This window comes from Balaenoptera musculus, chromosome X, assembly GCF_009873245.2.
Source record: "Balaenoptera musculus isolate JJ_BM4_2016_0621 chromosome X, mBalMus1.pri.v3, whole genome shotgun sequence".
NCBI lineage: Eukaryota > Metazoa > Chordata > Mammalia > Artiodactyla > Balaenopteridae > Balaenoptera > Balaenoptera musculus.
In genome coordinates this window covers 15,763,330-16,007,122 of record NC_045806.1, presented here as the reverse complement: position 1 = coordinate 16,007,122, position 243,793 = coordinate 15,763,330, and the positions used below count along the sequence as shown (strand labels likewise).

The window sequence follows — 243,793 nt, the reverse complement described above, 5'->3', positions numbered from 1 at the left end:
ATAGTATACAAAAGTGACTAACCACCCATCTGCCACTAAAGTTGTAGTCGCCTAAACCTCCATGGGTATCAAGTCTGGGTCTCTTCCTTCTGGCTAATCACTGCTCAAATGTCACCTCATCACAGAGGCCATCCCTAACCCGCTAAATACAAGAGCAACTTTAGCCTCAATCTTCCCTCAGACTGTCCCATAGGAGAGTCTGTTTCATTCTGTTTCATTCACACACACACACACACACACACACACACACACACACACACACACACACACCCCACCTACTTACTTGTCTGTTTTCTGTCTCCTCTCCCTAGAATGAAGCCGCCATGAGATAGTGACTTTATTTTCTTCACTGCTATGTCCCCAGCACCTAAAACATTGCCAGGTGCATACTAAGCACTTGATACATGTTTGTTGACTGAATAGATGGATTGGTAATTGTGACTGATGCCAAGTGGAATTTATTCTATAAATTTGAGCAGTGTAGTTTTACCTTTACTAAAACTCTAAGCGCAAAACTGTAGCATTCAGGGGGATTCATGACATAAGAAAACAGTTATGAAGAAAGCCTTGAGGCGCTTTACTTGTACCTGAGTCTCAGCCAACACCTGGACCCAAAGGAGTGTGCTTACATCACCGTGGATCTTAGAACAAATTCACATGGTCTGTACACCACTAACTCTAAGCCTTTCATCGACTATTAGAAAACCGTGGCTACCTCTGTTTTAAGACATAAAGCATTATTTTTTACTTAGCTTCACTCTGGAGAAAGAATGAATTCAAGGGTGAGCGTATTCCTGATCCTTTACTCCTGACACTTCTCTGAAGTCAGCTGAGAACCTAATCGCTGCCCCTCAGAGCTGACCATTTGCCCTCAAAGTGATGAATAAGTAGGACATGTAGATGAGCCCTGAGCCTCTGAGACATGCCATAGGGTTCTTGGGGTGTGATCCCCAAAAGAGCATCACCAACCAGGAAGTGGTAGAAATGGAAATCCTTGGGCCCTGACCTAGACCTTCTGATTTAGAAACTCTGGAGAAGGACCCAGCAGTCTGTGTTTTAAGAAGTCCTCCTGATGATTCTTATGCATGCTCAAGTTTGAGGACCACTGTCATGGGGGGATCATCTCACTCTCAATGAATTGTGTGTAGAATAACCCATAGCACTCTTTTCCGGAAATCTCTAGTTAGACTTTGGCTGCAGCAAAACAAGGTGCACTATCCAGAAACTATGCCATGGTCTGTTAGGTTAAACCATATGGAATTGACATTTGTAGGTCAAATATGGTTAAATAGGGCTTCCAGTTTCAGCTCAGAGACACAGAAAGCTGCAGGATGTCCTTCCCGTGCTTACAACAAGAAAAAAGCTGGACAGACTGGAAAGTAAAAGAGAACTGAGTTTTCAGAGCAAACAGCCATTTCAAACTCTGGAGAGAGACAGGCACTTTTCTTGAGACACAGGACCTGAGCATTTGCTTACCAGGGACAGAAGCCATCAGGTACTATAGAAATGGAAAAGAATATAAACCTAGAGGAATTAGCAAATTGCTTGAGGCTTAGTGTGGACTAGCTTGAGAGTATGACGCTCCTGGGGAGAGGGGTTAAACCTCTTTGCAGACATTTCCTCTGAGAACCCCTCCTGGCTCTTACAGGGAGGATCAGGGAAAATCCAGAGAAAATTCATGGTGCAGGCTGGAAGTGCTGGCTCAGGAATCACTGAGAATTCCAGTCAGATCCTTATCCCTTAAGGAGAAAAAGGCTTTATTCTACAGGGGGCGGACATGGTCTACGGACACCGGTGAAATGCCGTTGCAGCTGGAGGAATCAATTCCACTCAGCCTCAATTCCCATCTCACCTAAAAAGATTTAATCTTCAGGGAAAAGGGCCTCAAGGCTGTTGGTTGAGAATGCCGTTGGATACCCACTGCATCTGGGGAAAGAGAAGGAAAGCTTTATCCCTGGAGGAGGGACAGAAGCACTTTTGATGAAACTGAGGCTTAGCATATTAGAGACACCTCTCCACCATGCCCCACTAGCACACTAACAAATCTCCAGGAATAACAACAGTGGATTACAGCAGGGAGAGCTGCAAGAGATAGACTCTCTTGGGAACAGCACAAAGGGAAGCCCCAAAACCAAGAGGGGGGACCAAAAAAGATCACTAGAGGAATTCTGTGTCTCTGATGTCCACAGAGACAACAAACCTCAACACTACCACAGTATCTACTGCCTTATACAAAATGTCTGGCTTTCAACAAAAAATTACAAGGCATGCCAAAAGGCAAGAAAATTCAGTCTGAAGAGACAAAGCAATCATCGGAACCAGACACAGATATGACACAGCTATTGGAAGTATCAGAGAATGAATTTAGAATAATTATGATCACGATGTTAAAGGCTCTAATGAAAAAAGTAGACAACATGCAAGATCAGATAGGTAACTTCAGCAGAGACAGAAACTATAAGAAAGATTCAAATGGCTGGAAGTCAGAAACACAATAACAGAAATGAAGAATGTCTTTGGTTAATCAGCAGACTTAAATATTTATATTTACTTAAATAAATAGCAGGGCTGACAGAGATAAAAAGAGAAGGCACAAATCACAAAATCAAGAATGCAACAGGGAACATCATTACAGATCCTGTAGCCATTCAAAGGATAATAAGGGAATACTATGAACAAGTTTATGATCATAAATTCAACATATTAGAAGAAATGGACCAATTTCTCAAAAACCACAAACTATCAAAACTCAACCAAAATAAAATAGACAATCGTAACAATCCTATAACCATTCGAAAAAATGAACTTGTAATTCTGAAGCTCTGAAAAAGAAATCTCCAGTTCAAAATGGTTTCACTGGAGAATTCTATCAAATATTTAAAGAAGTTTTATTTCTCTGTGGATCTTTTTTTTTAACATCTTTATTGGAGTATAATTGCTTTACAATGGTGTGTTAGTTTCTGCTTTATAACAAAGTGAATCAGCTATACATACACATATATCCCCATATCTCCTCCCTCTTGTGTCTCCCTCCCAGCCTCCCTATCCCACCCCTCTAGATGGTCACAAAGCACCGAGCTGATCTCCCTGTGCTATGCGGCTGCTTCCCACTAGCTATCTATTTTACATTTGGTAGTACATATAAGTCCATGCCACTCTATCACTTTGCCCCAGCTTACCCTTCCCCCTCCCCGTGTCCTCACATCCATTCTCTAGTAGGTCTGTGTCTTTATTCCCGTCCTGCCCCTAGGTTCCTCAGAACCATTTTTTTTTTTTAGATTCTATATATATGCGTTAGCATACGGTATTTGTTTTTCTCCTTCTGACTTGCTTCACTCTGTATGACAGACTCTAGGCCCAACCACCTCACTACAAATAACTCAATTTCGTTCCTTTTTATGAATGAGTAATATTCCATTGTATATATGTGCCACATCTTCTTTATCCCTTCATCTGTCGCTGGACACTTAGGTTGCTTCCATGTCCTGGCTATTGTAAATAGTGCTGCAGTGAACATTGTGGTACATGTAACTTTTTGAATTATGGTTTTCTCAGGGTATATGCCCAGTAGTGGGATTGCTGGGTCGTATGGTAGTTCTATTTTTAGTTTTTTAAGGAACCTCCATACTGGTCTCCATAGTGGCTGTATCAATTTACATTCCCACCAACAGTGCAAGAGGGTTCCCTTTTCTCCACACCCTCTCCAGCATTTATTGTTTGTAGATTTTCTGATGATGCCCATTCTGACTGGTGTGAGGTGATACCTCATTGTAGTTTTGATTTGCATTTCTCTAATAAATAGTGATGTTGAGCAGCTTTTCATGTGCTTCTTGTCCATCTGTATGTCTTTTTTGGAGAAATGTCTATTTAGGTCTTCTGCCCATTTTTGGATTGGGTTGTTTGTTCTTTTGATATTGAGCTGCATGAGCTGATTGTATATTTTGCAGGTTAATCCTTTGTCAGTTGATTCGTTTGCAACTATTTTCTCCCATTCTGAGGGTTGTCTTTTTGTCCTGTTTATGGTTTCCTTTGCTGTGCAAAAGCTTTTAATTCTCATTAGGTCCCATTTATTTATTTTTGTTTTAATTTCCATTTGTCTAGGAGGTGGGTCAAAAAGGATCTTGCTGTGATGTATGTCATAGGTGCTCTGCCTATGTTTTCCTCTAAGAGTTTTATAGTGTCTGGCCTTACACTTAGGTCTTTAATCCATTCTGAGTTTATTTTTGTGGATGGTGTTAGGAAGTGTTCTAATTTCATTCTTTTACATGTAGCTGTCCAGTTTTCCCAGCACCCCTTATTGAAGAGGCTGTCTTTTCTCCATTGTATATTCTTGCCTCCTTTATCAAAGATAAGGTGACCATATGTGCGTGCGTTTATCTCTGGGCTTTCTATCCTGTTCCGTTGATGTATATTTCTGTCTTTGTGCCAGTACCATACTGTCTTGATTACTGTAGTTTTGTAGTATAGCCTGAAGTCAGGGAGCCTGATTCCTCCAGCTCCGATATTCTTTCTCAAGATTGCTTTGGTTATTCGGGGTCTTTTGTGTTCCCATACAAATTGTGATATTTTTTGTTCTAGTTCTGTGAAAAATGCAATTGGTAGTTTGATAGGGATTGCATTGAATCTGTAGATTGCTTTGGGTAGTATAGTCATTTTCACAACGTTGATTCTTCCAATCCAAGAACATGGTATATCTCTCCATCTGTTTGTGTCACCTTTAATTTCCTTCATCAGTGTCTTATAGTTTTCTGCATACAGGTCTTTTGTCTCCTTAGGTAGGTTTATTCCTAGATATTTTATTCTTTTTGTTGCAGTGGTAAATGGGAGTGTTTCCTTAATTTCTCTTTCAGATTTTTCATCATTAGTGTATAGGAATGCAAGAGATTTCTGGGCATTAATCTTGTATCCTGCTACATTACCAAATTCATTGATTAGCTCTAGTAGTTTTCTGGTACCATCTTTAGGATTCTCTATGTATACTATCATATCATCGGCAAACAGTGACAGTTTTACTTCTTTTCTGATTTGGATTCCTTTTATTTCTTTTTCTTCTCTGATTGCTGTGGCTAAGACTTCCAAAACTATGTTGAATAATAGTGGTGAGAGTGGGCAACCTTGTCTTGTTCCTGATCTTAGTGGAAATGGTTTCAGTTTTTCACCATTGAGAACGATGTTGGCTGTGGATTTGTCATATATGGCCTTTATTATGTTGAGGTAAGTTCCCTCTATGCCTACTTTCTGGAGGGTGTGTTTCATAAATGGGTGTTGAATTTTGTCAAAAGCTTTTTCTGCATTTATTCAGATGATCATATGGTTTTTCTCCCTCAATTTGTTAATATGGTGTATCACATTGATTGATGTGCATATATTGAAGAATCCTTGCATTCCTGGGATAAACCCCACTTGAACATGGTGTATGATCCTTTTAATGTGCCATTGGATTCTGTTTGCTAATATTTTGTTGAGGATTTTTGCATCTATGTTCATCAGTGATATTGGCCTGTAGTTTTCTTTCTTTGTGACATCTTTGTCTGGTTTTGGTATCACGGTGATGGTGGCCTTGTAGAATGAGTTTGGGAGTGTTCCTCCCTCTGCTATATTTTGAAAGAGTTTGAGAAGGATAGGTGTTAGCGCTTCTCTAAATGGTTCATAGAATTCGCCTGTGAAGCCTTCGGGTCCTGGGCTCTTGTTTGTTGGAAAATTTTTAATCACAGTTTCAATTTCAGTGCTTGTGATTGGTCTGTTTATATTTTCTATTTCTTCCTGGTTCAGTCTCGGAAGGTTGTGCTTTTCTAAGAATTTGTCCATTTCTTCCAGGTTGTCCATTTTATTGGCATATAGTTGCTTGTAGTAATCTCTCATGATCCTTTGTATTTCTGGAGTGTCAGTTGTTACTTCTCCTTTTTCATTTCTAATTCTGTTGATTTGAGTCTTCACCCTTTTTTTCTTCATGAGTCTGGCTAATGGTTTATCAACTTTGTTTATCTTCTCAAAGAACCAGCTTTTAATTTTATTGATCTTTGCTATCGTTTCCTTCATTTCTTTTTCATTTATTTCTGATCTGATTTTTATGATTTCTTTCCTTCTGCTAACTTTGGGGTTTTTTTGTTCTTCTTTCTCTATTTGCTTTAGGTGTAAGGTTAGGTTGTTTATTTGAGATGTTTCTTGTATCTTGAGGTAGGATTGTATTGCTATAAACTTCCCTCTTAGAACTGCTTTTGCTGCCTCCCATAGGTTTTGGGTCGTCGTGTTTTCATTGTCATTTGTTTCTAGGCATTTTTTGATTTCCTCTTTGACTCCTTCAGTGACCTCTTGGTTATTTAGTAGCGTATTGTTTAGCCTCCATGTGTTTGTATCTTTTACAGTTTTTTTCCCCATAATTGATATCTAGTCTCATAGCACTGTGGTCGGAAAAGATACTCATACGATTTCAATTTTCTTAAATTTACCAAGGCTTGATTTGTGACCCAAGATATGGTCTATCCTGGAGAATGTTCCATGAGCACTTAAGAAGAAAGTGTATTCTGTTGTTTTTGGACGGAATGTCCTATAAATATCAGTTAAGTCCATCTTGTTTAATGTGTGATTTAAAGCTTGTGTTTCCTTATTTATTTTCATTTTGGGTGATCTGTCCATTGGTGAAAGTGGGGTATTAAAGTCCCCTACTATTATTGTGTTACTGTTGATTTCCCCTTTTATGGCTGTTAGCATTTGCCTTATGTATTGAGGTGCTCCTATGTTGGGTGCATCAATATTTACAGTTGTTATATCTTCTTCTTGGATTGATCCCTTGGTCATTATGTAGTGTCCTTCTTTGTCTCTTGTAATAGTTTTTATTTTAAAGTCTGTTTTGTCTGTTATGAGAATTGCTGCTCCAGCTTTCTTTTGATTTCCATTTGAATGGAATATCTTTTTCCATCCCCTCACTTTCAGCCTGTATGTGTCCCTAGGTCTGAAGTGAGTCTCTTGTAGACAGCATATATATGAGTCTTGTTTTTGTATCCATTCAGCCAGTCTATGTCTTTTGGTTAGAGCATTTAATCCATTTACATTTAAGGTAATTGTCGATATGTATGTTCCTATGACCATTTTCTTAATTATTTTGGGTTTGTTTTTGTGGGTCTTTTCCTTCTCTTGTGTTTCCTGCCTAGAGAAGTTCCTTTAGCATTTGTTGTAAAGCTGGTTTGGTGGTGCTGAATTCTCTTAACTTTCCTTGTCTGTAAAGGTTTTAATTTCTCCATCAAATCTGAATGACATCCTTGCTGGGTAGAGTAATCTTGGTTGTAGGTTTTTCCCTTTCATCACTTTAAATGTCCTGTCACTCCCTTCTGGCTTGCACAGTTTCCACTGAAAGATCAGCTTTTAACCTTATGGAGATTCCCTTGTATGTTATTTGTTGCTTTTCCCTTGCTGCTTTTAATATTTTTTCTTTGTATTTAATTATTGATAGTTTGATTAATATGTGTTTTGGCGTGTTTCTCCTTGGATTTATCCTGTATGGGACTCTCTGTTCTTCCTGGACTTGATTGACTATTTCCTTTCCTGTTAGGGAAATTTTCAAGTATAATCTCTTCAAATATTTTCTCAGTCCCTTTCTTTTTCTCTTCTTCTTCTGGGACCCCTATAATTCGAATGTTGGTGCGTTTAATGTTGTCCCAGAGGTCTCTGAGACTGTCCTCAATTCTTTTCATTCTTTTTTCTTTCTTCTGCTCTGCAGTAGTTATTTCCACTACTTTATCTTCCAGGTCACTTATCCGTTCTTCTGCCTCAGTTGTTCTGCTATTGATTCCTCCTAGAGAATTTTTAATTTCATTTATTGTGTTGTTCATCATTGTTTGCTTAGTCTTTAGCTCTTCTAGGTCCTTGTTAAACATTTCTTGTATTTTCTCCATTCTATTTCCAAGATTTTCGATCATCTTTACTATCATTGCTCTGAATTCTTTCTCAGGTAGACTGCCTGTTTCCTCTTCATTTGTTTGGCCTGGTGGGTTTTTACCTTGCTCCTTCATTTGCTGTGTATTTCTCTGTCTTCTCATTTTGTTTAACTTACTGTGTTTGAAGTCTCCTTTTCGCAGGCTGCAGGTTCATAGTTCCCGTTGTTTTTGGTGTCTGCCCCCAGTGGGTGAGGTTGGTTCAGTGGGTTGTGTATGCTTCCTGGTGGAGGGGACTGGTGACTGTGTTCTGATTGGGGGGGCTGGATCTTGTCTTTCTGGTGGGCAGGGCCATGTCTGGTGGTGTGTTTTGGGGTGTCTGTGAACTTTGTATGATTTTAGGCAGCCTCTCTGCTAATGGGTGGTGTTGTGTTCCTGTCTTGCTAGTTGTTTGGCATGGGGCGTCCAGCACTGGAGCTTTCTGGCCGTTGAGTGGAGCTGGGTCTTAGCATTGAGACGGAGATCTCTGGGAGAGCTCTTGCCGATTGATATTATGTGGGGCCAGGAGGTCTCTGGTGGTCCAATGTCCTGAACTCAGCTCTCCCACCTCAGAGGCTCAGGCCTCACAGCAGGGCGGAGCGCCAAGACCCTATCAGCCACACGGCTGATTATGGAAACTGAGAAGTCCAACAATCTGTGTTATGGGAGCTGGAGACTCGGGAAGCCAGTGGTGTAGTTCCAGTCTGAGTCCAAAGGCCTCAGGAGTGCCAATGGTATAAGTCCCAGTCTCTGATATTTTCTCCTGATTCAAGTGGGAATGCCAAGGTATTCTTGCTTCCAGTCTGATTCAACCTGCAGATACGGATCAAGTTTGGGGCAACCTACTTAACAGGGCTATGATGAATCATTCTTGATACACGCCGAGTTGGATATTGTACATAAGTAATTTGAAGCCAAGTCATATAGAGAGTGCTTGAGGGCTCTAGGGAGTCTGGTTTGGAGAGGCGTAAACACAGGAAGGACGAGCACCTTTTAGAAGAACGCAGGGTGAGGGAGTCAAAATGGATTTTAAATGTAAAATGTAAAACTATGTAACTTTTAGAAAAAAAGAGGAGAAAACCTTTGAGCCCTAGGTCTAGGGAAAGAGTTCTTTAACTTGAAATCAAAAGCACCATCCATAAATGGAAAAACTGATAAATTGGGCCTCATCAAGATTAAAAGCCTTTATCTACGAAACAGAAACAGACTCACAGACATAGAGAACAGGCTTGTGGTTGCCAAGGGGGAGGTGGGGAGAGAGAGGATTGGATTGGGAGTTTGGGACTAGCAGATACAAACTATTATATATAGTATGGATAAACAACAAGGTCCTATTGTATAGCACACGGAATTATACTCAATATCCTGTAATAAACCATAATGGAAAAGAATTTTTTTAGAAGATTAAAAGCTTTTGGTCTATCTGTTAAAGAGGATAAAAAGACAAGCTACAGACTGGGAGAGAAATATTTGCAACCCCCATATCTGACAAAGAATTGCTATCTAGAATATATAGAGAACACTCAAAACTCAACAGTAAAAAACCAAATATTCCAGTTAGAAAATGGGCATAAGATATGAACAAACATTCACCAAAGAAGATAAACAAATGGCAGAAAAGCACATGAAAAGATGTTAAACATCATTATCCATTGGAAAAATGCAAATTAAAACCACAGTGAGATATTACTACGCACTTATCAAAATGGCTAAAATTTTTTAAAGTGACAACACCAAATACTAGTAAGGAGGTGGAGAAACTGGATCACTTGTACATTGCTGGTGGGAATGTAAAATGGTGTAGCCACTCTGGAAAACAATTTGGCAGTTTCTTAAAAAATTAAACAGGCAACTACCATATGACCTAGAATTTGCACTCCTGGGCATTTATCCCAGAGAAATGAAAACTTACGTTCACACAGAAACCTGTACATGAATGTTCATCGCAGCTTTATTCATAATAACCCAGGACTGGAAACAACCCAGGTGTCCTTCAGTGGGTGCATGATTAAAGAAACTGTCGTGCATCTATACCATGGAATAGTGCTCAGCAATAATTGGAAAGGATTACTGATGCAACAGCTTGGATGAATCCCAGGGGAATTGTGCTGGGTGAAAAAAGACAATCCTTAAAGGTTACATATTCTATGGTTCCATTTATATAACATTCTTGAAATGACAAAATTATAGAAATGGAGATCAGATTAGTGGTTGCCAGCAGTTAGGGATGAGGGGTGAGAAGGGAGATGGGTGTGGCAGTCAGAGGGCAGCAGGAGGGATCCTTGTGGTGATGAAACTGTTCTGTATGTTGACTGTCTTAATGTCAATGTCCTGATATCTTGATATCAGTATCCTTGATAGCGTACTACAGTTTGGCAAGATGTTACCATTGGGGCAAACTGGTTAAAGGGTACACCAGATCTCTCTATGATTTCTACAATCATCTCAAAATAAAGTTTAATTTTAAAAAAGTCTTTTGTACACACAGAACAGCAATAGAGACAAATAGGGACTCTTCCTGAGGAGAATCATCAAGGTGGTGAGTAGCCTGGATATTATGTCATGCAGAAATGATCGAAGGGTGTGGGAGGTGGGAGAAACCTGAGGGCAGTACTTGGAAAGCTGCCATGTGGAAGAATTAAATTAGAGTAAATGGGTGGTAGTTATAAGAGAAGACTTCATTTAAATATATGGAAGAACTTTCTAGAAACTAGTTGTGTTTAAAAAATGAGATGATGAGATTCTAAATATCTAGAGATTCTGGCCTTGCTGTTGCTTGAGCATGCTAGGATGCCTTAGGGCCTTTGCACTGACCCTTGCCTCTGCCTGCAATGCTCTTCCTGTACATATCTGCATGGCTAACACCCTTATCTCTTTCAAGTTCTTCTTCAATGTCCATTTTAAGTCAAGTGGGGGCTTTGGTTCATGTTATCGTCATCTTCACTCCAGGCCCTAGGCTGATGAAGCAGGTATCATCTGGAATGTTACTGGCAGCAGAAAGTTGAAGGCAGAGAGAAAAGAGCACTCTGGAAGGTCTTGTACCAGAAACAAAATACTCATTTTCACAGTGAGGCTGGGCATTCCCAGAAAAGAGAGTTGGAAATTAGAAGAGTGTTTTGGAGAGAGATTGGTGTGCTGGTGAGTTCCTCTCTGCCAATGGGGGTGTTGGAGGGTTGCCTACTACTCACCATGAGCCTAGGGAAAGGACTCAAAGGTGGCTTGCTTTTCTCTTTCTGACTTACTTCACCCTGTATGACAGACTCTAACTCCATCCACCTCACTACAAATAACTCCATTTCGTTTCTTTTTATGGCTGAGTAATATAGGGTGGGAGGGAGGGAGATGCAAGAGGGAAGAGATATGGGAACATATGTATATGTATAACTGATTCACTTTGTTATAAAGCAGAAACTAACACACCATTGTAAAGCAATTATACTCCAATGAAGATGTTAAAAAAAAAAAAAAAAAAAAAGATGGCTTGCTACGTATGTTCCCAAGAAGTTTTCAGGACATGGAAGACAAGTGTGGGGTGAAGGGTATGCATTTCCCCTGGACCGGGTATGGTCCCAGCATGAGAAACCCATTAGTGGGGTTGCCTTAGCTCCTCTCCCTACACACCCCCATCTTGGAGAGGTGGCCAGCATGGTGGAAGAGGGGAGAAGCCAACACTGGTCCTCCTTTTCCTGCTGCAAGTGGGCAGCCTGGAGCAGGCCTAGAGTGGAGAAGGGAGAAATGCTTTTCTTTTTAATGTTGAAACTTTTAAGTCTTCTCATCTTAAAAGAATTTTAGACGTTTCCAGAAAAAGTTGCAAAAATCATACAAGGAGCACAACACAGGACAGAGATCTCAGAGAAAGGGGAAACAAATAGAGCCCTGCAATTTCCCAGCTTACGGGCCTGAGAGAGTTTCCAGGCCATAGAACAGAGAAAGGGAAGCCGAGGGGAGCCCGGTTATCATTCTAAGTTGAGCTTATGGAGCTGGAATGCCAACGAGGCCACGGTTTGAGTACTGGGGAGGAGAAGGCTGCACAGAGTTCCAGAGGTGTGTAGATCGGGAATCTTCAGTAGAGTACGGACCAGCACCTGTGTGTAAAGAAAATACTCAAGGCTGGGGAAAGAACTACCTGAATGGATTAGAGGGAACAATCTTTGGAGGTCCCACAGGGCCCAGATAGTTTCTGTTTCCACTGGCCAGAATGGAAAAACTTCATAAATCCCAAGACATTGGCTAGAATATTTAGAAACGCACTGCCTCAGTAGTAGGGATTAATTACCCCTAGCCTAAAGGCTGCTCTGATCCCATTTAAAACAAAGTTTAAAAGGAAGCCTCAGAAGGATCAAACTATTTCCAAGTAACTTAACTGTGTCCCAGAACAAAGCTCAAGAATATTTATAGGAATACAAAAATACACAGTACTCATTAAGGTAAAATTCACAATGTGTGGCATCTAATAAAAAATTACCAGGCATGCAAAGAAGCAGGGAAAAAATGACCCACAATGAGGAGAAAAATCAACCCACAGGAAAAGATCCAGTAATAAAACAGATAATAGTATTCATAAACAAGGATATTAAAACAGTTATTATAACTATATTCTATACCTTCAAGAAGGTAGAGGGCACATGTAGGACCAGAATGGGCAGTTGATTTAGGGGTGACATAACTGTGAGTTCAGAGATTGCATGCTCATACCTAATGACTTGGTCTTTCCATCCCTATCTATCTGTGAGTGATAGTCTTGTTTGTTCCATCATATATTCCATCTGCAACATGTCGTAGAGGGAAATAACTTATTATTTTTACTAAATCTTATGAAGTCCACCTTTTTCTCACAATCTACTTGCTCACTCATGGTGTATAATTAAAACATGCTATGGGGACTTACCTGGTGGCGCAGTGGTTAAGAATCCGCCTGCCAATGCAGGGGACACCGGTTCGAGCCCTGGTCAGGGAAGATCCACATGCTGCGGAGCAACTAAGCCCGTGCGCCACAACTACTGAGCCTGCGCTCTAGAGCCCGCGAGCCACAACTACTGAGCCTGCGATCTAGAGCCCACGAGCCACAACTACTGAGCCTACATGCCACAACTACTGAAGCCCACGCACCTAGAACCCGTGCTCTGCAACAAGAGAAGCCATCGCATTGAGAAGCCCACGCACCACAACAAAGAGTAGCCCACGCTCAACACAACTAGAGAAAGCCCGTGTGTGGCAACGAAGACCCAACACAGCCAAAAATAAATAAATTTTTTTAAAAAACATGCTATGAGTTTCACCTATATTTCATAAACTAGTATTTTATGTATAATCTATGCTTAATGCTTCTTATGAGTTTCATCCACCCTGTTTGTTTTTCTTGTACTTTATGGCAGATTACAATAATCTATGTCCATACAATATTTATAGCATCTATACACAGGTATATCTGTCTATAGACATATCTGTCTATCTACTTATAACATAATGGCAGGGACTTTGGCTGTCTAGTTCACTATGATAACCTCTGCACCAAGGACAGTGCCTGACACACAACAGATGCTCGAGAAATCCTTGTTGAATTACTACATATGTTAGAGTTTTTCCAAATACATATACTATCGTGCAACCTGGTTGTTTCCCTTTTGTCACTATTTGCTTGGCCCTTGGGTACACTGTATTTTCTTAGGAAAAAAGTAATGAAATTGCCACTCAAATGGTAACTAAAATATTTACAGTGTTTACAGTGTGAGTCAAAGAACTAACTAGTGGGACCACAACTGGTATGAATTACCAACCTAAAATAAAATGGAGGAAATGGGAAGAACACCTAGATTTAATCTTACTCTTTAGCTACAGTGCCTCCACTCTATTCTTCAATTCCCTGTGCCAGTCCAAATGACATCTCTGCACTGGGGCAAAGTGTTTTCCAGGATGTGCACTTAGTAAGGGGCAAGGCAGAGGTAAGAACAGACAATTGTTCAACTAAATGGAAAAGACTAATCCAGCATTCTGCAATTTTCTCATCAGTGGGGCTGGGGCAGGGGAGGTAGGAAGGACATTGGGAGAAGGGACTGGGGCATGTTTCAGGTGTGCGAATTACTAGAAACAATGAGAAGGTGGGCTGTGCATGCCAACTGCGAGGAAGGCGCCTGCTAGCCAGGTTCTTTACTCAGCAGGGGTTGTGTTTAAAGAAAGATATTATTCAAGCCAGAATTCACAACTCCTATGAGTCTCACTTAGTCAGCAGGGCCCAGTGAGAGCTGGAAGAAACAGGAAGATTGAAGTGTGGGCAACAGCAAGACATTGGCAAGCACTTGTGAACTGGGCATCTCTGCCCTTCTGAAGGCTGTGCCAGTCATTGAAATAATCTCAGATGAACAGGCACATTAGGAAAATTACTATTATTATGCATTACAAGGTTACAAAGAAAATGTGTCCTTTTATAGCATCGTACTTTTAAAAAATCTTAGAAGTATTGGAAGTTTTCTCTAGCTTTCCTCTTCCTAATTCTGGCCTGTGTGTTTTTACAGATTTCCTCAGAGCCCATTTTCCATTCATTGACTACAAAAGAGGTTGCACATTGATATCACTTGTGAAATTGCTAATTTCTACCAGGACAGGAATTAGGATTTCTCCAAAGATTTATGCTGGCGATTTCTGCTTTCTTTTGGGGGTGAGGTAGAGGGATGGACTATATTATTGCTGAAACATGAAGAGAAGGCAAAGTGTTGTTTTATAAGGTAAGTCCTATCCTGCTTGTGTCAAAATGGCTTGTGATATGCTGCAAAGGACACCATCAAGAAAGTAAAAAGACAGCCCACAGAAGAGAAAGTATTTGCAAATCACATATCTGATAAGGGCCTTGTATCTATAATATATAAAGAGCTTTTGCAATTCAATAATAAAGAGACAAATACCCTGTTTTTAAAAGGGTAAAGGGTCTGAATGGACTTTTCTCCAAAGAAATTATGCAAATAGAGGATAAGCGCACGACAAAATGCTCAACATCATTAGTCTTTAAGAGAAACGCAAATCAAAATCCCAGTGAGCTATCACTTCACTCCCACTAGGATGGCTATAATCAAAAAGACAATAACAAGTGTTGGTGAGAGTGTGGAGAAGTTGGCATGCTTGTACACTGCTGGTGGAAATATAAAACAGTGGAGCCACATTGGAAAGCAGTGGTAGCTTCTCCAAAGCTTAAACATAAAGTTGCCGTATGACCCAGAAATCCCATTCCTAGGTATATACCCAGAACAAATGAAAACCTCTATCCACACTTTGTATGATTCCATTTATAGGAAATGTCCAGAACAGCCAAATCTATAGAGGCAGAAATTAGATTGGTGGTTGCCTGGGGCTGAGGGGTGTTGGGGGAGGTGGAGAGAGATTGTTGATGAGTACTGGGGTTTTCTGGGGGTGATGAAAATGTTCTAAAACTGAGTATGATGATGGCTGCTCAACTCCGTGGGTAAACTAAAAACTATTTAAATGGGTTAATTGGATGGTTTGTGAATTATATCTCAATAAAACTATTATTAAAAATGAAGACCACCAAAACCCCAAAACCTTGTGACAACGTCCAGTGCATCCTATCTTTTAAATAAATACAAGTACTACCTGCAGTGGTAATACTACTTTTTAATACTTGGGCCTAAAATCGTGAGGTGGGTAAGATCCACAGTAAAGAGCCCTTTGGGTTCACAGCATTTCTTAGATCCGGCAGGCAGGCTACTTGGAGTCTGTTTTCCAGGCCAACAAAATTTGATGCTGGTGCATCACGGTGCTTTTGTCAAGGTCACAGTGAAAGTCAGGACAAGCGGGTCTCCAGGGCATGAGCTCAGGAGGGCCATGCTCTTGGCAACTGGGGACAAGGAGTACAAACTCAGAGGTATTTTAAATAAGCATCTTCTCATCTCGATTCTGCGCTAACACTACATCTGTATTTAGTTTGGAATTGAAGATTTACAACCAACCGGCGCTTTGAAAGAGCTTTTACTCTGCTTGAAAAGCCTCAAATTGTTTTGAGGAAAAAAATGGGACTCCTAAGGCTGGAGGGACGGCAACAGCAGCAAAACCCTGAAATTCGTGAATCCGCCCTTCTTAGGGCGCTGTCCGTGGGAGGCGGCAGGGGGCGCCCTGCGGGCTCCTGCCCCGCCGCCCTTCCCAGACCTCCCCCCGCCCTCCGCTCGCCCTGACGTCCCCAGCCCCCGCCCCTCCCTCCCGAGCCTTCAAAGGGCGCTCGGGGGCTGCGGGGTTGGAGCTTCTGCGTGCAGCCGAGGGGCGCCGCCGCCTGCCCGTCGCGGGGCCACCGGCGGGCGCTGGGTCCCCCAGCTCCCTTCCCGCGTCGCAGGAGCAGGTGCCACAGCCGCCGGCCGCTCGCGCGGAGGTGGGACAAGGAAGGGCGCGCAGGGCCGCCACATGGAGAGCGGCGGCGGGGCTCCCCCGGCTGGGGCGCTCGGGGCGGCGGCCGAGTCCGCACAGTGCCCGCTGCCGCCGGGGGACGAGGGCGCGGCGGGGCCGGCGTGGCCGCTGGAGCCCGAGGGGGCGGCCGAGGGCGAGGGTGCTGGAGGCGAGGGCGGGGGCGGGCCGCGGCGGGCTCTGCGGGCAGTGTACGTGCGCGGCGAGAGCCCCCAGGGCGGCGCGGCCGGCGGCCCTGAGGAGGGGGCGCGGCGGTGCTTGCTGCGGGCCTGCGAGGCCGAGGGCGCCCACCTCACCTCCGTGCCCTTCGGGAAGCTCGACTTTGGGGAGACAGCCGTGCTCGACGCCTTCTACGACGCAGGTGAGGCGGGTGACCCCTTTCGCCCCCGTCCCACTCCTCCCAGTTTTCCTTATCTTCGCCCACGCCGCCGAAGCACCAGCTCCTCCTCCCCATCCTAGCACCGGCTGACTCTTTCGACAGGACCGCCCCACCTTTTGGGGAGGGGAGAGTAGGTAGCCTTGTACCCTTTTACAGATAAGAAAACAGAGGCCCCTTCAGTTTTCTTAAACATCAGATGATCCAAGAAACAGCCTATAACCCAGTCGAGGCTGAGTTCCCCGACCCCCGCTAGTTATTCAACTGTTACTTTCTCACTCCTGTGGGTCCCAACCCTGGCTACACGTTAGAATCACCTGGGGGAGCTTTTCAAACTCCTAATGCCCAGACTGTATCCCAGACCAATGACATCAGAATCTGAGGCCTCAGGATTGTCGAATGCTTCCCACATGATTCCATTTTGCAGTCAAGAGTGGGTAATGGTCTATTACAGTGGGGGAGGGGGAGGGGGGAGGGGGCGTCTCTTAGAAATGCCCCGGTGTTCTTTTGCGCACTTAACACAGATTGACAGTGGGGCTGTGGTCTACTACCAGTTTGACAGATATATGTTATCCTGTAATGCACAAACATTCCCGGCTTCAGGATCTCTTCCGTTGCTGGAACGGGACCCTCAGCTCACTGTAATAAGTGTGCCAGAAGAACCCAGCCTTAAATCAGTACTTTTGGTTGGCACGAGTTCCTCCAGGTGTGGAACAGATTGTTGCTTGGCTGTTTTCCTTACCGAACCTTTGGAAGCTATGTGACAAGCCTCTGGTACTTGGGTGATATTCACAAGCATTGTGAGACAGTAGTTCACCTGGGACACCCTGTGCCTTGGTTTCTCCACTGGTCAAACAGGAGTAACATGCCTGCCCTAACCCCAAAAGCTCGTGAGACGGTAAATGGCGCCGGCCACACCGTGCTGATGAGATGGTAAGCTAGCTTTATTACCATCCATTCTTTGCCCGGATCTGTTTTCTGCAGAGCAAATCCTCCCCAGCTGGAAGGGGGGTGGGGTAGCGGGCTTGTTCAAACAAGTGGCTGCTGGGCCTTTGAAAACACTCCCCGGATGTTTCTGACCACTCAGAGCAGACTCTTCAGCGCAACATCTTTTTTAGAAAAGTTGTTCAGGAGCCCATTTCACCTGGAACCACTCGGTTTTCTCGACTTCTGTTCATTCTCTGCTGAAAATGGAGTTTGAACAGACTCTTCTCTGAATGGTTAAATGTCCATTTGGCCATTAGGCACAGCTGTAGCCTCCTGCCTGCTGGTGCCGACTCTGATAATTGGCGTGCAGTGGCTTTGCTTCTCTGGGGTGTGTGTGTGTGTGTAAAACAAGCCTTCATCTACTACCAGGACCCCTTCCTTCTGGTTGGGTGTGAAGGTTCATTCAGGCAGAAATCTTGGGCTTTCAATTCCAGAGCTACACGAAGAGCACATGGCCTTTTCTTGTTCTGGGTCCTGATTGCCTAGGATTTTCAGCTGCAGTATGTACCTCCTTTGGTTGACCTTGGCCTGGTCTTGAATAAATCATTTTTCAGTACATCATCATAACTAATAAGCTCTTTTCATAGGTTTGACAAACAAGATACGAAACTCCAAGAAGTCGGTTCATGGATTTAAACAGGCACTGCGCCCCCACCCCTGATCTCTGCCATTCACAGCTTTTTGGTGTCTCCGCCAAAAAGATACAAATCTGTCACTTTGGCTTTTTTGTAAAAGTTCTACAACCTTGCTCTCCAAGAAGTATTGAACTGTCCCAGGTGTGTTTCGGGGGGGGGGGAGGGGATCGTCGGTGTGAAATTTAAGCACTTCCTATCTCCTGTTGTCATAATAAGTCAAGGCTGGGTTGGATGGTGTTTTCCATCTCCTTGTGCAGTTTTATGTGGTCCTTTGTGGGTCTGAATAGGAGGTTATGTGTCACCAGTGCCTGGGTGATTTGATGGGCTGCAGGAGAGCCATCAACCCATGCAAGGGGGCACGCGGGCACTACTGTGAAAGAAAACCGCCGTAAGCCATGAGGGCTGAGGAGCAGCTCATTGGCTTTTTTTTAAAAAAAAATTATGGTAAAATGTACGTAACATAAAATTTGCTGTTGAAACCATTTTTAAGTGTGGATTTCAGAGGCATTAAGTACAGTCGCACTGCTGTGCAGTCATCACCACTATCCATTTCCAGAACTTTTTCATCATCCCAAACAGAATCTCTGTACCCCTTAATAACTTGCCACTCCTCACTCCCCCAGCCCCTGGTACCCACTGTCCTACCGTCTGTCTCTATGAATTTGACTACTGTAGATGCCTCATATAAGTGGAATCATACAGTATTTGTCTTTCTGTGACTGGCTTCTTTCACTTAGCGTGATGTCTTAGGCTATGGTGAATAATGCTGTAATGACCATGGGTGGATAAATTTCTGTTCAAGTCTCTGCTTTCACATTTTTGGGTGTATACCTGGACGTGGAATTACTGGGTCAAACGGTATTCTGTGTTTAATTTTTTGAGGGACGTTCTTTTTACTTTTAGCAGAGGTGGTGTGCCTTTGGCTCATAGAAGGTCCTGGTTTTTTGTTTGTTTCTTTTGGGTTTTTTTTGTTTTTTTTTTTTTTAACATCCAGCATCCATCCTCACAGATGAGAGTCTCGAATTCAGTAAAGCTATCAAATTCAGCAAGTGAGGGTCAATCACTCGGTTACTTCTAGGATTTGGAGAACAAAACATCTCTTTTTTTTTGTTTTTTTAGAGGAAACCGCCTCTTCTGGATATGCCTTGGCGCCTTTTGTTGAGGTGCCCATTTCTCTACTTGCACAGAATTCATAGTCACGACTTTAGCTGGTGCACTGTGTGTGTTGGGTGTGTTTGCACAGAGCAGCCTCTTCTGCTTCCTCAGGTGCATGCTGTGTCTCCCTCCTGGAGGTTCTCAGTGCTTGTGAATGTATGGAAAACTCGGACATCCTACAGGAAGGAAACCTGGGTAACTCTGTCTCATGCTTTCCCAAACATTTTGACCACAGAAACTATTCTCCCAGGATGCTGTAGTTGAATACACTTATTGTGGTTATTGAGTTAGCTATTAACTGCTCCAATGACAAGAACAGCCCCTTTGATCAGGCCCTGGGGCTCAGGTGAGCTTCCCATACCTGATGTGCCTCGCTCTGCCTGCCCTCCCTCCTCTCTGAACCGCACGTACATGCTACTTTCCTGACTCGGGGGCCCTGCTTCTGATTTTTTTCTTCAGCTATGTTCACAGTGATTTTAAACGTTGGGAGGTATTGCCACCTGCAACAGGAAATCCTTGCATTTCCTGAACATTGATTAAAAGACCAAGACATCAGTCTCCAGGTTAGTTATTTGACTTTGCTCTGTCCTGAAGATTCCCCTTTTCTGGCAAGAGTCATTTGGAGGATACGAAGTGTGGCAGAGGTGGCTAGGTGGTCAGGAGACCGATGCTCCTAGTTGTTGCTGGGAAGCAGGGACTACGTTTTCCAGCACCCTTTGAGTCTGTGTGGGCCATATAACTAGTTCTGGCCAGTGAAATGTGAGTATTAGTGATGTCTATCACTTTGGGCCAAGGCGTTGGCATATCTGTAGATCTTCTAATACTCTCTAATCCCTTTCTGTGGTCTCCGTGGGGCCCTTGGAGGCTGGCTGTAGAAGATGGCAGTGGCACATGATGGAAGGTACCTGGATCCCTGAACCACTCTTTTGAGGATAGCTGTTGGACCAGGATCATCCACTTTGGATTTTGCATAAGCAAGAGAGAAGCTTTTATTGAGTCAGGCTCCTAAGGCTTGGGGGTGGTTTTTATAGTGGTAAGAGAGTGCAACTTGGGTTATGAAAATATAGCCCAACTGCTAGCAAGTTGTCTCCTAGGGCATGCCTTTCCAAGAGAAAGTCAGGTCATGTATCATCTCGTGTAATGGACTGTCATTGGTAATAATATATGCCAATCGTGGGGCCCCTCACTATGCTGCTGTGGGCCAAGAAAATGGAATGGAAATGCTTGGGCCATCAGGTTCATACCAGCCATGGGAGGAGACATTCTAGCTTCTTCCCTGGTTTCACTGGTTTTGGAGGCTAGGTAATTTTTTCCTTTTGTATTAAATGATACTGGAGTGATTCTGTTAGTTTTTATCCAACAGTAATATTGGGATTTTTGCAACAAAAAAGGATATATAATGGTTTAAAATAAGGCCAGCTCTAGTTCCATTCTCTGCCCTTCATGTGGGTTGTGTCTCGCTTCACCTTCTAAGATGTTATTCATGGATTCTTCGTTCGCTTGATGCGTTGTGTGGCATAGAGCGTGCCCACCAGGCTTCCGTAGAGTCTGCTACGTTGCCTAATCTCCTTTGCAGTTAGCTGGGGTTCTTTGGACGAGTGCTGGCCAATGAAATGTGAGCAGCATCAACAAGTGTCACTTTGAAAGCGACTGAGAGTTAGATGATACGCCACCTCCATCTCTCTTTGCCTCTGTCATGGCAAACTTGAAGGTTGTGTGTTCAAGATGGCAGTTAAGCCCCTGAAATTTGGGGGATTTGTCTGATGTGGCAGCATAACCTAGCTCATTCTGACTAATATAGCTTGCTGTGCATTCTGCTAGAAATGCCTGAATGTATCTCTCAGCTGACTTTAATGGGCTTAATCCACAGGTGCATTGGCTCCTGCTTAAGAAAGAGACTTAGCCACTGTACCACCAGGGAAGACCCTAAGACTCCACACTCCCAATGCAGGGGGACCAGGTTCAATCCCTGGTCAGGGAACTAGATCCTGCAGGCTACAACTAAAAAGGTTCCGCATGCCGCAACTAAGACCCGGCACAGCCCAATAAATAAATAAATATTTTTTTAAAAAAGAGAGAGAGGGAGAGAGAGACTTAAAGATGCCTTAAGACTTCTAATAATTTGGTGCATACTCTTTCCTCACCATTCTGGAAAATGCATGAAGTTCCAAGGAAGACAGTCCTGTGGACACATGGCTGTGGTGGTTGTAGAATGCACGTTTTGTGTGCCATCTATATACATGGTCGGGAGACTGGCCAAATCTATCAATATTTCCAGCAGAATGTAAGGGCAATAGTTAGACATTGCCTTCCTTTATGTAAGTAAACTTTGGTGAGTGAAATCATCAATTTAGCAGCTCAAGTCAGAAACCCAGGAGTCATTCTTGACTCCACCCTCTCCCTCATTGCCAAATCCAGCCTGTTGCTTCCAGATGGTTCTCAAACCTGCTTCCCTTCTCTCTACCAGGGAAGTTTGCCTCTGTCATGGCAAACTTGAAGGTTGTGTGTTCAAGATGGCAGTTAAGCCCCTGAAATTTGGGGGGTTTGTCTGATGTGGCAGCACAGCCTAGCTCGTCCTGACTAATACAGCTTGCTGTGCATTCTGCTAGAAATGCCTGCCACCATCTTGGTCCAAGCATTGGCTTCTCTCCTCCAGCTCACTGTCAGCAGCTTGGTAACTGGTCTTTCAAGGTTGGGCCAATCTCGGTGCACTCCAGTCCATGTCATCTGCTTAGAAGCCACCGTATGCTGGCACCCTCTGCCACCTGGCAGTCCTCCTCTGCCCAAAGCTCCTTCAGCCTTCACATCTCAGGTCTTCAAGGAAGCCTTCACGAACTTCTCCCACCCCCTCGTCAGTTGTATGCACACTGTGGTTTTCTTTCCTAGCAAGTGACACAATTGTGATTGAATAATTATTGATTTAACGATTGATCTTCTGCCAGTGAACTCTTCGATGGCAGGGAACCAGATGCAGTTTTCTTTGCTACCCTTTGAGTGTTTCCTAGGAATATGTATCCAGCTCCTTTTTAGAATAACTCTCAGTGGACACAGATGACACTTGGTTTCTCCTGTCGAGATGAAGCAAAATTTGTTGGGGACCCTCAAAAGGAAATCAGAATGTGGTTTCCTCTAGAAACCAAGTTGAAAATGGTGGCCAGGCATAGTGCGATTGTGATTTTATTAAACAATAAGATACATCCTAACGACACATTTCTGGGTGGTACATATCTAATAGAAGAGACTAGAAGAACTCACACCGGACACACTGGAATGGAAACAGTGGTTTGGATTGTGTGCTGGGCAGACTGGTTCTTGTTGTTTGTCCACATGTTCTATAATGTTTATTTGCTATGATACAAATGTGATTTTATTTCAAGCAAGTGCGGTAGGAGATTAAAGACGGGGCTGTAAGTCAGAAGCCTTCTCCCACTCTTCCCGTCTCCCTGCCGGCCGGCTCAGGCCCAGGCAACAATGACTGTACAGCCAGGGGCCCGTGCACACGAGCCCCGGGCCGGACCTCAGCTGTCCTCTGCTGCACGTGGCTGCTGGCTTGCCCAGAGGGGCCCTTCCCTGAGCCTCCTTCCTTCTGAACCACTTTTACTGCTGCTGACTCAGCATTGAGCCTGGAACTTTCCTCAACTCTTAGTCACGTGAACTGGCTGATGAGAGAAGCATTGCACCTGTAGCATTGAATTGAGGCATTGCTGTTGGAGCCTTGAGTGCATAGAGTGGGTAGATAGATATTTGTGGACTGGCCCGCTGCATTACTGGCTGTATGTTATTTGTTATGCGGGAAAATGTATGTTCAGTTCCCAGCCATCAACTTACAGACGTATTTTGGGAATACAAGCCATAAACTATCTTTTAAAGCCTAAGTATCAGGCTTTGAGATAGGTGCCATTTAAATCCCGGTCAGACAGTGTAGGCGGGAGAGGACTGAACTCTTGAAAAGCAAGCTGGAAAACTTCCTGTTTCCCAGTCCCTTGAACAGGTTTTGAGCTATTGGGTGTGACAGGGCTTGGCAAAAATGCCTGGCGGTTATAGGGGCTTGGTTGGTGGTGGGGAGTTGTAGAGCAGAAAGGAGTCAAGCGGCAGACCTTGGCAGGAAGCAGAGTTCACTCAGGAGTTGGGGCTGCGGGAGGGCAGCCCAGGGGCCAGGCAGAACTGGACACGGAGGGGCATGGGGAGAGTGGGAGCATTCAACGTAGATGATTCTTTTTCTTCTCTTCAATTTTTTTATTATGGAAAATTTCAAGCATGTGCATTACGCAGCTTCAACAATTATTAACATTCTGCCATCTTTATTTCTTCTTGACCTCTACCCACTCCCCACCCCGTACTTGATTATACTTTTCAACATTGTTAGTGTAAAAATGTATATACATTGAAGTGCAACAAATCTTAGTTGTACAACTTTGAGAAACGACTAAACCTAGGTAAGCGAATCCTATCACAATATAGTTTCCATCTGCCCAGAAAGTTCCCTTATGACCCCTCCCACTCATTCCCCTTTCCACTCCCATTCCTGGCCCCCGGCGATGACTCTTAGGCTGTCACTTTAGATTAGATTTGCCTTTTCTAGAGTTTTGTGTAAATGGACTCAGACAGTGTGTACTCTTCAGGGTCTGGCTTCCTTCACTCAGCGTGACTTTTTTGAGATTCATCCGTACTGTTGCTGTTATCAGTAGCTTGTTCCTTTTTAATGCCAAGTACTATTCCATCGCATGAATATATCACAGGTGGTTTAGCCATTCTCCTGTTGAAGGACATTTGGGTTGTTCCCAGTTTGGGGCTATTATAAATAAAGCTACTGTGAACATTTGTATGTAGGTCTTTTTGATGGCAAATGTTTTTTATTCCTCTCGAGTAAATACCTAGGAGTGGAATGGCTGGATCAAAGGGTAGGTGTATGTTAAACTATTTAAGAAATTTCCAAATTTTTTTCAAAGTGGTACCATCTTATATTCCTAGCACTGATGCGCAAGAGTTCCCGTGGCTTCTTGCCCTCACCGCACTTTGTATTGCTGAGCTTTTCTATTTTGGCCCTGCTAGTTGGGGGGTGTGGTGGTTTCTCATTATGGTTTTAAGTCACCTTTCCCTGATGATCAGTGATGTCGAGCGCCTTTTCATGTGCTGTTCAGCCATGCAGGCATCTTCCTCTGTGAGATGTCTGTTCAAGCCATTTACCCGTTTAGTTGGGTTGTCAGCTTATTATTGAATTAGGAGAGTTCTTTATGTATTCCGGATTCAAGTGCTTTGTCGGAAGTATACTTTGTGAACATTTGATCCCAGACTGTGGCTTGCTTATTCATCTACTTGTGACATTTGGTGAGCAGAAAATTTTAACTTTGATTAAATCTAATTTAGGCTCTTTTCCTGTTAAGTTTGCCTTCTGTGTCCTGTCTAAGAAATCTGTGCCTACGTCCAGGTTGTGGTTTTGCAGCTCCTCTTCTACGTGTTCTTCTGAAAGATTTATAGTTTTAGCTTTTACATTGAGGGCTGTGATTCATCTCAAATTCAGTTTGACACAGGTGACTTTGGATAAACCAAGCCTGACACCTTGCTTCAAACATCTGGGAGATGGGTCTTGCCCCAGGATGAGTACTCCAGGGACTTGGAGTCTAGCTGGCAGGACCGTGGCTGCCTCTCTTTCATCTCACCATCCAGGAACGTATATGAAAGGCAGGTTGTCCTTTAGGCAAATTGCCTTTCTGCCTTCTGGAGTAAAAACTGACAAAACAGATCCGTGATGAAACTTTACCAACATGTGTTCCATCATTGTGTCCCACTGCGCCCAGCAATACGAGTGGCAGAGGGGAAAGGACACTGGCTCTATGGATCAGGTTTTAATTTCTGCCCTGTCATTTATAGGCTGTGTGACCCTGGATAACTTACTTAACATCTCTGACCCCCATTTTAAAAACCTCTAGGTAGAGATTCAAGCAAGTGCCCTGAACTTAGTAAGTGCGCAGTAAATGTCAGTCCCCCATGTCTTTGCCTTCCTCTTGCTCCCAGCAGTAAACACTCCAGAACCTCAGTATGGAAGGAAATGTGCTCTGTGAAATAGTAAAGACTGGGGGCTCAGATCCTTTGGACGATCATCATGTTGTAGGGTCGTGTTATAGTTCTGCAGTTGGTAAAAAAAAATTTTTTTCCCCTAAGTTTTGAGGTTGGAGATCCATGCTAACTCCATTCCTGGTCCTGTGCTGCAGAAAGGAGGTGAGGAGAAGGCACAAAACCCCGCTTTGTGATGAGCTCTTGATTTTTTCTTTTTATTGAGGTATAGCATATATACAGGAAAGGGTACAGTCTTGTGTACTGCTCTGTGACTTTTCACAAACTGTACACACCATGTAACCCAGCACCTGGATCAAAAAAGACAAGTGAATGCCGACAGCACCTCAGAGTATGATCGCTTCTGTTTGCCAGCCTGGCCAGGAGTAACAACTATCTTGTCTCTAGAGATTTGTTTATTCATATAAATGGAATCATGTAATGCTGGTTCATTGTGACTGTCTTCTTTCACTTAATGTGTTTTCAAGATTCATCCATGTTGTGGTATATATCAGTACTTCATTACGTTTTTTTTTTTTAATAGTAATCTTTTATTTATTTATTTATTTTTATATTTATTTTTGGCTGTGTTGGGTCTTCGTTTCTGTGCGAGGGCTTTCTCTAGTTGCGGCAAGCGGGGGCCACTCTTCATCGCAGTGCGCGGGCCTCTCACTATCGCGGCCTCTCTTGTTGCGGAGCACAGGCTCCAGACGCGCAGGCTCAGTAGTTGTGGCTCACGGGCCCAGTTGCTCCGCGGCATGTGGGATCTTCCCAGACCAGGGCTCGAACCCGTGTCCCCTGCATTGGCAGGCGGACTCTCAACCACTGCGCCACCAGGGAAGCCCCTTCATTACTTTTTTATTGCTGAATAGTATTTTGATGTATGGATACACCACATTGTATTTTTCCATCCTTCCGTTGATGGGGTTATTTCCAGTTTGGGCTGTTGTGAATAATGCTACAAGTTTTTGTGTGGACTTGTGTTTGCATTTCTCTTGGGTATACACCTAGCAGTGGGATTTCTGGGTCATATGGTAACTCTAATGTTCTTTTAAAAGTTTTTTATTGTGATAAAGAAACACATCATAAAATTTACCATCTTAACTGTTTCTAAGTGTGCCGTTCAGTAGTGTGGTACATTCATATCGTTATGTAACCAATCTCCAGAACTTTTTCGTCTTACAAAACGAGAACTCTGTACCCATTAAACCACGATTCCCCACTCTGCCCTTCCCCCAGCTACCAGTAACCACCATTCTACTTTCTGTCTCTGAGTTTGACTACTCTAGGTACGTTTTGTAAGTGGAATCGTACAGTGTTCTGGGTGTGTGTGTGGCTGGCTTTTTTCATTTAGCATAATGTCCTCAAAGTTCATCCATGTTGTAACATGTGTCAGAATTTCCTTCCTTTTTAAGGCTGAATAATATTCTGCTGTATGGATAGACCACATTTTGTTTATCCATTCATCCATTGATGGACACTTGGGTTGCATCCACCTTATATTTAACCTTTTGAGGAACTCCTTTCCAGAAAAATTTTCCAAAGCAGCTGCACCATTTTACATTCCCATCAGCAATGTGTGAGCATTCCAATTTCACCACATCCTCACCAACACTTGTTATTTTCTGTCTTTTTTTTTTAAATTATAGCCATCCTAGTAGGTTTGAAGTGTTACCTCATTTTGGTTTTGATTTGAATTTCCTTGATGACTAAGGATGTTGAATGTCTTTTCATGTGTTTATTGACCACTTGTATATCTTTGCAGAAATGTCTCTTCAAATCCTTTGTCCTTTTTTTCACTTGGGCTATTTGACATCTTGTTGAGCTGTAAGAATCCTTTATATAATCTGGAGACATAATCCCTTGTCAGATATACGATTTGCAAATATTTTCTCCTGTTCGGTGATTTATCTTTTAACTTTCTTGATGCTGTTCTTTAACGCATGAGTTTTTAATTTTGAAGTCCAATTTATCTGTTTTTATCCCATCTGTGCTGTTTCCTCTAAGTTTTTTTAGTTTCTTATTTATCCTTGCAGTGTTTCTTTATGTCCGTTGTCAGCAAGCTACAACCTGCAAGCTGGCTGCCTTTATTTTGTAACTAAAGTTTTATTGGAACGCATCCATTCTCCTGTGGCCACTTTGGGGCTACAATGGGTGGAGACTGTGTGGCCCACAGAGCCGAAAATATGTACTATCTGGCATTCTTATTCTCCCTTTCTTACTCAAAAGGTACCAGACTAAATACAGTTTAGCCTGGACACCTTTCCAAATCAGAATATGGGAATCTTCCTTATTCCTTTTTATAGCTGAATAGTACTTTATTGGGTGGATGTATCATTGTTTATTCTACCAATACCTTTTTTACGGGTTACTTGGATGTATAGTTTTTTGCTACTAAGCTGCAATGAATAACTTCATACATGGGCCATTTAATACATGTATGGGTGTATTTGTGATTAGGTAGCCAAAAGTGGTATTTGTGAATTAAAGAATAAATGCACCTGTAATTTTGGTAAATAGTGTCAGATTCCTATCTGTGGGTTATACCGTTATCTTTCTTTACAGCCTCACTAACAAAATAGGTTGCCAGTATTTTAGACTCTTGTTAACCTGATGGTTGAGGGATGATATCTAAATTAGTTTTAGTTTGTATTTCTCTTACTCTGAGCGAAGTTGAGCATATTTCCCTTTTTTTCTTAGTGCTATCTATCCATAACCCTCCCCCCTTTTTTCCTATTGGTTTATGGGTCTTTGAGAGAGGGTCTTGATTTCTAGGAGATCTTTCTTTTTTTAAAAAATAAATGTATTTATTTATTTATTAATTTTTGGCTGCATTGGGTCTTCACTGCTGCGTGCGGGCTTTCTCTAGTTGTGGCGAGCGGGGGCTACCCTTCGTTGCAGTGCACGGGCCTCTCATTGTGGTGGCTTCTCTCGTTGCAGAGCACGGGCTCTAGAGCACAGGCTCAGTAGTTGTGGCGCACGGGCTTAGTTGCTCCGCGGCATGTGGGATCTTCCCGGACCTGAGCTCAAACCTGTGTCCCCTGCATTGGCAGGCAGACTCCTAACCACTGTGCCACCAGGGAAGTCCCTAGGAGATCTTTCTGCATTTGGGCCTAAACCCTTTGTCTTTTTTCTGTTGTTCAGACTGGATCATTTCTATTGAACCATCTTTAAGTTCACTGACCCTCTGTCATCTCCATTCTTCTTGTGAGCCCCTCTAGTGAGTTTTTTCTTTTGCTTATTAAAATTTTCGTTCCTAAAATTTTCATTTGGCTCTTTAGTTGTTAAGACTTTCTATTTTTTCCATTCTTTTCAGGAGTGTTTACCCTCACTTCTTGGATAATTTTTATAATAACTGCTTTAAAGTCATTGTCAGATAATTCTCATGTCTGTGTCATCTTGTCATTGGAGTCTGTCGATTGTCTTTTCTCATGTGAGTTGAAATTTTCCTGCGTCTTTGAATGCCAAGTAATTTAGGAGCCTATCCTGAGCATTTTGAATATTATGTTATGAGATTCTGGCCCTTGTTTCTATCCTATGGAGTCTGTTGATATTTTTGCTTTAGCAGGCAGTCGGCCTAGTTGTTTCAAGCTGCCAGGGTCCGTTTCAGTTGTGGTGTCAGTTCTGATTTCAAAGCCCTTTTAGTGCTGTTCAGCTTTGTGCTTTCTGGTTTACTGGGGCTCCCTTTTCAGTCCTGTAGCCAGTTATTCCATTCGACCTCACACTTCCCACAACTGGGCCCATGTCTGAAGCCAGGCGTTCAGAAGGAGAAAAAAAAGCAATGGAGATTCACCGCCACCACCCTTGGGACAACAGCTCCTTCAATCAGAGCAAAAGATTCCCCTCTCGGAGTTCCAGGCACCTGTGGGCCCGCTCTGCCACTGACTGTCTCTGCTGTCACCACTGCGGGATTGCCGGGGGCCTGGGGGTACAAGAGGACAAGGAAGAGGAAGACAGCAGAGAATTTCCCTCACTCTCTCTGAGCATTAGGAGGCCCCTTTCCTGCCTTTTTTTTAGAGGGTTTCTCCTGCTGCTCTCTATGTCCGCACCTAACACCCAGTTCTGGGTTTCAGGCTGCCTTTAGGCCAGGCTGGGGGAGACTGGGGGAAAATGTGAAACTTGCTGTTGATCTGGTGGTTCTCTGAAATCTAGTCGTCTTCTCCAGGCTGCTTGCTACCACTTACTTTTCACACTCCTAAAATAGCTATTTCATCCACTCTCTAGTTTTTATAGCTACATTCATGGAGAGACAGGGTGGGATGTATTTATTCCATCTTACTTGGAACCAGAACTCAAACTTGTACCATTAAATTTTGAGGTGATTTTTTTCACGCAGCAGTAGTAACCAGAATATAATAAAATATCTCTGCATCTTATCAAGCTTACCAGTAAGCAAAAATAGCCTCAATGCCAGCTGCATTGTATCAGACCAGTTCTGTCCATACCTGATACTCTGTGTGACTGTTAAGGTTGGGGGGCAAAAGAAATAGAATAAATGGAACAAAAGGAGATGGTTGACATGATAAAGGTGCTTGATTGGCCTCCAGTGTATCCCTCTGAATATGTTGGCTGTGAGCTGGGAGCAAAGACCATTTTGATGTTTAGAATGACCATTGGATTGTCGTTGGATCTCACAAGGCTAAAGTTTCAAGACTTGTTGGGTGGGTTCATTAAAAAACGTGTTCTCTGTCCTGAGAATGAAAACCTTGCATCCAAAATACTTGTCCTTGCTAAGTAATTTTTGTAAAGCCTGTGGCTAGCGAGGCATGCTTGATGCAGATCATAAGGTCTGCATATTCATTTTCCAAAGAACCACCTAAGAAAAAGGAAATGGGTACATGGGGGGAAAAAAGGAAATTAGAAGGGTTAAAGAGAAAGAAAAATGGCCCCATATCTAGCGACGAGTCACCACCATCACCACCACCAAATGAACTCACTTGCCCTCCACAGGCTGTGGGGATGGACGCCACTTGGGAGGCTTAGAGCGCAGAATGGGTGAAAACTCAGCAAAAGGCCCGGCACCTAGTGATGACCTTGAAGGAGCAGTTGATTTTGTTAAAAAGAAAGAGGGCATTATTGTTGAAGTAGGTGTAAAAGCCAAGGGTCCTCTTGTGTTGACTGGTGGTCATTTTAATGAGACGATTAGAGAACGAATTAAGAAATTTCCTACAATTTTGCCTCTGTAAACAGAAAAGCTCAGCAGTACCCTCATCACAGCTCGCAGCGTGCAGTAGCAGTACAGCAAGTTCTCCTCCTCTCTAAAGCTGCCCACATCTTGAAGGTGATGTATGACACAGAGCTTTTAGAAGAGGAGGTCATTAGCTGCTGGTTAGAAAAGCCTTTAAGAAATATGTTGCAAAAAGTTTGCCCAAGAGAGTCATGTCAAAGCAGATCCCTTTATAAAAGAGTTGAAGGAAGCTGCCGAAGATGAGAGTATGAGGTAGTGTAGTCAAAGGCTCCCAGGGAACCCGGAGGCGAAACTGTGAAGTGTGACATCACGGATGATGATGACGATATTGTTACCATTTGAAGTGATGAATGCACCCTAGTTTGCAGTATAATGCTGCACATTTCTTTTTGTCTTGTTAGTTGGAAGAGCAACATATACGTGACTTAAATCATGCTATACTTTATATCACAAATATTTCACTGTGAGTGGTCTGAAATTAAGCCCAGTGAATCCATTCACCTCTGTAAGTAAACATAGTTTGCTTATATGTGGCATCTTTCTTTTGAAAAAAACTGGTAAATGGACATATCTCAATCATACTTATAAAGTATAAAAATGATTTATTTTTAGGTCATTCTTACCAGAAAAGATACTAGAAAGCAAAATATGGGGGACCGGATACAGTTTACTGATGTCCCCACTCTTCCCCAACCCCACTCCCAGTTGAAACTTAATACTCCAAGCAACTAGTACCCATCCCACGTGGCACTTGGTAAGGATCTGCTGACTTCCTGACACTGAATTCGTAGGCTGTCTCCTCCACTTCACAGCATTCTTTCCATTGACCTGCCCTCAAGTATGTTGGAATTGAGCAGCAGTGGATGAAGTAAGATCTAAATTCTGGTAGGAGTTAGTAGAGGTACCTCCTGTCCAGTAAATCTGGGCTCTGTTGTTTTTAGGTAGCTTTTAGATGGCCAGTGTTGCCATAAATCCAATCAGATTTTTTTTTTGTTTAACAATGTCTTTAGCAGGAAAATTGTTCTAAAATCTAGTTGTTTTCATTTAGGCACAGCCAACCTTACTTATATTCATTATTTCTTATTTTCCGCTGGGAGCAAGATAGGCTTACAGATAACCTGGAATATATTTAAGGACCGGCATGAGCCAGTACAATCTCAGGATTACTATATGGTAAATCATTTGCCATCATATCGTTTCACTGACTAATGCTTTGCTTTGGAAATCAGATACTTTTAAACCACAGTAGAAAGTTATAATTTTACTTACTCCTTTCAAGACATTTCAATAAAATAATGTTCAAAAGTTTTTAATGAACTAAAATCCTATACGTCATCCGTCTTTCTTGTTTTATATAAACATGTAGTGAGATCATTATAATTGATTCTTAAATTGTTTGTTTGAAGGGCACTTTGCTTTTAAATTCAGATACTTTCCTGCTAAGAATAGATTTTAACCTTGGCTTTTTGCAGTCCCTGATGGCGTATCACTTCTTAAGGTTTGTTCAGCCAAGATAGGTAGAGGGTGTATGTGGGGTCCACGGTCAAGGAGGATGGTTTATTCTATGCAGGCTTTTCCCCTGAGACTGGCCTGCGTCAGGGGGAACTAGAAGGTAATTAGAGCACAGGGTGCATTTGTCAATGAAAATCTGAATTTGACCTCTTCCTTTTTTTCTGTGATCTGTTTGCCTAAGATTGATAAATAAACTGTTTTGCCCCTCCCTCCCCCTGGTGGCTCAGTTTCAGAAAGTGAGTCCAATAAGTAGTAAGCCTCATCTGGGCCCTGGGGAGCACAGGACTCTGCCATGCCCTAGCTATGTGACCTTGGGCGAATCTGTTACTCTCTCTCTGCTTCGTTTCCCCACCTGCAAAGTAGAGCCAGTTACCAATGCTGCCTGCTTCACAGGGTGGTTCTGAAATTCAACCAAGATGTCTATGGAAGTGTTTTGTAAATGGCAAAGCAAGTGACTGCTGTGATGATTAAAGCTTTTAGGAAATTTATAGTCCCTTTAGGGAAAAAAGCTCAATTCTGCATATATAATAAAAATTCCAGTCTGGCGTTTTATCATATTTATCATTTATAATCTACTAACTTAGTGTCTTAAAAGTTCTAAAAGTAAGCTGGTCAAATATTGTGGTAGAAATTCTGCAAGCAAGCTCAATCAATTGGCCCGAGTGACAAATGTCAGGCAAAAATGTCAACTTTGGGTTTGAGGTGTTTTTACAATTGAACATGAGTTACTTGGAATTTTTTTTTGAGTGGCAATATCAATCTGTCCTGTTTTTTTTTTAATTTTATTGAAGTATAGTTGATTTACAATGTTGTGTTAATTTTAGGTGTACAGCAAAGTGATTCAGTTATACATATACATATATCAATTCTTTTTTAGATTCTTTTCTCACATCAGTTATCACAGAATATTGAGTAGAGTTTCCTGTGCTATACAGTAGGTCCTTGTTGGTTATCTATTTTATAGATATAGTAGTGTGTATATGTTAATCCCAATCTCTTAATTTATCATTTCCCCCATGTTTCCCCTTTTGTAACCGTAAGTTTGATTTCAAGATCTGTGAGTCTGTGTCTGTTTTATAAAAAAGTTCATGTGTATCATTTTTAAAAATTAGATTCCCCTTATGAGTGATACCATATGCTATTTGCCTTTCGCTTTCTTCACTTAGTATGATGATCTCTAGGTCCATCCATGTTGCTGCAAATGGCATTATTTCGTTATTTTTCATGGCTCGGTAATATTCCGTTGTATATATGTACCACATCTTTTTTTTTTTTAATTTTTGGCTGCATTGGGTCTTCGTTGCTGTGCAAGGGCTTTCTCTAGTTGTGACAAGCAGGGGCTACTCTTTGTTGAGGTGTGCGGGCTTCTCATTGTGGTGGCTTCTCTTGTTGTGGAGCACGAACTCTAGGCGCGAGGGCTTCAGTAGTTGTGGCACACAGGCTCTAGAGGGCAGGCTCAGTAGTTGTGGTGCACGGGCTTAGTTGCTCCGCGGCATGTGGGATCTTCCAGGACCAAGGCTCGAACCTGTGTCCCCTGCATTGGCAGATGGATTCTTAACCACTGTGCCACCAGGGGAGTCCACTACCACATCTTCTTTATCCATTCGTCTGTCAGTGGACATTTAGGTTGCTTCCATGTCTTGACTATTGTAAATAGTGCTGCAGTGAACAATGGGGTGCATGTATCTTTTCAAATTATGGTTTTCTCTGGATATATGCCCAGGAGTGGGATTGCTGGATCATATGGTAGTTCTATTTTTAGGTTTTTAAGGAATCTCCATACTCTTCTCCATAGTGGTTTTACCAGTTTACATTCCTACCAACAATGTAGGAGGGTTCCCTTTTCTCCACACCCTCTCCAGCATTTATTGTTTGTAGACTTTTTGATGATGGCCGCTGTGACCAGTGTGAGGTGATACCTCATTGTAGTTTTGATTTGCATTTCTCTGAAAGTTAGTGATGTTGAGCATCTTTTCATGTGGTTTGTGGCCATCTGTATATCTTCTTTGGAGAAATGTCTATTTAGATCTTCTGCCCATTTTTTGATTGGTTTTTTGTTTTTTGGGTTTTTTTTGACATAGAGCTGCATGAGCTATTTGTATGTTGTGGACATTAATCCCTTGTCGGTCACTTCGTTTGCAGATATTTTCTCCCATTCTGTGGGTTGTCTTTTCATTTTGAATATGGTTTCCTTTGCTGTACAGAAGCCTTTAAGTTTAATTCGGTCCCATTTGTTTATTTTTGTTTTTATTTTCAGTACTCTAGGAGGTGGATCAAAAAACATTGCTGAGATTTATGTCAAAGAGTGTTCTGCCTCTGTTTTCCTCTAAGAGTTTTATTGTGTCCAGCTTACATTTAGGTCTTCGATCCATTTTGTTTATTTTTGCGTATGGTGTTAGAGAATGTTCTAATTTCATTCTTTTACATGTAGCTGTCCAGTTTTCCCATCACCACTTAATGAAGAGACTCCCTTTTCTCCATTGTATGTTCCTGCCTCCTTTGTCATACATTAGTTGACCATATGTGCATGGGTTTATCTCTGGGCTTTCTATCCTGTTCCATTGATCTATATTTCTGTTTTTGTGCCAGTACCAAACTGTCTTGATTACTGTAGCTTTGTAATATAGTCTGAAGTCAGGGAGCCTGATTAATCCAGCTCCATTTTTCGTTCTCAAGATTGCTTTGGCTATTCGGGGTCTTTTGTGTCTCCATACAAATTGTGAAATTTTTTGTTCTAGTTCTGTGAAAAATGCCAGTGGTAGTTTGATAGGGATTGCATTGAATCTGTAGATTGCTTTGGGTAGTAGAGTCATTTTCACAATGTTGATTCTTCCAATCCAAGAACATGGTATATCTCTCCATCTATTTGTATCATCTTTAATTTCTTTCATCAGTGTCTTATAATTTTCTGCATACAGGTCTTTTGTCTCCTTAGGTAGGTTTATTCCTAGATATTTTATTCTTTTTGTTGCAATGGTAAACGGGAGTGTTTTCTTAATTTCACTTTCAGATTTTTCATCATTAGCATATAGGAATGCAAGAGATTTCTGTGCATTAATTTTGTATCCTGCTACTTTACCAAATTCATTGATTAGCTCTAGTAGTTTTCTGGTAGCATCTTTAGGATTCTCTATGTATAGTATCATGTCATCTGCAAACAGTGACAGCTTTACTTCTTCTTTTCTGATTTGGATTCCTTTTATTTCTTTTTCTTCTCTGATTGCTGTGGCTAACACTTCCAAAACTATGTTGAATAATAGTGGTGAGAGTGAGCAACCTTGTCTTGTTCCTGATCTTAGTGGAAATGGTTTCAGTTTTTCACCATTGAGGACGATGTTGGCTGTGGGTTTGTCATATATGGTCTTTATTATGTTGAGGAAAGTTCCCTCTATGCCTACTTTCTGCAGGGCTTTTATCATAAATGGGTGTTGAATTTTGTCGAAAGCTTTCTCTGCATCTATTGAGATGATCATATGGTTTTTCTCCTTCAGTTTGTTAATATGGTGTATCACATTGATTGATTTGCGTATATTGAAGAATCCTTGCATTCCTGGAATAAACCCCACTTGATCATGGTGTATAATCCTTTTAATGTGCTGTTGGATTCTGTTTGCTAGTATTTTGTTGAGGATTTTTGCATCTATGTTCATCAGTGATATTGGCCTGTAGTTTTCTTTCTTTGTGACATCTTTGTCTGGTTTTGGTATCAGGGTGATGGTGGGCTCGTAGAATGAGTTTGGGAGTGTTCCTCCCTCTGCAATATTTTGGAAGAGTTTGAGAAGGATAGGTGTTAGCTCTTCTCTAAATGTTTGATAGAATTCGCCTGTGAAGCCATCTGGTCCTGGGCTTTTGTGTGTTGGAAGATTTTTAATCACAGTTTCAATTTCAGTGCTTGTGATTTGTCTGTTCATATTTTCTATTTCTTCCTGGTTCAGTCTCGGCAGGTTGTGCATTTCTAAGAATCTGTCCATTTCTTCCAGGTTGTCCATTTTATTGGCATAGAGTTGCTTGTAGTAATCTCTCATGATCGTTTGTATTTCTGCAGTGTCAGTGGTTACTTCTCCTTTTTCATTTCTAATTCTATTGATTTGAGGCTTCTCCCTTTTTCTCTTGCTGAGTCTGGCTAATGGTTTATCAATTTTGTTTATCTTCTCGAAGAACCAGCTTTTAGTTTCATTGATTTTTGCTATTGTTTCCTTCATTTCTTTTTCATTTATTTCTGGTCTGATCTTTATGATTTCTTTCCTTCTGCTAACTTTTGGGTTTTTTTGCTCTTCTTTCTCTAATTGCTTTAGGTGCAAGGTTAGGTTGTTTATTTGATATGTTTCCGGTTTCTTAAGGTAGGATTGTATTGCTGTAAACTTCCCTCTTAGAACTGCTTTTGCTGCATCCCATAGGTTTTGGGTCGTCGTGTTTTCATTGTCATTTGTTTCTAGGTATTTTTTGATTTCCTCTTTTGATTTCTTCAGTGATCACTTGGTTATTAAGTAGTGTATAGTTTAGCCTCCATGTGTGTGTATTTTTTACAGATTTTTTCCTGTAATTGATATCTAGTCTCATAGCGTTGTGGTCGGAAAAGATACTTGATACAATTTCAATTTTCTTAAATTTACCAAGGCTTGATTTGTGACCCAAGATATGAACTCTCCTGGAGAATGTTCCATGAGCACTTGAGAAGAATGTGTATTCTGTTGTGTTTGGATGGAATGTCCTATAAATTTCAATTAAGTCCATCTTGTTTAATGTATCATTTAAAGCTTGTGTTTCCTTATTTATTTCCATTTTGGGTGATCTGTCCATTGGGGAAAGTGGGGTGTTAAAGTCCCCTACTATTACTGTGTTACTGTCGATTTCCCCTTTTATGGCTGTTAGCATTTTCCTTATGTATTGAGGTGCTCCTATGTTGGGTGCATCAATATTTACAATTGTTATATCTTCTTCTTGGATTGATCCCTTGATCATTATGTAGTGTCCTTCTTTGTCTCTTGTAATAGTCTTTGTTTTAAAGTCTATTTTGTCTGTTACGAGAATTGCTACTCCAGCTTTCTTTTGATTTCCATTTGCATGGAATATCTTTTTCCATCCCCTCACTTTCAGTCTGTATGTGTCCCTAGGTCTGAAGTGGGTCTCTTGTAGACAGCATATATATGGGTCTTCTTTTTGTATCCATTCAGCCAATCTATGTCTTTTGGTGGGAGCATTTAATCCATTTACATTTAAGGTAATTATTGATATGTATGTTCCTATTACCATTTTCTTAATTGTTTTGGGTTTGTTATTGTAGGTCTTTTCCTTCTCTTGTGTTTCCTGCCTAGAGAAGTTCCTTTAGCATTTGTTGTAAAGCTGGTTTGGTGGTGCTGAATTCTCTAAACTTTCGCTTGTCTGTAAAGGTTTTAATTTCTCCTTCATATCTGAATGAGATCCTTGCTAGGTAGAGTAATCTTAGTTTTAGGTTTTTCTCCTTCATCAGTTTAAATATGTCCTGCCACTCCTTTCTGGCTTGCAGAGTTTCTGCTCAAAGATCAGCTGTTAACCTGTGGGGATTCCCTTGTGTGTTATTTGTTGTTTTTCCCTTGCTGCTTTTAATATTTTTTCTTTGTATTTAATTTTTGATAGTTTGATTAATATGTGTCTTGGCGTGTTTCTCCTTGGATTTATCCTGTATGGGACTCTCTGTGCTTCCTGGACTTGATTAACTATTTCCTTTCCCGTATTAGGGAGATTTTCAAGTACAATCTCTTCAAATAGTTTCTCAGTCCCTTTCTTTTTCTCTTCTTCTTCTGGGACCCCTATAATTCGAATGTTGGTGCGTTTAATGTTGTCCCAGAGGTCTCTGAGACTGTCCTCAATTCTTTTCATTCTTTTTTCTTTCTTCTGCTCTGCAGTAGTTATTTCCACTATTTTATCTTCCAGGTCACTTATCCGTTCTTCTGCCTCAGTTATTCTGCTATTGATCCCTTCTAGAGAATCTTTAAATTCATTTATTGTGTTGTTCATCATTGTTTGTTTGCTCTTTAGTTCTTCTAGGTCCTTGTTAAACGTTTCTTGTATTTTCTCCATTCTATTTCCAAGATTTTGGATCATCTTTACTCTCATTTTTGGAATTCTTTTTCAGGTAGACTGCCTATTTCCTCTTCATTTGTTAGGTCTGGAGGGGTTTTGCCTTGCTCCTTCATCTGCTGTGTGTTTCTCTGTCTTCTCATTTTGCTTAACTCACTGTGTTTGGGGTCTCCTTTTCGCAGGCTGCAGGTTCGTAGTTCCTGTTGTTTTTGGTGTCTGCCCCCAGTGGCTAAGGTTGGTTCAGTGGGTTGTGTAGGCTTCCTGGTGGAGGGGACTGGTGCCTGTGTTCTGGTGGATGAGGTTGGATCTTGTCTTTCTGCTGGGCAGATCCATGTCTGGTGGTGTGTTTTGGGGTGTGTGTGGCCTTATTATGATTTTAGGCAGCCTCTCTGCTAATGGATGGGATTGTGTTCCTGTCTTGCTAGTTGCTTGGCATAGGGTGTCCAGCACTGTGGGTTCCTGGTCGTTGAGTGGAGCTGGGTCTTGGCATTGAGATGGAGATCTCTGGGAGGTTTTTGCCATTTGATATTACGTGGAGCTGGGAGGTCTCTTGTGGACCAGTGTCCTGAACTTGGCTCTGCCACCTCAGAGGCACAGCCCTTGACGCCTTGCTGGAGCACCAAGAGCCTGTCCTCCACACGGCTCAGAATAAAAGGGAGAAAAAAAAGAAAGGAGGAAGAAGAGAAAGTAAAATAAAATAAAATAAAGTTATTAAAATAAAAAATAATTAGTAAAACAAGATTTTTTAAGTAATAAAAGAAAGAACAGAGCAACCAAACCAAAAAACAAATCCACCAATGATAACAAGTGCTAAAAACTATACTAAAAAACAAACAAACAAAAAAAACCGGACAGACAGAACCCTAGGACAAATTGTAAAAGCAAAGCTATAGAGACAAAATCACACACAGAAGCATACATATACACACTCACAAAAAGAGAAAAAGGGAAATATATATATATATATTGTTGCTCCCAAAGTCCACCTCCTGAATTTGGGATGATTCGTTGTCTATTCAGGTATTCCACAGATGCAGGTACATCAAGTTGATTGTGGAGATTTAATCCACTGCTCCTGAGGCTGCTGGGAGAGATTTCCCTTTCTCTCCTTTGTTCGCACAGCTCCTGGGGTTCAGCTTTGGATTTGGACCCGCCTCTGCGTGTAGGTCCCCTGAGGGCGTCTGTTCTTTGCTCACACAGGACGGGGTTAAAGGAGCAGCTGCTTCGGGGGCTCTGGCTCACTCAGGCCGGGGGGTGGGAGCGGTACGGAGGAGGCGGGGCGAGCCTGCGGCGGCAGAGGCCGGCGTGACGTTGCACCAGCCTGAGGCGCACCGTGCGTTCTCCCGGGGAAGTTGTCCCTGGATCACGGGAGCCTGGCAGTGGCGGGCTGCACTGGCTCCCGGGAGGGGAGGTGTGGATAGTGTCCTGTGCTTGCACACAGGCTTCTTGGTGGCGGCAGCAGCAGCCTTAGCATCTCATGCCCGTCTCTGGGGTCCGCGCTGATCGCCACGGCTCGCGCCCGTCTCTGGAGCTCCTTTAAGCGGCGCTCTGAATCCCCTCTCCTCGTGCACCAGGAAACAAAGAGGCAAGAAAAAGTCTCTTGCCTCTTCGGCAGCTGCAGACTTTTTCCCGGACTCCCTCCCGGCTAGCTGTGGTGCACTAGCCCCCTTCAGGCTGTGTTCACACAGCCAACCCCAGTCCTCTCCCTGGGATCCGACCTCCAAAGCCCGAGCCTCAGCTCCCCGCCCCTGCCCGCCCCAGCGGGTGAGCAGACAAGCCTCTCGGGCTGGTGAGTGCTGGTCGGCACCGATCCTCTGTGCGGGAATCTCTCCGCTGTGCCCTCTGCACCCCTGTGGCTGCGCTCTCCTCCGTGGCTCTGCAGCTCCCCCCCTCCGCCACCCGCAGTCTCTGCCCACGAAGGGCCTTCCTAGTGTGTGGAAACCTTTCCTCCTTCACAGCTCCCTCCCACTGGTGCAGGTCCCGTCCCTATTCTTTAGTCTCTGTTTTTTTCCTTTTTCTTTTACCCTACCCAGGTACATGGGGGAGTTTCTTGCCTTTTGGGAGGTCTGAGGTCTTCTGCCAGTGTTCAGTATGTGTTCTGTAGGAGTTGTTCCACACGTAGATGTATTTCTGATGTATTTGTGGAGAGGAAGGTGATCTCCACGTCTTACTCTTCTGCCATCTTGAAGCCGTATATTCTTCAGTTTGTTAATGTGGTGTATCACACTGATTGATTTGAGGATATTGAGGAATCCTTGCATCCCTGGGATTAATCCGACTTGGTCATAGTATATGATCCTTTTAATGTATTGTTGGATTCGGTTTGGTAGTATTTTGTTGAGTATTTCTGCATCTCTGTTCATCAGTGATATTGGCCTGTAATTTTTTTTTCTTGTGGTATCTTTGTCTGGTTTTGGTATCCAGGTGATGGTTGCCTCATAGAATGAGCAGAGTTCTTTCTCTGCAATGTTTTGGAAGCATTTCAGAGGGATAGCTGTTAACTCTTCTCTAAATGTTTGATAGAATTCACCTGTGATGCCATCTGGTCTTGGACTTTTGTTTGTTGGAAGCTTTTATTTATTTATTTTTAATTTTCTTTATTATTATTATTATTTTTGGCTGTGTCGGGTCTTAGTTGAGGCATACGGGATCTTTCGTTGTGGCGTGTGCTCTTCATTGTGGCGTGCGGGCTTCTCTCTAGTTGTGGAGTGCAGGTTTTCTCTCTCTAGTTGCAGCATGTGGGCTGCAGGGCGCTTGGGCTCTTGTTGTTTGCAGCACGTGGGCTGTCTTGTTGAGGTGCGCGAGCTCAGTAGTTGTGGTGCCCAGGCTTAGTTGCCCTGTGGCATGTGGGATCTTAGTTCCCCGACCAGGAATCAAATCCCCATGCCCTGGATTGGAAGGAGGATTCTTTACCACTGGACCACCAGGGAAGTCCCTTTTGGAAGCTTTTAGATCACTGTTTAAATTTCAGTACTTGTGATTGGTCTGTTCATATTTTCTATTTCTTCCTGGTTCAGTCTTGGAAGGTTGTATCTTTCTAGGAATTTGTCAGTTTCTTCTAGGTTATCCATTTTATTGGCATATAGTTGTTTGTAGTAGTCTCTTATGATCCTTTGTATTTCTGTGGTGTCAGTTGTAACTTCTCCTTTTTCATTTCTAATTTTATTGATTTGAGTTCTCTTTTTTTCTTGAGGAGTCTGGCTAAAGGTTTGTCAATTTTGTTTATCTTCTCAAAGAACCAGATTTTAGTTTCATTGATCTTTTCTGTTGTTTTCTTCATCTCTATTTCATTTATTTTTGCTCTGATCTTTATGATTTCTTTCCTTCTACTAACTTTGGGTTTTGTTTGTTCTTCTTTCTTTAGTTGCTTTATGTGTAAGGTTAGGTCGTTTATTTGAGATTTTTCTTGTTTCCTAAGGTAGGCTTGTATTGCTGTAAACTTCTCTCTTAGAACTGCTTTTGCTGCATCCCATAGGTTTTGGACTGTTGTGTTCTCGTTGTCATTTGTCTCTAGGTATTTTTCGAATTCCTCTTTGATTTGTTCAGTGATCCATTGGTTGTTTAGTGGCATATTGTTTAGCCTCCATGTGTTGTATTTTTACACTTTTTGTCCTGTAATTGATTTCTAATTTCAAAGCATTGTGCTCGGAAAAGATGCTTGATATGATTTCTATTTCCTTAAATTTACTGAGGCTTGATTTGTGGCCCAGCATGTGATCTATCCTGGAGAATATTCCATGTGTACTTGAGAAGAAAGTGTATTCTGCTGCTTTTGGATGGAATGCTCTATAAATATCAATTAAATCCACCTGGTCTAACGTCTCATTTAAGGCCTGTGTTTCCTTATTGATTTTTTGTCTGGATGATCTGTCCATTGATGAAAGTGAGGTGTTAAAGTCCCCCACTATTGTGTTACTGTTGATTTCTCCTTTATGGCTGTTAGCATTTGCCTTACATATTGAGGTACTCCTGTGTTGGGTGCATATATATTTACAATTGTTATCTTCTTGGATTGATCCCTTGATCATTGTTTAGTGTCCTTCTTTGTCTCTTGTAGCATTCTTTATTTTAAAGTCTATTTTGTCTGATATGAGTATTGCTACTCCAGCTTTCTTTTGATTTCCATTTGCATGGAATACCTTTTTCTCTCCCCTCAGTTTCAGTCTGTATGTGTCCCTAGATCTGAAGTGGATCTCTTGTAGGCAGCATATATATGGGTCTTGTTTTTGTATCCATTCAGCCAGTCTATGTCTTTTGGTTGGAGCATTTAATCCATTTACGGTTAAGGTAATTATCAATAGGAATGTTCTTATTGCCATTTTGTTCATTGTTTTGGATTTGTTTTTCAAGGTCTTTTTTTCTTCCCTTCGTCTTTTGTTCTCTTGTGATTTGATGTCTGTCTTTAGTGTTGTGTTTAGATTGCTTTTTCTTTTTTGTATGTGTATCTTTTGTAGATTTTTGGTTTGTGGTTCCCACGAGGTTTATTTTTTTAATATTTATTTATTTATTATTTATTTATTTATTTAGGCTGCACCAGGTCTTATTTGCAGCACGCGGGATCTTCGTTGTGGCATGCAGGGTCTTTAGTTGCGGCATGCGGACTCTTCGTTGCGTCGTGCCTGCGGGATCTAGTTCCCTGACCAGGGATCGAGGCCTGGCCCCCTGCATTGGGAGTGCGGAGTCTTACCAACTGGACCACCAGGGAAGTCCCTCCCATGAGGTTTTGATATAGCAGTCTGTATATATACAAGATTGTTTTAAGTTGCTGGTCTCTTCATTTCAAGTGCATTTCCAATATCCTGCATTTGTAGTCTTCTCTTCTCATGATTGCTGGTTTTGATATCATATTTGTGTGTGGATGATTTCCTACCTTTACTTTATGTTTGCCTTTATTGGTGAGCTTTCCCATTTGTAATTTTCTTGATTCTCGTTTTGGCCTTTTCTTTTCCACCTAGAGAATTTCCTTTAGGATTTGTTGTAAAGCTGGTTTCGTGGTGCTGAATTCTCTTAGCTTTTGCTTGTCTGTAAAACTTTGGATTTCTCTGTTGAATCTGAATGAGAGCCTTGCTGGGTAGAATATTATTGGTTGTAGGTTTTTCCCTTTCATCACTTTAAATATATTGTGCCACTCCCTTCTGGCTTGCAGAGTTTCTGCTGAAAAATCAGCTGATACCCTTATGGGGATTCCCTTGTATGTTACTTGTCACTTTTCCCTTCTTGCTTTTAATATTTTTTCTTTGTCTTTAATTTTTGTCCATTTGATTAATATGTGTCTTGGTGTTTTCCTCCTTGGGTTTATCTTGTATGGGACTCTCTGCGCTTCCTGGACTTAAATTGAATGTTTTCTTTCTCATGTTAGGGAAGTTTTTGCTGTAATCTCTTCAAATATTTTCTCAGGCCCTTTCTCTCTCTCTAGTCCTTCTGGGACACCTATGTTGCAAATGTTGGTGTATTTAATGTTGTCCCAGAGGTCTCTGAGACCTCACTCAGAGGCTCAGGACTCTCTCTCTTATGGGAGGACCTCTGCGATATAATTATTTTCCAGTTTGTGGGTTGTCCATCTGGTGGGTATGGGATTTGATTATGTTCTGAAAGTGCCCTTCCTACCATCTCATTGTGGCTTCTTTTTTGTCTTTGAATGTAAAAAAATCTTTTTTGGTAGCTTCCAGTCTTTTTTGTCAATGGTTGTTCAGCAGTTAGTTGTGGTTGTGGTGTTTTTGTGAGAGAAGATGAGCTCAAGTCCGTCTATTCCACCCTCTTTTCCGGAATTGAGTGGCTGTTTTTAGTTTGGATGCCTGCCGCCTCTTTCCTCAGCGTGTGCTGGCCATTATCCCCCAGATATGGGTGTGCAGGCACAGCGGCCCTTGCGCGCTCCCGGGACTGGGGAGTACTCAGAGTGTTGTTGCAAAGATTAATTAAGATGACGTGAAACTATCTTGCCCATTTCCCAGCAAACATGTCTTTGTTTCTGCCCTTTTTTCCTTAGCAGTTCACTGTGTAAAAGCTTTGCTCAACCATGCCTTTTGAATAGGATGTCCTTTCTGAGGTAGCGTGATGAAGTCCCGTGCTGTCCTGCTCAGGGCTGGAATCCATCATGTGTCCAGCATTTCCCCCCTGAGTCACTCAGTAGCCATCTTGCTTCAATCTGTCCTGTTTTAATGAGGCACCAAGAAAAATCTCCATCCCAACCCTTGGTGAAGCCACAGAGGGGCTCCTTAGTGGATGTGGTGAGGCCAGTGTACAGGTCTCAGTACAGAACATTGAGAGGGCAGAGGAAAGCAGGAACTCATGTCAACAGATTAAAATTTAATCTACTTGGCTACAAGCTACTCCACCAAGTTGCAGGTTTCCTGTGAAAATGGTCTGCGTGACTGGGGGCTGCCATCCTTCATCCCTGCTCTGCCCCTTCCCACCACTCTCCTTTGTCTTCCTCCATTTGCTTCCTGTCCTTTGTTCACTAATTATAGACGTCCCCACGGCCTTGGAATTAGCATTTGTGTTGCCACTTCCTAATAACATTAGTAGGAAACACATTCTTTTTAATCTGAGAAGGTAATAGAGTCCAGGGAAAACTCATATGGGCAGAATGTCTAATTTATTCAGCTGCAGTGTGGTTTTTGACTCTGAGCAGATGTCTTTGGGGAACAGTTATCCATTTGAGATAAATTAACCAGGCTGGGTTGTAAAAAGTGTTTCCTCAGCATATACATTTGTCCTTTCTTGAGCAATAACCTTTGAAGGGTAAATTTGGATATGATAGTCTCCTGTTTAAGCCCTTCATGATTATTTTTTTAAAAATAATGATGAGACATTCATGCTATGGTTATTTGTTGTTTTTTTTTTCTTTGAGTTCTTTTAATGAAACATACTGAAGTATTTGGAGATGAAATTATATGACACCTGGGATTTGTTTCAAAATAATATGGAAGGGGTGGTATGGGCGGCAGTAGAGATGAAACAAGGCCGGCTGAGTTGATAATTGCTGAGGGAAGTGGGGGGCTACAGGGGTTCCATTATACTATTCTGTTTACTTTTACATATATATTTGTAATTTTCCATAATGAAAAGTAAAAAAAAACAAAAAAAAAACCCACACCCTACCATAGGTTTCCCATTGTCTCAAGCTAGTGTCCAGCCCTCTTAACATGGCCTTCAGACCCCTTCACCTGTCTGGCACCTACTAACCCTTCCAGGTTCATCTTCTTAGGTGTTCTGGTCCTGTGAAATGATTTGCAGTGGCCCCAACATGTACACCCCCCGACCTCTGGCTTGTACTTGCTGCCTTCTCTTCCTACAATGCTTTTTCCCTCCCTTTCCATCCACCCATCTTCTCCCCAGTTTTCCTGCCTCATATGGACCCTCAGGCTCCAGACAGCTCACATGCTTTCAGCCTTCCCTGACTGCCCTCCACCTGAGTGTGGGTTCGGTGCCCCCCAGGGGTGCCTCTGTCACTGTTCCTCTCATCTTAGCCTTCCTTACCCTGATTCTAACCACTGCTCCCTTCCCGTCGCCTCCGTTGTATTAAACATGGTTTTGAGGAAAGGGATTACGCCTTGTTCATACTTCTATCCCTGGCACCAAGCACAGTGCCTGGCATAGAGCAGGCAACCCATAAATTAGGGAATAAAAAGGCCCACCCAGGACTTACCAAGGCTCCGTCTCAGGTCTCCCAGTTGTGCCTGGTGCTGATGCAGCATCTCTCTCTGCCTTTTTGTTTCTTCACGTCCCTGTTCACCTTGCCTCTGTTCTGTTTCATTGGGATTTTCAGTGACTTCCTGTGAGTCACAGCAGCACAAGCATAAGTTTGGGCACTATTTCCCCAAATTTCTGCTGTACATCGTGGAGAAAGTCCAGTCAAACTTGGAGCTCTGATACTCTCTTGAAAATGACTAGATTTGAAATGGTGTCCAATGCTACTAGGCAAATTAAGTTTGTTCTTTATTGATGCTCTGTGTTGCCCCTCTGTTTTGGTTAAAGTCTCTCTAGGACACAACTCCAGGGGCATGTGATCTGTGCCGTCCAGTTGATGGTGACATATGAACCAGGAGCATGGTGCGGGAATGTTCATTACAACAGTTTGAAATAGGAAAAGAAGAAATCACGTGTGCTGAAGTGAAAATGCATGAACTTAGAGCTAGACATACAAGTTGGTTGTTTCACACCAAAAACCAGCAAGTCAAAGAATATATACAGTATGATACTATTTATATAAAGTTCAAAGACATACAAAACTAAACAATATACTGTTTAGGAATTCATAATTATAATAATATATAAGATGCATCTACAGATATATGCAGGGAACTGATAAATGCAGAGATCAGGATGGAGGCGTTCTCTGGGCCGGAGGGAGAGCTGTGATTAGGGGGAGGCATATGGAGCTCTGACAGTACAGATAACGCTTTGTGTCTTGGGCTGCATGGTGCGTGCATGGTTTTTCATTTCGTTATACTTAATACTTTATATGTAAGCTCAATATATTCTTTGGATATGATAAATTTCCTAATAAAAATAACATTTAAAATAAATCCACCAGCAATTTTTAAGTGAGACTATGTTCTCAGCACTTTGAAGAAGGAAGAGTTTTTTGGTTTTTAGTTTTTATTCCTGTTGCTTTTCTTCCACAGCTCATGGGGGTAATTTTAGTCAGATCATTCCTTACTTCTGCTTTACCTAAAAGGCTGATGGTAGAAATACAAATTGCAGCAGCTCCCCGTTGGCAATCATCAGAAAGCAGATTAAGTCGATCACCTCTCTCTCCCCCGACCTTGTCCCCTCCTTGTTCATCTCAGATGTTGCCGTGGTGGACATGAGCGATGTCTCCAGACAACCTTCCCTCTTCTACCATCTTGGAGTCCGTGAAAGCTTTGACATGGCCAATAATGTGATCCTGTACCACGACACCGATGCTGACACTGCTCTTTCATTGAAGGTAAAGAGTATTGTTCACCTTCTCCTGAATACTTTGTTTTGGGAAAGCAGTATTGTGTGTTCAGTTGAAATGTACACGTAGCAGAGGAGGTTGGAGAAAAACAATAAACATTTGCTTGTGCAGTTCCTTCCTTCCCACCCCAGGTTCTAGCTCACGCAGGTGACTTCCTGGCTTCTGTGTGAGCGTATGTGCTAGAGATGTGCGTTTGCAGGCAACTTGAATATTTCTAAGCTCACTGGGGAAGTGAAGGCAAAAACTCCTGTTAGTTTCTGTTGAAGCAAACACAGCACTTTGAATCCTCTATTGGGCAATTTGATCCAAACCTGCACATTAAAAAAAAAAAATCTCAACTTGGATAATAATAGGAAGATGTTTAACAGTTACCAAAATGGGTAGAAACGTTTAGCACAGATGTAATCAGTATTTAATCTGTCATTTTTTCTCCCCAGTTTAAAGCCAAGCAAAACTGAAAACTTGTGTGTTCATGCACAGCTCAGTAATTATTGAGAATTTTTAAATGTATTTTTGCAAATTTGATACAAGCTTTTTTGGATAACTGTACTTTTAAAAATGCTCCTGTTTGTAAAATGTGAAGGTCGGATGTGAGTTATTACAAAATTTAGCTAATATTAATGTTGCTTAATATCTTAACATTAGTCAGGAAATCCTGGTCTATCTTAAATCATTTCAGGAATAAAAGATTAGTTTGTTTACAGCAGTGTTACTCAACCTTGACTGCACTTTAGAATCATTTGGGGGGTTTGTAAATATCCCAGTACCCAGGCCACACCAAGATCAATTATGTCACAGTCTCTAGGGGATTTTTTTTAACCTCCCAAATGTGCAGCCAGAGGTGAGAACCAGTGGTTCAGAGTTAGCTTTCATGGACGTCATTTCTAAATGTTCAGCTACCTTAGCATTAAAAATCACTAATATATAAATGACACAGTTTTGTGATGGCAAATTGGACATTTTTGTTTGTGTTTCTTAAGGTCTAATATTAACCAGATGTTTCTGGGTTCTGTAACAATTTGGCATTATTTCCTGGTAGAAATACTACCTATCTCAGATGTGTAACCTGTATGTGTTAATATATCACATACACCTTACATAGGTGTGTCCTCTCTCGTCCTAGCACAGTACTGTATTTTAAGAGTCATTCATGTGACAGTGGAAGAAGAAACTGTTTTGCTATTATACTTTACATTGTAGAATAGTTTCCCAAAGGGCTATAAACCAATCTAAATTACTTTAGATATTTAGATTTTTTTTCTTTTACTGATATTCACTAAAGTGGTTATGCCTAGAAATATTTAGAATTAGAAAATGTGAAAGGGTAGATTATTCAGCTGTATTTTGATGAGAAACATGAAACTAGAATGTATTTTTTCCCAATTCAATAAATTTTTTTCCTCATTTGTGCGTTAGTGAACTCCTCTGGAAAGTCCCATGACCTAGATAAGTTTTAATTTTTAATGATACGGAAAAATACTTCCTAAAACAGAAATGGGTACTCAGTTATATCTGACGCCAGAAGAAGCGATCTGCACTTGTCAGAAAATAGAAATCTCAGAACACGTAAAACACATTTTACGGGAACAGCTGTTTAATTATGTTTTCTTTTTTCAGCAAATGGCTTGCAGCGCATAAATGATACAGTCAAGGGCTGCATAACCATTATGCTAAGTTAACCGACTAAAATTGCTGTCATTGAGTTTGAGTTTGAAAATTCCTATAGTGAATATATATAAATGTAATACCTATAGTGAGGTGTCAGGAATCCTATCAGCAACACCCCTTCTGTAGAAAGGCTGACTTGGGCGGGGGGTGGCCTGCAGCCTTCACACTGATGACTCAAGAAATGGTTCCAGGCCCGAGGTTACCATGGGCTGCCCATGCGCTTCATTGCTGTCACTGAGAAGGCGAGGTGCAGGGCATTCAGAGCCCTGAACTTGAATCTCAAAATATCTTTGGACAGAAGCATTGCCATTGCTATGGGAAAATCCTTATAACCATATATGTCCCCCAGGAATTCCAAAGCTAACCAATCATGATAAATTTTCCTTAGAACATGAATTTTACATTTCTTAGGGGCCCATTCTTTTTGAAGCTTTTTACAGGGGGAGGTTTCAGATGATTAACTCTTGCTCTAAAATGGGTGCCAGATGATGGCATGGGGACAAAGTGCTTACTAGTGCTTATGGAAATTAACTGTTTTGGAAAAAAGCTATATTGATCCTATCTTTTCTTTTCAGGATATAGTAACTCAAAAAAACACAGTAAGTATTGTATTTTCAGATTTTTAACTTTGTGAATGTAAACATATAAAATGCTTGCCTGAAAATCCCACAGATAGCCAAGTGATGTCTAATTGTACCTGTTGGTTGTGTTTCCAAGGGGGACACCTAGAACCCCCTACCCCTCAAGCTGCCAGCTGGATCAGCCCCACTCAGCTGCCCAGGGTGCAGGGCAGAGGGCAAGGTCAGGCAGGTGTACTTGTTCTTCGTTCCACACTAGGACTTTGAGCCTGGAACCACCCGGCTGTCTTCTGAGCTGGGTCGGTGTTCCTGTGGACCACCAGGATTCTTTCTGCTGGAGCCAGTACCTCCATACTTGCCACCAAAGTTTCCCTCACAACAGAGACATGAACTTATACTGGAGTTAAGGTGGGAGCCTAGCCCAAAGTTCCCTGCCACAAGCTGAAAAGAAGCGGGATGGAATTCCACTTCTTTCCATTTATGTGCTAGAGTCTCCTGATTTGACTTAAAAGTTCCTGCAGTGACATAGTGATAACACCGTGTTGGTTTGACTTGTATCATGAAACCCTCCCCCACCCTAAAGACATTCAAATAAGATCATGTCCTTGGAAATAGTGCCACGGTTATCCTGTACCTTTGAATGCCCCCCCCCAAAAAAACTGCCCATCCTCCGAGAAATTGTGACCTAGACTAAGGACAGTTCTTTCTTCCCTTTCCTTTGGCCCTCAGCCACTGACCCTTCTAGAAGGGCAGGGCCTCTTGCCTCTTTTCCTAGTCCAGTTGGAGTTCCCAGAGGGAGAGGGAGAAAAGGGCCCAGGAGGTAGAGGTCTCCCGAAGGCGCCCTCCGCAGGGGAGCGGGAGCTTGGCGTGACGTCTCCCCCTCCACAGAAGGTCCCACCCTGCAGCCGCGGGGCCCATGCTTCCCCAGGACCCAGGCAGAGCTCCCTGCCGGAGGTGGAAGCCTTGACTCTCCTCCTCCAAGCCCGGGAATGAAATTCTAGAAACAAAACAAGTACAGTTTATGTCATTACCACTGGAGTGTGGGTTTAATAAGCTGACCTGAAAATCAAGGTGGTTTTCTTGGGAAAAGAAATGGGAAGATTTGTCGCTTCGTTTTGTCCCATTTACATGCTAATACTGCCCACTTATGGCTCTTTCCTGTTCTTTCTAGATCTTGATTTCTTAAATTACCTCCTTCTTGGAGACAGGAATCCAGTCAAAGGGGATTGGGCCTGAGGCTGGGAGGCACAGGGTGTATTCCCAGCTCTGTCTCTTAGTAACTTTGGGCAGTCATTCCATCCGCCACCCCAATCCTCAGTGCCCTCGTCAGTAAAATGAAAAGGTTGAACTCTGTCGTTTCGTTCATAGATAACTTCCAGCACTCATTGTCCGCGTTCCATATTTGTTGTACAAGTGAAAAGACGTAACTTGGGTTTAATACAAGGAATGTCTAGGAAACAGTTATTCCTTAAAACAAGAATTACATTCAGGAAAGGTGCAAGGAAGAAAACTCTTTATTTTTACATCCTGACTGTTAGTTGTGTCGGAGTCTAGAAATCCTGTTCTCCGGGAGACTTAGTGTCATTCTGTTACCATTCTACTACATACCCTCCCTTCTGGTATGTTCTCCCTTGTCTAAACACCCAGGAATTCCTTCACATTCTTGGTAATTCTACCGCAGCATCATTCTCCCTAGGCTTTTGTTTGTTTTGTTTGTTTTTTAGGAACAAACTTATTCTAAACGATTTGGCAATGAATATCTCTGCTGTATTTGGCATTACTTTAGAATTCTGTGCCCAGGACTGGTTGTCATGCTTGATGGGGTGTGAAAATTTAGATCATTCAGGAGAACAAAATAAAGGACCAGAGGTGACTGGAAGGGTTGAAAATAGCACCTAAGAGGAAAAGTTGAAGGGAAGCAAACCTCAGGAGGTATTGTTCATGGTCATTTTCAAATGTTATCCCTTTTCAGGAAGCAGGGAAGCGGTTACTTCTACTCCAGATGTCATGGAAGTAGGGCAAACTGAAAAAAGGTTGGGGACAGCAGAATGGACGTCTCACAAGTAATGGTGATTAAACGTTGAAATAGAATGTCAAAGTAAATCAGCTGACTTTTAAGAAGAGTTTGTTCACTTGTCCCCTCCACATGGATGGAGGTAATGCTGCTTGGAAGCAGGGGTATGGATCGTGTAACACCAGAGGTTTTGAGAGAGAATCTGATGAAACTGTGGGTCTGTGATAATTGGATAGCTTTAAAAAAGAGAGATACAACATAGTTGTAGTTGGTGAATTATAAAGTCCTGTGAGTCAGGTACAGATTAAATGCCACACACTGAACATGCAGCTGGGTGCTTGAAGTGATTTATGAATATATGGAAACCAAGATGCTTTGAGATCTCTGTCTTCAGGGAGTATTTTATGTTTCTAGAATCGTGCCTGATGATGTATGGAACTCGGCTTCATTTGGTAGAGGGATAGTGTATTAGCCAGGGTTCTACAGAGCAGCGGTCCCCAACCTTTTTGGCACCAGGGACCGGTTTCGTGGAAGACGATCTTTCCACAGACGGGGGCGGGGGCAGGGGGGGAATGGTTCAGGCGGTAATGCGAGCGATGGGGAGCGACGGGGAGGGGCAGATGAAGCTTCACTTGCCTGCCTGCCGCTCACCTCCTGCCGTGCTGCCCGGTTCCTAACAGGCCATGGCCTGGTACCGGTCCGCAGCCCAGGGGTTGGGGACCCCTGCTCTAGAGAAACAGAACCAATTGGAGATACAGAAAGAGGGAGATAGAGATATTTATTATGAGGAATTACCTCACGTAATTATGGAGGCTGAGAAGCCCAACAGTCTACCATCCGCAGGCTGCAGACCCAGGAAAGCCAGTGGTGTAATTCGGTTTAAGTCCAAAGGCCTGAGAGCCAGGGGAGCCGATGGTGTAGATGAGAGAAGATGAGATGAGGTGTCCCAGCTCAAGCAGTTAGGCAGGAAAAAGAGGGCAAATTCCTGCTTCCTCTGCCTTTTGTCCTGGTCAGGCCTCGGTGGATTGGATGATGCCCACCGACAGTGGGGAGGGCGGTCTACTTGGCTGAGTCCGCTGACCCAGGTGCTAATCTCATTCAGAGACACCCTCACAGACACACCCAGAAATAACGTTTAATCTGGGCACCCTGTGGCCAGTCAAGTTGACACACAAAATTAGCCATCACAGATGGCTACATTTGCTTCCATTTCTAGGAGAAGTTGCTTTGCAGGGATGTAAAGGATGGGAAGCCAATCTCTAGGCTTCGGGCTGGACCAGACCTGCAGCCCTTCTGGGCTCTTCTGTTCTTCGGAAACACAGTATCACCTTTTGTGCTCACCTTTTTTTTCAGCTGATGCTCATAGTCTCGTGTTTTTTTTTTAAACTCTTTATTTAGGTATAATTGACATACCATAAAATGCACCTGTGTACACACAATTCAGTGATTTTTAAGAGTTGTGCAGCCATTACTACAACCCAGTTTTAGAGCATTTCCATCACCCCAAAATATACTTGTTTCCAGACAATGCCTGTTCCCATCCCAGCCCCAAGCAACCACTAATTTGCTTTATGTGTTATAGATTTACCTTTTCAGGACTTTTCATAGAAATGGAAGGATACAATAATGTGGTCTTTTGCATCTAGTTTCTTTCACTTAGCATGATGTTTGTGAGGTTCACCCATGATGTAGCAAGTATCAGTAGTTCTTTTTTATTGCTGAAAAGTATTCTAGTGTATGCATATTCCACGTTGTATTTATATATTCCCCAGTTGATGGACATTTGGATTGTCTCCACTTTTTGGTTATTATTCATAATGTTGCTATAAACATTCAAGTACAAGTCTTTGTGTTGGAAATATGTCTTCATTCCTCTTGGGTAGATACCTAGGAATGGAGTTGCTGGATCATATAGTAAATATATGTTTGACTTTGTAAGAAACTATCAAAATAATGTTCAAGGTGGCTGTACCATTTTACATTTCCATCAGCAATGAGAGGTCTGGCTTCACGTCCTCATCAATACTTGGTATTGTCTGTCTTTTTATTATATCCATTTTAGTGAGTATGGAGTGGTATCCTATTGTCGTTTTGTATTTCCCTAGTGGGTAATGATGTTGAGCATCTTCTCATGTGCTTATTAGCCATTCATAGTCTTTTTTTGGTGAAATGTCTATTCAAGTCTTTTGCTTATTTTTAGTTGGATTTTTTAGTCTTATTATGGAGCTGTAGAGTTCTTTGTATATTCTGGAAGCAAGGCTCTTATCAGAGACTTTATCAATTACTTCTTTTATGGCTCATGCTTTTGGTGTTGGTATCTAAGAACTCTTAGCCTAACCCAAGGTCACGAAGAATTTACTCCTATGTTTCCTTTTAAAGTTCTATAGTTTTGGCTCTTACATTTATTTCTCTGACCCATTTTGAGGTAATTTTTGTGTCTGGTGTGAGGTAGGGGTCCAGCTTCTTTCTTTTGCATGTGGCTATCCAGATGTCCCAGCACCATTTCTTAAAAAGACTATTCCTTCCCCATTGAATTTTCTTGGCACCTTTGTCAGAACCAACTGATCATAAATGTAAGGGTTTGTTTCTGGACTTGAAATTCTATTCCATTGACGTGTATGTTTACCTTTATGCCAGTACCATGCTGTTTTGACTACTGTACCTTTACAGTACATTTTGAAATCAGGAAATCTGATTCCCCCAACTTTGTTCTTCTTTTTCAACACAGTTTTGGCCATTTGGGGCCACTTGCAGTTCCATATGAATTTGAGAATCAACTTTTCCATTTCTACAAAAAAGGCCATTGGAATTTTGATAGGGATTGCGTTGTATCTGTTTATCACTTTAAGACTTAACAATATTAAGTCTTCCAATCCAAAAACACAGGGTGTCTTTCCATTTATTTAGGTCCCCTTTAATTTCTTTCAGCAATGTTTTATAGCTTTCTGTGTACAAGTCTTTTACCTTCTCTGTTAAATTTATTCCTGCATATTTTATTCTTTTGGATATTCTTGTAAATGAAATTGTTTTCTTAATTTCCTTTTCAAGATTTGTTTTTAAAAAATACCTTTCGGGACTTCCCTCGTGGTGCAGTGGTTAAGATTCCACGCTGCCCATTCAGGGGGCCCAGGTTCGATCCCTGGTCAGGGAACTAGATCCCACATGCATGCTGCAACTAAGAGTTCACATGCCGCAACTAAGGAGTCCATGTGTTGCAACTAAGGAGCCCACCTTCCACAACTAAGACCCAGCACAACCAAAATAAATAAATTAATAAGTATTTTTTAAAACTTTAAAAAGAAATACCTTTCACAGAAATCTTTAACACATCATATTTTGCTTCATAATTCAGTATTTGAGTTAAAATGTAATTCAGTTTTTGATCAGAGATCCATAAAAATGACTTCTTTTCATATATTATTTTCATACATTTTCATTCTTAGGCTATCTTCTACTGCTTTAGAGATAACAAAGATAGACCCTTTCAGCATTTTATCCCTTCAGAAGACATATTTATATGATGAACAATCAAAAACAAGAGTGAAAATATAGCCTTTATGAAAACAAGAGTGAAAATGTAGCCAGCCCCAAGAGACTACTTTATCTATTAAACCTTGGAACTTCCTGATAGTTTGTTATTATTGTACATAGTCCACAGGTATTCTTTGTTTGTTTTAATTTCCTTTGTAAATATAACCATACTTTCAAAGTTACCTTATATTTTGCAGGTTGATTCCCCCCAGGAAGTAGACTCTGAGACTGAGTTTAGTGAACAGATTTATTGAGGAGTGCCCTTGGGATCACCTCTGAGGGAGAGGAGGGCAGGAAGCAGGACTGGGAAGAGAGAGAAATCCAACTGGGATGGAGGCTCAGTGGCAGCCTTGGCCGATTCCCCCTGGGGAGCTCTGAGCTGGAATGACCTTTTGGAGTAGTTCTGAGTTGGGATGGGATGGCCAGGCCTTTATTCTCCTGTATCCATCCCTCACTGGAAGGAGAGTGACATTGAGTGAAGTGCTCTCTGCAGCTGAGGCAGTTCCAGAAGGGGCTGACAGCAGGGGTGAGAGCTACAATGCTCCTGGTAGCTGGCACAGCATGTCCTTCCTTGAAGGGGGGATGTGGGTGTACGCCTGAGTGTCCACCACCTTATAATCATTTTACTTGAGAAATATGTAAATCACATATACCCCAAGACTAAGCATGTACCTCAAAAGCTGAGATGCACAGAAATAATTTTTTCCGGTGGGAAATTATTTGGAAGCTATGCATAGCCTCACCAGAGAGGAAGCATGGGGATGTAAACCTTCCTTGTCCCCCAGGAAAATTACTAGCAGAAGATGAGGTTTTCCACCCAATACTTGTAGAAGAAATTGTTCAAAGCAAACTAGACCTTACTTTCATTTGTCATGTCCTAAAGCCAGAGATCAGAGATGTTTTTTTAAAAGCGGAGTTAAATTTCCAAGCTAGGATCATGTTACTAAAAAAACACCTTATTAAAAAACTAATCTGGTTCTTGACCTCTGGACTAGGTAATTATTTTTTTCCTCTGGAAAGCCAATGAGACTTAAAAGAAGCTCATTGTTCCCATCAAAATAGTTATCTCTATGATCCCAGTAAAGTGGAAATCCTTTGAGAAACAGACATTGGCAGTATTGGGGGTATTGTCTACAATACTGGAAGTCTTTTACCTGGCTTACAAGCACACTGAGGCCTCAAGTTTAGAATAACAGAATTTCTCCTGGTCCTTCCCTCTTGCCTTCCTCAGTTCTTCAGTTTGCTTTGGCTTGGGATCCAAAATTACTGAGGATGATGTAGATTGCTTAGGGACACTTTGGTAAAAAGGCAATTAAATTTCTTTTCTACTTTCCATATCCTTTGGGTTTTCTGAATTCAGAATCAGAATTTCTACCACTTTTATTAATTAAGACTCAATTTCAAACAAGAAAGCTAGCTCTCATAGTAGATGGAGAGGGAGAATTTTATTTTACACATTGAATGTGATTTATGTAAAAATGTCTGCCCTTTGAATATTTATTTCATTTGTATAGCTATTTTTTATTTCTACCTCATCTTAAATTCTCTTTTCAAGTCTTTTTTGTCTTTTTTTCCCCTTCATGCCTGTGGTCTGTGTTCTCTTTTAAATTGGAGTACTCTGAATAAATAAGTAAATAAATTGGAGTACTCTGGAGGTGTGAACCATAAAACTTTTCTCTGTACCTCTTGAATATCACAGGAGTAATGTCACATTTCACAGGGCCAATGTCAGAACTGAGATATAAATATTTAATTCTGCCTACCAACTGAATAAGTCTTTAGTGTCCCATGATACCCATTTATTTTCTTTAAGATGTAATTCACATACCATAAACTTCACCATTCACTCATCTGTTGGTGTTGGGCATTTTGTTTCGTATGTCATGTCCATGTCTATTTAAGGATATTTCAGAATTAAGCTGGATTGACGGTTAGTGACAAGAAGTCTAGGAAGGGAGGGGGAGGACATGAGATTTGCCTGGCTCTGTGGTCATCTGTGGGCCAGTTGGCTAACCTTGCTGGGAATCGGTTTCCTCCCTTATAAAATGAGATGATTATTAATAAGGTGATTACTGTGATTTGTGCCAGCTCTGAAATAATTCTCTGACTTTATGATAGCCATTCTGTTATTTGAACAAAGCAGATGGACTCTTGGAATAGCTCAGTTGGCGCTACATGGCATGTTTCCAGCAGGGATATCTTCATTCACCTTTCAGTGGCACAGTAGTCTGATTATCCAGTTGAAATTGTTACTCAGCTTCTGTATATGCATTTGTTCCTCTTATGACCAGGCCAATATAGAAAGATAGCAATGTAGAATGCTATTTGCATTGATCTTTAAAAAAATGCATTTCCCTGATGTGCATGCATGCTGATTTTTAAAAATTCTCCTTTAACTGACTAGACAAAGAATTGTACCTTGTAATCATTTTTTTTTAGAGTGGTACCTGACCTAGATTTTCTTCCTTAATAAATTGACTTTGTCAGACATGGTTATGTTAAATAATTTTTTAATTGTCTTAGGTTTGCGCATTTGCTCCCTAAATTTTCTTGGGAACAATTTTCTATGCTGTTTAAATTCTAGTTTTCACTAAGGATTTGCAGCCCATTTGTATTACAAGATTTAAGCTCCAAAGCTTGAATCTGCCAGCAATCAAGATATGCATTCTTCCATAAGTGCTCAGAAATCAGCTTCTCTCATGGGTAGTATTAAACCACCTTCCATCTGCCTTAGATTTTTCCCCCTTCTTTTGAGTAGGCCATTTGTTGACTGATTAAATGTTTGTATCATTACTTTTAAAATGTTCCATGGAAGGTCAAGCTGAAAGTCTCATCATGAGTTGGTTGGGATAAATTCTTACACATTTTATTTGCTCCAAAGAATTAATTTATAAAACTTGTGCTGTTTTTAACCAACTATGTGAGCTGCTGCTAGCCATAAACAAAACTAAGTGCTGGTGTAATGAGGCCCCTTCACTTGTGTTTCTGTGCTGGCCTTCCTGGGCCGCTGGCCTTCCTGCACAGGGCGCCTGCAGAGGAGCCTGCTGGGGGGTGCGTCCCAGGTGTTCTTGGTTAGTGGCCATGGTTGAACCTGACGGGCAATTAGGTTGAGACCCCAACATGCTCTGCTCTCCTGGGCTGTCCTGGAGAATCCAGACAGTTGTTTATGGATGAGACTCACACTATTATCATGGAAATGTTCATATATGAAGCCCACTGAAGAATCTCTGATGTTTTAGGGCTGCAGGTAGGCTGTTCTATATGAAACATCTGCTTGGAGTCCAGAGCAGGGTTTCTTACATTTTGGGGGCCTGGGACTCCTTTGTCAGTCTGGAGGAGCCTATGGACCCCTTCTCAGAATGTATCTTAAAGTGCTTAAATAAATACAAAGGATTACAAAGGAGACCAACTATATTTCAGTATGACTATATTTATACTGAAATATAGTTATCAAAAATATTTTTAAAGTTGTATATTGTAATCTATGTCCTCCTTTACTAATGTCTCAAATAATAAAATGAAGCAGCAAGTCTAAAAACTGTCATAATCTTGGAGTAGTGATAAGTATAAAAGTTATTTTGAGACCTCTGCAGGAACTGTAATATGACATGAAAAATTCTGTGATTTCTATTAGTGACAAAGTCCCATGTCCTGCTAAAACAAGAATGGGTTACCTACATTCCTGATCGAAGGCTCTGTTGCATTTCAATTAAAGGCAAATGATGACAGAGGTGGAATTTTGTTTTCTCATTCAAGCTCACAGACCCCCAAGAATTAATGGGCTCCGGGTTCAGAATTCCCGGTCTGGTCTGGTCTAGAACTATCTAACATAGCTAATACTTTTATTGGATGTCCACTATGTGCCATGACTGTCTTTAAGCCTCTATCACTTAAAGAAATTGACAGTATTATTGTCTTCATTTTAAACATGAGAAAACTGAGGTTTAAGTGGATAAGTACATTTTCCAAGGTCATCATCTAGTATGGAGCAGAGTTGGGATTCAATCTTTGGCTATACAAATTCTCCACTATCTTGCTATGCTTGAGCTGAGATGATACTGACTTCCTATTTCAATAATCATAAGTTATTTCTTTTTTACCTAACTTAGCAAATGTGAAAAAAAACCCCACTACCCAGCTCTCCTGAGACAGTGATGAAATTGAAGTGCCTTCGTACACTACCAGTGGGAGTATAAATTGCTCCATCCTTTTTGACAGCAACTTGGCCACACACATCAAGAACCTTAAACTTGCTCTAGTAATCTCACTTCTGGGAAGCTATTCTTAGGAAAAGACCACAGTGTAAAGATGCCATATGCAAAGGTGTTCATCTCAGTGTATAGTAAGAAATTTCAAAACAAAGTTAAATAATAAGAGAATGATGAAGTACATTATATATATTCACCAGTTGGTATATTAGGCAGGTGTTAAAAATTATGGCATTTTTATAACCACACTTTTGTAGTGAGAGCTTTTTTAAAGATACCTATTATTTAACCTAGTGATGCTATGGGATGAACTGTTCATTGTGGTGATATTTGTAGATGGTAGTAGTTTGGGAAATCTCAGTTGCTAAGTTTAGAGCTAAAAACTTCAGAGGACAGATTCCTCCACTCCCTACCCTCATAGTGTCAGAGACCAGTGGTTTTTACTCTGCTCTCTGACTTCACTTACTGTATCAGAATCATCCTTTTGGAAATACTTGAAGAGTGTTTAGAATAAGGGTTTACATAGTTATGTGCCTAGCATACTGGTTCTAATGCCCCTTTATGTAGGAAACTAAGCTGCCTTTGTTAAATTTGTTTTAAAGAGCTGGATTCTTGAGAAGTTTCCATTTATAAATGTAACAATTACAAATATCCAAGCCTGGTTTGCTATTGAACATGTGTTATGCTAATCAATGTTTTTCTTTTTAATTTTGGGTCTCCCCCACCAACAAAAGACTGAATGTGTTCCATCATTTGAAGATGTTTGGGCCTATTCTTTGTAAGAACAAAAGTACTGCACTCAAGAGCCTGTGCTTTCATTTGGAAGTTTATGAATTGCTTTTTTTTTTTTTTTTTTTTTTTTTTTAATTTTTATTTATTTATTTATTTATTTATGGCTGTGTTGGGTCTTCGTTTCTGTGCGAGGGCTTTCTCTAGTTGCAGCGAGCGGGGACCACTCTTCATTGCGGTGCGCGGGCCTCTCACTATCGCGGCCTCTCTTGTTGCGGAGCACAGGCTCCAGACGCGCAGGCTCAGTAATTGTGGCTCACGGGCCTAGTTGCTCCGCGGCATGTGGGATCTTCCCAGACCAGGGCTCGAACCCGTGTCCCCTGCATTGGCAGGCAGATTCTCAACCACTGCGCCACCAGGGAAGCCCCTATGAATTGCTTTTTAAAATGTAGTCATGAGCCCCAATTTCTTTCTGTAAAATTTCTTAAACTTCTATATACACTTTATGAAGGATTTTCTCAAAGGAAGTATTTTTACTTTCCCAAGGCTCCAGATGCCTGCTGTCTCCTCAGTCCTGTTCATTAAACTTGTTCAGTTGTCTTCAGAGTTCATGCGTTCCCTTTCTTTCTCCTTATTTTCTCAAACTGAGGCTAAATGTTTGCTCAGAGGATCAGATCCGCTCCAGCTGTGGGCAGGCTTTCACCAGCCTCCACCACTGCTGCTCTGCCCACTTGAGCCATAACCTGTGACAGCACAGAGCATATATTTGTCAAAATCTTATTTTTTCACACCTCATTATTGAGGATTAGAGCAGGACTGGGGCAAAGTTAACTTTTGTGCTATTTGGGTAGAATAGGTTTGCTAAAGGAAGACTGTCAAGATTTCAGTAGAAATATTTGTTTTGGAAATAGTTTTAAAACCTGTAACAATTCTATCCAAATAGGTTGGATTCCTGCACCTTCAGCTTACCTACCTCTTATGGATACTCAGGTTTATTTAGTTGTAATCTTTTTTTTAATTAATTAATTTATTTATTTATTTTTGGCTGTGTTGGGTCTTCGTTTCTGTGCAAGGGCTTTCTCCAGTGGCGGCGAGTGGGGGCCACTCTTCATCACGGTGCACGGGCCTCTCACTGTCGCAGCCTCTCCCATTGCGGAGCACAGGCTCCAGACGCGCAGGCTCAGTAGTTGTGGCTCACGGGCTTAGTTGCTCCGCGGCATGTGGGATCTTCCCAGACCAGGGCTCGAACCCGTGTCCCCTGCATTGGCAGGCAGATTCTTAACCACTGCGCCACCAGGGAAGCCCCTAGTTGTAATGTTTGTATGTATTTTTATTAGAATTATTACTCTGTATAATATTACCTTTTAACAAAGCTGAGAGAAGAAAGGAAAATAAGTACTTATAGAGTTACATTAACCTGTTTGTTTACCATTTCTGATTCTTTTCATTTGTTTCTGTGGATTCAAGTTACCAAATGGTGCTATTTCCTTATTCCAATACAGCTTTGTTTCCACCTGCATCTTTTGTACTTCTAGTGTCAAATATATTACATATCTATATGTTACAGGCCCCAACATATGATTATATACATCATCTTATGCAATTGTCTTTTAAACCAGTTAAGAAAGAAGAAATTAGCAACTATATTGTCTCTTACAATTACCTGTATAACTAACTATATTGCATACTTTATTTTTATCATGTGAATTAAAATTACTGTCTGGTGTCACTTGCTTTCAGCCTGAAGAACTTCCTTTAATATTTTTTGTAAGACAGGTCTGCTAGGAACAAATTATCTCAGTTTTTGTTTACCTGAAAATGTCTTTATTTCCCCCCAGATTTTCTTTCAGATCCTTTATTAGGGTGTTGAAATTTTCTCTAGAGACCTTGTATACTTTCAGTGACGTTAGATTCACCTTTATTTTTAGACTGATTTTTTTTTAAGGGTGCACCACACGGCGTGCAGGATGTTATTTCCCCAACCAGGGATCAAACCCGTGCCCCTTGCATTGGGAGTGCGGAGTCTTAACCACTGGACCGCCAGGGAAGTCCCTCATCTTCATTTTTAATTTTTATTTTTATTTATATATATATTTTTGGCTGTGTTGGGTCCTCGCCTCCGTGCAAGGGCTCTCCCTAGTTGCGGCAAGCGGGTGCCACTCTTCATCATGGTGCGCGGGCCTCTCACCGTCACGGCCTCTCTTTGTTGCGGAGCACAAGCTCCAGACGCGCAGGCTCAGCGGCTGTGGCTCACGGGCCCAGCTGCTCCGCGGCACGTGGGATCCTCCCAGACCAGGGCTCGAACCCGTGTCCCCTGCATTGGCAGGCAGATTCTTAACCACTGCGCCACCAGGGAAGCCCCTAGTTGTAATGTTTGTATGTATTTTTATTAGAATTATTACTCTGTATAATATTACCTTTTAACAAAGCTGAGAGAAGAAAGGAAAATAAGTACTTATAGAGTTACATTAACCTGTTTGTTTACCATTTCTGATTCTTTTCATTTGTTTCTGTGGATTCAAGTTACCAAATGGTGCTATTTCCTTATTCCAATACAGCTTTGTTTCCACCTGCATCTTTTGTACTTCTAGTGTCAAATATATTACATATCTATATGTTACAGGCCCCAACATATGATTATATACATCATCTTATGCAATTGTCTTTTAAACCAGTTAAGAAAGAAGAAATTAGCAACTATATTGTCTCTTACAATTACCTGTATAACTAACTATATTGCATACTTTATTTTTATCATGTGAATTAAAATTACTGTCTGGTGTCACTTGCTTTCAGCCTGAAGAACTTCCTTTAATATTTTTTGTAAGACAGGTCTGCTAGGAACAAATTATCTCAGTTTTTGTTTACCTGAAAATGTCTTTATTTCCCCCCAGATTTTCTTTCAGATCCTTTATTAGGGTGTTGAAATTTTCTCTAGAGACCTTGTATACTTTCAGTGACGTTAGATTCACCTTTATTTTTAGACTGATTTTTTTTTAAGGGTGCACCACACGGCGTGCAGGATGTTATTTCCCCAACCAGGGATCAAACCCGTGCCCCTTGCATTGGGAGTGCGGAGTCTTAACCACTGGACCGCCAGGGAAGTCCCTCATCTTCATTTTTAATTTTTATTTTTATTTATATATATATTTTTGGCTGTGTTGGGTCCTCGCCTCCGTGCAAGGGCTCTCCCTAGTTGCGGCAAGCGGGGGCCACTCTTCATCATGGTGCGCGGGCCTCTCACCGTCGCGGCCTCTCTTTGTTGCGGAGCACAAGCTCCAGACGCGCAGGCTCAGCGGCTGTGGCTCACGGGCCCAGCTGCTCCACGGCACGTGGGATCCTCCCAGACCAGGGCTCGAACCCGTGTCCCCTGCATTGGCAGGCAGACTCTCAACCGCTGCGCCACCAGGGAAGCCCCATTTTTAAAAGATAGTTTTGCTAGATATAAGATTTTTGGTTCACTTTTTTTTCTCTCATCACTTTGAATATGTCGTCCTACTGCCTTCTAGCATTCATTGTTTCTGATGAAAAGTCAGATGTTTATTTTATTGGGTTGCCCTTGTACACAATAAGACACTTGTTTCTCTTGCTGTTTTCAAGACTTTGTCTTTCACAATTTTGACTACAGTGTATCTGGGTGTGGATCTCTTTGAGTTTATCCTACTTGGAATTTATTTACTTCTTAGATATGTAGATTCATTTAATCAAATTTGTGAAGTTTTCAGCACTGATTTCTTTCAGTATTTTTCTGCTTCTTTCCTCTCCTTTCAGGACTCCCATTATGAGTTGTGTTTGTTGGTGCACTTGATGGTGTCCCACATTTCTTTGAGGCTCTGTTCATTTTTCTTCATTCTTTTTTCTCTCTGTTCTTCAGTTTGCATAATCCCTATTGATCTGTCTACAAGTTTACTGATTCTTTCTTCCACTTAAATTTCCTGTTGGGCCCCTTCAGTGAATTTTTAATTTTGGTTATTATGCTTTTTAAGTCCAGAATTTCCATTTGCTTCTTCTTTGGTAATTCCTGATTCTTCATCGATATTCTGTATTTGATGATTCATTGTAGTTATACCTTTAATTTGTTAAGTATGGTTTCCCTTAGTTCTTCAAACATATCTATAATAGCAGTTTTCAAGTCTTTGTCTCCAAAGTCCAATACCTGGGTCCTTTCAAAGGCAGTTACTTGGTGCCTGCTGTTTCTCCTGTATACAGATCACACTGTCCTGTTTCTTTGCATGTTTTGTATTTTTTGTTGCTGAAAACTAGACATTTTAGATAATGTAGCAACTCTGGATACTGACTTTCTCCCTCCTGCCTCTGGAACTTGTTCCTGTTTGCTGGTTTATTTGTTTAGTGACTTCGCTGGACTAGTTCAGTGAAGTCTATTTCCTCCAGTGTGCAGCCTCTGATGTCACACCTCAGAAGGTGCAGCCTTGAACATGCACACAGCTACCCTAACCCTCCCATCCCCATCTGGGGATGACAGTGGTTATAGCTGGGCTCTCTTTGACTATATCTTTTCCCAGTTTCCCTGTTAAGTTTCTGACTGATCTTCCTCTATTGATATTACATCCAGTTGTTAGTCTCCCCTAATTGTTAGCTGATTGCTTTATTGTTTTTGCCAATCACCAGAGACATAAATGTTCCACAGTCTAATATCATTAACATTGGGCTTCTTTGCAGGGGTAGTTTTTAAAGCTGGTCTTTAAGGTTCACTCTGACCGCAGGAAGCCTTTCATAACTCTCTCTTCCCCTGTTTCTCTTTGTTAAACTTCTAGCTTGTCTACCTTTTACCCATTGCTATCATGGAGCTACCAGCCTCCTCTTAATTTCTTGCCATAAAAATCTCCATTGTCTTTGACAGTGCCCATAGGTTTGAACTTCTCCATGCTATGTTTCACATAAAGTCAGTCCCCTTAGGGAGAGCTGCAAAGCTGTCTGTTCTTACAGCATGCCTCTACCCTAGGCAGAGCCTCTGCACCACTGCTCCAGAGCTGGGGAGGGGTGGCGGTAGCAGCCTGCCTCTCTCAGAGTGATACCCTGCTATGAGCGGGGTGCTGGGCAAGGGTAGCAGTCCCTGATCTTCTCAGCTTGCCTCTCTTGGCATGGAACCTTTGCCCTATGTGAGCTGGGACATAGATGATCAGGGCCCAGTATTCTTGGCCTATTTCACCTAAGATAGAGCTTCTGCCATACAAGTGGGAACGCGGTGGAGAAATGGAGCCCTGGTCCTCTTGACCATGCTTGCCTGGAATAGAGCTTCTACAGGACAGGGCTGTGGTGAATGAGGATGCTGGTGGCCTAGCCTTCCCAGGGAGAAACTGCCACCCTAGACTTTGAAGCTGAGGGTGGGAGGGGGTCCCATCTTCTTGGCTGTACCCATCCAGAATAGAATTGTCACTCTGGGCTCGAGGGTAGGGGAAGAGCAGGTTATAGCTCAAATACTAGAGTCTCAGTCTTCTTATCAAGACTTAATCAATTTTCTCGAGTAAAGGTTCCTCCATTTGCTGTATGTTCTTAAGAGAATTTATAGAGACTTTAAATGGTTTTTTAAAAATATTTGTTACGAGTTATGTTTGTTTTTCTGGGGAGGGGATCTGAGGAGCTCCACACACCTCCAGCCTAGCTCTAACTTTTTGAAAATAGCAAACTCTATTTTTTCAATAGAGAAATTTTGAAGAAAAAAAAAATTTTTTTTTTTTACCTTCTGGACTTCACTGATTCACACAGCTCTTTTCTCCCTCTTAGTCTGAACTAGGAAATCTTTTACCATAAACTCGACCAATTTCAGGTAGAAGAACAAGCAGTTTAACTTCTGAGTGTATAAATGGCATTTAATTTAATTAACTTTAGCAACATGGCTTTCTTGTTACAGATGATGGAGAAATTCGTCTCTAACCTACCAAAACCTTACTTTGCTGGGCAATTTGAACCTGTCTTTGAGAATTTGAAGATATTACCAGAGGGGGAAGGGTCTTTGTTCCTCCTATTCCCCAGTTATCACCAACACACCAAAAATTTTGCTCCTTCTCTTTGTAACAGACTGACATTTGTAGTTTGAGGTGTTTAACCCCAATATCTAGTGTCCACGGGGACAGTGTCCAGCTGCTATTTTGCAGCAGGGTAAGTACTCTCATAAAACCTATTATCAGGAATCATGAAACATCAGGAAGCTTAGTGTTAGACAAGGGTTGGCCCACCACCTGTTTTGGTATGACCTGTGAGCTCACATTGGTTTTTACAGTTTTAAATGCTTGGAAAAAAATCAGAAGATGAAGAATACTTCAGGACATGTGAAAATATGAAATTCAAATTTGTGCCCATAAATGAAGTTTTATTGGGATACAGCCATGCTCATGTGTTTACATGTTGTCTGCAGCTGCTTTCATGCTGTAACAGCAGAGTCGAGTAGTTGCAGTAGAAATTATGTGGCCCACAAAACCAGAAATATTTACCATCTGGCCTTTTACAGAAAAAGTTTGCTGACCGTCTCAAATATGGTTGAGTGGAGCAGCGCTAGTCATTTTTGCTTAACGAATTATTTTAGGGCCTAAAGACATGTCTTGACAGTGCTATAGATGCCCTAGAAGGTACAAAAGAGGGAGAGAATTGCAGGACAATTATTTGTATTTTGAATTTAGATAGAAATAAGAATGCCACCTGTCCTTGTGTAAGCAAATCTTATTCAAAAGGAAAACTTTAAAATGTCTGTCACATATTTGTTTCAAGCTAGTTCCCCAATGTGGAAAGTTTTCCCAAGACTTCTGTTTGATCTGAGATTGTAGCATTCTGACAGTTGTCTCTGTGATGAATGAATTTCTTTTTAATTTAGATGAAACTGTGTTGTTTCTTTGACTTCTCTTTCTTGGTGAAAGTGTACTTCCCAAGGTTATGTCTGCATTATGCCAAAATTCCTAGATAACTCCCTTAGTTTAAAAAATTAAAGGGAAGAAGTCAGATGAATTATTTCTGGCATCGTGTAAATTCTTTAAAACTTAGTGAAGATAAAGGAATTAGAAAGTCTGAAATTTTAATCTAGTTGCTTTTTATGACAGTATAGACAAAAGATTGACTATGATAGAAGAATGTCATATAAAAACATATTTTAGTCCTCCAAATATGCTAAAAACTGAGCATGGGCTTAATGCTATTTAAAGGTAGTGTTTATGCTTTACAAAGGATTACAATTTGACTGTGAATCATGATTATTCCATAGAAAAAAGATACTGTTTTACTTGAGTATTGTTTGACAATATAAAAATTTTTAAACAGATCCTTTTTTTTCAAAACATCTCTGAGACTAATCATATTTATTAATATCTGCTTCCTGCAAAACAGTTTTTACTCAACAAAGTTTATAAATAGTTCACCTGTGGTTAAATTATCAAATAACAAGGCTTTTCCACCTATGCTGAAAGAAAGAAAATAAGCCTTTACATCGTAATCCTTGGTTATCATTGGGCTGAAGTTCCCTCTGATTTGGGAGGATATGTAATGAAACGATGTAATTTCTGAGACTTAAAACCCTAAAATCTTTGCTGATGAAGTTCAGAAACATATATAGATCAGTTCAGTGTTTGAAACCAAATTTTTGTCGTATGTCCATGTGTTAGAGCTTGTGAAATTGAGTGGTTTCCTGTTTTGCGTATGATAGATTCATAGTCATATTGTGCAAGTTGTTCATCGTCAGTCATTTTCTCCTTTCCTGTCCCACCAAGGTTCCACCTGCCCAAGTCCACAGCTGTGCTTCTGCATCAATTATTTCGTGAAACATTTTTGTTTCTTCTTCCCAGGCATCTAGTGGAAATTATTATTTCATCCCGTACATCATGACACCATGCGCTGATTATTTTTGCTGCGAGAGTGACGCCCAGAGACGTGCCTCGGAGTACATGCAGCCCAACTGGGACACCATCCTGGGTCCGCTGTGTGTGCCCCTGGTGGACAGGTTTACTAGCCTCCTCAAGGACATCCATGTGACCTCATGGTAATTCCCATCAACCGTCAACAACACTGGGAGCTTTGCCAAAATTTTCCTTTCACGTCCATGGAGGTGACGTAACTTCAAGAGACCTTAGTGCCCAGAGAGTGGGGAACCCCGACCAATTATTTTGAAGTCATCCTGGAATCCAGTGTTCCTTACTGTCTCACTAAGTTGGGCCGTTGAGGTGTAACCAAAAGAAATAAAACTGGAGTTGAGGTCAGGGTTGAGCTTGTGTTTGGCTCCAACTTCCTGTGTGACCTTGACAAATAACTTTTCTGTAGCTGTTTTCTCATCTAGAAAATAAGGAACTTAAGTCACTGATTTTCTTTCATGCTCCTTCAACTCTGAGATTCTGTGTTTCAAGGTCATTTCTGAATGTGATTTCCTCCCTACTACCAATCAGCTGTTAAGGTTGTTAAAATGCGTCAGCAAAGTCATTCCAACCATAAGTCCTTGTGCTGTAAAAGTCGGGATGTACTGAGTCAAGCTGAAGCCGTCCTGACCTCAGCGTGTCCTGTGACGTGTTCTTGGTAGATTTATGTCAGAGAAGGTCTGGAGTAGTGATTCAGGAGTTGACAGGTTTGGGTTTGAATCCCGGCTCAGGCGCTTCTTCACAGTGTAGCCTTGGAACACTCAGCTCACCTCTTTGAGCCTCGGTGCTCAAGAAACCAGTCCTTAACACATCCCTGTTCTAAAACTTGAAGGCAGAAAAATTATTCTACTTAACCAAAGGATCCAGTTTTGGGGAGTTTTTTTTCTTGCCTGTGGCCAATTTAAAGGATTTACTCCTGAAAGTTATGTCTCAAGAAGGATTTGTCCTTCCAAAACAAGTGAAAGTCCGAAGCACTGGCAGAACTGACTTAAAATGAAATGTAAGGGACCACACGTCCCTGTGGCTCGCGTTGTGGCTCCCCGAACTGTGGAGCGTTACTACTGTAGGGTTGGTGTGAGGTGCACACTTGCTAACAGTCTGTTCTCTTTTTCTATCCTGTCACCTCTTCTCTGGACACAGAGTTTCTGCTACAGATTGTAGTGGGAAAAGAAGACTGGAAACCCAGACATATGTGACCACATGCCAACAGAGAAAGCAAATGGGGGACCTTTTGCAGCACATCCCTGGAAAGCCTCTTTCAGTCCCCCCTTGCTAACTATTGTCTTATTGCACAGTGACAATTTTAGTGAAGCTCAGGGAGAGAACTCTCTCAGTATCATCTTTTCAGGTCTGACAAGGAAGTAGGCTAGCTTGAGTCTGCTAGATGAGCAAGGTCTTTGCAAGAAGTAGATTCAAGTTTGTTTCTCATTCACTTCATGTATGTTTCAGTAGGAAAACAACTCTTTTGATTTGGTTTAATTTCAGAGAACTTGAAGTACCTGTTAGTTGATTCCACTCCTTGAACTACCTGATAGCTGGCAAGGGTTGGTGAGAGGGTAAATGGTGCTTATGGTTTAAAACATCTGTAACAGGGATGGCAGATAAATTTTCAGCTCAAGTGCCAACTTTGATAGATTGATAAAGGCTACCCGGAGCCCTGTGCGGAAAAGGGGTTTGAAGCTATTTCTTTTTGTAATCTTTTTTTTAAATTTATTTATTTATTTATTTATTTTTGGCTGTGTTGGGTCTTTGTTGCTGTGCACGGGCTTTGTCTTGTTGCAGCGAGTGGGGGCTACTCTTCATTGCAGTGTGCGGGCTTCTCATTGCAGTGGCTTCTCTTTTTGTGGAGCATGGGCTCTAGGCACGCGGGCTTCAGTAGTTGTGGCGTGAGGGCTCAGTAGTTGTGCACGGGCTCAGTAGTTGTGGCGGGTGGGCTTAGTTGCTCCGCGGCTTGTGGGATCTTCCAAGACCAGGGCTCGAACCCATGTCCCCTGCATTGGCAGGCGGATTATTAACCACTGCACCACCAGGGAAGTCCCTGAAGCCATTTATTTCTAAGTCCACATTGATTAGCAACATCTTCCCTGGTTACCAGAGGCAGAAATGGCTGCATGTTTATTACATATATGATGTCTCCAAGCCATATTTAATTCGGTGTTTTGTTCATTTACTTACAAGTTACCATTCTTATTAGGTTTCTTAGTTTATTAAAACTATTTTTCAGAATTACCCTTGAAAACAAGTCTAAACTATAGTATAAATTTTTACTTGTCAGGCTGAACTAATAACACTTTAATAGCTTTGATGCCTTTATAGTCCAGCAAATGGACAATGGTTGTCACCCAACTTAATGACTCATTTGATTAATCATAGAATTTTAAACATTAGTAGAATCTGCTAATTTGCTCATCATTGGGGTAATAAGCAATAGACAAATAAGGAAATAAAAATTAAAGCAATGCACTGATAATTTTATCAGAGCACTTTCTGAGGGCCATCACTTAATTCCTGAAATGTTCATTGAGATCTTATTATAAGCATTGGACCAGGCTGTGTACGGTAAACACTTTTTTTGACATAGTTTTATAACTATTAAAAGTGACATTTGTTATTCTTAGGTGTTGTTTTTCATTCTCTGAAGAATATTACTTACTGAACTTATTCTTTTTAACAAACAGCCTAATTTTACTGTCTACAGTTAAAACATTTCAACTGCTTAATGGGTTGACAGTATTACAGCTTGGCAATGCCCAGTCTCCACAAAAAAAAAATTACTTGGAGCGTAGACAACATATTTAAGTCAATCTATGGTCATTATAAGTTGGCCTCTGTATACCAAATTCGGTCATTTTTAAAGATTTTAAACCAAATACCAGATACTAGCATTGGTTCTTTGAGGGGCTATGGTGAGACATTCCAGTGTGGATTTAAACTGCTCGAAATGTTGTCATACATCCCTATTATTATCTAGACGCCCACATGAAGGAAGTTTTACGTCTTACATTAGAAAAGCACTCTGGCTGTCAAAAATGACAAGGGGAGTAGGGGGTAAAAGGCCGAGGTTGCCCATAAGCATCCAGGCACGGCTTCTTGGATTGCTCGTGGACACATCCAGGTTCTGGCTCTCAACCAGCTGCAAAAAGCTTTGTGATTACTAGCTGGGGACACCTGATAGATACATTTTAAAGAAGTTCTCATTTTACTCTGTTTCATGGCTTTGGAGTTTTGTTCAGCTTTGTGAAAATCTCTTCATCGTGGGGGAAATTACTATTCAAGTAAGGTACTTTCTTGTCTTCTTTGTGTTTGAAAATACCAGAGAGAGGGGGATGGGCTGGGGTGGGTAGCAAGTCTTGTGGGTCATCCAGATACATATGGGGTCAAGTTTGAAAATATTTTCAAGGTCATAATGAACTGATATTTCTTTGTTACTGTTTAGTGGTGAGTTTTTACAGAATGTCACTCACAAGTAGGACGTGTCTCCTGTTTGCTGATGCAGGGAGTCTGAGGTCTGGGCTAGGCCCCCATGTGTTAGCCTAAGTCCTGTCAACGAGAACCAAGTTTGTTTGAGCTGCTAAGGGCAACACAGTCCTGGATGCACATGGATGCGACTGGAGGTTTTCTTGTTTTCCTCTCCAGTGCTTATTACAAAGAAGCCTTGTTAAATGACATCCGGAGAGCCAGAGAGAAATACCAGGGTGATGAACTGGCGAAGGAGCTGGCTCGCATCAAACTCCGCATGGACAATACCGAGGTTCTGACCTCAGACATCGTCATTAATTTACTGCTGTCCTATCGTGATATCCAGGTATGAAATATGCTCGTCTGAGGCTATCACAGGTCTTCCTTGACATGAGGAATTTCTCATATGAAGTACTCTTACACTAGGTGTATGGTTAGGTAGCTGTTTTACAGACAAAATAGGGATGTGGCTAGGTCATAGGTCACCTCGCATATCTGTTGTGGTGGAAATATTGAAGAAGGTTTTGTCATATCAGAAGGCCACTCCAGCAAAATCTCAGAAACAGTACTGCTTAATAAAAGGAATTAGAATTAAACAGTTTATGTGCACTTTGTGTTAGGCGTTGTTCCAAGCCCTTTGCAAGTCCTAATTCACTTAATCCTCTTCATAAGCCTATGGGGTGTACGCTTGGATTATCCCCATTTTACAAATGAGGAACATGAGGTACAGAGAAGTTAAGTAACTTGCCTAAGGTCACACAGCAGTTGGCAAAGTCAAGATTCAAACTGAGGCAACCGGCTCTGTCCTCTTTGCTCTTAACTCCTCTGTTACTTCCTTTAGGCCTTTGTCACTTCCTTCTTTGTTTACCACTACCTGTTAGTGAAAGGGAGAGCAGGAGTAGCAGAGGCAAGTCCAGGACCCAGGGAATGCAGGGGTTTATTCTAAGACAAGTGACAGAGGCTTCTGGAGAGTTCTTGAGACAGGGTTTGTAGAATATGGTACCATGGAGGAAATCAGTCGTTTCCTCCCTCCAAGTTTAATGCTGTGGAGCCATTTCTAAGGATGTCTTGCCTTCCTTTCCATTGGAGGAACACAGGGCAACATACATAACCTGCAGAATTCTACAAAGCCATATTGGAGGTTGTTGGCCACGGGTCTTTAAATCTGAATGAGAGAGACTTCCATTTACGACCTGAACCGAGAACAGAGTCAGCCACTTAGGGAACGTGCCCCTGGTGATAAACAGCTGCATCTAATTGATTTTAATAGCAGATGCTATTAGGAATTATGATGATTAAATTATGCCCCATGGAACAAGAGAATGGGAATGACCTTTTTTGAAGTTTTTCTTCTGTTGAGCTGCTGGCTTCCTTCTGCCCTTGCTTTCACGCATCCCTCCTCTTTATAACCTTCCGTTGGTGGGACTCTCGGGCTCAAGGGTGAGCCAGAAGCTTCTTGGCAATACTCTGCCTTCCCTTTCCTTGGGTAGCAGCATCGAGGTGTAAAGCCACAAAACAGACAAGAGATTTCAGTGGGAAGTCCTCATCTGCTAACTGTGGCTGGCTGTCAGCGAGTTGGCCCGAAACGATTGTAAGCCCGGCTGAAAGGGTAGCAGATGGCACTGCTTGGAGGGGACACAGCTGAGACAAACACGGTAGCAATTTCTCCCTGGGTAATTATGCAGTTTAGAGCTGTGGTTCTCAAGCGGGGGACATGTGGCAGTATCTGGAGATATTTTTGGTTGTCACAACTCGAGGAGGGAGGGGGAGGTGCTCCTGGCATCTAGTGGGTCAAGGCCACGGATGCCGTTTAACATCCCACGATACACAGCACAGCCCCCACCATAAAGAATTATCCAGCCCCCAAATGTCAGTAGTGCCAAGGTTGAGAAATTCTAGTTTAGATGAATGTGATTGTTTCTGACAAAATAGGAAGGATTGGGATGTTTCCCCCCATTTACGTGGCAAATAACTGTAAGATTTCCTACATGTTTATGTCCCGTTCATTTTAACCCACAGCCCTGCTGGTGTTAACTCTCCCACACTCAAAATGTGGTAGCTTTTCCTGGCTGCTGGGCTCATTTGTTTTCTTTTATCGTCTTTGAATCTAACTTCCTTTCCTCGGTCCTTTTGTGACCTCTGATAGCAGTGATTCTTTCTCTGTCTTCTCTCTCATCCACCTTGTTGTTTTTAATCTCATTGCTATTCTTTTAAGGGCTTTAACGTCACTAAATGCTGCCTGTAGGGAAAGGCTTGTAGTTAAATGCTGAGGCAGTCTCATGTTCGTTCAAAAAAACCTGCGAAGAGCGGTGTTTCCTGTCTTTCTCACCTTGGGACCTCTTGCCAACAGGACTATGATGCAATGGTGAAGCTGGTAGAAACACTGGAAATGCTGCCGACGTCTGATTTGGCTGACCAGCATAACATTAAATTCCACTATGCATTTGCACTGAATAGGTAAGAGTGATAATGTGCGTATAGAGTTTTGAAACATGCCAGCTGTTAAATTGTTTCCTTCTTTCATTCAGCCCTCATTGAGTATGAGCCAGATCCTGAGCTGAATGCTAAAGTAAAGAAAATGGACAAGGCATGATCTTAACCTTCAGGGACTTTGTCTTTGGAACATATATTCTAGCTCTGAGGTCAGACATGTAACTAAATCCATAGAGCTCAGAATGATAAATATCTTAATGAATATTGAAGCATAGTAGAGGGAGGAAGGCATTTTGCTTTGGGGTTTTAAAGAAGCTTCTCTGGGGTCTTTGGGGCTGGGTTGTTTTTTTTTTTTTCCCCAACATCTTTATTGGAGCATAATTGCTCTACAGTGTTGCGTTAGCTTCTGCTGTATAACAAAGTGAATCAGCCATAGTTATACACATATCACCATATCCCCTCCCTCTTGCGTCTCCCTCCCACCCTCCCTCCCTATCCCATCCCTCTAGGTGGTCACAAAGCACCAAGCTGATCTCCCTGTGCCATGCAGCTGCTTCCCACCAGCCATCCATTCTACATTTGGTAGTGTATATATGGCAATGCCACTCTCTCACCTCGTCCCAGCCCATCCCTCCCTCTCCCCGTGTCCTCAAGTCCAGTCTCCACGTCTAAGTCTTTATTCGTGTCCTGCCCCTAGGTTCTTCAGAACCAATTTTTTTTAGATTCCACATATATGTGTTAGCATACCGTATTTGTTTTTCTCTTCCTGACTTAACTTCACTCTGTATGACAGACTCTAGGTCCATCCACCTCACTACAAATAACTCAATTTCGTTTCTTTTTATGGCTGAGTAATATTCCATTGTATATATGTGCCACATCTTCTTTATCCATTCATCTGTCGATGGACACTTAGGTTGCTTCCATGTCCTGGCTATTGTAAATAGAGCTGCAGTGAACATTGTGGTACATGACTCTTTTTGAATTATGGTTTTCTCAGGGTATATGCCCAGTAGTGGGATTTCTGGGTCGTATGATAGTTCTATTTTTAGTTTTTCAAGGAACCTCCATACTGTTCTCCATAGTGGATGTATCAATTTACATTCCCACCAACAGTGCAAGAGGGTTCCCTTTTCTCCACACCCTCTCCAGCATTTATTGTTTGTAGACTTTCTGATAATGGCCATTCTGACCCGTGTGAGGTGATACCTCATTGTAGTTTTGATTTGCATTTCTCTAATGATTAGTGATGTTGAACATCCTTTCATGTGTTTGTTGGCAATCTGTATATCTTCTCTGGAGAAATGTCTATTTAGGTCTTCTGCCCATTTTTGGATTGGGTGGGTTTTTTTTTTGATATTGAGCTGCATGAGCTGCTTGTATATTTTGGAGGTTAATCCTTTGTCCGTTGCATCATTTGCAAATATTTTCTCCCATTCTGAGGGTTGTCTTTTCGTCTTGTTTATGGTTTCCTTTGCTGTGCAAAAAGCTTTTAAGTTACATTAGATCCCATTTGTTTATTTTTGTTTTTATTTCCCTTTCTCTAGGAGGTGGGTCAAAAAGGATCTTGCTGTGATGTATGTCATAGAGTGTTCTGCCTATGTTTTCCTCTAAGAGTTTTATAGTGTGCAGTCTTACATTTAGGTCTTTAATCCGTTTTGAGTTTATTTTTGTGGATGGTGTTAGTGAGTGTTCTAATTTCATTCTTTTACATGTAGCTGTCCAGTTTTCCCAGCACCACTTATTGAAGAGGCTGTCTTTTCTCCATTGTATATTCTTGCCTCCTTTGTCAAAGATAAGGTGACCATATGTGCATGGGTTTATCTCTGGGCTTTCTGTCCTGTTCCATTGATCTGTATTTCTGTTTTTGTGCCGGTATCATACTGTCTTGATTACTGTAGCTTTGTAGTATAGTCTGAAGTCCAGGAGCCTGATTCCTCCAGCTCCATTTTTCTTTCTCAAGATTGCTTTGGCTATTCAGGGTCTTTTGTGTTTCCATACAAATTGTGAAATTTTTTGTTCTAGTTCTGTGAAAAATGCCAGTGGTAGTTTGATAGGGATTGCATTGAATCTGTAGATTGCTTTGGGTAGTAAAATCATTTTCACAGTGTTGGTAATTCCAATCCAAGAACATGATATATCTCTCCATCTGTTTGTATCATCTTTAATTTCTTTCATCAGTGTGTTATAGTTTTCTGCATACAGGTCTTTTGTCTCCTTAGGTAGGTTTATTCCTAGGTATTTTATTTTTTGCAATGGTAAATAGGAGTGTTTCCTTAATTTCTCTTTCAGATTTTTCATCATTAGTGTATAGGAATGCAAGAGATTTCTGTGCATTAATCTTGTATCCTGCTACATTACCAAATTCATTGATTAGCTCTAGTAGTTTTCTGGTAGCATCTTTAGGATTCTCTATAGTATCATGTCATCTGCAAACAGTGACAGTTTTACTTCTTGTTTTCCGATTTGGATTCCTTTTCTTTCTTTTTCTTCTCTGATTGCTGTGCCCAAAACTTCCAAAACTATGTTGAATAATAGTGGTGAGAGTTGGCAACCTTGTCTTGTTCTTGATCTCAGGGGAAATGGTTTCAGTTTTTCACCATTGAGAACGATGTTGGCTGTGGGTTTGTCATATATGGTCTTTATTATGTTGAGGTAAGTTCCCTCTATGCCTACTTTCTGGAGGGTTTTATCATACATGGGTGTTGAATTTTGTCAAAAGCTTTTTCTGCATCTATTGAGGTGATCATATGGTTTTTCTCCTCCAGTTTGTTAACATGATTTATCACATTGATGGATTTGCGTATATTGAAGAATCCTTGCATTCCTGGGATAAACCCCACTTGATCATGGTGTATGATCCTTTTAATGTGCTGTTGGATTCTGTTCGCTAGTATTTTGTTGAGGATTTTTGCATCTATGTTCATCAGTGATATTGGCCTGTAGTTTTCATTTTTTGTGACATCATTGTCTGGTTTTGGTATGAGGGTGATGGTGGCCTCATAGAATGACTGTGGCAGTGTTCCTCCCACTGCTATATTTTGGAAGAGTTTGAGAAGGATAGGCATTAGCTCTTCTCTAAATGTTTGATAGAATTCGCCTGTGAAGCCATCGGGTCCTGGGGTTTTGTTTGTTGGAAGATTTTTAATCACAGTTTCAATTTCAGTGCTTCTGATTGGCCTGTTTATATTTTCTATTTCTTCCTGGTTCAGTGTCGGAAGCTTGTGCTTTTCTAAGAATTTGTCCATTTCTTCCAGGTTGTCCATTTTATTGGCATGTAGTTGCTTGTAGTAATCTCTCATGATCGTTTGTATTTCTGCAGTGTCAGTTGTTACTTCTCCTTTTTCATTTCTAATTCTGTTGATTTGAGTCTTCACCCTTTTTTTCTTGATGAGTCTGGCTAATGGTTTATCAATTTTGTTTATCTTCTCAAAGAACCAGGTTTTAATTTTATTGATCTTTGCTATGGTTTCCTTCATTTCTTTTTCATTTATTTTGGATCTGATCTGTATGATTTCTTTCCTTCTGCTAACTTTGGGTTTCTTTTGTTCTTCTGTCTCTGGTTTCTTTAGGTGTAAGGTTAGTTGTTTATTTGAGATGTTTCTTGTTTCTTGAGGTAGGATTGTATTGCTATAAACGTCCCTCTTAGAACTGCTTTTGCTGCATCCCATAGGTTTTGGGTCGTCATGTTTTCATTGTCATTTGTTTCTAGGTATTTGTTGATTTCCTCTTTGACGTCTTCAGTGATCTCTTGTTCATTTAGTAGCATATTGTTTAGCCTCCATGTGTTTGTATTTTTTAGTTTTTTTCCTGTAATTGATATCTAGTCTTACAGCATTGTGGTCAGAAGATACTTGATACGATTTCAATTTTCTTAAATTTACCAAGGCTTGATTTGTGACCCAAAATATGGTCTATACTGGAGAATGTTCCATGAGCACTTGAGAAGAATGTGTATTCTGTTGTATTTGGATGGAATGTCTGATAAATATCAATTAAGTCCATCTTGTTTAATGTGTCATTTAAAGCTTGTGTTTCCTTATTTATTTTCATTTTGGATGATCTGTGCATTGGTGAAAGTGGGGTGTTAAAGTCCTCTACTATTACTGTGTTACTGTCGATTTCCACTTTTATAGCTGTTAGTATTTGCCTTATGTATTGAGGTGCTCCTATGTTGGGTGCATAAATATTTACAATTGTTATATCTTCTTCTTGGATTGATCCCTTGATCATTATGTAGTGTCCTTCTTTGTCTTTTGTAATAATCTTTATTTTAAAGTCTATTTTGTCAGATATAAGAATTGCTACTCCAGCTTTCTTTTGATTTCCATTTGCATGGAATATCTTTTTCCATCCCCTCACTTTCAGTCTGTATGTGTCCCTAGGTGTCAAGTGGGTGTCTTGTAGACAATGTATATACGGGTCTCGTTTTTGTATACGTTCAGCCAGTCTATGTCTTTTGGTTGGAACATTTAATTCATTTACATTTAAGGTAATTATTGATATGTATGTTTCTATTACCGTTTTCTTAATTGTTTTGGGTTTGTTATTGTAGGTCTTTTCCTTCTCTTGTGTTTCCTGCCTAGAGAAGTTCCTTTAGCATTTGTTGTGAAGCTGGTTTGGTGGTGCTGAACTCTGTCAGCTTTTGCTTGTCTGTAAAGGTTTTAATTTCTCCATCAAATCTGAATGAGATCCTTGCTGGGTAGAGTAATCTTGGTTGTAGGTTTTTCCCTTTCATCACTTTAAATATGTCCTGCCACTCCCTTCTGACAGGCAGAGTTTCTGCTGAACGATCAGCTGTTAACATTATGGGGATTCCCTTGTATGTTATTTGTTGCTTTTCTCTTGCTGCTTTTAATATTTTTCTTTGTATTTAATTATTATTATTATTATTATTATTATTTTAAATTTATTTTTGGCTGCATTGGGTCTTCATTCCTGCGTGCAGGCTTTCTCTAGTTGCGGCGAGCGGGGGCTACTCTTCGTTGCTCTGCGCGGGCTTCTCATTGTGGTGGCTTCTCTTGTTGTGGAGCATGGGCTCTAGGCACGCGGACTTCAGTAGTTGCAGCACACGGGCTCAGTAGTTGTGGCTTGCAGGCTCTAGAGCACAGGCTTAGTAGCTGTGGCACACGGGGGTTAGTTGCTCCATGCCATGTGGGATCTTCCCAGACCAGGGCTGGAACCCATGTCCCCTGCATTGGCAGGCAGATTCTTAACCACTGCACCACCAGGGAAGTGTATGTAATTTTTGATAGTTTGATTAATATGTGTCTTGGTGTGTTTCTCCTTGGATTTATCCTGTATGGGACTCTCTGTGCTTCCTAGACTTGATTGACTATTTCCTATTTCCTTTCCCATATTAGGGAAGTTTTCAAGTATAATCTCTTCAAATATTTTCTCAGATCCTTTCTTTTTCTCTTCTTCTTCTGGGACCCCTGTAATTCGAATGTTGGTGAGTTTCATGTTGTCCCAGAGGTCTCTGAGACTGTCCTCAGTTCTTTTCATTCTTTTTTCTTTCTTCTGCTCTGCAGTAGTTATTTCCACTATTTTATCTTCCAGGTCACTTATCTGTTCTTCTGCCTCAGTTATTCTGCTATTGATCCCTTCTAGAGAATTTTTAATTTCATTTATTGTGTTGTTCATCATTGTTTGTGTGCTCTTTAGTTCTTCTAGGTTCTTGTTAAACATTTCTTGGATTTTTTCCCATTCTATTTGCAAGATTTTTTATCATCTTTACTGTCATTACTCTGAATTCTTTTTCAGATAGACTACCTATTTCCTTTTCATTTGTTTGGTCTGGTGGGTTTTTACCTTGCTCCTTCATCTGCTGTGTATTTCTCAGTCTTGTCGTTTTGCTTAACTTACTGTGTTTGGGGTCTCCTTTCGCAGGCTGCAGGTTCGTAGTTCCTGTTGCTTTTGGTGTCTGCCCCCAGTGGTTAAGGTTGGTTCAGTGGTTTGTTTGGCATGGGGTGTCCAGCACTGTAGCTCCCTGGTCATTGAGTGGAGCTGAGTCTTAGGGTTGAGATGGACATCTTTGGGAGAGCTCTTGCCGATTGATATTACATGGGGCTGGGAGGTCTCTGGTGGACCAATGTCCTGAATTCGGCTCTCCCACCTCAGAAGCTCAGGCCTGACAGTCGGCCGGAACACCAGGACCCTGTCAGCCACACTGGTGGAGAACATGGGCTATGAGTTGGGTGTCAGCCACTGCCCTGTTGTAGCTCTGTCTCAGCTTTCTCCAAAGGTCACCCAGATACATTGGGTTATTCCAGCATTCCTCAGAACTTGCACATGCCAGTCTGGGATTTGTAGATGTCCTCCTGATACTCTTCATTGAAATACCTTGCATTCATGGCGGTGAGAGATATGCTAATAGTGTCGGTCCTCTTCAGTTCAGAGACTGGGACAGTCTGAGCCTTCATGTGGCCAAGTCAGGAGCAGCTGGCCAACAGTCCCAAAGTGATAACATGTCAGATTCCAAGAAGGCTTTCTGCAGCGCCCGAGCAGTAGTCCCAAGCAGCCGCTCTGCTCAGCTGCAGCACTCTGACCGGGGAACTCGGTGGGACCCTCAAACGAGGATTTCTGCTGGCCCTAGAGCCTGATTTGCCCACCCAGGCAAGGAGCTGAAGAGAGCATCTCCCAGCCCCATCTCATCAGAGGAGCGGACACCTGGGTGGGGCTGGTTTTTTTTTTTAAATTAATTTATTTATTTGGTTTTTTAAATTTTTGGCTGTGCTGGGTCTTCGTTGCTGTGCACGGGCCTTCTCTAGTTGCGGCGAATGGGGGCCACTCTTCATTGCGGTGCGTGGGCTTCTCATTGCGGTGGCTTCTCCTGTTGCAGAGCACGGGCTCTGGGCGCACGGGCTTCAGTAGTTGTGGCTCGCGGGCTCTAGGCGCGCAGGCTCAATAGTTGTGGTGCACGGGCTTAGTTGCTCTGCGGCATGTGGGATCTTCCCGGGCGAGGGATCAAACCTGTGTCCCCTGCATAGGCAGGCAGACTCTTAACCACTGTGCCACCAGGGAAGCCCTGGGGCTGGGTTTTTTAAGATTTAGTAAAAAATTGCCTCATGGGTGGGATAGAGTGTGGGATGGGAGTGGTGAAAAGGCCATTCCACTTGGCCAGAAGTGTGAGCAGATAGTTCTTCATGTGCATTTTGCCTTCTGGGAACATCCAGAACATGAGATGTAGGTGAAGTAAATGTCTGCAGTGAGCAGAGTGTGGAGGGTGGGACCGTGTCTTGAAAGGACCTTGTGTACACAAATAAGGAGCTGAGAGTGTCTTGTAGGCTGGGTGGGTGGGGGCAGGTTTAACAACAGGATTAACGTTGTATGGTGGGGAAAGACTAGTCTTTATGTACTAGTATAATCTGAACTTTGGAATACAAATTACTGGGCTAGGTAGAGTATGTGAGACTTGGAAATTCCTGCCTGGAGACCGTGAGCCTCAAAAGCTTATTGCTAGGGGTGTCAGCTAAGATGCTGTAGTAAAGAGCCCCCAAATGCAGTGATTTAAGTCAGATTGAAATTTCTCTTTTACAAAGCAGTCTAGAGGTGAGTGGGCCAGACTAGTTGCATAGTACTGCTCCAGAAGTTGTTCAGGGTCCTAGCTTCTGACCATTTTGTAGCTCTTTCATTCCCAGGAGTGTTGTCCTCTTCTAGTTGAAGCTAGGTCACTGCTACTCTGTGTTCCAGCCTAATGAAAGGAGTAAAGAGTGGAAGCCCAGGGCAAGCAGTTTCCTTTAAAGCAAGTAGAATTTGCATATGCCACCTCCACTGACATTCTATTGGTGAGAACATAGTCACATGACCCCTATCTAGCTGTAAGGGAAGCTGGGAAATGTAGTCGCTAGCTGGGTGGCCATGTGCCCATTCAAACTTGGCTACTATGGATTTGGAGGATAACTAGGAGTTTGACACATCCAATTTCACGAAATCCAAGCTGCCTAAATGTCTTAGTCCTACAGTCACTCTTCCTCCCCAGTAAGATACAGGAAGAGGGGTGGCATTAGGTGAACATGGTGAGAACCACACCCAAATACACTTCCCACTGGGCCTGTCCTCTGCTGGGGCCAGGAATTGGTCATGTTTGAATCACATGGCAAAAACCTCTGAGAAGATATTCAAACATGGCTTGAGAACCAAAGAGTTCTGGCACCTTCTTATCAACCTTCCATGGCCAACATCTTCCTCAGGAAATGAATAAAGTGAGGGTCGATGGTAACCCGAGTTAGAGGACTTTGGGGTCTGATTTCTCAGAGGCTTTTCTTTGCTTCAGTAGCTAGGTTAAGCTATAGATTGTGGACCTGCCACTGGCAGCACCTGCCTGACAGCAGCAACACAGAAGCCCATGGCTTCAGGATTCTTGTAATGCATATGAGACTACATCTCTCTTTTATACTGAAGTATGTAAAATGCACAGGCAGTGAAATGCATAGATCTTTATACAAATTGATGAGTTTTAATAGACATACACATGTAAACAACACCCCTATGAAAATATACAACATTTCCAATCCCCCCCCCCAGAAAGTACCTTTGTGCCCCTTTGCAGGTAGTCCCCACCCCTCCATAGGCAGCCATTATTCATATATTGTAACCTCTGTCTCCATAGATGAGTTTTTCCTGTCCTTCAACTTTGTATAAATGGAATCACACAGTACATACTCTTTTGTGTCTGGCTTCCTTCACGCAGCATTGTGTTTGTGAGATTCGCCCATGCTGTTGGGTGTGTGACTAGTTCATTCTTTCTCCTTGCTGTGGAGTATTTTGTTGTGTGGATATGCCGCAAGTGATTTATCCATTTTACTGCTGATAGACCTTTAGGTTGTTTCCAGTTTGGAGATACTAAGAACAGTCCTGCTGTGAGCATTCTTGTGCATGATTTTTGCACACATACGGACACATTTCTGTTGGGTACATAGCACGTGCTTGTGTACTGCTGTACTAGATACCGGCAAATAGTGGTAGTCAGGATTTGGATTCCTTTTGGCGGAGGGGCTTCATGGTCTCTATGAAAATGTGCCTTCTCTCTTCCCAGCAGTCTTTAAACTCAGCATCCCAAGGCGGGGAACATTGGGAAGGGCATCTTCCTTAAGCCTGAAAAAAAAAAGTTTTGTAACTCTCTTCCCCCAGAGTAGTGGGTTCTGCTTTTATTTATACTTAAATTATACTTGGTCGATCCTTGACTTAACAAGGATTAATGACTTATCACTGGTGAAGTTTCTGGAAAAATGCCTGGCACACTTTAAGTGCTATTCTAAAAAATGGTTCATTAAATTAAAACTAAGAGGGCCTTTTAAAGCGCTCACCACCAAGTCTTTTCCCGGACCTAGCAGAGGTAATGGTTGTCAAGCAGAATGAAATAATCTGATTACCATCCACTCAAAGTAATGAAAGAATAAAACATGTTTTGAAATGGAAAACCAGTATCTAAGAGAACCGGGTGTGGCAGGATGAAGTGACTCCTAGAGGATATATGTTTCCCGTTTGGAAGCAGAATGGCTGGGATTGCTTGCCAGACAGCCACCTTTCTGATGATGGGTCTTTTCCTTCTAGTCTGATGGCTCCCCATTAGACAGTGGTTCTCTTCACTGCCAGGCGAATAATCACCACAAGTATGTATATTGAAGCTGGCTAGCCTCCTCAGTGCCAAGAACCTCATTTTCTCCAACCAGCGAGGGATTTTCTGTAGAACTGCAACATTTGCTTCATTTATACATGCAGTCTGATCCTGAATTTCACATCTTTGCTTTAGGTATAATTTGGCCAGCCGTCAGCAGAGTCACAGTAGGATTTCGCATTATGTACAGTTTTGAGAAAGTTTATGGAGACACCGTGTTTCTGTAAAGGGGAATATAGTGATGGACAAATAATGAATTTTCCTGCATTACAGTTGACCACTAACTCTTAGGAAGTGGAACAAATGATGGCCATCAGTGTTACTAAAAGTTGACGGTAATGAATGATTTGACCCTCCCTGTATTAGGCAAGGGCTCCCTGTATTAGGAAAGCTGCCTTGAGTCGGCATCTTTTCCTGATAGCTTCCCTTTCACTGCCTTAGAAGCCCATTCAAAGCTACTTCAAGTTTCCACTGAGCCGTTAAATTGCTTGCCTCCCAATGGCATGGAACCTTTATGAACAGTTTTTATTTGCTGTTACTTTTACAGACAGGATTTTATTAGATATGCTAATGCAGCCAGAAGATCCTGACCAGGGATCCAGGCAGCAGGCAGAGGCATGGCCTGGAAGAAGAATAACAGAATCAAAGTCCTGGGTTTAAAAACAACAAAACTTGCCTGTCTCAAAGCAGGAGTGTACTCATATTCTACTCCCTGCATCTTTGGGTCCAGACTGCCAGCCCTGGCAAAACTGAACTCATTGAATTACTCAGCAAGTGGAAGGGAAACTGAATGTGTGACACGTTTATTGGAATATGATGTGTCTCTCTGTAAATGAGTTAAGGGGAGTGATGGAGAGAGGAAGATACTCTGTGGGCCCTAGAAACGTGTGTGGGGGGAATATTAGGTGAAAGTTACTGAATCCAGCCCACACCAAAGGGTCTGCAGGCTTGTTACAGAACCTACAGCAGTCAGCTCATCCTTGGCCTCTGGGCTGCCCAGCCAGGTCATTGCTCAGGTGGAGGGACGGTGAGAGCTTGTTGTCTCTGCAGTAACCACCAGCCTCCTTTTTTTGGTTTCTTTTGTTTATATTCACTGTGTGATCTCGCCATATGTTTATATAAATAGCCATTTTTTATTACATGTTTGTAAAGAGTAGGAAAATGATGATATCACCCTACTTTTTTTTAATTTTTTTTTAATTGAAGTATAGTTGGTTTACAATGTTGTGTCAGTTTCAGGTGTACAGCAAAGTGATTATATATATATATATATATATATATATACACACACACACACACACACATATATATATATACACATATACATGTATATATGTATATTTGTATACATATATATATTCTTTTTCAGATTCTTTTCCATTATGGGTTATTATGAAATATTGAGTATAGTTCCCTGTGCTATTCAGTAGGTCCTTGTTGTTTATCTATTTTATATATAGTACTGTGTATCTGTTAATCCCAAACTCCTAATTTATCCCTCCCCACCTTTTCCCTGTGGTAACCATAAATTTGTTTTCTGTGTCTGTGGGTCTATTTGTGTTTTGTAAATAAGTTCAATTGTATCATTTTTTTAGATTCCACATAGAAGCAATATAACGTGATACTTGTCTTTCTCTGTCTGGTTTACATAGCCCTACTTTTATAGTTCATTTGCCTTCAGCTACCTAAAACCATGTTGCAAAAGAAGGATACATATTTGTGGTGATTGAAGAGAAACACAAAATCTGTGAATTTACAAGGAATCATGTAGTCCAGCGGTCCCCACCCTTTTTGGCACCAAGGACCGGTTTCGTGGAAGACAGTTTTTCCATGGACCGGGGAGGCGGCGGGGAGGGGGGATGGTTCAGGCGGTAATGGGAGCGATGGGGAGCGGTGGGGAGCAGCAGATGAAGCTCCACTCACTCGCCCGCCGCTCACCTCCTGCTGTGCAGCCCGGTTCCTAACAGGCCACGGATCGGTATCGGTCCCCAGCCTGGGGGTTGGGGACCCCTGATGTAGTCTAAATCCTTTATTTGAGAGAAGGGGAAGAAAGAAAGGCAAAGGCCCAAAATAAAATAGCTGGTCAATAAGAGCTCTGGGACCAGAACTCCCCAATTTTAGCACAGTGCTCTACATACACTAATTTAATAATATCATGGCATAATCAATGAAACTCTTCCCAGAAAGCTTTAGCTTATATTTTGTTTGCCCGATGGGCAACTAAAATAAGCCATGGGCCTCTTGGAATTGTAGGGCCATACTGTTACATGTCCTACTTTTTCATGTATGTTGAGAGCATTAGACAGTAGCTGAGTATTGAAACCACTTTCCTAATAAACACTTTTTATACCAAAAGACCAGTTGCTTTTTTTTTTCTGAGAAGTGGACCATCTTATTATCTTCTGGGCAGTGGCCTGGCCAATAATACACATTTTCCTTTTGAAACATATTTATCCAAAGAACTTACCAATTCCATCTGTCCTCCTTCCTCCCCGCTGGCCTCTTTGAGCCTATGTTATCTTCCTTTTCTGTCAAATTACTGCTTTAGTTCCCTTTCTTTTGTCCTTCCTTCATTTACTGACTTATTTGTGTGTCAGTGGAAGGGCTTTGTGCTAAAGAAGGAGAGAGCTCGTTAGGGGTGACTCAAGTTAACGCGTGATTTCAAAATGTAATCACGTGTGTATGTATTACATACTTGAACTTATACAGACAGGTGAACTTGTTCTCTTCATATTAATCATGCTGCAGTGCTCTCCCTTGGACAATGCTGCCATTATTCAGAATATCATTGTATCATTGGGGGGGGATTTTTTTCCTTCAGAATTGCTTTAACAGTCAGCTAACATGGTATATAGGAAATCAATATCATTACTGTGGGCTTTGAAGGCAAACAGACTTGGGTTTGAATTCCAGCTCCTATACTTAAGTCTTATGGCAATGGTCAAGCCACTAAATCTCCTGAAGCCATAACCTTCCTCATATGTAAAATGGGATACTAACATCTACCTTGCAGTAAGCTTTCCAGGGAGTAATCCTGGCATGAAGCAGGTGTTTGGCTGTGGCTGAGGCTGTGACTATTACTGTGTAGCTTGGTTACCCGTATTTTTACCAAATTTAAGAGAAAACTTTTGACCATTTCCAAATATCAAAACTACTAGGAAAATACAGAGATTTGCCACCAAGGAAGATAGTTTAGAGGAAGAAATTTCATAAAGCAATGTTGATAAAAGTGCTGTTAGCATGAAAACATCGCTGGGATAAGTAATGGTCCTCTGAGGTGATGATTTTGAATGAGACAGGGTTTGTTTGAGTGTAGATATTTGTAGAAAAAAGAATAGTGTTTAGTAAAATTCAGAGTTGATTACTTTATAACAGGTTTTTCAACTTCGCACTAATGCCAACTAGAGCTGCGTACTTCTCTGTTTGGGAGGCCATCTTATGTATTGTAGGAAGTTTAGCAACCTCCCAGTCTTTCCGCACTAGGTGCCAGTAGCAACCCGATCCCCAAGTTGTGACAACCAGAAGTGTCTACAGACATTGCCAGGTGTCCCCTAGGGACAAAATCAGCCTTGCATGAGACCACTGCTTTATAGAGAGTCATTCTGGTTGTGAAAAGAGCATATATTTTGATGTTTGAATCACTTACCAGCAATATGATGTTGACAAGGTAATTAAATTCCTTAAGCCTGAGTTTGCTCATCTGTAAACCAGGTTGGAGATCCCTATGGTGTGGAATAAATGAGATACACCACATGCAGGTGGCCTGCACAGCCCCTGGCAGCTAGATGGCTGTTAATAAAAGTTCGGTTCCTTCTTCATTTATCCCCTCCTTTCACTTCTTAATTCAAATGGGGAGGTTACCTAGTGTGATATAAAAAGATTACAGAATCTCTATCAAAATTCTGTGCATTTTCCACAGAAATAGAAAAAAAACAATCCTAAAATTCGTGTAGAACCGCACAAGACCCCCAAATAGCCAAAGCAATCTTGAGAAAGAAGAACAAAGCTGTATCATACTTCCTGATTTCAAACTATATGTATTACAAAGCTATAGTATTCAAAACGATATGATACTGGCAAAATGATACAGACACATAGACCAGTTGAACAGAATAGAGAGCCCAGAGATAAGTCCACGCACATACAGTCAACTAATCTTTGACAGGGCACCAGGAATACATAATGGAGAAAAGATAGTCTTTTCAATAAGTGGTGTTGGCAAAACTGGATATTCACATGCAAAAGAATAAAATTGGACCCTATCTTACACCATATGCAAAAATTAACTTGAAATAGATTATAGACTTATATCTAAGACCTTAAACCATAAAACTTCTAGAAGAAAACATAGGGAAAAACTCATTGACATTGTCCTTGACACTGATTTTTTTTGGCTGTGATATCAGAAGCACAGGCAACAAAAGCAACATAAACAATAAAAGCAAAATAAACAGTTGGGACTACATCAGATTCAAATGCTTCTGTACAGCAAAAGAAGCATCAACAAAATGAAAAGGCAACCCACTGAGTGGGAGAAAATATTTGCAAATCAGATATCTGATAAGCAGTTCATATCCAAAATATATAAAGAACTCACAGAGGTAAGTGTTGGTGAGAGTGTGGAGAAAGGGGAACACTTGTACACTGTTTGTGGGAATGTAAATTGGTTCAGCCATTATGAAAAACAGTGTGGAGGTTTTTCAAAAAATTAAAAATAGAACTACCATATGGTCCAGCAACCCCACTTCTGGGTATATATCCAAAGGAAATGAAATCAGTATCTCAAAGAGATATCTGCACTCCCCTGTTCATTGCAGCATTATTCACAATAGCCAAGGTATGGAGACAACCAAAGTGTCGGTCAACAGATGGCTAAAGAAAATGTGTGTGTGTGTGTGTGTGTGTGTATGTATGCAATGAAATATTATTCAACTGTAAAAAAGAAGGAAATCCTGCCATTTGTAAAAACATGGATGTACCTGGAGGACATTATGCCAAGTAAAATAAGCCAGACACAGGAAGACAAATATTGTATGATCTTATTTATATGCAGAATCTAAAATTTTCAAGCTTATAGAACCAGATTGTAGAATGGGGATTGCCAGGGGCTGGTGGATAGGGAAAAATGGGGAGATGTTGGTCAAAGGGTACAAACTTTAGTTATAAGATGAATGAGTTCTGGGAATGTAATGTACAGCATGGTGACTATACAGTTGGTAATACTGTATTGTATTCTTGAAATTTGCTAAGAGAGTAGATCTTAAGTGTTCTCACCGCACAAAAAAGTAACCATGTGAGATGATGGATGTGTTAACTAACTTAATTGTGGTAATCATTTCACAGTGCATACATATGTTAGATCATCACATCGTAACCCCTGCAGCGGGGGAAGATTGCAGAGGAGTCAACATAGCAAATGTGAAGTGACTTACTGGCTTAGTCTGTAGAAATTATGGCTATTTAAAGTAAATAAGAAAAACTACTCATAATTTAGCCAAAAAGTTGCCCATAGCTCTTTTTTCAAAATGTTATTGGAGTATAGTTGATTTACAATGTCGTATTAGTTTCAGGTGTACAGCAAAGTGATTCAGTTATACATATACATATATTCATTCTTTTTCAGATTCTTATATAGGTTATCACAGAATATTGAGTAGAATTCCCTGTCCTATACAGTAGGTCCCTATTGGTTATCTATTTTATATATAGTAGTGTGTGTATGTTAATCACAAACTCCTAATTTATCCCTCCCCCTGCATTTTGTTTTCAAAATCTGAGTCTGTTTCTGTTTTCTTTTCTTTTTTTGGCTGAGTAATATTCCATTGTATATATGTTGCCCATAGCTCTTAGCTGACCAGGAGTTGGTTGTCTAGAGAGCATTTAACTTTGGAGTGGTTTGAGAAATATTTCAAAACGATTCTGCTGTTTACAGCCCACAAAACCATGGACTGAACCACTGTGGAAGAAATGAGGTTAATGGGAATTAATGAGATGGTTTTAAGAATTAAATAAGAATATCATAAGTAAAAAAAACTTATCACAGTTCCTGGGACATAGGAGATGCTGGATAAATGTTAATTGCCCTTCTATTTCCCAGCAGAGAATCCCAGCCACCAGTGTTATGTCATCTTCAGTGATGGTATTTGGGGAAGGCTTCTTGGGAAGAGCTAGGATCTGGAAAGCCATTTGGAGTAAAATGTGAAAGTTAGTGACTAACTTCTCAGTTCTTCTGGGTAGAAGTCCCTTGACGGAGAAACCTGGCCCTGCCTTGCCTCCCATCCTGCTCCTCCTAGTTCACTGCCCTAGAGCCATCCTCACCTGCCTTCAGCTCTGGAGAGCAGCAGACTGTTCTCCCCTGTGGGTGTTTGCACAAGCTGTTTCCTCGGTCTGAACGCTCATTGTTACCTAATTGAGTCTGTGTATCCTTCAGAGTTTTGTTTGTTTGCTTATTGACCTTTATCTTTTATTTATTTTTTACATTTATTGTCTTCTTTCTAATTTTACAGGCAATACATGTGCATTGCAGACAACTAGAAATACATAAAAGCATAAAGAATAGCAATCACCCATAGTCCCCACCCCCCAGAGATAACCTCCATTAGCATTTTGATGTGTTTCCACCCAGTGTCTACATGTTTTTTAAATTGAAGTATAACTGACCTACAACACTGTTAGTTTCGGGTGCACAACATAGTGATTCAATATTTCTATATGTTACAAAATGATCACCATGATAAATCTAATTACCATCTGTCACTGTACAAAGATATTACATAATTGTTGACTATTCCCTATGCAGTACATTTCATCCCCATGACTCGTTTATTTTGGAACTGGAAGTTTGTACCTCTTAATCTCCCTCACCTATTTCACTCATCCCCTCCCCGCTGGAAACCACCTGTTTGTTCTGTGTATCTGTGAGTCTATATCTATTTGGTTATGTTTGTTGATTTGTTTTCTTAGATTCCACATATAAGTGAAATCATACAGTATTTGTCTTTCTCTGACTTATTTTACTTATCATAATACCCTCTAGGTCTATCCATGTTGTCCCAAATGGCACTTCAAGGTCTAGTTTAAATGTCCTTTTCTGAGAGAGGTTGATATTGCAAAGAATACCAAATCTAAAAATGATGCTATTATTCATTCTCACAGCACTTGCTCTTTTCCTTCGTAGTACTCACTTGTCTGTGTTTACACGTTTAGTATTTACCATTCCCTCCTCCTAGATTGTAAGCCAGAGGGGAGCAGGGGCCATGGTATACTAGGCCATTGTCTACCCCATACCACATAGTAGGTGCTCAGTAAGTTTTATTGAGTGGATGAAAGAATAAATGACTAAATGATCACAGCTGTGGTATATAGTTGGAGGAGATCCATATAATGAGTACCTGGGTGCTACAGTTAAGGGTTTGGTAGTAGAAAGCAGATCTACTGTATTTTTTCTCTATATGTGTAAAACCAAAGACAACTAAGTCATACATATTCAGTGTATACAGATAAATATAAAAACAATTACTGGTAATACCACCATTCAAAGATAACCATTGAAGTAAGGCAGGGCCCAAAGCGGGAATTCAGAAAACTGTAGGGCCGCATACGCTAGGTCAGGGTCAGTGGTGATGGAAGTCTTCCTAGTGGGGGATCCCAGGTGTCTGTTAAGCAAGTTTCGATGCACACTCAGTGGGGAGTTGATCTTTCTCACTGAGGAAACCCGTGCCTTCTTAGTGTTGTTGACTTGGTATTAGTCAGGGTAGGGTAACTGCTATAACAAATGGCGTCACAATTTCAGCGAATTAACATAAATTAAAGTTTTTTTTCCCACTTATGCAGCGTTCCAAGGTGGGTGTATCCTCGTTGGGCAATCTCTTCTTTAGGTGATTGCTTGATAATCTAGTCTCTTTCCATCTTCACGTTCTTCCCTCTCTTAGTTCCTGAGATCTCCTTTCAGACAAACGACAAGAGAGACTGTGGTGAATTGCCAGGGATGTTTTGTGTGTTTTGTAACAGCTTTATTGAGATATAATTCACATACCATACAATTCACCCATTTAAAGTGTACAAGTCAGTGGTTTTCAATATATTCTCAGAGTTGTGTAACCATCACAATAATCAATTTTAGCGCATTTCCATCATCCCTGCCCCCAAAACCGTGAACCTATTACCAGCCACCCCTCCCCCCCATTTTCCACTAACCTCTCTCCCCAGCCCTAAAAAACCACTAATCTATTTTGGCAATCCATTAGCAGTTGCTCCCTATTCCCCCACCTCACTTCCTAGCCCTAGGAAACCACTCATCTATTTTCTGCCTCTGGATTTGCCTATTCTGGCCACTTCATATAAATGGAATCATATAATATGTGATCTTTTGTGACTGGTTCTTTCACTTAGCAAAATGTTTTCAAGGTTCATTCATGTTGTAGCATGTGTCAGTACTTCTTCCCTTTTTTTGGCTGACTAATATTCCATTGTTCTGATAGACCACATTTTATTTATTCATTCATCAGTTGATGGACATTTGGGTTGTTTCCACTTTTTGACTGTACCAGGGAGATTTGTATGAGTCTGGTCAGGAAGTGATGTTTGTTACTCCTTAGCACATTTCATTGACCAAAATCCAGTCTAATGGCCCAACCTACCTGCAAGGGAAGTTGGGAGATGTGAGATGATATCTCATTGTAGTTTTGATTTGCATTTCTCTAATGATTAATGATGTTGAGCATTCTTTCATGTGTCTGTAGGCAATCTGTATATCTTCTTTAGAGAAATGTCTATTTAGGTCTTCTGCCCATTTTTGGACTGGGTTGTTTGTTTTTTTGATATTGAGCTGCATGAGCTGCTTGTAAATTTTGGAGATTAATCCTTTGTCAGTTGCTTCATTTGCAAATATTTTCTCCCATTCTGAGGGTTGTCTTTTCATCTTGTTTATGGTTTCCTTTGCTGTGCAAAAGCTTTGAAGTTTCATTAGGTCCCATTTGTATATTTTTGTTTTTATTTCCATTTCTCTAGGAGGTGGGTCAAAAAGGATCTTGCTGTGATTTATGTCACAGAGTGTTCTGCCTATGTTTTCCTCTAAGAGTTTGATGGTGTCTGGCCTTACATTTAGGTCTTTAATCCATTTTGAGTTTATTTTTGTGTATGGTGTTAGGGAGTGTTCTAACTTCATTCTTTTACATGTAACTGTCCAGTTTTCCCAGCACCACTTATTGAAGAGGCTGCCTTTTCTCCACTGTATATTCTTGCCTCCTTTATCAAAGATAAGGTGACCATAGGTGCGTGGGTTTATTTCTGGGCTTTCTATCCTGTTCCATTGATCTATATTTCTGTTTCTGTGCCAGTACCATACTGTCTTGATTACTGTAGCTTTGTAGTATAGTCTGAAGTCCAGGAGCCTGATTCCTCCACCTCCGTTTTTCTTTCTCAAGATTGCTTTGGCTATTCGGGGTCTTTTGTGTTTCCATACAAATTGTGAAATTTTTTGTTCTAGTTCTGTGAAAAATGCCAGTGGTAGTTCGATAGGGATTGCATTGAATCTGTAGATTGCTTTGGGCAGTAGAGTCATTTTCACAGTGTTGATTCTTCCAATCCAAGAACATGGTATATCTCTCCATCTATTTGTATCATCTTTAATTTCTTTCATCAGTGTCTTATAATTTTCTGCATACAGGTCTTTTGTTTCCTTAGGTAGGTTTATTCTGAGATATTTTATTCTTTTTGTTGCAGTGGTAAATGGGAGTGTTTTCTTAATTTCACTTTCAGATTTTTCATCATTAGTGTATAGGAATGCAAGAGATTTCTGTGCATTAATTTTGTATCCTGCTACTTTACCAAATTCATTGATTAGCTCTAGTAGTTTTCTGGTAGCATCTTTAGGATTCTCTATGTATAGTATCATGTCATCTGCAAACAGTGACAGCTTTACTTCTTCTTTTCCGATTTGGATTCCTTTTATTTCTTTTTCTTCTCTGATTGCTGTGACTAAAACTTCCAAAACTATGTTGAATAGTAGAGGTGAGAGTGAGCAACCTTGTCTTGTTCCTGATCTTAGTGGAAATGGTTTCAGTTTTTCACCATTGAGGACGATGTTGGCTGTGGGTTTGTCATATATGGCCTTTATTATGTTAAGGAAAGTTCCCTCTATGCCTACTTTCTGGAGGGTTTTTATCATAAATGGGTGTTGAATTTTGTCAGAAGCTTTCTCTGCATCTATTGAGATGATCATATAGTTTTTCTCCTTCAATTTGTTAATGTGGTGTATCACGTTGATTGATTTGCATATATTGAAGAATCCTTGGATTCCTGGGATAAACCCCACTTGATCATAGTGTATGATCCTTTTAGCGTGCTGTTTGATTCTGTTTGCTAGTATTTTGTTGAGGATTTTTGCATCTATGTTCATCAGTGATATTGGCCTGTAGTTTTCTTTCTTTGTGACATCTTTGTCTGGTTTTGGTATCAGAGTGATGGTGGCCTGGTAGAATGAGTTTGGGAGTGTTCCTCCCTCTGCTATATTTTGAAAGAGTTTGAGAAGGATAGGTGTTAGCTCTTCTCTAAATGTTTGTTAGAATTCGCCTGTGAAGCCCTCTGGTCCTGGGCTTTTGTGTGTTGGAAGATTTTTAATCACAGTTTCAATTTCAGTGCTTGTGATTGGTCTGTTCATATTTTCTATTTCTTCACGGTTCAGTCTCGGAAGGTTGTGCATTTCTAAGAATTTGTCCATCTCTTCCAGGTTGTCCATTTATTGGCATATACTTGCTTGTAGTAATCTCTCATGATCCTTTTTATTTCTGCAGTGTCAGTTGTTACTTCTCCTTTTTCATTTCTAATTCTATTGATTTGAGTCTTCTCCCTTTTTTTTTTTTTTAGTCTGGCTAATGCTTTATCAATTTTGTTTATCTTCTCAAAGAACCAGCTTTTAGTTTTATTGATCTTTGCTATCATTTCCTTCATTTCTTTTTCATTTATTTCTGATCTGATCTTTATGATTTCTTTCCTTCTGCTAACTTTGGGGTTTTTTTGTTCTTCTTTCTCTAATTGCTTTAGGGTAAGGTTTGGTTGTTTATTTGAGGTATTTCTTGTTTCTTAAGGTAGGATTGTATTGCTATAAACTTCCCTCTTACAACTGCTTTTGCTGCATCCCATAGGTTTTGGGTCATCGTGTCTCCATTGTCATTTGTTTCTAGGTATTTTTTGATTTCCCCTTTGATTTCTTCAGTGATCACTTGGTTATTAAGTAGTGTATTGTTTAACCTCCATGTATTTGTATTTTTTACAGATCTTTTCCTGTAATTGATATCTAGTCTCATAGCATTGTGGTCGGAAAAGATACTTGATACGATTTCAATTTTCTTAAATTTACCAAGGCTTGATTTGTGACCCAAGATATGATCGATCCTGGAGAATGTTCCATGAGCACTTGAGAAAAATGTGTATTCTGTTGTTTTTGGGTGGAATGTCCTATAAATATCAATTAAGTCCATCTTGTTTAATGTATCATTTAAAGCTTGTGTTTCCTTATTTATTTTCATTTTGAATGATCTGTCCATTGGTGAAACTGGGGTGTTAAAGTCCCCTACTATGATTGTGTTACTGTCGATTTCCCCTTTTATAGCTGTTAGTATTTGCCTTATGTATTGAGGTGCTCCTATGTTGGGTGCATAAATGTTTACAATTGTTATACCTTCCTCTTGGATCGATCCCTTGATCATTATATAGTGTCCTTCTTTGTCTCTTGTAATAGGCTTTATTTTAAAATCTATTTTGTCTGATATGAGAATTGCTACTCCAGCTTTCTTTTGATTTCCATTTGCATGGAATATCTTTTTCCTTCCCCTCACTTTCAGTCTGTACGTGTCCCTAGGTCTGAAGTGGGTCTCTTGTAGACAGCGTATATATGGGTCTTGTTTTTGTATCCATTCAGCCAGTTTGTGTCTGGGAGCATTTAATCCATTTACATTTAAGGTAATTATTGATATGTATGTTCCTATTCCCATTTTCTTAAATGTTTTGGGTTTGTTATTGTCGGTGTTTTCCTCCTCTTGTGTTTCTTGCCTAGAGAAGTTCCTTTAGCATTTGTTGTAAAGCTAGTTTGGTGGTGCTGAACTCTGTCAGCTTTTGCTTGTCTGTAAAGGTTTTAATTTCTCCATCAAATCTGAATGAGATCCTTGCTGGGTAGAGTAATCTTGGTTGTAGGTTTTTGTCCTTCATCACTTTAAATATGTCCTGCCACTCCCTTCTGGCTTGCAGAGTTTCTGCTCAAAGATCAGCTGTTAACCTTATGGGAATTCCCTTATGTGTTACTTGTTGGTTTTCCCTTGCTGCTTTTAATATTTTTTCTTTGTATTTAATTTTTGATAGTTTGATTAATATGTGTCTTGGCGTGTTTCTCCTTGGATTTATCCTGTATGGGACTCTCTGTGCTTCCTGGACTTGATTAACTATTTCCTTTCCCATATTAGGGAAGTTTTCAACTATAATCTCTTCAAATATTTTCTCAGTCCCTTTCTTTTTCTCTTCTTCTTCTGGGACCCCTATAATTCGAATGTTGGTGCGTTTAATGTTGTCCCAGAGGTCTCTGAGACTGTCCTCAATTCTTTTCATTCTTTTTTCTTTCTTCTGCTCTGCAGTAGTTATTTCCACGATTTTATCTTCCAGGTCACTTATCCGTTCTTCTGCCTCAGTTTTTCTGCTATTGATCCCGTCTAGAGAATCTTTAATTTCATTTACTGTGTTGTTCATCACTGTTTGTTTGCTCTTTAGTTCTTCTAGGTCCTTGTTAAACGTGTCTTGTATTTTCTCCATTCTATTTCCAAGATTTTGGATCATCTTTACTCTCATTATTCGGAATTCTTTTTCAGGTAGACTGCCTATTTCCTCTTCATTTGTTACGTCTGGTGGGTTTTTGCCTTGCTCCTTCATCTGCTGTGTGTTTCTCTGTCTTCTCATTTTGCTTCACTTACTGTGTTTGAGGTCTCCTTTTTGCAGGCTGCAGGTTCGTAGTTGCCGTTGTTTTTGGTGTCTGTCCCCAGTGGCTAAGGTTGGTTCAGTGGGTTGTGTAGGCTTCCTGGTGGAGGGGACTAGTGCCTGTGTTCTGGTGGATGAGGCTGGATCTTGTCTTTCTGGTGGGCAGGTCTGCATCTGGTGGTGTGTTTTGGGGTGTCTGTGACCTTATTATGATTTTAGGCAGCGTCTCTGCTAATGGGTGGGGTTGTTTTCCTGTCTTGCTAGTTGTTTGGCATAGGGTGTCCTGCACTGTAGCTTGCTGGTCGTTGAGTGGAGCTGGGTCTTGGTGTTTAGATGGAGATCTCTGGGAGATTTTCGCCGTTTAATATTACGTGGAGCTGGGAGGTCTCTTGTGGACCAGTGTCCTGAACTTGGCTCTCCCACCTCAGTGGCACAGCCCTGATGCCTGGCTGGAGCACCGAGAGCCTGTCCTCCACATGGCTCAGAATAAAAGGGAGAAAAAAAAGAAAGAAAGAAGAAGATAAAATAAAATAAAATAAGTTTATTAAAATAAAAAACAATTATTAAGAAAAAATTTTTTAAGTAAAAAAACCAGACAGACAGAACCCTAGGACAAATGGTAAAAGCAAAGCTGTACAGACAAAATCACACACAGAAGCATATGCATACACACTGACAAAAAGAGAAAAAGGGAAAAAATATATATATCGTTGCTCCCAAAGTCCACCTCCTCAGTTTGGGATGATTCATTGTGTATTCAGGTATCCACAGATGCAGGTACATCAAGTTGATTGTGAAGATTTAATCCGCTGCTCCTGAGGCTGCTGGGAGAGATTTCCCTTTCTCTTCTTTGTTCGCACAGCTCCCAGGGTTCAGCTTCGGATCTGGCCCCGCCTCTGCATGTAGGTCGCCTGAGGGCGTCTGTTCTTCGTTCACACAGGACGGGGTTAAAGGAGCAGCTGCTTCGGGGGCTCTGGCTCACTCAGGCCGGGGGGAGGGAGGGGTACGGAGGAGGCGGGGCGAGCCTGCGGCGGCAGAGGCCGGCGTGACGTTGCACCAGCCTGAGGCACACCGTGCGTTTTCCCGGGGAAGTTGTCCCTGGATCACGGGACCCTGGCAGTGGCGGGCTGCACAGGCTCCCGGGAGGGGCGGTGTGGAGAGTGACCTGTGCTCGCACACAGGCTTCTTGGTGGCAGCAGCAGCAGCCTTAATGTCTCATGCCCGTCTCTGGGGTCCGCGCTGATAACCGCGGCTCGCGCCCGTCTCTGGAGCTCCTTTAAGCAGCGCTCTTAATCCCCTCTCCTCGCGCACCGGGAAACAAAGAGGCAAGAAAAAGTCTCTTGCCTCTTCGGCAGCTGCAGACTTTTTCCCGGACTCCCTCCCGGCTAGCTGTGGCGCACTAACCCCTTCAGGCTGTGTTCACGCAGCCAACTCCAGTCCTCTCCCTGGGATCCGACCGAAGCCCGAGCCTCAGCTCCCAGCCCCGCCCGCCCCGGCGGGTGAGCAGACAAGCCTCTCAGGCTGGTGAGTGCTGGTCGGCACCGATCCTCTGTGCGGGAATCTCTCCACTGTGCCCTCCGCACCCCTGTGGCTGCGCTCTCCTCCGTGACTCCGAAGCTTCCCCCTCTGCCAGCTGCAGTCTCCGCCCGCGAAGGGCCTTCCTAGTGTGTGGAAACCTTTCCTCCTTCACAGCTCCCTCCCACTGGCACAGGTCCCGTCCCTATTCTTTTGTCTCTGTTTTTTCTTTTTTCTTTTGCCCTGCCCAGGTAGTGGGGAGTTTCTTGCCTTTTGGGAGGTCTGAGGTCTTCTGCCAGTGTTCAGTAGGTGTTCTGTAGGGGTTGTTCCACATGTAGATGTATCTCTGATGTATTTGTGGGGAGGAAGGTGATCTCTGCATCTTACTCTTCCGCCATCTTGAAGCTCCTCCTGGGCCCTCCTTTTAGTTAGACTTAGTTTACTTGTGATTAGCCCAAACCCCAACCTCTTGCCCCTCTGCTGCCTTTTTGATCCTGTCAGTATTTGAGCAGAGAAGGTTTTTGCTGATATTTCTGAAATCTTTAGATTCAGTTTTTGCAGGGCCCCAAATCTGAGTGCTGTGACAATTTTTGTGGTATCCTTCTACTTTTGAGCCTTTTCTTCACTGTGGCTTCCTTGGCAAAATTCAGGGGGTAGGTGTGAGAATTATTACACTAAGTGATCTGTGTTTGCTTGGGGGCCCTTCCAGATCCCATTCTGTCCCATCAGCCCATAATATTGTTTAAAGCTTGGCTGATTTTCTCCTTGTCCTTGTGACGTTTCTCTATGAAAGGCTCTCTCTTCCATTCATCAGTACCTAGACACTGCACCCAAATATGGAAGCTATCGCGGCTCTCCGCTCACATCTGAAAGGTTCATTTTTCTCTAGAATTCATTTAATCAAGGATGTTCTTCCTTCCATTCAGTATAATTTTTGTTTTGTCTGGATTTTTATTGTTACCAAAGGAGTTGAAGGCCTTTCACCTTCTTCTACATCCTAATTGGAAGCGGAAGTCTCTTAAAAGGTTTTTGATGGGCAACCTAAGAAACAGTTTGTTCTAGAAAGGACACTGGTCTAATGAGACCTTTTACTTGTTAATTCTTAGGGCTGGCTTAGAAGAAAGGTTTTTTTGGAACTCTGTCTCCCACCCCATGAACTTTCTCTCATAGACACACAGTATAGAAAAGATGGATAGGCAGACAGGATGGTTAGTGACAACTCAATGCTCTGGCAGACCTGTAGCTCACAGTAACCTTGTGAGGTAAGCAAAGTCAAACATACTTTCCAAGTGAAGAACTGGGGCACAGAAAGGGCAATTAACTTGCTCCAAGTTCAGATGGGTAGTACATGTGTGAAAATAACCAGACTCTAGCTTTATATGATTCCCAGTCCAGTATTCTGTTTTTACTCTGTGCATTTTATTGTGTAAATAATATATGAATATGTTTATATATTCTTGTGAAAAATCAAAAAAAAAACCATTTAAGGTAGTTGTGCCTTGTAACTCTCATCTCTGATCCCACTCATATTCCAGAAGTAACCTCTTTTGTCAGTTCGGTGTATGTCCTTTCAGACAATTTTGTATGTGTTTACATACTATTAAACTATGTCATACTGCAGGGTTTTTCAAATACAAGACCATACAGGATATGTTCTGTTATTTTCTTTGTTCACTTAGCAATCAGTGCTTGGAGATCTTTCCATGTCAGTACATTTAGTCCTGCTCAGTTTGTCATTCATTTAATAGACTTTTTTTTTTTTTTTGAGCAGATCCAGTTCTAAGCACTGGGGCACAGCAGAAAACAGACCAGACAACAAAATCCTTCCATCTTGGAGCTTATATTCTCAAATGGGGAGAGATAATTTAAAAATAAGTAAAATTATTAAAACAGGTTAGGGTGATAAGGAAGGCTAGTGGGACAGGGAGATTGCGGTTATAAGTTGAATGCTCAGAGAAGACCTCACTTACTAGAGAGTAACTTGGAGAAAAGATCAAAAAGAGATGAGGGAACATACTGTGTAAACATGTGGGGGAAGAGCATTCCAGGTAGAGGCATCAGCACGTGAAACATCAGAGCGGCTTGTGCAGCTGGAGCAGAGTAGCTGATGGTGGGGGGAGAAGGGTGGATGTTAAGAGATGAGGTTGGAGAAATAACTGGAAACCAGATCTTATAGAACCTTGAACCTTGTAGGGCATTATAAGAGAATTGGCATTTGCTCTGAGATGGGAGCCACTGGAGGGATTTTTTTTTGAGATGTAATTGGCATATAATATTATATTAGTTTCAGGTGTACCGCATAATGATTCAATATATGTATATACTGTGAAATGATCACAGTAATTCTAGTTAACATACATCACCTCACATAGTTGAAAAAATTTTTCTTATGAGAACTTTTAAGATCTCTCTCAGCAATTTGCAAATATACAAATACAGTATTATTAATTATAGTCATCATGCTGTACATTACATCCCCAAGACTTATTTATTTTATAACTGGAAGTTTGTACTCTTGACCTACTTAACCCATTTTGCCCACCTCCCACCCCCTCCCTCTGGCACACCAGTCTTTTCTTTATACCTATGAATTCAGTTTTGTTTTTGTTTTTAGATTCCACATATAAGTGAGATTATACAGTATTTTCCTTTCTCTATCTGGCTTACTTCACTTAGCATGATGCCCTCAAGGTCCATCCATGTTGTTGCAAATGACAAGATTCCTTTCTTTTTTATAGCTGAATAATAGTTAATTGTGAACGTGTGTGTGTGTGTACACACACACACACACACACACACACTGCATTTTCTTTATCCAGTTTATCTATCTGTGGACACTTAGGTTTTTCCATGTCTTGGCTATTGTAAATAATGGTGCAATGAACATGGGGGTGTAGATATCTTTTTGAGTTAGTACCTTTGTTTCCTTTGGATAAATGCCCAGAAGTGGAATTGTTGGATCATAGGGTAGTTCTATTTTTAATTTTTTGGGAAACCTCCATACTGTTTTTCCATAATGGCTGTACCAATTTATAATCCTACCAGCAGTACACAAGAGTTCCCTTTTCTCCACATCCTCATTAACACTTGTTATCTCTTGTCTTTTTGATGATAGCCATTCTAACAGGTGTGAGGTAATATCTCATTGTTTTTGCATTTCCCTGATGACTAATGATGTTGAGCATCTTTTCATGTACCTGTTAGCTATCTGCATGCCTTCTTTCAAAAAATGTTTGTTAGATCCTCTGTGCATTTTTAAATCAGATTTTGAGGTTCTTTTTTTTTGCTATTGAGTTGTATGGGTTCTTTATATATTTGGGATGTTAACCTCTTATCAGATATATGATTTGTATGGAGAGTTTTGAGAGACATGATCTGACTTAGAGTTTAGCAGGATCACTTGGACTGCTGTGTTGAAAATAGATTACAGAAGGGCAAGGGTGGACACAGAAAATGATGGTTACTTGGACCAGGGTGGTCCTTGTGGATTTCATGAGGAATAGGCCAGTTTTGGATATGGTTTAAAATAAAAGCCAACAGGTTTTGTTGATTGAACAAAGGGTGTTAGAGGAATGAAGCATGACTCCAAAGTTTTGGCATGAATAATAGGAAGAATGGATTGGCCATTATTAATAAGATGGAAAAGACTGTGAGAAGAATAGGTTTGATGGGACAGTCAGGAGTTTCATTTTGGACATGTTAAGTTTGAGGTATTAGACATGCAAGCGAGATGCCAAGAAGGCAATGGATATGTAAGTCTGGAGTTTAGGGGAGCACTCTAGGCTGCAGAGAGAAATGTGGGTGTCATCAGAATATAGATGGTTTGGAAAATCATGATACTGGATGATATCACCAAGGGATCTGATGTAGTTTCTGATGAAGAGGAAAAGTCCAAGCGTTGTGCCTAGGGACACTCCAATGTTGAAAGATCAGAGAGGTGACTAGGAACCAGAAAATTAGACTGAAGTAGAAGGAAAATCAGGAAAGTATGGTATCCTGCAAGCCGAATAAAGAAGGTGGTCCAAGGAGGATGGAGTGCTCAACTGTCGAATGCTGTTGATAGGTCAGAGAAGAGAAGGGCTGAGAATTGATCAGTGGTTTTAGCAATGATGCAGACCTACTGAATCAGAATGTCCAGGATTAGACACTGATGCCTGAATCCCATCTCCAGAGATTAATTTAATTGGTCTGAGGTACAGCCTGGACACCAAGGTTTTCAAAGCTCCCCAGGTCATTCTAATACGCAGGCAAGGTTGAGACCCCACTGTCTTAGTTAACTTCCTCTCTTAAATTGTGAAATGGCCTTGTTATCAGAAATGGATGTGGCTGGAGTGATTACACACAGGAGTATTTATCTATAGGCTTGTTCTTGGATACTTTGGGATCTGAAAATTATAAGCAGACCTGAAAACTGATTATTAACCACTAAAGGGATTAGATATTTAGAACCTGTCTCAGAGTGGCTTTTAAGCTGAAAATCCCTTTGCTTTTCACTCTTTGCAAATGTTTGATTTTTTTGTTTTGTTTATCCTCAAAAGACCTTTTGTTTTGAGTAACAGGGGTACGTTTCAAGTTAATGAAAAAATTCAAGGGAAATCTTGATGTAATTGGTCTAAAGAAAACCAACCAAACAAACCTGAACTCAGATCAATAATTAAGCATTTAAAAGAGTTAAGTACATCTTTTCAGAATCCTGAATATTTCGCACCTCAAAAGTTGGCTCATAACAGGTATAGAAATTTTGTACCTCGTTAAAGTTTCAATCTTTTTCATTTTCTCGCCACAGACTCTAGAAATTATTTGAATGCTTTAGTAAATTAGAGTTGAGTTGGTAGCTGTTGGCTTTTAAAAATTAAAGAATATCATGGGTGAGTTGCTTATCAACAGGTCTTGTTCGTAGGTTGGTAAAGTTGGATTCTGTGGCCAAAGAGAGGAAGGATCCAACGTATTAGAACAAGACCAAGGTAGAAAATAGAAAAAGTCTGAGTTGAAATAGAGGCTTAATTATTGCAGGCGTCCAGAAGGATGCCAAGTGTCTGGATTAGCCCTTCTCAGCCCAGGTTGGGTTCTGCAAGAGAATTAAGCCCTAATGCCCTAAGGCCTTCATTGTATCAATTGAATGAGCTCTCTTATTCATCCTTAATGGGGCTAGCTGTGTACCATCCTTGGGAGAATGGAGAAAATAGTCACTCAAATAATCAAATAATTTTCTCTAGGGCTTAATTCTCTAGCAGGACCCCAGTTGAGAAAGGTGTTTTAGGTACTAATCTGTCTTCTTGGATGACGTAGTAGTCTTTTCAGGTACAGGTCCTCAGGAAAGAAAGCAAAAAAGAGCCTGTTGTAAAATTGCCAAGAAACTAAAAAGAATAATCTCTTTATTCCTTTATTAGAATAGTTATTAGTAAAATAAACACAAGAACACCTTGTACAAATCTCAACAATGATTTTTTGAACAATTTAATGTGTATCCTTCCAGACTTTTGTCTCTGCACATAAACTTATATGTAAATAGAGTTTACTGCAAAGAGTGGGATCATGCTATTCATTTAGTTCAGCAATTTTTTTTCCCATGAACTATTATGGACGTTCTTCTACATAATTACATACGGATTTGTCTCTTTCCAAGGGTTGCATGATATTCCGTAGTTTGGTTGTTACAAAATATATTTTACCACTCTTCTGTTAATGGACATTTGGATCGTCTCTAGTTTTTCACTGTTATGAACAATGCCATGATAAACATTTGTTCAAAAATTCTTGAGAGTGTGTGTGTGTGTATAATTATTTCTATATTATAGATTCCAGAAGTAGAATTGTTGAGTCAGGATGAGTACCTTTTCCTTTTTTATTATATAAATTTCAAATACATTCAAAAGTAAGGAATAATATAACAAACCCCCGTTTATCCCGTATCCACTTCAGTAATTATCATCACAAGCCAGTTTTGTTTCCCGCTCACTCGCACCCACTCCCTCTACTGCAACACTGGGTTAATTATGAAACAAAGACATGCCATTTCAACTCTAGATATTTCGGTGTGTGTCCCTAAAGGTTAATGACTTTTGTAAAACATAATCATGATTATGTTATCATACTAAAAATTGACAGTAATTCCTTAATATCAGTTTTCAAATTTTCCAGATTGTGTGTGTGTGTGTCTACCTGTCTGTGTCTTTTTTTTTTTTTTTTTTTTTTTTTTTTTTACAGTGGGTTGGTTTGACATGATCCAGGCAAAGTCTACACATTGCGTTTGGTTGATATGACTCTTAAGTCTTATCAACTTTTCTCCTTCTCTTATTTTTTCTTTTCCTTATTATTTATTTGTTAAAGAAGCCATTTGTCCTGTAGAATTTCCAAATTTCTGGATTTTGCTGATCATATCCCTGTGGTGTAATTTAGTAAATCCCTCCCTCCACCAATACCCGTAAGTTGGTAGTTAAATCTGGATGCTTATTTCAGGTTCTGGTTTGATTTTTTTAATTTAATTTTTATTTTATATTGGAGTATAGTTGATTTACAATATTGTGTTTCAGGTGTACAGCAAAGTGATTCAGTTATACATATATATATATATCCATTCTTTTTCAGATTCTTTTCCCATATAGGTTATTACAGAATATTGAGCAGAGTTCCCTGTGCTATACAGTAGGTCCTTGTTGGTTATCTATCTTATATATAGTAGTGTGTGTTTGTTAATCCCAAACGCTTATTTATCCCTCCCTGCCCCATGTTTCCCCTTTGGTAACCATAAGGTTGATTTCAAGATCTGTAAGTCTGTTTCTGTTTTGTAAATAAGTTCATTTGTATCATTTTTTAAAATTAGATTCCATATATGAGCGATCATATATTTGTCTTTCTCTGTCTGACTTATTTCACTTAGTATGATAATCTCTAGGTCCATCCATGTTGCTGCAAATGGCATTATTTCTTTCTTTTTTATGGCTGAGTAATATTCCATCATATATATGTACCACATCTTCTTTATCCGTTCCTCTGTCAATGGACATTTAGGTTGCTTCCACATCTTGGCTATTGTAAATAGTGCTGCAATGAACATAGGGGTGCATGTATCTTTTTGAATTACGGTTTTCTCCAGATATATGCCCAGGAGTGGGATTGCAGGATCATAGGATAACTCTGTTTTTAGCTTTTTAAGGAACCTCCATACTGTTCTCTATAGTGGCTGTACCAATTTACATTCCCACCAACAGTGCAAGAGGGTTCCCTTTTCTCCACACCCTCTCCAGCATTTATTGTTTGTAGACTTCTTGATGATGGCCATTCTGACTGGTGTGAGGTGATACCTCATTGTAGTTTTGATTTGCATTTCTCTAATAATTAGCGATGTTGAGCATCTTTTTATGTGCTTTTTGGCCATCCATATGTCTTTTTTGGAGAAATATCTATTTAGATTGGTTTGATTTTTTTTTAAAGAATACTTAATAGTTGATTGTGTACTTTATCTGTTTTTTCTCTTTTTGTGATGTTAGTGGCCCTTGCGATCATTGCCTAGATCCGTTATTTCATTAGGGGTTGTAAAATGGTGATATTTGAATTTTATAATTAATTCCTGAGTTATTAGCACAAATACTTTATAAAGAGAAATGTTCACTCATCAATGACTTGGTTACCCTGGTGTACAGTTTGTATGGGAAAAGGAAGCTATATGCTTAATTTTGCCTTGATCAGTTTTCAAGAACAATGAATTCGTTTGTTAGCATCCTCCAAGAGTGACCAGTGAGGTTTTATAAGATCATTATGAACTCATAATTTTAGTGATAGTTGATGTGTTTCAATACTTTATAGTTATTGTTCTTCTTAACGCTCAAGTTGCCCCCTCTTTGGCCAAAAACTGATTCCGGTTGGCTCCTGAGTCTTTGATATGAGTTTAGTAGCTTCTTTGCTTCTTTGTGTGTTAAGATGTTCCAGGATCATCTTAGACATATCTGGAATCAACGATTCTTTCAAGGAGTCCTGGTTTCTTTAGTGAGAGATAATGTTTACAGACCCCAGTCAGGGCTTGGGGGTTCTCATTGCTACTCAGTTGGTCATTACTTTGGGCCTTTTTGGTAGACAGCGCTGGGGAAACCACCTCATGAATTCATACTGATGTTTCAATTCAAATTGAGGACTATAGGATTTTTATTTCTGTGATTTTGTATTTGTATCTCTTATGCTGAAAAATCTGGTTCCTCATGATATTAAATTAACATCATTGTTTGTTGTATTCTATGCTGTAAATATATAACGTTTTCAAAATACCAGTATTAGTATTATCACTAACAGTATGATTACTGGAAACTATTTAAGATTTCTTTGCATTTATATTTTTTTCCTTAGGTTATATCCTCTTAGGAAAATACAGTCGAATTGCTGTGTTTTTAAGCCATGTGATAAATTAGTTTCTCTCTTTTGTGGGTAAAGCCATCAACCGGATGCACAGGTTCATCTGTTTTGTTTTGCCCCAGCCGCAAATTCAGACGGTATGTTCATTGGCAAAGTGTCTTTAGGCAACATTTACACAATTATTTCATTTTCTTTTATAATTATGTAAAAATCTTATGTATCAATAGTTTCAAAGTCAAATTCCAAGAAGTGTAACCTCTATCTGTCCCTGCCCCCTTCATTGTGTTTTTTCCCTCCACCTATCAGTAGCCATTTTTGTTACCTTTTATTTTATCTTCCATTTTGAAAAAATGAAAGCAGATGCATATATTTATTCACATCCCCCCCTTTTCTTAATAAAAAGGTAGCATTCTGTGCACAGTGTTCAACATCTTGCTTTCTTGTCTTAACAGGATATTCTGGAGATCTCTCCACAGCAGTATTACATAGACGTTGTTTCATTTCTTTTTATAATGTTTAATATTTTATATTACAATATGAATATCATTAGCCATAGTTGATTGAATCAGTCCTCACTTCTGATGGACCTGTGCTTCCAAACCTTCAACGGAACACTGTTAATATTTCACAGCCGCAAACTCAAGTTATTTTGTGGCAAAAAATTATTTTAACAACTGTCTAAGGAATCCATTTCCTGTGCATAAAATGAAAATTTTACCATATAATGGAATAATAAAGAAGACTGTGATTTATGAATATATAAATAATTTTTTATTCCGATGGGTATAACAGGAATTACTAGAGTCCTTCCCCGTTTGAAGATGGCAAGGCACTTCAGGTCAAGAAATGCCAGAGTACATTTCTAAATTCATCTTGTCTTTCTGAATTTGGGGACCTGCCACTTTTCCAAAAGAACCTTGTGTCAAACTGTCTCATCCTCATGCTTCAGGCTTAGCTTCTGAAATCCTTACTCTCCCATCCAACGACAGGAGGCTGCCATATTATTTTTTTCTGTCTTTCCAAATACATTGATCTGCATATGCTTTCATCTACAGTCTAGGTGTAATTTAAAGAGGAAGGATCAGGTAGGACAGAGTATGATTGAATGAGTCTTACTGGTGTGGATCTTAAGCAGTTCTTTCATTTGAATATGAAAAATGAAATATAATTTAGATTTTTTTCCTGCTAAAGCACAAGCCTTTCACAGAATGAATGCATCTATACTCCCGTGTCTTGATTCAGACATTTGTCATCTTATCACATGAATCTTTCAGAAGAAACAGCACAGGCGATCGTGAGAAGGCTCTGCAGGTCATGCTCCAGGTTCTGCAGAGCTGTGACCACCCGGCCCCCGACATGTTCTGCCTCTGCGGGAGGATATACAAGGACATCTTCTTGGATTCGGACTGCAAAGATGATGCCAGCCGAGACAATGCCATTGAGTGGTAAACCCTCAGCCCTAGTCAGTAGCACGTGCATCTTTGCAAAGGATAGAATTGCACAGGCTAAGGATCCAGGTCTTTTCCCTACATATGTGTGTCTGCCTGTTTGCTGGCAGTGAAAAAAATGCCATAAATGTGGTCTGGGAATTTCCAGATTCCTTTTTCCAAAAGGAAACCGTTAGAAATAGGCTTTTCTACTGGTGACATTCTTTCCACAAGTTCACTCATTTATAGGGGCGAGGAGGCTCAGCACACTCCTTCCCAGCTACTCCTTCCAGAACCTTGTTCCACCATCGTCATAGCATTATCTTCTCAATGAGCCGTTCATTACTTATTCATTCATTTATTCAACAAATGTTTATTGAGGGTTTACTGCATGCCAGTAACTTTCTAGATGGTGGGATAAAGACACAGCAGATACGAATCCATGCCCTCATGGACCTTGCATTGCTGGTAAGGAAAGTCAGACAAACAAATACAGTAAAATATATAGGATGTCAGCTGATGGTGAGGGGGAAAAGCTAATCAGGGACGAGGGAAAGGAGGACTGGAGTTGTCTACAGTTTTATATAGGATGGTCAGTGAAGGTGAATAAAGATGTAAAGGTGATGAGGGAATGAGCCTTGCAGATAACTCTGTTCCAGAAGGAGGGGATAACAAGGGCAAAGACCCTGAGGAGGAAGCATGCTGAGCATGCTCAAGGATGATGAGGCAGGAGCAAGGGGGAGAGTGGCAGGAAATGGGAGAGAAGACCCTTTTACTCTGAGTGAGATGATACAGTGCTGGAATATTCTGAGCAGAGGAGTGACAAGATCTGACATGCATTTTAACCAGAGTACTCTCACTGTTATGAATACATTTTAGGGGGTGTGTCAGCTATCATTTGCTGCATAACAAGCATCTCCAGGGAATTCCCTGGTGGTCCAGTGGTTAGGACTCTGCACTCTCACTACCGAAGCCCTGGGTTCAATCCCTGGTCGGGGAACTAAGATTCTGCAAGCCACACGGCTTGGCCAAAAAAACAAAAAAACAAACCAAAAAAAAACCCCCAAGCATCTCCAAAACTTAATGGCTTAAAACAGTGATTTATGACTTCTCATGATTCTATGGATTGCCCAGGCAGTTCCTCTGCTCATTTCACTCCTTAAGTGCTGAGCTCACTCCTAAAGTTGTAGTCATCTGGAGAATCAGCAGGGCTGGAAGGTCCAAAATGGCCTCATACACACTTGACAGCTGGTGCTGGCTGTTGGTGGTGAGCCTCCATTCTCTAACGGGTAGTTCTAATCCTGGTAGACCAGCTCTCTTACGTGGTGGGCAGCATTCTCAGAGAGTGGATGTGGAAGCCAGAAAGCCTCTTAAGGCTCAGGAACTCACATAAGGTCAGTTCTGCCACATGTTCTTGGTCAGAGCAAATCACATGGTCAGCCCAGATTCAAAGGGGTGGAGAAATAGACTCCAACCTGTGGGTGGGAGACATGGCAAAGGCGTGTGCATAGTGGGATGGGAGGGCTTTGTGGTTATTAAATAATCTATCACATGGGTGAGGGCAGAAGCAGGGAACAGTTAGGAGAATACTGCAGAAATTCAGAGAAGAGCTGATGGGGACTTGAACCAGGGTAGTAGTGATGAAAATGATGAGGTGTCAGAACCTGGATATATTTTAAAGGTAGAGCCAACAGCCTACACCATCCATTTCCATCACAAGAGTTCTTGGTATTGCTGCTGCAGTCTCATTTAATTCTAACTGCTTCCTCTCCCCCTCTCCTGCCTCCTCTTTGTTTTCCTTCCATACACGTTGGACTTTGTCCTCTTCCCTCTTCTCTCCATCTACACTTTTCCCTGGTGATCCCAGTCACTCCCACACCTTGGAACCTTTAGTTGATCTCCAGCCCACCCTCTATCCTAAGCTTTGGCCCCACATCACCCCTCTCTTTGCCCACCTGTTCTACCTCAAGATGGTGCTGGTATTTAAGACTCAACATGTCTAAGGCTGAAGTCGTTTCCTCCTCTCCACAAGGGATGGCTTCCATTGTCTTGCTTTCTTAAACCATTCTTTAGCCTTCTAGGCATACACTTTTGGTTAATGTTTGATAACTTTTACTCACTTATCTCCCCATACAGTCAGGTCCCAATTCCAGTCCTTCTGTGAGTCTTCCCTCACTCCCTACCCATCCTTTCCCATCACCACCACCCCTAATTGGCGCCACTTTTTTTTTGCTCTCTTGCCAGAACAGTATCCCAAGTAGGCTCTCTGCTTGGTGTCTCTAAAGTCTGTCCTTCATAGATTGACAGTTTACTCCTCCTAAAGCTCAAAGATCCAAAATGGCTCTCCACTCCCTATTAAATAAAACTTCAAACTCTTAGATCACCATTCTAGGCGCTTTGCAGACTTTCTCCAACCTGCCCCTAGCTCTGTTTCCCACTATCTGATATATGTCCAAGTAAATTGAAGTTCCTTAGGAGCTCCCCAAACTCCCATCTCTTCTCCTGCCATTTTCTATGCTGGGGGTTCCCTTTCTAAATCACTACTGTTACAATTCTATCCATCTTCATGCCGCATCTCAAGCCTCTCTGTTTTCTGTGAGTCCCTCTAGACTTGGATTTGTGTGGTTTTAGGTTACCACACTCATGAAAATTACACACAATTAGTGAAAATACTATCACTTCCATCACGGTATAGGTTCTTAGAGGGCGGGGACCTTGTTTTAGTCTTAGTTAATCCCCAGTAGCACCAGTGCACTGTATGCTCAAGAGAAATCACTCAAGGTGTTGAAGGGAAGGGAAAGGAAGGGAAATTAAAGTTTGGTACAGCCAAAATAGGAAGCTGTGTTCCCACCATCATGGCCAAGAATTCAACCTCCAGGTCAGGAAATTACTGCCAGTGGCTCCTTCAAGGAAGTCAGAGGAGCCTTCTGCATGCACTTGAGAAGGTCGTGGCAGTGGATACAGGAGCAAATAAAGCGTAGTCTTCTGGTCAGGGCATGATGGCTCCGGTGAGACCATGAGGGTCACCTTGCTCTCAGATAGGGATGTGGAACACGCAGCTCAGAGAGGCAGGGGCTGGTCCAAGGTCGCGGGGCCGGTCAGACACAAACCTGGGACTGCAGTCCTGACTCCGAGTTCAAGACTTGTCTGTCCCCAAGCCGGGCCTGTTTCATTTGTGAATAAGAAGCACAGAGAAGTCACCCTCTCTGCCCTCTTCCCAGATAACTTTTCATAGTAAAAGAAAATGAAAAATCAAATACAGTAGGATATGGAATTTAAAATCCCCAAGACATACCCGGGGGAGTGGGGGAGAGGTTTCAATTTTATTGGAATTCTGTTGACTAGGGTTGGAATGACTTTCTTGATATCCTCTAGTCCCTCTGAGGGTACTTGTATCATGCCCCAAAGCTCATAAAATCAGATTTTAACTGATTTTATGATTTATGGTCAGATTTAACTGATAAGTTCTCCCTTCCACAATTTAATGTTTTGTTGGTGTTTGATCTTCCTGTTGTCACACGACTGATAAAATCAGTCCTGGTTTACAAAAAGAAATTTTTACATCATTACTTTGTTGATCAAATTCTTTTTTTCCTGATCATGATGTTCATACTCGCTCATGGAAGAGAAAGAAAATTTTTATGCATAGAAAAAAGAATAAATAAGAGAATTAAAAAAGGTATGGTTAACCTTTTGGTATAAAAATGGTATTCACAGTTTTGGATCTTGTTCTTTATCCTAATGTAATAGATCCCTGCCCCTTCTCTCACTTTATTATGTTTTTAATAAATTTATTTATTTTATTTATTTTATTTTTAGCTGCGTTGGGTCTTCGTTGCACACGGGCTTTCTCTAGTTGTGGCGAGCGGGGGCTACTCTTCGTTGTGGTGTGCGGGCTTCTCATTGCGGTGGCTTCTCTTGTTGCGGAGCACGGGTTCTAGGCATGCGGGCTTCAGTAGTTGTGGCTTACGGCCTCTAGAGCGCAGGCTCAGTAGTTGTGGCGCACGGGCTTAATTGCTTTGTGGCATGTGGGATCTTCCCAGACCAGGGCTCGAACCTGTGTCCTCTGTATTGGCAGGTGGATTCTTAACCATTGTGCCACCAGGGAAGCCCCCTTCTCTCACTTTATATGCCACTGCTCTTTGTGATCCAGGGTTTTGGCAGTACTGCTTCATACATGAAAAAATAATTCCATTTCATGATATAAGCAAACAGACTGCCTGCAGAGAAAGAGCCTATTCCTGTTGTGATTTCCACGAAATAAAAAATGCTCAATGTGCAAATGGAGTATAACTTTAAAAATGATATGTGGACATCAAATTGCGTTCTACTTTTGGGAGTAGAATTATAATAGGTTTTAAATTTCTTTTGTACCCTTTAATATAGTTTCCTTACTTTATACGGTGATCATGGCTTTTATTTTAAAACTCTAAACCCTCTGAAGAAAGATTTTAAAACTCTCTAGTGTTAGTTACTGTGTTGCTATTATGACATTTTAAAAAACATTTATGTATGTATTTATTTATTTATTTTGGCTCTGCTGGATCTTCGTTGCGGCACGCGGGATCTTTAGTTGCGGGATGTGGGCTTCTTAGTTGCAGCATGCGGGCTTCTTAGTTGCAGCATGCGGGATCTAGTTCCCCAACCAGGGATCAAACCCGGGCCCCCTGCATTGGGAGCGTGGAGTCTTACCCACTGGACCACCAGGGAAGTCCCTATTATGACATTTTTAAGAAGCTATCTGACTGCTACATGTGGCTGTTAGTAAACATGGGCGGCTGGAGGATAGCTGTAAAACAATAAATTAGAGTAGTAAAAATGTTCATGAGAAGGTTGGTTTGTGCTAGTATTTGCCCCTTTTCCCTCTACCATAATAAAATGATATAATAGGAATTTGGTGGTTCTGTAATTACAGGTATTGCAAAGGGTTTGAGCTCCAGCCATCTCTTTATTCAGGAATCAACCTTGCAGTTTTGCTGATAGTTGCTGGACAGCAATTTGAAACTTCCATGGAGCTAAGGAAAATAGGTAAAGCTGTTTATGACTGCAGTTGTTGATATGCTTTGGTAACACAAGTTCAGCATTAAAAATTATGTCCAAATAACCAACATTATATTTTAAAAGGAACAGTTACTGTATGATAGCACACCTGAGGCAGTAGCCCGAATAAAATGCCCATTTTCTCCTCTAAAGGCTTACATAATATGGTGGAAACTAGGAAGACTTTTCATAACTTTATCTAAAATTCAAATTCTTAAGGTGTCCGGCTGAACAGTTTGTTGGGAAGAAAAGGGAGCTTGGAGAAAATGAACAATTACTGGGATGTGGGTCAGTTCTTCAACGTCAGCATGTTGGCCAATGATGTTGGGAAAGCTGTCCAGGCAGCAGAGAGGTTGTTCAAACTGAAACCTCCAGTCTGGTGAGTCAGGTCTATGTGTTTTCATCACCCATGTCAATATCTGATCTTGTTCTGAAAGGTTTCCCCCAGGAGGAAAAGGTGTGAATGCCAAAAATAATAGCAATTGCTATGTTTTTCCTTCTGACTTCTTCATTAAAGCAAAGTTAGGGCAGAAAGAGCAACTCTTGAGGCCTCGCTTGGTTTTATGTGACGGGAGGGAAAGACAGACAGACAGACACCCACACACAGAATGTATCCCTACATGCTATGTCTCCAAGACAAAACTCTCAGCCCTGTTAATCTTTTCAGGCCACGTAGGTCCTCAAGAGCAGAACGTTCTTGGGTATCAGTACATATTGTGCATTTGTGAGAAAGCAGATAGTAAAGCTAAAAGTACACCAAGAAAATGATTTTCATCACAAATGAAAACTGGAACTAAAACACCAATTATAGATATGATCAAGAAAATGGTGGCCCAGCAGTGGCCCTAGGTTAGCACATTATACAGCCATTAAAATGTGTAAGAAAGAATACTTGGAGACATGGAAATGTGTTCATGGTTTATCACTGAATAAGAAAAGCCAGATGCAGGGTATATTTTTCTATACCAGTGCTCAGATTTTGACATTATCAGAATCACCTGTGTTGATTAAAACACAGATTGCTGGGCCTAACCCTTCGGATTTCTGGTTCAAAGGGTGTAGGGTGGGGCCTGAGAATTTGCATTTAGAAATTACAAGCTGACGCTAGTCTGGGGACCACACTTTGAGAACTACTGTTTTATATGGACTCATTTTAATTAAAAACCTCTGTTTCATATGTGACTCAGAGGAGGGTCTGGGAGGGTTGGGCAATAGCTGACTTCCCAATAGACACTAAGCTCCATTAGAGTTGTGGTTATATTATTGATTGCTACAGTTTCATAATAGATTCTCAGTAGATATTTGTATAATGAGAAAATAATGAGTCATGGATTTGCTCCAACATATTGATAGTGGCTGTCTCAGGGAGGTAGCAGGTTAAGAAGTTTGTAATCTGCTTTTTTAACTCTATTTTCTGATTTGTCTAAAATGCATTTGGATTACTTACATAATTTAAAATTTTTTACTTTTAACGGTCCATGTTCGTCTGTCCCCTTCTATTTCTCAGCTCAGTGGGCCAATCTGGACTCTCAGGGGTAGGAATCTCAGCGTTCATATCTAGTTTGACTGTATTTCTTTCCCATCTGGAGGACTTAAATTTGACCCTGAAACCCTATTAACCTCTTGAAAGTTTTCTGAGGCTGAGAGAACACAGAGGCAGGCTGAGCTTCCAGCCCTCCTGGAGTGGCTGCTGTTTGCAGAATTCTAATTTTAAGGTGCATTGTTGCATCTGAGCCAGACAGAGCTGACTCTGGAGAGGAGACCTGAGGCGTGAATACATTCCTGTTACATCAGAACCTGGACTGACTTACAGTGTTGGTACCTATTGTTGTGGGTTCAAGACCACCCTGAGGTTCACGATTTGCTAGAAGAACTCACAGAACTCAGAAAAGCTATTCTACTCATGGTTATGGTTTATTGCAGTAAGAGTATATAGATTAAAAGCAGCAAAGGCAAAAGGCACATAGGGCAGAGCTCAGGAGAGACCAGGCATAAGCTTCCAGTTGTCCTCTCCCAGTGGAGCCATGGACAGTGCTTAATTCTCCCAGCAATGATATGTGACAACATGTACAAATTATTGTCAACCAGGGAAGCTCACCAAGCCTTGGTGTCCAGGGTTTTTATTGGGGGTCAATTATGTAGCCATGAAGCTCCCACGTAGCTGACCTTAGTCACTGAGTCCCCAGCCTCTCTGGAGATCACACTGATACAGCATGGCCCAAGGTCCCCACCATGAATCATACTGTTAACGTAAACTAGCTGGCCTGGTGCAAGGCCCAGGTAGACAGAGACTCTTAGCAGGCAGGATATCCCAAGGGCTTAGAAGTGATCTCTCAGAAGCCAGTCAAGGGCCACACCTTTCTTTGGAATGTATACTTGGGCAACCCAGTCCTGCTGTATTAATCCTTTACTACACACTACCCAAGCAAGTCAGTCAGAGCCTAGCTGATCTGCCTTCCCAGGATAGCTCCAGACTTTATCCTCAAAGGGCAAAATAATACTCTGATACTATCAGCAGAAACACCTCCCCACCAACCCCATTCACTACCAGAGAGGATGTGACTACCACTGCCTGGCAACTATGTTTCAAAGAGTTCAGTTTGCCTAAAGATAGTAAAGGTGTGGTGAGATTGAAGACCTTATAAATTCAACATCTACCAGGTCAGATCTAATTTTTTTTAAAAGAAAGTACATTGAGTTTAATATTAGTGATTGCCAGAGGTCAAAGAGGGGATGGGGATGGGAAGGAAGTTGGCGTGGCTATAGAAGGGAAACATGAGGGATCCTTGTGGATGGAAATATTTTCTATCTTGACTGTATCAATGTCAGTATCCTGATTGTGATATTATTCTAGAATTTTACATGATGTTACCATTGGGGTAAAGCAAGGGCACATGGGATCTCTCTGTATTGTTTCTTATAACTATGTAAATATATAATTACCTCAAAATAAAAAGGGTAGTTAGAAAAGAGGAAGATACTGAGTTTGAAATTTGTCATTTTGCAGTTGCTTTGAAGTTCAAACCACTTGCTCTTGTTAATTAAGGTAGCAAATGCTTGCCAGTCTCTATGCTTTGAACACAATGTACCAAAACTGAGGTTTAGCCCAATGTTGGTAAAAGCAATGTTGTATGTTTGTTGGACAAGCTTATTTTGCCCCGTTTGGGTTTCTTTTAATTAAGTATGTGGTTGCCAGATTATTAAGAAGTACTTGCTACACACTATGAATTTAAGAAGTAAGACTTTTGGGAAACTTCTTTTAAAGGGAGTAGAACTGAATTCCGTTTCTTTGGGAATCTAATTTATTGGTGCTCATGATTTTTCCAGGTACCTGCGATCATTAGTTCAGAACTTGTTATTAATTCAGCGCTTCAAGAAACCCATTATTGAACATTCACCCAGGCAAGAACGGCTGAACTTCTGGTTAGATATAATTTTTGAGGCAACAAATGAAGTTACTAATGGACTCAGATTTCCAGTAAGAGATGCTAAATCCATTTTTTTAAGATAAAAAAAAAAAAAGAAACTGGGGTTGGTACTATCTAATTATTGAATACTCTGAAAGGAAGAAACCCTTAGAGTAACTGAAAATGTTAAGAGAGCCATCAATCTTATGTAGAATCAGCCAGTGAGAGATCAACTCACTAGAAAAAGCTGGCTATATCCTCTAAAATAGTGGTTCTCAACTAGGAGTGATTTGTGTCCCCCAGAGGCCGTTTGGAAACGTCTGGAGACATTTTGGTTGTCATAACTGTGGGAAAGGTGTTGCTACTGGCATCTAGTGGGGTGGAGGCCAAGGATGCCACTAAACCTCCCACGATGCACAGGACAGTCTCCTGCCCCCAACACAGAATTATCCAGCCCAAAATGTCCATAGTGCTGAGGAGGAGAAACTTGGTTCCACAACAATGCAACACTAATAGTAAAATTTTCAAATTCACAGCTGTTTCCTGTTGAGCTTTGGTTTGCCTCCAATGCCACTAATTACTTTTTAAAACTTTATTGAAAAGCAAAACCGCTTTTAGCTTTTCGTTGAGTTTTTGTTTCAGTTTTATGATCATCTTATAAGGAGTCATAAGTAAGACATCTAAGCATCCCAGAAACTGAACTTCAGATAATTGTGTTTCGTGTTTATGTCATAAGATTTTGTGAACATTCAGTGTTCAGAATTTCATGAAACATCGAATAAAAGATTACGTTGTTTGAAATGATTATGATAATGATTTTGTGCCTGGGTAATAAGTTTTTAAATCTTCTTTGAATTATGAAATATTTCAAACCTACTGAAAGGTACAAAAAAATAATGGGACAGACACTCATGTAATCTCTACCCCAGTTTAGCAATAAACATTTGCTTTGGAAATTCATTCTCTCTCTATCTCTCTCCCCCTTTTTTACCCCGTTCCTCTTCATCTCTCCCTCCTCCTCTCCTTCCTTCCTTCCCTCCCTCCCTCTCCCCCAGCAAAATAAAATATGACTGATGGACTGTCACCTCACTCTTCATCCTCTTGCATTTTTTGCAGACTTGGGTACCTACCTGTGGATTCTCAAGGTTACTTCCTAATTTCTCTCAAAAACTGTAGCCTTCCTTTCTTCTCTGTGACTTCCTCGGGCAAGCCTTTCTTGGCCCCTCTGTCTCAAGAAGTGTCCCCCACCCCTTCCTCACCATTATTCTGCCTTATTTTCTTCAGAGGTCTGTGTGTTATGTTATTGCATATCCTTGTCTGTTGGTTACACTGTCTGCCCCATCAGAGCATAGACCTCCCATAGGGAAGGGATTGTGGGCCGCCGTATCCACTGGTCCTAGAGCAGGGTTGCTGCATAGTAGGTACACGTAGAGGATCTGTGGAGTCCAGAGCTTCCCACTTCCTCACTGGGCAAGATAACCTATGTGGCATGTTCCCACACATTACAGAAATCTGTTCTTTTAGGTTCTGGTGATAGAACCAACCAAAGTCTACCAGCCTTCGTATGTCTCTATAAACAGTGAAGCCGAGGAGAGGACAGTTTCTCTATGGCACGTCTCACCCACGGAAATGGTAAGAAAACAATCATAAACAGCTCTCTCTTTATTCTGTATTATTTAATGAAAAATTCAGTTTTCAAGTAGGAGAGTCAACTATATTGTACTTGAAAGAACAGGCACCCATGCCTAACTTCTGAGTTACAGGAGTATATGAGAGAGTGTAATCACAGATGGAGGAAAGGAAGCAGGATTTTCCAAATATATATATTTGTATTATATGTATAGCTATGTGTGTATATACATATGTGTATATATATGTGTGTGTGTATATATATGTATTTATATACGAATGAATATAAACTTGTGGAAAAAAATGAGTTAAACCATGAAGGAAGTGGATAAGGAATAAAGTGAAAGTCCCTCCAAATCCCCCAAACTTGGTATGTATTCCCGTCACCAATGATTTGATGGATGTCCATCTGTACCTTTCTCTAAGCTCAGTTATATATGTATAATGTGTGTATACATATATCCATTATATATATAATATACATATATATAGGGGGAAGAAGCATTTTCATTAATGTGAGATCATATGGTGAGATTTGTTATTTTGCAACTTACTCTTTTTAAATGATCCATACATCAGGGACAGTTTTTCATATAGCACACACTGATCCACCCGATTTTTAAAATGTGATATTCCCTATATTCCCATATCATGGTGGTGCATTTCCGGGTATGGATGAGCCATAATTTATTTTACCACTTTCCTGCTAATGCACATTTTGGTTTCAGTTTTGCATTCTAGCTGATGGTAAATACGCCAGTGCACATCCTGGCGGTTACACCCTACCGCGCACATGTAGATGTTTCAGGAGCAAAGAGTCCCAGAATTGGACCTGCTGGCTTCAAGACTACATATGTTTAAAATTCAATAGCTACTGTCAAATTCGTACCATCCTAATTTATACTTACACCAGCAATATAGGAGAGGAAACATGTTCATTGCCCATTAAAGATATTACACAAATGCTGGGCCAGGCCTCATGTTTTGTGGTAACAACTACATTTTCATCTGTATTTGTCTAAAGTACTTCATCAGATTTTTTCTTTAATAAAATATTCTGTAGTAATAAAAAGAGGTAGCACCTTTGACAAGTGCATTAGACAGATCTATTTGCTATGTCTGTGTTTTCATGGAGTGTGGGGAGAGTTCTGCCATCAACTTGGCAAAGAAGGATTTTTTTCCCCCTGGAAACAAGAGTGTGAGCAATTATGTCTTAATCAGGTAAAAATAAGCAATATCTTCAAAAATAAAATAACAACATCAGAGAATAAGGAGAGGCTCAGAATCATATTGGAAACACTTTATCAGAAATAGTCATGATACAACAACTTTCCATTGTTCAATGGGCATAAAGTTTCAGTTACGCTAGATAAATAAGTCATAGAGAGCTGCTGTACAGCACAGTGCCTATACTTAACAATATGGGATTGTGCACTTCACATTTGTTAAGAGGGTAAATATCATGTGTGTTCTTACCACACACACAAATAAAAACAAAACCCAAGGGACACAAGGACACTTTGGGAGGTGTTGGATATATCTACTACCTTGATTGTGGTGATGGTATCACAAGTGTTGGCATATGTCCAAACTCATCAAATTATGCACATTAAATAGGTGCAGTTCTTTCTATATCACTTATACTTCAATAAAGGTACATATGAAAAATATATAGTCATGAATGATATTTCAAGTTACCTTAGTCTGCTTGAGCTGCTGTAACAGAATACCACGGACTGGGTGGCTTAAACCAGTGGTCCCCAACCTTATTGGCACCGGGGACTGGTTTTGTGAAAGGCAGTTTTTCCACAGACCTGGGGGGCGGGGGGGATGATTCAGGCGGTAATGTGAGTGATGGGGAGCAGCAGATGAAGCTTCGCTCACTTGCCTACCCGCCCGCCCACCCTCCACTCATCTCCTGCTGTGCAACCGGATTCCTAACAGGCCGCAGACCGGTACTGGTCCACAGCCCAGGGTTTGGGGACCCCTGGCTCAAACAACAGAAATTTGTTTCTCACAGTTCTGGAGGCTGGAAAGTCTGAGATCAGGGTGCCAGCACGGTCAGGTTCTGGTGAGAACCCTCCTCCTGGTTTGCAGATGGTGGTCTTCTTGCCCTGTTCTCACATAATGGAAAGAGGGATACAGAACTCTCTCCTGTCTCTTCTTATATAGGGCACTAATCCCATCACGAGGGCTCCACCCTGGTGATCTAATCACCTCTCAAAGGCCACCATCTCCAAATACCATCACACTGGGGGCTAGGGCTCCAACATATGAATTTGTGGAGACACAAACATTAAGTCTGTAACACAAATGTAAGCCAGTAACCTTGTCTAATATTTAACAGCGAAGCAACCTTCTCCTCATTGATAAGAGAGTCAGTAGCCATTAGTGAAGATGAGCCGCCTTAATGTGCTGGGGTATTTTTCCTGCACTGTGTGCTTTAAATATTTGAGCAAAAGAGAAGGAGCTAGAATAAGATACATACATGGTGTGCATACAGATATATCTCATTTGAAGAATGCATGTATCTTCTATTAAATTTGCCTCTTTGGGTTTTTTTTAACCTTTTATTGAAGTATAACACACACACAAAAGTGTATAACTCATAAATGTACAATTTGATGGATTTTTTATCAAGTGAACACACCTAAGTAACCAGTGCAACCCAGGGAAGGGAACATTAGCAGGCCCCCACCCCCCAAAGCCCTACTTATGTTCCACCCTCCAGGTACCACTGCCATGAAGCACCCTGTCCTCAGTGTTGGGATTCTTGTACTAGAGGCCAACCTTGCTTACATTGTTTGTGTCATTGATGCCACTGTGATGCAAGAGAATTTTCAAAATTCTGATCTGTAACCTCACTATTCCATTGATAGAGGTAACAAAACACCTCATTTTTAAATTTTTATTGGGGTATAGTTGATTTACAATGTTGTGTTAGTTTCAGGTGTACAGCAAAGTGAATCTGTTATACATATATCCACTCTTTTTTAGATTCTTTTCCCGTATAGGCCATTATAGAGTATTGAGTAGAGTTCCCTGTGCTATATAGTAGGTCCTTATTAGTTATCTATTTTATATATAGTAGTGGGTATGTGTCAATCCCAATCTCCCAATTTATCCCTCCCCCCCTTACCCCCCAGTAACCGTAGTTTATTTTTTACATCTGTAACTCTATTTCTGTTTTGTAGATAAGTTCATTTGTAGCCTTTTTTTTTTAGATTCCACATGTAAGCAATATCATATATTTGTTTTTCTGTGTCTGACTTACTTCACTCAGTATGACAATCTCTAGGTCCATCCATATTGCTGCAAATGGCATTATTTTGTTCTTCTTACGGCTGAGTAATATTCCATTGTATATAGGTACCACATCTTCTTTATCTGTTCCTCTGTTGATGGACATTTAGGTTGCTTCCATGTCCTGGCTATTGTAAATAGTGCTGCAGTGAACATTGGGGTACATGTGTCTTTTTGAATTATGGTTTTCTCTGGGTATATGCCCAGTAGTGGGATTGCTGGGTCATATGGTAATTCTATTTTTAGTTTTTTAAGCAACCTCCATACTGTTCTCCATAGTGGCTGTATCAATTTACATTCCCACCAATAGTGCAAGAGGGTTCCCTTTTCTCCACACCCTCTCCAGCATTTATTGTTTGTAGATTTTTTGATGATGGCCATTCTGACTGGTGTGAACACCTCATATTTTGACAAGTAGTTATGGAAGAAACTAATCGTATTAAAGTGACTCTTCATACTTTTAGAGCAAAATGGTTTTGTTCTCATGGAATTCTACAAACCTATAATGGTTGCAGGTCTTTAATGGGAATTTCCATCGGTACATATAGTATCTCACTAGTTGTAAATGTTTTACTTTGTTTGTATATAGTCTGTAATAAGAAATAGAAAGAACTATATAAGCAGCAAATGGTAGTTTTCCTTGACTGAGGAAATGTTTTGCACAGTGCTTGGTAGTTGTCAGAGCAAATGTCTGAGAGAAATATAAATTGCCTTTTTTTCTTTGAGAGGAAGGCTTTGCTTTTGCCTTCATTTACATTTTTGAAATTCTGCAGGTTGTGGAAGCAAGCAGATTAGCCTGGAGTGAAAGGATAACTTCTCTGCACAGACTTGCGGTTCTTCCCGGTGGGCTGTGGTGGTGGGAAGCAATCACACAGGCACACGTTCACCTGCAGACAGCACCGCTGTAACATTAGGTTAAGGTCTGCTTCATCAGCCGGGGATTCAGAAACGTACGCTGGTCAGTGTTTAACCACCAGCTCTCCAGGGGATATGGGAGCAGAGGACCGATTTGTAGTGTTTACTGATTTCTGTGGTGTAAATACTCCCATCATGGCCAGTTTCATGCAACCAACATCAGGTCACCGAGCACAGGGTTAGGAAGAGATGTGTGCAATGGCTTCCCAAGCTGGTGCGAGCTCGCCCAGCACAGCGATGCGGGCAGGCTGCACAGAGCAGGAGCAAATGCGGTGTTTCTCCCTCAGCTTCTCGTGGGCCCCAAAGTCACCAACAGGTGCACTGCGGCCACCATTGCTATCCATACGGGTAGGGCTGCTGGGTTTGGAAAGCTCTTTGGGAGGTGCCTTTTATGCTTATGTTAGCGACTGGAACATCTCACACAAAAAGGCTATGCTTTTAACACAAAAATCCCCCCTCCCTGAAAGTCCGCATCCTGGGGGTAGGAGGGCAGAGGCTGAGTCAGCACCTCGGGGATCCTGAAGGAGTCCCCTCCCTCTGACTTCCCGGCCCATTTCTCCAGAGCCCACCCCGGCTCTGCTTCCAATGCACTGTTACTGGCGGCTTCTGGCACTGTGGAAAGCTAAAATCTTGAATCTGTTTCCTCATCATGATTTGGTGAAATATCCCCTCTCAGGAAAGATTAGAATGCTGCCTTACAGGAGGCTCGGGACAGGAGGAGAACAGTCATAGCTCTCCTGATTGACCCGCCAGGACACCACCAGATAGCTCATGAAAGACTCCCCTTGCAGATACAAGAGAGCACAGGCTTCACGGTTCCATTTGTATAATATTCCAGAACAGGCAACGCTCTCCACAGTGGGACAAGTGAGAATAGCAGTCGCCTTTGGGTCGACAGCAGTGACTGGGAACAGGGGGTCTGAGGGAATCTTCTGCTGCTGATGTTCTGTCTCTTGGTTTAGATGCTGGTTACAGTGGCTCTTCATTTTGTGGAAATTTATTGAGATGATCACTGTACCCTTTTCTGAATGTATGCTCTATTTCAGCTTAAAAGTTTAGTAATAATTAAAAAAACACTTGTAGTGGCCCTCTTGATATTCCCCAATCATTATTGGATCCTGTGACTTTCCAGATAAAAGTCAAACTCTTTTATTAAGTGTCAAGCCCCTATATAACCCTGCCCTCCTTCTCCTCCCTCCTTCTCCTCCCCCTCCCCGACCCTCAGCCCCAGCCAGACCTTCATCTGTCATCTCACAGTCCCCTGAGCTGGCCCTGCAGGAGTTCACATCTGCTCTTTTGTTCTCATCCTTCTCCCTCCCTGGAATTCATTCTTCCAATTACCCAAGTCCTAACTTTTGCAAAGGTGTCTCTAACCACCCTTCCCTCCTTCCATCCTTCCATTGAACGTCTGTTGGCTACCCAGTTGTCTGTATCATGTGTGAAGTATATCCTATCGCTTATTTATCCGTTTTCCAAAGTGTCTCCCCAACTGCTCTGCAAGCCCATGCATGACTTCTATATTTTTATATCTGTAGGACCTATGAAGCAGGAACCCCCCACCCAATGCCTATTGATTATGATGTAAAGGGAAAGCGGAGGGAAGGTCCGTGTGGTTTACTTCTGTTTTTTTTTAATTTTTTTAAATTTAATTTTATTAATTTTTTTGGCCGCACCACGCAGCATGTAGGATATTAGTTCCCTGACCAGGGATCAAACCCGTGCCCCCTGCAGTGGAAGTGCAGAGTCTTGACCACTGGACCGCCAAGGAAGTCCCTGCATGTGGTTTACTTCTTAACCAGTAAATCTTCCTCCTGAATCGAGAAGTTCCCTAAAGCTACCCTAGAGTAAACCTACCGTCTGGGAATACTTTGAAAACTTGTGTGGTTGAGCTTTCTATATACATACAGCCTCTTGCAGGCTCTCTCGAATCTGCCCTCGTTCATATTTCTGTACCTGAATCCAAAGCAGACTCCCGTTCTCCACCACTACCCTCTTTCAGTGACTTGGAACACATCCCTCCTCTGAAATACACTGAGTCTTTCTATAAAGATGGGTCTGATGTGATAGCTTTCATGTTTTCATCCACTTTCATCTTTCACAGCTCTCAGTGATTCTCACACAGAGGGGAGGCTTAAAGTCCTGTTGATGGCCTCCAGAGGCCTGCATGATCTCCCTAACCTCCTCTCCCACTCCCCCCTCACTCACTCCGCTCCCGTCTCACTCCCCTCCTTGCTGGTCCCCAAACCTGCAAAGCACACTGCTGCCTCAGGGCCTTTGCACTTGCTGTTTCCTCTGCCCGGAACTGGTCCCCCAGTTAATCTGCATGGCTCACTCCCTCACCCCCTTTAGCTTTCTGCTTGAAAACTCATGACTTCCTGCCCCACCTTAATGCCCTTTGCTGTGTTATTTGTGTTCATAGTACTTTTCACCCTCCACCATGCTCTTCACTTACTATTTGATTTATTATCTATCTCCCCTCACTCGATTGTAAGCCCCATGAGGGCAGGGGTTTTGTCATTCTCTGTCATGTCCCTGCTGGTTCGTTGCCTAGTGCATAATAGGTGTTTCATCAACATGTCTGGATGGATCTTCTCCCATTGGGAACCATCCTCCCAGCTGTGCCTGTTGCCATTGCTCCAGGATGGCAGGAAACTTGTCACCCGATCGCTTGTGGCTGTTCTCCTGAGCCATATGCTCAGTCATTTGGCTCTCACACTTCTCTTCTCTGGGAGGCTTAGCTGGTCATTTATGGCATTCCTCAGGCTAACCTAATGTATTTGCTTATTTAAAATGATTCTCTGTTGTTGTAATGTATTGGTATTGTAGCCTATGGCCCTTCTAAAACTGGGAATTCAGACACTCCTTCTGAGGCTTAGCTTTGTTCATAGTTTAAGGGCAAGGGATGGTGGTGGAGGGAGAGGACAGAGTTATATATGTATTTTTTAAGTGCGTCTTGTACAGATTGAAATCCCAGTTAGTCTTTGTATTAGTCATGGTAGGCTAGATGCTAAAACAAACATCCCCCAAATATCAGTTTATCTATGATGATAAAAGTTCATCTATGCCTCATGTCATGTCCAGGTTGGCAGGGTCCCCATTCCATCTGGTAGTGGATGGGGAAAGAGAATGTAGAGGAGAGGATTGCTGTGGAGGTTTCTAATGAGCCAAGCCCACAGGTGGAGCACATCACTCTTGTTCACATCCCATTGGTCAGAACTCCATCAAATGACCCCACCTAGCTGCTCAGGAGGCTGGGAAATGTAGTCTAGTTATGTGCCCAGGGAGAAAAAGAAATAAAGATCGGTGAACACTGACTGGCGTCTGCCACATTCTTGCCTCTCCAAACATTTTTGTGGGTCATTCAACTTCAGTGGGCTGTTCCCAAACTCATCTTAGAGTTTTCCTGATACGTTGACAGAAGATGAAAGGCTGCTCACCGTGTATGTACTGTATGCCTATTGTTTCTATTTCAAATTTAGATCATTTGTTCTAAACTGGATTAGAGACACAAATGAATTTTTACAATAGATCAGAAAATGTTTCTGGTGTTCCAAGTTATGCGAAATATCTTGCTTTAACTGCTAAATTCTATTGAAAGTAAAAAATAGCAGAAGCGATTGACCATAGAATGAAACCAAAAATGATTCTTTGCATGGAAAACATCAAACTACTGACTTTTGTCCTTGATTCCTGCAGAGACAAATTCATGAATGGAATTTTACAGCCTCTTCCATTAGAGGAATAAGGTAAGAACATAAGAGAAAATGTAATTATTGTTTTAATACAAATAATGATGTTGTTTTTATCACTTTGTTTCTACTTATTTATAATATGTGGTGTTCTCATTTTTAACAGAATCCAAAACAGACTATTTTCTCTCTCGTTGCCCTGCCCGAGCTTGTTCATCATGTGCTGCTAGTAAGGGCTTCCTGGCTTGTTATAGCAGAGTAGCTGTTTTCGTATCCAACAGACGAAACTCTCTTGTCTCAAACTTTTTTAAAACAAGAAGTAATGTGTGTAGAAAGATACAGTGTTTCTTCTTTGAGCCAATGATGTTCATGTGCTCAGGGACCCCCAGAACTGAAGCTGGGAGTTACTTGATAATGATACTTGGCTGGGACCTCCTGGGCAGAGTAATGGAGCCAAGGGCATTGTTACTGGCAGGTGAGTAAGGTGGTGTATTCCCAGGAGAGGCCTGCCACTTGCCGTTTGCTTCAGGAGCGCTGACCATTTGGGCCTGAATCGTGTGGCTGCACTCTGAGTCTGACCCTGCCAGCACACCCAAGGGTGGGAGGAACTCTGGAGGAGATCTGAGTTCTAATCCCTCTTTTGCTGTTTGACTCTGAGCAAATCATTCAGCCTCTCTAGGACTCAGTATCTTCATAGTTTCCATCATATTAAGGGCTTGGACTAGAACTCTATGTCTTTTCTCTGATTCTCAGACCACAGGCCAATGAATGAATCCCTGTTACCCCAGATGCAGCATGATCCTTTCCTAGACACATCAGTGTTTAAATTGGAGTAATGTTTACATCACTTTTAAAGGGAGAGAAATCATTTAAGAACACAGTAGCATATTTGAATAATACTGCTCAGAAAATATAAGATAATTCAAAAGGTGTTAAACATTTTCAAACACGTACTACTCAGAAACTAAGTTGTATGATAACATGTAGTCAAGAACCTTCTGTTTGTACTTTCTCATAGAGATACCTCTTGCTGCCATTTTAGCCATCAACAGGGATGTGCAAAGGGCCTGGGGTGAATCAGACCCTGGAACCAATGTGACATGAAGAGCATGTGTTGAACATTCCCAAGGCTATCCAACTAACTGTGGTGGTTCCTTTAAAGATTGGTTTTGAAAAGTTACTCATGTATAAGCTAGTTTTAATTCATTTTAAATCACCCTGTACTGTTGCTGTTTCAACTCGTTATTTGTCATGTAATCCATAACATGTAAGGAATCGTCAAAGAAGCTATAATCTCAGGAAGAGACGACTTAGAAAGGGCAAGATAAAGTGGCTTCATTTGTCTGAAGGGCTAATCATAGAATCTAGCCTTTTGCATAGTGCCACCTGGCAAAATGAGGGCCATTGCGTAGGCTTTGGCACAGTGCAGGTAAAGAACTTTCTAGCAGTGAAATCCATCAGGAGATGGAATATGATGATTTTCTGTCACTGGATATTCCAGGCAAACTGAATATTGCCTGTTCAAGGAGCTGTAGAGTCAGATCCAGGCCTTTGGTGGGGATGGACCAGATAACATTTAAAGGCCTTTCTTGAGCTAAAATGCCATGTTTATTTCCACTTCCCTTGTGTGGCCACAAATACTGTGTCCTAATATTTTTCAAGTCTAGAAATTCCTTTGATATCACAATAAATTATTTCACAAATACCTTTTTAATGACCTTATAAACTCTTGAAGACAGAAACCATATTTTATTCCCATTCCTGCTGCCCATATGCTTTGCTTAACATTGAATAGATAGTAAGTTCTTGATACATATTAAAGTCTGTTGATGAATACAAACTCAAACATCAGCAAGATAAATGCCCCTCCTATTTAAATTTCATAGAGAAATAGAAGTCACTTTGGTGGGCGGGGGGGTATTTGTTAAAACATTAATGAAACTTTCAAATTTGTAAAATTGAAGAAAAGCTGTTTCTAGATCTTTCTCAAAAAAATTAAATTGATATCAAAATTTATATATAATAAGCATTCTTACGTTTTGAAATTTTGCAGCATATCCAAGTTTGATGAACAGTGTTGTTTTCTTTACGTCCATGATAATTCTGATGACTTTCAAATCTACTTTTCCACTGAAGACCAGTGCAGTAGGTGAGTTTTAATCTGATTCAGGTATTTTCAATCTAATTATGGTGAATCACTTTTAAAGGGTCTTTGTTGTGAAAAATATTTATTTGCTATACTGCCTTTCCTAAAGTTTTAACTTATGAAAAATAATTTTTACAGCTTTATTGAGATATAATTCACATACCATGCAATTTGCTCATCTTAAAGTATAGAATTCAATCCTTCTTTTTTTAACATCTTTATTGGAGTATAATTGCCTTACAATGGTGTGTTAGCTTCTGCTTTATAACAAAGTGAATCAGTTATACATATACATATGTTCCCATATCTCTTCCCTCTTGCAGCTCCCTCCCTCCCACCCTCCCTATCCCACCCCTCTAGGTGGTCACAAAGCACCGAGCTGATCTCCCTGTGCTATGCGGCTGCTTCCCACTAGCTATCTATTTTACGTTTGGTAGTGAATATATGTTCATGCCACTCTCTCACCCTGTCACATCTTACCCTTCCCCCTCCCCATATCCTCAAGTCCATTCTCTAGTAGGTCTGTGTCTTTATTCCCGTCTTGCCACTAGGTTCTTCATGACCTTTTTTTTTTTTCCTTAGATTCTATATATATGTGTTAGCATACTGTATTTGTTTTTCTCTTTCTGACTTACTTCACTCTGTATGACAGACTCTAACTCCATCCACCTCACTACAAATACCTCCATTTCATTTCTTTTTATGGCTGAGTAATATTCCATTGTATAAATGTGCCACATCTTCTTTATCCATTCATCTGATGATGGACACTTAGGTTGCTTCCATGTCCTGGCTATTGTAAATAGAGCTGCAATGAACATTGTGGTACATGACTCTTTTTGAATTATGGTTTTCTCAGGGTATATGCCCAGTAGTGGGATTGCTGGGTCGTATGGTAGTTCTATTTGTAGTTTTTCAAGGAACCTCCATACTGTTCTCCATAGTGGCTGTATCAATTTACATTCCCACCAACAGTGCAAGAGTGTTCCCTTTTCTCCACACCCTCTCCAGCATTTATTGTTTCTAGATTTTTTGATGATGGCCATTCTGACTGGTGTGAGATGATACCTCATTGTAGTTTTGATTTGCATTTCTCTAATGATTAATGATGTTGAGCATTCTTTCATGTGTCTGTTGGCAATCTGTGTATCTTCTTTGGAGAAATGTCTATTTAGGTCTTCTGCCCATTTTTGGATTGGGTTGTTTGTTTTTTTGTTATTGAGCTGCATGATCTGCTTGTTAATCTTGGAGATTAATCCTTTGTCAGTTGCTTCATTTGCAAATATTTTCTCCCATTCTGAGGGTTGTCTTTTGGTCTTGTTTATGGTTTCCTTTGCTGTGCAAAAGCTTTTAGTTTCATTAAGTCCCATTTGTTTATTCGTGTTTTTATTTCCATTTCTCTAGGAGTTGGGTCAAAAAGGATCTTGCTGTGATTTATGTCATAGAGTGTTCTGCCTATGTTTTCCTCTAAGAGTTTGATAGTGTCTGGCCTTACATTTAGGTCTTTTTTTTTTTTAGTATATTCACAGTTTTGCAGCCATCACCACAATGTAATTTTAGATTATTTTCATCACTCCCAAAAGAAACACAGTATCCATTAACAGTCACTCCCCATTTTCTCTCAACCTAACCCCACCTCCCCAGTCCCAGTCCTCTGCAACCACTGAATCTACTTTCCGTCTTTACGAATTTGCCTATTCTTGACATTTCATATATATAGAATCATACAATATATGGTCTTTTGTGACTCGCTTCCTCCATTTATCATAATGTTTTCAAGTGTCATCCATGTTGTAACATGTATCAGAATTTCATTCCTTTTTGTGGCTGAATAATATTCCATTGTATGGATATATTTGATTTGTCTGTTCATGATTTGAAAGACACTTGGTTTGTTTTCACTTTCTGGCTATTGTGAATAATGCTGCCATAAACATTCACATGCAAGTTTTTGTGTCAACTTATGTTTTAATTTCTCTTGGAGCCAAATTACTGGGTCTTATGATAATTCTTTATTTAACTTTGAGGAACGGCCAGACTGTTTTCCCAGTTTACATTCCCATCAGCAATGTATGAAGGTTCCAGTTTCTCCACGTCCTCGCAGTACTTGTTACTGTCTGTCCTTTTGATTGTAGCCATCCTAGTGGGTGTTAGGTGGAATCTCATTGTGGTTGTGTTTTGCATTTCCCTAATGACTAAAGATACCTAGGATCTTTTCATGACCTTATTGGCCATTTATATATCTTCTTTGGAGAACTATCTACTCAAATCCTTTGCCCAATTAAAACATTTTTTTAACTTTTTATTTTGGAAAATATTCAGACCTACAAGAAAGTTCACCCAGAACTCCCCACTGTTAACCATTTACCACATTTGTTTTACATTCTCTCTATATGCAGATGACTATTTTGTTCTGAACTGTTGAAGAGTAAGTTGTAGACATAATGCTCCATTACCTCTCAGTACTTCAGTACGTGCTTCCCTAAATACAAGAACATTCACTTATGTAATCACAGTACAGTTATCTAATCAGGAAACTAAGATTGATATGGTTCTATAATTTACAAACCTTAGCCAAATTTTACTTATTGTCCCACTAATGTCCTTTACAGTGAAACGAAAGATATTTTTTCTCTGGTTCATGATCTAAACCAGGATTACATATTAACATTTAGCTGTCACGTCTGTATAGCCCCGCCTTTTATCTGGAACATTTCTTCATCAGTCTTTGTCTTTCTTGACTTAATGCTTTCAAAGAGTACAGGCAGTTTATCTTGTATAATCCTTCAATTTGGGTTGGTTTGCTGTTCCCTCATGATTATATTAGTGTTATGCATTTGGGGTAGGAATACCACAGAAGTGATGCCCTGTCCTCAGTACATCACATTGGGAGACATACAATATCTTTGTCTCATTACTGGTGATATTAACTTGGCTCACCTGGCGAAAGTGATGTTTGCCAAGTTTCTCCGAACTTTGCCCATTTTTAATTGGGTTATTGGTATTTTTGTTAATAAGTTTTAAGAGTTTTTTATATATTCTGGATACAAGGCCCTTGTCAGATGTGTGATTTGCAAGTGCTTCCTCCCATTCTGTGGGTTTTCTTTTTACTCTGTTGATGGTATCATTTACAGCACAAAAGTTTTAAATTTTGTGGCAGTCCAGTTTATCTATTTTTCCTTTTGTCACTTGTGCTTTTGATGTCATATCTAAGAAGGCTTTGCCTAACCCAAGGTTTTCTCTGGTGTTTATTTTCTTCAAAGAGTTTTATAGTTTTAGCTCTTATATTTAGGTCTCTGATCCATTTTGAGTTTTGTTTTGTTTTTTTTTAAATGGTCTGAGGTAGGGGGTCCAACTTCATTCTTCTGCATGTGGATATGTGGTTGTCTCAGCACCATTTGTTGAAAAGACTATTTCTTCTCCCATTGAATGGTCTTGGCACTTTTTTAGAAAATCAGTTGACCATAAATGTAAGCATTTATTTCTGGACTTTCACGTCTATTCCATTGATCTATATGTCTATCCTTTATGCTATTACCACATTTTCTTGATAACTGTAGTATTGTACTAAGCTGTAAAATCAGGAAATGTGAGTCTTCCAACTTGGTTCTTGTTTTTCATAATTGTTTTGACTATTGCAGGTGCTTCCATATCCATGTGAATCTTAGGATCAGCTAGTCAATTTCTTCAAAAAAGGCCACTAGGGTTTTGGCAGGGATTGCTTCATATATGCAGATCAATTTGAGGGGCTTTGCCATCTTAACCGTATTAAGTCTTCCATCCCATGAACATAGCATATCTTTCTATTTGTTTAGGTCTTCTTTAATGTCTTTCAACAATTTTTGGAGTTTCAATGTACAAGTCTTATACTTTTTTGTTAAATATATATGTATTTTATTCTTTTTGGTGCTATTCTAAGTGGAGTTGTTAATTTCATTTTCAGATTGTTCATTGCTGGTGTATAGAAATACACTTGATTTTTGTATATTGATCCTGCAAACTGGCACTCATTTTTTAGTTCTAATAGTTTTTTATTGATGTTCTGTATACAAGATCATGTCATCTGTAGATAGAGATAGTTATAGTTCTTCCTTTCCAAACTGGATGTCTTTCTTTCTTTTTCTTGCCTAATTGTCCTGACTAGACTGCAGTATAATGTTGAGTAGAAGTGGCGAGAGCAGACATCCTTGTCTTGTTCCTGATCTTAGGAGGAAAGCGTCTAGTCTTACACCATTAAGCATGATGTTACTGGTAGGTTTTTCATAGATAACCTTTATCAGGTTGAGGAAGATTCCTTTATTTGTAGTTTGTTGAGAGAGTTTGCATCATGTAATTTGAGAACATTTTAATTCAGTGTGTCTCAGACAATCATTATAACAACGTATTTAGAAATCAGACTAAATGTCAGACCAGGGCACCCTTGGGTCACAATCTTCAATTTTAGAGTTGGAAAATGCTGCCAAATATCAAGCAAAACATCTCTTTACTACAAAGTTTACCTTCTGTCTCTCATTCTGTCCTCAGTGCCTTTTCTTGCCATACATTTAAATAATTTTTTAATTGAGGTGTAATATACAGACGAGTGTGTTAAGAATATCAGCACCCCAGAAGGTGCCTTGTGCCCCTTCCCAGTCATTAAACCCGCTCCTAATGTAACTATTTTGATTTCTATCACCAGTGGTTAGTTTTGCCTGTTGTTAAACTTCAAATAAATATACTCATAAAGTATGCACTCTTTTATTTCTCACTTGTATCTCTTAAAATAATATCTATGAGATTCAGCCATGTTGTATTAGTTCATTCTTTTCTTTGCTGTGTAGTGTTCCATTGTGTGAATATATATGACAATTTATCTGTTTTATCAAACATTTGGATTGTTTCCAGTTTGGGGCCATTATGAATAAAACTGCTATGAACACTCTTGTGCATGCCTTTTGGTAAACATATTCATTGATTTCTGCACTGTATGTGCCTAGGAATGGAGTTACTGGGTTATGGGATAGGTTTATATTCAGCTTTGGTTGATACCAAAGTAGTTTTATCAATTTACACTTACACCAGCAACATATGAGAGTTCCAGTTGCTCCACATTCTGAACAACAATTGATACTGTCTTTTAAATTTTAGTTATTCTGTTGCATGCATACCATATGTCTCCTAAGAAGCCTGACTGTTGCGTGTCCCAGCTTTCAAAAATTAGAAGAAGCAGAGGTGGGATGGGTTAGAGAAAAGAACGTTCTAGTGTTTTTTGGAAATTATCTTAAAGTATGCAATATTCTTCCCTGCCACCTTAAGAGAGAATACTGAATACAAATCTTCTGAGTCAAGTCATTTGTATGTGAATAAACAGCTACACAAGTCTAGGGAGTGGCTGATGTGGCCCAGCAGCGTTTGTGAGAAAGATTTATGGGTTATAGTTGATATTAAGCTTAGTCTATGTCAACAGAACGATGAGGCCGTCTTACACACTTCCTTCTCACCTCTCCCCTTATACAAGACCTTATTTCTCACTAAGAGCTAGAGTGCTGGCAACTTGGGAGGTGATGGTCCCACTATCCTTAGCACTAATTAAATCACCCCTGGAACACTGGTCCCGGGACCAGACTTGAAGAATAATACAGGGACACCTTTGAAGAATTACAAGTTAGTGAAGTGACTCATAAACAAGTCCTGGGGGAAACGTTGAGGGAACAAGAAGGAAAGACTTATAGGGATATAATAAAATTATGTACATTTCTAATGGGCAGTTATGTAGAAAGGGACTAATTCTAAGCAGTCTATGGATGAGACCCACATCAAAGAAGTCTTAGTTCAATATAAGTGAAGCATTTCTCACCAAAGAATGAGCTGCCTTGTGAGGTAATGAGTTCTCTGTCACTGGGGGTGTTCACGCATCAATTAGCCAGCCAGTTGGTGGCGATATTGTATAGAGGGCATTCAAGTATCATATAGGTATTTGAACTAGATTAGATAACCAGTACACTACCATGTCAAATCAAGGAGTGGAGTGATTGTTCCATAACTTGTAAAAGCTTGGTTTATTTAATCACAGTTTAATGTAGTAAGGCCAAGTTAGAGGAAAGGAATAGGAGTGATCATAATTAGCGGCATCTTTGTGACATTTGGTGTTCTAGGTTTTGCTCTTTGGTCAAAGAGATGATAGCCAACGGAGTGGGCAGTACAGTGGAGCTGGAGGGAGAGACCGACGGGGATACCTTAGAGGTGAGTCACAGAAGACCTAGGACATGGAAAAAGTTATTTACTGTGTCTTTGATGCTTAAAGAAAATGTCCCATTTTTTGTGTGAAAGTTCTTTATGCGTATATTTTAAAATACTCATTAATGAACGAGCTAGCCATCACTATTTATGACTGTCAGAGATTAAATTTAATGCATCTCTATAGAAACACCTCATTACTTTGGGATCCTATCAAGCAGAATGTGTAAGAAAAATCTGACGTGGACTAGACTAAAATTCCCTTTGTGTACAACCAATGGAAAAGGCTTTTCTATGCTAATGAATAATGTTTGTGAAACTACAAGAGAAATAGTTGGGCAAATAGAAGCAGACTTTTTCATTTATGCCTAAAATGACTTTAGTTATATCTACTTGCATATAATATATTAAATATGGTAATATTAAGAAATTAATATTCTTAATATTCAGAAAGGGTCATCATAAGCTCTTTTGGACAGTACAGTGGTAGTCCACAGATACTGCACCACTACGCATGTGTTTAAACCTTGCACAATTATTATGACTTGCCACTAACTCAGGTCCTTGTAATTTAGTGAGATTTTACTATACTTTCAAGTGGGCTGAAATTAATTCTTTGAGATTTCTTTCAGAAAATATCAAAGGGATTCATTTTAATAATTGAGTCAGGTACTCGAATTCTTAGCTTAGAATCAAAGTTTGTTGTAGAAACGAACTGAGTGATGCACTTTGAAGGTAACAGAGAAAGGTGGGAGATAAAAGCCTGTTATGAAGCAGGCGGATGTCTGGTTAAATCAGACAGTGATGAGACCCACTAGTAACCTTAATTGTCGTGAGCATCCCTAGAAGTGGATGGGAAGGGACACGTCCACATGCACACGCGTTCTGTGCACTTCTGTAAGCAGGTATAGGGGGCATAGAAAACAACAGAAAGAATCCCTTGCTGCCTCTGCTTTAAATAAATATTGCTCAGTCTAGAGTTACATTTGTTTTAATCATTGAGAAGAACCAAGTGGAATGCAGCTGTACAATTTTTGATGATAAGATTGGGGGAATAAAAGAGCAATACTAATTACAGGTGGAATTTTGCAGTATGTGTTTAATGCTAGATCTGTACCTCTAAAAGCAGGAGTGGGGCAGCATGTGTACTTTCTATTAAGACAATTTTAGTTTTATTTACCTTCAGTTCTTTTCTGGGCTATGGAAAGTGGTTGCTTTCCTGGCAAGTTGATAAGGGATCATGTAAGAAGGCACCTATTTGGGGTACTTGACATGCTTAGAAGCAGTTTTAAATCGCAGCATCAAAGTGAGGGGAGTTCTCCAAAAGGTGAGCCCACTAAGTTACATATGAGCCGTATTTTTAAATTTCTTGCATTCTATTTCATAAAATCATGTTATGAATATATGAGTAACTGAGAACTCTACCCCTTAAAAGCAATTATTTAATGAAAAGTACATAACCCAAGAAATGTGACCTGCCTGGTACTCAAATAATGTTATTTATAAATTTTCTAAAAATTGCAGGACAATGTTTGGGCTTTTATGGGGTTTCTCCACCACAAGTTGTGTGCTTTTTTATCTTGGTGCTTTTCCTTAGTATGAGTATGACCACGATGCGAATGGTGAGAGAGTGGTGCTGGGGAAGGGCACATATGGGATCGTGTATGCCGGCAGAGATCTGAGCAATCAAGTGCGAATAACCATCAAAGAAATTCCAGAGAGAGACAGCAGGCAAGTCAGGGCGGGCCTTCCGCCTTCTGCAGCTGCCACCTCCATACCCCAATTCCCGTGCCCACCACTGATGGTGCATAATGAAAGCATTATGTCATCAGACAAATTTGTAATTCTCTTCTAATAAGGGTGATCTGCTTTTGTGCTCTACATATTATAAATAAATGGAGAAAATGGAACAACTTCACTTAGAGGCATGTGGATTGCAGAGTCACATTTTAAAAGAAGACTGTAGTTTTATTTCCACCCGTCAGGAGGAAATAAAGTTTTACATTTTTACATAGATGTTTGTTTGCAAATATTTTAAAATATGACTCAGTGCTTTAATTCACATTGTAACAATTTGAAATGGCTATTATTTATTCAGATGTATCATTACAGAAAATTAAATGTGGTAAAAAAAAAATTTTTAGTTTTTTGCTATACAGACTATTTTATTAATACCCTACCCTTCAACCTCACCCATAGATTTTGGACTATTGTTTTTTAAACCACAAGTACTACCAATTTATTTCTCCTACACTTTTTAAGAGTCTAACTAAAGGTTTATTCCTTTTTAAATTCATACCCCTCCTAATTCTAAACAAGAACGTGTTGACTGTCAAGTGTTTTTGTAGAGAAGCTACATATACAGTAATGGCCACAGTATAAGAAATAATAGCTCCATGCTCCACCGGCGTGCTCAGACCACATCTGCAGCGTTGCCTTCAGTGCTGGACACTGATGGCTGTGTGCAAACATCCCTCCATCCAGGTGTCAGTGAATTATTAGGGATGGATTACAAGTGATTTCTAGCAGCTGTAAGACCCTTTGTCATTCATTCGTTCATTCGTTTGCTTGTTCGTCCATTCATTTTTAATGGGATTGTGTGTTATGATATTTGAATTATAAAGCAGGGTCTGAAATGAACTCATCCAACTTCTTCCAAGGCTAAGAAGGTTAAATGACTTCTCCGAGGACATGAAGAAACAAGACTAGGATCCAGTCTCTTGAGTTCCTCTTCCAGTATTCTGTCTCTTATTCTCATGATGGATAAGGCGTTGCAGTTGTTTGTTGGGGGGAAGTTGCTGGCTTGAACCACCTCCTTCAGTTGGTTGTATTAGTCATTTCAGCTCTTCACTGCTGATGGTTGTTCCTGGGATTTTAGAGCTGGAAGGGACCTTAGAGACTGTTTTGTCCCATTCCCTAAATTTACAGGCTGAAGTTAGGATATTGGGCACCTTCTCTGTGCCAGATTCTGGGCTGGCACTGGAGACTGAAAGGGGAGTAGGATACTGTCCTAATGTTAGGGTGTGCCCAGTTTGGTAGAGCAAAGTGACAAGTGCCGTAATACAGAGGTTCACAGAGTGTTTGTAGAGCATAGGAGTGGAATGAATTGCTCTTCTTGGATGAGTTGTGGCAAGTTTGAGAAAATAAATCATCTTTGAGCTGGCCTTTGAGGGATGAGTAGGAGTTCGTCTGGCAGAAAAGGAGGCCAGAGCATTCTATGCTGAGGGGAAGCAGAGCTGTTAAGCACAGAGTGTAAGGAGAGAAGAACAAATTGTCTGTTGTGACTCGACTGTAGGATGTAGGGCAGTGGGGGGGCTCTTGAGATGAGGCAAACATTTTTTAAGATGTAGTCTGACCTGAGTTTGAAGGTCCTTGTGTGCCATGTTAAACAATGTGGTCTTTATGTGGACTTTAGGATGGGAGGTGATGTGATGGGGTGTGTGTTTTAGGAAGGGGAAATATGGTGGCCAGGGGAGAATAGACTGAAGAGACCGGAGGCTGAGGCTGGGAGGTCCATTAGGTGGCTGTTGCTGTAGTCTGGAATGAGTCTGCGGAATGAGACTAGAAGGCAGCTGAGGACACAACCTTCTGGAACAGCTCCCTTCATCGGGGAGCAGAGGAAGAGAGGCTGTTGAGAGAGACAAAGGATGGTTGGAGAGTTCAAGCCCTATCAATAGCCATAGTAACAGCAGCAGCCGTTCACTGGGTACTTGCCACACACCAGGCACTCCACTGGGTGCCTGAGAAACTTGACACACTTTGGCCCCCGGCAGCCCTGCGTGCTTTGTATTACTATCCCCTGTTCTACAGATGGGAAGCTGAATAGTCTCATGGGAGCCAAGGGAGAGAACATTCCCACAAAGAAGGGATGGCCAGCAGTAGGGCAGGTACTGGTGAGGTGCGATATATGGACTCCAAGCTCCAGGGATTTGGCAGGTGACACTGGCTTTGTTTTTCTTATCAGGTACTCTCAGCCTCTGCATGAGGAGATCGCCCTGCACAAGAACCTCAAGCACCGCAATATTGTTCAGTACCTGGGCTCTGTTTCCGAGGACGGCTACATTAAGATATTTATGGAGCAGGTGCCTGGGGGTGAGTAGTCACTGGTCTTCTGATCTCATACCCTGAAAATCACTGATGAAAATATAATATGAACATCGTTATTCATCCTGCTGTTAAAAAATGACAGACATTTTAGGTGTGGGAGACCATTTGTTTCCCAGAGGAGATGGATACAGATTTTCCAGTGTCACATAAACAGTCTATTCCTGGTCTGGTAATTCAATCATCAAGTATTCACTGAGGATCTACTGAGTGCCAGCTGCTGGGCCGAGCACTAGAGACATAGAGATGAATAAAGCATAGTCTCTGGCCTTGAGGCCTTCACAGTCTAGGAGTTGAAATATGCTTTGGAGAAGAGGAAACAGAGGTTTTTTTAAATGACATTGCAAAATAACATGTTGACAGTGAAATCGAACACCAGTGCTTTATCCACAAGATCCCCAAAGGCAGGCAGTAGAGTACGAGGGTAGGAGTTCCTCAGATCTGGAGCCAGCCATCTAGTTTGGTTTTTTGTTTGTTTGTTTTTAATATTTATTTATTTATTTGGTTGCGCTGGGTCTAAGTTGCGGCAGGCAGGCTCCTTAGTTGTGGCATGCGAACTCTTAGTTGCGGCATGCATGTGGGATCTAGTTCCCCGACCAGGGATCAAACCCGGGCCCCCTGTGTTGGGAGCGCAGAGTCTTAACCACTGTGCCACCAGGGAAGACCCCAGCCATCTAGTTTGAGTTGGTCCCTCCATCTGCAAGCTGTGTGACCTCAGTTTTCTGACTGAATAAATGAATTTTAAAATTGGATTATTAATAAGTACTATCATAATTGGAATAGTAATTATTTGAGTCATAATGACACTATCTTAGTGGCTTGTTGGATGGGGTGAGTGAGATAATGTTTGTAAAGCTCTCAAAACGGTGCCAGGCAGAGAGCAAGAAATCAGTAAGTGCTCATTTTAAGAAAATAATGATAAAATTAATAGTAATCTGAATGCAAATATAAAAACTTTAGTTAGAAATCTGTATTCATTCATTCTTTCAACTCATAGTTACTAAGAGCCTGCCATTACATTAAAAACCTAACTATAGGGCTTCCCTGGTGGCGCAGTGGTTGAGAATCTGCCTGCCAATGCAGGGGACACGGGTTCGAGCCCTGGTCTGGGAAGATCCCACATGCCGCGGAGCAACTAAGCCCGTGAGCCACAATTACTGAGCCTGCGCGTCTGGGGCCTGTGCTCCGCAACAAGAGAGGCCGCGATAGTGAGAGGCCCGCGCACCGCGATGAAGAGTGGCCCCCACTTGCCGCAACTAGAGAAAGCCCTTGCACAGAAACGAAGACCCAAGACAGCCATAAATAAATAAATAAAATTTTAAAAAAACACACCTAACTATATATCTTAAGAGCCAGGCAATGGGCTAGATTTTGAGGGTTACATTTATGATAACGTACAGTTTCTTCTTCCCTCAGATTGCTCATAGTCTAGCAGAAAATACTGATTGGTGTTCCAGCCGTGAGGTCTGAGGATGACCGCAGAGTTGGAGATAGATGTGCACCTCCCCTTTTACAGATGGGGAAACTGAGGCATAGCAAGGTCCCATAGCACTGTGTAAGGGCGACAGCTGATGCTGAGCGCCTGGACAATAATCTCTGAAACACATGGTCAGAAGGCAGTAAAGGGAGGTTTTCTTCTGGCCCCAAAGTTCAATGTTTAATAGTATAATTGGGGTCGGAGTGGGGGGGTGGGTGTTAAGGCAGTCCTGCCCCTGGGACCTGGCATTGGGAGCTTCTCACAGAGAGGACAGAGAGCCCCAACCTCCTCCAATTCGGGCCCCTGTCTCCCTTTAGGGCCCCTCACTCTGCCCCTGTCCACCTCTGATTTCAGGGTGAGGTATAAAACGTGGCTTTGACCCAAGCCCAATGGCTGGACGCTCGTGCAGGATGTGCAGTGTCCGGCCAGCCCTTCAGAGTTCAGAGAGCACTGTTGCGCTCTCTTCCTGATTCTGTGCAGCTGAACAGAGCTAAGCCCGAAGGTGGCCTGGCTGTGTTTCGGGGGTCACAAGGGATTCCTTTCCACCCTGCACCTCTGGTCGGGCTGATATGCTGGTTCACGTCCCGTCCCTTCTCTGGCCGCGCTGCTTGTGCATCTGGGAAACAGGCAACAGAGAGGGAGGAAAGATGTTGCACTTAGCCCAGATACAGTGATGTGGGCGCGAGTGCTTACATTAGGTTAGAAACATCACTTCACTGTGTTTCCCTGAACCCTTATAATCGACTCTTCATCGCCCTGATGAGTTTTTTTTTTTTTTTTTTACTGTGTCCGTTTCCAGGAAGCCTTTCGGCTCTTTTGCGATCAAAATGGGGGCCGATGAAGGAGCCCACCATCAAGTTCTACACCAAGCAAATCCTGGAAGGCCTCAAGTATCTCCACGAAAACCAGATTGTGCACAGAGACATAAAGGTACTTGCTTGTCTGAGCCAATCAGATTTCACTTTGCATCTCAGATCACATGAGCTGCTGGAGTGTCTGCAGGTGGACCAGCTCACGGAGGGGAGAGGACTGAGCAGAGTCTAGTCTTCCTAGAGACACATGACCATTTCTTAAGGTCCAAGTCTGTTTTACATTAGTTTGTTTAAATCTGTCTTTTAAGCATTTGATGTTCTTCCTTTTCTGAAGGGTGATAACGTTCTGGTGAATACCTATAGCGGAGTGGTGAAAATCTCCGATTTCGGCACCTCTAAACGTCTTGCAGGAGTGAATCCATGTACAGAGACTTTTGCTGGTAAGCAGAACAGAGCTTGGCGTGGGGTCGCCATCCTGGAGTTAGGCTTGCTGCAACTGCAGTCCTTTGGAAGTTACTCACCAAGCACCTGTGTGCACTGTGGACAACTGGTAGTTGAAGTGGACGGTGTATCGTCCCCAACTCCAAAGTGTTTGAACTCTGTCATAATGATGCACTTAGCTCTTTGTGGCAACAAGATTGCCTTACTTTCTTCCTTGTCTTCCAAGGTTGAGTAGGTGTTGTGCTCTGCTTGAGGTTTTCCGAGGGTTTCTAACCAGTCAGCAAAATGGCAGCATCTCTTCTAAGTTAGTAGCACATTATTCAGAATCGTGGGTAATTCTGAATAACAGTATCCCTCAGACAACGTAGTAGAACATTTTATCGGTCTTTTATAAAAATAGCCTGTACTTTAGGGAATTCTGGTACCTCGTGCTTTAATATGATTATGTTTCCAAGAGAGGCTGATTCTTTTAGGGTATTCTAAGATGGGTTTGGTATTCTAAGTGGGTTTGAGCAATTGAATTTTCTTTTCCATGTGTCAGTGATGGAATCATTTATGTGTTGAGAGGGACTGGATTCAAAGGGTAGAATAAAATTGCCAGCTAGCTTTCCATTTACACGACCAGTGAGTAGAATGATGCTCAAAAGCTACCTATGGCTTTTTGTAATTCCCATTTAAAAGCAAAACAGAAACTGTGATCCTTGGAGAGAAGTACTGATTTTTTTTTTTTTTTTTTATGGCTGTGCTGGGTCTTCGTTTCTGTGCAAGGGCTTTCTCCAGCTGTGGCGAGCGGGGACCACTCTTCATCGCGGTGCGCGGGCCTCTCACTATCGCGGCCTCTCTTGTTGCGGAGCACAGGCTTCAGATGCGCAGGCTCAGTAGTTGTGGCTCACGGGCCTAGTTGTTCCGCGGCATGTGGGATCTTCCCAGACCAGGGCTCGAACCCGTGTCCCCTGCATTGGCAGGCAGATTCTCAACCACTGTGCCACCAGGGAAGCCCAGAAGTACTGATTTTGATTTAAGTAAAGGTTTGTGCTCCCCCTAGGTTGTAATGAAAGCATCACAAAGATCTTGCTTGATGGAATTATGAAACAGCGCTTATAATATTATAGCTCCGATATAAGTTATAAAAGACAGATGATTGTTTTCTATCCCTATAACACCAAACTGTAGAGTGGACAGACTTGCCCTTAGTTTTGGTGAATAATTGTCTCAGCTTTGAAAGACTTTTCTTCAACAAGAGAATTGTTGTTATGTCAGCCACTGGACGCCCACAATAGAGACTTGTTCTCTATCTAAAGAGAACTTTTATGCATCAGAAATGACTTCTCAGTTGTAACACCAGAGGAGATACCTGCACCTCAAAATGGGGAACTATTACACCAAGGACCCCACTGGAATCTCCCAAAGAGTGTATTGAATTTTCATTCATTGTTTCTGATATAAATATATATATCTCAACATGTATGTATCAGTGAGTATGTATGTATGTATGTATGACTGGCATATTTTTTACTAGCCTAATTAAAAATGACTTCTGTCCTTCTCTTTGGAAGCCACCAATTAGCTTAGCAATATGTAGCAAGAGGGGCTCTGATATGGCAAGGAGTTATTTCAAGACATAAAACCCCCAACAATTTATCTCATAATTACCATCCCCAAGGAGAAAAAAAAATCATAAAGAAAACGCATGTATAATTCATCATTGCGTATCACATTTTCCCAAGTAATTGGCTTGAGGAGGCATGAATTTTGCATTGCAAAATAATGCAGGGGTGTTTGGGGGATAATAAAGAAGGGGTGTCATTTGGGGTAGGAAATTCCCCTGCATATAATTACTCTTTGCAAAACAGAGCGGTTCTGTAAAGAAATCTCAGCTGCTGGTGCCACAGTCCGATTGGGTGCGGGTGGGCACAGTGGGGCGTTTCCACGCAAATGCCCGGAGGCTTTTGGAGCCTGGAAGGAGAGACAAAGGCTTCAGACAACTTCCTGGCCCGAAGTCCTCCCCTCCTGTGTTCCTCTGAAGGCTTTTCACCATAGGTGTAAACCAGCTAGAACAGGAGGAAGGGCCATTATGGCCAGGGTCAGCCCCCTTTGCTTTTGGTTTTGCAACAGCTTTATTGAGGTTTAACTCACATATCGTAACATGCACCCATTTAAAGTGCACATTTCAATGATTTATGGTAAATTTTCCAAGTTGTGCAGCTATCGCCGCAATCCAATTTTTGAACATTTCTGTCACCCCCCAAAAGGTGCCACCTTGCAGTCAACCCCCATGCCCTCCCCAGCCCCAGGCAACCACCGACCTGCTCTCTGTAGAGATATTCCTGCTCTGGAGATTTCTTATAAGCGGCATGATACAATATGTGGTCCCTTGTATCCAGCTTCCTACACTTCACATAATCTTTTCAAGGTTCACCTGTGCTATATGTAGTGTGTATCGGTACTTCATTCCTTTTCTGGCTGAATAGTATTCCATTGTATGGATAGACCACATTTTGTTTATCCATCTACCAGTTAATGGTCATTTGGATTGTTTCCCCTTTTTGGCTGTAGTGAATGATACTGCCGTGAACATCCACATACCAGCCTCTGTGTGGAGAGATGTTTCCATCCCTCTCTGGTGGATACCCAGGAATGGAACTCGGGACAGGAGCTCAACCACTTGCTAGCTGTGTGACCTTGGGCACGTTACTTAAGCTCTCTGTATCTCCGTTTCTTCATAAGTATATAAAACAGAGATGCTCATAATACCTACTTCAGAGGGTTTTTATGTGGATTAAGTGAGTTAATATTGATGAAGTGCTTTAACCAGTACCTGGCTCATAGCAAGTGCAACTGAAGTCTGCATTAGTGAACTAAATACTAATTTGCACTTAGAAGTCCCTGGTCATTAGAGCTCGCAGGAGCCTTTGAGAGAATCAAGTTTATGTGCATAACTAACATGTTGAGCCTGTCGGACTCAAAAGGTGTAATTTTTATTTTTATTTTTGTCTCCCCCGCCTGCCCAGGGCAATGGTCCTTTCCCGTGACTCTTCCAGCCACACTTAGATAACAAAGAGAATTTTTTTTTTAATTTTATCAATCCCTATTTCTTTTTTTAAATTTTTATTGGATTATAGTTGCTTTACAATGTTGCATTCGTTTCTACTGTACAGCAAAGTGAATCAGCTATATATATACATATATCCCCTCTTTTTTGGATTTCCTTCTCATTTAGGTCACCACAGAGCACTGAATAGAGTTCCCTGTGCTATAAAGTAGATTCTCATTAGTTATCTATTGTATACATAGTATCAATAGTGTATATATGTCATTCCCTATCTCCCAATTCATCCCACCCCGCCCCTTTCCCCCTTGGTATCATTACGTTTGTTCTCTATGTCTGTGTCTCTATTTCTGCTTTGTAAATAAGATCGTCTATACCAATTTTTTCAGATTCCTCATATATGCTTTAATATACGATATTTGTTTTTCTCTTCCTGACTTACTTCACTCTGTATGACAGTCTCTAGCTCCATCCATGTCTCTGCAAATGGCACAGTTTTCTTCCTTCTTATGGCTGAGTAATATTCCATTGTATATATGTACCAAATCTTCTTTATCCATTCCTCTGTTGATGGACATTTAGGTTGCTTCCATGTCCTGGCTATTGTAAATAGTGCTGCAGTGAACATTGGGGTGCATGTATCTTTTTGAATTATGATTTTCTCTGGGTATATGCCTAGTAGTGGAATTGCTGGGTCATATGGTAGTTCTATTTTTAGTTTTATAAGGAACCTCCATACTGTTCTCCGTAGTGACTGTATCAGTTTACATTGCCACCAACAGTGCAAGAGGGTTCCCTTTTCTCCACACCCTGTCCAGCATTTATTGTTTGTAGACTTTTTGATGATGGCCATTCTGACTGGTGTGAGGTGATACCTCATTGTAGTTTTGACTTCCATTTCTCTAACGATTAGTGATGTTGAGCATCTTTTCATGTGTTTGTTGGCAATCTGTATGTCGTCTTTGGAGAAAGAAAGAGAAAGTCTTAATGGCACTTTGAGAAGCAAACGAAGTCTGAATCCAGTCATTGAAAGGGTTCTGGCTGATATACAGGCGTGCCTTGTTTAATTGCGCTTTGCTTTGTTGTGCTTCACAGATACTGCATTTTTTTTTTTTTTTTTTTACAAATTGGTTTGTGGCAATCCTGTGTTGTTAGATGATGGTGAGCATCTTTTTAGCAATAAAGTATTATTTATTTATTTAGTTAGTTGCACCGGGTCTTAGTTGCGGCAGGCGGGCTCCCTCATTGCAGTTCACGGGCTCCTTAGTTGCGGCTCATCAGCTCAGTTGTGGCTTGCCAGCTCCTTAGTTGTGGCGCGCAGACTCCTTAGTTGTGGCATGCGAATTCTTAGTTGCGGCATGCACATGGGATCTAGTTCCCTGACTAGGGATCGAACCCAGGCCCCCTGCATTGGGAACGCAGAGTCTTATCCACTGCACCACCAGGGAAGTCCCTAGAAATAAAGTATTATTTAATTTAGGTCTGTACGTTGTTTTTTTAGGTATAATGCTACTGCACACTTAATAGACTACAGTATAGCGTGAAGATAACTTTTACATGCACTAGGAAACCAGAAAACTCGTGACTCATTTTATTGCCATATTCACTTTATTGTGGTGGTCTAGAACCGAACCTGCAGTATCTCCGGGCTCTGCCTGTACTCATCCACACGCTCGTCCTCATTTAAAGGGCAGACTCCTCTCCCCGTCCCCGCTGGTCGGGGTGTCGGTCTTTGCTCCCTCCCTCACCTCTTTCCCTGCTCACCAGCTGTGGGCAGGAGAGGAAAGGGGCAGAAAGTTGTCACTTGACTAGCACTGTTCTAAGCTGGCTTCCTGTGCTCTGGGTCTGACTGATGGTTGCTATTAACTCTTTGCTGCCGGATCCCTCTAAATATAACTCCCGTGTCCTGGACAGGGGCCTCTCCTTTGGCTGACTACCCCTTGCCTCCTCACCCTGATCTTTTACCCTGCACATTATAACTACCCCTCCATCTTTTTCTACTGAGGGAACCAGGCCTGGAAGGCTGTCTTTGGGCCGGATTCCCTTTAAAAAAGACCCTATGGCGTAGTGGTTAAGAATCCGCCTGCCAATGCAGGGGACACAGGTTGCAGCCCTGGTCTGGGAAGATCCCACATGCCACAGAGCAACTAAGCCCATGCGCCACAACTACTGAGCCTGTGCTCTAGAGCCCGTGAGCCGCAACTACTGAGCCCATGTGCCACAACTACTGATGCCCACGCGCCTAGAGCCCGTGCTCCACAACAAGAGAGGCCACCGCAATGAGAAGCCCACACACCGCAACAAAGAGTAGCCCCCACTCACCGCAACTAGAGAAAGCCCGCACGCAGCAACAAAGACCCAATGCAGCCAAAAATAAATAAATAAATAGATGGATAGACAGACAGACAGGCCGACCCTAAAGCAGGGAACTCCCTGGTGGTCCAGTGGTTAGGACTCTGCACTTTCACTGCCAAGGGCCCGGGTTTGATCCCTGATTGGAGAACTAAGATCCCGCAAGCCGCATGGCCAAAAAAACCCAAAAAAACAAAAAAGAGCCTAAAGCAATATTTCTACAACGGGTTTTGCATCTGGTGTCCCTTTTCTACCCGCTGTCAAAGAGGGTGTGGTGATATTCCCAGACCATATGGTCCCCACTCTGCTGCTGTCAGCTGCTTTTGCTCCCATGGGAACCAGTCCTCTGTGCAGCTTCTTAGCAGGGGACACATACATATGCGGCTCTGAGTGGGCCCAGTGAGGAGCCCTCACAGGCTCTGGGTTGGGAGGAAGTGGTGGCCCCTCCCTCCAGACCCATCCCTTGGGCAGGGCAACTGGGGTGACCCCAGGGGCATGGAAAGCTGTACCTTATTTCTCTTTTTGCTACTTTATTAATATTAAATTTTGAAACTTTGGGTTCTAATACTGTCTCAAGGGGACTGTAGAAGGTGCAAACATGTGTGGCCTCCTTTCAAGTGCACTTATCCTGGGCGGATGTTGAGTTGCTTGAGTCGACATGGGCCCGCACCCTTCTGGGGGCAGCTCATCCCCAACACCTGTAATGAGAGAGGGTAGACCTCCCAGCGCAGGCTCTGCTCTCTCACCCCTTTTAACCCTTGATCTGGGTGGGAGGCCCCTGGGCTGGGGGCCCACGGCTTGTGTAACCAGTTTTCTGAGACCCCCGTAGAAACATGCATCTGTGGTCCCTCTCTCACCCCTTGTCTTGGTATCCAGATCGTATCTTGGCCCCTCAGTCAAAACTCCTAAATTATCATCCCGTGTCATGTCTTTTCTTTGCTGATAATTTGAAAATCCTTCTTGGGCACTTGTCCAGGAGCCCCCAATGGATTTCATGTCCCAAGGGGACTGGGTTGACGCCTGTGGGTCTCCTGATCACGTTGTCCTGAACTCTGCACCACTGCACCCGTGTAGATACCTGAGGGACCATAGGAAACCCCTAAGAGAGCCAGATTTAAGGCGAGCAACGTTTCCAGGATTTCTCCATTCATTTGCTCCCCCACCCCCATGGCATCTTCACTTGGTTTTCTCCACAGAAGCCAGTCTTTTGGTACAGCTGATGTACACCCACAATGTGCACGCTGCCCCGGGATGGTCCCTTGACTCTTGGAAATAGTTGTGTGGATCTATCTCTCTTTGTTGGCTGCTTGCTGTGACTGGATGGTTTCCCTATGAATACAGTAGTAAATAGAATGGAGCACCCAGTTTTCTATTATCGCCCTGGGCCTAATATGGAAAGAAAGTTATATGGAAAGAAGTCACATTATGGCTTTGGAAATTCTTACATCAGCTGCTCTTAATCAGGCAGCTTTTTCTTCAGTTGTGCTTCTCCTGGATCCATTACTTAGATCAGGGATGTCATGGTGTGTAGCTCCAAATTTGAAGACAGGAGACCTGGGCTTTAGCTTGAACAAATTCCCTAGCTTCTCTGAGCCTCGGTTTCCCCATATGTAAAATGGGAACAACAGTACATCATACCTCTTCTGCCCGTCCTTATGGAGTTGTGAGAGTCAGATGGACAGTTCTACATGGAGATGCTTTGTAAGCCATTGAGTGCTAATTGAAAGTCACATGTTGTGGCCAGAAGCCTCCAAGATGGCCCCCAGTGATCCTCACCTCCTGGTATTCACAGCCTTGTTTGTATTCCCTTCCCCTTGAACACTGCCCAGAGTTAGTGACTTGCTTGTAGTGAATAGATTAGGACAGAGTGGTGGTGTGTGACCTGGAGGCTAGGTCAGAAAAGGCAGTGTGGCATTCCTCTTGCTTTCTCTTGGATTACACACTCTGGGGGAAGCCATATTTTAAGCAGCCCTATGGAGGATCCCATGTGGTGAGAAAACAAAGGCTCTTCCCAACCCCCATGTGAGCTTGGAAGTGAATCCTCCAGCCCCAGTCTAGCCTTCAGATGACTGCAGCCCCAGCCAACACCTTGGCTGCAGTCTAATGAAAGACCCTGGGCCAGATCTACCCAGCCCAGCTGTTCCTACATTCCAATCATTAGAAACTGTGTGAGATCATAACTGTTGTTTTAAACTGCTAACGTTTGGGATAATTTATTAATTTTTTTTCCTAGCATGCAATAAATTATTTTTTTTTATTGGAGTATAGTTTATTTACAATGTTGTGTTAGTTCCAGCTGTACAGCAAAGTGAATCAGTTATACATATATCCACTCTTTTTTTAGATTCTTTTCCCATATAGGTCATTACAGAGTACTGAGTAGAGTTCCCTGTGCTGTACAATAGGTCCTTATTAGTTATCTGTTTTATATATAGTAGCGTGTATATGTCAATCCCAGTCTCCCAATTTATTCCTCTCCCCCTTACCCCCTGGTAACCATAAGTTTGTTTTCTACATCTGTGACTCTATTTCTGTTTTGTTTCATTTGTACCCTTATTTTAGATTCCACATATAAGCAATATCATGTGATATTTGTCTTTCTCTGTCTGACTTAACCTCACTCAGTATGACAATCTCTAGGTCCATCCATGTTGCTGCAAATGGCATTATTTTGTTCTTTTTTATGGCTGAGTAATATTCCATTGTATATATGTACCAAATCTTCTTTATCCATTCCTCTGTTGATGGACATTTAGGTTGCTTCCATGTCCTGGCTATTGTAAATAGTGCTGCAATGAACATTGGGGTGCATGTATCTTTTCGAATTACGGTTTTCGCTGGGTATATGCCCTGGAGTGGGATTGCTGGGTCATATGGTAGTTCTATTTTTAGTTTTTTAAGGAACCTCCATACTGTTCTCCATAATGGCTGTACCAATGTACATTCCTACCAACAGTGCAAAAGGGTTCCCTTTTCTCCACACCCTCTCCAGCATTTATTGTTTGTAGACTTCTTGGTGATGGCCATTCTGACTGGTGTGAGGTGATACCTCATTGTAGTTTTCATTTGCATTTCTCTAATAATTAGTGATGTTGAGCATCTTTTCATGTGTTTGTTGGCCATATGTATGTCTTCTTTGGAGAAATGTCTATTTAGATCTTCTGCCCATTTTTTGATTGGGTTGTTTGTTTTTTTGATATTGAGCTGCATGAGCTGTTTGTATACTTTGGAGATTAATCCCTTGTTGGTTGCTTCATTTGCAAATATTTTCTCCCATTCTGAGGGTTGTCTTTTTGTTTTGTTTATGGTTTCCTTTGCTGTGCAAAAGCTTTTAAGTTTAGTTAGACCCCATTTGTTTATTTTTGTTTTTATTTTCATTACTCTAGGATATGGGTCAAAAAAGATCTTGCTGCGATTTATGTCAAAGAGTGTTCTGCCTATGTTTTCCTCTAAGAGTTTTATTGTGTCTGACCTTACATTTAAGTCTTTAATATGTTTTGAGTTTATTTTTGTGGACGGTGTTAGGGAGTGTTCTAATTTCCTTCTTTTACATGTAGCTGTCCAGTTTTCCCAGCACCACTTATTGAAGAGACTGTCTTTTCTCCATTGTATATTCTTGCCTCCTTTGTCATAGATTAGGTGACCATAGGTGTGTGAGTTTATCTCTGGACTTTCTATCCTGTTGCACTGGTCTATATTTCTGTTTTTGTGCCAGTACCATACTGTTTTGATTACTGTAGCTTTGTAGTATAGTCTGAAGTCCAGGAGCCTGATTCCTCCAGCTCCTTTTTCCTTTGGGGTAATTTATTATGTAGCAGTAAATAACTAATGTGGATGTCATTGCTAAGTCCCTACCTTTAGAAAGAGTGATGTTCACTATGGTTCCATATAAAGAAAATCTCCAAATTTAGCATTAAGCAGACTAATCCTCCAATTGTGAAACAGTTGTACTAAGGACAGTTATTCAGTCAGGATCAATAAGCCATTGCAATTGGGTTTAGTGCTATTTTCTACTGCTGCATAACTTTCTAAGTTTATTTTCTTGCTCTTTTAAGAATTAACTTTTAGTAATTATATTAGTCAGGATCCAGGCAGGAAAATTGAAATCACCCCAGTTATTTTTACAGAGAGAATTTAGTTGAAAGAACTGTTTCCTGGGACTGAGTTATCAGAAAGCAACCTACATCCCTAGGGCTTGAGGGAGCAAAGGGGAGTGTGGGATTCAAACCTTTCAGTGGGGGGGGGGGTTGCCACTGGGCTGGAGCACGTAACTCTGAGGGGGCAAGATGAGGCCGGTTCTGGAAGTATGGGGGGACAAAAAAGCTGGTAATGAGCCAAGCGCTGCTACTGGAACCAACTGAGGGTCAAAAGTGACGCTTGCTAACTAACCTCTCCTTCCTGTCGCTTGTGCGCAGGCACGCTCTCTTCCCCCACCCCCTCCCAACCCACCAGGGAGCAGCAGGCAAAGCAGAAATGTGGTTTGCACAGTCCCAGACCCAGCGTAGCAGAGCTGAGAGATAACAGCTTAATAAACAGCACAGTGTCACGTCTTTCCTAAGTTAATGAATTATGGGTTAGTTAGAAGGCACATTCCCTGCCAAGTTCTCTCTCTCTGTTGTTCACTGTAGTAGGAGCCTGTAGGGGATGTGGTGTCACTGAAAGTTCCCTTCCTGGGGCTCTGAGATTTCCTGACACTGCAACAAGTGCTACGAGCCTCCATCTTGCCCAACCCTGCAGCCAACTGAACACTTCCCCACCAGGCTTTCAGCTTGGGAGACCAAAGCCATCATTTTTGCCCCGCTGATTTCTTGCACTCACTGATACAACCTAATGCATATTTAACTTTAAATAAGGAAGAATTAAATAAAATTAAAAATTTTTTTAAATTTAAATTCATTTCTTCAGTGTCACCAGCCACATTTCAAGAGCCCAACAGTCGTACGTGGCTAGTGGCTACCATACTGAACTGCACAGAATAGAACATTTCCATTATTGCAGAACATCCTATTGGTCAGAGCTGTCCTAGAGCCTTTAAAATGCTCATAGGAAAGAAGCTGATAAGACATTGGATGTTCAAGAGGAGGGTGATGTAGTAGGTAGCATCTGCAAGCTTATTTTAACCAATGAGCCCTTTGTTTTCATTGATCAAGACTCAGGAAACCTACTTTGGTTGTGTGATCTTGAGGCAGAGACTGGAATTTCTCTGCGCATCGGTGTTCTCTATTCACACCATGGCCAATATCATTTCTGAGTTCGCTGTTTATTATAAACCTGTTTGCCAGCACATAGCATCTGCTGCTGTTGCTTCCACATTCCCCTTTCCTCTTTCTTCTTTCCTCAGGATTAGTTTCAAGGAAAACCAAAGATTTTACTCTTAGAGCCCTTGATTGACCTCCCTGCCCCATCTCTCCAACAACCCCTTCCCCCCCCGATCACCACCTTCCCTGTGGCAGCCCCTGGTGGCTCGTGATCCACAGGAGAAAGTCCAAAGCCAGAGCCTTCAGAACACACAGCGCTCCTGGGTCCACTCTATACTTCACACCCACGGGCTTTGGCTCGAGCTCTTCACCTTGCCTAAAAGTTCTCCTGTTCCTTTGTCCACCTCTTCGAGCCTCATGGCAGGAGTCTACTTCACTGGCAGCCCAGCCACCACCCGTTTGGATTGGCCACCATGTTCATGGCAAGGTCATGCTTTGCCCTGCCTGCTCCTGGCCAATGACCGAGCATGGTGAGGGTACTAGAACCAGTGCGGCACTCTTCCAGTGGGCAGCTGTGGGTCAGGGCCTCCCCGGCGGCCTGCCCAAAGCTGTCTCGGAGGTGCTCTGCCATCAGAGACGCTTCCTTCCCGCTCCTTTCGCGGGTGTCAGACCCGCACTGCAGTCTGACAGCTCCCCCTGCCCAGCCTGCTCCCTCCCCCTTTATCCGTCCGTCATACCCCTTCTCCCAGTAAATCTCTTGTATGTCTAATTCTGACTTGGTATATTTCTCAGAGACCCAAATTGACACAGCTAGAGCTTCCCCTGACTCAAACCAGGCAGAATCAAGCACTTTTCCATCCATGTTCTCAGCGCCTTCTGTGTTTACCTGTTAGAGCACTTACCACACTCAGCATCACCACTGCCACCCTCCTCGTCACCACCCTCCTTGTCGCCACCCTCCTCGTCACCACGTCTCCTCCACTAGGCAGCGTCTAAAGGTCAGGCACCACATTTCTTACCTTCTGGTCCCCCTGTATCTGCCATGCACTAATATGTGTTGATTGAATTAGATTGGGCCCATTTATCCTTCGAGGGGCTGAGTGATCCTCTGTCAACGTGACTAGTGTCAAAGAAAGGCATGTTGCATGTCTCTGGTCAATGAAGAGATGCAATGACATCATTTACGCATGAGACCAGCCCCCGTATGTCATTAATACGAGAGTTAAAGTTCACACACTCGTTTACTAATGGTCCACTTAGTTTTTAAACAATATGGTGCCCACCATCTTTGTTGTATTTTTTCCCAATAGGCACTCTGCAGTACATGGCGCCCGAGATTATTGATCGAGGACCTCGTGGGTACGGTGCCCCGGCTGATATCTGGTCCCTGGGCTGCACCATCATTGAGATGGCCACCAGCAGGCCTCCGTTCCATGAGCTCGGTGAACCGCAGGCAGCAATGTTCAAAGTAAGACATGTTGGATGATTTAGGTTGCTGGTGTTGGAGAGATATAATTCAAATCAAAAATCTCCCAATCCAGAAACCTCTCCACAAAGGTGGAAGAGAAAGCAAACAGGTTGTTTTGTTTTGTTTTATTTTTGAATAAGCATAAAATCAGAATGTGATGTGCGTCACAGGCAATCCGCTAAGAGACTGGAAAGCGGAACTCAGCCTTTCCTATAGCCAAGCAGATGCAACCCTTTATATCCATGTTCTGAAGAGAAATGCTAGCTAGTCCTCAGGTGCAAGGACTAGACAGCACCACTGGTCACAGGAGTTCACCCGAGGTTCCCCTGACAACTAGGGTGACCATTTGTGTTAGCTAATTGGCTTTACCCAAAGGAAAGATCAACTTCTCAAACCTTTAGGACAGGAGGTAGTTTTGGAGCAAAAGGCTCCACTGAAGTTAGGCTCCTGCTTTCCCACAGAAACCCGGACATCGGAGCGCCACCTTCCTCGGTGGTGGCATTTCAAAGAGATGGCTCCCAGGTCCTTGAGAAAGATATTTCTGGCAAGAGGCTTATTTGGCTTTTAAAAAGATTTACATGCATCTCAAAGAGAGACACAGAACTTAGAATGACAGGTTTTCTAAAGTGAATGCTCTGAGAAAGGTGGGGGGGTGTCTCTTTCTTTCTTTCCAACTGAGGGAGTTAAGCTTCTCAGTTAATCTGTACGTGCTCTTACACTGGGTAAGGCTCAAGGGCCGCGTTGGGTGAGTGTCTTTGGAGGACAGGTTTCTGTCTAGATTTGGAGAGGAGGAACTTTGGGTATCAGATGCTGTCTCCTTTGTCCTTCTAAAAGCCTTCCCAGAGCTGACCGGAAGGGTGACCCGTGTGTTGAGGCCCACATGGTACTGACTGGCCCTACGGGTGGGGCTTTACGCTGGACATGCTCCCTTGGGAAGGGACATGCTTGCTTGCGAGCCCAAGGGAAGCTGATGCGAGGACAGGCAGTGTATCCAAGGTCAGGTCTGTGGCTTCTGGCTCCGTGGACGCTTGGAGAAGTCGAAGAGCAGCTGTAGCCTTCAGAGGTTGTTACCAGCACTGACCTTCCACAGAGCACCTTTGTTTGCCCCAAAGATAAGAAGGAAGAGAGCAGGGTCCCAGAAGGCTAAACGGCCACTGCTTACGGATGACAAGGTCGCAGTACATGGAAGCAGCCTGATGGAACGTGATTCCAGAGGCCTTTCTTCCTGCTTCTCTGCCAAGCCTGGTGGCCTCCTAGTCCCGTCAGCCCCGCAGCCTCACCGCCTGCATCCTCGCCAGGCCCTCTGGCTCAGTCTCTTCGGCAGAAGGAACTCAAAGGCCCGAGTGCAGGGCTCTGCCCATGGGCTGGGTGCAGCCTGTTCAGCGGGTTCTGAACGCCCTGTGCTGTGATGCCTTGGTGCACTCCTCAGCCCAGCCCCTGAAGAAGGTTCTCTGAGTTTCCCACCCTCCCAGCGGCTGTCAGGTAGCCCTAAAGCCAAGATCTCAAGTTGACGAGTGTCTCCTGGCGCCTGCAATCCCAACAAGACCCTGAACACCGTGGCTGGCAGGCAGCAGTGACCTTCCAGCCTTTCCATGTCTGTCTAGGATGGAGCCACCTGGGGCTGGCAAAGATCTTCCTGCAGCTTCAGTTACAGGCCTCGGAATAAATACCAGCTGGCGGGCTTCCCTGGTGGCACAGTGGTTGAGAGTCCACCTGCCAATGCAGGGGACACGGGTTCGAGCCCTGGTCCGGGAAGATCCCACATGCCATGGAGCAACCACGCCCGTGCGCCACAACTACTGAGCATGCGCTCTAGAGCCCATGTGCCACAACTACTGAAGCCCGCGCGCCTAGAGCCTGTGCTCCACAACAAGAGAAACCACCGCAGTGAGAAGCCCGCGCACCGCAACGAAGAGTAGCCCCCGCTCGCCGCAACTAGAGAAAGCCCGCGTGCAGCAACGAAGACCCAACGCAGCCAAAAATAAATTTATTAAAAATAAATAAATAACATAGTGCCCATGTTTGCTCTTTTCTTCTCGAGAGCCCGGGGAGAAGCTACTCCCTTCCTCTCTGAGTTCTTGTCCTGAGTTTTTGTCTCTGGACCCCCCTAGTGCTCTTATGTCCCCACCCCTCAGGCGAGGGGTGCCAGCTGGAATGTGCCCTGCATTTCAGATCTTGTGGGTTGAATTCTATCCAGTGTTTAGTGTTCTCAAAATCCAAAACTCGTTTTTTGAAAATGTTGTGTTATTGTGGTAAGAACACAACATGAGATCTACCCTCATAACAGTATTGTTGACTCAAGGTCCAGCACTGTACAGCAGATCGCTAGAAATTATTCATCTGTTTAAGTGCCATGTGTGCCCAGTGGATAGTAATACCCCATTTCCCCCTCCCCTCAATGCCAAACTCTCCATCCTGCCCATGAGGAGCTGCGTGTCAGAAGCGGTTGGTGCGCCCCTGGTCCAGGGACTTCAGGCTGTGAAGTCGGAGGCTTGCAGTTTGCTCTCGGCAGCGCCCCGGTCTCACTGAGGGGGCAGGGGAGGCCACGCCAGCCCCATGGTTGCCGAGGAGCTGGGAATGGGGTGGATCTGGAGGACAGAATGGCTTCCACTCCTGGCTCATTGGGTGGGCTTGGAAACGATGAGGAGAAGACTGTGAACTTTAAAGATGACAACGCCTCAGATGAATGGAGAGCCATCCCCGATGGGAACAGTTATGCAGGATGGATGAGCGGAGCTCGTGGAAGCATTCCCATGTCACAGTGAGACGTGACAACTCAGCCCCAACTCCTGCTCCCCTACAGGGCGCAGGGACAGAGAGCCTGTAGCAGGACGATGATGAGCTGGCCAGCAGTGGAGCTGAAGCAGAAATTGCAGCAGGAGCCTGAACAGGAAAGGGCAGCGCCGCCTCCCTCAGCCAGTTGCACCCCGTGGGGATGAGGGCGTGGGCCCTGAGTTACCAGCCTCCAGCTTTGCTCTGCCTGTGGTTTACAGCTGGAGGTTGGAGATTTGGGCTGTGAACGCGCAGAGACTGAGACGTGTGCGCGTGTCTTTCGGTGGCCCTGTGTATCGAGGAACAGACCACAGGTGCCTCTGAGCACCCTCAGAGCCTCCTGCTGCAGCCTGTCATCCAAGACTCATCTCAGTTACCTTCTGCTGCGTAACAAACGACCCCAGAACTTTAGAGGCTTAAAATAATCACCTTTGACTTCTCACAATTCTGTGGGCTGATGCTTGGCTCTTCCGCTGCTCTTGCCTGGGCTCACTGGTGTGGTGGCTTGGCTGGGGCGCGATGCTCTCGGAGGGCCTCTCACACGTGGCCCTTCATCCTGGGCGTCCTCCCTGCGTAGTGATCTCAGAGCTCCAAGAGGACTAGAGCAGAAGCCCTGAGGCCTCTTAAGGCCTAGACTCTGAACCCCCCACCAGTATCACTTCCCCCACAATCTACTGGGCAAAGCAAAGTCCCCAGAGGCCAGCCGGGGCCAGGACGTGGATACCAGTCATTGAGGCCATTGTTGGAATCCATCATCAGCCCCTCCTAGGATGGCAGGTACAGGAGCTTTGTGTGGAAGGTATGTACACCTGGATTTGCCCGAGACCGCACTGTTCCATCGGTCACCTCTCCCTTCAATGCAGGTGGGGATGTTTAAGATTCACCCTGAGATTCCGGAAACCCTTTCAGCTGAAGCCAGAGCCTTCGTTTTATCCTGTTTTGAGCCTGACCCCCACAAACGTGTCACCGCTGCTGGGCTGCTCCAAGAGGGTTTCTTAAGGCAGGTGAACAAGGGCAAGAAGAACCGAATTGCTTTCAAGTCGGCAGGTGAGGCCTACCGGGATGGCCGGGGTGACAGCTCTCCCGAGCGCTGAGCTTCCCACATGGTGCCCGTCTTTGTGAAGAGCGGTGGGGCTGGTGCATTAGGTGTGGGGCACGGAGACACAGGGAGCCCCATAGGTGACAGCGACGTACCCTCACATTCCCAATGCCCCGTTAAAGCCTTCCTTTGGGATTGCGCCAGGGAGGGAGGTGGGCGGTACCCTGGCTGGGGTTTTGCAGAGCCTGGCCTGTCACCCTGTGCTGCTCCCGACCTTGATTAAAGGGTGTCTGTCCTGCAGGCCACCGAAGCAAGCAACCCCTTCTGGGGCAGTAAGTCCTACCGGGCAGTGATATGAGTGGTCCCGGTGTGGATGGGGTCGGGAGCTGGGACATGGTGGCTCAGCATCTTGCACCCAGAGAGCGACTCGCTGTCTCAGCGTGTCCGAAGGGCTGGTTAGAAATGCAGAGTCTCGGGCCCATCCCGGACCCACTGAAGCAGAACCTCCACCTCCCCAGGATCCCTGGGTGATCGCTTGCACCCCCAGTTAGAGCAGCGCAGGCTTAGGCCCCTGGGTGGGTCACGTGGCCCAAGGGGCTGCCTGGGGCTCACCCTCCCCATCCCCGGCTGCCCCGCACAGAGGGTCCCCGGGGCGCCACGCTGACCCTGCCCCTGGCGGGGGAGCTGATGGGGGGCGGCAGCAACAGCGAGCATGGCTCGGTCTCCCCGGACTCCGATGCCCAGCCCTACGTGTTCTTCGAGAAGTCCCCGCCGCCCACGCACCGGCTCAGCCACCTGCTCAGGTACGGCCACCCACCCCTCAGGGGACAGAGTCCCTCCCAGGTGTAATCCAGATGGCCGTGAAGGGCTTTCACTTCCTTTCTGCACGATCAGTAGGGCAGCCGGGGAGGCCACTGACGGTGAGAGTGAGGAGGGCAGTGAGGTCACTCTCTGTCCCTTCCCCTCTCCTTCTCCTCTTCCTCCCCTCCCCCTCGTCGCTTCCCCTTCCCTCCTGCTTCCTCCTCCTCCCGCCCCTGTCACCCCTTATTGTCTCCCTCTTACCCCCCTCCTTCGCCCTTCCTCCCTTCCCCGTCTTTCCCCTCGCCCCCAACACTGGTGCATCTTCTTGAGGGAGGGGCTGCGGAGGAGCCACCTCTTAGCCCCTCCCCCACGGTGTCCCTGGGAGGCGGGGGATTGTCGCCTGCGTTTGTCCGCAGTGTTCCTGATGAGAGCTCGGCCTCAGAGGACCAGAGCGCAGCCTCATCCCTGGAGGACAGGGACCCGGGCCTCTTCCTGCTGCGCAAGGACAGCGAGCGCCGTGCCATCCTCTACAGGATCCTCTGGGAGCAGCGGAACCAGGTGGCTTCCAACCTGCAGGAGTGCGTGGCCCAGGTACAGGCCGAGTGCGGGAGCTGCAGTCCCACCCCCTCCGCCCAAGGCCAGGTCCCAGAAGAGGTCCAAATGGGCCTGGTGTTCCTGCTACCCTAGAGCATTTGCACAGTTACAGTAACCGTCCTAAGTATTTCCCAACGTCCTTCCCTTTTCCAACAAAACAAAAGAAAATACAAAAAAAAAAAATAGACTCCACTGAAGCCTGAATTTGCATTTGCGTTAACACTGCGGTGAAACCAGGCACTGATGGGGCAGTGCTGCCTCCTGGTGGAAAGCAAGCCAAATGGCAGCACAAAGCCCAGTTAACCCCCAGCTGCACCAGTTGCCTGCAGAAGCTGGGAGAACAGCCGCTTTAGGAAGAAAGGTTACGGATGGAAATATTTGAGTTTTAACTCATTTTGGATGGGAAAAGGTCCTTCTAGCAAGAGGCCACTGCCCACTATAACTGTGCCTTCTGACAAGGCCTGTTGGGGGTGGAGGGTGGTTTACAAGGGGTTAAGCAGGATGGCAGACCATTCCTTGAGGGGCTTAGTTCTGTTGTTTGCGGGCCAGAGAGGAGAGGGGGGCCACATAACCCTCTAACAGGAAGGATATGGAGGAAATTCCAGGACCAGAGGCCATGTCTCACCTGGGAAGTCCCCAGTTCCATCAGCAAAGGGATAATGGACAGTCTGGTTAATCTCGTTGCCCACAGTACTTCTTGGATTTTCCCTCCCTCTCTCTGAATTACTCAGTGACTGATTTTTTTGGGTGGGGGGTTGGTGATCAGAGTTCAGAAGAGTTGCATCTCTCAGTCGGCCACATCAAGCGAATAATTGCGATCCTGAGAGACTTCATCCACTGCCCGGAGCACAGGGTGATGGCATCCACGATATCAAAGCTAAAGGTGGACCTGGACTTTGACAGCTTGTCCATCAATCAGATTCATCTGATACTCTTTGGATTTCAGGATGCTGTAAGTGCTCCATTTGGCCCTAGAGAACATGCCAGAAGGTAGGAAGCCCACTGAAGTGGCTCACAGCCAAGACCATGGAGTTCGATTGCCATCATCTCCCGTAGTCTCCATCTCTTCTCACCTGTTTATGCCTGAATCCCGAGTGTCAGCAGTTTTCTAAACACTGAATATGTGTGTACAAGTGACTGGTCTGATTGCATTTGGCCACGGAGAGCAGGAGTGTAGGATTTGGGAACGAGTGGCATCTGCCAGCTGGGTAGGTGTGGGGTTTAAGCTTATGTGTCTGCCCGACAGGTGTGAGTTGCTCCAGGCCCAAGATCATGTCTGGCTTAGCTTTGTGTCTCAAGTCCCCAACACAGAGCTTGAGGTTTCATAGATGCTTCATAAATGTTCGTTGAATAAACAATGAAGAGGCCCATGTGGTAGCTCCGATCTCTGTACCTGTCCCCTAGACCCCCGTGTGACTTGGGGTCAGCTTAAAGGAAGACTTAGTCCAGAAGAAACATAAGTCAGGTAGAAACTCAGGGCAGCATGGTTAACCCTTTATCTCAGAGTAGAAGCAAATTCGAATTAGTAAGAACTATTTCTTAAAAGTACAATGGACCAGAAATCTGGATTTTTGTGATTTGTAGGTAAATAAAATTTTGAGGAACCACTTAATTAGGCCCCACTGGATGTTTGCAATGGACAACATCATCCGTCGAGCGGTGCAGGCTGCAGTCACCATCCTCATCCCAGGTAAGGGCCCTCTTTTCGGTCAAGGTCAACTTCAGGTGGCTATGGAAAAGGTCAGACAGGTCCTCTGTACTCACCAATTGTTGCTCTCCCTTTCCCATCTTGGCTATATACGTCCCTGCAATTAAGTAAATGATGTCACAGACCCCTTTAGGGCCAAGATTCTGTGATTCTAAGAACATCTCCTGGTGATGTGTTTTTACATGCCCCCAGGCATAACTGAGGAGCACGCACCGCAGGTAGACTAAACTCAGGATCTCAAAGGAGCACTGAGCCTGACGGCCTGGATCCTACAGTGCATCATCTTGTGTGCTCAGCAATGCCTCCTAGTTGGTTGACGATTTAACGGCTCAGTCTCCTCTCTCAGAATCATCATGTGGTAGCTGCAGAAATCTTTGGCTTTTATAGGCTCTATTTTTGAAATGTTAGAGCAGCTTAATACCCAAGTTGATTCTCCTTCTGCGGTGCCTTCTTCCTAGGAAGGGAGGTTATGCGGCGCTTCGGTTAACACTGCCACTTCATTACTTTGCTCCCTCCCTGTCATCCTCTGCCTGCTCCCCTGAATGCACTCTGCCCAGGCTCAGCTTCTGGGAGTGGCTTGTTAAACCCCAGGACTTCATTATTCCCCAGTCCAAGCAGGAAAGTGTCTGTAGTAAAAACACGGGCCTGGGTGGAAGCCTGCTTGTCCCTTTTTAAAACTGCCCTTGGCTAACTAACTTCACACCTTGTAGTCTGTTTCCTTATCTGTGAAGTGGTGGGGACCATCTTTTCACTGCAGAGCTAAGTGAAATAGTCTCCCCTCCGTTTTATAAAGTCAGCAGTCCCCTGATGGAGCGTCGCATTGGCCTGGCCGGCCTCTGAACAGCCTCGTTTGCTGGCCCGGGACGTAAGCTACACCAAGCCCTGGCCTTGCTGAACCGTGGTCCTTTTCTTCCATGATTCCACAGAGCTCCAAGCCCACTTTGAGGCCGCCTCAGAGACCGAAGGGGTGGATAAGGACACGGATGAGGCGGAAGAGCACCATCCCCCGGCAGACCCACGCGGCAGCGAGGCGCAGGCGGCGTGTGGGTGGAGCGGGCCCGTTCCAGCAGTTGCCCGGGAGGCCCAGCCCCAGCAGCTCCACCAGCAGCATCTGAGCCTCCAGCTGAGCAAACTCAGGCAGGAGACCAACAGGTGGGCAGGGGTGGGACAATGACCCGGACCAGCCCGGCAACTCAGTGGTCGAGTGCCTCACCCAGGTCTCAGAAAAGCATCTTTACCCCCAAGGAACTGCGCAAGGAGACAGTCTCAGCTTCAGCTGGGGGACTAGAAGGATGCCTCCCTTTTTTTTAATGCTAGGAGTCAGAGACGTAGAGTGCCTTGCCACAAGCCGTACTAAAGGCAGCAGCATCTCGGAGTTTTCTCTGTCTCTACAGAGATGGGTTCCCTGACATGGTGTGTGGGTCCAGCAACTCGGGGGGACATCTGCGGCCCGCCCCTGCCGAAGTAGCCGAGTTGGGGGTCAGTTAGCACCTGCGTCGATGGACAGGTATCCCATAACCCTGACCCCAAGGAAGTCTGCCCTCTCCTCTTTGAATCTCTCCCTTGTGTTTTATCATGATCCCTAGGCAGGCATTAGTGAACCGCCTTCCCAGACAGCGGACCCTGGCACTGCCGTGAGGTTCCCACAAGAGTTGGGCTCTTTTGTTCATTTCCAGGCACATAGTAGGTGTTCAAAAAAATATTTGTTAATGAACAAAATGATTCCCATTTGCTCTGGGGAACCACGTCGTCAGTGGGCTTAGCAAACTAGTTGGTACTGGTTCCAAATGATGCCTTGTTGCCCAGTGGTCATTGGGAATGCTAAAATTTAACGGGGACAAACGGTGTCAGGCGTACCTATTTCGGAAGAAAAGTTGTATACACCCCTAGGGATCTCTGAAGTTTAATTTTAGGCAGATCTAATCATTTCTTTTTAGAAAGGCCCAGAGTTTTAATTAACTGGTAGTGGTGGCAAAGCTTTTTTAAGTTTTGAAAAAATGACACATGTGAAAGTTGATAGTAGTACTTAGCACTTCTTTAAAATGTGTTTCTGGTAAGGTTTATAATCACCAAATTCATAAAATGTTATATATGGGTTCAAAGGTTATTCCTTTCCAGAGTCAATATTGTTATCTTCCATCTCAGTAGAATTAGTAATGAGACAGCAGCCAGCACCTGACTGCAAATGGCTGACAGACGCACAGCTCCTACAGACATGCCTGCCCTTGTAGGATAGAGATGCCTTAGCTGCTGTTGGGCACAGCAGGAAGGCACCTTTTGCCCTGAGTGATGCTGACGAGGGCAACACATCTGTCCTGAGTAGTGTCTGTGAGACCAAGCCCCGTGAAGCGTTTAGCGCGGTCTTGGGTAAGTGTTCGCAGTATGTCCCTCCCACCTTCCAAGCAGCGTCTTTCCTGCAGTTCCTCCTTCCCCCTAGCTGTTCCAACAGCAGCAGGGCTTCTCTCTCCTTGGCTTAGTCTCTGGTGAGGAGGGAAGGGCCTGACCACTAGTTTCAGCGACTTGACCTGACTTAGGGAGACAAGTTGGCTGAGTTCTACTGATCACCATCAGGTCATCTTTTGGTTCATGATACATTCTGAGACAAAATATACCCATGCCCTGAGCGTTGGTCTTTGTTTACAAGGGGAGGAAGCACAAGAAAGGTGCCCATGTACAGGCTGGAACTTGATCACACAACTTTGAAGAAACTAGACTGACCATTGGGATTGTGCCATTTTTTTTTTTTTTTAAGCCTCTGTTCAACAAATGTTTGAATTGAATTGAATGGTATTAGGCTCTCTCTGGAGGATGGCTTTTTTTTTTTTTTTTTTAAACCAGACTTTTGGAACATCTAGTTCAAAAAGAGAGAGACTACCAGAATCTTCTACGGCAAACCCTAGAACAGAAAACTCAAGAATTGTATCAACTGCAGTTACAATTCAAATCTAATGGTGAGTGATTTTCCACTTGCTCTGACTTATGTGTGTGTGAGACCATTCAAAATCTGGCTAGTATTCTAGTCAGCCTTGAAACAGTTGAGGTTATTCTCGATCAGACCAGTAAGTACTCCAGTAGATTCTGGAATACTGGTCAATAATAAAAAGGAACTACCAGTACATTCAAAACCAACCAGATGAATCGCAAATGCATTATGCAAGTGAGAGAAGCCAGATTCAAAAAGGCTACATATTATGATTCCATACATGTAGAACATTTATACAGTATTCTATTAAAGGCAAAACTACAGGGACAGAAAATAAATCAGAACTGGGTGGGGGGGGGTGTGGAATTGATGATAAAAGGCCACGAGAACGTTATGGCGTGATAGAAATATCTCTATCTTGATTGTGGTGGTGGCTACGTGACTCTGCTTGTCAAAGTTCTTAGCACTGCATACCTAAAGAGGGTGGTTTACGGCATAAATTATACCTCAGTCAACCAGCCTTATGCATTTGGTGCCCAAAAGGGCTACAGCTGCCTCTTGGAATGTGGAATGGATAAGCTGTGAGGCCAAATCTCAGTATTAAAACCTATTTCCTCATTTGAATTCCAGTGCAGTTAGGGATATGATTCCTTAGAAAAGGCATTTTAAAGATGGGAATACACATTTAAAGTAGGAGATAATTAGTTTGAAGTTCGATATATTAAAGGTATCACAGGTACGGAATATTTTTAATCTCTGTAAAGTGACTCCAAGGACTATGGACTGCTGCACAGTGTTGTAGCAGAGCAGCTGAGCCAGGTTTAATCCATTTCCTTTTCACATCACATTCTGGAAAGTTTATTTCATCCAACTTGTTACTTGAAGAGTTTTGCTGTTACACATCAGTATACAACATAAATTTCTAATCATTACAGAGATTACAGAGAACTCAGCGTCCCCTCCTCGGTCTTACGGGCAGAGAACAGATAAAGAGCTTGTCGATTGGTTGCAACTGCAAGGAGCGGATACGAAAACAATTGAAAAGGTAAACTTATAACCAAACAAACCATTCCTGTGCTATCATTACAGAGCTGCTTAGCTCTTAATGTATTTGATCTTTGTTTCAGATTCTTGAAGAAGGTTATACACTTTCTGATATTCTTAATGATATCACTAAGGAAGACCTAAGGTACCTTAGACTACGGTAAGAATAGCCTCAAAACAAACACTTTGTGGAACAGAAAATGACTTTTTTGGTGTAATTAGGCTTTTAAGTAAAGCAGTAGAAAACAAATTGCTGGTAACTTTCCCCCCTTCATTAACGTTAACTCCCTTTTCTATGGCTTAGTCAGGAAAAAAACTACCAACCTCACTCCAAACTCTGGAGTTTTCCAAGGTTAAAGTTGGGGAAAAGCGGAGAGGGGGCAGAAGCTAAAGGCCCAGTAAGAAAAGTCAAGAGACAGGCCTGGCTGGGAGTGGAGTGAAGAGAGACATGAGATGCCAGTGGGCTACACCCAAACCCTTCCTTCTTTAACTTGCACCCTGCATTTTCATCCCCATGTCATCTTAAATAGCCTGCTCTGCACAGATGCACCACCACTCCTGTACAATACCTCTCAGGCCATGTCCCACTCCTGCTAAGGCACAAGTGTCACCTCCATATGTGACGAGAACATATTCCTATATGTGAAGAGAACATATTGCTATTTTAGTTAAGTTTTTAAGTTAGGGACTGCATTTTTAAGACTAGACAGCAAACCTAGACAAGTCTGGAAGTATATACTATAGCTTTTGCCATAAGGGCTCCTAAAGAAGTATTTTGCTGTGTTGCTTTGAAGTTATCTTCTCTTACGACTCTAAAGAAGACTCCTGTTTGTTTCGTAGTGGTGGTCTCCTCTGCAGGCTCTGGACTGCAGTCTCCCAGTACAGAAGACAGGATCAGGGGGCCCCGGCAACCCAAGATGAGGCTTAATCAATCAGCTAAGCCAGGGGACAGAGGGAGCAAAGAGCTGACATCTTTGTTGTTAAAAGCTTCTGTTAAGATACACACGAATTCTGCTGCATTTACACAAGGGAAACACCACATGTTCAATGAACAATTTAAGAACTTGAAGTTTTAAAGAATTATGGAAAAAATTTTAACCTTTTATTTATCAACATGTTTTCAAGGTGAGTAGAACTTGTATGTATTGTGAAAAGAGTGACTGTAAAACCTGGTCTTGACATCCCAGAGTATTAGGGAATCCTTAAAAATGAATTTTAGTTTAATTTACTTCAATGGAAAAATATTTGCTGGAAAGGTGAAACAACAGGTGTTTAAAATAACAAAAAGGCTGGGAATCACTGTTTTAGATTATACATTTCATACATTACTAGGCTGGGAATCACTGTTTTAGATTATACATTTCATACATTACTAGGCTGGGAATCACTGTTTTAGATTATACATTTCATACATTACTAGGCTGGGAATCACTGTTTTAGATTATACATTCCATACATTACTAGGCTGGGAATCACTGTTTTAGATTATACATTTCATACATTACTAGGCTGGGAATCACTGTTTTAGATTATACATTTCATACATTATTACTAGGCTAGGAATCACTGTTTTAGATTATACATTCCATACATTACTATTAACTGGAATTGCACTTAATATTCAAAAAAGATAAAATTGATAAGAATATGCCTTGTATTTAATGTTTGATATGAATGTAAATAGAAAACTATTAAGAAAATAGCTTCATATTTATACTGAATGCATAAATGGAGAAAACTAAGTTATTTGGCCTTTAAAATGAAGTAGTCTTATTTAAAAATCGAATTGTCCTTCCACCCCCCTGCCTGGTTATAATAAATATTGTGTTTTATATTAAGGAGAAATGATGGTTCAGTGTGAACAGGCTTCAGCACCAACATGCACACAAATGGGGGTGTGTGTGCACGTTAGGGTACACCAGGTAAGCTGTTGGGCACTGGGAGGGACAGGACAATGATCGCCCCACAAAAAGGTGGCAGAGTTGGACAGGCATATAAGGAATTGTTTTTCCTTTTAGTAACTAAAAAAGTATTTGTTAAACTAGTATACAACTAAACCAAATAGAATTATTTTAAAGAAGTAATTTGAAGGAGGGTTAAGCAAACTCTTATTACCTATTTTAGACCTACATAACTAAAATAACCTTTATAAGATCCATACTATCCTTAAGATTTAACATTAAAAGACGTTATACCTTTTAATGCAACACTGTACAAACCACATGCAATTACACTATCTATCTATCTAAATCTACACTTTCTTTCTATAGGTTTTTTTCCTCCTTAACAAAGTTGAGAACCCAAAGCATTCCTTACAGTTGCTGCCGAATAGCCCGCTGAACGTGTAACCATCTCGCATTAACTGATGGACTTAAACTTGATCCACTGGTTTGCCCCCCGGACTTCAAAAGGCGGATCGCTGCAGTAGATGTGATAGCCGAGTTCTTCCAAAGGTGGCTCAGGATCAGCTGTAGCAAACTGGGCAGCATCCTCAATTTCTTTCCTCACTTCAACATCAATTTCCTAAAAATCAATCAGATTATAGTTCAAGAGATGTTCTGAATAGACAGACAGCAGCTTAGGTACCAACTTGTTCTACTGGGAACCTGTTGCTAGTTGTTAACGCTTCTACTAGTACTGGAAGTGTACCTATTATTATTGAAAATGTTATTTTAAAAATGACACAACGATCCACGAAGGAGTACTCTGGAGTACAGATACCAACATTTTAGACATATACCCTGGCGAGGGAACATTTATGAATTAAAAATCAAGTATATTTTCAGGAAAGAAGAACTGATGGTGGAGGAGTTTAATGTCCCGTGAAAAATACTGGGTTGGCCAAAAAGTTCGTTCGGGTTTTCCCATGCCATCTTACGGGCCAACCCAATACAATATGTACTTTCCCATTTACTTACCTAGTTTACCTAGGAGTGGCAGCTTCTTGTGTAGAGAAAAACTGCTCAAAAAGGAGAGCCAACCTTCAAAGGCAGACTTTTAAACCATCAAGAGTCACTGTACCTTTAGTTCTTCAACACTGGCAAGATTGCTGTTCACCATCCTATCCTTGAGAAGCATGATAGGATCACTCTTACTTCTAACTTCCTGAATTTCTTCTCGTGTACGGTAACTATAGGGAGGGAAACAGAGTTACAAGTAGATAAGAACAGTGCCGGTATAGCAAAGACAGTCTGTGAAACACAGCAGTATGTTTCTGAGACAAAGGAGCACATCAGTACTTATGTCACCGTAGGAAGGGCAGAATTATATACTTTCAAAATACAAGAACTCATCCTAATACTCTGTAAGAAAGAAAGAGCTGCTCTGTCTTTATAGAAAACTCTACAATGGCAATTCACCTGGCTTCTCTGGCATTCTGACAACAGGGGCCAAGTTTCTATTTGCTGCTTTGATCTAGAGGTAGGGCATGAAGGTAGTGGTGGAGCCTCTTTAAGTGTGTGGAGGCAGGGGAGATGGTTTTCTGTGGTGATAGCTATAACCTTTGAGGTAGCAGAAGGCTAAGCAGGAAAAAATATGTGCCTTGCCTTTCTCCCTTAAGACCACAGAGCAGTGTGGTGGCAAAAACTTGGAGAGGTTTTCCGATTCTTGGTCGTAGAATTGACCCTTGTCCTACAGCATTTGAAATAACACTAAAAGCAAAGAAAGGCTCTACCATTTTTTTAAGAACAGAATTACACCAAGTGCTTCCTTCCATATAAGTTGCTCTTCATAACATTTTCCCTTAGACCTTCATTCTATACTCAAAGACTTTATTACGGCTTACTTTGACTAAATCTACTCTTAATTAATTATGCCACACTCCGGGATTGCAGCATTACATGCCAGAGGAGTTACCAGGTGACAAAACTCCTTTTTTTTTTTTTTTTGACTGATTTATTTCAACATATGGAATATCCCATGTGCTACTTGGTCTTGCTCCATACCAGCCAGAAGAGGAATATGCCATGAGAGAATCTGGGGTAATGCCTACAAAAGGTAAATGCCCCCAAGTATACTACTCTACCATCAGTCCTGTTTTATGCAACAATTCCTCTCTGCAATTGTTTTCTTATTGGTGCTCATGCTAACTAACATGTACACACTAGATAACTGTAGGAATTTTCAGAATGCTTTCTATATTGGAACCAATTTATTGGAAGGCACGGCTTTCAGGCTCAGACTAACTACTAAATCAATGCATGAAGCCAACTGGTGTCTGGCTTCAAAAGCAAACACTGAAATGCTTTGCTTTTTCATGTAAGTAGCACCATTCAAAGCCCATCCACTTCGGATACCACACTCAAGTTTTCCCACGACCATACCTGACTCCAGGATCACTCATGCTGTGTCCATGGTAACGGTAAGTCTGCAGCTCCATCAGTATGGGCCCCTAAAACAGAACCCAGTGAAGGTTAGGTGAAACAATGGCCACAGCCTCAAACGTACATCCTTTCAGGATCAAATACCTTCATCAGATCTGAGTTGTTAAGAATTTCTTCTTAGTTGACTGACTGATTATCTCTTCTCATTTCTATTACCTATTTATTGCATGTTTCATCCTTCTTATTATTAACAGGAACTTATTAATAAAAGCCACCCCCTGCAGCATATTTTGAATCAAAAAGGCAGACAATTCTTTATGTAATGTCAATGGGTTCTATTTCATCAGAATTGCATTCGATATATAATTCTTTAAGAACACCATAGATTTAATGAAGAAAAGCCTATCAGGAAGCAGGGGTGGCATTTATCTTCAGGGTCAATATGCTAGTCTTTCTGCCCACTCCCCCGGTCACAGGTGAAATCATCTATAAGCATTCTGATCAAGGCTAGAGAAAAATACTAACATAAACCTTAACAGAGTAAGATGAAAAGCTAACCTCTAGTCCTCTCGTACTTCTCCACTTCCCAGCACACATGAAGAGAGGCTGGATAGGTGAATTTCTACGTCACACCCATGTCATGCAGTGTTGTGTAGCGGGCGGCAACCAATCCTGCTTCACAGAGATCTGGCTAGTGTGTAACAGAAAGTTGGCAGGTGCTGATCCTGTGACTGGGAGAGTCCGGCTACCACGAGGTAGCTTGCTCATGCTACACCAGCCCCCCTTTTAGAAGACAACTTCGAACAGAGGGGATGGGGTGGATCTAGGATCCTTGGGCAGTTTGGTGTAGTAGTTAAAAGAGGGCGGGGGATGGAATCCAAGTGCTTGGGTTCCAGTTCTGGCTGTACTGTATAGTAGCTACATACCTCAGTTTCCTCACCTACAAAACAGTAATTAACCCAGCTCAGAGTTGCGCCAATTAAAAAAGGTAATACCTAAGTGCTTAGCGCATTGCCTGACATATCATCTCTCAGTAACTGTCACCTATTGATTGTTAATCATCCCGTAGCCATTTGGAAGCACGGCTGGTTAGGCTAAGGGGATGGTGATGAAGGGGTTTTTCCAGACCCTCCCCTAATTCCAAGATCAGGCTTTGGTCAGGCTGAGAAAGTCAACACACACTATAAACTACTGATCCTGTTTCCACATACTGTTGGATGCCACATATTCTTTCAGGAACTGGGAGAGGGGGGGATGATACCCGCCACCCAGGGCGTGGACCCCTAGTCTCAGAGTCCTGATACAGACCACTGAGCCCACTGCCACCAACCTGCCATCTTAGTCATCTCATTTTCTTCTCGTTGTTCAACCGTTCTACAGCTCCCTCCCCTCTTCCTCTCTTCCATTTTCATCACTGCCAGCCAAATCTTATTTGCGTTACTGCCCAAACACGTACGTGGGGGAAGTCACTGAAAGGTAAACCTCAGGGGCCTGCTTTCTGGGCTGTGGAACACTGATTTAGGGAGAACATTTCTCCACCAGCTCAGATGGCATGTAAGCCTCTTTTTAGGCCAATCTCACTGTTCCCTTCTCCCTCCACTGCTATAACTGTAAGGGTCAAGATTCTTAGGACTGAAACAGCGTGACTAAGACTACATAATTTAAACATATTATTTAATTTATAGAAGACAAACTTATACTGGATGCCTATTTTACATAAGCAAAGTTCTGTGCAGGGCACTGTAGGAGTCCCCAGTCTATTCACTCAAGGGGCTTATGATTGATGGGGGGGGGGGGGGGGGTTAGAGGCACATAATTAACCAAACCAAAAGGCAAAACAGACTGTCACAATGAAGACAGAGGCAGAATGCTGAGGGAGCACTGGAAGGAAAGATTTACCCCAAATGGGGCTAACATGGAATGTTTCCCAAGACGTGAGCTATCAAGACCATGTTATTTATGAAGGGACCCAATTCGCTTAACTGGACCCTGCTTCTATCTTTTACACCTCAATTAGCAGCTACTCCTAAATTGCTACAATTGACACAGGAGGCATTCTTTTAACTTTAAGACAGATAAATGTCATTAGAAATCTCTAGCCTAGAGGCCTACAAGAAAAATCTTACCTTTCCAGATCTACAATAGGCAGCTGCAAACCTTGTGGCCTCCCGGACACATAGGATATCCATTCCATCTACCTATTAATAAATGGGAAAGATTAAACACAACATTGTAAATTAACTATACTTCAATAAAATTTTAAAAATAAAAAGGAAAGGGGCAGAGCATAAATCCAACTGCCTAAAACCATTTTCATCTTACACGACCTGTTCATCCACTAAGAAAACAGAACTCTTTGATCTGTCTGAGATTTTCAAGGGCACTTGACAGAGTGCCCGGGCATCAGGCCATGAGGGTGTAGCTCCAGCTCTACGACAGGTGTCCTTACCCTCAGCCCAGGAATGAAGTCGCCTCTCTTGTAGTAATCAGTGCTGGCTGCCGCTCTCTCCACAGATGTTCCCATCCCATAGCGGTTATTCTCACAGATGAAAATACAAGGCAATTTCCACAAAGCCGCCATATTGTAAGCTTCGAATATCTGACCCTGGAAGTATGTATAAAAGTTCAAGTGGTTTCATTTTGCTGTTTTTCTCTAGACTTCATCATCCACAACAGCCGCTGCTCTACCCAGCAGAGAAAGCTTTCATAGGATGAAACGCCTCACCCACAACTAAGCTTCCGAAGCAAAGGAGTGTGTGCGCTTGGGGGGGGGGCGGGGGGGGGCACGGCGCAGCAAACGCATCATCTCTTTTGCCGCTAAGGAAGTGACAAACCAAGTACTACTACTTGCTTCTGTAGGGCCAAGGCAGCAGTAGAGAATACAATGGGAAAAGATCGACATGTAAGAATGTACTACAGCTGCCTAGTTTTGTGCTTTATTATAAATTCTATGAGACCCTCTGGATAACCAGAGTGAACCAGTGTCTGAGAATCAGCATCCAGAGCAGGGCCTCGCAGGGTGTCAGCCACAGACTGGTGATTACTCAGACCATGACCGAAGAGCAGGGGTCAGGGCTCAGAAAATACGAGAGTAGTCTGACAGTGCCTTGGCATTCAGGAGAATGAGTCTGTACATTACAGTACTGGTTTAAGAACTGGTTTGCCAAGGGTTAAAATGTAAATCAGTCCTTCCCCAGAGAGTCTGTGGAGCAATGAGGCAGAGCAGAGGTGAGCGTACTCTCAGGAGTACACCTATATAAAGCACTTGTGAAACAATGCCAGGATGTAAATCTCTAATGTGGCCACAAAACCAAATTTTAGCTTGCCATATAAATGGCCATTTCAACTAGTAAGCAATATACTACTTTGCCACAAACTGAACTATGAATATTCAACACTTTGGACATAAAACTGTAATCATTATTGCAAAGTTAAGAGACACATACTCACCTGATTAGCAGCGCCATCACCATACAAAGTCAAACAGATTTCATCTTTTTCGTTATACTTACAGGCCAGAGCAATCCCAGCTCCCAGGGGCACCTAATATTAAGGACAACCAAGAAAGGAACCACAGAAATGCGTGAGGGAAGAAGTTAATGCTCTGAATGTTAACTCCTGACCAGAATGTGAGATAGAAATGACACTGTCCCTACCCCAACCCTGTCTCTGCTTACCCTACCCCCAATATTATAAACAAACTGGCAAAGTAACACGAATAACTACTATCGTATTCTGTGTCAACCATTTAGCAATAACATTTATGCATTCAGAGATTCAACTGCTAATAAATACTAAAAAGCCAAAAAAAGAAAAAGAAACCAAGAATTTAAAAAAATACCCAAAATAAACAAAAAAACCCAGATGCTAGAACCTTAATATATTAGAAAGTAAACCGAACAATCTAGATATGATCTTATACTGTTACTTGTTGATTATTTACTAACTGATGAGAACAAGGAGGACGGTATAACCACAGAAGCTGGCTCTAGATTCAAACTAGGCCCTTAAGATCCTGACCACCTGCCTCTCCTGGTCTGGTACCAGTGCCAGCACTGTCTACAGCAGGGAGAGAGGTGTGGCCAAGAGGATGTGACAAAGCAATTAATGTACTTAAATATCAATTAAAAGGCAAAGGTATAGTTCTACTGCTAGAGGCTCTTGCTTACTTATAAAACATAACAAATACCTAAAAGGAAACATTTTAAATCACTGTCCAAATCTATGTATTAAATGATCAAATGATAGGGTATGAAGCAAGAGGTCATTTAAAGCACACTGTGCCCCCCAAGTACTGAAGTACTTCAGAGGGAAGTTCTCTGGGGTACAAAATATTGCACGGATGTGGGCCAGGGCCAAATCCAGAAAATCATACAATCCTAGCCCTCAACTACCTGAGCTCCCACAATGCCATTGCCCCCGTAGAAGTTCTTGGCGTACATATGCATCGATCCTCCTTTTCCTTTAGCACAACCTCCTCTTCGTCCTAGAAGTGGCATCACACAAACATGACACATCACAGACCAAATATATAAAACAAACAAAATCACACCCTGAGTATTTACGTAGAGGCTCAACCATTAAAACTCAGAAACCGATTCAACTACATAAGCACCTGTCCCTCTATGCAAATACATAGACAAGTCCTCCTTGTCTCCTGGCCCCTTTATAATGAAGGTCAGACCAGTCCCATGTCCTTGACCTTTCCAACTTTTTCAGCTCTCTAATCACTGAGTTTTCTTCAGATGTTAGTGTGGTACCCTAGACTTTTGTTTTGTTTTGGCCAGTTACAAACATCTTTTGATTTCTCCTACACTGGTATAAGAGTCAAGGGGGACAAAGGGACTATTGAGAAGATTCCTAGAATTTAATTTCTACCCAATGAAATACTTATACTCAATTTACTTTCTTTGTTAGATTTCTATTGGCATGCCTGACTTATAAACACTATTCTGATTTTATAGAGCTGACCTTTTACCTGAGAGGCCAGATAACCTCAAAAATGGTCAGTTTACTCAAAAGCACAATAGAGGTACCAGAGCACCAAAAGGGAGAGAGAGGTTTTTTTGGTTTCAGTTTTTTTTTTTTAACCCTCAAAAAGGTTTCAATGTTAACTATAAACGGTTAGCATATTAATAGGAGATCTGAAAACTTAATTTCCCCTTTTTTTAAATTAATAGCAAACCTGTAAGCTCTGCAAGAATTGCTCGGACAGAAAGCCCACGAGTAAACGTAAAGCCATGAGCCCGATACGCTGTGATCAGATGGTCTGTGGGGTTTATGCCGGCCTCCAGGCCCACACAACAAGCTTCCTGCATTCAAGAAAGAAGTGGCAATGAGTCAGTACAGTACACATTTCTAGTTAAAAGGTTTCCTAGACTATTATGAAACATTTGGCCTAGTAGAACTCTTCATTAATAACAACAAATACCTCTATTTTTCACCAGAAACAGCGTAGAGGGCAAGGCCCAAGCCAGAGCCATAAACTGGCAATCCACAGATACATTGTTTCTTTTAAGCCTGTATGGTGATTTGAAAAAATCCTGAATCAAATGTGAACATTAAAATATTGGGGAATTTCACATGAAAATGGAGACGTCTGTCTTCTCTCGAAGACATCAGCAACAGGAAGCAGCAGCCCCGTATTTCCACATGGCACCAAGTGGCTGTACTACCAGCCGGTTATGACTCTACCCCTGCGGGTGGGGCCTGTCTGCTCCACCTCACCACCAGTCCCTGTCACCATTCTCGATTCTTCATACAGCTGGCAGCCTTCACTCATTTATTCTACCTAACTGATCCCTGGTAGGCATTTCATTTTGTAAACCTTGGCCTAAACCTACAAAACAAAAAACAAAACAAAAACCCTTCCCCCAAAAGTATACTCAGTACAGGTGATCATAATGCTGTAATGGCACAGGAAGTCAGCAATGTGATACATGAGTAAATTCTTTAGCATCGCTTCCTAGCAGGTCTCAGCATTCTCATTTTTATTCTAAAATACCAGCCTCAAATCCTCCAGACAGATAAAACAGGGTAAAAGCCAATAAACACACACCATACTTCAATTCCTAAGTAACACAGTTTTATTGCAAAACTACCACCCACCTGACCATCACACAAGTGACAGAAACCACGAATTATTTTCTGCTTATATAGCTGATCTGCTTTTAACTCCATTCGACGAACAGTCTGCATCATCCTGTAGTATTTGAGCCCATCCTCCCTGGTGAGCACTGTAGTGACAGGAGGGCCCTCTTCCAGCCGGTGAAGATCACATTTCTGAAATGGAATCAGACAATTATCTCTCAGTCACTACAATGTAAACACTGCCAACCCATTCTAAGATCTAACTCGAAATATTTAAATCGAAAACCAGCAAATACTGAACTTGAAAACCAGCAGGCGAGCACATCAGAAATGCTGCATATTGCTTTTGATTCCTTCATAAAACTCACTGTGCAATGAGATGGGGTTTTGGAGGAAGGAAATCTTTCTAAGATGACTTTCACTGAAAACCCCTAGAAGTCAACTGAGTTATAGGTTGAAAGACAAACTTTCAAAGAAGCATTCTAAGAATCTTCTTATTCAAACATGTTACCAAATCACATTTTAAGTCCTAGAGTAGGTCTTTAATTTTTTTAGCTTGCTCTCCTGCTCCGAACTACCAAAAAGCTGCTACATAAAAGGAGTAAATTCTAATTTTTGCTAAACTTCTCTGAATCTTCGATTCTAGAATATTTGGAATAAAATGGTGAAAAGCATGAATATCAAAATGCTCTATTGCAAAGGTAAAACTATATATCAAAGTGTACCTGTGGAAAAAAATTTAACACGAAGCAAAACACCTCTTACCTTAATTTCAAATGTAGCATCATTTGCAAAATTACGGGATGCCACCAGCACTCTGCTTGCCTTGAAAGATCAAAATATACAAGTATATCAGTGCTTTTTATTGTTGGTTATTTTTGAGTTGTTATCCTTATTAATCAGTTATCAGGATGCAGTCCTAGAACTCTAAAAGCCCTAACACATTCATGGGCTATCTTCCATTCTGTTCACTGTGTTGGGATCTTATCCTCCAAAATGAATCCATGCTTTGGCCAATGAAACATGATTGTACCCCCATCTGAAGGCAAACTGCAGAAACCCGTCTATTTAGTCACTTTGTTTTCAAAGAAATTACAGTGAAAACATAATGAAGTTAATGGCCAAATTGAAGAGACTAGATAATCTGTGGGGTATGTTTATGCTATTCTTAGTCACAACCACATAGGCTGAGCAAGCTAATGCTTTACTTTCAGAATTGTTCTTCAAATAAAACTATGATTCAACTCCTATTTCAGGCAAATCACTTCCCTATGAAACGGTACTATAAGAAAAATATTTTAAACTACACAAAGCATGAGATAAACACCTTAGTGAGAAATGTACAAGACAAAAGAAAAGATACTTAGCATTCCCTGACTTAAAAAAACAAAAGATTTGAGGGATGTTTTATTATTCGAACAGCACCAGAAGGAAGATATTCTCTACAACTCCCTTCCTTTTTTTTTTTTTGAAATAATAAATGCTTCTCGAGAGGGCAGACAGCAGAAGCAAGAAGAACTACAATCCTGCAGCCTGTGAACAAAAACCACATTCACAGAAAGATAGACAAGATGAAAAGGCAGAGGGCTATGTACCAGATGAAGGAACAACATAAAACCCCAGAAAAACAACTAAATGAAGTGGAGATAGGCAACCTTCCAGGAAAAGAATTCAGAATAATGATAGTGAAGATGATGCGGGACCTTGGAAAAAGAATGGAGGCAAAGGTCAAGAAGATGCAATAAATGTTTAACAAAGACCTAGAAGAATTAAAGAACAAACAAAGATGAACAATACAATAACTGAAATGAAAACTACACTAGAAGGAATCAATAGCAGAATAACTGAGGCAGAAGAACGGATAAGTGACCTGGAAGACAGAATGGTGGAATTCACTGCTGCGGAACAGAATAAAGAAAAAAGAATGAAAAGAAATGAAGACAGCCTAAGAGACCTCTGGGACAACATGAAACACAACATTCACATTATAGGGGTCCCAGAAGGAGAAGAGAGAGAGAAAGGACCAGAGAAAATACTTGAAGAGATCATAGTCGAAAACTTCCCTAACATGGGAAAGGAAATAGCCACCCAAGTCCAGGAAGCGCAGAGAGTCCCATACAGGATAAACACACGGAGAAACACGCTGAGACACAGTAATCAAATTGGCAAAAATTAAAGACAAAGAAAATTATTGAAAGCAGCAAGGGAAAAACGATAAATAACATACAAGGGAACTCCCATAAGGTTAACAGCTGATTTCTCAGCAGAAACTCTACAAGCCAGAAGGGAGTGGCATGATATACTTAAAGTGATGAAAGGGAAGAACCTACAACCAAGATTACTCTAGCCAGCAAGGATCTCATTCAGATTCGATGGAGAAATCAAAAGCTTTACAGACAAGCAAAAGCTAAGAGAATTCAGCACCACCAAACCAGCTCTACAACAAATGCTAAAGGAACTTCTCTAAGTGGGAAACACAAGAGAAGAAAAGGACCTACAAAAACAAACCCAAAACAATTACAGAAAATGATCATAGGAACATACATATCCATAATTACCTTAAACATGAATGGATTAAATGCTCCAACCAAAAGACACAGGCTTGCTGAATGGATACAAAAACAAGACCCATATATATGCTGTCTACAAGAGACCCACTTCAGACCTAGGCACACATACAGACTGAAAGTGAGGGGATGGAAAAAGATATTCCATGCAAATGGAAATCAAAAGAAAGCTGGAGTAGCTATACTCATATCAGATAAAATAGACTTTAAAATAAAGAATGTTACAAGAGACAAGGAAGGACACTACATAATAATCAAGGGATCAATCCAAGAAGAAGATATAACAATTATAAATATATATGCACCCAACATAGGAGCACCTCAATACATAAGGCAACTGCTAATAGCTATAAAAGAGGAAATCGACAGTAACACAATAATAGTGGGGGACTTTTAACACCTCACTTACACCAATGGACAGATCATCCAAAGTGAAAATAAATAAGGAAACAGAAGCTTTAAATGACACAATAGACCAGATAGATTTAATTGATATTTATAGGACATTCCATCCCAAAACAGCAGATTACACTTTCTTCTCAAGTGCGCACGGAACATTCTCCAGGGTATATCACATCTTGGGTCACAAATCAAGCCTCAGTAAATTTAAGAAAATTGAAATCATATCAAGCATCTTTTCTGACCACACACTATGAGATTAGAAATCAATTACAGGGAAAAAAACCGTAAAAAAAAAACACATGGAGGCTAAACAAGACGTTACTAAATAACCAAGATATCACTGAAGAAATCAAACAGGAAATCCAAAAATACCTAGAGACAAATGACAATGAAAACACGACGATCCAAAACCTATGGGATGCAGCAAAAGCAGTGCTAAGAGGGAACTTTATAGCTATACGAGCCTACCTCAAGAAACAAGAAAAATTTCAAATAAACAATCTAACCTTACACCTAAAGGAACTAGAGAAAGAAGAACAAACAAAACCCAAAGTTAGCAGAAAGAAAGAAATCATAAAGATCAGAGCAGAAATAAATGAAATAGAAACAAGGAAAACAATAGCAAAGATCAATAAAACTAAAAGCTGGTTCTTTGAGAAGATAAACAACATTGATAAACCATTAGCCAGACTCATCAAGAAAAAGAGGGAGAGGACTCAAATCAATAAAATCAGAAATGAAAAAGGAGAAGTTACAACAGACACCGCAGAAATACAAAGCATCCTAAGAGACTACTACAAGCAACTCTATGCCAATAAAATGGACAACCTGGAAGAAATGGACAAATTCTTAGAAAGGTATAACCTTCCCAGACTGAATCAGGAAGAAACAGAAAATATGAACAGACCAATCACAAGTAATGAAATTGAAACTGTGATTAAAAATCTTCCAACAAACAAAAGTCCAGGACCAGATGGCTTCACAGGTGAATTCTATCAAACATTTAGAGAAGAGCTAACACCCATCCTTCTCAAACTCTTCCAAAAAACTGCAGAGGAAGGAACACTCCCAAACTCATTCTATGAGGCCACCATCACCCTGATACCAAAACCAGACAAAGATACTACAAAAAAAGAAAATTACAGACTAATATCACTGATGAAAATAGATGCAAAAATCCTTAACAAAATACTAGCAAACAGAATCCAACAACACATTAAAAGGCTCATACACCATGATCAAGTGGGATTTATCCCAGGGATGCAAGGATTCTTCAATATACGCAAATCAATCAATGTGATACACCATATTAACAAACTGAAGAATAAAAACCATATGATCATCTCAATAGATGCAGAAAAAGCTTTTGACAAAATTCAACACCCATTTATGATAAAAAAAAACTCTCCAGAAAGTGAGCATAGAGGGAACCTACCTCAACAAAATGAAGGCAATATACGACAAACCCACAGCAAACATCATTCTCAATGGTGAAAAACTGAAAGCATTTCCTCTAAGATCAGGAACAAGACAAGGATGTCCACTCTCACCACCATTATTCAACATAGTTTTGGAAGTCCCAGCCACGGCAATCAGAGAAGAAAAAGAAATAAAAGGAATACAAATTGGAAAAGAAGAAGTAAAACTGTCACTGTTTGCAGATGACATGATACTATACATAGAGAATCCTAAAGATGCCACCAGAAACCTACTAGAGCTAATCAATGAATCTGGTAAAGTTGCAGGATACAAAATTAATGCACAGCAATCTCTTGCATTCCTATACACTAATGATGAAAAATCTGAAAGAGAAATTAAGGAAACACTCCCATTTACCACTGCAATAAAAATAATAAAATACCTAGGAATAAACCTACCTAGGGAGACAAAAGACCTGTATGCAGAAAACTATAAGACACTGATGAAAGAAATTAAAGATGATACCAACAGATGGAGAGATATACCATGTTCTTGGATTGGAAGAATCAATATTGTGAAAATGACTATACTACCCAAAGCAATCTACAGATTCAATGCAATCCCTATCAAATTACCAATGGCATTTTTTACAGAACTAGAACAAAAAAATCTTAAAATTTGTATGGAGACACAAAAGACCCCGAATAGCCAAAGCAGTTTTGAGGGAAAAAAACGGAGCTGGAGGAATCAGACTCCCTGACTTCAGACTATACTACAAAGCTACAGTAATCAAGACAATATGGTACTGGCACAAAAACAGAAACATAGATCAATGGAACAAGATAGAAAGCCCAGAGATAAACCCACGCACCTATGGTCAACTAATCTACAACAAAGGAGGCAAAGATATACAATGGAGAAAAGACAGTCTCTTCAATAAGTGGTGCTGGGAAAACTGGACAGCTACATGTAAAAGAATGAAATTAGAACACTCCCTAACACCATACACAAAAATAAACTCAAAATGGATTAGAGACCTAAATGTAAGACTGGACACTATAAAACTCTTAGAGGAAAACATAGGAAGAACAGTCTTTGACATAAATCACAGCAAGATCTTTTTTGATCCACCTCCTAGAGTAATGGAAATAAAAACAAAAATAAACAAATGGAACCTAATGAAGCTTCAAAGCTTTTGCACAGCAAAGGAAACCATAAAGAAGATGAAAAGACAACCCTCAGAATGGGAGAAAATATTTGCAAATGAATCAACTGACAAAGGATTAATCTCCAAAATATATAAACAGCTCATGCAGCTCAATATTAAAGAAACAAAGAACCCAATCCAAAAATGGGCAGAAGACCTAAATAGACATTTCTCCAAAGACATACAGATGGCCAAGAAGCACATGAAAAGCTGCTCAACATCACTAATTATTAGAGAAATGCAAATCAAAACTACAATGAGGTATCACCTCACACCAGTTAGAATGGGCATCAACAGAAAATCTACAAACAACAAATGCTGGAGAGGGTGTAGAGAAAAGGGAACCCTCTTGCACTGTTGGTGGGAATGTAAATTGATACAGCCACTATGGAGAACAGTATGGAGGTTCCTTAAAAAACTAAAGATAGAATTACCACATGATCCAGCAATCCCACTACTGGGCATATACCCAGAGAAAACCATAATTCAAAAAGACACATGCACCCCAATGTTCACTGCAGCACTATTTACAATAGCCAGGTCATGGAAGCAACCTAAATGCCCATCGACAGACGAATGGATAAAGAAGATGTGGTACATATATACAATGGAATATTACTCAGCCATAAAAAGGAACGAAATTGGGTCATTTGTTGAGACGTGGATGGATCTAGAGACTGTCATACAGAGTGAAGTAAGTCAGAAAGAGGAAAACAAATATCGCATATTAACACATATATGTGGAACCTAGAAAAATGGTACAGATGAACTGGTTTGCAGGGCAGAAGTTGAGACACAGATGTATAGAACAAACGTATGGACACCAAGGGGTGAAAGCCGTGGGGGGGGTGGGGATGGTGGTGTGATGAATTGGGCAATTGGGATTGACATGTATACACTGATGTGTATAAAATTGCTGACTAATAGGAACCTGCTGTATAAAAAAATAAAATAAAATAAAATTCAAAAATTAAAAAAAATAAAATAAATGCTTCTCATTTATTACTGGGAAAAAAACAGATTAGCCAGCTGTGTTTTCAGTGGGTGAAATTCTGACAAAAATGCCTCTTTCTGAAGTTGATCTGTTGTTAGATCAACCAAGGTGACCTATGTGCAACTTGGACCATTGCTTGGGCTCAAAACAGATCTCGGAGCTGGTGTCATTGACTCATGCCATTTGGTGTGCACATTAGTGGCATCTGTGTTTTAACCTCAATTCCTATTGCTACATGGGGCTGAGGCTTAGAAGGGCAGGCCTCTGACTGCACTGTTGCCATCTGAGTTGAGGGGGTGGAACCTGCAATGACTTTTCAGTGAAGCTTTCTCTCTGTGCTGATGAGATTCATGCTACCTGAGTTGCCCAAAGCCATAGAGCACTTAACTGTTGAGGCTGGGGTACAAACCCAGCAAATCTGGCTCCAAGGTCTGTGTTACCTCACCTTAAGCACCTCACCCCCACGAGCTGCCTCCTCAAACCCGCACGGCCACCGAAGAGTCCTAGTGCTCCCTTCTTTTTTTTTTTGGCCACGCTGCACAGCATGTGGGGTCTTAGTTCCCCGACCAGGGATCAAACCTACGCCCCGTGCATTGGAAGTGCAGAGTCTTAACCACTGAACCGCCAGGGAAGTCCCCAGTGCTCCCTTCTTGATGTTCAGTTGGCTGTCACTGCTTGGGGCGGGGGGGTAAAAAGCTGCCAGAAATGTTTCCTTTTCACTCTGCTCACAGCAACAGTACTCTATGTGATGGCTAAGGTCCAGGTTAGACCACAAACATTTAATCAGTTAGGAGTACTGTACTACTTTAGCCACATTCTGCCACGTCACACATATGTAAACCAATATGACTTCTTCTCATGCAGACTTGAAGAACATTCTTCAGATCCCACAAAAAGTATGTGATATGTTCATACACTGTGTTACCTTACCATCCAACTTGTAGCAATGGACTTGATCTTGATGAGAAGGGGTAAGGTTGATCTACTAAGTGTACAAGCCAATAGGCAGAAAGCTACTATCTAGTGATCTCTTTACCCATCAATATACCATTATCCGATAAAGCCAACAAAAACCATGACATTGCTGGAGAAAAAAGCTGAAATGCTAGAGACAAATGCTTCAGTTAAGTTAGAGATTGAGAGAGTCCAATACATCTAAGAATAAGTGAAGAAAATTGAGAAATTTGGGAAGAAGTTGAGAAGTATGAGGTGACAAACAAAAGGTTACGTCTGGCAATCATGAAATGGATATGTTATTTTTGACAGTTAAGTTGTTTTGTGGGGCCAGAAATATATATCTTGTCTTGCAAAATAAATTTCCAGATACAACTACAGAAACTGCATTTTGGAGACTGAAAACTAACGACCAAACCAGTCAAGCAACAGTAACCAAGAAAACGAAAAATTCTCTTTCTCCATCCTAAATTGCCGACAACAAAGAATGACACTTCTACATAATAAAAAGCAAGAGGATAAGGTCAAAGATTTTGACTGTCAGAAAGCTACTTACATACTTTCTCCCATTTCATTACTATGAATCTCAAAAATAGTAAGATTCACTGATATAATGGGTGAAAGGAGCCACGTTAAGTGAAAGTTAAGCCAAAAGTCATATCAGAAGTGTGAGGGGGGCCTTTCTCACCTTCTGAGATGGCCCACACTCTGTGGAGTGTGTTTCTCTCTAAATAAATCCACTTCTTACCTATCACTTTGTCTCTCACTGAATTCTTTCTGCGATGAGACATCAAGAACCTGAGCTTCGGGGCTTCCCTGGTGGCGCAGTGGTTAGGAATCTGCCTGCCAGTGCAGGGGACACGGGTTCGAGCCCTGGTCCGGGAAGATCCCACATGCCACAAGCAACAAAGCCCATGCACCACAACTACTGAGCCTGCGCTCTAGAGCCCACAAGCCACAACTACTGAGCCCGTGTGCCACAGCTACTGAAGCCCGCACGCCTAGAGCCCATGCTCCGCAACAAGAGAAGCCACCGCAGTGAGAAGCCCATGCACCACAACGAAGAGTAGCCCCCGCTCGCTGCAACTAGAGAAAGCCTGTGCGCAGCAACGAAGACCCAACGCAGCCAAAAATAATAAACAAATAAAATAAATAAATAAATAAAATAAAAATAAAACTTAAAAAAAAAAAAAGAAGTGTGAGGGAGGACTTCCTGATGGTCCAGTGGTTAAGAATCTACCTTCCAATGCAGGGGACGTGGCTTCGAGCCCTGGTCGGGGAACTAAGATCCCATGTGCCGCGGGGCAACCAAGCCTGCATGCCACAACCAGAGAGCCTGCATGTCGCAACTACTGAGCCCGCACGCTCTGGAGCCCATGTGCCACAACTAGAGAGAAGCCCACACGCAATGAAGAGCCCATGAGCCGCAATGAAAGATCCTGTGTGCTGCAACTAAAGACCTGACACAGCCAAATAAATAAATAAATAAAATGTTTTAAAAAAATTTAAAAAAAAGAAGTGTGAGGGAGATTCGGATCAAGATGGCAGAGGAGTAGGACATGGAGCTCACCTTCTCCCACAAATATCACTACCTCAAAAATACATCTACATGTGGAACGGTTCTCACAGAACATCTACTGAGCTCTGGCAGAAGACCTCAGACAAGAGGGCAAGAGGGCAAGAAAATCTCCACATAACTGGGTAGGACAAAAGAAAAAAGAAAAAAAAGAGAGAAGGCAATAGGGACGGGACCTGCGCCCCTGGGAGGGAGCTGTGAAAAAGAAAAGGTTTCCACACCCTGAGAAGTCCCCTCACTGGTGGAGATATCACCCAGGACAGAGGTGTAGCTTCGGAACCTCGGAGGAGAGTGCAGCAACTGGTTTGTGGAAAGCAAAGCGGAGAGAGACCTACACAGACGGTTGGTACCACGACCTTGCACTCCCCAGCTTGAGACGCTCCTCCACTGGGCTGGGCAAGGGCTGGGTGCTGAGGTTTGGGCTTCGGAGGTCAGACCCAGGGAGAGGACTGGAGTTGGCTACGTGGAGACAGCCTGAGGGGACTGGAGTGTGGTGCACCATAACTGAGGGAATACGGGAAGAAGCTTGGGCCCGCCAGAAAGGCAAGGGGCCATTGTTGGGGGGTGCACGAAGAGAGGGGTGGGACCGCCATAGGAGCTTCTTTCTCCGTGCGTGCACTCTCAGGCAGCAGGGCACCACCTACACGAGGTCCGGGGGGCGGACTCGAGCCGCCACTGCCATCTCGGACTCCAGAGGCGGACGCAGACCACTGCAGCTGCCAACGTCCCGTGACTGGGCACTAACCACTGCCCCCACCCTCCCCGGGAGCACAGGCGGGTCACGCACCTGCACATCCCCTATCAAGGGGATAACGACCAGCACACGCAGAGGAAAGAGACGGCAAGAATCCAAACCAAAAACAGCCCTCATGCCAAAAAAATATTAAACCCACACAAACTACGCAGGGAGGCACCTGCATATAAGTAGCCCTCCAAGACTACAGTAGATAATTGTTTCTCCTAAATTCAGAGAGTAAGAAAAATATAAGCAAAATGAAGAAGCAGAGGAACCACTCTCAGTTAAAAGACCAAGAGAATTCCCCTGAAGGAACAAACAATGAAACAGACCTTTTCAGTCTAGTAGATACCGAGTTCAAAAAGGAGATAATGAAAATACTGAAGGACTTAAGAAAGGCTATCGACAGAAATGCAGATTACTGTAAAAAGAAACTAGAAACTATAAAGAGGAGCCAAGAAAAATTAGAAACTTCATTTGCTGAGACGAAAGCTGAGCTAAAGGCAATGAATAGCAGAATGAATAATGCAGAAGAAAGAATAAGTGACCTCGAAAATAGAATAGTGGAAATTACCCAATCAAAACAGCAGACAGAAAGGCAAGTGAAAAAAAAATGAAAACAATATAAGAGACCTATGGGATAATATAAAGTGTGCCAATCTACGCATAATAGGGATTCCAGAAAGAGAAGAAAGAGAAAAGGGGACTGAAAATGTATTTGAAGAAATTATGACTGAAAACTTCCCAAGCCTAAAGAAGGAAACATATCCAGATACAGGAAGCACAGAGGGTCCGAACAAGATGAACCAAACAGACCTACACCAAGACATGTTATAATAAAATGGCAAAAGTTAAAGAGAGGATTTTAAAGGCAGCAAGTGAAAAACAAAGTTAGTTACAAGGGAATCCCCATAAGGCTATCGGCTGATTTCTCTACAGAAATGCTGCAGGCCAGAAGGGAGTGGCAAAATATACTCAAGTCTTGAAAGGGAAAAATCTGCAACCTAGAATACGCTACCCAGCAAGATGATCATTTAGAATAGGAGAAGAAATAAAGAATTTCTCAGACACGCAAAAACTAAAAGAATTCAGCAATACTAAACCTACCCTAAAAGAAATACTCAAAGGTCTTCTCTATATAGAAAAGAAGAGGGCTTCCCTGGTGGCGCAGTGGTTGAGAATCTGCCTGCTAATGCAGGGGACACGGGTTCGAGCCCTGGTTTGGGAAGATCCCACATGCCGCGGAGCAGCTAGGCCCGTGAGCCACAACTGCTGAGCCTGCGCGTCTGGAGCCTGTGCTCCGCAACAAGAGAGGCCGCGACAGTGAGAGGCCCGCGCACCGCGATGAAGAGTGGCCCCCACTTGCCGCAACTAGAGGAAGCCCTCGCACAGAAACAAAGACCCAACACAGCAAAAATAAATAAATAAATAAATTTAAAAAAAAAAAAAAAAAAGAAAAGAAAAGAAGATATAGGAAGGAGGAAATCACAATTGGAAAGTAAATTACTTAAATTAGCCACTATACAGATCAAAACAAAAAAAACCTACTTGTGACAGTGATGATAAACACAAGGAACAGCAGAAGGATGAACGTGAAGATGTCAAAAGGACATCAAAGTCATAAGATGTGGCGAAGGAGAGTGACAAAATGTAGATTCGTTTTTTTAGAATGCATTTGAGCCTATATGACTACCAGTCTAAAGCAAACAGATACAGGAAGGGATTAACATACTTGAAAAACAGGACAACCACAAATCAAGAACATACAGCAGATTCACAAAAACCAAAAAGAACACAAGCATAAAATAAAATCATCAAACCACAAAAAGAAAAACAAAAAGAAACAAAGAAGAAACATAGTATTAACTGGAAAACAAGGTTTAAAATGGCAATAAATACATACTATCAATAATTACCTTAAATGTCAGTGGACTGAATGCTCCAATCAAAAGACACAGAGTGGCAGACTGGATTAAAAAAAAAAAACCAAGAGCCTAAAATATGCTGCCTACAAGAGACCCACTTTAGGGCAAAGGACACACAAAGATTGAAAGTGAGGGAATGCAAACGGAAATGACAAGAAAGCGCGGGTTGCAACACTCATATCAGACAAAATAGACTTTCAAACAAATAGCATAAAGATAAAGGACACCATATAATGATAAAAGGATCAATACAAGAAGAGGATTTTACACCCGTCCACATATATGCACCTAATATATAGGAGCACCCAAATACATAAAACAAATAGTAACAGACATAAAGGGAGAAATTGACCGGAATACAGTACTAGTAGCAGACTTTAACACCCCACTCACATCAATGGACAGATCTTCCACAGAATCAATAAGGCAACAGAGATCCTAAATGATAATAACAATGTTTAACACAGGTAGCACCTACTATGTACCAGGCGCTACTGGGAAAGGTTTACATATTTGTCACTCGTTTAAGCCTCACTGTCTCTCCTCCTCATTTAAGAAAAAAACACAACCCCACGGGGTAAGTACTCTCATCTCCATTTTAGAGATGAGGAAACTGAGCACGGGGATCTTTAAGAAAAAACAAAAACCTCTTACTCAAGGTCACAGGGCTAGTAACTAGTGAAACTGAAGTCTGAATCGAGCCACTCTGTCTCCGGATTCCCGGTCAAGAGGAAGATTTAAAATGAGTGGGCTGGGAAGAGGCGGTCAACTGGAGACTCGAGGAAGCCCAAGGCCCCCTTTTCTGTCGGAGGTAAACGAACGGGCCCTTCCAGAGCGCACCGATCAGGCCGGCACCGGGAGCCGCGCCTGACCTCCACGCGGACCTTGTAAAGCTCCCCCTCCCTCAGTCGGCGCCCGAGGGCCGAGCCACCGCTCCCCTCGCGGCCAGGAGCGGAGCGCACGACGTGGAGGCAGGACAAAGGCCCGCGGCTCCACGAGGCCCGGCCCGCCCGGCCCGCCCGGCCCACTCAGCCCGCTCGCCTTGCCCTCTGGCGTCCTCCGGCCTCGGGCCCACTCGCGCCCCACCCCGGGTCGCTCACGCCACCTCACCGGCTTCTGGGCGACGCCCGACAACACGCGGGAGACGGCGGCGAGCATTTTCCTCATGGAGTGCGGGCAGTGGCGGCAGCGGCGACTCCCAACGACCCAAGCTGCGCGGCCTAGATGCCTCCAAGTCTCCTTCAGGCTCCCGGAGCGGACGCTACCACTTCACGCCAGCACAACGCGACGGAGACGTCATGTGCCTGGCCGGGCCGCGGGCCAACCAGAACGGCTCCCAGGGCGTGCCCCGCCCACCTGAGAGGCCCGCGGCCGCCCATTGGGTGTCAGAGCCAGAGGGCGAGGCTGCGGGATCCTTCCGTCACCAAGCAGCCGGCAGGTGAGGAGCCGGAGACCTGAGGGTGCCTGCGTGGGAAAGTGAGGCCACACTTCCAGGCCCCGCGGGAAAAGGACCTTCTTGGATTTTGCACCCCAGCTGAGCCACACACGATCGTGCAAGGCCAATCCTACTGAGCGTCCAGCCCTGCCGGTGCTGCAACTTTGAGCCTTTGCTCAATACACAAGATGGTGAAGATTAATATGCTTGGTGGAGGCCAAAAGACAGAACACCTGGTTTCTATAAATGGTTCTGCTGCTAACTTGTCTTTTAGAGATAATGTGACAGTTGTAAGTCTTCCCTATCTACTATGAGCTAGGATTTGATGAAATAAAATTCATATTTTAAGGCAAGACAAGAAAAATTTAAACAAATTGTTTTTTCTCTGCCCGTTTGGGCCTCCTGCCTCCCCTCTTGTGTGCATTGTGCATCTGCATTTATGCATTAACCTGAACTCCCTAATGGCAGAAATACCTGCTCAACCATAAAGATCAATTTTTCTTTTTCTAGCGCCAGCCATGTAACCCCTTTGGAGATAACATTCCTTTCTCAATTCTGTAAGGGATCATGATGACCCACCACTCACCTTGGATGTGCATACATCTTTGGTGAATTTTATGTACAATGCCAATATATCATTTCCCTTAAAGATAGCGACGGGTACAGAACAGACCAGGTCACATGACCTGGGGAGATACGGGGCCATACCTAATGGAAGTTCTTAGCTTAAATACTTACATATGACCTTATTAATGTCACTAGCTATATTGTTTATATCCTGCCTATTTTACAAAATGATTGTTTCTTGCATCACCAGATGTGTGACTGAGCCTGTGATAAAAATAACAATGACTAGGTGACTTGAAATGATTCACCAAATATTGATATATAGTTCTCTTAAGATCAATGATGGTAATAGCGTAACTCTAGCTATGGGAAGAAGCAACGAGAGGGAACCATTTCCTGGACCATAGCAGACCAGTAAGACAGGCGGTCCAGAGGCTTTGGGCTACTGTCAACAGGGCCTAATCCACTAATAGCACATGGAGAGTCCTATCAATGAAATCCTGGCCTTACCTGGGAATGAGCATTCCTAGTGTCATGGGCCAAATTGGTCATGAAATGCCTCCCAAACCTTGATCTAAATTAAGACCGAAAGGGAGGGGTTTGTAAAATAAAGAATGTTGCCCACCATCCAGTTCTACAAGAATCAAGTTGTAAGCTGCTGCAGTCACTGACCTAATATATACCCTAAAAGGAATTCAGGGTGAAGAACAGGATGAGGCATTTTGTGCTCTGGGAAAACTGGCAGAACTGGCCCTCAGGTAGTTAGATATTTTCAGGAGAAAATTTTATGAACCCAGTTTCTTGCATCTTCCCATACTTGGAAAAGCACTAAAACCATTAACTAAGATATCTCTTCCCTCATGAACAGCAGTAACCTTCTGCCAAGATGTGTGTTTGATTGCATGTACCCCTTCTCTAAAATCACAGACATACTGGCCTCCCTGCCCCCTTACCTCTTCAGAACAGTTCTGAGCTCTCTGAGAGGCTGTCTCCCAGGTTATAATCCTCAGGTTGGCTCAAATGAAATTTTCCATTTCTTTCTTAGGTTGACTATTGATTAATTTTTTCCTCATTATAAAATAAATGCCATGGGGATGTAATATACAGCATATGTGAAAGTTGCTAAGAGAACAGATGTCTTAAAAAGTTGTTGGGCTTCCCTGGCGGCGCAGTGGTTGAGAATCTGCCTGCCAATGCAGGGGACACGGGTTCGAGCCCTGGTCTGGGAAGATCCCACATGCCGCGGAGCAACTAGGCCCGTGAGCCACAATTACTGAGCCTGCGCGTCTGGAGCCTGTGCTCCACAACAAGAGAGGCCGCGATAATGAGAGGCCCGCGCACCGCGATGAAGAGTGGCCCCCACTTGCCGCAACTAGAGAAAGCCCTTGCACAGAAACCAAGACCCAACACAGCCATAAATTAATTAATTAATTAAAAAAGTTGTTATCACGAGAAAAAATGTGTAATTATGTATAGTCATGGATGTTAACTAGACTTATTGTGATAATTTCACAATATCTATAAATATTGAATCATTATGTTGTACACCTGAAACTAATATAGTATGTCAATTATACCTCAGTAGAAAAAGATCCATTTCATTTCTTAAAGGAAAATAAACTTTGACAGTCTCTATAATAATGTAAAAAAAAAAAAAAAAGAAAGAAAGAAAAGAAGAGAGGAGGGTTTCAGAGCTTGGGTAGAACTGGAGATGAGGGACTCCTCTCTCCAGCACTCCGGCCTGGCCAGTTTATGACCAGCTTCTCTGGGTGAAGCCGGAGGATTTAGATTAGGGATCTTGAAATATGCCTTTTGACCTTTCCTTTACAAAGCACCCTAAAACTTCTCAATCAAGCTGAACTTTAGAGCAAACCGTGGTCCTTACCATGCCTTGGGCTTTCTTGGTGGGAGCCATCCCCCCAGTGGATGACTTAGAAAAATCACATATACAGGTCATAAAAGTCAATGAATATTTGAGTGTTTTTGATGTGCTAGACTCCATGCTGTTGGAAGGACTATTTTTATTTATTTTTGGGGGGGGAGCCGTGCTGCGTGGCTTGTGGAATCTTAGTTCCCCGAACAGGGATCGAACCCAGGTCCTCAGCAGTGAAAGCGCAGAGTCCTAACCACTGGACCACCAGGGAATTCCCTGTCGGAAGGATTATGGCTAGGGGCTCTTTTGACTTCGGAGCCACAGAAATGTTTTCCATAACCATAACACAAAATGGATACAAATGGAGACAAAATGCAACACAAATGGAGACAAAATGCAACAAATGAATTTAACCAAATACGAAGTTGTTGACCTAACCCCACAGGGAATGACCTGAACAACACAGTAATAAAGCCAGAAAAAAAGAACTTCCCTAAAAAGGCTTAAATTGTTTTCAGTTATCAGTGTCATTGTTATTGGAGACCACACACACACACACACACACACACACACACCGATAAAGTGAATATATAATTATGTTGATGTCATTAGGAACCAAGATTTTCAACGTGAAACAAAAGAGACACAAATATAAAATGAAAGTAAAAGAAGCTTAGTGGTACTGATTTTGAATTGGAAATAACAGTATAAACTCATGACTATTTTCCCCTTAAAAAATATACATCCTAACTCTCTCCACTGGAAGACCTAGAAGCAAAGAGCCGCCCAATAGTAATTACTCTGAAAACTGGTAAAGGGAAAGAATTGAGGATTTATCCTCCCTCTCCTATACAGACTGAATTTCAAGGTAAACCAATAGCTGATAGGGGAAAGTTTTTTTTTTAAACTTTTTATTTTATATTGGAGTACAGCCGATTAACAATGTTGTGATAGTTTCAGATGCACAGCAAAGGGACTCGGCCATACATATGCATGTATCCATTCTCCCCCAAACTCCCCTCCCATCCAGGCTGCCACCTAACATTGAGCAGAGTCCCCTGTGCTATATAGTAGGTCCATTGGTTATCCATTTTAAATACAGCAGTGTGTGCATGTCAATCCCAAACTCCCTGACTATCCCTTCCCCCTATCCTTCCACCCCCCCCCCCCCGGAAAGTTCTTTATAGAAAAGTTTTCACTAATAAAGAAGGAATCCTAGAGTTTTAATATCCCCATCTTGCAACCCTCAAGGAGATGATGGATCTAGCCATTGGGGAACTTTATAAAGTAGGATCAAATTGAGAACATCTGGTCAACCAGCAGCCTATGCTCCTGCCCCAAGAGAAGCTCAGGTGCCTCCTCACCTGAGGCATGTTCTTGCCTCCTATCACACTGGAATCCCATCAAGCCTTCAGGCTTCCTGCCAGCTTACAGGATGGAATCTGTAAAATCAAAAAATGCAAGAAGTATTACGGAAGAGATGGCCTAGTGTCTTTAAAAAGCAAATGGCAAGATAAAAGAAAAAGTAAGTGGATGCAGGAATCGTCACATGTTATGAGACTTAGAGACTTATCAGCCAAAAGCAACCTGTGGATCCCGGCTGCATTCCAATAAAAGCAACTAGAAAAAAACATTATCAGACAACTTGGACAATTTCAACACTGACTGGATGTAATGATATTAAAGAATTGCTTAGGCATGCAAATGTTATTAAAGTACTTTTATAAAGAGTCACAGATACATACTCAAGTTTTTACAGTTGAGATGATACGATGCTTGGGAGTAGCTTTAAAATAATCCAGTGACAGTGGTGGCCACACTGGCGGAAACAAGATGGACCATGAGCTGATAACTGTTTAACCTGGTGGTGCCTGAACAGGGGTTCCTTGTACTCTTCTCTCTATTCTTGCAGATGTTTGAAAATTTCTCATTACAAAACGAGCAGTATAGATGCCAGACATCAGGGATTACATGTTGAACAATTATCTCTAGTTGTTTTAAGAAAATTCACGTTTCACCTTTTGGTATTTGCTACAGGGCATAGAAGCTACAGAAGGGCTTGCTTATGTCAGGCAATTGCAAACATTTATGAATACTCATTCATTTCACAATACATATTGAACACCTGTAAACCAGACACTGGAGTTGTAGGTGACAGGGACATGATGGCTGTCATAGAGTTAGGGTCTGGGGGAGAAGGGGACGGATATTGAATGCATAAATTACATACACAGTGCACATTTCCATTATAAAGAGTGTTATGGAGGGCTGGGGGTGATCAGGAAAGGTTGAGGAAAAGCCTTTCAGATGTGATCTGCTAACCAAGCTGCACTGAATAACCAGCTGAGCTGAGGCAGGAAGAGGGCATGCCCGGCACAGTCCCAGGTCAAAGGTGCTTTTGAGAAATGGAAACAAGATTGGCAGTAGATCATCCTGGTCCTTTTAGGCTCACTGAGGATTTAGACATTTGTCCTAAGAACAGTGAGAAGTCAAAGAAGTATTTTAACTTTAGCTTTGCATTTTGTACATATGGAAGATAAGATGTACCCACCCATGACAGGACCCCAAGGGAGATTCATTGAAAGAGGCGCCATAGTGTTTTCTTGGAAGCATGGGTTTCCTGAAACATGGTAAGATGTGTGAATAATGGTGGGTATGATCATCTCTTTCTAATAGCCAATGTAGAAATGTAAAAAAAAAAAAAAGGATTCTAAACTCTTCCCTATTGAAATGTGGGTATGCTCAAGTTGAAGAGAATTTAAGCATGAAATGCTGGGACCACCAGATCTGCAGTTCAACTATGGTGCTGCCTTTGCCCTATTCTGCATGGCCTGACAAGAGTAGGGCAAACCTTTTCTTCCACCTGTGGTTGCGTCGCCCTGGGTTGGCTTTCACTAAACCACAGACTGCATCACATGGCACATTCTTCTAAGTCTGGCCTTGTTCTCCCATCACGCAGACCGTGGCTGATTAGTGTGGCCTTAAGTTATTGTCAGTCATTTTCTTTGGCTGATTTCCAAACAGAAGCAGCCTTTGGAAACCTAATAATAGGCTTGTGGAGAGGCAGCATAGCATCTGGACTCTGGAATCTGTCTGGTCTCAAATCCTGACTCAACCACTTACTAGCTGTGTGACCTGGGGCAAGTTGCCTAATCTCTCAGTGCCTGGACATGCTCACCTTTAAAAGGAATGGAATGACAATATTCATCTCATTGGGCTGTTATGAAGCTTATACAGATTCATATTTGTCAAGCCCTCAGAACAGTGCCTGACCCATAACAAGCACTATTACTAGAATTTGGTTGGTGTGCAAATCTTTGAACGTCTTGGTGCCTCACTATCCTCATTAGTAAAGCAACTTCTAGAAACTTCTATTTTCCAGGTCCACTTTGAGAAAGAATCAGTTGGGTACTCAGCAGGTTTAAGAGGTGACTGCTATCTTTATAGTCAATAGTTAACTACTGTTTAGGGCCACCAACAAGAGCTACTACATAAACAGAAAGAACCTCTGTCAGTGTAGTACTTAGCCAAAGGTCATTAATTGAACAACGCGGCTAAACAAAGGCAGATGTCCAATGGCAGGTGGGATCGGGGTGTTCAGAGGCCTTTGAACTCATCCTGCAGCTCAAAGCTTCTTTCTGGGTCAGGTTCTCCACTCATGAAAATCCACCAGGCCTCAAATGAGATCTAATTAAACTTAAAAGCTTTTGTACAGCAAAGGAAACCATAAACAAAATGAAAAAACAACCCACAGAATGGGAGAAAATATTTGCAAATGAAGCAACTGACAAGGGATTAATCTCCAAAATACAAACAGCTCATGCAGCTCAAATTTTTAAAAAAAACCAAACAACCCAATCAAAAAATGGGCGGGGGACTTCCCTGGCAGGTCAGTGGTTAAGACTTCGCCTTCCAATGCAGGGGGTGAGGGGTCTGATCCCTGGTCAAGGAGCTAAGATCCCACATGCCTTGCAGCCAAAAAACAAAAACACAAAACAGAAGCAATATTGTTAACAAATTGAATTAAGACTTTAAAAATGGTCCTCATCAAAAAAATCTTTAAAAAAAAAATGGGTAGAAGATCTAAATAGACATTTCTCCAAAGAAGACATACAGATGGCCAAGAGGCACATGAAAAGATGCTCAACACCACTTATTATTAGAGAAATGCAAATCAAAACTACAATGAGGTATCACCTCACACCAGTCAGAATGGCCATCATTAAAAAATCTACAAACAATAAATGCTGGAGAGTGTGTGGAGAAAAGGGAACCCTGCTACACTGTTGGTGGGAATGTAAATTGGTGCAGCCACTATGGGGAACAGTATGGAGGTTCCTTAAAAAACTAAAAGTAGAGCTACCATATGATCCAGCAATCCCACTCTAGGGCGTATACCCTGAGAAAACCATAATTCGAAAAGATACATGCACCCCAATGTTCACTGCAGTACAATTTACAATAGCCAGGACATGGAAGCAACCTAAATGTCCATCGACAGAAGAATGGATAAAGAAGATGTGGTACATATATACAATGGAATATTTCTCAGCCATAAAAAAGAACGAAATAATGCCATTTGCAGCCACATGGATGGACCTAGAGATTGTCATACTGAGTGAAGTAAGTCAGACAGAGAAAGACAAATAGCATATGATATCGCCTATAACCAATCTAAAACCATGGTACAAATGAACCTATTTACAAAACAGAAATAGAGTCACAGATGTAGAAAGCAAACTTATGGTTACCAAGGGGGGAAGGGGGGGATAAATTGGGAGACTGAGATCGACATATACACACTACCGTATATAAAATAGATAACTAATAAGAACCTACTGTATAGCACAGAACTACTCAATACTCTGTAATGGCCTATATGGGAAAATAATCCAAGAAAGAGTGGATATATGTATAACTGATTCACGATGCTGTACAGCAGAAACTAACCCAACATTGTAAATCAACTATACTCCAATAATAAAAATTAATTTAAAAAAAATCCACCAGGCCTTGCCAACTGTCTGCACAACTGGCTTAACCGTCAATAAAGCTTGCCAATCTTAAGAAACTTGCCAACCTTTAAGAAACGAAAATCGGGATTTACCAAACACAAGGGAGGGGCAATTAGGGACTTTACCAAATAGCTATAATAGGATTCTTTCTTAAAGTAGTTTCTCATCATTTTATAACTAGCATTTTTCTTATTACAAAAGAAACGTGTTCCATGTAGAAATTCTGGAAACTACAGATAAATCAAAATTAAAAAAATAAAAATATTCTACAACCATACAAGGCCACACAAAGTGCTGTTAATGTCAGTATATCACCCCTCCTAGCAATATACTTTTGCTACACATTTACATATTTTAAAAATTTATAGGAATGAGGTCAGAAGGTACCTAATAGTTTGTAACCCCTTCCCACGGGTGAGTAAATATTTTTAACAACCTGATTTTTAACTCCTAATATTCCACTGTAGCTATAATTTATTCCACCAATCCGTCATTGCTGCACAATTAGATGGTTTTCCATTTTTATAATCATAAACTATGCTTGAGTATATCTGTAGCTATCACCTCATCCAAATTATTATTATTATTATTTTTAGGACAAATTTCTCGAGGTGAAATTGCTGGGTCCAACAATATGCAAACATTTCAGGGATCTGATTCATAATACTCTTTGCCCCTTAGGAAGCGTTAAATCCATTTTCAGGAATCCCCCTGGGGCCCAAAGAGAACATTATATCATATCTATTTTTAAAAAGGATTTCCAGATGTTTAAATATTTTGTTGACTCCAAGGGTGGTGGTAGAGGGGCTAAAAAGTGAGACTTAGACAAAAAGTGAATGCCGTTTCCCTGGCACACTGACTGCCAACAGTGCGCGTGTGCACCCTCGCCCGAGTCGCTGCATCTGCCACACAGCTATGGTCCATGGCCCGTCCTGAGCCTACGTGTGCCTTCCTTAGTCTCTCCTGTCTTGCCTTTGCTCCTCCCTTCCCAGTGATTCTCAATGGGAGCCGAGCTGCTCCCTATGGCTTACCATGAGCATTTCTGCGGCTGGGGGTTTGTTGTCACAATGATGGGGGGGAATACCCTTGAACTTAGATTCCCGACATCCTGTGTGATGGAAACATTTTCTATTTCTCACATGACTTTCAAATGTTCCTCTGGACATTTATGTAGGTGAAATCCTGCATCTAAAACCTGTATATAATATCTGGACCTAGATCCTACCTCCATTCTACAGAGAAATAAAAAAATAGCTTTTGAATGAATCTTCCAGGAATACATAGGTATTTAGTAAGTAAACTGAGGAAAGACTGTGTCAATAATTTGTTTTCTTCCAGGTTTTTCAAGACTTGTTTACAACTGCAGAAAACTCGTATCGCCAGTGGCAATGCTGCTAGTGGTATTCAAGTGAGTGATTTAACACCCCACTTCAGTCTACACCTGCAGCTGCCACAGTCAGTGATTCTACGTTCAGGTGCAAGCATCCAACCACTTCATTGTGGCTCTAATGTAGTCGTCCAAGTATACATCTTAGTTTGTAACACATTACTTTGCTTTCATTTCTTCGTTATATTATAGTCTTTAAAAAATCTAAAAATTATGTGTGTAGTTAGGTACTATTATCTATGAACTGCATTTCAGGATTTTAAAGAGTGTGTTTAAAACTATTTATTATAAAAAGCTGGCCTTGTAAAAGAATGAAGTTAGAACATTACCTAACACCATACACAAAGGTAAACTCCAAATGGATTAAAGACTTAAATGTAAGACCAGACACTATAAAAAACTCATAGAGGAAAACATAGGAAAAACACTCTTTGACATAAACCACAGCAAGATCTTTTTTGACCCACCTCCTAGAGTAATGGAAATAAAGACAAAAATAAATAAATGGGACTTAATTAAACTTAAAAGCTTTTGCACAGCAAAGGAAACCATAAACAAGACAAAAAGACAACCCTCAGAATGGGAGAAAATATTTGCAAATGAAACAACAGACAAAGGATTAATCTCCAAAATATACAAACAGCTCATGGAGCTAGCGCAATATCAAAAAAACAAACAATCCAGTTAAAAAATGCGTGGAAGACCTAAATAGACATTTCACCAAGGAAGATATACAGATGGCCAAGAGGCACATGAAAAGATGCTCAACATCACTAATTATTAGAGAAATGCAGATCAAAACTACAAGGAGGCATCACCTCACACCGGTCAGAATGGCCATCATCAAAAAATCTACAAACAATAAATGCTGGAGAGGGTGTGGAGAAAAGGGAACCCTCTTGCACTGTTGGTGGGAATGTAAATTGATACAGCCACTATGGAGAACAGTATGGAGATTCCTTAAAAAACTAAAAATAGAACTACCATACAACCCAGCAATCCCACTACGGGGCATATACCCTGAGAAAACCATAATTCAAAAAGAGTCATGTACCCCAATGTTCACTGCAGCACTATTTACAATAGCCAGGACATGGAAGCAACCTAAGTGTCCATCGACAGATGAATGGATAAAGAAGATGTGGCACATATATACAAGGGAATATTAGCCATAAAAAGAAACGAAATTGAGTTATTTGTAGTGAGGTGGATGGACCTAGGGTCTGTCATATAGAGTGAAGTAAGTCAGAAAGAGAAAAACAAATACCATATGCTAATGCATATATATGGAATCTAAAAAAAAAAAAAAAAGGTACTGATGAACCTAGTTGCAGGGCAGGAATAAAGATGTAAACATAGAGAATGGACTTGAGGACACGGGGTGGTAGGGGGAAGCTGGGGTGAAGTGAGCGTAGCATCAACATATATACACTACGGAATGTAAAATAGCCAGCAGGAAGCAGCAGCATAACACAGGGAGATCAGCTCGATGCTTTGCGAAGACCTAGAGGGGTGGGATAGGGAGGATGGGAGGGAGGCTCAAGAGGGAGGCGATATGGGGACATATGTATGCATATGGCTGATTCATTTTGGTGTACAACAGAAACACAGTATTGTGAAGCAATTATACTCCAATAAAGATCCACTAAAAAAAAAAAAAGCTGGCATTGGGCTGTGATAGGCAACTTGCTGGCGACCCCTAGTGGCGCACTCGAGCATTGCTTCACAGCCGGCGGCTCTCTGGTTTAAAAGCTTGTTGGCTCCAAAATGTGGTAACAAAATAACCCCTTCCCCCCCCAACCCCCCACACTCAACCAGGGCTGGTTCCCGTTAGTGTGCTGGTGCCTGAGCAGGGGGGATGGAGCGGAAAGCGGGGGCGGAGGGGGGGCGATCAGAGGCAAGGGAAAGAACGCCAGCCCCATGTATCTTTTCATACCTAGAAAATTTAAGCATGTCACAGCCCATTATTTTTTCTGTCTTACCTGCTGGTGTCTCCCCGCTTTTTCCCTCCGTTAATGGCAGGGTCCCAATGTGTACTTTCGACCCATGCTTTTCTCAAACCAGTGCTTCTCCAATTTAGCGCGCGCCAACCTCCCTCGCGGGCTCCTTGCAATGGACTTGGTGGTCCCGCCCCCCAGGTTTCACATCCGGGACTCCTGGGCCGGGCCGACTTTGCCGCTCCCAAGAGCTCCCAGGTGATACTGATGCGGCTTGATAGGGGAGCAGCTCAAACTCTGCTTTAAATCCTGTGCCTGAGCAGTATTTATCAGTCTCAGCTGTGCGAAGTTTCTAAAGTGCCTGGATTTAAAGGAATTTTGCACTTTTCTAAAGGCAACAGAGCGCAGTGGAGGAGGGACTACCTCATAGAAGGGTCCCTGTGAATCCTTTCCTGGAGGCGGGCGGGGAATGGAATCAGCTGTGCTTACTCGCCGCGGGGACGCAAGTTTTCCCGCATCTCAGCATTTCCCCCAAATGAGCCTCCATGCCTTAAATAAAATATTTCACTGGGAAAAGCTATTTGCTCCTCTTGGCAGCTTTGAGGCTCTAAAAGAAGAGTGTCTTTTCAGAGAGAAGAACTCGAGTCTCAAAGGGCCATAGTACTTTTGTTTTCATCATTTCTCTTGGGCTCATTCCTGGTAATCATTTTGAAAATTAAATCCTCCTGGGCTTTCTGGAAAATGAATAAACAAGAGAGAAAGAGAAAGAAAAAGGAAGTGGAGGGAAGATAAGAAAAATAGGAAGAGAGAGAGAAGTGGGGGACAGGGGCGCCTGGGTTGGGAGGTCTGGCTGGAAAGGGGAGAAAGTGGTGACTTCTCTGGAGAGAAGAACATTGAAAGAGGGGCAAGTGAGAGGAACTGGAGAAAGCAGCGGGCAACAGGATGTCCCTTCCCTCAAGAGGATGCTATCCGCCTGGTGGGCAGGGCGTGCTTCTCAACCGCGATGTGCACGTGGCTCCCCTGGCGGCTGCAGCATCCGAGTCTGCAGAGGCAGGTGCCGCGGCCCCCAGGCTGGCCCAGTGGCGCCGCCTCCTGGCAGCCACACTCTCGAGTCTTGCTCCCGCACACTGCACCAGGGTTGGTCTGTATGACCGTCAGCGCACAGCAGAAGCCGTGATCTGTCACTGCTGAGACTGGGTCATAAAGGCACTAGGCTTCTTCCCGTCTGTTGGGTCACAGTGGCTCTGGGAGAAGCCAGCTGCCGCAGGCAAGCAGCCCTGTGGGGAGGCCACGTGGAGCCCGCAGCCAAGCCAGGGGGCTGGGAACGGCTCCTCCCGTCTCAGATGACTGCAGCCCAGCCCACAGTCTCACCAGAGACCCTGAGCCCCAAACCCCCAGCTCAGCTGCTTCTGGATTCCTAAGCCACAGAAACTGGGAAGTAATAAAGGTTTGTTGTGTTGAGCCACCAAGTTTTGTACAGAAATAGAACAGATGTCTGCTACAGTGAGAAAAGATTGGGAACATGGCGCCCCAGTGAGCGAGGAGAGTTCCCCTTGACTTGCCCGCCCTCCCCCTCACCAGCTTGGCAACCTCTGTTTTATATCTCCGCCGGGCATCATTTAGGGTCAGGACCATGATTCCCATGGCCTAAACTGCACATTTCCGAGCACTCTACGACAGAGACGTGATTACCACACTTTTCATGTCGCACCACAGGGAGAAAACAGTGCTACTTATGCAGCTCGGTGGAATCAATGGGCCCGGTGGCTCTTACACCAACCTGGGCCTCCGCGGGACTTCCAGCCTCCACTGAAGGCAAGCAGATTGGTATCTTGGCATAGCTCATCTGTGGCACCCCATTGGGTGTTCTGTGCTGGATGATCTTTAGAGGACTTTGCAAGTCTTTCTCACCCCTGGTTCCTCATCTGGACCACAGAACACAGAAAATGATGGGAGTGACTATCTTCTCCATTCTGCCAGAGAGAGTACATGACTCCTATTCTAGGAGTATAAGAGAGAAGTTAATTCATTACATACAGTGGATGCTTTGGGATATCAGGGTTTAATCCTCACTGAGGCCAAGAAAGGCTAGAGGGTAACTGGAATTGCAAATGCGTCCTAGCATTTTCTGAAAGAATGGAATCATGACATTTTAGAGCTGGAGGTAGCTTTAGTAATGGCTAGTTCAGGTTTCTTGTTTGCAAATGAACAAACTAAAGCCCAGAGAGGTTAAGTAATTTGTCTGAGATCACACAGCTAGTTGGTGGCAGAGCTGAGACCAGAACTCAGAATTCCTGACTTTTAGCCTAAAATCCCATATGTTAGACTTTTAATAAAGAGCTAGTGAATAAATGCATGAAGAAAACCTCAGGTTTCCTGGATTTATACTGTCTGCAATTTACTTTCACAGAATTCTGCATAAATGAAGTGCTATAAATGTGTCTGTAAAATAACTTTAGTCTTCTCTACCAGAGGGGCAGTCAGTTAACCTGTGAAGCACCCTAATCAGGGAGCCACGCTGCAGGTTAGGTCATTAACATTCAAAGGACCCTGATAAGGATTCCATGTTTTAGAGGACCTGCAAATATCCTATCTCCATCTGCACCAGAGCTTAATAATTCACCTAAGAAGTGTAAGGAATACTTTTTAATTGGTGAAATGAGTGGTGTTCAAAACATGTGATTAGCTAAAATGATGATGAGGGACCCACCCCTTGCATGAATGGAGGATAAGCGTCTGACAAGCCAGAGGGCTAACACCTTTGGACTAGCGGTCCTGTGTTCGCCTCTTACGGAGACTCTGTTGTCTCATTGGCTCTGCCTTGGATCAACATGTCAGGAAGGAGCTTGTTATAGTGCCTAAAAAACAGAGCAGGCCCTTGCCTGCTTCTAGGAACAGGCTGTAGGGCAGGATTTGTGCCTGCATATGAATAAATGATTTTGACAGATTTCTGTCTGCAGCTTCTTTCATTGTAATATAATAGTGAAGTTGTGGAGAAGGAAATTGACAAACTGTCTTCCTACTTCACTTGTGGGAAGCTGCCACATTTATCCTAACAACCTGGCAATGCTGAAGGCCTAAATTCATTCATTCATCCAACAGATATGTAGGGAGAGCCTATTCTATTAGGATTGGGGGATACAGAAAACAAACAGAATTCATCCCACATTGTAAAGTGGCTTAGATAAGTTTGCAAAAACTGGTATCAAAAGCAACTGGTAGATTTAGTCAACAGGTATCCTGAGTTCTTTGGAAAGACTCAGGAGAGCAAAGGTTTCCAATCCCTACAGATCTTCAGAACTGAAACAATTCTAGAAATTATACAGGAAAAAAAAATCCCAGGTATGTGTGAAACTAACATTTAAGGAGTGGGTATTTCAGTGGTTCTCAAAGTGCAGTCCCAGATAAATAGCATCAACATAAACTGGGAAACTCGTTAGAAATGCAAATCCCCACACCCTATCCCAAACCTCCTGAATAAGAAACTCTGAGCATGGGGACATGAAAGTTTTGTTTTAAAAAGTTCTCCAGGTGATTCGGATGCCAAGTTGGAGGACCACTGCTGTACTTTATAACAAAGAACAAATTCCACTAGGTGGCACTCTTTCACAAGAATATAAAAACTTTTTTTTTTTTTTTCCCTGCAGCTGCTGGATAATCCTGCCAGGTAACACTTTAACATGAGAAATTGAAAACATATCTGTTCTGCAATTGCAGGAAAATTCTACTGGGTGGCACCCTAACTTCAGCAATAAAACTGTTTTGCAATTACATGGTATTTCCACCAGATGGCGTTCTGGGGTGCCACCTGGTGGAATGATCATATAAGTGCAGAACACGTGTTTCTTTTTTCCCTATTACAGGTTTCCCCCGCTATCTGAAGGTAAAGTTCCTATGAAACATTTTGTAAGCAGAAATGGGGAAAAGCAAAGACAATCCCCGCTTTCTAAAAGTTAGAGTTATGCCACTTTAACAAAAGACCAACATTAGTACAGTCAGTAATGCCTTTTTTTTTTTTTTTTTTTTAAAGCAAAAATCCTCTTCAGGTTTCTTTTGCTTACTGAAAATTAGGTACTAATGTAGGTCTCTCATAAAAGCAAAGTGGTGTAAGAATAACTTTCAGAAAGCAGAAGATACCTGCAGTAAGAAAAACATGTTCTGCAATTGCACGATAATTCTACTCGGTGGCACTCTAACCTGAGAAATATGAAAAATTTATCTGCAATTGCAGGAAAATTCCATCCAGTGACATTCTAACCAGAATAATAAGAAGAACATATCTGTGTGCAATTACATGAAAACTCTACCTGGTGACACTCTTAACTGAGTAATAAGAAAAGTATAGCCTCTGCAAATACATGATAAAACTACTGGGTGGCGCTGTAACATAAAAATAAAAATTCAATCTGCAATTACACAAAAATTCCACAAGATGGCACTCTAACATAAGAAATAGAAAAAAGTTGGCGTTGTGATTCCAGACATTTTCCACTAGATGGCACTCTAACACAAGAAATAGATATAATTGGCTTTTGGGTGAACGGAATTCTTTTTGTCTTTTAAGCAAAAAAGATTATGACATAGGTGACAATAAACAGGATTTATTTACTTAGTAAATTAAAGTGTAAATAAAAATTTAGTACATATCTTTTCAAGTGCTTTGGGCATATCTTAATTATAGTGCTTGTTTTCTGCTTTTTAATTACTTGTTTGTACCTTCTTCCCACTGTTAGTAGGTCCTCAAGGGCAGAGACCAAATATCTAACTTTTCTACCTTTCCAGCCTCTCCTACAGTAGCTGATGCATAATAGAAATTCAATAAATATTTATTAAATAAATGAAAGACTGAATAAAACTGTGAGAGGCCAGGGAACAAGGAGGGAAGAAAACATAAATAGAATAAAAATCTAGATTCTTTGAGCTCTATTCCCAGGGCTTCTGTACCCTGCAGTTGGACAGGTAGGGTGAAATGTAGAAGAAAATGTAATTGAGACAGAAATGACAATGATGTTCATTTTAATGCCAAGGGTGAGAGTTTTTTTTAAGTTAGTGAATTAAAAGAAGAAAAACCAAAGATTACTTAGAAGGATAAAAATTCAGTGAGAAAACTATTTTTATTTTTAAATAGGCTAACAGCCTATCAAAATGGTTTTGATTGAGTTTTCAATAGCTGTTGAAACTATTTCAGTCATGTAAATGCTCTGGAAGTTGGTTTTTGAATTAAGTGTTGACGTTATTCACCCAGAGGAGCTTGGGAAAGCTTCCTGTTAGGGTCCCCTCAGGATTCATCCTTCCGAGAGAAATTCCTGCTCTGCCCCAAGTCTGGGCTGGATCAGCAGCCATGGGAGGAAGAGGTAAGGGCCTTCCAATTTGCAGATCAGACAGAGGAGTCCAGAGTGGCCTCAGGAAATGTGGCCATATTTGCCTTCCTGCCCTCCTGCCCACTCTTTCAGGCCTTAATGACGGCTTCCTCCTCTCTGAGCTCCCCTCACCCCATCCAAACCGGCTCACCCAGCCGTCACCGTCAGGACTTTCAATGCCACAGCCCTAAGGCTGTTTCTAACCCAGAACAAATCTTCTGTCCCATCTGACTTCCGACAGCACTGAAGTTCATGGTCACACTGCTCCTTAGGGCCCAGTCTCCATCACTGCCTTCTGCTTTGCCTTTTGGAAGGGAATTTGCATTTTGTCCTGAACTAAAAACCTAAACCCAAAAGACATCGCAAATGGTGGACTTTCAGGCATCAGCCATCGAATAGGGATTCTTCAAGAAAGAATATGAGGATCTCCCCCGAAGCCGGCCGCGTTTTGGCCTCTGCTCTGTGCTGCTTCCAAAGCCAGCAGCTCCTGGCGCCACTTGGCTCTGAGTCCCAAGGAAGTTACAAAATGCCCTACCTCCTGGCTGTTAGCCTATTTAAAAATAAAAATGGGTTTACAAGGCCCTGGCATGCTTGCTGTCTGTCATTAGTCACTGCTTCATTCCCTGGAGCTTCGGCTTCAAGCAGCCCAAGCGCTTTGCCAAGCGCCCAGCTCCACACTCGGGCCTCTGCTCGCCCATAGCTGGCTCAGTGCACCGGGGCTGCCAGGCCCACACAGGATGCCAACTCTTCTCCCGAATCTCCTTCCAAATCCAAGCGCTTCACCTCCACCCCTCCAACGTGGTTGGGCTCACCTGGACTCCTGCGGAGGCCCAGCAGCAGAGCTCCCAGGGCTCCTCTCGGCCTGCTCCGGTTCATTCCCAGCTGGGGCCCAAGGGGATCTTCCCCATGCAGAAACCAGATCTTGTCCCTCCCCCGCTTCCCACCCTCCAGCACGTTCTCAATTAAAGTGCAACCCAAACTTCCCGTGAAGACCTCCAAAGGAGCCACCTGACCTGGCCTCCCACTCCCCCCATTTCCCTCGCCTTCTGTTTGCTCTGGTCCAGCTGCTTCCCTTTCTGTTCCTCAAATACTCCAACTCATTCCCAGCTCAGGGCTTTGGAGGCGGGCTTTCACCAGTCTAGGCCCAGATCTCTGCACACATGCCACCACCTCTGCACTCCGCTCAGATAAAGGCACGCCTCCCCTCCCTGCCACCCAGCGACTCTCTTCCACAGGATCTAGTTCTCTTCCCAGAATTAGCTTGTTGGCATAGATGTGCCCGTGTTTATCATCTGCCCCCCTCCCTAGAATGGGGGATCCCTCCAGGGTCGGCATCTTGAGCATCCTGTTCCCCTCTGTATCCTCAGAGCCTTAGAACAGTGCTTGGCACACAGTAGGTGCTCAATGAGCATGTCTTGATGGAATCTTCTCTACTCAGGCTAACTCATAACTATTATAAACCCCTTGGGGAATTTTCTTGTATTGTTGCATCTGTGGCCATACGTACAATCACAGTTAATCATGGAACATAATGGTACTTAGGAAGTCTTTGATATAGAACATTTCAGGGGGCTCTGTTTATCTCACGTTCTTCGTCCAGTGTCAGGACAGATGGGAAATGAACACCCCATGAGGCTGGCAAGACTTCAACTTTTTAAAGTCTAAACTTCTTAGAAACTGAACAGATGATGCCTTGGAACCTCTTATTTGCTGCTGTTTTACACAATTGAGGAAGTGGCCCCAACTTCTGGAAGAAATATTACTTTAGGTTAAATGTTGACATGACATTGGTTTCTTCAAAATGAAAAAAAAAAAAAAAAAAACTCATGCAAATCTGAAACAACTTTTGAATAATCTTATTTCACTTCGTGGTCATTAACTACTATCATTGTTTTATGATCTGAGGTTCTCTTAGACCAGTGGTTCTCAACCAGGAATGCTTTTGCTCCCAGGAGACACTTGGCAATTTCTGGAGATAACTTTTGGTTGTCACAGGACAGTACCCACAACAATGATTCAGCGCAAAATGTCAACAGTGCTGAGACTGCAAAATGCTGTCTTAGACTTTGTAAGAAAGCACATGTTATTTATAGAAACTTTGGAAAATATAGATAAACTCAGAGACAAGAAACTGCTAGCAACTGTTAATCCTTAGGATTTGTTTCCTGTGCACATATATTATTATTAACAAAAATTGTATGTACTGGATATATTGTTTTGTAACTCTTTTTAAATTGTGCCTCATGAACCATGTCCTTGTTATTAAGTATTATTCTACAACGTGGTTTTTAATGACTGCATAGTATTTTGTTGTATGGATGTACCATTATTTATTTATTCACTTCCCCACCATGGGACCTTTACATCTTCTAATTTTATCTATTATTTTCAATGCTTTGATGAGAGATGAACATTTTGGTGTCTAAGTTTCTATCCAACTATAATTTTCATCAGATGTATTCTTAGAAGTTGGACTGCTAGATCAAAAGTTGTATTTCAAGGCTTTAACGTTTACTTTTATTTTATTTTATTTTTGGCCATGCCACATGACTTGAGGGATCTTAGTTCCCTGACCAGGGATGGAACCCGGGTCCCGGCAGTGAAAGGCGGAGTCCTAACCATTGGACCGCCAGGGAATTCCAATGTCTACTTTTAAAAACTAGTAACTACAAGGCTTCTCTGGTGGCGCAGTGGTTAAGAATCTGCCTGCCAATGCAGGGGACACGGGTTTGAGCCCTGGTCTAGGAAGATCCCGCATGCTGCGGACCAACTAAGCCCATGCACCACAACTACTGAGCCCGTGTGCCACAACTATTGAAGCCCGTGTGCCTAGAGCCCGTGCTCTGCAACAAGAGAAGCCACCTCAATGAGAAGCCCATGCACCACAACCAAGAGTAGCCCCCGCTCGACGCAACTAAAGAAAGCCCACGCACAGCAACTAAGACCTCATGCAGCCATAAGTAAATAAATAAATAAATTTATTTTTTAAAAAACAGTAATTCCTTAGTTTAAAAAAAAAAACTAGTAACTACATGGTGAGCTCCTTATGCTTGGGGAAATATTTACACTCCTTGGTATCGTCCACTGTAACTGGCTGTCTTAGGTGGGGCTCCCTCAGAAGTTGATCTGAGGATAAGATTCAAGTGCAAGTCATTTATTTGGGAGAAGCACCAGTCAGGCCGTGAGGAAGTGAGACAGGGAATGGAGAGAAGCCAATGCAAGAGTAGGCTACCTCTGTGGACAACTGGGCCTTCACACCCCTGAGAAGCTCTAGAAGAATGTATGGGGCACACCTCAGAGTTGTCCCACCTGAGGGGGAAGAAGCTGGGGAGTTGACCCTCCCACTCTCATTCATTCATCATGGCCCAGGGCTGCTCCTGGGACAACTCAGTGCCACTCTGGCCTTCCTTGCACACAGGCTGGGTGTGCTCCCATGGCAGGAGAAAGCCCCTGCAGGAGAGTGACAGGCGCTTGCAGGAGGAAGTCATCAGTGTGCAAGGGGATGGTGAGTGCCAAAGATAGTACTGTTGGTGCACTGACGGTGTCAGCCACACTGGGCCCGTAGTGAACACACAGCAGAGGCCCACCGAGTATTTTTCAAAAAAACGAATGTCACTAATGTTTAGTGATTAACTGATTCCATGTATGCACATAGAGGCAACAATGCAAGAAAATTCCCCAAGGAGTTTGTGATAGTTACAATTTTAGCCTGAGTGAAGAAGAGTCATACCATTTTAGAGCAGGAGGTGAGCTCCGGAAAGATCCCAGTCAAGCTTGGCACTTCACAAATGAAATAGGTCCATCCAATGATAGACTCCATGTGCCTATGTGCGGGATAAAGGGTCTGATCATTCCAATAATTGACAAGTAACTAAGCATTCAGCTCTGGACCTTGGGATGCATTTTCTGTCCCCCAGGCATTCCAAACTCCCACCTGTCTCAGAGGGACAGAACTTTTGAACTTTGCGCTTGCTGTTTCCTTCTGCATAGAACGGTCTCCCCTAGATCTTTGCACAGATACCTTCTTCTCTCGACTCCAACGTCATTTCCTCATCCAAGCCACGCTGGCCTATGGTTATCACAATCGACAAGCTTAGGGAGATACCATCAAATGGTCAAAGCACATGAAAGGCACTGACACCCAGAGACTGGACAGCAAACACAAATAAAGGGTTGTAAGATGTATAGGAAATGAGCAGGTAGTTTGGGCAGAAGGAGATGAAGAAGGGAAAGTCCCAGTAGATGTGTGTTCATTGTGGTGCTGATTATCTAGTTTCCACTCTGCTTTCTCCATCCTTCCCCATCCTGCGGCCCAGGAGGTTGACCTGCATGCATTACATCCATAGACCTCCTTGCTCTCTGGCTTCCTCTTGGGTCCAACCAGTGGGCGACACTAGCAAGAGATGGGGGCTGAGTGGGGTCAGTGTAAGTAGTCCCTGCGGAATTCCTTCCTGTGGAATTCTGTAATGCTTTCCCAATACTTTTTTTTTTTTCTTTTTTCTTTTTTTTTTCTTCTGGCTGCACCACGTGGCATGTGGGATCTTAGTTCCCCGAACAGGGATCAAATCCATGCCCCCTGCAGTGGAAGCATGGAGTCTTAACCACTGGACCACCAGGGCCCCCAATCCTTTATGAATAAACCCTTTATTAAACATGTCTTGACTTACCCAGTTTGCATGTTGTTTTCTGCCGGGATCTTGACTGATAAAATAATTTAGTATATTTAAGACTCAGACATTTAACTCAACACTTCTTTATTTCAGAGGCTTTTCCACAGTCATTTGAAATGATGTTATGCAAAGACACCTGTCTGGTTCTCTTTTTTCCCTTATTAAAGGTCATGTTTTCTCAACCCTTTCTCATCTTTGTGAACTTTAAAAAACTCCACCTGGGTTGATTTCCTCATTATGGCTCCTGACTCCAGAGGGGTCTGGCATTGAGTTTCCTATCAGAACACCTTCCTGCCCTCTGCTTTATGGGCTACAGAGAATGGGAATCATTTGAGCTTTCTGAATGCCAGGAAGGTGGGCATGGGAGACTGTACATCTTCAGACAAATTGCAGTTGTGAAATGTCAGTAGCTCCTACTTTTAAAAACCTAGCAATGGGGGTGGGAAGGAATTGGGAGATTGGGATTGACATATATACACTATTGATACTATGTATAAAATATATAACTAATGAGAACCTACTGTATAGCACAAGGAACTTGACTTAATGCACTATGATGACATAAATGGGAAGGAAATCCAAAAAAGAGGAGATATATGTATAACTGATTCACTTTGCTGTACAGTAGAAACTAACACAACATTGTAAAGCAACTATACTCCAATAAAAATTATTTTAAAAAAAACAAACAAACCTAGCAAGGACCTTCAGATGAGAGCCTGTTAATCTCCAAGGATGTTAGGTGTAGGGAAAGTGTTCTGTAAGAAAGGTTGGGATTTTCTCCTCCTAGCCCTTCTCTCTTATTTCTATCGTCTACCCCCTAAGAAGAGTAGTTTTTGATGGAACATGGTATTTCAATTCATACAAAATAGGCTTTGGGAGATGGTCAATAGCAGGAAAATAAAAGATTGTTGTGGCCCATTGAAGCTCTACTCTAAGAAATTGAAAGCCTTCCTTTCATGACCTGCCATCACAGAGCAGGACGGAGTGGGCAGGAGTTTTTGGACCCTGAGGATCTGATGGTGCTTCTCCAGATGGCTCTGGCATCCCCAGATGTGTAGAGTTCATAATTGCCCCTCCACAGTGGGCATACTTAGGATTATGTGTTTTTTGTTTTTGTTTTTGTTTTTAGGATTATGTGTTCTTAATTAACATTGCAGCTCAAGAAATTATTTTATTCATACAACAAACATTATTGATCACTTACAATATGCTGGACACTAGAGACAGAATAGTGAACATGACACAGACCCTGCCTTTGACAAGCTGCTCACGGTTCAGTGGAGAGACAAGCATAAATAAATAATTACCCAGAGAGGTACAAGGAAACCCAGCTGAGGGACTGAATTCTGCCTGAGGTGCTTGGGAGAAGGCTTGCTGAGGAAATGATAATTGTACTAGATATGAAAGGAGCCATAGAAATTCATCAGGTAGAGAGGAGAGAAAAGACTATTCCAGTAAGAGGGACCAGCATTTGCAAAGGCACACTGAAGACTGACAAAGCATGGAGTGTTCAAAGACCCGTCCTCTGTAGCTGCAGAGGAGGGGTCTTGGGTAGGAGCAGGGGTGGAGTAGGATAACCCAAGAAATAATGAAAAATGTGTTTTTAAACTTCCACATGAGAAACTTTTTTGGGGAAGGACATGCTTTTCTGTTAATATCAAATTTTATTACACTGAAGCAGACCTTTTTTCCATGCACATTTGCATTTTAAATATAAAATAGATTTAGCTACAGTAATCAATACAGTATGGTACTGGCACAAAAACAGACATATAGACCAAAGGAACAGGATAGAAAGCCCAGAAATAAACCCACACACCTATGGTCAATTAATCTATGACAAAGGAGGCAAGAATATACAATGGAGAGAAATAGTCTCTTCAGCAAGTGTTGGGAAAGCTGGACATCTATGTGTAAAAGAATGAAATTAGAACACTCTCTAACACCACACACAAAAACAAACTCAAAATGGATTAAAGACCTAAATGTAAGATCAGATACTATAAAACTCTTAGAGGAAAACATAGAACACTCTTTGACAGAAATCACTGCAATGTTTTTTGGCATCCATCTTCTAGAGTAATGGAAATAAAAACAAAAATAAACAAACGGGACCTAATGAAACTTCAAAGCTTCTGCACAGCAAAGGAAACCATAAAGAAAACGAAATGACAACCTACAGAATGGGAGGAAATATTTGCAAATGATGGGACTGACAAGGGCTTAATCTCCAAAATATACAAACAGCTCATACAGCTCAATATCAAAAAAGCAAATAATCCAAGCAAAAAAATGGACAAAATATCTAAATAGACATTTCTCCAAAGAAGACATACAGATGGCCAAAAGGCACATGAAAAGATGCTCAACATCACTAATTATTAGAGAAATGCAACTCAAAACTACAATGAGGTATCACCTCACACCGGTCAGAATGGCCATCATCAAAAAGTCTACAAATAATAAATGCTGGAGAGGGTGTGGAGAAAAGGGAACCCACTTGCACTGTTGGTGGGAATGTAAATTGGTACAGCCACTATGGAGAGCAGTATGGAGGTTCCTTTAAAAACTACAAATAGAGCAAACCTATGATCCTGCAATCCCACTCCTGGGCATATATTGGGAGAAAACCATAATTTGAAAAGATACACACACCCCAACGTTCACTGCAGCACTATTTACAATAGCCAGGACATGAAAGCAACCTAAATGTCCATTGACAGATGAATGGATAAAGAAGATGTGATATATATACACAATGGAATATTACTCAGCCATTAAAAAGAATGAAATAATGCCATTTGCAGCAACATGGATGGACCTAGAGATAATCATACTAAGTGAAGTAAGCCAGACAGAGAACGACAAATATATGATATCACTTATATGTGGAATCTAAAAAAAATGATACAAATGAACTGATTTACAAAACAGAAATACACTCACAGACATCGAAAACAAATTTATGCTTATCGAAGGGGAAGTGGGGGAGGGATAAATTAGGAGTTTGGGATTAAAATATACATGCTACTATATATAAAATAGATAACCAACAAAGACCTACTGTATAGCACAGGGAACTAAACTCAATATCTTGTAATAACCTATAATGGAAGAGAATGTAAAAAAAAAAGAATATACGTATATATATATATATATGAATCACTTTGCTATACATCTGAAACTAACACAACATTGTACATCAATTATATTTCAATAAAATTTTTTTAAAAAATCCAAGGAGCCACAAGACAATGGAAAGATGATGAGGTCAGGAGCCAGAAGGCCTGAGCTCCAGCCTGTTTCTCATATTTGGTAGCCATGCAATGCAGGAGTAATTATCTCACCCCTCAGCTTCAAGATTTTTTTGTGTGTTTTAGGAGAATATATTTGGTCACTTCATTTGCCTTCTAAACGTCCTTTCAAGGAGAAATGCCTTTAACTATGTTCCTAATTCCATGGAATACACAGTCTTTTTTGGAGCGATTAGATTATTTAGCATTAGATCACAGTCATGGCAATCTAGGTAATCAAAGGAGGTTGGGGCTTCCCTGGTGGCGCAGTGGTTGAGAATCTGCCTGCCAATGCAGGGGACACGGGTTCAAGCCCTGGTCTGGGAAGATCCTACATGCCGCGGAGCAACTGGGCCCGTGAGCCACAACTACTGAGCCTGCGCATCTGGAGCCTGTGCTCCGCAACGAGAGGCCGCGATAGTGAGAGTCCCGCACACCGCGATGAAGAGTGGCCCCCGCTTGCCGCAGCTAGAGGAAGCCCTCGCACAGAAATGAAGACCCAACACAGCCAAAAATAAATAAATTAATTAATTAATTTTAAAAAAAAGATATTCAGTCTTTAAAAAAAAAAAAAAAAAAGGAGGTTGAATAAAATCATTCATAGCAATCAGAGGCTGTAATTTTAAGTGAACAAATATTCTAACAAATGTAACTTCCTATAATAAACATTGACAGTTCCAAGTCTACAAGTCAATAGTCTTGGGAACAACTAAAGCAAACTTTTCAAGGCTTCAGGAAACTTTTTGGATTTTGTTGTTCTTTTCTTTTTAAGGGCAATGTTATGAAGTCAACAAACAGGACAAGTATGGATTAACTGAATTTTTATGGTAACTGGTATAAAAACGATCTGCTTGCAGCTATCTAAATAAAGGCTGATTGTCAGTTCAGGGCTTTGCTTATTAAGCCTTTATCAGATACATGATTTGCAAATATTTTCTCCCATTCCGTAGGTTGCCTTTACATTTTGTTGATGGCTTCCTTTCCTACGCAGAAACTTTTTTTTTTTTTTTTTGGCTGCGCTGGGTCTTTGTTGCTGCCGGCGGGCTTTCTCTAGTTGTGGAGAGCGGGGGCTACTCTTCGTTGTGCTGCGTGGGCTTCTCATTGGGTGGCTTCTCTTGTTGCAGAGCACGGGCTCTAGGCACGCAGGCTTCAGTAGTTGTGGCACTCGGGCTCGGTAGTTGTGGCTCGCGGGCTCTAGAGCACAGGCTCAGTAGTTGTGGTGCACAGGCTTAGTTGCTCCACGGCATGTGGGATCTTCCCAGAGCAGGGCTCGAACCCGTGTCCCCTGCATTGGCAGGCAGATTCTTAATCACTGCGCCACCAGGGAAGCCTGTTGCCTTTGCTTTTAGTGTCAGATGCAAAAAATCATTTCCAAGACCAATGTCAAGGAGCTTACCCCCCACGTTTTCTTCTAGGAGTTTTATGGTTTCAGGTATTACATCCAAGTTTGTAATCCATTTTGAGTTGATTTTTGTGCACGGTGTAAGAAAGGAGTCCAGTTTCATTCTTTTGCATGTGGCTGTCCAGGTTTCCCAACACCGTTTATTGAAGAGATTATACTTTCTCCATTGTATACTCTTGACTCCTTTGTCATAAATTAATTGTGAACGCTTTTGGGGAGATAATTTAAATATAGTAAAGTGCTCAAATCATAAAAGCACAGCTAGATGAATTTGTACATTTGTATACACCTCCCACTGAAATCAAGATCTAGAATGTTTCCAGCATCCCTGAAGGCTCCGTTATACTCCTTTCCAGTCAATACCGCCCTCCCAGAAGTAACCACTATTCTGATTTCTGTCACCATAGATTAGTATTGCCTGTTCTTGAACATCATATAAGTGGAATCATATAGTATGTGTTCTTTCTTATCTGGCTTCTTTCATTCAGTTCAATATCTATGACATTCACCCATGTTGTTGGATGTTCTCTGCTTCTAAGTTTGATTTGACCTTGATTAAAATTAAAATCTTTTCAGGCTTACATTAACTTGGTTACTTATCTGCAAAATGGGATATATGACAGCCATGTCTTAGGGTTTGGGGGAGAATTAAATTTATAGATAGCGGTTATCCATACTAGTTTTGTGATTTGATAATAAGAGATAATAAATATAATTAGAAACAGTACAGTAGCAGAATCAAAGCTTATGTGATTCTCTGAACAGAAAGCAAATGTTATCTTGGGGAAACCTTCCCATTCGGTTACTGGACATGTCCTTTGCTTATCATGTTGCCCCTTTTACTGAGAGAAAAGGCCCTTCGCATCAGTTCCCCACCCAGCGTGCCATTGAGTCAAATGGACACTGTCACTAACGCTCCGTCGGTTCATCAGGAAGACATTACTTTCAGTGGATTGCTGTGATCTGTGTGGTTTGGATCTCCTGGAAGGGTAGGCTCCCCAAAGCCGCATTCATGCATCCGAGTCCACCCCACCAAGTCTTGGGAAGGCCAAACTCAATCTGAGTGATGTCCTTGGTTTCTGTCTTTGGACCTCCTCTCCAGCTGGAGGTGGAAGGATCCTCAGCTGCCAAGGAGAGCTCCATCCTGACCACACATCTGAGACATCAAGGAGCTTAAGCAGCTCCAGAAGGAATCTGCAATTAATTATGTTTCGCAAATTGCCTTTAGTGGGGGACCAGCTCTTTTCAGGCCCTGGATGAGGCGCAGTGTGTGACTTTGACAGGCTTACCTAAGTTACACATCCATGGGGGGAGTGGAGAACACCAGTGTCGTCTGGAAGCGCCCCACTCTTTGTAGGAGAGGAGGGCATAACCAGCCAGGACATTTAGCAGTAGAGTCTCACCCTCCTGGGCACATTAGCTCTTCTTTTAGTCATCTGCAGTGTGGAGAGTTTGGCTGCCTATTGAAAGGGATGGAATTAATGATTTTCTTGTGCTCTCTTGGGCTGGGATAGTCTTCTTACATTTCTGTTACACCACAGAGTATCATCTTCCTTTAATAAATCACAGGCCCTGTTCTGCAAGCTGGGAGTTAAAAGTGGGAATTGCTACCGGCAATGGACTGGCTTTATGGGTAATGAATAGCCACCTCCAAGCATGATAGAGGGGCTAAAAGCCTAGGCCCTGGAGCCAGGCTGCTGGGGTTCAGCCGGCTCCACCGGTTACTTGCTGTGTAACTGCAGGCAAGTAGTCATTAACCCCTCTAAACTTCAGTTTCCCTATTTGTAAAATAGGAATGATTTTACCTAAATCACAGAGGTGTTGTGAGGACAAAATGAGATAGTCATTATAACGTGCTTAGCATAGCTTCCGTTTTAATACATGTTACTTAATGTAATCAGAATGACTCTCAGTTCAAACATTCAAATATAAAAACATCATTTTATTATTTACATAAATTCAGTTTTGGACACCCGGGGTGGAGGGAAATTTGACCTCAATTATTGAGTCTTCTCTAGGCTGTACAGTTGCTTCATGGTCATCAGCCATTTTCCTGTACTGGACAGGGTCCTAGCTCCCTTTCAAGTTCAGCAGTTCTGGAGCTGCCAAGACACACTTGGGTCATGGAGCCCCTGTTCCTGGGATTCAGTGTCCCCGAGTGTACCACGGGCTTGCAATTTCTCTGAGTCATCAACAAATGCAGCAAGGATCAGGAGGCTGCAGACTCTTCCCCTCCCTCAAGGATTTACAATAGAATATTCTAAGGTATTCTATGAAAACTACATCTGTGCCCAGCAAAGCAAGTGCTTCTATTAAGTTCACTAGACTATGCATTTTTTTTTTTTTTTTTTTTTGGCCACACCGCATGTCATGTGGGATCTTAGTTCCTGGACCAGGGATGGAACCTGTGTCCCCTGCATTGGAAGCATGGAGTCTTAACCACTGGACTGCCAGGGAAGTCCCATAGACTATGCTAACTTAATCAGAGAACGATTATTTTGCTTGTGTGGTGATGAAATGAAGCAATGAATAAATCTGTTAGGGGTGCAATTTTGTCATTTTCTTCTGCACTGCCCAAGATGACTGTGGTTTAATGGGGTGTGCACAACAGAAGGCACAACTTGATTTTACCTGAAAGACATATTTTTTCTTGAATTTTTAAAGATTTTTTTAATTTAGAAAAAAATTTTCATTTCTCCAGAAAAGTTGTAACAACAGTACAACAGATCCTAATACACCATTCACCTACATTTGTTACCGAGTCCAAGCTCGCTCTGCTCACCGTACAACAGGCCAATAAATCGGGAGACGAGGTGCTGAGGCAAGGAATATGACTTTATTCAGAAAGCCGGCAGACCGAGAAGATGGCGGACTAGTGTCTCAAAAGAACCATCTTATCGGGGACTGGATGCCAGTTTCTTTTATAGAACAGAGAGTGGGGGGAGGTGAGGAAGTAAAGTAAAAAGGCCATAAGTCTTGCAATATCTCCTGGAATGGCCAACCTCGGGGTGGAGATGTGTTAATTTCTTCTTTTTGCAGCCATTCACAGGTGGACAGGGTCAGGATGCTTCCCTGAACAAAGGCACTTTGGTTTAACATTCAGGCAGAGGGGCAGGGTTCCCCGAGGCAGGCCATTATGTATAGACAGTATCCTTTTAGTGAACAAAAGTAATGGGAAACAGGTTAAAGTAAAAGAAACAGATCCAACATGTAGTCAGATTTTGTTCTTCCCTATAACATATGCACATTTTGTTAACATTTTGACACACTTGTGCTCTCTCTGGATATAGATATAGATATAGCTATAGATATAGCTATAGATATATAGATATATAGATATGAGTTTTATTTATTTATTTATTTTTGGCTGTGTTGGGTCTTCGTTTCTGTGCGAGGGCTTCCTCTAGTTGCAGCGAGCAGGGGCCACTCTTCATCGCGGTGCGCGGGCCTCTCACTGTCGCGGCCTCTCTTGTTGCAGAGCACAAGCTCCAGACGCGCAGGCTCAGTAGTTGTGGCTCACAGGCCTAGTTGCTCCGCGGCATGTGGGATCTTCCCAGACCAGGGCTTGAACCCGTGTCCCCTGCATTGGCAGGCAGATTCTCAACCACAGCGCCACCAGGGAAGCCCCCTAGATATGAGTTTTAAAGAACCATTTGAGGGTAAGTTGTAGACACGCTGTTGACCAGTTGATGACTTTTCACCCTGAGTACTTCCACATGCATTTCTTATAAACTTTCTTATAAAACTACAATTATCAAAATCAAAAAAGTAGTGGATACAATATTATCCTCTACATATAGTCTGTATTCAAATTTCACTAAAATTAAAACAAACTTATGGTTGCCAGGGGATGGGGGGGAGGGATAAATTGGGAGATTGGGATTGACATATACACACTAGTATGTATAAAATAGATAACTAATAAGGACCTACTGTATAGCACAGGGAACTCTATTCAATACTCTGTAATGACCTATATGGGAAAAGAATCTAAAAAGGAGGGGATATATGTATATGTATAACTGATTCACTTTGCTGTACACCTGAAACTAACACAACACTGTAAATCAACTATACACCAATAAAAATTACAGGGAAAAATTTTCACTAAAATTGTTCCAATAATGTCCCTTATAGCATTTTTTTCTTCGCAGGATCCAATCCAGGATGACTTGCTGTATTTAGTTATTGTATAGTAATCAGCACTTATGAACACCACTAAAAAGCATTAGATTAGGAGTCAGAAGCATTGAGTCTAAATAACCTTTTAACCTATCTAAGCTCCAGATCTTTCATGTGGTAATGAAGATGAACGCTCACCCCTGCCTGCCTGCCAAGGTTGTTGCAATGATCAAATGAGGTTCCCTATTCTTTGTGAATGGCAAAGGACTGTGCAAATATGCAGGACTGTTCCATACACCCATTTTCAGCTAGTTTCCTAGGGCTTAATTGCAAAAAGTTACTTTCCTGAAGGGATGGAAAGGGGTGAGGCAGAGTCAGGAAAATGGTGTCGACAGCTGAACCTGGCACAGATCATAGCATGACACCAAAGTCACTTCAGAGCTTTAGCAGACTTCATACTCCTCAGATGATGATTCTTTCTTTCTTTTTAATAGAAAAGGTCTCTTAAAGCTCTAAAAATCTGTGATTCTATTTTTGTAGTCTTTTTTTCTTAAAAACTTGAGATGTAACTTCCACACAGAAAAGTGCACAGATCTTAGTCCATAGCTTGAATTTTATGGGTGTACACCCATAACATCTCCACCCAGATCAACATAAAGAACACTTCTGTTACCCTAAAAGGCTCCCTCATGCCCCTTCTCAGTATCTCTCACCCTCACATTAACTGCTAACACTTTGTCATGTATTTGTCTATCTGTCCTTGAACGTTGTGCAAATGAAATCATGTGCTTTTTTGTGTCTGCCATTTATTTCTCAACATTCATGGCTAGATTCATCCACATTATTGTGTGTAAGAGTAGTCCATTCTTTTCCTGATGGCTGTGTAGTATTCCATTTTGCACATGTTGCAATACTTACCCATTTTACTATTGATGGACACTTGTGTTGTTTCCAGTTTGGGGTTATTATGAATAACGATGCCATGAATACTTTGTGCTTGTCTTTTGGTGGACGTAAGAATTCTGTTGGTTAGATACTAGGAGGGGAATTGCTCAGTCATAGAGTGTACATAGATTCTGCTTTTCCATGGTGGTTTTACCTGTTTACACTCTCACCAACAACGTGAGACAGGTGAGAGAGTCCTTCCATATCTTTAGCATCACTTAGTATGTCAGCCTTCCTTTTATGCTTTAGCCATTTTGGTGGATATGTAGTGATGTCTCATTGAGCTCTCTTTGCATTTCTGGCATAGATTTGAGGGCACAGTGACTAGGTCATGGCTGCTGTGTCAGGGCCAGCCTTAGGCAGCTGCTTCTGTAAGGAAGTGACTGGATGAGCACAAGGAAGGCTTCTCAGACATGGGCTAGGTGACTCCACGAAAGTCATTCTCGTTAGAGGATAACTTTTTTCTCCTGGTGACATTTGTGCAATCTGTGGCCACCTGGCATCTTTTGAACACCCACCTTATGTTTGGAAAACTTCCTCCATGGATGCTGACTCTTTAAAGATTGAAATCATACATTTGCTTTCCCAAAGTTCAGCGACTTTCCCCCGACCAGATGCACCTGGCTAAGACTTGGATCTGAAAGCCAGTAATGTGTGGGAGCAGGTGATATGAGGAACCCAATTTCTGGCACCTTCTTTGGAGGCAGCAGTGGCTGAATTTTGGGCATCCAGTCCCCACTGCCATCTGTGGGAGCTGCAGGGTCTGTCTGAGAAGTAGCCTGCTCTGGGCAATTTTCCTAGTTCCCCCACCCCCCAGAGGTTCTATGAACTTCTTAAATATGCCTTAAATTTTTTTCTTTATTTGGAAATCATTTTAAACTGGGAGAAACGTTCAGTGTACATTTCCTAAGAAAAAGAATATTCTCTTAAATAACCATAGTACAGTTATCGACATCAGGAAATTTAATGTTGATACAATATTTTTATTTCATTTACCATTTGCGTTTCAGTTTTGCCAGTTGACCCAATAATGTCTTTTATAGCATTTTTCACCTCTAGTACAGGATGCAGTCTACGGTCAGGCATTGCATTTAGTTGTTGTTTAGATTGTTTCCATTTAAAGAAAACTAGGCATTTCTTTGTGAATACCAACACTCATGTATATACTCTTTGCTATACAAACATGCTGTGGTGTAACCTCCCATTTTTTTTCACTCCATGATACATTATGTCAACTTTCCATGTCAATAAAATTGTCCAAACATAATAATATTTAATGGTTGCCTAGAAATGTATAATTTCACCAATCACTTGTTGATTGCTGTTTAGGTTGTTTTCCATTGAAAGAAAATTATAATCAGCTTTATAATAGTGATTACTGGATATTTACTCATGTTTAGAGAAAATCCTCCATTGACTGAAGTGTGTGATCCCCCTCACCGCCCCCATCCCCCCACCAACTTCTATTGTCTGCACCTGAGGGAATCCACCTTCTGAACTCAGGCATTGCTGTTTTCCGTTTCCTTACAGTGGCAGTGGCGCAGAAGAAATAAAATGTCTCTAGGGCTGATGTCGAAAATCCCAAACTTAAAATGACTGCAAATGTCATAGCACTTGATCCCAGAGGCCAAGAGTCATCATCTGCTGACATTTGAAGGGACAACAGAAGGAGTCTAGTCTAAGTGTTTTTAATTAAGGTATGTACATTATTTTTTTAGACATAATGCTATTGTACACTTAATAGACTACAGTAGTGTATACATAACTTTTATATGCACTGGGAAACTAAAAATTTCATGTGACTCGCTTTATTGTGATCTTTGCTTTACTGTGGTGGTCTGGAACTGAACCTGCAATATCTCCATGGTCTGTCTATATTTGTTAGTTCCAGTTCTTTTAAAATTGAAGGTGTTGAAGTTGGGTAAACTTGGCTTCTTGCTTTACACATAATACAATAGTTGTAAAGTTCAAATATGCATATCAAATAAATGCTTTACTTATGAATGGACACTAATGAGTTATGTAGGTATAACTATCACAAAATAAGTACCTTTGTAAATGTAAGTGTAAACTAAAGGGTGATTCATACACCCCTCCCCATTGTTCTTCTCTACTGTGTTTTGATGATACAAACACTAGTTCCCCATATCCATTTTCTCTGTGAGATTTACTTATTTTGCTATGTGGAAAGACTGATGTATTTAAATTAGCTTATAAATCATGCCCTGTAAAAATGTCTTAGTAGCTGGCAAGAAACCACATTGTCACTGATATTTCTAAATAATGAAGATGCTTTGGGAGACACTTTTCAAATTTAGATGGGTAAATGAAATGGAATTCTCCTGTTCTCTAGGGTTTCACAGTTTTGTAGTGCTACTAATTTGAAATGGCAGCTTTTCCAGAAGACAGTGTGACTTTTCGTGCTTGTCAAAAAAAAAAAAAAAGCCAAAACAAAACAAAAACAAAAGAACCCCCAGAAGCTTACACAAAGTTTGCTCACATGCTAATGATGCCTGCGCTTTTCTAAGAAGCAGATGGACAGTGAAAGCATTAGTCCTGGCTTTGTCGTCTACCCAGCCCCAACTCTTAGCATTGCCCAGCTCGCTTCCCACTCAGAAAGGCTCACTCCCCAAATCCTGTCCTGGAAGCACCCTAGGACTATTCTTGACCTCCAGTGCAAAATGAAATGTTTGCTTTATACAAGATTACAACATGGAGTTTAAGTGGTTGCGAACACTAAAGTGAGGAGAAAACAGATTGGCAGATGATTTTCCTGCAGATTTGTGTAGAAATCAGAACAATGGAAAAGGCAGGGAATGGAATGGTGATTGTAGAAGTTGGGTCTACTTCTGGGTGGTCCAGCAATGGAACCCTTTGGAGGAGATTAGAGAGCTCTGAAAAGGTCCATCACGCTTTAAGGCAGCTGATCTCAACCCCAGGGGATATAGAGGAATTACTGGGGAGAACTTTCAAATGACAACTTTGCCCACTCCAAGGGCTTCTGATGTTCCTTGTGATGGCAGTGCAGGCTGGATATCTTCTGCTTGCTCCCCAGATCCATCCTCCATCCACCCCGACCCTGCTCTATGCCCGTGTGGAATACATCACCAGGCTCCCTCGCCCTCCCTTTTCTGGTTGGCTTCAGCCAAAGGGAGGTAGCGGTGGGAAGTTGGAGGGTGGGGGAGAGTGAGGTTGGGGGTTTATTCTCCAGGTCAACCTGGCTTGCTGATCTGTGTGGTGGCTGCTCCCACTGCCGACCTCTGGGCTCTGCTTACTGCTCTCTTCATTGCCCTTCCTGCGTGAGGAGTGGTACCGGCTTCCTGCTGTTACTTGCCCTGCTGTATTGGGCTCTCCTTTGGGATTTCCCTAAACCCTGACCATATCTCTGCAAATGGTCCCTTCTTTAAACTCTCCTCAACTCCTAATTGAGTGTGCCTCCTGTTTCCAGCTGGGACCCTGTTGGTGTGGGGAGTGTGTGAGATGTTTTGTGGGTCTATGTGGGGTAAAGAGCTCTCCAGGTGATTCTAATTCACATTTGCTTCCCTGCCTGCCCTTCTCCACCCACCACCCCTTCAGAATAGCAATGAAGCCCAAGTCATGAAAAAGCAGTAGGTAGAAGAAAAAGAGGGAATGGAGCAAAGAGAGGAGCAGTTATTAGAGCAGAGAGAATGCCTGGAAGGCCACCATTTTCCTTTCACTTTAGGGTCTGTGGAAATCCTGATGAGTCTGGAAGCAAGTACTGGACGGCAAAGACCCAACTTGCTAATTTGTAAAACCAACTTGGATATGGCCACTCATTAGACTACTGCATATTCTGCCTTAAAAAAGAGAACAGTACACAGGAAACATTACTCTCCTTTTCCCCTCGCTGACTATTTCAACTAATAAGCCTGTGCATTAGTCACTTTGCTAATGAGTAGTCTTACCCTGGCCCTCAGTGAACTAGGCCAGAGAGGGGCCCTGCAAACTCTTGAAAAACCTCATGAAAAATTTTGTTCTTGTTGACCCATTAGCAGAGGAGTGAGACATGCCAGGGGCCTATGTTTATATATTGTAGCTATATTTGGAAATTTAATTGTTTTTCTCAAAATCTCAATTGAGAAAAGTTAAGGATTTTATAATAACAGAATCAAAATAGCACATTCCAAGACCTAATGTGTTCTCATCTTTCATTGGCCTCTAAGATTTTCATAGTCCAGAAAAGCAAGCAAGGGAAAAACTATTTTACCAGGTCCTCTACATCAGTGGTCTCAACCAGGGGTGACTGTGCTCCCCCAGGGGACACTTGGCAATGTCTAAAGACATTATTGATTATTACCACTGGAGTGAGGAATCTACTGGCAGCTAGTGGAGAGAGACCAGGGATACTGCTAAATGCCCCATAGTGCACAGGACAACCTCCCCAACAAGGAATGATCCAGCCCCAAATGTCAATAGTGCCAAGGTTGAGAAACCCTTCTCTGCATTAAAATTTCAGCTCTGTTAGCAAGGATATTAGTGCTAAATGATCTTCATAACTTTGCAATTTAAAAACCACACTCCAGGGACTTCCCTGGTGGCGCAGTGGTTAAGAATCCGCCTGCCAATGCAGGGGACATGGGTTTGATCCCTGGTCTGGGAAGATCCCACGTGCCACGGAGCAACTAAGCCTGTGCGCCACAACTACTGAGCCTGTGCTCTAGAGCCCACGAGCCACAACTACTGAAGCCCACGTGCCCCAAATACTGAAGCCCGAGCACCTAGAGCTCGTGCTCCACAAGAGAAGCCACAGCAATGAGAAGCCCGCGCACCACAACAAAGAGTAGCCCCCGCTCCCCACAACTAGAGAAAAGCCCACGCTCAGCAACGAAGACCCAACGCAGCCAAAAATATAATAAATAGACAAATAAATAAATTTATTAAATAAATAAATAAAAACCACACTCCAGGGACTTCCCTGGTGGTCCAGCGGCTAAGACTCTGTGCTCCCAATACGGGAGGCTCAGGTTCAATCCCTGGTCAGGGAACTAGATCCTGCATGCTGCAACTAAAGATCCCGCGTGCCGCAACTAGAAGATCCCGCATGCCACAACGAAGATTGAAGATCCCGCGTGCCGCAACTAAGACATGGCGCAGCAAAGTAAATAAATAAGTAAATATTTTTAAAAATAATAATAAAATAAAATGAAAACCACACTCCAATGAAGTTAGGTACCCCTAGTTTACCAATATCATATAAATCACTCATTAAATATTATTGCCTTGGGACTTCCCTAGTGGTGCAATGGTTAAGAATCTGCCTGCCAACGCAGGGGACACAGGTTCAATCCCTGGTCCGGGAAGATCCCACATGCCGCAGAGCAACTAAGCCTGTGCATCACAACTACTGAACCTGCGCTCTAGAGCCCACGAGCCACAACTACTGAGCCCATGTGCCACAACTACTGAGCCTGCGTGCCTCGAGCCCGTGCTACGCAACAAGAGAAGCCACCGCAATGAGAAGCCCGCGCACAGCAATGAAGAGTAGCCCCTGCTCACCGCAACTAGAGAAAGCCTGAGCGCAGCAAGGAAGACCCAACACAGCCAAAAATTAAGTAATTAATTAATTTAAAAAAACAAAACAAAAAAGCAACCTGGCTTATAGTAAAATAATCACATTTTTAAAATATATATATTATTGCCTTAGAGTTTGTGGTGTTTTGAGAATGGCAAGTTTATTGCATTTTTATGTTACAACCAACATTTTTCAAAATAGAAACCAGGCTAGTTGGTCGGATGGAATAAAATCATTTTGGAGCACATGGAGTCTTTTTTTAAAATTGCTTCTCTAATCAAAAGCATTTTCTCTTCAGACTGTGGTTCTAACTAAAGAGATGCCCGGCTCCAAAGAAAGTGGTCTGAGGTTCAGAGTGCAGACCAAGGAGAGGGTAGTAGACCTAGCATCTTAACCATTAGCAACTGCAAAGAAGAGATGAGAATCTAGTGCTAGTTGGGAAGGATTTTACCAGACACAAAGGTATCAGATGTCCTATCTCCTTTCCACCCAAAATAGTTCTGGCTTGAACATGAGGTCCTCAAGGTGTCCTCAAGTAAGGAGGAAAAAATCTGTTCTGGAAATGGACTACTGTTAACCACCCCCAACTACTGAGGTTTGCTGGTAAAAGAAGAGGCCAAGAGTGTCTTACACTGTTTGTCACTAAGGGACATGGTGTGCTTGTTTTAAAAAACAAAAAAAACAAAAAAAACCTTTTGTTAAACCTTACTCTGTGCTGGGAAAGCAGGTTCAGAAAGAGTCAAAGAGCTATTAAAGAAGCTAAAAGCCTTTTATGGCAAAGTAAAATCAGCCTGGTATTAAAATTAATGAAGAAGCTGGAAGAGCACAGACAAAAATGCTGAAAGGATGGAGATGGAGAAACTATTTTAAGGTCAGTCTCCAAGAAGATGAGAAAACAAATGTGGCCAGGTGGAAGGAAATGCCAACCTCTCCAAATTAATTATCCAAAAGAAGGACCACGTTTCTTGGAAAAACTGACCAATGCAAATTTGCAGCTCCAAATACCATTCTTCTGAGTCTATTAGAAGAATCAGCTCAAGGACCTCAGCAATTCTGGAGTTTGAAGAGCACTTGAGAGTATGCTGAAATTTCTGCTCTTCAAAGGAACATTCCTAGAAGCAGAAATTGGTCTGCTCAGGCTGACAACACTAAAATGATGAAGAGCTCAGATAGGCTCAGGCTGCAGGAATGTAACAAGGTTGTTCAAGTGATGGATAAATGGCGGATGAAACTCATGGCCAAAGTTGTGCAACATGGCTTTGTGGACCACCCGAGCCCAGCTCCCTGCCAGGTGAGGGTACGGGGAAGGGTGTGGCTGTCATAGCTGACCCCTACTATACAGCCCGTCAGAAGCGGGCTATCCTACGGATACTTTAAGAACGTTCTCATTTTTGAGCCCATGAGGTCCTATAAGAAGATGGTGGTGAATTGGGCCCAACAGAGCTAATAATAATAGTGGATAATAAGTATGTACAAATGCTAACAATCTTTATTATGGAATTTACTTTTTGAAAATAAACCAGTCAGTGGTTTGTCCTAATCAAAGAGATAACAAAAGGCGGGGATTAAAATAGCAGGAAGTATTGAAGTAGCATTTGAAAGCAACAGACTAGATCAAGTAGGAAAATGAATTTAATATGGTAGCAACTAATCGAAGGATTAGCAAGAAAGTAAAGATGGTCATGCCCCAATGGGAGTAAAGCTAATAACAATATCTGACATTTATTCACCTCTTATTCTGTGCCAGAGATTGCTAGAGGATTTTATTAACATTATTGTACTGAATCTTCCTCACGGCTCTATAAAGTAGATACCATTACCCCCATTTCGTAGATGAGAATCTGAGATGCAAAGACGAAGTAAATGCCCAGGTTCACATAACTACAAAGCAGCAGAGCTGGGATATGAATCCACGTCTGTCTGACTCCAAAGTCCAAGCTGTTAAACACTATATTCTATTGGCATAAACTTCTGGCCCTCTGGTGGAGTAGGATGCCTGGGGAACAGCGGAAGTTTCATCATTTGGGTTTTTAGACTGAATAAAATATTAGTATGTGTGTCATAGGAAGTAATCTCTAATGGCTCAGGGGTGGGTTAAAATAATATCTGCAACTTCCATTTTTGAATGTTAAGGACTCTTAATCCACTGCACTAGTCATTTAGTGTAGTCCACTGAAGTTTTCACAGCCCTTCACACACACTTTCTCAACTGATCCTCACTGAAACCTTGTGAGGTAGGCAGGTCACATATTACTATGCCTCTTCTCAAAGATGTGATGGGCAGTCCCATCAGAAATGAAGCATTGCCAAGTTACTTATCATCACACATATGTAGGAAGAGGCGGAAATGTGATTCCAAAAAAAGTTGCTTATTTCAACCCTGAGCAGTTCATAGGAGTTTATAATTTATTTCCATAACTGTGTGATTGCTTCCTTTTCAACAAGGCTTTGACTCACTCGGAGGAATGTATTCCATTACAAGTCCGCTGGCTTCAGGCTTTATGCAGAACCAGTTGGTTGCCATGACAACCTGGATTAACAAAACACAAACCATGAACTTTTTCAATACTGGTCACTAACTCACTTCTAACAGTCCACTTCAGAACTGTGGAAGCTGATGGTGTTTCTGAAGGAGTATATTTTCATATCTTCATTCAGAAGGGGTTCTCTTAGTTTGAAAATAATCTCAAGACATCTGCTTTGGGTTCAAGGGAAACTTGGACATAGGGCTTTTTGTCTCTGTGGCTAAAGAGTGTTTAGAGAGCAGTGTCTTCAGCCATGTTACTTTATTCTTTAAAAACTTGCATTTCTCATACCAAATAACTTATAGTGCTGGTTGAAGCAAAAAAAAAAAAAACAAACCAATAATATATTGAAGTTTACTAATAGCACAACCCTTACAGCATTTATTACTTAAGTGCCTAACTCTTATCAGAAGATGGTTTATTCACTATACAAAAATGCTATAGGATAATGTTTGACTTTTGAAAAATGAGATAATTTCTAAGATACCATAAAACCTCACTGGCTACAGGTAAATGAGAAATTGGAGGAAAGAGAGGCAGGGAAATTTAATTTGAAATGGTTTTTCTAAATTGTGGCAAACCTGTTTTTCTTTGCTCAGCATCCATCCCCAAATCCTCTGATAACAATCTGACTCTCCTTGGGTAACCACCCTGTACCCCACCCTCAGCCCTGTAATTCAGGTACAGCTGACCCACTCCAGTACCAACCAGGGATGGACATGTGACACAAGCCTGGCCAGTGAGAGTAATGCACCCAACCGAATATGGGGATTGGTTTAAGGAAAGGCACATGACCAAAGTCTGGCCAATCTGAGCCAATATAACTCAGTTCCATGGTCTTTGTTGGATTTCTTGGGATGGAGGAGTGTTCTGCTGGGGTTGCTGAACAGTTGTATGAAAGCCTAGAGCTACTGGCAGCTATCTTGCTACCATGAGGAGACAGTCACCTGAGAAAGGAGTCTACTTAGAGGGAAAACAGAGAGAGGTGGAAAGAGCAAGACCAGCTTCTGATGACATCGTTTGAGCCCCTAAATCAAGCCTTGCCTGAAGTCAGCCTCTGGACTTTTCAGTTATTTGACCAATAAATTCCTTTTTCCTTAACTTTAGTTTAAATTGGATTTGTTATTTGCAACTGAAAAGGTCCTGATTAATAGAGAAAAAGATCTATATTATTATTTTCTTATAAATTTATTTATTTATTTATTTATTTATTTATTTATTTATTTATTTTTGGCTGCGTTGGGTCTTTGTTGCTGCACGCGGGCTTTCTCTAGTTGTGCTGAGCGGAGGCTACTCTTCGTTGTGGTGCGCAGGCTTCTCATTGCAGTGCCTTCTCTTGCTGCAGAGCACCAGCCCTAGGCACGCAGGCTTCAGTAGTTGTGGCACATGGGCTTCAGTAGCTGTGGCTCGTGGGCTCTAGAGCACAGGCTCAGTAGTTGTGGTGCACGGGCTTAGTTGCTCCGCGGCATGTGGGATCTTCCCGGACCAGGGCTCAAACCCATGTCCCCTGCATTGGCAGGTGGATTCATAACCACTGCACCACCAGGGTAGTCCAAAATCTATATTATTTTAAATACATGCAATAATTAAATGTAAGCTAGAAAGTAGAAGACATCCTCAGGGACCCTGTTTCAGTGATTAGATAATTATGGCATCTGATAAGCCTAATTAATTCCCTTGTAGTCAATCCCTTGGGGGAAGTTTATTTGCTTAAATCTTTTAGAGATCTTATTTATGATTCTAATTTGTGCTCCTGAGAAATAGTTTCCTCAGAAAGGATACATTTTGACTCCCATCTTAACTAAAACACATCAATGGGATTTTATTATAGAAGGCTCATTATATCTTTCTCAGCCTGACGAATAACTGGACATGCTGATATCCCAATCATGGACAATCCTGACCTTCCAAAAGAAAAACTGAAAACATAATATTTTTTAGTCTTCAGCTTCAAGGTATTATTGCATTTAATAAACTTTTGCTCCATAAATCATTGCATAGTTGTTTTAAATTATAAAACATTTGGAGGCCCAAGCAAAAAAGACCTGGACAACATTGTGATTATTATCTTGTTTTTCTTTAAACATCTTCAGGAACTCTACAAATTTTCCTATTCATTACCATTCATCTTAGGGGGTTAATATATTTACTTTAGTAGATTCTCTAGAGTATTAATATGACACTAAATGTTACATCATGACAGGGATTCTCAACCCTGGCTGCTGATTAGAATCACCTGGGGAGCTTTTCAAAAATACTAAATGCCATGGCCCAACCCTAGACCAATTGAATCAGAATTTTTTGGAGTAGGATACTGGCATCTGTGTTTTTAAAAATCTCCCCAGGTGATTTTAATGTCCAGCCAGAGCTAAGAAGAACTGCATTATTGGAAATATTGACTAGAATTCTATCATTTGTTTCAGTAAGAAATCATTTAATAAGGAATCATTTTAAAATGCCCCTAATGCCTGAAAATGAAATTTTGAAAAAATTATATATGCGTATACACACACACATGCGCACACACTCACACATACATGAAATACATTATATATTTGAGCAACTCCCTTATGTTCTTCGGCACACTGAAACACCTCTCAAGAAATCTGATCCTTTGAAGTCTCCTTTCAAAGGAATGTATAAGAGGCCGGCTATTTACCATGTGTTGGAACATCAGTCTTTCTTCAAAGTGAATTATTTCTATTATTATCCTCAAATATTATCTGTTTGAAATTGTGTAGTTCTACAATTGTTTCTTTGTTAACTTTCCTCAAAAGAGTGCTTACTTACTGTTTTTCCAACTGTAGTTAGTAGTGTCTGCACTTAGAGGAAGACTTATGGCTACTGTCTAAGATGCTATTATCTTCTTGCTTCTAAATAATACGTGAAACCTAAAAAGACCCAAAGAAACTTTTAGTGAAAGAGAGCTAGAGTAAGGTGGCAGGATGAAACCAATCACAGAATCTCTTTCCCTTAATATGAACAAAAAGGGATTTTTTCAAAATAGCAAAAATTTACCAACAGCAATCAATCATAGAAGAAAAGAGGTATTACCTGCTGTCCAAAAAAAGGAAAAGAAAAAAAGACGGAAATGGTGGTCAGAGGAAGAAATGGATAATTGGGGCTCTTATTCTGGCTCAGTGATGTACTGGAGCAAGTTCACAGTGGCTTACGAGAACTGATAGTCCAATTTTCAGGGATTTTTTTCAAGCCAGGTATTAAACAGAGCAAATATTAAAAATTAAATAATATGGGACTTCCCTGGTGGCACAGTGGTTAAGAATCTGCCTGCTAATGCAGGGAATATGCGTTCGAGCCCTGGTCCAGGATGATCCCACATGCTGCGGAGCAACTAAGCCCATGTGCCATTACTACTGAGCCTGCGCTCTAGAGCCTGTGAGCCACAACTACTGAGCCCATGTGCCTAGAGCCTGTGCTCCACAACAAGAGAAGCCACCTCAATAAGAAGCCCACACACCACAATGAAGAGTAGCCCCCACTCGCCGCAACTAGAGAAAGCCCGCGCGCAGCAACGAAGACCCAACGCAGTCATAAATAAATAAATAAATAAATGCTTTAAAAAATTTTTTTTAATTAAAAAAAATTTAAATGCTATAATGATATAAACTTACAATTAAGTAAATTACATTTAAAACAAAGCTCATAAATACTCAAAAAACATCACTTCCTAATTATTTTACATCATTTTATTATTACTTATGCTCTTGAGGGTATTTGCATCTATCGTATCTTTTATATATGGTGGAAATACTGTATAATGTGCTATGCTATACAGTGCTATGTGTTCCAATTCCACATTCAGTAATGTCATATTGGTAGCTTGAAATTGGCTATGGTGGGAGTATTTATACTATGGAAATTGGCATACACTATACATTAGGGATTTTTATTTCTGAGAGCCAGTTGCCAAACATTTACCACCACACCACTGCTCTTAACCTCACTCCCACCTCCACTGACAATCACCTGAAGTGGTACAGGGGGAGAATACAGTGATCGACAAAAACCCAAATTCTCATCAGTAACTCTCAGTTTTGACAGAAGTGAACTGATGAAGAAAGTAAGAAACCCTAGGAAAAATCAACAGAAAGACCTGTGTTTCATCAGAGACAAAAAAAAGAAAATCTTGAGTGTGCCATTTACTATGGATTCATACAAAACTGGGGACATAATTGCACAGGGAGATCAGCTTGGTGCTTTGTGACCACCTAGAGGGGTGGGATAGGGAGGGTGGGAGGGAGACACAAGAGGGAGGGGATATGGGGATATATGTATACATATAGCTGATTCACTTTGTTATACAGCAGAAACTAACACAACATTGTAAAGCAGTTATACTCCAATAAAGATGTTAAAAAAAAAATTGAGGGCATAATTCCAAGCCTAAGGATACAACATGTTAAAAATTGGTTATGTCTCCAAGCATAAGGTCTGAACTCCTAGTGTAGAACACAGAAGAAATTATTTAAAGAGAATTCATGTCCCCCAACAAAGGGAGCACCTAACTCCAGCTGAACCGTCTACCTCTACCCCATGACCTTATCATCAGTATAGAGAAAAGTATATAGAATACCATATTTAGACCTCAAACTCGAGCTATATGAGGAAGATAAATGAATTTTAGGTAAGTTAGAAGAGGGTAAAAATTCACTCATATATGTCAAAGAAAACAGAAGGTCCAGACAGCTGGCAACACTGAGAATAAGAAAATGAAAATAAGACAAAAAACCAAGATGAAACGCTAAAACAGCAGATGTGGCTAAAAAGGGAGATGTCAAAGTTAAGGAAACAAATTGAGGACCAGAACAATATTATTAGAAGTTGAATAAGTTAATTAGAAACAACAAGAATTGACACAGGTGAAATATCAAATTATTGACAGGGAAAAATCTTGAAGATATACAGTTAGAATAGAGGAAAGATACATGTTAAAATTTTAGAATATTAGTAACTAAATAGAATTGGGTAAAACCTCAACTATGAGATCAGAAGTAACATCACAAATGAGGGTCAGATGGACATCAGATGGATGTGATACCCTGAGAAGGACACAACACTTACAGTACCTGGATGGGAAGGTATAATTGTAATCTAAGGAACATTCTATTAAAAAAAGAAAAAGGTCTGTATTCTTTTAAAATGTCAACATCTTAAGAGACAAATGCTGAGGAACTGATCCGTATTAGAGGGGACTAAATAGAATGACAGCTGCTATGGTCTGAATATGTGTGTCCCTTCAAATTCATATGTTGAAAACCTAATGCCCAAGGTGATGGTATTAGGAAGTAGGGCTTTTGGGAGACAATTAGGTCATGAAGGCAAAGCCCTCATGCATAGGATTAGTGTGCTTATAAAAGAGGCTACAGACAGCCAGTTTGTCCCTTTCACCATGTGAGGACACATGCAACAAACAAAAAGGTAGATCATTTTGGTCCCATCAAAATTGGACTTTTGTTTTTCAAAAACAGCATCAAGACAGTGAAAAGACAACCCACAAAATGGGAAAAAAATTTTGCAAGTCATATATCTGATAAGGGATTTGCATCTAGAATATATAAAGAACTCTTACAACTCAATGATAAAAAATAACCCAATTAAAAATGGGTAAAGGATCTGAATAGACATCTCTCCAAAGAATATACACAAATGGCCAATAAGCACATGAAAAGATGCTCAATATTGTTAGCTTTCAAGTAAATGCAAATCAAAACCTCAATAAGATACCACTTCACACCTATGAGGATGGCTATAACCAAAAAGTCAGATCTTAACAAGTTCTTTGAGGATATGGTGCAATTGGAACTTTCATATACTTCCGGTGGGAATGTAAAATGGTGTTGCTGCTTTGGAAATCAGTTTGACAATTCCTCAAAAGGTTACACATAGTGTTTCCATATGACCCAGAATTTCTACTCCTGCGTATGTACCAAGAGAAATAAAAACATATGTCCACACAGAAAACTGTATATCAATGTTTACAGGAGCATTACTCATAATAACTAAAGACTGGAAACAACCGTGACTTCCCTGGTGGCGCAGTGGTTAAGAATCTGCCTGCCAATGCAGGGGACATGGGTTCGAGCCCTGGTCGTGGAAGACCCCACATGCCACAGAGCAACTAAGCCCATGTGCCACAACTACTGAGCCTGCCCTCTAGAGCCCGCGAGCCACAACTACTGAGCCCATGTGCCACAACTACTGAAGCCCATGCGCCTAGAGGCCATGCTCTGCAACAAGAGAAGCCACCGCAATGAGAAGCCCATGAACAGCAACAGAGACCCAACGCAGGCAAAAATAAATAAATACGTAAATAAATTTATTGAAAAAAAAAAAAAAGGAGTGGAAACCACCCAAATGTCCATCAACTGATGAATAAAGTGTGGTAAATCCATAGAAGGGAATATTATCTGACGATAAAAATGAAATGAAGTATCAATATGCGCTACAACCTTGAAACATTATGCTAATTGAAGAAGCCAGTCATCAAAAGACCACATGTAGTAGGATTCCATTTATATAAAATGTCCCAAACAGGCAACTCTATAGAGACAGAAAGTAGATTAATGGTTGCATAGGGCTGAGAGAAAATGGGGAGTGACTGCTAATGTTACAGGGTTTCCTTTTGGGATGAGGAAAATGTTCTAAAATTGTTTGTGGTGTTGGTTGCACAACTGTGAATATACCAAAAGCCATTGAATTGTACGCTTTAAATGGATGAATTGTATGGTATGTGAATTGTATCTCAATAAAACTGTTATTAAAAAGTGTTTGAACAAAGGGGAGAAATAGGATAGAAAATAGCATAAGAGGGGCTTCCCTGGTGGCACAGTGGTTGAGAATCTGCCTCCCAATGCAGGGGACACAGGTTCGAGCCCTGGTCTGGGAGGATCCCACATGCCGCGGAGCAACTAGGCCCGTGAACCACAATTACTGAGCCTGCGCGTCTGGAGCCTGTGCTCCGCAACAACAGAGGCCGTGATAATGAGAGGCCCCGCGCACCGCGATGAAGAGTGGCCCCCACTTGCCACAACTAGAGAAAGCCCTCGCACAGAAACGAAGACCCAACACAGCCATAAATAAATAAAATAGTGTTTAAAAAAATAAATAAATAAATAAAAATAAAAATAAAAAGCCAGCTTGTATATCACCTGCTCTAAAAAAAAAAAAAGAAAAAAAGAAAATAGCATAAGAAAAAACTTTTGCTCTATTTCAATATACATCACAGATCATCCTGCCTTAGCGCTAACGATATAAGGAATGGCAATTCACTCCCACAGTTATTCGCTTAGCAAGGTATTTATTGAGGTACTATGTACCAGGTCTGGGCTGAGAGCTGAGGATAGTGAACAAGACAGGCATGGTCACCACACTCATAGTACTTTGAGTGCGCTAACACACAAGATAACTAATCACACGATTGAGTAAATGCCCTAGGAGAAAAATACAGATAGTAGGAAAGGGTATAGTGGAGAACCCCAATCTAATCTGGGAAGGGAGGGAGGCTACTCTGAGGAAGTGATGTTTGAGTTAAGCTTCTGAGGATTATTAAGAATAAACTAGGGGGCTTCCCTGGTGGTGCAGTGGTTGAGAATCTGCCTGCCAATGCAGGGGACACGGGTTCGAGCCCTGGTCTGGGAAGATCCCACATGCCGCGGAGCAACTAGGCCCGTGCGCCACAATTACTGAGCCTGCGCGTCTGGAGCCTGTGCTCCGCAACGAGAGGCCGCGATAGTGAGAGGCCCGCGCACCGCGATGAAGAGTGGCCCCCACTTGCCACAACTAGAGAAAGCCCTCGCACAGAAATTAAGACCCAACACAGCCAAAAATAAATAAATAAAAATTTTAAGAAAAAAGAATAAACTAGATGAAGACTGGGTGTGGGACCTCTGTGGCGGTCCAGTGGCTAAGACTCCACGCTTCCACTGCAGGGGACTGGGGCTGGATCCCTGGTCCAGGAACTAGGATCCCGCCTGCCGTGGGGCATGGACAAAAACAAAACAAAAAACCAAGACTGGGTGTGAGGTAGAGAAGATTTCAAACAGAGGGAACTGGGCCTCTTCTGGCAAAAGGAACCAGAGGACAGAGGACAGTGAGCAGTGGGAGCAGTATGGAATGTGCTGGAGGGGCTGGCAGACCCTGAGGGCTTCGGAAGCCATGTCAGAAATTTGATACTTATTTCAAAGACCATGAACAGCTGTTGACAGATTTTAAGAAGGAGAATTTTCTCAATTCATGCCTCCAGTGTGCTTTGCTGTTAAATTTCCCCAACAATGAAACTACCTGATTATGTCAGTGGAGATGACGTGGCTCCCCCTCATCTTACCAAATTTCCTAGTGCATGGTTCTCAGGTTTTGGTCCCTGGGAAACAGTGTAGGCAATTCCCAGATGGAGAAGGGTGGGGAGCATGTACAGAGGAGCCCTGAGGAAATCAAGCTGGACCATGTGAGCTTTGGTGAGCTCAGCAACATCAGTAACACAATGATCCATAAGGACACACTAGCCTTCTGTAAGCTTTGGATGTGTGTCAGAGGATGAGATCACTTCCTATGACTCTAGGGTCTTGTTATTTACAGCAGCAATGCTAAAATTGGCACCCTAGGTACTTTATGAAATACGGGTGGAGTAGCCCCTGGCCTCTGTAATATACTGCCTCGGCTATGAGTTGGTATTCTCAACTGAGTACAGGTGAAAAGAGATAGAAAATAAATTATCTTACAATTCTCAGTGTGTTTTCATTGACTTAGCATCTGCTGGAAAATTTGTTCTGAGAATAGCATCAAGGAACGGATCTGCATAGTAGGCAATGGCCAACTGAGGCCTCTGAGAGATGGTTTCTCCATTGGCCAAGGTGCACTTTGCCAAAGTTCTCAAGGCTATGGGGTTGCCTTGACAACACTAAGTACAACAAAACACTGAAGTTCTTTAAATTTACCGTTAAGTCCCAAGTTATAGTTGCTCTTAGTTCTGTATCTTTGGAATATGTGTTCCCTGGTTGATTTATTTTAACTTTTTTTTCTTGGCTATGGTGGGGGAGGCCTTCTATGTTGTTAACAGCAACTCAAGGCATTTTTTGATTCTCCTTGCTCTTGACCTTCCCTTCTTTTTTCCTTGTCCTCTTTTACTATGATCCTCTTTGTTTCTTGATCTCTTTCTTTTGAGTGACCTGCTAGAATTTTGAGCTGGTTCCACTTGGATAAGGTGAATTCATCATGATCAACCACCAAACAATATGCTTTATTAAAAATCATTCAGTTCCACTATGCACGAGGTACGCACTCTGACCTCAAGGCAGCATTGTGACTCTACTCGGCACCCTACTTTCTTCCCTGGCTTTTCTGATACTCTTTTCTATTGTTTTTCTTTTGTCATGGTCACAGGGACACCTCAATATTCATTCAAACTGAAATAAGATTAGTCTAAGCCAATCATGGTGGTTCTCTTCTCTTTAACAACGAATGTTTTCGTTGAGAACTTCTGCAGCCATTTTCCCTCCTGCCTGAGGAGGAAGCCAACACTGTTCTGGACAAGTTACAGAGAAGTGAAGTTGGAGCCCTAATGTACTATGCTTGGAGTCCATGCTAGTTCTGAACTTACTGTTACATGACATAATTAGGTTCCTTATTGTTTAAGCTGATGTGAGCAAGGATATTCTGTTGGTTGCGTTTAAAAACATGCTTCCCGATGTTCTCTCTTAGTTCTCTGACCTCCACTTCTTAGGCTCCTTCATTAGTTTTTCTTCTTTCCATCTCAGGGTTTTGTGCTTGGTCCTCTTTCCTTACTTTCCAATCTCCAGGAGTGAGCTCATCTACTCCTTTTGCTTCAACTACCGTCGACATGCTGATGGCTTCCAGATCTAAAATTTCCAGCTTAACCTCTTTCTCAAGCTCCATATTTGTATTTTCTGCTGCCTGGGGTCAAGAATGGTATCAACCTTGACTGCAGTTCACAATCACTGTAGAACTTTAAAAATATATAGGTTTCCATGCCCATCCCGGAGAATTCTGATCCACTAGGTTTAGAGCAAGGCCAGTGCTGTCCACTAGAACTTTCTGAGATGTTGGAAATGTTCTACATATGCACTGTCCAATACAGTAGCCACTAGCCACAGGTATCTATTGAGTGCCTGAAATGTGGCTGGTATGACTCAAGAACAGAATTTTTACTTTTAATTAATTTAAATAGCCACATGTGCTACTGGCTACCATAATGAACCCTTGCAAGCCCTACTTGATTACATCTGGGAATCTTCATGAACTTAAATACAAGATAACTACTAGATACCACCTCTGCTCCACAGACAAACCCTTTGTGATTTAAACCATGGCCCACAGGAAGAGATATATTTTACATAATGACCCAGGACATAGCTGCAGATACTCACACACATGCACACACACTGGCATATACGTACATACCTACTTAGGTAAAACTTACTACTTGTGAGGAACTATGCTGCTTTTCATCCTATTCTAGCCTATCAAAAAACTGCTGGTCATGACCCACCAAATTAATTTCATGACCCACGAATGCATCAGGCCCCACAATTTGGCAAATGCTACCCCACAGAGCTATCTTGTCTCGTGGGGTGCTTGTCTCTCTACTCTAGGCATTGAAGTCTTTGCCAGGTGCCACTGCTGCTCAGCCAGGCTTATCAGAGCTCCTGTGGTTCCAGAGCTGTAGTCCAATGAAGGGGAGAATGCCTGTCTCCCCTTTGTGTTTCAGTCTCTTAGAAGGCTTCCAAGGCATGCAGCTGATATCTGAATCCTTTAAAGCTTCTTACTGAAGCAACTTTTCTGGCTTCCATTTATGGCCTTCCAGCTCCTGAAGCTGTGAGTTTCCACTGGGAGTCTGGAGGTAAGGAAATCTGAATGACAGACATCATTTTGTACTCAGGATTGCTTCCCATCCTTTGGCTCTTGGACCAAGGTTTCCCACTGGCTGAAGTTCTTTGTGTCCAAGATTAGGTTCTCTCTCAGGAGGCTCCTTAGCCAGCATGTATCAGGCGTCTGGTGGGCCCGACTCCCACTTCAACTAGCTTGCAGAAATTTCCTCCTACTCTAAGAACTTGATAGACATTATTTCAAAAAAAAAAGGTGTGCTGTGGGACCATGGTTGGATTCATTCTGCATAGGGCTGAGGGAGCCTCAGAAAGTGATAGAGGGGAGAAGAGACGGAGGAGGTAACAGGTGAATTAATCTCAAAGGATAAGTAGGAGCTTGTAGGAAGAGAGGGACTTGCTATGATGTCTTTTCCAAATCTAGTCAGTAATTTTCCTCCTCTGCTCCCACAGCACTTTGTTCATATCCCCATTATAGACTTGTCACACTTTAGAGTGGTTGTTACTGTCTGGACTTTGAGGTCTTTGGGTACAAAGTTCATGTTCTCTTCATCTTTGTGTCCTTACCCACTAATGTCATGCTTTTCCTATTGTAGAGAGAAAAAGACACTGAAAGAAGAGACAGAGTGTATTCGATGTAATAGGTGAGTGTGAAGATCAAAGTGGACTCCCATGAGGGAAGGGGATACTGCCGGTAGTTGCTTTCAGAGGCTCCAGGCCAGCCCCAGGCCCTCTTCTGTTTAACTGCCCTAGAGAGAAGAGACAGCTGGGTCCTTCTGGTAGGTTTGAGATCATCGAGGCCAATCTTAGAACCAGCCCAGGATTCCTGTTCAAATGCTGAGTCTTTGCCTCTAGCTGCGAGGTAGACCCAATCTCTGGAGAGACGAGCAACCAACCATGTCCTTTGAACCCAAGAAGTTCAGCAGCCAGGCTCCATCACCTGCATACGGAGCCCAGCATGACCTTGGTATATTGCATCCTGCTCCCCATCCAGATCCAAACCCCAATCAGGTGTGAAGACAAGGAATTGAAGCATTTCAGGTCTGAATTGGCCTTTGAGATTGTCTGGTAAGGTCTCCCTGACTGAACTTTCATGAGAATCCGACTTCAGCCTAAAGCAGTCCTTCAGTCGACTTGCTTTCTCTTTCTTCTCCAGGATTTCCATGGAAATCAGTCATGAAGAAATGAATGATGTTCTGCTTCCTGCAAGTGTTCATGTTCTCACCTCTTAGTAATATCTACTGGGAGCACTGGAAGCAAGGAAACCCAGGAGGAGGAGGTATGGGCAGAGCTGATGCTATTTTTAGGGGCTGAATCTGAGTTCTGGAGGCCACTGGAGACCCTTGTCTATGCAGCTCACCCCATGTACAAAGGATCTGAAGGACACCATGGCCACGGGTTGCTGAGGTCCTCTGGGCAGTTGGAAGCCCGAGCACAGGATGGAGGAGCATGGAAGACAAGCTTTGGTCCCGAGACTGACTCTGGAAGAGCACACAGTAGACTCAGTCCTGCTTCTGCTTTACTTCATTCCTCAAAAATTCTGCAGCTAATCTTGGACATTTGGAAGTAGATAAATCTAGGGGGGAACAGGAACATTGGCCTCTCAGCCCAACAGCGTTTGTCTTTGCAGCTGCACTGCCCTCATAGCACAGGTGTACACAGCATGATTAAATGATCCCAGAAAGCTGACTGCCCGGGGTGTGGTGCTCATTCTTTCACTCTGATGCAATTATCTCGGGGTGTGTGTACTCTGTGCCTTACTCCCCTTTTTTCTTCCCTGCCCCCAGATTCTGGGTTTCAGACTCTGGTTTCACTATGAAAAACAGACACAAGGAGACAGGTTTCATGCTGCTGTTGTTGATGTGCTTTTAGAACCACTAACTCCAGTTCCTTTTAGAAATCTGCCCAAAAAGCAGGAAGAAAGGCAGGACAAACTTTTGAAAAATCTTTCAGCACCTTCATTGATCCAAATTTTAGTGTGATTTGGCAGGCGACACAGGGTAACGTGTTCCAGCATTTGAACTTGTGCATAATTGCCAGATTGGCTATTGTTTGACTTGTACAATTATTAATGAAATGTGGCGGGAAAAAAGGGTGGTAACTGGGAAGCCTGCGGCAATGTCTAGACACGGGGGTGGGGGTTGGGAGGTGGAGTTCCAAAGGAGACGACGCAGAATTTCCTTGACTTTGGTTTTTCTCCGACTCAGTATTTCTGTCTTGTCAAGAACAACACGTGGGCCAAGATATTGACAGGAGAGAGATAGGGTTTTGGTTAAAATGGAAAATCAAGTTTTAGCCTATATGCCAGAGACATCTCTCACTTAAGTGTGTTAAAAGAAAAGATGCAGGGACTTCCCTGGCAGTCCAGGGGTTAAGACTTTGCCTTTCAATGCAGGGGGTGCAGGTTCGATCCCTGGTCAGGGAGCTAAGATCCCACATGCCTCGTGGCCAAAAAACCAAAACATAAAACAGAAGCAATATTGTAACAAATTCAATAAAGACTTTAAAAATGGTCCACATCAAAAAAAATCTTTAAAAAAATACATTTAAGATGCAATCACTCAGGCTGTATGATAAACACACACATGTGCACAAATACACACTGACATTTAGGTTTTCAAGAGCTACCACCATGTCAATCCAGCCAGGAGACAGATACTCAGGGTAATTCGGTATTTGGAGGGAGAAGATTTTTGTTTCAGGAGAGCTTGTGAAAGTCACACATGGCACTTTTGTAACCTTGCGTCAGGGTCACATCAGGGTGGGTGTCGTGGCAGCAGGGTTATAGGATAAATCTGCCCACTGATTCATGAGAATTGAGAGGAGGGGCAATATATGGGATTATGAAGTAATTTTTATTCTTAATGCCTCGGTGTCTTCACTGCCCAGCAAATTCCCTTCCCAGCCCACAGTGGGGAGAAGAAAGCTAAGAGAGGGAATTAGACAAACACAGAAGGGTTTTGGCTGAGACCCACCCCCAATGGGCAAAAATAAAAAAGAAACCACTTGTGTGTTTAGTTGCTTTTTTAAGTATAGATGTATAAATTATGTATTATAATACTCTATATAATGGATAATTATGTACATACATGCATTTGCATATACTTTGTCTCATTCCCATAAATGTAAATTAAAATTTGAAGTGGCTGGATAGAATGATTTTTATGCATGTTGGGAAAGTCTTTCCCTTTGATTTTATTCAAAGCAAGGCAAGCATCCGCCTTCCCTAGTCTCTCAAACCACCAGGACCCTCCTTACAGATAGACCCTCGTTGGAAGCAAGCACACAAGCTTCAATTCTCAAAGAGGAGGCTTACGGCAGTGTGGAATAGGCAGCAGAGCTCCATCTTTCACCCACCCTGACCTGGCCACGGTAGCTCAAATCCTCAGAATTATTTCAGTCCTTTACATCCATAGGTAGCATGGCTCTGGGACACATGAGAGTAATTTTTGATTAGTGTCCCTGAGGAAGAAGCCAGGGGCAGGTGCTGTTGTCTAGGATGGGCAGATGTCACAGAGAATAACCCTGGGCAGTGGGGAAAGTACAGGCAGCAGGAGTAGCTTAGGGAGCCTGAAATAGAGGAGGGAGGTATGGGGATCAAAAAGGGCTGGGGTGAGGGGAGAAACGGAACGACAGTATTTTAGGGTTAGAAGAAACCTTTGAGAATATTTTAGCCCAGTCCATATTACAGATGAGGAAACTGAGGCTCCAAGAGATTAACTGATTTGTCCAAAGTCATGAGGTATGTAGCAACAGATCTGAAATTAGAATTCGGATTTCCTGTCTCAAGCCTGGTAGACTTCCTACTGTGATGAAATATTAAATACACTAAAACCACAATAAGCTAATATTGAGTTAATTTGTAATTCAAAGGCACTGTTGTTTCTCAACCAAATGCCCTTTTGTTCTTCATTAAGAAATTAGATAATTCTGAATCCTGACCATTCCATATTTCTCTTATAGATCCTGCATTTTAAGGCAGCTTTGTTGTAATCATGCCAAATACTGCAGGCAGATAATGAATTTACTAGATTATTTAAAATCATTTCATTACACGCTACTTTGTTTTACAGGATCACATTTAAACTTTTTTTTTTTTAAGCACCAGAATCACTCTGTGATTTTGGTAGGCAAACTTCAAAACACCAGAAATAATTCTGTTTCTAGTATTTCCAGCTAAGACTTGAAAAGCCTAGGGACTGCTAACTGTATGAAAAAGTCAGGTGGTTCTCTCAAGGCTTCCAATATAGTTTTGGCATTTGTCATAATTTAAGTCTGGTTTGGACTGTATGGAAACTCATGATGTTTTTTTCATTGCTAGGAAGGTGTGATTTGCTAATCACTCAAGCATTATACAAGTAACATCTTGTTTCCTGCTAGGCTAGCAAATTGGTCAGACCTGCCTCATTCTTTCAGAACTGCCAGTTTCCAAATCCAAACTTTGGTAATGATTCTACTTGATCTTTATCTTCATTTATAAAAAGCTGTTCTCTGTGCTTTTAACTGCGAGGTACCTGTTGCTTGGAACATAGGGCTTGGGACCCTTTATTTCCTCTATCAAGACTTCTTATGAGTAACCAGGAAATGCAGGGCAGAAAATTTTAACAACCAAAATTTTCATTTCTAAAATATCTAATTTATTCTTTTTTTTTTTTAAATAAATGTATTTATTTATTTTTTTTTGGCTGCGTTGGGTCTTTGTTGCTGCGTGCAGGCTTTCTCTAGTTGTGGTGAGCGGGGGCTACTCTTCCTTGTGGTACGCGGGCTTCTCACTGCAGTGGCTTCTCTTGTTGTGTAGCACGGGCTCTAGGCACGCGCGGGCTTCAGTAGTTGTGGCTCACAGGCTCTAGAGCGCAGCCTCAGTAGTTGTGGCTCACGGGCTTAGTTGCCCCGCGGCATGTGGGATCTTCCTGGACCAGGGCTCGAACCCGTGTCCCCTGCATTGGCAGGCGGATTCTTAACCACTGTGCCACCAGGGAAGTCCCTCTAATTTATTCTTGCGTTCTGCTTTATATTTGGTCTCATTTGCTTGAAGTCTTTCAGATTAGAGAGTCCTATTCTCTAGCATTGACATGCATTAATCATTTTTAAAACTGTGTGCGTGTATCTTTTCTGTCATTTCAACAGTTTTGAGGATGGAAGGGGGGAGACTGGCATGTGGGTTCAGCCTACCATCTTGGTCCAATCACTGGATCACTGTAAGTCAGATATAAAATCCTCTTCTTGAATAATGATCTTGTCAGGTCCAGAAACTGGAACTGAGCTGATCTGATACACACCATGCTAGAGTCTGTGGCCTTTACTTGCAGGATCAAAGGACCCATTTCTGGGTACTTGACCCTCCTAACAAGGTAGACACAGTGACAGCAATCTCCAACTAAGACTTCCAAAAACAATTGTTAGTTAGCCCTACTAGAAACCTTTATAGAAATAATCTGGCAGGGCAGTGAATGGCCATATCTGTCATGCCATGCATTTCTGTCATGGATATGAGAGGGAAATGGGACTGGAAACAAAAATCCCCATGTGGAGCTAGGTCTAGTTCATGGGGATCCTGAAATATCACATGTGGTCCAGGGTTATACCAGGATTCTGGATTACATAACCTTAATCTTCAATAATAACCACACAGGAGCTAATTTTCTATTTAAAAATAGATGTGATTTTGCATGAAATATATGGTATGAATTTGCCCTATTCCTCTTCTTTTTTCTTCTCACCACCTCCCCCCCTGCCCCCCCGGCAAACCTTGGTGGATTCGACTGACAGTAAGTTGACAGGTCCTTAACTGTCGTATAGCAATGCAACTGATTTTTGTGTGTTGACTTTGTATCCTGCTACCTTGCTCAATTCATTTATTAGCTCTAACAGGTTTTTGTGTGTGTGTGTGTGTGGAATCTTTAGTGTTTTCTACATATTACATATTATCTGATAACAGAGATAATTTTACTTCTTCCATTCCAATTTGGATGCCTTTTATTTCTTTTTCTTGCCTAACTGCTCTGGCTAGAAATTCCAGTACTATGTTGAATAGAAGTGGTGAAAGCGGGCATCCTTGTATTGTTTCTAATCTTAGAGGAAAAGCTTTGAGTCTTTCATCATTGAGTATGATGTTTGATGTGGGTTTTTCATACATGGCTTTTGTTATGTAGTTTCCTTCTATTCCTAGTTTGTTGAATATTTTTATCATGAAAAATGCTGAAATTTGTCAATTGCTTTTTCTGCATCAATTGAAATAATCATGTGGTTTTCTTCCTTCATTCTATTAATGTGGTGTATTACATTAATCAGTTTCTGTATGTTGAACCATTTCTTGCATTCCAGGAATAAATCCCACCTGGTCTTGATGTATAATCTGTTTAATATGCTGCTCTATTCAGTTTGCTAGTATCTGGTTGAGGATTTTTGCATCAGTGTTCATAAGGGATACTGGCCTATAGTTTTCTTTTCCTGTAGTATCTTTGTCTGGCTTTAGTATCAGGGTAATGCCAGCCTCATAGAATGAGCTAGGAAGTGTGTGCTCCTCTTCAATTTTTTGGAAAAGTTTGAGAAGGACTGGTATTAGTTCTTCTTTAAATGTTTGGTAGAATTCACCAGTGATGCAATCAGGTCCAGGGCTTTTCTTTGTCAGGAGATTTTTTTATTATTTATTCAATCTCCTTACTAGCTATATGTCTATTCAGATTTTCTCTTTCCTGGTGATTCAGTCTTGGTAGGTTTTTTGTTTCTAGGAATTTATCCAGTTCTTCTACATTATCAAATTTATTGGCATTTGATTGTTCACAGTAATTATAATCGTTTTTATTTCTGTAGAATCAGTAGTAAATGTCCCCACTTTCATTTCCAATTTTAGTAATTTGAATCTTTTTTCTTAGTCCGTCTATCTATGTCAATTTTGTTGGTCTTTACAAAGAACCAACTTTTGGTTTCATTGATTTTCTCTATTGTTTTTCTATTCTCTATTTCATTTTTCTCTGCTCT

The 243,793-nt window shown here is 42.0% G+C and overlaps 2 protein-coding genes across 2 annotated transcripts; one reads left to right on the top strand and one right to left on the bottom strand.

Moving 5' to 3' along the window:
• The first annotated feature begins 16,313 nt into the window (after positions 1 to 16,313).
• MAP3K15 (mitogen-activated protein kinase kinase kinase 15) lies at positions 16,314 to 164,643 on the top strand. The gene is made up of 29 exons (XM_036839721.1): positions 16,314 to 16,674; positions 47,073 to 47,212; positions 49,468 to 49,491; positions 67,743 to 67,936; positions 71,442 to 71,610; positions 73,615 to 73,721; positions 107,415 to 107,585; positions 112,483 to 112,595; positions 112,827 to 112,986; positions 115,935 to 116,085; positions 117,539 to 117,646; positions 125,558 to 125,607; positions 127,604 to 127,699; positions 133,831 to 133,918; positions 135,510 to 135,643; positions 137,877 to 138,004; positions 140,293 to 140,423; positions 140,640 to 140,745; positions 152,656 to 152,813; positions 156,449 to 156,632; positions 157,265 to 157,427; positions 157,842 to 158,016; positions 158,786 to 158,971; positions 159,604 to 159,709; positions 160,654 to 160,879; positions 162,566 to 162,678; positions 163,586 to 163,695; positions 163,778 to 163,854; positions 164,535 to 164,643. Exons 1-29 carry the CDS (start codon positions 16,314 to 16,316, stop codon positions 164,620 to 164,622), a joined length of 4,017 nt encoding a protein of 1,338 aa, XP_036695616.1. The 3' UTR covers positions 164,623 to 164,643.
• Positions 163,493 to 187,179, bottom strand: PDHA1 (pyruvate dehydrogenase E1 subunit alpha 1). Its single transcript, XM_036839719.1, has 11 exons — positions 186,997 to 187,179; positions 174,872 to 174,931; positions 174,125 to 174,298; positions 173,202 to 173,328; positions 172,411 to 172,502; positions 171,467 to 171,559; positions 170,466 to 170,621; positions 170,143 to 170,214; positions 168,017 to 168,084; positions 166,716 to 166,824; positions 163,493 to 166,217 (listed from the first exon to the last, which is right to left on the bottom strand). Exons 1-11 carry the CDS (start codon positions 187,051 to 187,053, stop codon positions 166,053 to 166,055), a joined length of 1,173 nt encoding a protein of 390 aa, XP_036695614.1. The 5' UTR covers positions 187,054 to 187,179; the 3' UTR covers positions 163,493 to 166,052.
• Between the last annotated feature and the right edge of the window lie 56,614 nt (positions 187,180 to 243,793).

Bases quoted from the DNA above. Each gene is read 5' to 3' on its own strand.
- MAP3K15 (XM_036839721.1), top strand. From the start codon at position 16,314: ATGGAGAGCGGCGGCGGGGCTCCCCCGGCTGGGGCGCTCGGGGCGGCG. The intron at 112,987-115,934 runs GTGAGTCAGGTC...TGATTTTTCCAG, and splicing joins AAACTGAAACCTCCAGTCTG to GTACCTGCGATCATTAGTTC. The intron at 152,814-156,448 runs GTAAGACATGTT...CCTTCAATGCAG, and splicing joins CGCAGGCAGCAATGTTCAAA to GTGGGGATGTTTAAGATTCA.
- PDHA1 (XM_036839719.1), bottom strand. From the start codon at position 187,053: ATGAGGAAAATGCTCGCCGCCGTCTCCCGCGTGTTGTCGGGCGTCGCC. The intron at 171,560-172,410 runs GTAGTTGAGGGC...CCTTAATATTAG, and splicing joins ATGGCATTGTGGGAGCTCAG to GTGCCCCTGGGAGCTGGGAT. The intron at 170,215-170,465 runs GTAAGGACACCT...ATTTATTAATAG, and splicing joins ACTTCATTCCTGGGCTGAGG to GTAGATGGAATGGATATCCT.